Source organism: Lynx canadensis, chromosome B3 (genome assembly GCF_007474595.2).
Source record: "Lynx canadensis isolate LIC74 chromosome B3, mLynCan4.pri.v2, whole genome shotgun sequence".
Lineage (NCBI taxonomy): Eukaryota > Metazoa > Chordata > Mammalia > Carnivora > Felidae > Lynx > Lynx canadensis.
Genome location: NC_044308.2, coordinates 80,235,494 through 80,523,851, shown reverse-complemented (window position 1 = coordinate 80,523,851; position 288,358 = coordinate 80,235,494). Strand labels below are relative to the sequence as shown.

General features: G+C 36.8%; 2 protein-coding genes, 1 long non-coding RNA gene, 2 other non-coding genes and 1 pseudogene across 8 annotated transcripts; 3 read left to right on the top strand and 3 right to left on the bottom strand.

Annotated features, from left to right (window-relative positions):
- Positions 1-56,923: 56,923 nt before the first annotated feature.
- Positions 56,924-180,592, bottom strand: SCFD1 (sec1 family domain containing 1). Its single transcript, XM_030318874.1, has 25 exons — positions 180,506-180,592; positions 173,974-174,044; positions 171,608-171,696; positions 170,260-170,350; positions 167,950-168,072; positions 166,416-166,503; positions 162,265-162,354; positions 158,879-158,934; positions 157,849-157,934; positions 155,654-155,753; positions 136,690-136,829; positions 133,287-133,377; positions 132,643-132,716; positions 131,885-131,966; positions 112,056-112,152; positions 108,251-108,321; positions 105,671-105,750; positions 100,672-100,734; positions 94,661-94,736; positions 79,733-79,786; positions 75,088-75,140; positions 72,586-72,619; positions 70,715-70,780; positions 60,780-60,848; positions 56,924-57,128 (listed from the first exon to the last, which is right to left on the bottom strand). The coding sequence occupies exons 1-25, from the start codon at positions 180,561-180,563 to the stop codon at positions 57,105-57,107; spliced, it is 1,926 nt and encodes a 641-aa protein (XP_030174734.1). The 5' UTR covers positions 180,564-180,592; the 3' UTR covers positions 56,924-57,104.
- On the top strand, positions 146,568-147,365 carry LOC115516333 (annotated as a pseudogene).
- LOC115517384 lies at positions 164,596-164,699 on the bottom strand. Its single transcript, XR_003969836.1, has one exon. It is a non-coding gene; the product is annotated as a U6 spliceosomal RNA (small nuclear RNA).
- Positions 180,593-182,408: 1,816 nt separating the features above from the next.
- LOC115516334 lies at positions 182,409-199,775 on the top strand. The gene is made up of 3 exons (XR_003969515.1): positions 182,409-182,436; positions 194,726-194,728; positions 199,713-199,775. It is a non-coding gene; the product is annotated as an uncharacterized LOC115516334 (long non-coding RNA).
- G2E3 (G2/M-phase specific E3 ubiquitin protein ligase) lies at positions 183,625-251,499 on the bottom strand. Of its 4 annotated transcripts, none has more exons than XM_030318868.1 (15): positions 251,380-251,499; positions 228,423-228,463; positions 223,141-223,238; positions 220,015-220,116; positions 216,131-216,255; positions 214,087-214,252; positions 206,349-206,455; positions 205,299-205,415; positions 202,045-202,169; positions 201,807-201,939; positions 198,628-198,935; positions 196,038-196,219; positions 192,213-192,385; positions 187,325-187,515; positions 183,625-186,196 (listed from the first exon to the last, which is right to left on the bottom strand). In XM_030318868.1, the coding sequence occupies exons 2-15, from the start codon at positions 228,457-228,459 to the stop codon at positions 185,940-185,942; spliced, it is 2,121 nt and encodes a 706-aa protein (XP_030174728.1). In that variant the 5' UTR covers positions 228,460-228,463; positions 251,380-251,499; the 3' UTR covers positions 183,625-185,939. The 4 variants fall into 4 exon arrangements, with proteins under 4 accessions (XP_030174728.1, XP_030174729.1, XP_030174730.1 ...); XM_030318869.1 differs by lacking the exon at positions 251,380-251,499 and adding an exon at positions 251,111-251,366; XM_030318870.1 differs by lacking the exon at positions 223,141-223,238.
- A 17,248-nt stretch (positions 251,500-268,747) lies between these two features.
- LOC115517529 lies at positions 268,748-268,886 on the top strand. Its single transcript, XR_003969970.1, has one exon.
- Positions 268,887-288,358: the final 19,472 nt, after the last annotated feature.

Sequence of the window (288,358 nt, the reverse complement as noted above, 5' to 3'; positions counted from 1 at the left end):
AGACCACTGACAGCTCTGAGAATTGGGGTGATGTGGTTGATTTGATTTCAGTGAATATTCATCTGATTGTGGAGTGCAGGGTAGAGTGGAATGAGGCAAGCAGACTAGAAATAGGGAACTCAGCTAGGTGGTTATTTCAGCAGTCTGTTGGCAGACGGAGGCCTTGGGTATGTTGATGGAAATGGGGATGGAGAAAAGAAAGAGCTAATATTTCCGAGAAAGGCAGGGTATTACTGGTCATATTTTACAAAGACACAGAGTGGCTAAATGTCTTAGTTGGCCTGGGCTATGAAAACAAAATACTATAGACTGGGTGGCTTAAGCAACATAAAATTATTTCTCATAGGTCTGGGGACTGGAAAGTCCAAGATCAGGCACCAACAACGTAGGTTTAACTCTGAGGTTTCTTCCCTTGGCTTGTAGGTGGCTGATAGGCAACTGCCATCTCATTGTGTACTCACATGACCTCCTTTTTAAGTGCACTCAGAGAGAGACAGCAAGCGAGCCCTCCAGTGTCTCCTCTTATAAGGGCACCAGTCATATGACAGCTTTGCCCTGATGAGCTTGTCTAACCATAATTACCTCCCAGAGGCCCCGTCCCCAAATGCCATCACATTAGGGGTCAGGGCTTCAACATCAGGATTGTGGGGGACACAAACTTTCAGTCATAACAGTAAGGATTTATCAAACATTCCCATAGCTATTAAGTACCAAAGCCTGCAACCATACGTAGGTCTTTTTATGCCAAGGTTTGTGTCGATAGTTTGAAAAATGGGTTGCAATGACTTGAGGGGTGATTGAATTTAGAAGATGAAAGAGAAAGAAGGGATAAAAGAATAAGGAGGTTTTGGTTGCCAGTAAAGGGCTTGATGGAATCTGGAAATTTGTGAGGGTAAGCTAGTTTGATGGAGACAAAATGAGTTCGTTGTGAAGATGGAAAGTTGGAGTTCATGGTGGGCCATCCCAGTGCAGATGGCCTGAAGACTGATGGAATTCTGGTGGTTTAAGCTCTCAGATCTAAAGTGTTGAAAGTCATCAGCACAGAAGTGGTAATTAAAGCCTGAAGACAACAGTTCCCAGAAGGAATGAGTAGAAATAAAAAGAGAAGCAGACATTATGCTCCTAAAAACGTGTTAAGGGAGTGGATCTCATGTTAAGTGTTCTTACTACCATTCAGTGAATGAGAGAGAGAGAGAGAGAGAGAGAGAGAGAGACAAAGATGGAGGTGGAGAGAGACAGGAATGTTTGTAGGAATGCCCACACTTACAACTATTCCCTTGGTGAAATAGATATGCAAACAGGAAAAGCAATAGAAGAGCAACCAGAGAAAAACTGCTCCTTGGTTGATTTGTGTGTTTGTGTCACTGAAGTCTGTTCATTGTAGGGGTTTTAGGAAGAAGTGGATGGTTGAATATGTCAGATACAACAGTGTTGGTTAAAGTGGATGACATGACAGCTGGCACTGGATGGTCGGAATCTTCTGTGATTCAGTGAAAAGGCCATATGATGAGGAAGAGATCTTCTAGTTAGTGTGCTTCCCACACTTTTCGATTTCACAGACCACTAATATTTCAAAAAGTATTTAAAGGAACTAAATAAGACCATTTAAAACACCATAATCTCTTATCTACCTCATTTTCGTAAAAGAGGAGAAACTCTTTTGACATAAATCAAGAAGGCCGTAATTATAGGGTGAAAGACGGTTTGTGCTAAGGGTAGCATTTGTGATGTGGGCTGGTGCAAAATTAATCCCTGACTGGAGGAGAACTTGCATTTGGGAACCACTGGAACAATATGATACAATATAAACAATGTGTTATCTCTCACTCACATCCCCAGTAAGTCTGGCATGTTATTGTTTCTAAAACCAACTTTTTAAGAAACCAATTTTTGTTTATATCTTTCTCCAGAACACCAAAGAGGAGGGTTGGGGAGGCTTAGTAGATCCCTATACACATAATAGAGGCAGATAAAATTAACCAAGTAGTGGGGATATTCAGGGGATATTCTTCCTGATGAGAGCAGCATTCCAAGTTGAGGAGATTGTACAAGTAGTAATAGTTTGTCCCATAAAATTTTAGTTGAATTTTCATACATGGCCAGGAGAAAACTGTGGCTTATTTATCCCTTGACATTTCAAGGTATATTTAATTTCTAAGAGAAATCCAGGAGTCTGATAATTCTCCAGATCCAATTATTCTTGTTGCAATGTAAAGATCACCCTAATTCTGTGAAGTAGCTCCTGAAATACTGTAATTTTCTACCTTCTGTCAGCCTGCTGCAACTAAAACAGTATATCGGAAGCTTGACTTCGTCGCCAAAATCATACGAACTGGACAAATTCAGAATGGGCAGCCCTTAAGGACTGGGGCTAGGTTGGAGCCAGACCAGATTCAGAAATAAAATTAAAAGGCACTAACAGTGCTATGATCTACCACAACACAGGCTCACATGGGATGTTTAGGTGTGGAACCTCAAGTTTTAATATACAAAACAGTTCTCTGCTGGTTTGAGAAAGAAAGAATGAGAGACTAATTATGCAGGCACAAATAACAACAACAAAAATGTATTATGCATTAAAATCTGTTTTGATTTTCAAAAATAAATAGCTCTTAGGCAGACACTGAAATGAACAGATTTCAATGACAACAGAGATAAAAATTGCCTACCCGCTCACCACAAAACATTATCCTTTATCTGTAGTATATGTTTCTATTGGTTCTGCTACTATATTTGATAGTCGTTTTTTTCACCAACTGTTCTCTTAAGTTTGAAAATACTGTCTTTGGTCAAATTTCTTCTTCATTAATGCGACCTCCAAGAAGTGGATATTTCTAAGTTCTGGGAAAAAAGCTTCTACAGGTCAAAATAACACTGTGATGATGCTAATGAAACCACCAACATGAAAAATATTTCCTCAGAAGGTACTCTTTTTCATCAAACAATCTCTAAGGAAAAAACCAACAACAGTACTTATAAAACATATTTACAACGCACTACTTAGTTATTCTTCTTTTACTGTGCAATATAAAATATATACAGGGGCACCTGGGTGGCATAGTCGTTTAAGCATCTGACTCTTGATTTCGGCTCAGGTCATGATCTCACTGTTTGTGGGATTGAGCCCCGAGTCGGGCTCTATGCTGACAGAGTGACGCCTGCTTGAGATTCTGTCTCTCCCTCTCTCTCTGCCGCTCCTTTGTTTGTACATGTTTTCTCTCTCAAAATAAATAAACTCTTTTTAAATAAATAAACTTTAAGAAAGTAAAATAAAATAAAATACATGCAGAAAAGTACACACAACAGGTATATACAGCTTCATGAAAAACCATAAGGCAGCCCCTCGGGTACCACCCTTCAGATAAAGAAATTGAACATTGCTGGCACTTCTCCCATCATCTATCTAGAGATAACAGATATCTTAATTTTACAAACAATAGTTCCTTGCTTTTTAAAAAGTTATCCTCTCTATGTATGCATCCTTTACCAATATACATGTAGTTTAGTTTTGTCTCTTTTTGAGTTTATGTCTCTGGCCACTTTTACAAGGATTTGCTATTTGTCTTTGGTTCACACAAGTTTTATTAAGACGTGTTCTGGAGGCTAGGTCATCATTTCTGATCTAATACACACAGCGGTCACATGTCACTACATATTACATTGCTCACACACTGACCCAAATTATGAAAATGAAAAGGCGAAAAAGGGAGTTTGGTACCTCAGTAAAAGACTGCATAGAAATTCATGACTTGATTTGAAAAAAATAGGTGCAGTCTTGTATTGTTGCAGAAATCTTGAATCACAGATCACAAGCTTCTCTTCATGGTCACCAGTAAATAAAGAAAATCTTTCTTCTCTTTGTGTAGACAGGGGTCAGGAAACCGTTTCTGTAAATAGCTGGATAGCAAATAGTTTTAGCTTTGTGAATTATAGAGTTTCTGTTTCAGAAACTGCAACTGTAGTGTGAAAGCAGCCATAGACCATACATAAACAAATGGGTGTGGTTGCATTCTAATAGAACTTTATTTACAAAGACAGGCGTTGGGCAGAATTTGGCCCATAGGCTCTATTTTGCAGATCTCTGCTGTAGAAGAAAGCAGAGATTCTTGGGAAGATCTGTTTCTATAGTAACTTTGAAAATGAACAAGAGAGGATGCTTTTTTATTTTTCCTACACAGATGTTTTACAACTGGACTTGGCTTCTTGCTACCCTGGGTGGGTCAACTGATGGATTTTGCAGAGGTTATTTGTCTCTTTCCTTTTTAAATTTTATTTTATTTTTTTTTATTCCTAGGACAGTATCTTTGAGGCATTTAAAACTAGATGAGAGAGAACTTCAGAGTCACCTTTAGAACAACTTACTCTCATTTTTGACTGCTTCTGTTTTTTTTCTTTTTTTAAAGTCTTAGACCACAGAAATATTTGTTTAATTATTCCATTAATTTCATCAGTTATTTTTGATCAGTTTAAACTTTTTCAAGTGTATCTCCTTTCTATTACACTGAAAAAGCCTGTACAATGATACTAGTTATTGATAGACATGGTAGGACAGCCAACCAGGGAAAAACTGTTCTATCTCATTTCTATGTCTAGATTACTACAGCTGTTGTCTTTAAAAATACTCTTTAAGCAGCTTAACTGAATCAAAATTTAGAGTAAAATAGAAGCATAAAGTGAATAACCTTCTGGGTTGAGAGGCTAGGCTGGGGCATGTGTTTGAGGAAATGCTGAACTGCATCTGTAATTGTTCCTAGGACTCTTCCTAGCTACATACAGTAGATTCCACTAAGGCTCAAGCCAGTAGAGATACATTTCTATCACTTGTGGCTTAAAGAGTCCTACCTAATACAGAGGACTTCATATTGGCATTGAGATTCCAAAGATGATGTCTGTATACTAGGTAGAAAAGGGAGAGAGCAGGCAGAGGAAAGAGCAGGTTTTAAGTACAGAGCGTGGAGGCAGATGGGAAAATTGTGTGTTCTGGGAATAGCAGGGACTTTGTTATTGCTGGAGACTAATGTAGGAAGGGATAGAGGTAGGGGATGAGGCTGGATAGGCAGACCAAATCATGGAGGGTTTTATATGCCCTTCTAAGTGTTTAAGTTTAGGGGTGCATGGGTGGCTCAGTCGGTTGAGCGCCCAACTTCTGCTCAGGTCGTGATCTTGTAGCTTGTGGGTTCAAGCCCCGTGTTGGGCTCTGTGCTGACAGCTCAAGCCTGGAGCCTGCTTTGGATTCTGTGTCTTCCTCTCTCTGTGCCCCTCCCCTGCTCATGCTCTCTCTCTCTCTCAAAAATAAATAAGCCATTAAAAAATTAAAAATAATTAAATTAAAAAATAATAAATAAGTGTTTAAGTTTAATCCTGTAGGTGATGAGGAGCCCTTAAAGAATTTCCAGCAAGGAAGCAATAGGAGCAGATTCATGGGCCAGAACACTTGTTCTAATGGTGACATAAAGGGACCAAAATGGAGGCAAGAACGCTGGGTAACTGAGTTGCAGTTGTTTGGGTAAGAGATGATAAAGGCCTGATCCAGGACATGGACAGTGGGAATGGAGAGAAGAGGAAATATATGAAAGATGTCAAGGAGGAAGAATTAGGAGTGATAAAGATGTGGAGAATAAGAGAACAGGGAAAAATCTGGATGACCCCGTGGTTTCTGGCTTGGGCAGCTGTATGGATGAAGGTGCTAATCATAAAGATAGAAAGTAAGGTATATGTGTGTGAAGGGATAGATGTGGGAGGGAGACCAGTGGGCAGAAAGGTGATGCATTTAATCTTAGATATGGTGAGACAGAGTGCATGGCATTTTCACTTCAGTTGGATTATGTGGGAGGCAGTAGGATGATCAGATATAAATCATGGTTGTTGAAGGGAGTTCTCAAAGTTTGTATGGTTAGAAAAGAAGAGGTAGTGACCCCTAGGGACATACCCATATCAATTGTCAGAAGGAACAGCCAGAGAAAGAAGAGAAATAACCAAGGGGAGGTAATACCCAAAATCAAGGGATGAAATAATTGAAAGAAGGATGCAGAAGTTAAGGACGTCTGATATTCTAAAGAGGGTAGGCTTTATAAGAGCTGAAAAGAGTACATTGAATTTGGCCACTAATAGATAGCTGGTGATCAGTGCAAAAAAATATTTTCAGGAGGCTACATGAAGCAAAGGCCCAGATTGCATAGCTCGGAAGAGGACTGGAAGATGAGGACTTGAAGGTGGTCATTTTAGACCACTCTTTTCTGTGTTTCACTGTGGAGGACAAGGGAAAAAAGAGCCTGGAAGGTAGGAGCACCCATGCTCATGTGCTATGGAGAAGGAGTCATTGAAGATGGAAACGATGAAGGTAAAGGAAAGAGAAGGAATATTTATGAAGCAAGGACTGAAATGGGGGAGTGGAGGATGGGATCCAGAGGACAGGTAAATGGATGAGTAGTGGATGAGGTAATTGCCTCGGTATCTATTTCTTTTTTTTTTCAAAAAAAAAATGTATTGTGGTAAAATACGCATACCATAAAATGTACCATCATAATCATTTTTTTTAAGATTTTATTTTTTAATTAAAAAATTTTTTTTACTATTTATTTTTTATTTTTGAGACAGAGATAGAGCATGAACAGGGGAGGGGCAGAGAGAGAGAGGGAGACACAGAATCTGAAACAGGCTCCAGGCTCCGAGCTGTCAGCACAGAGCCCGACGTGGGGATCGAACCCACGACCTGGGAGATCATGACCTGAGCCGAAGCCAGATGCTTAACCAACTGAGCCACCCAGGCACCCCTAAAGATTTTATTTTTTTAGGTGATCTCTACACCCAGTGTAGGGCTTGAACTCACAACCCTGAGATTAGACTCAACGTGCCACACTGAATCAGCCAGGTATCCCCCATCATAATCATGTTTAAGAGTACAGTTTAGTGGCATTAAATACATTCATAATGTCGTACAACATCACCACCACCCATCTTCCTCTTTTTGTCTTGTGAAACAAAACTCTATTAAATAATAACTCCACTTTCTTCGCTCTTCCCAGTTCCTGGCAACCACCATTCTACTTTCTATGATTCTGACTACTCTAAGTATCTGATATAAGTGGAATCCTTATAGAACTTGTCTTTTTGCAGTTGGCTTAGTTCATTTAGTGGAACATCCTCAAGGTCCATCCATGTTCTAGCATATGTCAGAATTTTGTTCCTTTTTAAGGCTGAATAATATTTCACTGTGTGAAATGGATACTTGAGTGGATACTTCCACATTTTAGCTACTGCAGATAATGCTGCTATGGACATAGGTGTCCAAAAACTTTTTGAGACCTGGTTCTCAATTCTTTTGGGTATAACCAGAAATAGAATTGCTGGTTCATATGGTAATTTTGTTTTTAATATTTTGAGGAACTGTCATACTATTTTCCACAGTGGCTGTATCATTTTACATTCCCACCAACAATGCAAAAGAGTTCGGATTTCTCCACGTCCTTGCCAACGTTTGTTATTTTGTTGTGCTAGTGGCCATTCTAATGGGTGTTAGGAGGTATCTCAATGTAGTTTTGATTTACATTTCCTTAATGATTAGTGATACTAAGAATTTTTTCATGTGTTTATTGGCCATTTGAATATATTCTTTGGAGAAATGTTTATTCAAGTCTTTTGCCCATTTTTGAATTAGGTTTTGTTGTGGTTGAATTTTAGTTTTACTATTCTCAATATTAATCCTTCATCATTGCAAATCCATTATGATTTGGAAATATTTTTTTTCATTCTGTGGGTTGCCTTTTTATTCTGTTGTTTGTGTCTTTTGGTGCACAACACTTGAAAATTTTCATGAAATTCAATATGTCAATTTTTTCTTTTGTTGTTTGTGCTTTTCGTGTTGCATCTAAGAAATCATCCCCAAATCCAATGTCATTAAGTTTTGTCCTATGCTTTCATCTAAGCATTTTTAAATTTTAGATCTTGCGTATAGGTCTTTGATCCATTTTGAGTTAATTTTTGTATATGGTGTTAGGTAAAAAATGTAACTTCATTCTTTTGCATATGGATACCCAGTTTTCCCAGCACCATTTATTGAAAAGAATGCCCTTTCCCCATGGAATGGATCTGTTACTCTTGTCAAAAACAAACTTAACACCTGAAAAACAAAGAATCCAGTGAAGAAATGGGCAGAAGACATGAATAGACACTTTTCTAAAGAAGACATCCAGATGGCCAACAGACACATGAAAAGATGCTCAACGTCGCTCCTCATCAGGGAAATACAAATCAAAACCACACTGAGATACCACCTCACACCGGTCAGAGTGGCTAAAATGAACATATCAGGAGACTATAGATGCTGGTGAGGATGTGGAGAAATGGGAACCCTCTTGCTCTGTTGGTGGGAATGCAAACTGATGCAGCTGCTCTGGAAAATGGTATGGAGGTTCCTCAAAAAATTGAAAATAGATCTACCCTATGACCCAGAAATAGCACTGCTAGGAATTTACCCAAGGGATACAGGAATGCTGATGCATAGGGACACTTGTACCCCAATGTTTATAGCAGCACTTACAACAATAGCCAAATTATGGAAAGAGCCTAAATGTCCATCAACTGACGGATGGATAAAGAAGATATGGTTTATATATACAATGGAATACTACTTGACAATGAGAAAGAATGAAATCTGGCCATTTGCAGCAACATGGATGGAACTGAAAGGTATTACGCTAAATGAAATAAGTCAGGTAAAGAAAGACAGATATCACGTTTTCACTCATATGTGAAACTTGAGAAACTTAACAGAAGACCATAGGGGAGGGGAAGGGGAAAAAAAAGTTACGGAGAGGGAGGGAGGCAAACCATAAGAGACTCTTAAATACCGAGAACAAACTGAGGGTTGATGGGGGTGGGGGGGAGGGGAAAGTGGGTGATGGGCATTGAGGAGGGCACCTGTTGGGATGAGCAGTGGGTGTTGTATGGAAACCCATTTGACAATAAATTATATTTAATATAAAAAAATCATTGACCATATACATGAGGGTTTATTTCTGGACTCCCTATTCTATTTTATTGGTCTATATGTCTGTCTTTATGCTAGTACCACACTGTTTTGATTACTATAGCTTTTCTAAGTTTTGAAATCAGGAGGTGTGAATCCTCCAGCTTTGTTTTTCTTTTTCAAGATTATTATGGTTATTCAGGGTCCCTGGTGATTCCATATGAGTTTTAGGATGGGTTTCTATTATTATATGATATTATCTATATATTATATTATTAATTTTGACAGGGACTTCATTGACTATGTAGATTGTGTTGGATAGTATTGATGTCTTAACAATATTAAGTCTTCCAATCTGTGAACATGGAAAATCTACTATGTCTTCTCAAATTTCTTTTAGCAATAATTTATAGTTTTCAGTGTATAAGCATTTAACCTCTTTGGTTATTCTATTCTTTTCAATATTATTATAAATGGAATTATTTTTTTAACTTTCTTTTCAGATAGTTGATGTTAGTGTATAGAAATCTAACTGGGTTTTGTGTGTTGACTTTGTATCCTAGTTGGCTGAATTTATTTATTAGCTGTGTGTGTGTGTGTGTGTGTGTGTGTGTGTGTGTGTGTGTGTGTGTAATCTTCAGGGTTTTCTGTATATAAGATCATATTATCCTGTAAATAGAGATAATATTACTTCATTCTTTCTAATCTAGATGCCTTCTACCTATTTTTCTTGCCTAGTTGGCCTGGCTAGAACTTCCAGTACTATGTTAAATAGAAGTGGTGAAAGTAAGCATCTTTATCTTGTTCCTGATCTTAGAGGAAAATCTTTTAGTCTTTTACCAATGAGAATAATGTTTGTTGTGGATTTTTCACATATGGCTTTTATTATATTGAGGTAGTTTCCTTCTATTCCTTGTTTGTTGAGTGTTTTTATCATGAAAGGATGTTGAATTTTGTCAAACCTTTTAAAAAATTTTTAAGCATTTATTTTTAAAATTTGAGTGTAGTTGACGCACAATATTATGTTGGTTTTAGGTGTACAACTTAGTGACTTGGTAAGTTTATACATTATGCTATGTTCACCACAGTATAGCTACCATCTGTTCCATTACATTGCTACTACAATATCATTGACTGTGTTCTTTATGCTGTGACTTTTATTCCCATGACTTATTCATTCTATAACTGGAAGCCTGTATCTCCCTCTCCCCTTTATCCATTTTGTCTAACCCCCTACATTCCTCCCCTCTGGGAACCATTAGTTTGTTCTCTGTATTTATAGGTCTGATTCTGCTTTTTGTTTATTCATTTTTTTAATTCCAGTTATGAGTGGAATCATATGGTATTTATCTTTCTTAGTCTGACTTATATCGCTTAACATAATACCCTTTAGGTCCAACGATGTTATCTCAAATGGCAAAATTTCACCCTTTTTTATGACTGTATAATATTCCATTATCTATAATATATATACTATCTATAATAATACATAATATCTTACATTTTTCTTATCCATTTGCCTATTGATGGGCACTTGGGTTGCTTTCAAATCCTGGCTATTGTAAATAAGATGCAATAAACATAGGAGTACATATGTCTTTTCAAAGTAGTGTTTTCATTTTCTTTGGGTAAATATGGTATTTCTATTTTTAATTTTTGAGGAACCTCCATACTGTTTTCTACAGTGGCTGTACCAATTTACATTCCCATCAATAGTGCTTGAGAGTTCCTCAAAAACTTTTTCTGCATCGATTGAGATGATTATGTGAGTTTTCTTCATTCTATTAATGTGGTGTTTTACATTGATCAATTTTTAAATGTTTATTTATTATTAATTTTTTTTATTTTAGAGAGAGAAAGAGTGAGCAGGGGAGAGGGGGAGACAAAGAGAATCTCAAGCAGAATCTCAAGCTGAGCATGGAGCCTGACATGGGGCTCAATCCCATGACCCTGGGATCATGCCTGAAGTTGAAATCTAGAGTCAGATGCTCAACTGACTGGGCTACCCAGGCACCCCTATTTATTCATTTTTGAGAGAGAGAAAGAGAGTGGGTGTGCACTGGTGCACGCAAGTAGGGGAGGGGCAGAGAGAGAATCTCAAGTAGGCTCTGCACTGTCAGCACAGAGCCCGACACAGGGCTCAAACTCAAGAACTGTGAGATCATGACCTGGACTGAAATCAAGAGTCAAGATGCTCAACCAATGAGCCCAGGCATCCCATACATTGATCAATTTTTATGTGTTGAACCATTCTTATATCCCTTGAATAAATCCTACTTGGTCTATCATTAGGTGCATAAATGTTTATAATTGTTATATCTTCTTGCTATATTGAACCTTTTATTAATATATAATGTTCTCCTTTGTCTCATTAACTTTTTAGATTTAAAGTCTGTTTTGTCTGGTATTGATATAGCTCCCTCTCCTCTCTCTTGGTCACTTATTTGCATGAAATACCTTTTTTTCATTTTTTCACTTTTAATCTATTTGTGTCTATGGACTTCAGGTGAGTCTCTTGTAGACAGCATATAGTTAGATCATGTGTTCTTTATCTAGTCTGACAATATCTGTCTTTGGAGAGTTTAACCCACTTAGATTTAAAGTAATTCTTCGGGCATCTGGGTGGCTCAGTTGGTTGAGCATCTGACTTTGGCTCAGGCCATGATCTTGCGATTCGTGAGTTGGAGCCCCACACTGGGCTCGCTGCTGTCAGACTGTCAATGCAGAGCCCACTTCAGATCCTCTGTCCCCCTCTCTCTGCCCCTCCCTGCTTGCACTCTCCCCAAAATAAATAAATATTAAAAAAAAAACTTTAAGTACTTTTTGGGGTGCCTGGGCCTCTCAGTTGGTTATGTGTCTGACTCTTGATTTTGGTCCAGATCATGATCTCAGGGTCATGAGATAGAGCCCTGCATCATCTCCACTCTGGGCATGAAGCCTGCTTGAGATTCTCGCTCTCTCTCCCTCTACCCCTCCCTGGCTCGCTCTCTCTCTCTCTCTCAAAAATAAAATAAAATAACATAAAATAAAATAAAGTAAAATAAAGTAAAGTAATTCCTGATAAGAAGGGACTAACTTTTGTCATTTTGATATTTGTTTTGTATATGCTTAGAGTTTTTTTATCCCTCATTTCCTGCATTACTGTCTCCTTTTGTGTTAGTTGCTTTTTTTTTTTTAAGGAAGTGTCTAAATTTCTCATTTAGTTGTGTGTATTTTCCATGGCTATTTTCTTTGTGTTATTATGGGGCTTACATTGAGCATCCTAAAGTTATAACACTCTAACTTGAATTTATACCAGCTTCACTTGAATACTATACAAAAACTCTGCTCCTGTAAGTTCTATTCCTATCCCTTTCAGTTGTCAATGTCACAAAGTTACATTTTTCCACATTGTGTTCCCCAAAACAAAACCTAAAAATTCTTGTAAGACCATTAAAATATGTAGAACACACGGGTGCCAGGGTGGCCCAGTTGGTTAAGCATCCATCTTCTGTTCAGGTCATGATCTTGTGGTTTGTGAGTTCGAGCCCGAGTGGGGCTCTGTGCTGACAGCTTGGAGCCCGGAGCCTGTTTTGGATTCTGTCTCCCTCTTTCTCTGCCCCTCCCCCACTCATGCTCTCTGTCAAAAAGTAAACATTAAAAAATACTTATAAAAAATATGTAGAACACAAAATGTGGAGCTACAAACCAAAGTTACAATAATACTGTCTTTTAGACAACATTTTAAAAATGTATTATTCTCTTAAATCATGTAGAAAAGAGAAAGTGGAGTCACAAAAGTTGCTACAATAATACTAGATTTCATCATTGCCCATGTATCTATCTTTATTGAGATCTTCATTTCTTCATCCAACTTGGAGTTTCTGGCTAGCGTCCTTTCGTTTCACCCTCCCGGACTCCCTCAAGCAGGTCTTTCAGGGCAAGTCCAGTGGTAATAAATGCCTTCGGTTTTTGTTTTTCTGCTAATGTCTTAATTTCTCCTTCACTATAGAAGGACAGTTTTGTCAGATAGAAGATTCTTTGGTTGAGTTCTTTTTTCTTTTAGTACTTGGAATATATCGGCCCGCTGTCTTTTGGCCTCCAAAGTTTTTAATGAGAAATCTACTTACAATCTTACTGAGAATCCCTTGAATGTGAGGAGTGCTTCTCTCTTGTTGCTTCCAAGATTCTGTCTTTGTCTTTGTCTTCCCGCAGTTTGATTATAATGTGTCTTGGTATGAATCTTTTCAAGTTCATTTTATGTGGAGTTCACTGAACTTCTTGGAGGCTTATACTCATGTTTTTCATCAAGTTTGGGAGGTTTTCAGCCGTTATTTCTTCAAATATTCTCTCAGCCACTTTCTGTCTCAACGTCTTCTGAGGTTTCTCTGAAGCTTTCCCTGAACATGTGTAGTCACTTTCTAATCATCCCCATATATACAGTTGATTTTGAATATCCTAGTTTGTAATGTCTGGTTCTCAAAAGGGATAAAAAAGAAAAATGATGGAAGTTGGGGAAAGGACACTAGCCTTTTAAGTCCCCTGGGAATCACTCCAGCTGCAGGGAAGGAGGCCTTCCAGTAATGGGGGAGGTGCAAGAACAAGGGCTGCCCCCCTCTTTGTACCTCTGTGATCAGAATTGCAGCAATCAGAAGTGAGCGATTAATGCACAGATCCCTGATATTTGAAAAAAAAATTTAAGGTTTATTTTTGAGAGAGAGAGAGAAAGAGAGAGACAGAGCATGAGTAGGGAAGGGGCGGAGAAAGATGGAGACACAGAATCCGAAGCAGGCTCCATGCTCTGAGCTGTGCGCACAGAGCCCGATGTGGGGCTCAAACTCACTGACTGTGAGATCATGACCCAAGGTGAAGTCGGCCACTTATCTGACTGAGCCATCCAGGAACACACCGCCCCCCCTCCCCCGCCCCCCAATATTTGGAACACAGGGTCCTTTTGCCTGATCTAACTCCCACAAGCTGTGTGCAAGCTGGTTCAGGAACATGTGCACAGTTGCCTGCCACGTGGCTGAGGGTGGGGGATGGTTGCTACTGTGATAAGAGCTGAAATACTCTGAAATTAACTACTATTTACCATTTAAGTCTTGCCTGGAAGTAGCAGCCTTCTATAGACTCCAAAGTGCCAAAATGGTTACATCGGACATATTCTGTTAGTGCAATTGTTGTCCAGGTGAGGAGAAAGATTCCTGGTTCTTCCTACTCTGCCATTTTTCCAGAAACCTTCTCCTTAACTGTTTGTCTCATTATTATGTATATGGTTCTCTCTCTCCCTCTTTCTCTCTCTTTTTGAGAGAGGGAGAGAGAGAGAGAGAGAGAGAGAGGAGACAATGAATATCTTAAGCAGACTCTACCCTCAGCACAGAGTCTGAGGAAGGGCTCCATCCCAGGACTGTGAGATCATGACCTGAACCAAAGTCAAGAGTCACATGCACAACCAACTGAGCCACCCAGGTGCCTGTGTTTATACAGTTCTTAATATTATGCTATTTTGTGGGGATGATAAGTAAGTAAGTAGAAGATACAGTACTGATGACTATTGTGAAGCACATTTTAGCTGGAGAGATAAATAGAAACAAATAGTGATTAGTGGTAAGCAATCAATAAGGCATAACAAAGTAGAAGAGTTTTGACAGGAATGGCCAGAATATGACACTCACCCTTGTTTGTCTCTTCCTGACCCATGACAAACAACAATAACTAATCACAATGGTTTTTGTGTGTGTGTGTGTGCCCAGTCTTGGGCTCAGAATTCATCACAGGCTTTAGGCAGTCTCTAACAGTTTATAAAAATTGATGCTTGAGTTAATAGCTGTTTGTCATCCTTGGTTTACGGTAAAAATGTTAAATACCTTAAGAATTTGAAGAAAGGTACATTGTTGCTTGGGGTAAATTGTATTATTTCAAGGGAAAGGACAATATATTCTGTTTGGTAGTTCCCATGCCATTATAATCAGAGGTTCAGTTAGGGCTTGTTGAGTTAATTTCATAATTTTAAGAGATTTTATCATAAGGGAACACCAACTTAATATATGTTAACATATTGTTTATAGCACCTCTATAAGGGTTAAAGGAAAAGCATAGTTTTTCCTTTAAGAGTTTCTATTCCAGCGCCTGACAGCTTTTTCTACCCTTGCCGTTTAAACTCATTTTCTCCTGTTTTCTTTGTCCTTATGGTAGATGGAAAACAGCTGGTCAGCATCCTCAGCTAATACTTATTAAATATCTTCTTAAAAATAATTCTTTAGCTTGAGGACGTGATGCTAAGTGAAATAAGCCAGTCCCCAAAGGATAAATACTGTATGATTCCATTTATGCGAGGTACCCAGAGTAGTCAAACTCGTAGGATACAAAGTAGAATGTTGGTTGCCACCGCCAGGAGGGAGGGAGCATGGGGAGTTAGTGTTTCATGGATACAGAGTTTCAGTTTTGCCAGATGAAAAGAGTTCTGTGGATGGGCGGTAGAGGTGGTAGCTCCACAATGTGAGTGTGCTTGATGCTTCTGAAGTATCCCCTTAACGATAGTTAGGATGGTGAAAAAATTCCTTACGCGCATCAAGAGGTATATCTTTACCCTAGGTGGACCCCGGAGAAACCATTTCCCAGCAACCTCAGTGTATTTACTTCCATTTGTTTCTCATCTTTCTTTGTGGCCCCTCTTTCCATTCTTGCAGGAACTTTGTTCTCTTCCCTGGACCATCTTCAAGCCTTCCACAAACCAGATGTAGTTTTGGAAGGAAGGCAAAGCCAGTATAGTGGGGAGGCTATCTCAAAGATCCTCCAGTTCTGTGCCTTGTTAGGGTTGCTCTGTTTGCTTGACAAGAGCATGGCGTCACCCGTGGTTTGTTCTAATTCATTGATTTAACTTTTGTTTTTTTCATCTATAAAGTGGGGGTTGATGAGCTCCGATGGAATTTATCGCTCACAGTTACCTTTGATAACCATTAATTTTTTCTGTGAACTTACAGATTATCATTGCTATCATTTGGGGGGTTTATGTAACAAAATATCATGCTTTTGTTTTTCAAAATTAAGAATTCAATACAAGTTGAAAGCACCAAACTTGTGAACTTGTTTTTCCATTTTCCCCATCTCTTTTCTGTACTTAACATTTTTCTTTTGGAATGTTTTTTTAAAAAATACACCCCCCTCCCCTCACTTTTTGATTAAGGATTGCGATTCCTCAGTAAGGCACCTGAATACAATCAGGCTTTATGTCTTTAATTAGTGTGCTTTCTTTTCTCCCCAGAAACACTGGGCTAGCTGAAAGTCTTTAATTTCCTAGTTTGTAACTTACAATTAAATATTATAGGTTGCAGGCTTTACTGGGAATGCCTCATCAGTAAAGTAGTTCAGCCTGGCTTAGTTTTAAATCTCTTTCCTTTGCCCTTATCTAGCAGAAGAGCCTTTGGGTGAAGACATGGAAACTTGGAAAGGAATTCTTTGTTACAGTAAGTGCATGACTATTTTTCAGTTTCCTTAGGGGAAAAATATCATAAAGCAGAGATATGGGTTTAAGTCTTGTCCACGAGTTGATAATACTGTTGTTGGTTTGTCTCAGTGTTTGCTTTCACTCATCCACTGTTTCAGTGAGGTGTAGAGGAGGATGGGGAGGTATTTAGTAGAATAATGGTATTAGTAGAGTAAGACATTAAGATTTGTCCACCCTCCAAAAAATTTTACCAAGAAACCCAACCCAAACTTTCTAGTTCTCTAAGAAGCAATTCATGTGAAATTGGTGCTGTGCCAGTTAGAAATTGTACGTGTGTGTGTGTGTGTCTTCTGTAACCACCACTCCGAAGTCTGCCTCGTGTCCTCTCCTGGCCAATAACCCCCCAATGGCCACTGCTGGTACAATTTGGTGTCATGGCTATCGGGTCTGTGGACTTGCACTATGATAGATATAGCTTCAACCTTGGCAGACCAATCACACTGCAGGACCTCCGTGACTTTGGATCTGTCCTGGTATTTAATATTCAGGTGACACTACTTGAACTGTTGAACAAGTCAGTTGTTGGCATCTGTGGAAGGTCCAGGTTTTACCATGCACCAGAAGAGGTTAGATGCTACCCCTGATTTATAGAAGTTGATGTTGGTCTGGAGCTTGATGCCAGGCTGGCGCCATGCTGTCTGCTGGCCTTTCAAAGGGAATTCTGGCCTTTTTAATTTGGCTTCATATTTCTTGGATGACCCATGTGTTTTGGACAGTATACTGCCTGTGTGGCAAAGTTTTGTGGCGCCATTTAGCTCTGCGTTACCAGAAAGCATGGCTGGCCGAGTCCTTTCTTGAGCTGTGTGCTTTGTGGCTATAGCCGGCCTTAGGCTTCAGTCCTTGTTACCAAGCTGATACACCAAATGGGCCTGGATCCGTTGTTTGTGTTTTTTAGTATGCAGTCAACAAAACAGGACAGTTTTGGAGTATTCTGATGATCTTGGTAGGTTAAGGAGAAGGCTGTTTTCCCAGTGTGTGGAGTGTGCAAATTTGTACTCCCGAGGGAGATGGCATAGTGTTTATTAAATAAAATCTCTTACGCCACACTGTTGTTGTATTGATGAAGTTAGAGCACTCTAAATTTCACACATGCAATCAGACGGTGCTGGGGAATATTTTTACGCTGCCAAATGAATCATAGAAGCTGTTCCCCAGCCCCCAAAACAGTGTATGACAATGAATATGCACTCAAAATATGTGTGAATGGATGTGTGAACAAATGAACAAATTTAATTAGTAGATCTCAAAGTTGAGTTCTGCAAATGGTGTTAAAAATTTCCATAAAGCCTTGATATTGCTCCTTGCTATTTTCCTTTACCTGTTACATAGCAAAGATCCTATCACCCCAGCTAAGTTGTTGTCGGAAGCTACAGAATGTTTCTCAACCACAAACAGTGAGAAACTAATACAGGAGACCTTTTCCTGGGATTTTAGAGAGGAAAAGGGCATGACTTCTAGTGCCTTCTGAGAATTTAAGCGAGATTGCATGAGGTACTCCTCTCAACCCTGCAGAAAATAGCAAAGTAGGTCTGAGAACTCAAGAGAGTAGATTTCAGCAATACCTCACACGTGGGAATCATCAGCTCAAGATTCAGTACCACATGTGAATTGCTGCTAGACTGGATTCTGTTGACATAGCAAGGAAAATGCTGTTTTCAGACGGTTGTTGTAGATTTTGAAGCAGTTGGGGAGAAGGCTGCAAAAGCGGTTTTCTCTCCATGTGAAAGGGCACAGCCACTTAAAGAGTGTTTGAAAAATAATATGTTCGGAAGTGCAGACCCCAGGGAGAACCCAGTGCATCAGTGGCAATGGTAGAAGAAATAAGGACCAAAACAAATATGAGAGGACAGGAAAGAGAAACATGCCTTCATTCCCCAGCTGATTCACTGTATGTGGAAGAGAAAAAAGGTTCCTCTCTTTTTTTATATATATTTTAAAGTTTTTATTTACTTATTTTGAGAGAGAACAAGGGGCAGAGAATCTGAAGCGAGCTCTGTGCTAACAACAGACAGCCCATCTGTGCTAACAGCAGACAGCCCAATCCCGGGGCTTGAACTCACAAACCATGAGATCAGTCCCTGAGCCAAAGTTGGGTGCTCAACTGACTGAGCCACCCAGGAACCCCTCCTCTCTTTTGTAAAAAATTTACTTTCAACTGAAGTCTAGTTGGCATGCAGTGTTGTGTTAGTTTCAGGTGTACAGAATTGTGATTTGACATTTATATCCATTATGCAATGCTCACAATAAGTGCAATCACCATGTATCACCATGCAAAGTCACTACAATATTAGGGACTATATTCCCTAATATATGCTGTACTTTTCATCTCCCTGACTTAGAACTGGAAGTTCAGATCAGCATAAAATGGCCTTTTAAACACCATGTAAATATAAAATCCTCCTAAAAGGCACATCTGCTTTATACTGGAGAACTTTTGTTTTTCTTTTCTTGTTTTGATCACAAAGAGTTAACATAGATTTGATGGAGTGAGTAAAAGTAGTGCAGCCTATTACTACTTTCCAGTAGTTTCCAGTTGTTTCCTCTATGAGGGTAAACAAAACCCTTCCTTATGTGGGTTACTAAGGGTCTTTTAAAAATCCAAGGAAACAGGGGCGCCTGGGTGGCTCAGTCAGTTAAGCATCTGACTTTGGCTCAGGTCATGATCTCGCGGTCTGTGAGTTCGAGCCCTGCGTTGGGCTCTGTGCTGACAGCTCAGAGCCTGGAGCCTGTTTCAGATTCTGTGTCTCCTTCTCTCTCTGACCCTCCCCCCCGTTCATGCTCTGTCTCTCTTAGTCTCAAAAATAAACGTTAAAAAAAATCCAAGGGAACAGTGGGACGCCTAGGTGACATGGAAATAATGGGAGAGTTGCAGGGGGCGGGATTGTATCTGAAAAGGTTCTTGCCCCAGCAGGCATATCCTGGGTTCCATTACTTCGGGTCTTCCTCTCCCTCCCCATTTTCCTCTTTGAAGTGGCTTCGTGGACTGCCTACACCTGGAAGCTGATAAGACAGACTCTCTACATACTCTCATGGTGTTCCAAGAAAAATAGCAAAGAATGCACTTGTGTTGGGGTACGGGAGTTGCTGACTGGCACCGTCTCTCAGGAAATCAACATGCCCACATTTCTGCCTCCTCTCATGTTCCTAGGCTGATTCTCGGCTCAAAATGAATAAAATCGATGTGTTTTTGTAAATCAACAAATAGAAACCCTCAGCTCCTTCTTTAAATGTTGCTGTGCCAGTATGAAAGCATTCCCCTCTGTTCAGAGCATGACTCTGCTGATCGTGTCTGCTGAGAGGGCATTATCCAGAAAGTGGAAATAGTCTAGCTTGGTGTATGTTTGTTCCCATTATTGATAATTCATCTAATATTTATTGAGCACCTCCATGAGGTCCTGGGAGCAGGGTAGTGAACAAGTCTTGACTCTGCGAAGCTTCAGTATTGAAGGGAAGGTCTTGACTATTGTTGAAGTGGTATTGTGTAAAAAAAAAAAATTGAACATGAAACAAAAATGTTGTGTGGTATTGTAAGCAATGTATGACTCTTCAAAGATTGGCTTTTCACACTCCTATGAAAGAATAACATCAATATGAAAACTGCTCTTCTGGAGTGGCCACAATTAAAGAGGAGAATCTCAAACCCCAGGGGCTTGGGTTGTAGTAGGAGAGCTGTTTCTCAGAGAGTTGCGTCACAAAGCACATGTGTGGGGGGCATTCTTGCTTGAAGGAAATTCAGCTTGGGTCCTCTATCAGAACTAATTGTTCCATGTCTTTGGATGGAGGAGCATCCATTTATAGCTTCTTGACTTCTGTTTTAGGCAAATTTATATACACATGCATGAGCTTTCTGAATGGTTCAAGTTCCCCTCTCACCACGTTGTATCCTATTACTTTGCATACTAGTAACTGTACATCAGAGCAGCATGGATTCTGGAACCATTTCCTCCAGTGAGTCTGACCCCTCTGCTTGAGACTGAGTAGGGAATGTAGAAATAGACCTAACGAACTTCCTGTGGAGGAGTATACCTGTTTTGTTTGTTTGTTTTTAATGTTTGTTTATTTTTGAGAGAGAGACAGAGCACAAGCAAGGGAGGTGCAGAGAGAGACAGAGACACAAAATCCAAGGCACGCTCCAGGCTGTGAGCTGTCAGCGCAGAGCCCGATGCGGGGCTCAGACTCAAGAACTGTGAGACCATGAGTTGAGCTGAAGTTGGACGCTTATCCGACTAAGCCAACCAGGTGCTCAGAGGAGTATACTTGTTTTAAGCCGCTGTTCCCTTGGAGCTCTCTTTATCTTTTTGTTTGTTTGTTAACTCCTTTCACTGGAAATAACAGCTTCAAACAATTAGTTCTAGCCTGTTAAGTTTTACCTGGCCGTTGGCCTTTTCTCTTCTCCACTCCTTGCCCTTGCCTGCTTGCTTCTCGACACTGTCAAAGCGTATGTTCCTTTTCTGTGTGTCATCTCTCTCCTTGCTCGCTTGCCTGTAAAGACATTCTCGGCCCTCCACTCCCATCTGCCTTTGTATCCTCAGTGAGGGAGAGCTTGGATTTGAGGAAATCCCGAGTGAGGGGGTGAGTGAGCTGGCTGGTGCTCCTTGAGAGCAGGGCCCACAAGCCCTGCAGGTGCCACTGTGCCCAATCCTGAGGGAGCACTTGCAGCAGCTCCTCTGGCTGCCCCTGGCCAGCATGCATAATCTTAGGCAAACAAACAATCCTTCCAGAAGGGGCGTCCAACCGCTCCTCAAGACAGAGCAACAATTCTTGGCTCCCGGATCAGTAAAATTATCTATTTTCAAAACAATCCCTTTTAAAAAAAGAAACCAACAAAGGGGATAGTGTTGTTTATGTAACTTTTTTGTAAGGTTATAAAAAGTTTTTCTCCCTGGGTACAAAACGGGAACGGTACGTGTTCCCAAGCCTAGAGAGGTTGTTTGGGAAAGCAGTGATGTCTCTTGGGATTTTCCTTTGCTAATGACTTCAGCCTTTCTCTCTTGTGGAAAAAGAAAAAAAATTTTTTAACATTCTGCTCTGAAAGCTCTTAGGAACGTATGTTGGGAGCTGGGTGTGCTGGATCCTCTCTCTTGCCCCAAGAGCTGTTGTCAGGCCCTAGGAGGCCCACAGACAGGGGTGAACTGGTGAGGCAGCCCCCAGCACCCCAGTGTTGAAGATGGGATGGGGCACGGTGAGTGCTTAGAGCAGCCCTCCAGCTCCCGATCTGGTGCCCTGGGCGTCTCCGGATGCCCACCGTGACTCCTTTATCCTGGGCCACTTTGTCTTTGCAAGTTCAGTTTTCGTACTGCCTCTTGGCCATCAGCTTCCACGCTCAGTAGCCTGTGGGTTAGTTGAGATCTGCGTTACTGAAGCCCACCTGGAAAGAGGGCGCCACACAATATGTGTTGGGGGAGTGAGGGCCTTTGTTACAGATTTCAAGAAGCCTTAAAAATGGGATCAAAATTTAAAAAAATCCACAAGTGGATTCAAAAACCTTATGTTCTCAGAAGGCTACTGTAGAGGGAAAAAGCAAAGATGAAAGAGAGCAAAGGGCACACTGCCATCTTAAACAAGGAAGGCAGAATAACTTACTGTGAAGACGCTTTGCAGAAGGAAGAATGTTTAAACACAGATAAATACAAGGCTGACTGGAGGACCAGGTGAAATGGAATCGGTCCGGCGGTGAATCTGTACCTGGCGGAAGTATCAGTGACCCAGCCTGAGGGAAATGCGGGAGACTCTGGGGTCTGTCCTCCATAGAGGGATTTGGGGTTTCCAGGGCCACTATCTCCAGGTTCTCTGCCCAGCGATGCCCGTTTTTCATGGCTCATGTAGTTGCCTGGCTCCGTCAGAGGGGACAGAAATAAAATTAAGGCAGTTATTTCAGGTCAGTTGTATCTGTTAGCTACATTTCATTTGTTTGTTTGCAGGGAGAGTAATTTAGAATCTCCAATCTCGTTGTTGACTTTGCAAGTTATCAGTAAGAAGCATTTCACAACAAATTTCAACTACATGCCACATTATCATCTTAACTCCAGGCTTAGACTGGATGGACCTGATCTTGTGCCCCTTTGGGATCTGAGGGTCTCTCATTTCTGTGTTTCTTGGCTTAGTGAGGATTTTCAGATAGGTCTTGAGTCATTTGTTCAGAGAGAATCTTCAGGACACAGTATCTTAAGGATACTGGGCCAAAGGTCACTGAGGTAAGGGTCAGGCTGTGTATACAAGAGTTCAGATTTTATCCTATAAGCACTTAGAGTTCCTAATCAGAGTCATGATGTGGGAGGTGTAGTGGACATTTTTCACTCTTCTTGGCTACTCAGCAAATAATGATGTTGGAGAGATGGTAGGGAACCTGCTTCCCCTGTTAGAGGAGTTCCCTACCTTATGATGCAGAAAGTGTCCCCACTGTAGAAGCTGAAAGTGATACGTACTTTCTTTATCCCTTGCAATTAAAGAATAGGAATATGACCTGGGCTCTGCCAATCAGTTGTCATCACTCCAGACTTTAAAGAGTGACATGAAGAAGCTGGGACCTCAAGCAATCCATTTCTGGAGATGGAGCCATTGGTTTCTAGAGGCAGCAGGGGCAAGCACCCAAGGGTCAAGGCCAAGAGTATTGGTTCAGGGTGGTGGTGGAGACTGTGGTGTCCCTGCCCAGCAGAGGTAATGATTTTACTTTGCTGTCTCCCCAGCATGATTTTGGGCTTTGCTGCTGGCTGCATAGCCTCTAAACCTGGTTCTCCAACTCTCCAAGAGATGCTGTGAGCTGTCCAGTTCAGTATTGGCTGTCTCTCTGTCTCTCCCCCACCTCCGCTTCTCTGTCAGCACCTCTCTCTCTCCTCTCTCTCTCCCTCTCATTATGTTTAGCATTATGCTGGCTGTGTAGCCTCCAAACTTGGTTCTCCAAGAGATGCAATGAGCTGTCCAGTTTCCTTCCTCTGTCATCTACTGAGGTATGATTTACAATCAGGTGAACTCTTTTAAAGTTTATAGTTGAGTGATATTTTGACAAGTGTATTCAGGCGTTTAACCAATACCACCAGATTTAGACTGTTTCCCCCAAAGGTTCCCTTGTGCCCCTTTGTCAATTGCCTCTCCCTGTCTCCAGCCTTGATCTGATCTGACTTTTTGTCTTTGGAGTTGTGCCTTTCCCAAACACTGATATAAATGGATCATACAATATGAGGCTTTTGTGTCTTTTTTTTCCCACTTAGCATAATGCTTTTGAGGTTAATCCTTGTTGTAGAGGATACCAATTCATTACTTTTTATTGTTGAGTAATATTCTAATATTTGGTTACATTACAAATTGTTTAGCCATTTACCAGTTGATGGACATTTGGTTCCTTTCCAGTTTTTTTTGTTTTGTTTTGTTTTTTTTACTATTGTGCATAAAGCTCTAATGAACATGTATGTGCAAGTTCTTCTAAGGACATAAAGTTTTCTTAGGTAAATACCTGGGAATGAGTTGATTGGGTCGTATGGTAAATATATGTAAAACTTCATAAGAAACCAGTAAATTGTTTTCCAAAGTGCTTATGGAAACGTACAATGTTATAATCAAAGTATGAAAGTTCCAGTTGCTTTGCATCCTCAACAGCACTTTGCATTGTCAGTCATATTAATGATAGTCATTTTAGTAGTTCTGTAGTAGTATCTTTTTTTTTTCTTAAGTTTATTTATTTTGAGAGAGAGTGAGAGAGCAAGAGTGGGGGAGGGGCAGAGAAAGAGGAAGAGAGAGAATCCCAAGCAGGCTTGGTGTTGTCAGCATGGAGTTCATCACAGGGCTGTAGTTGTATCTTATGGTACTTGTAATTTCTCATGTTTTATAATGTGCTTTAAACTGTTTTAAAATTTCAGTTTCCAATAGCTCATGGTTAGTGTTGACTTAAAAGTAAAACAGTTATTTTACCAGTAAAATGGGTTTAGTCTGGAATAGCAGAGGAATTGGAATTTAGGACATGCAAGCCCCTGCAAACCACAGGTAAATCTGGAGAGCGAATGATATCTTATAAAGAAAAGGAGGAAGTGGGGAGGGGCTCTTTGAATGAAAGTCCATTGGAGGAAAGTGGGAGTTCAGAGTGGGGACAGTTTCTCATTGGCTAAGTTGTGGTATTTTTTAATTGGCTAAACTTGTTGCTGGGCAAGGAGAAAATCTGCCTTCTTGCAGTTAAGGCCATGGAATGGTAAGACATGAAAGCTCCCCTTTCTGGCCCCCTGACTCAATTTTTTTTTAATTTAAATAAAAAAAAAATTTTTTAATGTTTATTTACTTTTTGAGAGAGAGAGAGAGAGAGAGAGAGAGAGAGAGAGAGAGAGAGACAGAGCTCGAGAGGGAAGGCCCTGAGAGAGAGGGAGACACAGAATCCAAAGCAGGCTCCAGGCTCTGAGCTGTCAGCACAGATCCTGATGTGGGGTTCAAACCCATGAACCGTGAGATCATGACCTGAGCCGAAGTTGGATGCCCAACGAACTGAGCCACCCAGGCACCCCTAATTTAAATTTTAAGTTATTTTTTACTAAGTTTTAAATTTTAATCCCAGTATAGTTAACATACAGTGTTATATTAGTTTTAGGTGTACAATATAGTGATTAAACAATTCTATACATTATTCAGTGCTCATCAGAAATGTACTCTTGAATCCCCATCACCTATTTCACCCATCCCTCCCACCTCTCCTTTGGCTCTCCATAGTTAAGTCTGTATCTTGATTGGTCTCTTTTTTTTCTCCCTTGTTTACTTTTTGTTTCTTTCTTAAATTCCACATGACTGAAATCATAAGGCATTTGTCTTTCTCTGACATTTTTTTGCTTAGCATTATACTCTATAGCTCCATCTATGCTGTTGTAAATGGCAAGACTTCATAGTCTTGCTATTGTAAATAATGCGGCAGTAAACATAGGGGTGCTTGTATACTTCTGAATTAGTGTTGTTGTAGTTTTTGGTAAATACCCATTAGTATAATAGTGAATCATAGGGTAGCTGTATTTTTAACTTTTTGAGGAACCTCCATATAGTTTTCCAAAGTGGCTGCAACAGTTTGCATTGCCACCAACAGTGCATGAGGTTTCACATTTCTGTACATCCTCGCCAACACCTGTTACTTCTTGTGGCATTGATTGTAGCTATTCTGACAGGTGTGAAGTAATATCTCATTGTAGTTTTGATGGGCATTTTCCTGATAAATGATGATGAGCATATTTTCATGTATATGTTGACCATCTGTATGTCATCTTGGTAGAAATGTCTGTTCATGTCTTCTGCCCATTTTTTAACTGGATTATTTGGTTTTTGGGTGCTGAGTGGTATAAGTTCTTTTTTTTTTTAATGTTCATTTTTTTTTGAGAGATTGAGAGACAGAGAGAGAGACAGAGACAGGGCACAACTGGGGGAGAGGCAGAGAGAGAGAGAGGGAAAAACAGAATCTGAAGCAGGGTCTAGGCTCTGAGCTGTCAGCACAGAACTCGACACGGGGCTCAAACCCACAAACCACAAGATCATGACCTGAGAAGAAGTCGGATGCTTAACTGACTGAGCCACCCAGGCTCCCTGGTATAAGTTCTTTATATATTTTGGATACTAATCCTTTATTGGATATGTCATTTGCAAATATCCTCTCCCAGGTGTGGTTGTGTATTTGTATATTTTTCCTTTTAGTTCCATCAGTTGTCCTTTACATAACTTGAAGCCACTGCTATTAGGCACAAAGATATTTAGGATTATTAGGTCTTCTTGATGAATGGGCAGAGGATCTTTATAGACATTTTCCCAAAAACATACAGATGGCAAACAGATGCATGAAAAGTTGCATTTCCCTGATGATTAGGGAGAAGCAAATAAACACTACTATGAGCTATCACCTCACACCTGTCAGAATGGCTAGTATTGAAAAGGTAAATAACAAGTGTTACTAAGTATGTGGAGAAAAAGGAACACTGGTGAACTGTTTATCCATAGATAAGCCTTCTCTTGACCTTTGGAAATACTCTGAAGTTAACTTTGATATTTCTGTAATGTCTCTAGCTTCCTTTTGAGTAGTATTCACATAGTAAAGCCTATGTTTTCTCATTCTTCAATTTTAATATATCTATGTCTGTATATTTAAAGTGACATCCTTGTGGATGGCCTTTTCTTTCAATCTGACAATCTCTACCTTTTAATCATATTAGATTTTTTATGTTTTATGTAATCATTGCTGTGGTTGGATTAACATCTACCATCTTACTAGTTTTCCACTTATCCCATCTCTTCTTTGCTTTTATTCTCTTTTCCTTTGTTCTTTCAAGTTTATTGGGTATTTTAAATAATTCCATTTGTCTCTATTATTGGCTTATTAGTTACATGTATTTTTCTTTAAGTTTTTGCTCTTGGGTTCACAATATACATCTTAACTTTTCATCTTAACCTTCAAATAATATATAACCATATAGTTTAATTTCTTCTGTTCCATCCTTTGTGCTGTTGATTTACTTTTTGCATCTATATAGGTTATTAACCTTAAAATACATAGTTATTACTTATGCTTTAGACAATAATCTTTTTTAAAAATCTAAAGAAAAACTTTAAACAATCTATCTCCACTTTTTACCACCTTCAGGACTCTTCAATCCTTTGTATGAATCCAAATTTCAATCTAGTTTCAATCTTTCTGCGTGAAGAACATCCTTTAATATTCATAGTGCACCAGATCTGATAGTGCATTCTCTTTGTTTGTCTAAAACAGTTTTTATTTAATTATTATTTTTTAAAGATTTTTTTTTGCTGGGCATAAAATTCTGAACTAACCTTTTTTTGTTTTGTTTATGTACTGTAAGACAATGTCACATCTATTATCTCTTGGTTTTCATTTTTTTTTTTCTGAGAAAAAGTTTGCTTTCTTCCTTATTATGTTATGTTTCTTATTTCTCTGGTTGCTGTCTAGCTTTTCTCTTTAATGTTGATTTCCAGCAGTTTGACTCTGTCTCTGTGTGTGTGTGTGTGTGTGTGTGTGTGTGTGTGTGTGTGTGTTTAATTCTGTTTGGGGTTCTCTGAGCTTCTTGGTCCTGTGATTCATGAATTTTGGAAAAAATATAATTTTTCTCATTATCTTTTCTCCTTTTGCATCTTCAATTACTTCTATTTGATACTATTTCACAATATCTTCAACACATTCTTTTCCCCCTCAATCTTTTTCTCTTGGTGCTTCAGTCTGGATAATTTCTATTTATCTATTTTCAGGTTCACTAAATCTTTTCTATGCTGTGTTTAGTGTGTTGATAAACCCACTAAAGGAATAGGTCATCTCTCATATCATGTTTTTAGGTATAGAATTTCCATTTCACTTAAAATTTTCACCTATCTGCTGAAATTATTCTCCATCTGTTCTTTTTAATAGTTTTCATTTTCTTTGGGTAAATACGCAGTAGTGAAACAAGTAGATCATGTGGCATTTCTATTTTTAACTTTTTGAGGACTCTCTGTATTGTTGAAATCAAGATTTGAATGCTTAATCCTTTCTTAATAAAAACCCTCAAGAAAGTCAGGATAGAAGGAACATACTTAAACATCATAAAAGCCATTTATGAAAAACCAACAACTAATAACATCCTCAATGGGGAAAAACTGAGAGCTTTCCCCCTGAGATCAGGAACATGACAAGGATGTCCACTCTCACCACTGTGTTTTAATCATAGTGTTGGAAGTTCTAGCATCAGCAATCAGACAATAAAAGGAAATCAAAGTCATCAAAATTGGCAAAGATGAAGTCAAACTTCGACTTTTTGCAGACGACATGATGGAAAATCTGACAGACTCCACCAAAAGTCTTTTAGAACTGATACATGAATACAACAGAAATCAGTTGCATTTTTATACACCAATAATGAAGCAAAAGAAAGGGCAATAAAGAAACTGATCCCATTCACAATTGGACCAAGAATCATAAAATACCTAGGAATAAACCTAACCAAAGATGTAAAAGATCTGTATGCTGAAAACTATAGGAAATTTATGAAGGAAATTGAAGAAGACACAAAGAAATGGAAAAACATTACATGCTCATGGATAGGAAAAATAAATATTGTTAAAATGTCAATACTACCCAAAGCAATCTACACATGCAGTGCAATCCCAATCAAAATTGCACCGACATTGTTCTCAAAGCTAGAACAAACAATCCTAAATTTGTTTGGAACCACAAAAGACCCCAAATAGCCAAAGTAAAATTAAAGAAGAAAACCAAAGCAAGAGGCATCACAATCCCAGACTTGAGCCTTTACTACTACTACTTTAGCCTCTACTTCAGCTGTAATCATCAAGACAGTATGCTATTGGAACAAAAACAGACACACAGACCAATGGAATAGAATAGAGACTCCAGAATTGGACCCACAAATGTATGGCCAACTAATCTTTGACAAAGCAGGAAAGAGTATCCAATGGAAAAAAGATAGTCTCTTTAACAAATGGTGCTGGGAGAACTGGACAGCAACAGGCAGAAGAATGAAACTGTCTTATACCATACACAAAAATAAAGTCAAAATGGATAAAGGGCCATTTCCTGTGAGACAGGAACACATCAAAACCATAGAGGAGAAAGCAGGAAAAAACTTCTTTGACCTCACCCGCAGCAATTTCTTACTTAACACATCTCCAAAGGTAAGGGAACTAGAAGCAAAAATGAACTACTGGGACCTCATCAAGATAAAAATCTTCTGCACTGAAAAGGAAATTATCAACAAAACTAAAAGGCAACCAACGAAATGGGAAAAGATATTTGCAAATGACATATCGGATAAAGGGCTAGTATCTAAAACCTATATAGAACTCACCACACTCCACACCCAAAAAACAAATAATCCAGTGAAGAAATGGGCAGAAGATATGAACAGACACTTTTCTAAAGAAGACATCCAGATGGCCAACAGACACATGAAAAGATGCTCAATGTCACTCCTCATCAGGGAAATACAAGTCAAAACCACACGGAGATAGCACCTCATGCCAGTCAGAGTGGCTAAAATGAACAAATCAGGAGACTATAGATGCTGGTGAGGATGTGGAGAAATGGGAACCCTCTTGCTCTGTTGGTGGGAATGCAAACTGGTGCAACCACTCTGGAAAAAAATGTGGAGGTTCCTCAAAAAATTAAAAGTAGGTCTACCTTATGACCCAGCAATAGCACTGCTAGGAATTTACCCAAGGGATACCAGAGTGCTGATGCATAGGGGCACTTGTACCCCAATGTTTATAGCAGCACTTTCAACAATAGCCAAATTATGGAAAGAGCCTAAATGTGCATCAACTGATGAATGGATAAAGAAGATGTGGTTTATATATACAATGGAATACTACTTGGCAATGAGACAGAATGAAATCTGGCCATTTGCAGCAACATGGGTGGAATTGGAGGGTATTATGCTACGTGAAATAAGTCAGGTAGAGAAAGACAGATACCATATGTTTTCAGTCATATGTGAAACTTGAGAAACTTAACAGAAGACCATGGGGGAGGGGAAGGGGAAAAAAAAGTTACAGAGAGGGAGGGAGGCAAACCATAAGAGACTCTTGGATACTGAGAACAAACTGAGTGTTGATGGGAGGCGGGTGAGAGGGTAAAGTGGGTGATGGGCATTGAGGAGGGCACCTGTTGGGATGAGCACTGGGTGTTGTATGGAAACCAATCTGACAATAAATTATATTTAAAAAAATGTCTCCTAACTGGGGAATGTATTAATTTGTCATCCAGGCCAAAATATTTTTGAGACTGAAATAACGTGCTATTAATGATTATATAAGGAAACCAGGTATAAACTATAATCAACCCGGTATATGCTTCTCCTCCCTAACTCATCTTTTTTGAGTCCAGTTTTCACATTCTCCAATTCAAGTTTACATTGTCATAAATTACTCATTTTGGCAGCCCACCCTGATCATGCCATGTGCCTGTGCAAAAAGTTTCAATAGTTTCACTATACATGTGGATTTAAACACAAATAACCTACCTCAGGATTTGGGGATTTCCCATAATCTGCTCCCAAATTAAAGTTTCCTGCCTTCCCTTTCAATATTTCCCAAAATATAAACAAAATCTCAGCTACATACGACCCTTCAACCAAAACAGGTTACCTGTAATTCCTTAAGTGTGCCCATACTCTCCTACCTCTCTGTGTTTGCTACTGTGGTTTCTTCTGTTTATAATGTCTTTCTCTCAACATCGATATCATACTCATCATTTGAGGTTATGGCAAATGTGTCTTTTCTTTAACAAGTTATATGTAATTCTGTGTTCTTTAATTCGTACAATTGTTATGGTTATGGCTTATATGACCATGTTTCCAGAATAAATATCAGAACTTGTGATCTCTCGTGAACTGTAACATTGGGATGAATCCCAAACTAGGGCTTTTATTACAGGTGAATTTGATGGGGCACCTGGGTGGCTCTGTCGGTTAAGCGTCTGACTTTGGCTCAGGTCATGATCTCACCGTTTGTGAGTTCAAGCCCTGTGTTGGGCTTTATGCTGACAGCTCGGAGCCTGGAGCCTGCTTCAAATTCTGTGTCTCCCTCTCTCTCTCTCTATCTGCCCCTCCCCCGCTCACACTCTTCCTCAGTCTTTCTCTCAAAAACAAATAAACATTAAAAAAATTAATTAAAAAAAAAAAGATTTGGTTGCTTAACTGACTGAGCCAGCCAGGCGCCCTTGGACAGTATGGGCATTTTAACCATATTAATTCTTCCAATCCATGAACATGAAGTATCCTTTCATGTGTTTGTTTCATCTTCAGTTTCTCTTATCAGTGTTTTATAGCTTTCAGAGTACAGGTCTTTCACCTCCTTGGTTAAATTTATTCCTAGGTATTTTATTCTTTTTAATTAATTAATTTATTTATTTTTGAGAGAGGCAGAGTACAAGCAGGGGAGAGGCAGAAAGAGAGGGACAGAAGATTTGAAGCAGGCTCAATGTGGTCAGCAGAGAGCTCAGTGCGGGGCTCAAACTCACCAACCATAACATCATGAGCTGAGCTGAAGTCGGATGCTTAACCAACTGAGCCACCCCGGTGACCCTCTTTTTGGTGCAATTGTAAATGGAATTGTTTTCTTAATGTTTCTGCTACTTCATTATTAGTACATAGAAACACAACAGGGTTCTATATATTAATTTTGTATCCCCAAACTACTGAATTTATTTAAAAGCTTTCTAAAGCTTTTTGGTAGAGTCTTTAAGGTTTTCTTTGTATAGTATCATGTCATCTGCAAATAGTGACAATTTTACTTACTTACTAATTTCAATGCCTTTTATTTCTTGTCTGATTGCTGTGGCTAGGACTGTCAGTACTATGTTGAATAAAAGTGGCAAGACTGAGGAGTGCCTGGGTGGCTCAGTCAGTTAAGTGTCTACCTCTTGATTTCGGCTCAGTCATGAGACCATGGTTCATGCGTTGGAGCCCCATGTTGGGCTCCGCTCTGATAGTGCAAGCTTGCTTGGGATTCTCTGCTTCTCTCTCCCCCTCCCCCACTCACACTCATGTGCTCTCGCGCTCTCTCTCTTTCATAAATAAATAAACATTTTTTAAAAAGTGAGGGTAGACATCCTTGTCTTCCTGATTTTGGAGGAAAAGTGCTCAGTTTTTCACTACTTATGATGTTAGCTATGGAATTTTTATATACGGCCCTTATGTCTCTCACATTATAGAGAGTTTTTATCATAAACAGATGTTGGGTTTTGTCAAATGCTTTTCTGCATCTATTGAGATGATCATATGATTTTTATTTATCCTTCATTTTGTTAACGTGTATCACGTTGATTTGGGGATATTGAACAATTCTTACATTTCTGGAATAAATCCCACTTGATCATGGTGAATGATTTTTTTTTTTTAATGTACTGGATGCAGTTGGCTAGTATTTTATTGAGAATGTTTACATCCATAGCCTCAGGGATGTTGGCCTGTAGTTTCCTTTTTTTAGTGGAGTCTTTATCTGATTTTGGTATCAGAGTAAAGCTGACTTCATAGCATGAATTTGGAAGTTTTCCGTCTTTTTCTGTTTTTTGGAGTAGTTTGAGGAGAACACGTGTTGACTCTTTTTTGAATATTTGGTATGTGGTGCCTAGTTGGCTTAGTTGATAAAGCATTGGACTCTTGATTTCGGCTCAGGTCATGATCTCACAGGTTTGTGAGTTCAAACCCCACATCAGGCTCCTTACACTGACATTGCAGAGCCGGCTTGGGATTCTCTCTCCCTCTCTCTCTGTCCCTCCTGCACTTGCTCTCTCTCTCTCAAAATAAATTAATCAACTTAAAAAAAAAAAAAAGAATATTTGGTAGAATTCACCTGGGAATGTACCTGGTCCTGGACTTTTGTTTGGGAGTGGGTTGTTGTTGTTGTTGTTGTTGTTATGTTTTTAAAGTTTACTGAGAAAGAGCATGAGCAGGAGAGGAGCAGAGAGAGAAGGAGACAGAGAATCCCAGGCAGGCTCCATGCTGTCAGCACAGAGCTCGATGTAGGGCTTGATCCCATGAACTGTGAGATCATGACCTGAGCCAGCACCCAGGTGCTCCAGAGTATTTTTTTTTAAGTTTTTTTTAAATGTATGTATGTATGTATGTACATATGTATGTATGTAAGTAAGTAATCTCTAACCCAACATGGAGCTCGACCTCATGACCCCGGGATCAAGAGTCACATGCTCTTCCTACTGAGCCAGCCAGGCACCCCTGGGAGTTTTTTCAGTACTGATTGAATTTCATTACTACTAATTGGTCTGTTCAGATTTTCCATTTCTTCCTGATTCAATTCTGGAGGATTATGTTTCTAGGAATTTATCCATTTCTTCTAGGTTGTCCAATTAATTGGCATATATTTTTTGGTAGTATTTTATTATAATCCTTTATATTTCTGTGGTATTGCTTGTTACTTCTTCATTTCTGATTTTATTTACTTGAGTTCTCTCTATTAGTTTCTTGATGAGTCTGGCTAAGGGTTTATCAATTTTGTTTATTTTTTCAAAGTACCAGCTCTTGGTTTTATTGATCTTTTTAAATTTTATTTTAGTCTCTATTTCATTTATTTCCCGTCTCATCTTTAGTATTTCCTTTCTTTTACTAACCTTGGGCTTTGTTCTTCTTTCTCTAGATCCCTTAGGTGTAAGATTGGATTGTTTAGTTTTTTCTCATTTCTTCAGGTAGGTCTGTGTGCTATAATAATCTCTTAGCATGTTTTTTGTTACATCTTAAAGATTTTGACCATCGTGTTTTCATTTTCATATGTCTTCAAGTATTTTTTGATGTCCTTTGATTTTTTTCCATTGACCTATTGGTTGTTTAGTAGCATGTTGCTTAGCTCCATGTGTTTGTGTTTTTCCAGTTTTTTTTTTTTTTGTAATTGATTTCTTGTTTCATTCCATTGTGGTTGGAAAGGATGCTTGATATGATTTTCATCTTCTTAAATTTAGTGAGACTTGTTTTGTGGCCTAACATGTAATCTATCCTTGAGAATGTTCCATGTGCACTTGAAAAGAATGTGTGTCCTGTTGTTGTTGGATGGAATATTCTGTATATATCTGTTAAGTCCACCTGGTCTAATGTGTCATTCAAAGACATTGTTTCCTTATTGATTGTCTGCCTGGATGATCTATCCATTGATGTACATGGGGTGTTAAAGTCCCCTACTATTACTGTATTATTGTCAATTTCTCCTTTTATGTCAGTTAAGATTTGCTTTATGTATTTAGGTGCTCCAATGTAGGGTGCATAAATATTTACAGATGTTATATTTGGTTGTTGGATTGATCCCTTTATTATTATGTAGTATGCTTTGCTCTTGTTAGTCTTGTTTTGTTTCTTTCTTTTTTTTAATGTTTATTTATTTTTGTGAGACGAGAGAGAGAGAGAGAGAGAGAGAGAGAGAGAGAGACAGAGAGAGACAGAGTACGAACAGGGGAGGGGCAGAGAGAGAAGGCGACAGAAAATCCAAAGCAGGCTCCAGGCTCCGAGTTGTCAGCACAGAGCCTGACATGGGGCTCGAACCCACAAACCGTGAGATCATGACCTGTGCCAAAGTCGGACGCTAAACCAACTGAGCCATCCAAGACCATCTTGTTAGTCTTGTTTTCAAGTTTGTTTTGTCTGATACAAGTATTTTGATACCGTGTTTTTTTTTTTTTTTTAATTTTCACTTTCATTTGCATGGAATATCCTTTTTCATCCTTTCACTTGCAATCTGTGTATGTCTTTGGGTCTGAAATTGTTTTCTTTAAAAAATTTTTTTTTTCAACGTTTATTTATTTTTGGGACAGAGAGAGACAGAGCATGAACGGGGGAGGGGCAGAGAGAGAGGGAGACACAGAATCGGAAACAGGCTCCAGGCTCTGAGCCATCAGCCCCAGAGCCTGACGCGGGGCTCGAACTCACAGACCGCGAGATCGTGACCTGGCTGAAGTCGGACACTTAACCGACTGCGCCACCCAGGCGCCCCTGAAATTGTTTTCTTGTAGGCAGCATATTGATATGGGTCTTGTGGGGTTTTTTTGTTTGTTTTGTTTGAACTCATTCTGTCACCCTATGTCTTTTAATAGGAGCATTTAGACCATTTACATTTAGAGTAATTATTGGTGGGTATTGCCATTTTGTTAATTATTTTCTGGTGGCTTTTGTAGTTCTTCTCTGTTCCTTTCCTCTTTTCTTGCTCTCTTTCCTTGTAACTGATGACTTGTTTAGTATTACGCTCAGCTTTCTCATTATTTTTTTGGTTATCTATTTTAGGTTTTTCATTTGTTATTACTATGAGGTTCATATATAACATCCTAAGTATATAGCAGTCTATATTAAGTTGACACATTAAGTTTAACACATTCTAAAAGAATTTCATTTTTACTCCTCGCCTCCATGTTTAATGTGTAATGTTGTATATTTTACATCTCTTTATTTTGTGAGTCTTCTGTCCTTTCATAATATTTTTATTTCTAATTATTATTACCTTTTATTTTACACTTAAAGAAGTTTCTTTAACATTTCTTGTAAGGCCAGTTTTGTGGTGATAACCTCTTTTAACTTATGTTTGTCTGGGACACTGGTTTTCTCTCCTTCCATTATGAATTGTAACCTTGCTGGTTAGAGTATTCTTGGTTGTAGATTTTTACCTTTTAGCCCTTTGCAGGCCAGAAGGGAGTAGTATGATAATATTCAACGTTATTGCTGAAAAATCAGCTGATAGCCTTATGGGGTTTCCCTTGTATATAACTAATTGCTTCATTTTGCTGCTTTAAAACTTCTATTTTTATCTTTAATTTTTGACATTTTAATTATTATGTGTCATATGTGGGCCTCCTTGGGTTCATCTTGTTTGGAACTCTCTGTGATTGCTGAGCCTGGTTGTCCCCAGCTTACAGAAATTTTTAGCTGTTATTTATTCAAATAAACTTTAAAGAATAGGCTGATTCTCTTGTTAGGGGCTAATGCAGCTAGTGACTTTAAATTGAAGCCAGGGTTCACTTATCATTCCAAAAATCCTCAGTCTGTTAAGAATTATGCTAAGTCTATATTACCTGAGCTCTATAAATGGAACAACAAAGCCTGGATGGTAACACATTTGTTTACAACATAGTTTACTGCATATCCTAAGCCCACTGTTAAGACTAATGCTCAAAAAAAAAAATCCCTTTCCAAATATTGCTTCTTATTGACAACGCACCTTGTCACCCAACAACTCTGATGGAGATGTACAATAAGATTAATGTTTTCATACCTGCTAACACAGCATGTATTATGTAGCCCATGGAGCAAGGAGTAATTGTGACTTTTCAGGTCTTATTACTGAAGAAATACATTTTTTAAGGTAATAGCTGCCATAGACAGTGATTCATCTGATGGATCTGGGAAAACTAAATTGCAATCCTTTTTTTTTTTAATGTTTATTTATTTTTGAGAGAGAAAGACAGGGCATAAGCAGGGGAGGGGCAGCAAGGGAGACACAGAACCTGAAGCAGGCTCTAAGCTCAAAGCTGTCAGTACAGAGCCTGATGGGGGGCTTGAACCCATGAACCACGAGACATGACCTGAGCCAAAGTCAGGTGCTTAACTGACCATGCCACCCAGGCACCCCTAAGTAGTAATCCTTTTAGAAAGGATTCTAGATGCCAAAAAGAACATTCGTGATTTATGGGAAGAGGTCAGAGTAGCATCATTAACAGGAATTTAGAAGAAGTTGTTATCAGCCCTCCTGGATGACTTTGAGGGGTTTAAGACTTGAGTGGAGGAAGTAAGTGTATATATGGGGAAATAGCAAAGGGAACTAGAATTAGAAGTGGAGCCTGAAGATGTGAATGAATTGCTGCAATGTCATGATAAAACGTGAACACACAAGGAGCTGCTTCTTAAGGATGAAGAAAGAAAGTAGTTTCTTGAGATGGAATCTACTCATGGTGAAGACGTTGTGAAGATTGTTGAAATGACAACAAAAGTTTTGGAGTATTTCCTAAAGTTGGTTGATAAAGCAGTGGCAGAGTTTGAGGGGATTGACTCCAATTTTGAAAGAAGTTCTACTGTGGGTAAAATGCTATTAAACAGCATCACATATGTTAGAGATACAATTTGTGAAAGGAAGAGTCCATTGATGCAGCAAACTTCATTGTTGATTTATTTTAAGAAATTGCTTCAGCCTCCCCAACCTTCTGCATTCACCACTCTGATCTATCAGCAACTATCAACACTGAGGCAAGACCCTTCACCAGAAAAAGATTACAACTTGCTGAAAGCTCAGATGATAGTTTGCATTTAAAAACAAAAATTTTTTAATGCCTCTATTTTGAGAGAGAGAGAGAGAGAGAGAGAGAGAGCAAGAACGCCAGTGGGGGAGGGGCAGAGAGAGAGACACATACACACAGAGAATCTGAGGCAGGCTCCAGGCTTTGAGCTCTCAGCAGAGCCTGACATGGGGCTTGAACCCACAAACCACGAGATGATGACCTAACCTGAAGTCTGACACTTAACTGACTGAGCCACCCAGTTGCCCCGATGGTTAGCATTTTTTTTAGCAAGAATGTGTTTTTTAAATGAAGGTACCCTTTTTTTTAGACATAATGCTATTGCACACTTGATAAACTATAATAGAGTATAACCATAACTTTTATATGCACTGGGAAACAAAAAAATTTATTTGGCTAATTTTATTGCAATATTCACTTTATTGCAGTGGTCTGGAACTGAACCTGCCGTATCTGAGATAAAGCCTGTATTTGTAATTTTTCCCTGGATGCTGGACACTGTGCCTAGAACAGTCGAGAATGAGATAAATCAGAAATAGGCACATTTTTTATTCTCTCAGTCCATTACTGTGGAGTGAGAGAGCTAAGTTAATCTAGTCAGCACTTGAGATGGGCTTGAGTTTTGTTGTCTGTATGGTTACTTGCATGGCACCACAGACTTAAAATTCTGGTAGTGGGTTGCTATTCCCTTATGCTTAGTAGGTGGCCCCAGATGCTGGAGGCTTTTTTTCAATGTATCTTCTCTACCTGCAGGTTTCAGAAGACCCCGGTGATCTGATCATCTCAACAAAATTTTAAATAAATAAAATTTTATGTACTAAAGTATTAAGTTTTCATATTGTTAGGGTATCTTGTGGTTTTCTACATCTTGTGGAAGTAGAACTAGACTTAACATTTTAAAAATAAACCCCTTCTCTGTTTAAATCAGTTTTACATACTAAGAATTTTGGCTGCTGAATGAGGCAGTATATGACAGTAGTTAAGGACAAACAAAAGAGTTCAGACAAAACTGGTTTTGAATCCCAGCTCTACCACCTAGCTTATCAGTTTTACGAGTTAGGTGATCGTGAGCAAACTATTTAGCTCTGTCATTCAGTTTCCTTATTTGTAAGGTAAGGATTGAATGAAGTAATGTCAAGTCCTTAACAATTCCTGGCCCACAGAAAATGCTCCATGTGTGGTCATTATTATTGGGTTTAAATTTTGTGTGAGTCAGGATGGTGAGAGTGGAGGGCAGCTTATAGGGAGGTGAGCCTAAGAGTCGTGAAAAACAGTTCACAGATAAATTCAGAAAATCAGATGAGAGTCACGAGGGCTCAAAATAGGACTTCAACAAATGGAGAAGATGGACTAAAAAAGGTTTATGTATAATCAACAGTTCCCTTGTGTGGTGTCATGTGCCATGGAGGGATGGGCCAAGTGTGATTCATTAGTGTATCCCTAGCTTCCTACAGTGTCTGGCATATAGTAGGCATTAGCAAATTGATTGTAACTCAACAGGAAAATTGCCCTATTCTCTTTCTTATTAGTATAGCCCCTACTCAGATTGTCAATAGCTGAATGTACAATTATTGGAACATTTCCATTCTAGTAGCTTGTCAGGCTGAGCAGCTCTTCCATTTTGGTTCTAGCCAGATCCTAGATTTTCTGGTGATCTTGTCTTATCTCTTTGTGTTCTGTAGGGAAAAACAAGGGTGGTCCATATGCTTTGGACCATGGACCGAGGGACTGAAAGCTCAATCAACTGCTTTGATTTGTTTGAGAGCTTCATACTCTGTTACTTTCTATTTATGTTTAATTCCCCAAAGATCCTTTTCTTGCTTTAGGTCCCAATTTCATTGCGTACTAGTACACAGTTAACTAATGGGTTACCTGTGAGGCAGAACTTACCAGAAATTACACTGTGCTGTCAGTGTCTTTTCCCTCATCATAGGAAACCCACGTTGATGTGTGCTTTCTGGTTTCTAGGGTTAATCACCTTCCCCATGCGTAGGTCCTTATGCAAGAAGATGAAGAAAATTATATTTAGCAGAATTGCTTTCAGCAAGAAGGCTGTTTTCTTTAGAAGAATTTCCTTGACAAATTTTCTTGGGGTAAAAAAACATGAGACCTCAAGGGACCTCACTGGGAAGAGGACAAATATGAGTGAAGAGATGGGAGGTTTGTCTCTGGCGCCTGCAGGAGACCAAGGATCTGGAGACGGAGAGATGAGGGAAGGCAGCTCACTTTGTAATGTGACTCCTCTTGACTCTGCTTCACCATCTCCCACATCATTAGTAAACCTACCAGCTTCCTGTCATGCTTGCAATGAGTGACTTTAAAAAAGAAATAAAAATTAATATAAGAAAGAATTGAAAGCAGGTGTTAAAACAAAAAACTTGTACATGAAGGATCATTGCAGCAATATACACAGTATACAGTAGCCAAAAGGTGGAAATAACCTAAATGTCCATCAGTGTATGAATGGACAAATAAAATGTGGTACATCCATACAGTGGAGTATCACTCAGCCATTGAAAGGAATGAAGTACTGTTACATGCTACAACATGGATGAACAATGGAAACACGATGCTAAGTGAAAGGCCACATATTGTATCATTCCACTTATATGAAATATCCAGAATAGGCAAATCCATAGGGACAGAAAGCAGGTTAGTGGTTACTAGTGTGTAATGCAGAGGCACTGCTTAATGGTGATGAAGTTTCTGTTGGGGATGATGAAAACTGGAACCAGATAGTGATGATAGTTGTACAACATTGTGAAAATACTTAGCGCCACTCAATGGTACACTTCAAAATAATAAATTTTATGTCATGTATTTTGCTATGCGCACAGCATAGGGGCTGGGCTCTGAATGAACATGGTTTGGAGAGAGAGGGCAGCCAGGGGGATGTGGAATCAGAGGGTGTGTACTGAAACTGCACCAAGAGAAACGTGGAAGGTCTTTGACTCTTTGAGCCCATGGCACTGGTGTTTGCATTAAGGTTAACCAGATCTTTGGCAGCCCTAATGGATACTCAAAGAGAAATGAGAACTTTACAGATGGTTTTTAAACTTTGAAAGTACAAGCAACATCTGAATGATGTGTAATATATGAAATTTGAAGTGTATAAACATTTATAGACTTGCAGTTAATCTAAATTTACGATAGTGTTAAAAATCTTTTTTTTAATAGTGTTACAGGTTGAATGTGTGTATTCCTCCCACCCCAAATTCATATGTTGAAATCCTAACCCCCTATGTAATTGTATTAGGTAGTAGGGTCTTTGGGAGGTAATTAGGTCATGAGGGTGGGGCCCTCATGAATGGGATTTGTGCCATTAGAAGAGACTAGGGAGAGCTTGTTCCTCCCTTGCTCTCCAACACATATGGATCCTACAAGTAGATGGTCATTTGCAGACAAGGAAGTGGGCCCTCGTCAGACACTGGATCTTTGATATCAGACTTCTCAGTCTTAGAAGGGTGAGAAATAAGTGTTTGTTGTTTAATCCACCCAGCCTGTGATAATATGTTACAGCACCCTAAGTTGACGAAGGTATATAGTGTTGGGTGATCACTTGATCTACTTATCATTTGTGGGTGTGGTTTAAGTCTGTTCAGTGGTAGAATTCTCAGATCAAAGTTCAGCTTTGTGAATATGGAAATAGATCCTGACTCCAGTTTTTATCACCATTACCATATCTCAAATATATCAATTTCTGTATCCATAAGAATGACCCTAGTATAAAGCTTTCCTTACAACTGTCCATGGAGAATGATGCTAGGAACCCAAAATACTAGATAGGCAGGCTGGGGCAGTGAAAAGAGAAGGGACTTTGTCATTGGAACACATTCTTTCATCCCAGCTCACTAACACTGATGTGCATGGTTGGGAATGTTGCTAAATAGTTGATGTGTCTGATGAAGAGCAGACAAATGCTAGGATTGTTCGCCTTCTTGTCATTAGCCCCCATGTGTTTACTGGAACCAAGGCCACTGGATCCTGTGTGCGGAGGTCATGGTGGCAAGACTCTTTAATGAAGAAATCAGAACATTTCTTCAAAGCTTCATCTCATTCAAGTCCTTGCTCAACTCTGACCTTTTCAACAAAGCTAGCCCTGGACTACTTAACACTATTCTTCCCAAACCCATTCTCTATCCCTGACCTTGTAGTGCTTTTTCTTTTCCAGTAGAAATTATAATCTTTTAACATAATAGGTCATTTATCAAATTTATTATTTAGTTTATGTCTTCTTTCTTGAGTATAAACTCTATGAGGGTGATCTACTTGTCCTTCACTCGTGAGAAATTAGAATCCTTCTCATTATAAACTGAGACCTGTGTGTGTGTGTGTGTGTGTGTGCGCACGCGTGTGTGTTGACCTCTGCCAACTTAGAGATGACTTTACCTATATATCATGCCATCCTGCTATTAACCATCAGGGATAAAATTATCATTGCTCAACCAAGGTCATTCCTGCTGGAGACCCAGTTCATAGATCTCTGATTTCTGTGGAAATCTTCTCAGTAAAAATTAGTTTTTATTTTGCAGGTTGATTTTGAACTTCAGCGAAATCGTTGAAAGTGCAGTATGTACAATTTAAACCACATTGGAAAACACAGATAATGATGTTGCCAATTCTTAAAATAGACCTTGTTTGGCTAGTAAGAGCCACTTTTTTAAATAGAAGTTTTAGCTACATAATTTAACATTTAAATTTTAGCTTAAAAGTAATTCATGTGCTTATTATAGCCAGAGTAGCTCTGTTCTAGAATAATGCTCAGTTGGGGGGCATCTAAGAGGACATCCAGTAAGACTACACCACCCAGTGACATCTCCACACATTTCCTTAAAAACACGAAGAGAATAGCCACATTGTTAAAGACACAAACAGGTCACTTCTAGTCCTACGTGGAGGCTTTGTCTATTTTTTTTATGTGACAGAGTGTAGATGTTCAAAGGATAATTTGACCTGGGAAAACACTGCTGTGGTTAAGAAAAGAGAGGACAGTTTGTGCCTTCTCTCCTTTTCACTTGGTGATGGGTGTGTTCGGAGAGTTTATAATGTCAAATGTACAATTTTGATGAATGGTCCTAAAATTCATTTATGCTGCCCTCTCACCCCTCCTCATTCTCCATCCCTCCATGATTTCTGAGCCTTTTTCAAGCATCAGGTCTTATGGGGAGGTGGAGACTGGGATGAATAAAACTCTGACACAGTGCCTGGGAGCACCTTATAGCCTGGTGAGTAATATGTCTGTATATTGTAAACCTTGATCACTTGGGTTCTGAAACAGGCATTGCTAAGATCTGGTATGGTGGAGAGAGACTCTTACGTATATTATGTTAACACACCTGAGCTAACAAAAAACATTTTTCACACCCGAAGAAATGTTAGAAATGTTATTTTCTTCAAAATAAAGTTTTAAATACTTTCAGGCCTTCCTAATAAGAGTAACAAATCAGAGTCCAAGCTAAGGGGTCACTGAGATTTTCCTAGCTCCATAGCCATCCAAAGTCCCAACCATGAGAAAAACACAAAATGGTTTTTGATTAAGGCCAGCAGTGTTCTTTGGAGGTGGGAGAGCAGTCACATTTGTTAACATTCAGAAGAGAGTAAAAACTCCAGTGGCAAACCTTGGCTAGCATTGGATGTTCTGCAGTGCCTGGAAAGGACACCAGACCACTGTTGCTTTTCTTTGGTCATAGATTGGCTGACGGAAGTAGACAAAAGCCAACGAAGACGTGGTAATGTTTGCAAGAAAGAGATGGCAGTGGAAGGCTCCAGTCAATCCAGTCGATGTAATAGTTTTTTCTTGCTTGCTTTCTTGATTTTTGCCTCTCAACTCCAGGAATGTTAGAATCTCATTGTCAGAAAGGAAGTAAGATCATGAGTGTGGATAAGTTGGTGGAGTTACTGAGGCTAAAGAGAAGTGTTCATGAGATTTGGGATGAAGACCAGGAATAATAACAAGGCAATAACAGCATGGAAAAGCAAAGTCAGACCTGTGTCCCAGAAAGCACACTGTCTGCAGCATTGTCTCTTTCCCACTCTGCCATTGCTAAGTCTTGGGGTTGTATTGAAAGAAGTAATCATTCCCCAAATAATTTCTTCGAAATAGAAACTGACTTGGGGGCACCTGGGTGGCTCAGTTGGTTAAGCATCTGACTCTTGGTTTCAGCTCAGATCATGATCTCATGGTTTTGTGGGTTTGAGTCCCACGTTGGGCGCTGTGCTGGCAGTGTGGAGCCTGCCTGGGATTTTTTTCTCTCTCCTCTCTCCACCCCTCCCCTGCTCACGCTATCTCTGTCTCTCTAAAAATAAATAAATAAACTTAAAAAAAAATTAAAAAAGAAACTGATCTTGGTTGGTTGGTAGTTTAACAGTATAATTCTTTTGATGGCTACTAGCTACATGATCAGAGACTTATTCAGCCTAACTCAACGACTGGGTGGCTTCACTGTGAGGACTCACACAGACCCAGATGACAGTCCTGTTACCTGGCACATGGGAAGCCAGGAACACCTGTGGCCAGGCTTCATGAGTCTGGGAAAGAGTTTAGTCCCCAAAATGTCCATGAGGATGCATTGTGACTCAATGGCATAGTCTTTTCCCCTTAGTATCAGGACTTCATGAAACCAACCCTAGTTCTCTACCATGGCCCACCTTAGCCAAGCTGAGTTCCCTTTGTTCTGACTGTCTCTGAACATCATTCTGCCTTTGAACCTGATCCTACCTGCTCCTTCTTCCTAAAAATGCCCTAAGAGAGAAAATCTTTGGGTTTAGCCACCACTACATATGGGATTCCCCTCTTGGGCTAAGATTGCCTTATGCCAGTGTATAGGTTGAGGTGCTAATCCAGTCACCAATGACTCAGATGGTAGGTCGTGTGCTATAGAATGAATTTAGGGTAGCAGGGTCAGGACATAAGGCTGTCTCCCTCAGAAAGGGCCAAACGAGGTAGATACTCAAGGCTCTTGCAAGGCTTTTGCTGAAGCAGTCTTATTTTTTACTTGTTTAATGTTTATTTATTCTTCCGAGAGAGAGAGAGAGAGAGAGAGAGAGAGAGAGCGAGCGAGCGTGGGAGGGGCAGAGAGAGAGGGAGACATAGAATCTGAAGCAGGGTCCAGGTTCTGAGCTGTCAGCACAGAGCCTGATGTGGGGCTTGAACTCACGAACCATGAGATCGTGACCTGGGCAGAAGTTGGTAGCTTAGCCTACTGCACCACCCAGGCACCTCTGGAGCAGTTTTTTTTTTTGTAACTAGAAGGCAACTGATGGCCTGGGTGGGATGAAGTATATTGCATACCAGAGATCAAGGATGGCCATGATGTCGGACCCTATCCTGAGGTTTATAAATAAACTGTGACAAAATTCATGTAAACACATCACTTGTTTCCCTACATGTATCTGGGGCTTTGTCCAGATAATCCAAATTCTGCTAAGCAGGTGGTGTGGTAGAGTCAGGTGAGAGCACAGTCTTCAGAACTGCAGTCCTGGCTTCTTCTTTTTCTTTAAATAAATTTTTTTTTAATGTTTATTATTAGTTATTTTTGAGAGAGAGAGAGACAGAGTGTGAGCAGGGGAGGGGCAAAGAGAGGGAGACATAGAATCCAAAGAAGGCTCCAGACTCTGAGCTGTGCCCGCAGAGCCCGATGTGGGGCTCGAACCTATGAACCGTGAGATCATAAACTGACTGAGTCAGCTAGGTGCCCCCAGAAAACCTCTTTCTATGTCTCAGTTTGTCTTACCTATAAAATGGTCTATGAGTACCTATCTAGGCTTTATCAACACAGTATAAAATACACATTCTGCTGTTTAATGCCTCTGATGTCACCTGGATGGGCTTAGAGGACTTCCTGTTCTTGTGGCCATTTTGGGGTCCCTTAGAAGGGCCTGGTTATCCACCTTGTCTTGGCGAATTGTGTGAAAATGTTCTTTTGACACAAGTTATTTCTTCCAGCCACCTGGCCCTCTTCCTACTGAACTCTTTCTCTTTCTCTTCAACTCTTTCTCTTTCCCTCTGATGTCCACTTCTCATTTGGAGACCAACAGAATCAAAGTGGTAGCAGCTTTCATTGCCCACCTCACTTCTTGGGAATGGGGTATTTCCAGCAGCATTGGGTTGGCTTTAGTTGTGCAGTTTATTTTTACCCCAGATCCCTGTCTTCCCTATACCTCTAGATAATCCCCAGAGGGCTGGTTTCATTATATTTCTTCCTCATTTAATGGTGATGATCTTCCTCAAGTGGCTTCTCTTGGCTCTCAGCCTTGTCCATTACCCACGTGTAAATCCAAGTAATGGACAGGGATTCAGTTCTCTGTCATGAAGCTGAGACAAAACCAAGGTGTTTGTACAGAACACAGCTGTTCTGACGGTGCTGTGTACCCAGCAGAGTTCTTGAAGGATGGTGATGCTTTAATTCCACAGCCAGAGCCTTTGAATCCTCTCCCCTGCACAGCTGCAGCCCCAGCACACATCTGTAAACTTGGCCAGCTCCCAGCACAGGAAGAGACTCAGTCAATGTTATAGTAAATAGTAAAATAATGTTACAATCATTATTTTCATTGCTGCCCAGGCCTACTTTAAAATTATTGTTCTCTGGTTCTGTCTATCTAATCTAACCTTACCTAATCTAATCCTATCTATCCATCCATTCATCCAATTTATCTAGTCTATCTGTCCTAGAGTTCTCCGGAGAAACAGGAAACAGAATCAGTAGGAATATATATATCTCCTTATATGTATATCTATATGTGATATATTACAGCATGAATGTGCATATGCATGTGCAATGTGCATATATACACATATATACACACATGTATAATGGGAGATTTATTATGAGGAATGGGCTCACATGATTGTCTGAGCTGAGAAGTTCTACAGTTTGCTCTCTGCAAGCTAGTTGGTTGTGTAATTCTAGCCTGGGTCTGAAGGCTGATGGTGTAGGTCTCAGTCCAAAGCCAGGAGAAGACCAACGTCCCAGCACAAGAAGGCAGGCAGGGAGAAAAAGGGCCAACCTGCTTGGGATTCTCTCCCTCCCTCCCTCTGCCCCTCCCCTGCTTATGCATGTGCACACCTGTGCTCGCTCTCTCTCTCTCTCTCTCTTTCTCTCAAGAATAAGTAAATTAAAAAAAAATAGGCAGAACTTTTTCAGGGCATTTGGAATTTCCTATTTCTGTTCTCCTTGGTACACAAGTGAACATCTCCACTGAAACTTAATGTGAGTGAAATGCTGAGCCCCACTGTGGCTTTTGCGTACTGATGACAACAAGGCCTGCTTATTTAGGTACCTGGAGCACCAGAGAAAACAGGAGAGAAGCAAAAGGAGATAAGCAGATTGCAGGTTGGCTGCAATCTGATGCCTGGGTTTTCTCATGATGACAAAGCTTTCCTAGTGTTTTCTGCTCATGGTGCTATGTGCCGGCAGACCTATTTATTATAAGTACGGTTATGGATTCTTTTCTTCACAAATACCCATGCTACTCCACAAAGTAGACAATTTTCAGTAAGTAGAACTGATAAGTCCTGTGTTACGGTTCATAGTCGCTGTGTGAACATGATGACTTTTGGAGAACTTGTGAGGATCCTCTCTGCAAGAGGGCTTCTCTTCTAGACACATTTGAAGTTTTAGAATTAGCTGCTCTTTGATGGCTGATTGATAAGTTTTTTCTTCAAGCCAAATCATTATGTGTATGGTCAAGTGTCAGAAGTTTGACGTGCTTGTGCGTATATGAAGGTGGCATTCCTGAGCTTCCTTGCAGGTTGGTTCTGCTCTGTGAGGATGGCTCTGGTTGCCTTGGGAAGAAAGCACAGCCCCAACCCTGAAGGACTGCTGGCCTCGGTGGGGTCTAGGTTGGTGGAGGGGTGATAGGCCTTGAGCAGCTAGGCTGGGTCCCTGGGGTCCCCTTCAATTCTGAGTGGCTCTAATTCTATAGTTTCAGAACCTTTAAGAGAGTAATAAAGCAATTGCTCCCAAACCCTGATGTACTCTATTCACTTATTACCATCCTCTCTTTTTCTTTCCTTTGAAATGAAATAATTACATTCTAAAATTTGAAAACAGGACATGTAGTCTGGAGACATGGCCCAAAGTCAAATGATCGGGTGCCATTACTCCTTAATGATAGTGCATGAGGACACCCTGAGAGAAGACAAACTGGAATATTTAACAAATTTTTAAAATTGTTTTTTAATGTTTGTTTATTTTTGAGGGGGGGAGAGAGAGAGTATGAGGGGGTAGGGGAGGGAGCGGAGAGAGAGGGAGACACAGAATCAGAAGCAGGCTCCAGGGTCAGCGCTGTCAGCACAGAGCCCGATGTGAGACTCGAACCCATGAGCTGTGAGATCATGACCTGAGCCAAAATCGGATGCTTAACCGACTGAGCCACGCAGGTGCCCCTTTAACAAGTTTTTAAAATGTTCATTTATTTCTTTTTTTCGAGAGAGAGGGAGAGCATGCTAGCGAGAACAGAGCAGGGCAGAGAGAGAGAGAGAGGGAGAGAGAATACCAAGCAAGGCTCTGTGCTGAGCATGGAGCCCAACACAGGGCTTGATCTCACGAACTATGAGACCATGACCTGAGCCAAAATCAAGAGTCAGTGCTGAATCGACTGAGCCACCCAGGTGTCCCAGTAAATATTTACAATATTTAAAAGCAGTGGGGACAAAATTTAATTTTGCTTTTTCCTGGGCATCTATTTTCTGTATATATTTAGGATATCTATATATTGTGATATGAAAGCTGGGATGTGTGAGGAGGTAGAGGAGGGAAGGAAAACACCAGGTGATAAGTTGTTGCCTAAAGAGGACAGAGAATAAATGTCCCTTACATGCAGGAACTGATTTCTAATCTTTAAAAACTACTATCTTTATTTTGACTGGTTTCAGATTCAAAGTGGTCTCTTTCACTCACACCTTTGGATGGCTTTCCTCCCAAACACAAGCAAATTATTAGAAACCTGAGCGTCATGTGCTCTGGAGCCCAAGGATTGTCTCTGGGGCTGGATCCGCTCTGACATCAGCATTAGGGTGGTTGACCATCAAACATTTCTCTGAATTCAGGGAGCCTGTCAGGGCTACACTGGAGCTGGGTCTTGATGTCTTGTCAGGATTCAGAGTCCATGCCAAGGCAGATACACGGGCGCAGATGCTGGCACATTTGTCCGCATGGGCAGTCGAGGGAGAGGTGACTGCTGGCATGCGCTACCCACAGGCAGACCACACGGGGGTGGTCACAGCCGACTCTGCGCCAGGAGGGAGGCAGAGCAAATCACAGATGGCACCTGAGGAATGAGAAAATTGCTTAACTTATTTCCTTCCCTTCCTGTTACTACAGCCTGGGGACAACTTGGGACATTCTGTGGTATTCTAAGAGGAGATATTTGAACTGCTGCCTCCACAGAGGCTAGTGAGGGAGACTTGCCTTCCTCACAGAACTATAATTGTGTAAACATAGGAAGGCTGCACCTTGGACCCCACATTTCAGCAGTTGGGAGGGTTGCGGAGTGGGGTACAGAATTTTTTTTTTTTAGTATTTATTTTGGGGAGAGCAAAAGTGGGGGGGAGGGACAAAGAAAGGGGGACAGAGGATCCGAAGCAGGCCATGCGCTGACAGGCTGACAGCAGTGAGCCCGATATGGGGCTCGAACTCACGAACTGCAGGATTATGACCTGAGCCGAAGTCAGACGCTCAACTGACTGAGCCACCCAGGTGCCCCTGGAGTACAGAATCTTGCCTTGCTGTCTACAGAATCTTAGGTCCTAGAGCTTGTGTTATGGCCATAGCAGCCTTTTGAACAACAGTGGCACCCGTCTTGAGGAAGGTCTTGGCACATCTCTGATGTAGCCACAAAGAGCCCCAAGACTGCAGAGCTGAGCAAGGCGCCGCTCCTGGATTCTTGTCTGTGAGAACTACTCCAAAACCACCCACAGTGCCTGGAGGCTGTAAAGGTCTCTGGACGAAGTAGCAGCCCCTGACCTTTGAACTTACAGTGCAGTACCTACTTGTAGCTTCAGACCCGGCGACAGGCGCTTTTGTGGATTATGTCAATCTGCACAGCAACTCTATGAAGTTGGACACTTCTTTCCCCCTTTTTAGAGATGAGGAAATGGAGGTTTACAGACATGAGATAGCCTGCCTGGGGCCACACAGTTAATGAGAGGTGAGGCTGGGGTTGAATTCAGGCAGTCTGGTTCCCGATGCTCAGTTGGGGTTGAATATTTTTTAATGCGGACATTAGCAATGACCTTTGTAAAAGGAAGCCATTCTTCCTTTTTCACTCCTGTCAAGATGGAGTGACATGAGCTGTACCTGTACAAAGTATTCTATGACAAATCCAGTGACACTTCCTTACCTTGATTCTTATCCAGGATGTCTGAATCTTAGGAATGACAGGAACATACTGCAAATCAAATGACTCTAATTTGGTACTTTAAGTCAAGGAGGCCAAAGGAAAATCTCAGGAATGGAGTAGATAACAGTATTTAGTGCTACAGAGGGAGAAAGTAAAGTAGGAAATTAGAAGACTCCATCAGACTTGTGGATTAGATTTTGTGAGCTAAAACTCCCTATTGTCTCCTTCTACAGCAAAAGAGGTATTTTTTCTCTCACACTTTTAATCAAGTAGATAATATACAAATGGTACTCAACTCTAAGCATAGAAGAGGTTTACAGTGAAAAGCCTCTCCATCTCCTTCCCATTCATGTACTCCAGGCACCCAGGTCCCTTTTTAGGAAGCAAATGTTGCTGGTTTATTGTGTATCCTTCCTGGGATAGTCTATATACACACACGATAAATAAGTGTATAGAATTTTTTTTTCTTTTTACAGAGCATCATACTACATGCAGTGTTCTGTACCTTTTTGTTGTTAATTTAACAATACATCTGTAGTCTTGTAGACCATTCCATAATAGTGTATAGCAAGAGTTTCTTCATGACTTTTTGCAGCTGCATGGGGTTCTATGGTATGGATGTATTCAAATTTGTATAATGGAGGCATATTTTCAGCTGACCACCACCCCCCCCCTCAAAAAAAAAAAAAAAGCGCCAACATTTAGGAAAGATAATGGAAATGGCTTTTTCTTTCAAGGACAGAAAGGTGCTATCTAGAGCAAGTAGATAGAGCAGAGGACCATTTGTGTGCCGAGGGTTATCTGTACTAGGTCTCATTGAACCCAGCAAGAGCTAGCATACTTCTGAGGGGCTTTCTTAAAAACTCCCACCCTGAGTTAGGATTTAGAAACTTCATTTCTGGAAATGGCATATACACTGGCTAGAAACAGCTAAGCTACTGTCTCCAGTCTTTTGGGGTTGAGGAAATTATAAATCTCTTTGTTTGTGTAACTCTAGCATCCCCAGAGTGTCTAAGTATCTCTCAGTTTTCTATCCTTTAATTCCGAATATCCTAATACTTCTATCATCCTGTAATTCTTCATGTCAAATGGAAAAGGTTCTAGATTCCGATCTGGTCGGTTCACATTCCACTACTTACTAACTGAATAACCTTGGGTAGCTGCTAACCTCTTACCTTGTATTTCTGTATCTGTAAAGCAGGAATTGCATTACCTATTTTCTTAAGTTCTTTATCATTAGGATTACATAGGCTAACATCTAGAGCACCTAACAAAGTGCTGCTTCTTCACTGAAGTCTTAGGGAGGGCAGATATTCTTTTTTTGGTTTGTAAGACCAAGGTATTTTATATACTACAAAGACTATTCATTTTAAAACATATTTGATGATGCCAGAAATAGGTATGAAGATGAGGAGAGTTGAGAAGTATAGGATGGAGGCTAGTTGACCAATGGTGATGAAAGGGTGTTCTACTGGCTGTCCTCCAATTCATCTTAGGGTGAGTAGATCCGCTACTAAGAATCAGAATAGGCATTGGCCAAGTGGTTGGAATGTCATTCCTCGTTGTTTTGAAGTGTGGAGTAGGGGAATGATTGCTAGAATTAGGATGGAGAGGATTAAGGATTTAGGAGGATTAAGGATTTTAGGAGTACTAGGATTAAGACTCCTCCTAGTTTATTAGGAATGGATTGGAGAATTGCATATGCGAATAGGAAGTATCACTCAGGCTTAATGTGTGGCTGTTTTTTCTTTTTTAATATTTATTTATTTTGAGAGAGACAGCATGAGTGGGGAAGGGGCAGAGAGAGGGAGACAGAATCCAAAGCAGGCTCTAGGCTCTGAGCTGTCAGTGCAGAACCTGACGCAGGGTTTAAACCCACAAACCTTGAGATCATGACCTGAGCCAAAGTCAGTTGCTTAACCGACTGAACCACCCAGGCGCCCCTGATTCTTGGTATATATTAAGTTGTAAATTGGAATAGAGGTATAAAAATCAGGGGCGTCTGCGTGGCTCAGTCGGTTGAGCGTCCGACTCCGGCTCAGGTCATGATCTCACAGCTCGTGAGTTCGAGCCCCGCTTCAGGCTCTGTGCTGACAGCTCGGAGCCTGGAGGCTGGAGCCTGCTTCAGATTCTGTGCCTCCCTCTCTCTGCCCCAACCCACTCGCATTCTGTCTCTGTCTCTCTCAAAAATAAATAAACCTTAAAAAAATTATAATTAAAAAAAATCAGTCTTCTGTGACTTTGGTTGTAATCTTGGAATATTAATGATGGTAGCATACTTGGAGATTACATGATCACAGTTTTTTAAAAATCGAGGATACCCGAGCAGAAACTCACTTATGTGTGAACTGCATAACTTAATTACTCACAGAATTAACAGTTCAAAGCATATTTTAGCACAAAAAGTAGTCCCAAAACAATCAGTTGTATTTTCACAAAGATGTATAGTTGTAGACTTAGTGTAAGTAACTGTCAAATATAATAAAAATCAATGAAAATTCTGGTCTCTCACGGACAAGAGAGTTCTTGAATTGTGGTTTGTATTCTCTGGGCACATCTCAATTTTGAATCCATTTCTACTTCAACATCAGTTTCAGCAGTTCTGTGAAATAGAATGTGCTTCCTCAAAGCCAGTTAGACTGGTATATTGTTCAGAATTTGTCAACTATTTCATGTCTTTTTTTTTTTTCCCTGGAAAATGGCAGGAAGTTCTCTCAAACTGTCTTAAGTCAAAAAGTGAACTTACTGAAACAGGTGATTGGAAGGGAAAAAAAAAAGAGCTTCAGGTATGTCTTGATTCTATCAGTGTAAGTTTATGGTCACAAAGAAATACTGAAGGAGCTATTTTTGTTTAAAAAGTTGATGGTTCATTAAACTTAATCTGAAAAACTTAATTCTTCTTAAGTTTTAAATTCAATTTATAAATGTTATTATTCTACATATAGATCTAATAGATTTTTCCTCTCAGATCTTTAAGTTGTTCATTTCTAGAAGTCCATTTTGGGCCTTTAAAAATATTTTCTCTATTAAAAAATGTTTTATCTTCTTGAATATATAGAATATAGTTCTAATAATTGTTTTAATGTCTTTGTCTATTCTATCATCTGTGGCATTTCTGGGTCTGTTTCTATTGAAAGGTTCTCATGATGAGCTTTATTGCCTGTGTCTTTATCTGGTAAGGTTCAGTTGGGATTGCAGACACTAAACTTACTTTGTTGAGTGTTTAGATATTTTTTTATTTCTCTGTTCTTAGGCTTTTTTGTACATGGTTAATTGTAACAGTTTGATCTTTTGGGGTTTTGCTTTTAAGGTTAGGTGGGACCAAAACAGCATTTAGTCTAGGGCTTATATTCCCCAGCTCTGAGGCAAAAGCCTGTTAAGTACTTTTGCTAATCCTCTATGAATTATGAGGTAATTGGTTGATGGGGACAGACACTATTCCTGGTCCCACGTGGGCAAAGATTGTTCCTCCTCCCTGTGATCCTTGTAGGTGGTTCCTTCCCTGGCCTCAGGTGGTTTCCTCCTCACCTGCACTCACAGGCATTCATCAGACCCTTGGCAGATCTCTAGAGCTCTCCACTCCCTATTATCCTGCCTTGTGACTGCTAGCTGCCTTGACTTACCCACATGCCTAGCTCTGTCTGAGCAACTCAAGGAGCCTGTGCTGCAACCTGAACAAAAAAAAAAATCTCGCCAGGAAAATGGGGCAGTTGTAGGATGCATCTTGATTGCTTCCCTTCTCTTAGGAATCACTATGCTGTGCTTTCTGATGTTCAATGTCTGAGAATCATTGTTTCTTATATTTGGGTTGGCATTTCTCTGGCTCTTCTAGGATGTTTAAATCATCCATTAGATTTTGTATCTCTTTCAAGCCTTTGCTGCTGGCTGCAACAGTCAAGTTACACTAGTGTAAGACCCAGGGGTTCAAATGATGTTACCTCTAAGCTCTGCACTGTCTTCATTCTCAGGTGTCTTGTGGCCGTATCTATAGCCTCATTTGAAGGCCCTCCAGTTTAAGTCTGGCAGACAGTGGCTCTCTTGAGCCTTTCAAATAGTGACCTCAGCAGGAAACTAATAGCTTCTCATTGGCTGGGTTTAACTACTCACCTAACCCTTTATCAATTTTTGTTGTCAGGAATAGTTAGCTCCACCTGAGAAATATGAATGAAATAAGATTGGGGTGACAAAAATCAGGGAAAATGATGCCGATATGCAAATCAGCATTTTAGTCACTTAGCCATAATCCTTCAGGAGATCTTAGAATTCCTGTGGCTGTCTCTGGATTCTTAGGATACCACGTCATCTTGGTACACACAGCTTGCTTTTTCAGCACAGTTATTCCTACTGAAACTGAGCCATGTTGATGGGGCTGATGCTTGATAATTTAGAACCATCGAGATTTCTCTTGTAAAAGCAGCTATAAATACTTAAAGTCTGGTACATACTCATCAACATTCAGGGATCCCTTTGGATATTAATTTTTGAAATTCCAGGATTGTGTTGAACCCAGAGTAATAGAACAAAGTGAAGTTGAATAGTTCCTAGTTCTGCTTAGTCTGTTTTGATGTGGTCACTACAACAAATGATAAATCCAGGTTACTGCTTTCTTTAGTCCCATGTCACATCAGTACAGTCTCATCAGCCTGTAGAACCAGGTTGCTCTGTGCCTTGCAATTTTAACAAAATTAAAAATTTCTACAAATGTCCACCACCTGACCTGGATATATTTAACTAAATTTAAATCTTCACACCTAGCTTCAAATTCTTTTGACTATTACCTAAAAACTGTAAGTTTTACGGTCATGATTGTGAGCCTACTTGGATGTGAATTCGTCTTATAATTCATTATAGTACAAAGTTACCTGATGGAGATGAAACAGAAGCTTCCGTTTCAAGGCAGATTTTGTTTTGACTTGAATTTCCTTTCAATCCTTTTTTTTATTTTGCCTTTTCCTTTTAGTTTAGAGCCCCATCTATGCCAAGTCAATCGATCTTTCCCATGTTTATGTCCAACTACTCAAATTCTATTGGTCAGGTGGCTATTCCTGCCAGTTCATGTGTGTGAGCTCAGTAGTAAGATGGTTGTTTGGTTGAACACCCTGAGCTGGCTGGCCCAGGTGAGCTGCATTACTATGAAGGCTCTGCCGTAAAATGCCCCTACTCTGTATACCTCATTCCACACCGGAGAAAAGAGAGCGGTGAAGTGGCGGAGTCAGGTTGATCATTTTGGAGTGGCTTGGCAAGACTTCAAGCCTTCTGCTTCCTCAGCTAGGCGATTTCAAGCAGTGCACAGGGAATGCGTTTGGAGCACAGGGATGTGTATTCCATCTTTGGCTCCACCACATACCAGCTATGACTTTGAGCAGGGTATTTAACTTTCTGAGCGTTGTTTCCATCTATAAAATTTGTACCACCTACCTGTTAGTGCTATTGTGAGGATTAACTGCTGTAACTTTTGTAAATCATCAGGCACAGCATTTCCCTTTCCCATTGACCTCTACCCTTGATCTGTGCTTTACCATGGCAGTAATCAATTCTTCTAAGAATCATTTTTGGGGGCAGATAAAATTGGTTTCTGAATCAGCCACGCTAGGGGCTTGAGGGGATGGACCTGCTGAGCTGCCAGCCCAAGACAGCATCAACAGTGACCCTGGCCGTATTGTGGATGGCCTGCTGGGGAACTCACACCAGGACAGATGGGGCTAGGCTGTGGACAGTTTGAGAAAAGCCAAGGTTTCCCCAGAGATTTTTTTTTTAAGGGCCCCAAATCTTTACAGGCCCCATAGAAACGTTTCTCGGAACCTTTGCAATGGTCTTCTTTTAAGTGAATTGAGGCAAACTTGAAAAAAATTGTTCATTCATTGAGGACACTATTTCTAACTTATTTTTGGCTGCAAACACAACATGAAAAGAGACCACCTCCTGTGTCTTTCGTGAAGTTTTAACCTAAAAAAATATTTTCTGAACATATGTTAAAGTCTAACTTCTCTGTTACTAAGGAAACTGGGACATTGCTTTATCTTCTCTGGAGCTTATCACCTTGATGAACATTGTTGTCTCAAGCCCCGAACACGAACCACTTTGATCACTTTGGCAGATGATGTGGTGCTACGGACTGAATGTGTTACCTACAGACTCTTTGGTTGAAGTTCTAACTCCCAATATAATAGTATTTAGAGGTGGTGCCTTTGAGGGGTAATTAGGTTTTCATGAGGTCACAGGGGTGGAGCCCCCGTGATATGATTAGTGCTCTTAGAGGGGATAAAGGGACTAGGACTCTCTACTATATGAAGCTAAATCAAGATGTCTGTCTGCAAACCAGAAAGAGGGTCCTCACCAGACACTGAGCTTTTGGCACTTTCACCTTGGATTTCCTAACCTCCCAAGTTATGTGAAATCTGTTCAAGCCACTGGTCTGTGGTAGTTTGCTACAGCAGCCCAAACAGATTTTAAGTTATAGCCCAGGACCAAGTCAGGTTAGCAGGTCACTACCCAAAGAGACCTCTTTTTCTTGACCTGTGCTTTGTATGATGGCACTGACTCCTGAGGGGTAGGAATAGAGAAAGTCGGTCTTGTGAATCTGGCTGTTTTATCTATTATCTGGATGTTTATCTGTAACATTAGAGATTCCTCTTGATGAGGCTCATTAGGAGCAAAACTCCCTGGCCTTGAGAGGAGTAAGAGGTTTTCCTCTGGAGCAACTGGTTTGCTTTTTTCTTAGAGCTGAGTTTCATGATTGATCAACATTCCTTGTTGGTGCTGCATACCAGGAAGGTTTGAACCAAATTTAACACTTAATTTTCCATATTTTTTAGATCTTCATGGGACAAATGTTTTGTATTTGTCCATTCTAGATGTTAGTTGTTGTCATTATATAATGAAGGGATTTTATGTGATAAGATGTATTTGGGTGTGCTAGAGGAAGAAGAGACTTTAAGTAAAGTCTAGAGGCAACATGGCAGACCAGAAAACCACGGGGAGGTAATTTTACTATTAAAGTGCATACAAGAAAAAAAAATACCAGTAGGAGATTCATTAACCAGTCAAGTAACATTTGCTTTTTTTTTTTTTTTTTTTTTTTTTGAGGGAGGATGCAAGTGAATGAGGGGCAGGGAGAGGGAAGTGGGTCTTGTGATCACTTGAGGCAGGACACAAACTCATGAACCGTGAAATCACCACCTGAGCTAACGTCAGATGCTTAAGCACCTGAGCCACCCAGGCACTCTTTTTATTTTTTTAATAATATTTGCATAATTCTTAAATTTTCACTGGTTTCAGTCATAACAAATCCATTATAATAATATTTTAATATTATATTCAGGCAGAACTTTTCCTAAGTACTTTCTCTTTTGTCAAACGTAACAGGAAAGAAAATGTACAATGTTAAAAATTTATTTCTGAAATGCTTTATTCTTTTAATTAGTATACATTATATTAAGTATAGAATTTCGTTAAAAATTAACTCTAAGTTTCAATGTTAGGACACTGATATGAAGAAGAAAACATCTGGCTCTTTTGACTTTTGTCTTTACATTTATCCAAGTAGTTTCTCATATTAAGGTTCTTTTATGTTATTTCTGTCCAAGTTGTGACAGCTAAAACAAAACATAAAAATAGCTTTACTTTAATCACAAAAGAAATACACCTTAAAAATGTACTCTTTAATCATGGTAACATCTAAGCTCCATTATTTCATTCATTGCATTTGTATCTAGAATAAGTTTTCCTCAAGATTCACCACCAACTGAAATTCATTTAAAACTGAATAGTAATAATAAATGCTGTCACAATAAAAAAAAATGGATCAACATTATAGGTACAAATTCAACTAATGGAAAACAAAAACACTGAGAATAAAATCAATATTAACTCAGTATGAAAATGTAAAGAAAACTTTCACATACAACTTCACTGCTGACAGTTTACTTCTCCACATATTTTAATTTGATAGTTCTAAAACATCATTAAAAAGAAAAAAGGCATTCAAATTCTGGAAGGCTGGGTAAACTCCTACTGGACTAATTCTCCCAGGGATAGCAATTAAAACTTTAAACAACATGCAAAAACCAACTACCTGAAGGCAGTAGAGAACAACTGCAAGCTGGTAGGTTCGGGAACAGAGGTGACACTTGGAAGGAAAGACCCGCACTGGCTGAGTTCTGTGGCTCTTAACCTCAAGAACGACCCAGAGTATGGGGACAACTAAAGCCGCTGAAGGTGAGGAGGAAATCCAGGAAAGGAGAGGTCCAGAGTGTGGGAGCCCTAAATTTTGCACATGAACTTTTCTGATATCTATGGTGAAAAACCTTGAACCAGGCACAAATGAGAGTGACTAACAAGCAAGATGTGAGCTGCTGCCCAAGAGACAGAGTTTGACATGTGAATTTTACCAAGTTAATTGCCGGCTAAAGGCCCAAATCAACACTCTTTAGGGAAATTGAATTCAGTTTCCAAAACAGCAATGTTAAGGATACAATCTAAAACTAATACATGAACAGAAAAATTGGGCCCATTGTCTAGGGGGAAAGGGGAGAGACTGAGATAGATAATCCATGTGTTGTAATTAATAGACAAGGGTTTAAAAGAAGCTATAACAACTATCCTCAATGAAACAATAGAAAATATGCTCACAATGAAATGACATAAAATCCAACCAGAAAAACACAAACTATATTAAAAAAAAAAAACCAAATGAAAATTTGAGATGGTGTAAATACAACATTCAAATGGTAGAAAAGAGATAAGAAAGCAAAGAGTGAATCTGGAGATAGTACAACTTAAATTATATTTAAGCCCAACATTAGGTGTAGAGACTACTAAAAAAATTAAAAACAAAACAACCCCCCCACCCCAAATCCTCAGAGAGTTGTGGCAGAATATAAAATGTTGTACATACAGGTGAATGGAGTCCCAAAGAGAGGACAAAATTGAACACAGAAATATTTGACGAAAAGCACAGAAAATTCCCTAAATCTGGTGAAGATATAAACATACAGATTCAAGAAGCTCAGTAATCCCCAAGATAAATACACAAGAAGTTGTACATAAATACATCATAACTGCTGAAAACCAAAGATGACAAGGAAATCTTGAAAGCAGACAGAGAAAAATAACCTATTACATATAAAATTGTATCGATCTGAATACTATTGACTTCCTATCAGAAACAATGAAGACTGTGGAATAGTATCTTTAAAATTCTGAAAAACTGTCAATCCAGAATTCTATATTCAGCAGAAATATTTAAGAATAAAGGTGAAATACATTTTCATATAAAAGAAAATTAAGTGAATTCACTGCTAGCATACCTGAACTACAGTAAATGTTAAAAGAAGTTTTGCAGTCAACAGATGGAAATCAAAATCTACTAAAGGTAGGGATGAAGAACACTGAAAATCGTATCTGTGTAAAGGGAAAGGCTTCTTTATGATACAGATGAGTGAAGTGATACAAATGGTAACACTGTGTACTGTCTTGTGAGGTTAATGACATATATGCAGATGTAAAATATGTGACAATCACAGAATAAAGGCTGAGGGAATGGGTCTATATGCTATATTGAATGCAAGTGGTACAATATTAACTCTAGTTTATGAGAAGTTAAAGATGTATATATTATGATCTCTAGAGCAAATGCTAATAATGTAGACATACAGCTAAAATAAAAAAGCATTCAAGTAATACAAAGGAAGGTAGGAAAGGAAGAAGGCCTAACAGAAGACTAGTAGAATACAAACAGTACAATGGTAAACCTAAACCCAATCATATCAATAATTACATTCGATGTTAACCGACCAACAGACACCAATTAAAAGGCAGAGATGGTCAGAATGGTTTTGAAAAAAAAAAAAAAACAGGTTCCAACTATATCCCATCTGCAAGATAAACACCTTAAATATGAATTCATAGGCAAGCTGAAGCAACCAGACGGAAAAGTTATAACCTGCAAACCTTAAGACTAGAGTGGCTATATTAATGTCAGATAAAGTAGACTTCAAGATAAAGAGTATTACCAGATATGTAGAGGGACACTGCATAATGAAAGGGTGCATTCATCACGAAGACACAGCAATCCTCAATCTGTATGTACCTAATAACAGAGCTTAACAATAAGTTGACCTACAACTAAAAGGAGAGAGGGACAGAACTGAAGGGAGAAACAGTTCCACAAACATAACTGGAGATTTTAATACTGGTCTTTCAATACCTGACAGAACTAGACCAAAAAACCCCCACAAAACCACACATCAATAAAGACACAGAGGATTTAAGTAATGCTGTCAACTACGATGACCAAAATGAAATTTACAGAACCCTTCTTACCACTTCTGCCTAATGCAGGTTCTTTTTGAAGTGCACACGAAGTGCTCAGTAAGAGAAACCATAAGAGATATTTAAGTAAATTTTGAAACAATGAAATCATATGCAGAATGTTCTTTAACCACAGGGAATTAAATTAGAAATCAATAAGATATTTAGGAAACCCCTAAACACTTGAAAACAACATCTCTAAATCACATGAGATTAAAAAAAACCCACCAAGTATATTAAAAATATACAACCAACCCCCCCCCCAAATATATATATAAAACATGGTGATGAAAATATATTAACATTTGTGAAATGCAGCTAAAGCAGTGTTTGGCAAGAGTTTTTAATTTTATGGCTTTAAATGCTTATTTTAAAAAAGAAAAACTAAAGAATTTAATATCCCAAAGTAATCAAAACAAAAATCAGCATAAACATCTGCTTCATTAAAAAAATTAACTAAATTGAGAATCCTCTAGTTCATCTAAGGAAAAAACAATCCATTTAGTTTTGCCTATTCTAATACATTACATAATCTATGGTGGAAAAATATCAAGACCTGCTTGGGGATTGAATAAGGGCAAGGATTGACTGGGGAACTTTGTGATATGATGGTTCTGTATCTTGAACAGGAATCTGGGTTATTCAGGTGAACACATCTCACAACCCAGGAATGTACACCTAGGAGGTATATACTTCACTGTTGTAAATTCTAAATTTTCTGAATTTATCCTCTCAAAGATTTGGGACAATTGAAATAATTATTTATCAGAATTTTCTTTATAGTAGTCCATGTTAAAACCTTACATTTTTATAGCTCCTATGGTTTTTGGCTTCAGTTGGTTCAAATGAGTATGATGATTCTCTTGCTCTTTTGAAAAATATCATCACCAAGTTATGGTATGTTACAAGAAACAAACTACCAACGTACACTTTACCTGTTTTATGAACTGTGTAGCATTAAAAAGTTCACTGCAGCCATATAAAATGTGTTTGCCTTGTTTCCCCTGTAAAAATAAGAGAACTCAGATACAAGTAACAAGTTATACTTTCAATATTACCCAGAAGAATGATTAAGCCTAATTAAGACTTTTTGTTACCCCTCAAAGTCTTTTTGGGGGGCGAGGGAAGAGGTTGTTGAATTTTAATATACACATATCTATTCTAAAATTGCATGGAATAAAGTGACTGCCACGTTTCACACAAACGATTATCTATAAAATCTTAGGTCAACATTCTTCCAACATAAGATCTGTACTACCTGAAGAAAACATCGCTAGTTTTGTTATGCTGACAGTAGGATATGGTACAACTATGGCATGAATGGTCACTGCAGTCTCATTTGTGCAATATAGGATTTACAATAATTTCATTCCTAATTTTGGCAGAATACTATAACCCAATTACAGCAGTCAAAACTTCTACTGAAGAATTCTGTAAGTCCTTGATGCTGTAATTATTATATGTATTGTGTACTTGAAAGAAAATTCATTTCTGTAATTTGAAAAGTTTATTCCATAACAAAGCAAATATAATTCATCAAGAAACATAATTGTTTTTGTAATACAAGAGAAAGACAGTTCTCTGTGATGTATCAGCTGAATAAACACAGTTGGGTGGCTGAATAAATGTTCTAGGTGGCCATCTCTGAGAACAACAACAAAAACAGTCATACCTCACTGTTGCATATAACAATTACACAGCATTGGTCATATAACTGGGTCATATAATGTCAGGATCTACTCAAGACATTAATAAAAGTAGAGGTCATAGCATAGTAGGATAAAGAAAGCAAAGGGAAACATTAGAAGAGTCCAAATATTCTAGGCACAGGCCCTAGGATCCCATCTCAGTAGCAGAGAACACATTTTATTTTCATTTGTGAACCTCAAGTTACAGTGCAGATACTCTGGTTGCAGGGAAGCTCGGTCTTGTCCAAGGAGGGGTCTTCATACCCCTCTGATCATGTATCCATGACCAGGCTCAAAGAACGGAAGCAAAACATTGGTGATTTGCACCTCATTTCTTTCATATTTATGTTTTCTATTAAGCAGTGCTGACAAGCTAGTGTTAGTTGCCCCCAGTCTATCTTGGACCCTAGCATCGGACTACATTAATCACTAGTTATGACCTTTCATTCGTGGTTGGCGAAATGTTAGCACCATGGCTTCCAAGGTTCACAGAGAAATAAACTAGCAAAGGAGATTAATCATGTACTTAGTCCACACTCCCTGCACCATCCCATCCGCACCCTTCATCAAGCTTTAATAATCACTCATCATAATTTTTCTTTTTGTATCTTCTACAGCATTTACAGATTAACATTAACACCAAAACACTAATTTTCTGTATCATCCAATGAGGAATAGGGTTAAACACTGCAGCCAATATTTCAGTTCAAACTTACTCTTAATTATGCATAAACCTGATACTTCCTCCTTCCATTAAAAACTGAACTTTATGAAATGTACCAGTACCTGGATCCAATGTAACAATTATTAACTAAATCTATTTCATTCTCTTGCCAATCACCTTCCATCAAAAGAACTTATGGTGGCTTAAAGTTAAATTACCTATACATTTGGTTACTTATTACCAAATTTTTAGGGTCAACACAGTGTTATTAGCAAATTGCCTTTGAATATTAGTGCATATTATTTCTGTAACTATAAAGAGAAGCAAAAGGTTTCTCTACTGGAACACATATTCAGTCTTTTGTGTGCTTTATATATTTGTTCCAGAAAACCTATGCAAATGACTGAGTTCCCAGATACCTTCGAGTTTGAACTTTGATTTCTTTTCGAGATGTACCTTTTAACTTCAAAATATCTGATAACAGGTTATTGCACAATTGGATATTATAAATTTCTTTTTAAGCTTATTATTTTTTTTTGAGAAAGAGCATGAGCAGGGCAGGAGCAGAGACAGAATGAGAGAGGATCCTAAGCAGGCTCCACACAGACAGTGCAGAGCCTGATGGGGGCTTGAACTCAAGAACCTGTGAGATCGTGACCAGAGCCAAAATGCAGAATCAGATGCTTAAATGACTGAGCCACCCAGGCACTCCAGATATTATAAATTTCTAAACTATACTTATGCTTTAATAAATATGTTTCCACACATAAATGTCTGCTCTCAAAAGTGAAGAAATTAAGAAGATAGTTATTTCTATGACAAAGGACTGGCTACTGGTTTCATTTTGCAGCTGGCTCTACTAGTACGTTCAAAAGGCCAAGGTCTATGGACTTTTTTCCTAGTACATCTTCTCTTGAGAGATGTAAAAGCCTTTGTCAAACACGTTCATTCTTGGGAGACCACTAGAGTGTCATTTATCTATTGCATCTTTTAGATACACACTGTTGTGGTATAGCCAGTATGTTCTATATTTCAATCACAAACGATTTTCATTTTTTTTAAGTTTATTTATTTAATGTGAGACAGGTAGAGAGAGAATCCTCAGCAGGCTCTGTGCTGTCACTGACAATCTCATGAACCGTGAGATCATGACCTGAGCTGAAGAGTTGGGACACTTAACTGACTGAGCCACCGAGGTGCCTCAATTTTCTTGTATTTTTGAAAGTGTAGTCTTTGCTTAAGAGTACATTTCATTTTTTTTTTTTTTCTTAACCTTTTCATCCCCTTCATCCATTTCTCCCACTTACTTCTTGGCAACCACCAGTCTGTTCTTTATATCTGAGAGGGTGTTTTTTTTTTTTTTTTTTTAAATGAGTCCACATAAAAGAGAAACCATACAGGATTTGTCTTTCTCTTATTTCACTTAGAATAATGCCCTCACGGTCCATCCATGTTTGTCACAGATACCAAGACTTCATTCTTTTCTATGGCTGAATACTTCAGTGTGCATGCATGCCTGCGTGCATAATTTCTTTACCATTCATCTGTCAGTGGATACTTAGGTTGCTTCTATATCTTAGCTATTGTAAACAATGCTACAATGACTGAGGGTGCAGATATCTTTTCCAGTTAGTGTTTTTTTTCTTCACAAAAATACTTAGAAGTGGAATTGCTGGATTATATGGTAATTCTATTTTTACTTCTTTGAGGAATCTGCATACTCTTTTCCACAGTAGCTGCACCAATTTACATTACCACCAACAGTGCATGAGTATTCCCTTTTCTCCACATCATTGCCAACACTTGTTATTTCTTGTTCTTTTTGATAATGGCCATTCTAGCAGGTGTGAGGTGAGTCTTACTGTGGTTTTGATTTGCATTTCCCTGATGATTAATGACGATGAGCATCTTTTCATGTGTCTGTTGGCCATCTGTGTCTCTTTGGGGAAAATGTCTATTTAGGTCCTCTGCCTATTTTTAAATTGGATTATTATTAATTTTTTTGGTGTTGAATTGTGTAAGTTCTTTGTATATTTTGGATATTAACCCCCTGCCAGATACATTATTTACAAATATATTTCCCACTCAGTATATTGCCTTTTCATTTTGTTGATGGTACCTGTTGCTGTGCAGAAGCTTTTACTATGATGTAGTCTCATTTATTTTTGTTTTTGTTGCTTTGGCTTTTGGTGTGAGATTAAAAAAAAAAAAATCGCTGCCCATACCTATGTCAGTCAAGGAGTTTATGGCTTGTTTTCTTCTAGGAGTTTTAAGATTTGGGGTCTTAGGTTTAATTCTTTAATCCATTTTGTGTTAACTTTTGTGTCTAGTGTAAAATAGTGGTTGAATTTTATTCTTTTGCATATGGCTGTCTAGTTTGCCCAGCACCATTTAATGAAGAGACTGTCCTTTCCCCATTGTATATTCTTGACATCTTTAAGTTAATGAACCATATACCGCATGGGTTTATTTCTGGTCTGTCAATTCTCTTCCACTGTTTTAATTACCGTAGCTTTGTACTATAGTTTGAAATTAGGCAGGGTAATTCCTCCAGCTTTGTTCTTTCTCAAGATTGTTTTGGCTATTAAGGGTCTTTTGTGGCTCTATACAAGTTCAAGATTGTTTGTTCTATTTCTGTGAAAATGCCCTTGGAATTTTGACAGGGATTGTAATGAACCTGTAGATTGCTATGAGGAATATGGGTATTTCAACAATATTGACTCTTTCAATCCACGAAACACAGAATACCTATTTGTGTCTTCAATTTCTTTCACCAATGGCTTGTAGTTTTCACTACACAGGTCTTTCAGCTTCTTCATTAAACTTACTCCCAAGTATTTTATTTTTTTAATGTGATTGTAAATGATTTTTTTTTTTTTTTTTACTTCTCAGTTTATTAGTGTATAGAAATGCAACAGATTTTTGGGTATTATTTTTGTATCCTGAAACTTGACTGAATTTATTAGTTCTGACAGTTTTTGATAATCTTTAGAGTTTTCTCTATAGGTCATCTGCAAATAGTTTTCTAATTTGGATGCCTTTTCTTATTCTTGCCTAATTGTTATGGCTAGAACTTCTAATACTATTTTGAATAAAACTGGCATGATCAGGCATCCTCATTAATATTACTGAGTGTTTTAAAATTAATTTTATCAAATACATCACTGTTATACCAAATAGCAGTTACATTATGAGCTAGATTAACATCATTGCTAACTTGATCAGTTTGAATTACTGTAGTATTTTCTTTGCCTTCCCAACAAAACTGGCCCAATGTGAACCGGTATGACTCAAAGGCCAAGTCAGATAATTCTCCACTCTTGTAGCCATAGCCATAAGTTTTGTTTCATACTACATAGTTGTACTGATAGGGGTTTCTAATGTCAAAGACCTAGACCTAGCCCAGTTCTTCCTGAATTCACAACAAAGGAAACATTAACACTAAATAAGATTAAAAAAAAAGAACTTTGAGAATAATTACACTGGGTGGCTTAGTAGCTACTAAAATGTAATGGCTTTAAAGGGAAGCTATGAAAAACTCATAGTTAACATTATCCTTAATGGTGAAAGACTAGATGCTTTGACCCTAAGATCAGGAAGAAGATAAGGAGGTCTGCTACTTATCTATTCAATTCAACACTGTATTGGAGATTCTAGACAGAGTGGTTAGGCAAGAAAAAGGAAAAACCATTCCAGATAGGCTAAGGAAGAAGTTCAACTAATTCTATTCACAGATAACATGATCTCCTACACAGAAAGTTCTAAAAATACTAAAAAAACCCCCCCTAACAGTTAAGAAATGAGTTTACCGGGGTTGTAGGACACAAGATCAATTCACAAAAACTCATTTTTATTGGATTGCAATGAGCAATCCAAAAATGAAATTAAGAAAAAAACTTCAGGAGCGCCTGGATGGCTCAGTTGATTAAGCATCTGACTCTTGATTTAGGCGCAGGTCATGATCTCAAGGTTCATTGGGTTTGGGGCCCATGTTGGGCTCTGTGCTGACAGTAAGAAGCCTGCTTGGGATTCTCTCTCTCCCCATCCCCTACTCGTGTGTGCTCACTCGCTCGCTCCCAAAATAAATAAACTTAAAAAAAAAAATTCTATTCATAATAGCATAAAAATAACATAGAAATAAATTTAATGAAAACTGCAAAGCTTATGTTCTGAAACCAATAAAAACAAACAAAAAATCATAAAAATAAAGAAGATCCACACAAAGAGAACAAAATCCCATGTCATGGATCAGAAGACTTAATTAACACTGTTAAGATGAAAAGACTTTGCAAACTGATGTACAGATTCAATGCAATTCCTGTCAGAATCCTGACTAACACTGACAAGTTGATTCTAAAATTCCTACAAAGTGTAAGGCATCCAGGAAATCAAAAACAATCTTGAAAAAGAAGGATAAAGTAGAAAGACTCACATGTCTGGAGTATGAAACTTACTACAGTGCAATGGTAATCTACAGAGCATAGTACCGGCTCAAGGATAGATCTATGGATCAATGAAACAGAACTGAAAGTCCAGAAATAAACCCATACATGTATGATCAGCTTATTTTCAACAAGGCTGCCAAGTCTATTCAATAGGGAAAAACAAAAAAGTCTTTTCAATAAATGGTGCTGGGACAACCTGGACTGCCACATACAAAAGAAGAAAGCTGGGCCTTACTTCATAATACATGCAAAATTAACTCAGAATTGATCACAGACCATTATATAAAGTACTCTTAACACTCAGTAATAAGGGGCACTGGGGTGGCTCAGATGGTTAAGTGTCTGACTCTTGATTTCAGCTCAGGTCATGATCCCAGGGTCATGGGATCAAGCCCCATTTAGGGCTCCGCAATGAGCATGAAGCCTGCCTGAGATTCTCTTCCATCTCTCTCCCTCTTCGCTGCTTGTACTCTCTCTCTCCCTAAAAAGAAAAACAAAACCCAAACCCCTCAATAATACAAAGGCAAAATAACTCAAATTTTAAAAATGAGAGCAAAGGATTTGAATGTATCTTTCTCCAAAGATACACAAATGGCCAATGAGCACATGAAAATAAACTTGATGTTTATTTGATGTCTTAAGTCATCAGAGAAATGCAAATCAAAACCACAATGAGTTACTATCCCACTCCACTAGCATAGTCAGAATCAAAAAGTCAGATAACAAGTGCTGGTGATAATGTGGAGATATCAGAACCCTCATATATCAATGGTGTGAATGCAGAATGGTCCAATCAGTTTGGTAAACAGTCTAGCAATTCCTTAAATAGTTAATCATTAAAGTTATGATGACCCATGATATTCCCCTCCTAGGTATATACCTAAGATATGAAATGAAAACATACTATTTACACAGAATAACACTGGACTATGACCTATGGTTCCAGGTGGACAGTAGCAGGTTTCATCCAGAATAGACACTGATTTTGGATCTTTACATCTGGTTACTGAAGCAAACACCTTTAACACTCTATTAGAGTCCTCAGCAGAAACTGTTTCAATTTAGAGTCCCTTTTTATATATCATTTGATAAAGAAACCCATGTTGCTGCAGGTGCAGTTCAACAAGTGTGCTAAGAAGCCTCATATACAATAGACTGACTTATGTACTTTACCAAACACAAAGTAGATGGACTGAAAATTGGAACATTTGGAAAACCTTATTTTCTAAATTGGGCACATCTCTTTATGTGGCTTGTATGATGGAATGTGTGTTAAAATATGACAGGCATGTAATTAAAGGGGGAAATCAACAGTGGATAGATTGTTGAGATACTGCAGGGGAAGTAAGGGAGAGATGAAGAGAGGTAATAACACAGGAACTGACAAAAATTTATTCTGCATTTCTAAAAAATTTTTTTCTCTACCTGATCCTGTAGTTCAGGGACATGGATCAATTGCAAACATGACACCAAAACAATACCTCTAATTTGAGGAGTGATGGAAAGGGCTGTTTCTATTTCCACCTGTCTAAACTGGGATTAATGGGAGGACGAGAGAGTCCTGTAAGCGTGCACTTATCCACCTCTACTTCACTGGGAATGGACATCACTGGGAATGGACAAAGGGGAGAGCACTGGCCAGTCTCATACTGCTGCCAGCTCTAGTGATCAGTCATCTTTGCTGAATCTGACAGTCTTCTAAATCAGGGGCCAAATTCTGGGTAAAAATGACTCTGAAAAAGGAGCCAATAAATGAATAATACAAAAGAAGAAAGCTAACATTATCTCTGTACCTTGTAAGAGGCCAAGAGCAAGAGAATAACACTCTGAGCTATATTTACACATGCCCACAAGGCCTGCAGAAATTGCCTCCTTCATTTGAAGCTGAAGGTCCAAGATGGTTTCCAGGAGTTTAAAGAATGATTTAATCTGCAGGTACTCATGCCGTGATGATGCCAATAACATCTAGGGGATAAATCCTCTGAATAATTCTAATCCTCCTTTTTCTTTTACAGGTTCTGTATATTCTAGAAGATCCCTCGGGGGAGGCAAAAGTAGGATACTATTTCCACTAAAATGCATACAAAATAATTCATTCAACAGCAGAGCTAAAGACCAGTGTGTAACTATTAACCTAAGTGATGATCTGTTAAGAAAAGTGCTTGGATACAGGAACTTAAAATGTCTTCTGCATGCCTGACTAGTCATAGTAGCCTGTGTCCTACTGCCTCCACACCATGTTTTTGTGGGTGCGGAATAATAATCAAGGAAAAATACTTAGGAAACTGAGACCAAGTAAAAGATAAAGGGCTTACATACCTATCACTGACAGTCTGATGTTCTTCTGATGAAAGGAACTGATCAAAAAACTACACTTAGTTGATAACTGTTACACAGCATCAACTTATTACTACATTTCACAAAATTAAAATTTCTATAGTAGAAAGAGGTAAGTTGTGAAGCTTATACATGAATAAAAACAAGTCTGCAGTATTTGGCAGACTGTAATGTTTCTTTAAAGTTATACCTGCATTTCTGCCACTCTACTCCACTAATGATTAATATTTTGATGTTTATCCTTCTTGTTTTTCTGTTCTATAAATGTTAAAAAAAAGATGCAGAAAGAAGAATGCTGACAAGTCTAATTAAGAAAGCTTAACCAGGACTGGGGTGTGTGGAATGTATAAGTACAGATTAATTTCAGCTGGTCTGTTGCAGCCCTTTGTTTATCCCTGGGAACACCTGGAACACTCATATAGCTAACCCTTTGCCAAACCTAAATGAAATAGATCAACTAGTGATTAATATAGTCCCCTGCAAGGGTCACAGATAGATTGGGGACAACTTGAACTAGCTTGTCAGCACTGTTTATAGAAATAGTACAGATTAATGGTTTGCACCTGGTTCCTGTTATGTTTCCTTGGTTTACTGCTTTTGAGCCTGCTCATGCAGCCTGGTTTTGACTATATGACCAGAGGAGGGTATCAAAGACCTCTCCTTGTACAAGATGGATGTTCCCCTGAGACCACAGCATCTTACATAGATCTTGGTGGTTCACACTCTGAAGTATGTACTCTGCAACTGAAATAGGATCCCAGGAATTGTGCCTGATAGTTTTAAAGATCTGTGACTTTTTTTTCCTCTTGTACCAAAATCTCCACCTTTTTAAAGTCTTACATAACATAGAACATAAGGAATGATCATTACTTAATGTTAAGCAAATAAATGAAGATTACAAAATGTCATTCCAACAACTGATAATTCTATTGCCCCTACATTTTATTTATTTATTTGTTTGTTTGTTTGTTTGTTTATTTATTTATTTATTTATTTATTTTAACGTTTATTTATTTTTGAGACAGAGAGAGACAGAGCATGAACGGGGAAGGGGCAGAGAGAGAGGGAGACACAGAATCGGAAGCAGGCTCCAGGCTCTGAGCCATCAGCCCAGAGCCCGACGCGGGGCTCGAACTCACGGACTGCAAGATCGTGACCTGAGCTGAAGTCGGACGCTTAACCGACTGAGCCACCCAGGCGCCCCTGCCCCTACATTTTAAATGGCATTTTTGCTCTTCATATCCTTTTGCTTAGTTGTCTGTTAGTCCCTGCTGCTCCTGTCGGCTTTGACTAGCACTCTACTGCTAATTTGCTACCTCCTGTTTGCTGAAAAAGCAGACATTCCAAGTGTGTTGCTGATTTAAGTCAACAGGATGGGGGCAAAGTGCTTACTATTCGGGGAAGTGGGTTTGCTAAATCATTTCACTAAGGTAGACTTTTTGGAAGAGGAGCTTACTTAAAGTCTCTAAACATGTCAAGTCAAATTAGGATAGAGAGCTGCCAAGTACATCAGTAAGATACATTATTTTCCAGATCAAGTACAATTTTAGGCCAGAAACAGGATAGGAATAGGAAAACAATGAGCATATGGGCATTTTTCCATATATATAAGGACTTTTAAACTACCTCTAGAAAAAGGGTTGAGAATCAAAAGAGGCACCAGACAATGCTAGTATTTTAAAGACACGGAACTGTGAAATACCAAATGCTTAAGGAATTAAAAGGCCAACACGTACCTTTATATAGTCAACGAGATTTTGATATTCAATGTAGTTGCCTCCTCCCACCACAAAAACAATTGCCTAAAATGCAAACAGAAAAAAGAAACAGGTAAGTTGAAAAAATCAGTATTTTAACTTTCAAGCAACATGGCTTTTAGTTTGGAGCATATTCCACAACTTAGGTAAAAAAATACAAGCTAGCAAAAGGTCACATCCTAAGCACCTGATGCTACTTCAATTAAAAAAAAAATGTGTTTCCAAAAAGTATAGAAAAAAACTGACCTCATTCTTCATACAATTAAGTAATAGCAAATAAATCTAAAGGGCTTTCTCTAGAAGGCTTTTTAGAATTTGAGGTTATTTACTGTAGGTAGGAAAAACAAATAGCATTTACATAATCTCCAATATATGTTCTTCACTGTATTTTTATTGAGAAGCTTATTGTATTTCAAATGAAAGCACAGTCACAGTATCTTCACAAATTTGGAATCCAATTTTAGAAGGAAGTTCTATGCATATAAAACTTTTACCACAGTCTTAGACTCCTTTTTCTGTGAATTGTTAATTTTGTATCAGCTTTTTTACTTTTTATTTAAATTCCAGTTAACATACAGTGCAATATTAAGTTCAGGTGTACAATACAGAGATTCAACACTTCCAAACATCACCCAGTGGTCATCACAGCAAGTGCTCTCCTTAATCCCCATCACCTATTTCACTGATCCCCCCACCTTCCTCCCCTCTGGTAATCATCTGTTTGTTCTTTATAGTTAGAGTCTGTTGCTTGGTTTGCCTCTCTCTGCCTCTTTTCCCTGTGTTCATCTGTTTTGTTTGTTAAATTCCACATGAGTGAAATCAGATCATATTTGTCTTTTTCAGACTGACTTATTTCACCTCGCATAATAATCTCTAGCTCCATCCATGTCATTGCAAATGGCAAGATCTCATTCTTTTTAATGGCTAATATTTCAGTGTGTGTGTGTGTGTGTGTGTGTGTACACATGTATCTTTATCTCATCTTTTTTATCCATTCATCAGTCAATGGACACTTACATGAAAGATGTTCCACATCACTCATCATCAGGGAAATACAAATCAAAACTACAATGAGCTATCACTTTACACCTGTCAGAGTGGCTAAAATCAACGACACAAACAACAAGTATTGGTGAGGATGTGGAGAAAAGGGAACCCTCATACATGGTGGGAATGCAAACTGGTACAGCCAGTCTGGAAAAGGTTCTTCAAAAAGTTAAAAAAAGAACTACCTTATGATCCCTGAGCAATTACACCACTAAGAGTTTACCCACAGAATACAAAAACACTAATTCAGAGGGATACATGAACCCCAATGTTTACAGCAGCATTATCTACAATAGCCAAACTATGGGAAACAGCCCAAGTGTCCACTGACTGTGTCAGTTATTAGTAAGCTTAAACTCTTTTAAGTAGTTTTATGCATCAGAAAAATATAGTTACTAATAATTTTTTAAAAAGAATCTTGGGCTGGGGCGCCTGGGTGGCGCAGTCGGTTAAGCGTCCGACTTCAGCCAGGTCACGATCTCGCGGTCCGTGAGTTCGAGCCCCGCGTCAGGCTCTGGGCTGATGGCTCGGAGCCTGGAGCCTGTTTCCGATTCTGTGTCTCCCTCTCTCTCTGCCCCTTCCCCGTTCATGCTCTGTCTCTCTCTGTCCCCCCAAAAAAATAAATAAACGTTGAAAAAAAAAATTAAAAAAAAAAATAAAAAGAATCTTGGGTACACAGAATTGGATGTATCAAGATTACCGGAAAGTAACTGTAATAAAGCCATGTTTAAGATGAAGATAATTGTTCAAACTGGTCATCTTCCTTCCTTTTTAGAGGCAGAGAATTTTTATATAGAACTTACCTCTTGGAATGGATTTTTGTTCCTTGGAACTGAGCTGTAACAAAGAAAAATGATACTGAAAATTTCACCTGAGGCTTTCATTACAGATGAAAGACATAGGGAAATACATGCATGTACACACACACTAAATATAAAAATGTATTTACAATCCTTCCTCCTTCACTTTCTTTGAGGCTTGTCCTTAGTTTTGTGTATCCAAATAGTGAATGAGGAAGAATATGCTGGAAGTCTATGTGTCAGTATCTAAAAGGGAGTAGGGCAATCTGTTAACTTTAAAATGAATGCAGAAGAATATGCTAGAAGAAGTGTATGTGTCAGTATCTAAAAGGGAGTAGGGCAATCTGTTAGCTTTAAAATAAAATTCTAGGGGCACCTGGGAGCCTCAGTCGGTAAAGTGACCGACTCTTGGTTTTGGTTCAGGTCATGATTTCATGGTTCGTCAGTTTGAGCCTCACATCGGGATTCCCACTGTCAGTGCACAGCCCACTTGGGATTCTCTCTGTCCATCTCAAAATAAATAAACTTTAAAAAAAAATTCTAGGAGAAAACTGAGAGGGAGAAGGCAACACTGAGCAGCAGCTCTCATAAGGAATAAAATCTGGGTATAAGGTAAGTTGATAAAGTACCTATTTTAGTGGTAAATTACATAAAATTTTACCATACTCAACATAATTTCATAATTTGTCAGTATCTACATTTGTGAAAAAACTATGTCAACACATGTGGGGGAAGGATAACAATTTAGAGGGGAGATGGGAGGAGGTATTTCCATTTTGCTGTAGCTCATTTCTTTGTATTTATGTACACTACTATATATCATTATATATATTAACCACCATTTCTGTATTTATGTTTTAAAAAAACTTATTTGGTGCCAAGATATCTTACAATAAAAGTATTTTTCAAAGCTTTTGTGAGTCAGATATATATTTGTTTTCAGTGCTAAAACAGGCTATACAAAGAGAGCTTAGATTTTTGAAAATGTCAACCAAGAGGAGAGAGGTATTATCCCGTCCTTAATTATTTAAAGGCTGATTCCACAGCTCTATCATCTTTTCCTCATTTCTATGGCCTGTCTGAATATTCCATAAAAAGGGCCAGAAGTCCACCTGATTGAAACACCTCATCAGTGTTTAACTTCCTTCTGGAGTGTTTTAAGTTCCTCTCAGAGTAGACATGGATGGAATAAGGAGGTGAGACCTAAATAGCACAGTATTACTAGTTATTAATAACCAAGATTAATTGTGACAGAATAGCTCAGAAGGCTGAATCTATTAAAAATGAAACTGAATTCCTCTGTCTTATCAATGCTAATACTCATTATTATGCATAAACTACAGGGAGAATTAAGGTATTTCTCAGTAATTTTTTAAGAAGCAAAACAAATCTACCTGTTAGCCATATGCAAATACAAGGAAGACTAAAATGTAAGCTGTGAACTGGAGAGTATCAAGATAGGAAGAGTTGTAAATCTACTGTTTCAAAGTGTACAAATCAGTGGTTTTTAGTCTATTTACAGAATTGTACAATCTTCGCCATTGTCTAATTTCAGAACATTTTTATCACCTCCAAAAGAAGCCCCATACCTATTAGCTGTCACTTCTCATTCTCTCTCTCTCTGATAATTTATTTTGTTAAATTCTTTTGCCAGTGTTATTAGCTGCTGCTTTTGCAACTCTGGTAATATCTCTGGAAAGAACCTTTTAAGTTACCAAAACAATCTAATCATCATCGATCTAGTGATTAGATTATCAATTCTATCTTACAAAGATGCAAAAGCTTGGGATAAAGCAGAAACATAGTTCTAAAGATCCCAAACATAAGATGTAAGCAAGAAACCAGTTGCACCCAAATTTTGGTGCTAAAGATCATTCTAAGAAGGTTTTTCCTTCTCCTAATTCTATTCTTTCTCTATGTCTTGTAGGCTGTTTTTCAAACTACCATGAATTAAACCTTGAAACATAATATCCATAATGAAGTAAACAAGTACTTTCCATACCATGTTTGTTACAAAATAAGAGAAATTACTTGTGGAGTATTTCATCGCCATAAAATATTTATAACAATCCATAGGGCCTGGATTTTATGGACCATATAAAAAACAAAACAAAAAAATCCAACAACTGGGTAGTCAACATAAAGTTCCCACCTTTACTTCGGTTCAGTAAGAATATTCATTTAAAAACATATTCATATTCCCCTTCCCACACACTTTGTAATACTGCCATCTCGTCATTAAGAAAAACCAAAACAACTAAAATATAATGTATTTTTTTGGTGTGTGAGTGTATATACTTGAAAGGAAAAGAACCAAAATGTTAAGTACAATTAGCAATGATTATCTCTAGGTAATGAGATTATACATACTGTTCACTTACCAGTTTTCTATATAGTTTGAATATTTAATAAGCAATTATTGATTTGTAACAAAAAATCAATTTTTCCATTCTCGGTGGGGTGGGGAAACCTATAAACAAATTACACAAGTCAAGAGCTGCTTACCTGTCATTGCCCCGTAGCATTTTGGGATCAAAATATCTATAGTCATCAGTTTCCTATTAAAAAAAGCAAACAGAACTTGATTTTTCTTTAGAGTTACGGTTTGGCTTTGAGTATTTTATTAAAAGCTTTAATAAATACTTTAATAAAAGTATTTTATTAAAAGCTTAAAGTATTAAGCTTTTAATATGGTAGATTAATTAAATGTGTGTCACCACCACCAACTGAACACTTACTACATGTTAAACATTATCCTAAATGCTTTATTATTTTTTTAAATGTTTATTTTTATTTTTGAGGGGGGTTGGAGGGGCAGAGAGAGAGAGAGGGAGACACAGAATCCAAAGTAGGCTCCAGGCACCAAGCTGTCAGCACAAAGCCCAATGTGAGGCTCGAATCTGTGAGCCATGAGATCATGACCTGAGCCAAAGTCAGACGGACGCTTAACCAACTGAGCCACCCAGGTGCCCCAACATTATTCTAAGTGCTTTAGATGAAATTACTCACTTAAACCCCACAACATCTGTGAGGTAGTTACTCTTACCTCTTTTTTTTCAGATGGGCAACATGGGGTACAAAGAAATTATAGAACTTTCCTAAGATCATACGACTAATAAGTAAGGGAACTCCAGACTCTGAACCCAGGAAGTCTAGCTTCAATTCCCAAGCTTCTAACTACTATACTATACTACTATACTATTTCTTGAAAATTTACCATTTTATAAACCAAGTAATTATTTTGTCTTGTTTTCTATTTTAGAGTTTTATTATTTAGCCCTGATTTTACTGAATATACAGACGAGCCAAAACAGGTTCATAATCTTATTTGAAACATTTAAAGTTAGATGTATTCTGAAATTTTGAATTTAAAAAGTTTTAGATAGCTAATATAATGCATAAACTGTGTATGTAACATTCCCGGCAGGTACCACCCCATCATCTACCACATTAATATTCTATAGCTAAGTATATGAATATTAACATAAAGTAGGATAAATTCAAGCCTCAACTTGAATTAAAATTAGGTTTTGCCACCAAGTGAGTTATACAACATCTTTCCAATTTTCAGAACTTTGTAGATTTCAGAAGTTGTGGATAAAGGACTGTGGAGAAACTAGCTTCTTGATATTAAAGGAGCTGAGAAGTATTATTTTACTGCTTGTAACACAATCATTTCCTTTTTTCAAATTTTATTTTAGTGAGAGAGCCTGGGAAAGGAGCAGAGGGAGGGAGGGAGGGGGGGAGAGGGAGGCGGAGGGGGGGAGAGAGAGAGAGAGAGAGAGAAGAAAATCGTAAGAAAGCTGCATACTCAGTGCTGAGCCCAGTGTGGTGCTTGATCCCACGACCCCAGGATGATGATCTGAGCTGAAAGCAGGAGTGGAATGCTCAAATGACTGAGCTACCCAGGTGCCACTGTAATCACTTCCTAATCTCTGCCTCTCTCTCCTTCCATAGCACAGTCAGCCAGAGGAATTTGTTCTTTTCTGGAGTGTGGATGGCCCTACCCCAACCTGATCAGTGATAAGCTCTGCATGTATTGCCACCACCTATTCCTGTACTCAGTGGTGGACAGGGTTTAACCAATTACAGAACTTCCAGTGAACTCAAAAGTTGCATCAGAATTCTTTAACACTTAGCTCCAGAAAGCCACTGCCAGCCAGATTTACAAGATAAAAACTATGTGATACTGTCTTAATCCCTTCTTTCAATTTATCCAGTAAAAACAATCAAAGGAGAACACTTAGTAAGTGATTAGAATGCATCTACTATATGACTCTACTTATATGTGGAATGTAAGAAACAAAACAGATGAACACAGGGGAAGGGAAGGAAAAATTAAATAATATAAAACCAGAGAGGGAGGCAAACCATAAGAGACTCTTAACTATGGACAACAAACTGAGGGTTGATGGTGGGGGGGGGGGAGGTGGGCGGGGGATAGGCTGAATGGGTGATGGGCATTAAGAAGGGCACTTGTGGGGGTTCCTGAGTGGCTCAGGTAAGTGTCTGACTTTGGCTCAGGTCATGATCTCATGGTTCGAGAGTTCAGGCCCTGCCTCAGGCTCTGTGCTAACAGCTCAGAGCCTGGAGCCTGCTTCAGATTCTGTGCCTCCCTCTCTCTGCCCCTCCCCTGCTCACACTGTCTCTGTCTCTCAAAAAGAAATAAACATTAAAAAAAAATTTTTTTTTAAGTAAAGAAAAAGAAGGGCACTTGTGATGAGCACTGGATGTTATATGTAAGTGATGAATCACTAAATTCTACTCCTGAAACCAATACTACACTGTATTAACTAACTTGAATTTAAATAAAAACTTGAAGAAAAAAAAAAGAATTCATCTAGAATTAGGTTATAGCATTTTCAAGCCTTTGAGATAAGATACATTCAAGATTACTACTAGCTAAGTCTAACACAGTACACTTTGCTAATCTCTTTGGTATTTTGCTAAACTATCTTCAATGCTCCAAATCAAGTTGTCTATCTGGGAACAGGAAAAGGAGAAGAGAAAGTACAGGCAGCTGTCTCATCTAGCAGATGGATGAACAAATGTGTTCAAAGCAGGAAAAAAATCTACTTTTTCTAATTAAAAAATGTGTCTGTAGTAATGTGCCTTCAGTTATTCAGTGAAAGTCAAAAGAACTAATAAAGGAACTTACACAACCTAGAGGAACATTAGAATAAGACCCCAAATTTAGCCATCCATGTATCTATGACAGAATATTGTGGAAAGCATGTGTATATGAGAATGAGTAGCAGGTAGAAATACAGGAATAGTGGGCTTTTGGTTCCAAGTCTGCTATTAAAAATGGTGTGACTTGGGATAAGTCACTTAACATCTCTAAAGGTTTCCTCTCCTTTAATTGTTCAAATTACTAATTACTTCTAATTGTTCAAATTACTTCTAATGTTTCCTTAAACTCTAAAGCTCTGTGATTCCATAAAAGGCATGTTTCTTTGCCCTAATCAATATATCACAGTGGTGAAAAATGTGGACTGCTTAGCTCTGCCATTTATTAACTTTGTGTCCTTAATTAATTTTATTGTGCCAGTTTCATCTATAAAATGAAAATAATAGTATTTTCTTAGAAGGTTCTATTAAGAATTCAATGAAATGTGAAAAATGTTTTGAATGGTTCCTGGCACATAAAAAGGGTGCAATATTAGCTGTTATCTTTATTATCATCATTATCATCTCAACTTCAAGATTAGGGTCATGCAACAAAGTATCTTAAACTTAACTTCCTTAACCCCTTATAGATTTGGCATTTGCCTAAAATTCTGCATTTATTCGTATTTTTAATCTTTAGTGTTTGGGATAATATCTCTCACATATTTATAGCTTATTATGAATTACTGTTCTCTAAGATAACTAGTTTTAAGTATATACTTCTTTCAGGCTTTCAGGCTTTTCAAGAATTGCTATTTCTGGGGCGCCTGGGTGGCGCAGTCGGTTAAGCGTCCGACTTCAGCCAGGTCACGATCTCGCGGTCCGTGAGTTCGAGCCCCGCGTCAGGCTCTGGGCTGATGGCTCGGAGCCTGGAGCCTGTTTCCGATTCTGTGTCTCCCTCTCTCTCTGCCCCTCCCCCATTCATGCTCTGTCTCTCTCTGTCCCAAAATAAATAAAAAACGTTGAAAAAAAAATTAAAAAAAAAAAAAAAAAAAAGAATTGCTATTTCTTCATATATTCTAGGATGTTTTAACAAAGTCTATTGTTACTACATTGTATACCATTTTCTCTGTATCAACTCCTAGATGGAAGAATCCAATCCCTTATATCTTAACATTATAGACGATTATTCTCTCATTACTTTCATAATTGTAGTTACCCCTTTTGGGGATGTTTTTATTACACTCTTTGTTTCCACATGGGCAGATTTTTAAATAAGTTTTTGTTAATTCCCTTTGATATTATAACCATGTTTTAACAATTACAAAAAGTGACACATTGATCTGAAGACTGCTCATTCTTAGCACGGGATCCTAAGCCTTGCTGCCAAGTCTATACAGAGATCCAGATCAACCCAAACTAGGGTTTTGATGCTGCCTTTCTTGATTCTAGACTCTTGTGACAACCGCATTCTAGCTGCCATAGAAACAGGATGGGCTGTTTTATGAAACAGATTGTGATGATTTTCACATTCTTTTAGCTTGGAAACCCAGTAAATGCTAAGAATATTTATCGGTTTATCTATCCAACAATTTATCTCTCTCAATTTACTTTTCAGCCCAAAAGAATTTAGTGCTATCTGAACACATGCACTTAAAAATTTCACTTCTCTCCTAATTTAATTTTATAAAGTTAAATTGCTCGGGTACTCTTTATACTACATCAATTGATGCTCACTAGTTGTCATTTACAGAAACTTGCTCCTTAGGATATATTTTATCTACATTTAATTATACATGAAGAATATAATCTACATTTAATTTGGATGAGAGCTGGCCAGAATAGTTATAGCAGCTGAGAAAACCAATTCTCATTACCTGTGATAATGACTAAAAACAGGCTCTTGGAGAACATGGACTCTTTCTTTCCCTCATGTAGTCTGCTGTGATTAAGTGCACAATGAACTCAGATTTTATTATCTTTCATAAACTGAGTTTGATACATTCACGAATTCACAAGTACAATATTATACGCTACTCACAGGATTTGACTTCATCTCCATGAGATTGTCTAAAATACGAGTAACAGGTAGATTCTGTAGAAAACATAAATATTTTGTTACATATTAGAAAAATAATCAAAATTGTTCTCTATTAACAAAACAACCAAACCATTTCACATTTAACTATGCTCACTTTTTGATTAAACACATTCTAAAATTAAGAATTCAGTGAATGGTGTCATAGATGTAAATATCCTTGGCACTACTGAAGTTTCCAGAAAAAAAAATATATAATTCTAAATCAAAAGGTCCTTTTAATGTGAAAGTGTAACCAGGTTTCAGTACAAACACGTTTGGGCTTTTCACTTTGTTGGATGTTTGTTTTTTAATACTAGTAATTGCAATCTTCTGATAAAATAAGAATCCCATTTTCCCCCCATTTCTTTTCTGCAGATAGTAAGAGTTTCTTTCAACAGAGTAACTTAGGAGCATCTGGGTGGCTCAACTGGTTGAGCGGTTTACTTTGGCTCAGGTCATGATCTCATGGTACCTGAGTTTGAGCCCCACATCTAGCTCTCTGTTGTCAGCACAGGGCCCACTTTGGATCCTCTGTCTCCCTCTCTCTCTGCCCCTTCCCCCACTTACACTCTCTTTTTCTCAAAATAAACATTAAAAAAAAAAAAATAAGAAGAGTAACTTAAAGTTTGAAGAAACTCAGAGTCTCTCATTTCTAATGTATATTCTTTTAAGCCAGTGGGGCGCCTGGGTGGCCCAGTTGGATGAGCATCCAACTTCGGCTCAGGTCATGATCTCGCTGTCCGTGAGTTCGAGCCCCGTGTCGGGCTCTGTGCTGACAGCTCAGAGCCTGGAGCCTGCTTCCGATTCTGTGTCTCCCTCTCTCTGCCCCTCCCTGATTCATACTCACTCTCTCTCAAAAATAAACATTAGAAAAAAATTTATATTCTTCTAAGCCAAAAAAATACTTGTGCTCTTCCAAAAATGGGGAAATGGACACACACAAATTTTATTGACCATTTTTGTTTTGCCTGGGATAAACTCCAAATTTCCAATGACATACTTCATTGTCTTCTTACAGAGTAAATTTCACGTTGAACATGAATGTTTAATACTGACATTGGCAGAAGATTGCCTCTTGACATGCTTACATGCCTTGGGATAAGAAATAGTACTGTTCCATTTCAATCTGATGATTTTTATCATTATTTTGAACATAACAACACATGGAATACAGAAAATTTACTAAGTGACTATTATGTCTGTTCAAACTGCATTCCCACTGGGATGATATTCTGTCCACTTTGAACCGATTTCCTTTGTGAACTGTACAGGATGTTCTGTAAAGAATATTTTGTATCTTAGAGACTTCATACAACAAAGGCAACATTAAATCTGATTATTTAAATAAATGTCGATAACAAACACATTACTATTTTACAAAAGTTTTGCTTTCTTTAGGACATAAAATATTTTGTTACTAAAATGGATTATCACTATGGAAAATGCTGCTTTGCCCAGACAGAAAATTTGCATTTCTTTTTTCTTTCTCTATATTAGCAAGTAAAAACCTTTTAAGATGATTTTACCAAGTAAAATTGAAGCTATTTCATTATTCCCTATTTGTGTTGGCCAGGAACTTTTTAATATAAACAAAACACCAAAGGTTTAATCTAACTAAATATACTTCCTGAATTCTATAATTTAGAATTAAAAAAAAAATAAGGCAGCTCAAAATTTTACCTTTTAAGTTTTGTTTCAAATACAGTTGAGCTTATTCATGCAGGAATAAGTCTAAGCCATGACATTCTCTGAAGAATGACTGGGAGCAGATTTAAATCTATAAAAATGCTTTATCCAACAGAAAAAACCACCCTTATATATTTAACTACAGTTAACAATAACAAAAGATGATGAAGTGCTTTGCAAGATAACAGGAGGGAATAATTTTTTAAAAACACCTGGAGCAAGAATACATTAAAATTATAAGATTTTACTAAATTAATTTTATACCAACTTCTTAACTTGCATACAACTCTCCACTGAGCTCCCTGAATTGCATTACTAGATCTGTACAATGGAGACAAATTCAGGAAAGATGTTATGTAATGACTAAAGTCATAAGAGTCATACTACTATATTTTTGAAAATACTTGGAAATTTTTTAGTATTTCTACCAGTATCTCATGATAAATCCTCCTGCAGTATAAAAATGAGATTTTTCTAAAAGGTACAACTAAATTTTGGTTTGTATTTTATAGCTCTGCAATACCTACAAACCTGCCAGTCAACAGATCATTAAATAACGTAAGAAAAATTTCTTTCTAGCAGAATACTTTAGAAGTTCATGAGCCCAGGGACAGTTCTTTGTTTTTGTCTGGTCTTTACAACCACATAACACCCAAAGAATTATTTACCACTGCTGCACCATAGGATATTCACATACTGTCAGTGATTAAGGAAAACTTCAAGTGTAGAGAATGATAAAGGAAAGGCATAAGAAACAGTACAACTTCTGAGTTCTTTGTCACCAACTATGCGATATCCAGGTTTTGTTCTTTGCCTAGGTGAAGGCTTGAATTGAGTTAATTATTTATTTATTTATTTTTAAAAATTTTTTTTTCTTTTTTTTTTTTTTTCAACGTTTTTTTTATTTATTTTTGGGACAGAGAGAGACAGAGCATGAACGGGGGAGGGGCAGAGAGAGAGGGAGACACAGAATTGGAAACAGGCTCCAGGCTCTGAGCCATCAGCCCAGAGCCCGACGCGGGGCTCGAACTCACGGACCGCGAGATCGTGACCTGGCTGAAGTTGGACGCTTAACCGACTGCGCCACCCAGGCGCCCCGAGTTAATTATTTAAAAAATCAATTTTATATTACTAATAATTTATATACAAGACTAACCAACTTTTACTGAATGAAAACAAACTGACCTGTGGCAGCTTACAGCAAAGAATAAACATCAGAAGGAAACCATACAATTTTCTTTGTTCAACAAATGTTACCTTACTCATCTTTAGAAACACAAAAAATTTCTGTAGCTCAATAAAAGATATAAATGAAATATAATCAAATAAAAAACTCATTAACTGTTTAAAAAATTCCCAAGCATAGGGGAGCCTGTGTGGCTTAGTCAGTTAAGCGTCCAACTTTAGCTCAGGTCATGATCTCACAGCTCCTGAGTTCGAGCCCCACATCAGGCTCTGTGCTGACAGCTCAGAGCCTGGAGCCTGCTTCCGATTCTGTGTCTCCCTCGCTCTCTGCCCCTCCCCTGCTCATGCTCTCTTTGTCTCAAAATAAACAGTAAAAACAAACAAAAGCAAACAAAAAATTCCCAAACATTTTTCAGTGTTTTTGGGAACTGTTTTAGAAATAAAATGTAAAACATTATCGTGTGGGTTAGCATTAAATCTTTATTAGCAGCAAGCTTTACTGTAGACATAGATTTGAGAGATAGAAGTCTCATAAACATGAATATCCTACATTAAGGATCACTATTTCTAAAATCCTCAAATTTAGATACATGAACTAGAAATTTTATTTGGAGAAAAAAATAAAAAATAAATTAAAAAAAAAGGATTCTAAAAACCCTTACTGGTTTTATGACCATAGTTATGTTCTATGATTTTAGTCACTGGAAAAGGCTGAACAAAAACAATGTTAATCTTATCTCTGATGATGTAATTGCTTAAAAACAAACTGAAATAGAATGTGCACAGAAGTTAAAAAACAATCTAAGCAAAGTAATACAGCTTTACACCTAAAACAGTTAAAATTTTTTTCCCTTTAGTTCTCCTAGAATAAGCCACTGTACTCTATACTGCCAGCTGGTCTATAGTGACTATTTCTAATTTTCCCTTTACAGCCTTGGGCTTGGGATGATATTCTGATGCTGAAGTCAGCATTGAGATTGTGACAAGAATTGCTCCTGTCTTGATTATCAAAACCCTGGTGAATGAAGACCAGTTTGTGGACTTCCTTGAATGCTTTTTTTTTTTCCCCCAAGTAAGCTTCACGCCCAACACGAGCCCAACACAGGGCTTGAAATCATGACCCTGGGATCAAGACCTAAGGTGAGATCAAGAGTCATACACTTAACTGACTAAGCCACCCAGGTGCCCCAAGAATGCTTATCTTGAAGACTATGTTAGCCAAGTAACTAATAAGATGAAATGTGTGGATACCAGAAACACATTGGAAATGAGGAACTATCAACGATATAGGGATGGAAAGTTGTCAGTGAAGTAAAGATAGGAAAAGGGAGGGGGTATAAGATGGATCATCTATTTCCAAAATTTTAAAATTTTATACCAGAAAGGGATCTATGGATGAATCCAATATCCACATCAACATCTTACAGATGAGGAAATAATAAAATATAAAGGGGTGTTTTTTCCATAATCACAGTATGCTAATGGCAATGAAATCAAGAAAATAAGATCACATGGACCCAATAAAACACATCCAGTCCTCTATCACTCAGTTTCAACAATGATCAACTCATGGCAAATCCTGTCTACTCTCACCTATTCCCCACTTTCCTAGGTTGTTTTAAAATAAGTCCTCAATAAAAAATCATTTCAGTCATCAATATTTCAGTATATATTTTCAAAATATAAGAACTCATAAAAAACTATAACACTACTAGCACAACTAAAATAATAATTTCTTAATACAGTAATATCCAGTTAATGTTAAAATTTCCCTATTTCAAACATTTATTGTTGAGTTTTCTCATTCAAATCACAAACTTAAGGGCCACACACTGGAGTTAGATGATACACCTTTTAACTTTTTTTAACCTACTGGTTTCCACTGCTTGCAATTTATTTGTTAATTCATTTTAAAAGAGTGATTATTTTAGCAAACAATCGAAAGTGAAATAGAAAACTTCTAAATTATGCAACTTTGTGCTATATTATTCATCACATTCTTGTACAATTATCCTCGCACAAATTCCAAATCTGTGAATATCATTCAAATGGTTTTATGTGATAGCTGATACTTGTGATGCAGAAAACTTATGTTGCCCAAGAAACGAAGTATAAAAAGCTCTTAAAGGCAATATAGAAAACTGCACATGAGACATCGTATTCTTTTTATTTACAACTTAAAACATTTACTCAGATTAAAAAGTGTAAAATAATAGAGATTTTAAGAGTCATAAAGTACTCAAAATTTTACAAGTATGAAAGTGGCAGAATTCATCTCTAGCAGTCTCTTCTCTGGTCATCTCTTTCCTCTTAGTTCCCAAACTGCTCCAGATCTCCCATTGCAGTACTGCTAAATTTTAGAACATTAGGGCAATGTAACTTTTAAAATGGATTTCTATTAGTTTAAACATTTCTAGAACAATAGACTCTTTTTTAATTATTCAGCCGACAAAGACTGCACACACATACACACATACATGTATGCACCAAGGTCTGGGAAGGATGTAGAGAAACTAGCACTGTAAGTCAATGCTAGTCAGTATATCTTTTCTGGAGGGCAACTTGGTATTATTTATTAAGAACAATTAGAAATGTTCACCCTTTTGATTCTATAATTCAACTATAGGAATTTATCAGATAGAAGTAATCAGAGACAAATACCCAGAAAAAAATTAACATTTAAATATTAGGTATATATCCATCAGAATACTCTTTTTTTTTTTTTGAAACAATAACAAACGATTGTATTAGACTGTTTTTTTTCTTATTTTTAAAAATGTTTATTTATTTTGAGAGACAAAGTGAGTGAGAAAGCACAGGGGAAGTGCAGAGAGAGGGAGAGAGAAAATCCCAAGCAAGCTCTGCACTGTCAGCACAGAGCCCAGCGTGGGACTCGAACTCATGAACTGTGAGATCATGACCTGAGCTGAAATCAAGAGTAATGTGCACTTAACCAACTGAGCCATGCAAGTGCCATTTTTTTTTTTTAAAGTAGGTTCCACGCCTAGTGTGGAGCCCGTCGTGGGGCTTAGGCTCACAACTTTTGAGATCAAGATCTGAGCTTAGACCAAGAGTTGGACACTTAACCAAATGAGCCACCCAGACACCCCTAAATGTTTTTTAGTATGACTTTTCTTTTTACTTCAAAATATAAAATGAACCATCCTCCCACAACAAAAAAATCACATTTATTTCCTCTATGTTGAGCCTAAATGTCTCATTAACTTACACTTTTAAAAAAATGCATGGTTCTTCTAGTAGTAGCGGCAGAAATATCCTACAGATAGAGATAACTACCAATCATTCCAAAATTTACTTCTGTAAGTGAGAAACTGCCTATTTCAAAGCAGTTTGTTACTTGCAATGTTAAGAAAAGCAAAGGGATTTGAGGTTACAGATGATAGTTTTTATACTTTATGAACTTTAAACAAACTTGTGTTAGTTTATTGTGTTAGTACAATAAAATATTTAACTAGATCAGTTTAGACACCTATTACAAACATCACTAGTGGACATTTATGTGAATAATAAGCTCAGAAAGTAAATAAGAACATTCCAAAAATTAAAGTCTGTAACTTCTCCATACTATGAGCTATTCCACTATTGTGATTTCCTTGTAAGAGTAACCCATTAAGAAAAATATGTAATTCTCCTTAAACATAAATTTAACTACATGTGGCTACACAACACCCACTCTATCTACCGAAAGGCAGACATTATCTTAGGAACTGGTGGTTCCCTTTTTGTCTCACATAACAAAATCATCTTGTCCATAGTTAATGCTAAATAACTATCATTATTGGTGGTGTGACAGAGATTCTCTCTTGACAAAACTTTACTCAGGCTCCTCTGAGCTCTCTTTCAATGAGGACTTGACTTCTGAACTTCTGTGTCCATATTTGCACAGCCCACTTTAAAAAGCATCCTGCTAAGTTAGTTTAGCAAGAATCTCTCATTTTCTATACTTGATTACCCTTCTTATCTGGTCAGGTTCCTCATCCTCTCATCTCCCAGGTGATGTCTGATCTCATTGGCCTGTCTTCAGCAAGGATCCTGTAAGGGTGGTTTAACCAGAATCCTCTTCCATCCCTGATGTTTCCTTTCAGTAATTTTACATCCACTTATTCCTACCCTGGTCCTTGGCTATAAATTCCCACTTTCCCTTGATGTATTTGGAATTGAGCCCAATCTTTCCCCCCAGGTACAAAACCTTACTGTGGTGGTCCCAATTCCTTTCACAGTGACCCCCCCTGAATGTCTGTCTTCCTGTTCTTTCCCAAGTGTCGTGAGTAATTTTCTCTTTAACAAGTGCTAGGTTAAACTGTAAAGTACAATACGTTAATGTCTAATGTGCCCAACTTCCTATTTTGTATTTTTTTTTTTAACTTTTATTTATTATGGAGAGACAGAGACAGAGTATGAGCATAGCAGGGGCGGAGATAGAGGGAGACACAGAATCTGAAGCAGGCTCCAGGCTCTGAGCTGTCAGCACAGAGCCTGACGTGGAGCCCGAACCCACGAACTGTGAGATCATGACCTGAGCTGAAGCTGGACGCTTAACTGACTGAGCCACCCAGGCGCCCCTTTCCACCTTTTCACCTTCTGCAGAAGAAAGATGAACAGACTCAGGGAAGCAATGTAAACCAGTAAAAGAGTGGATTAAATACTTACTAGTGGCTCTTTACCAGGAGAGAGGTAGACTGTGAGGGAATGAAAAGAATTCCTAAGAGGGATAATGAAGCTAAAAAGTGTTCCCAAATAATTAGGAAATAATGCAATCTGGAATGTATCTTAAGTTTGGAAAGTCAAGAGTCCTTTAATTAAATAAAGCATATTAGTTTTTTTCACTGTTCTTTACTTATACTACATGGTTTTTATAATAAAACATCACTCAAATAAAGAACTGAATACTTACTATATATATAGTGCTATGGAAAATTCAAAGATTGGTAAAAAAAAAATTCCTTGCTCTCAAGGATCTTATCAAGATCCTTATCAAGAGGAGTTCGAGGAGAGACAGGAAGATGGCGGCGTAGGAGGACGCTGGGCTCACCGCGCGTCCTGCTGATCACTTAGATTCCACCTACACCTGCCTAAATAACCCAGAAAACCGCCAGAGGATTAGCAGAACGGAGTCACCGGACCCAAGTGCAGACGAGAGGCCCACGGAAGAGGGTAGGAAGGGCGGCGAGGCGGTGCGCGCTCCACGGACCGGCGGGAGGGAGCCGGGGCGGAGGGGCGGCTCGCCGGCCAAGCAGAGCCCCCGAGTCCGGCTTGCAAAAGCGGAGGGGCCTGACGGACTGTGTTCCGACAGCAAGCGCGACTTAGCGTCTGGGAGGTCATAAGTTAACAGCTCTGCTCGCAAAGCGGGAAGGCTGGAGGACAAAGGGAGGGTGAGCTGCGGAGCCCCCAGACGACAGAGCTCAGTTTGGCGGGGAACAAAGGCGCTCGCCAGCGCCATCTCCCCCGCCCATCCCCCAGCCAAAATCCCAAAGGGAACCGGTTCCGGCCAGGGAAATTGCTCGCTCCGCGCAAACACCCAACTCTGTGCTTCTGCGGAGCCAAACCTCCGGCAGCGGATCTGACTCCCTCCGGCTGCCACAGGGCCCCTCCTGAAGTGGATCACCTAAGGAGAAGCGAGCTAAGCCTGCCCCCCCTGCCGCCGTGCACCTTGCCTACCCACCCCAGCTAATACGCCAGATCCCCAGCACCACAAGCCTGGCAGTGTGCAAGTAGCCCAGACGGGCCACACCACCCCACAGGGAATCCCGCCCCTAGGAGAGGGGAAGAGAAGGCACACACCAGTCTGACTGTGGCCCCAGCGGTGGGCTGGGGGCAGACATCAGGACTGACTGCGGCCCCGCCCACCAACTCCAGTTATACACCACAGCACAGGGGAAGTGCCCTGCAGGTCCTCACCACACTAGGGACTATCCAAAATGACCAAGCGGAAGAATTCCCCTCAGAAGAATCTCCAGGAAATAACAACAGCTAATGAGCTGATCAAAAAGGATTTAAATAATATAACAGAAAGTGAATTTAGAATAATAGTCATAAAATTAATCGCTGGGCTGGAAAACAGTATACAGGACAGCAGAGAATCTCTTGCTACAGAGATCAAGGGACTAAGGAACAGTCACGAGGAGCTGAAAAACGCTTTAAATGAAATGCAAAACAAAATGCAAACCACCACGGCTCGGATGGAAGAGGCAGAGGAGAGAATAGGTGAACTAGAAGATAAAGTTATGGAAAAAGAGGAAGCTGAGAAAAAGAGAGATAAAAAAATCCAGGAGTATGAGGGGAAAATTAGAGAACTAAGTGATACACTAAAAAGAAATAATATACGCATAATTGGTATCCCAGAGGAGGAAGAGAGAGGGAAAGGTGCTGAAGGGGTACTTGAAGAAATTATAGCTGAGAACGTCCCTGAACTGGGGAAGGAAAAAGGCATTGAAATCCAAGAGGCACAGAGAACTCCCTTCAGACGTAACTTGAATCGATCTTCTGCACGACATATCATAGTGAAACTGGCAAAATACAAGGATAAAGAGAAAATTCTGAAAGCAGCAAGGGGTAAACGTGCCCTCACATATAAAGGGAGACCTATAAGACTCGTGACTGATCTCTCTTTTGAAACTTGGCAGGCCAGAAAGAACTGGCACGAGATTTTCAGTGTGCTAGACAGAAAAAATATGCAGCCGAGAATCCTTTATCCAGCAAGTCTGTCATTTAGAATAGAAGGAGAGATAAAGGTCTTCCCAAACAAACAAAAACTGAAGGAATTTGTCACCACTAAACCAGCCCTACAAGAGATCCTAAGGGGGACCCTGTGAGACAAAGTACCAGAGACATCACTACAAGCATAAAACATACAGACATCACAATGACTCTAAACCCGTATCTTTCTATAATAACACTGAATGTAAATGGATTAAATGCGCCAACCAAAAGACATAGGGTATCAGAATGGATAAAAAAACAAGACCCATCTATTTGCTGTCTACAAGAGACTCATTTTAGACCTGAGGACACCTTTAGATTCAGAGTGAGGGGATGGAGAACTATTTATCATGCTACTGGAAGCCAAAAGAAAGCTGGAGTAGCCATACTTATATCAGACAAACTAGACTTTCAATTAAAGGCTGTAACAAGAGATGAAGAAGGACATTATATAATAGTTACAGGGTCTATCCATCAGGAAGAGCTAACAATTATAAATGTCTATGCGCCGAATACCGGAGCCCCCAAATATATAAAACAATTACTCATAAACAGAAGCAACCTTATTGATAAGAATGTGGTAATTGCTGGGGACTTTAACACCCCACTTACAGAAATGGATAGATCATCTAGACACACGGTCAATAAAGAAACAAGGGCCCTGAATGAGACATTGGATCAGATGGACTTGACAGATATATTTAGAACTCTGCATCCCAAAGCAACAGAATATACTTTCTTCTCGAGTGCACATGGAACATTCTCCAAGATAGATCATATACTGGGTCACAAAACAGCCCTTCATAAGTTTACAAGAATTGAGATCGTACCATGCATACTTTCAGACCACAATGCTATGAAGCTTGAAATCAACCACAGGAAAAAGTCTGGAAAACCTCCAAAAGCATGGAGGTTAAAGAACACCCTACTAATGAATGAGTGGGTCAACCAGGCAATTAGAGAAGAAATCAAAAAATATATGGAAACAAACGAAAATGAAAATACAACAATCCAAACGCTTTGGGACGCAGCGAAGGCAGTCCTGAGAGGAAAATACATTGCAATCCAGGCCTATCTCAAGAAACAAGAAAAATCCCAAATACAAAATCTAACAGCACACCTAAAGGAAATAGAAGCAGAACAGCAAAGGCAGCCTAAACCCAGCAGAAGAAGAGAAATAATAAAGATCAGAGCAGAAATAAACAATATAGAATCGAAAAAAACTGTAGAGCAGATCAACGAAACCAAGAGTTGGTTTTTTGAAAAAATTAACAAAATTGACAAACCTCTAGCCAGGCTTCTCAAAAAGAAAAGGGAGATGACCCAAATAGATAAAATCATGAATGAAAATGGAATTATTACAACCAATCCCTCAGAGATACAAACAATTATCAGGGAATACTATGAAAAATTATATGCCAACAAATTGGACAACCTGGAAGAAATGGACAAATTCCTGAACACCCACACTCTTCCAAAACTCAATCAGGAGGAAACAGAAAGCTTGAACAGACCCATAACCAGCGAAGAAATTGAATCGGTTATCAAAAATCTCCCAACAAATAAGAGTCCAGGACCAGATGGCTTCCCAGGGGAGTTCTACCAGACATTTAAAGCAGAGATAATACCTATCCTTCTCAAGCTATTCCAAGAAATAGAAAGGGAAGGAAAACTTCCAGACTCATTCTATGAAGCCAGTATTACTTTGATTCCTAAACCAGGCAGAGACCCAGTAAAAAAAGAGAACTACAGGCCAATATCCCTGATGAATATGGATGCAAAAATTCTCAATAAGATACTAGCAAATCGAATTCAACAGCATATAAAAGAATTATTCACCATGATCAAGTGGGATTCATTCCTGGGATGCAGGGCTGGTTCAACATTCGCAAATCAATCAACGTGATACATCACATTAACAAAAAAAAAGAGAAGAACCATATGATCCTGTCAATCGATGCAGAAAAGGCCTTTGACAAAATCCAGCACCCTTTCTTAATAAAAACCCTTGAGAAAGTCGGGATAGAAGGAACATACTTAAAGATCATAAAAGCCATTTATGAAAAGCCCACAGCTAACATCATCCTCAACGGGGAAAAACTGAGAGCTTTTTCCCTGAGATCAGGAACACGACAGGGATGCCCACTCTCACCGCTGTTGTTTAACATAGTGCTGGAAGTTCTAGCATCAGCAATCAGACAACAAAAGGAAATCAAAGGCATCAAAATTGGCAAAGATGAAGTCAAGCTTTCGCTTTTTGCAGATGACATGATATTATACATGGAAAATCCGATAGACTCCACCAAAAGTCTGCTAGAACTGACACATGAATTCAGCAAAGTTGCAGGATACAAAATCAATGTACAGAAATCAGTTGCATTCTTATACACTAACAATGAAGCAACAGAAAGACAAATAAAGAAAATGATCCCATTCACAATTGCACCAAGAAGCATAAAATACCTAGGAATAAATCTAACCAAAGATGTAAAGGATCTGTATGCTGAAAACTATAGAAAGCTTATGAAGGTAATTGAAGAAGATTTAAAGAAATGGAAAGACATTCCCTGCTCTTGGATTGGAAAAATAAATATTGTCAAAATGTCAATACTACCCAAAGCTATCTACACATTCAATGCAATCCCAATCAAAATTGCACCAGCATTCTTCTCGAAACTAGAACAAGCAATCCTAAAATTCATATGGAACCACAAAAGGCCCCGAATAGCCAAAGGAATTTTGAAGAAGAAGACCAAAGCAGGAGGCATCACAATCCCAGACTTTAGCCTCTACTACAAAGCTGTCATCATCAAGACAGCATGGTATTGGCACAAAAACAGACACACAGACCAATGGAATAGAATAGAAACCCCAGAACTAGACCCACAAACGTATGGCCAACTCATCTTTGACAAAGCAGGAAAAAACATCCAATGGAAAAAAGACAGCCTCTTTAACAAATGGTGCTGGGAGACCTGGACAGCAACATGCAGAAGGTTGAAACTAGACCACTTTCTCACACCATTTACAAAAATAAACTCAAAATGGATAAAGGACCTAAATGTGAGACAGGAAACCTTCAGAACCTTAGAGGAGAAAGCAGGAAAAGACCTCTCTGACCTCAGCCGTAGCAATCTCTTACTCGACACATCCCCAAAGGCAAGGGAATTCAAAGCAAAAGTGAATTACTGGGACCTTATGAAGATAAAAAGCTTCTGCACAGCAAAGGAAACAACCAACAAAACTAAAAGGCAACCAACGGAATGGGAAAAGATATTTGCAAATGACATATCGGACAAAGGGCTAGTATCTAAAATCTATAAAGAGCTCACCAAACTCCACACCCGAAAAACAAATAACCCAGGGAAGAAATGGGCAGAAAACATGAATAGACACTTCTCTAAAGAAGACATCCAGATGGCCAACAGGCACATGAAAAGATATTCAGCGTCGCTCCTTATCAGGGAAATACAAATCAAAACCACACTCAGGTATCACCTCACGCCAGTCAGAGTGGCCAAAATGAACAAATCAGGAGACTATAGATGCTGGAGAGGATGTGGAGAAACGGGAACCCTCTTGCACCGTTGGTGGGAATGCAAATTGGTGCAGCCGCTCTGGAAAGCAGTGTGGAGGTTCCTCAGAAAATTAAAAATAGACCTACGCTATGACCCAGCAATAGCACTGCTAGGAATTTATCCAAGGGATACAGGAGTACTGATGCATAGGGGCACTTGTACCCCAATGTTCATAGCAGCACTCTCAACAATAGCCAAATTATGGAAAGAGCCTAAATGTCCATCAACTGATGAATGGATAAAGAAATTGTGGTATATATACACAATGGAGTACTATGTGGCAATGAGAAAAAATGAAATATGGCCTTTTGTAGCAACGTGGATGGAACTGGAGAGTGTAATGCTAAGTGAAATAAGCCATACAGAGAAAGACAGATACCACATGGTTTCACTCTTATGTGGATCCTGAGAAACTTAACAGGAACCCATGGGGGAGGGGAAGGAAAAAAAAAAAAAAAAGAGGTTAGAGTGGGAGAGAGCCAAAGCATAAGAGACTGTTAAAAACTGAGAACAAACTGAGGGTTGATGGGGGGTGGGAGGGAGGGGAGGGTGGGTGATGGGTATTGAGGAGGGCACCTTTTGGGATGAGCACTGGGTGTTGTATGGAAACCAATTTGTCAATAAATTTCATATATATATAAAAAAAAAAAAGATCCTTATCAAGAAGTAAAACATTCTATGTCAATTATATCTCAATAAAACTGGGGGGGGGCAGAGTAAAAAATAACATCAATACAAAATACTCCATGTAAATACTGTAAGGAAGATGAAAGTATGAAGAAAGCCCAGAGAAAGAAAAGATCAACCTTTTTCTGAAAACAAGTAAACACTGACTATTCACATCTGAATAACTGATAATCAACTCTCTTAAAAATTTGGGCTTTAAAATCTTTCTCATTATAAATTGAAATATTTATGTGTGAAATATTATGTTTTAGCCTTTCCTTCAACTAGCTCAGTAAAAATAAGTAAAAGAAAAAATATAATAGGAATAATGAAACAAGAATGACAGGATGTTGTGTACTGAAGCTTGGTGAAGAGTTCAGGGAAGATTCCTATACTAATGTTTATTTGACAATTTCCGTACTGTAGAGTAAAAAACAAATCCTATTTGAAAACAAACAAAATTAATGATGACTTTCTGAAGCAGAATACTTATATATTAGATTAGCAGAAAAAAAGAAAAACAAAAGTCACTAAAAAATGTTTTCTGTACAAAACTATTATTCCAAAATGAAGTGTAAAATCAGGCTATACTACTTTTGGGGTAGTTTCATTACCCCAAAACATACATTCTACTTAAAATATTTTATTCTAACTTACACAGACCTTTACACCTTTAAGTTCATTTGCTTATTCTCTTAATATATGTTAAAACTTATATGCATTAGGTAACAGTTTATTATTCTAAGTAGGGTAAGTTCATTTTTCCAATCAATGTACTTTTACAAACCTGACAGTAGTTAAAGGAAAATCAAAGTGTCAATAAAGTCCAAATGAATTAAAAAAAAAAAAAAAAACCTAAAATAACAGAGCCCTGAACTACACGTGTGAAAATATCGTATTTTTAAATATGCCAGAAAGAGGCCCCTTGATTTTACTTTATTCCAAATATTTATAACTTGAATATATCTAGAAGGTATTCTAGCTAAGCAATCAACCTGTCAACATTTATGTTCAAAAATTACCAGAATGTTTTCTAACAAGTATGTATACTCACTTGCTGTTTCAATACCAGGTTCTTCACTCCTTCCATCACAAACTGTGACCCAGTATTCATGACTCGTGATAAGAGACTAGGGACAAAAGAAGAGGATTACCCTAAGTATAACTTATCTTTCCAATTTGTTACAGATAAATCATTTGCCTATTACACATGACCTGCTGAGGCTCACTGTACCTACCACTTTTATTCTCACTAAACAGTGACCCGAGAATTTTTGCTTCCAGATATCTTGGCTGCAATTTTATCTAACAATAAAACAGTGATAAAATTGTCTATCAATAATTATTAATAAAATGTAAAAATAAAAGCTGCCCTCAAATTAAGCATCTTATTTTATTTTTTAAAGTTTATTTATTTATTTTGAGAGAGAGAGAGAGAGAGAGAGAGAGAACGAACATGAGTGGGGGGCAGGTGTAGAAGGATGGAGAGATGGAGAGCGAGAATCCCAAGCAGGCTCTGTACTGTTAGTACAGAGCACAACACAGGGCTCCGTCTTATGAACTGTGAGATCATGACCTGAGCCAAAATCAAAAGTTGGACCAACTGACCCACCCAGGTGCCCCTCAAATTAAACATTTTTCCATTAGCATTTGCTTACTTCATGTCCCTGTGTCACGGTATTCCAAACCTTTTCATTATTAGCGTATTGGCTTTGGTGACCCTGTGATCAGTGATCCTTGCTGTTCCTATTGTAATTATTTCGGGGTGCCACAATCCTTGCTCATGTAAGCTAGCAAACTTAACTGATAAATATAGTGGTGTGTTTTGAATGCTCCATCAACTGCCTGTTTCCCACTCTCTCACCCTCTCCTGGTGCCTCCCTATTCCCTAAGATACAACAATATTGAAATTAGGCCAATTAATAGCCCTATAATGGCCTGTATGTGTTCAGGCGAAAGGCAGAGTTACATGTCTCTCACTTTTATTTATTTATTTTTTGATGTCTGATTTTCTTTGTTATTCTTAGAAAATCTCCTTTTGATTGGACTCAGACTAAGAGATGGAGGTTCTCAGAGAGGACAGCTTCTGTCTCTTGGCAATCTGTTCCTGGCAGTTTTTTTGGCCTCCTTTATTCTCTTGGCCAAAAGTTGAGCATTTTCTGCAGCCTCTTCCTTCTTTTTTCTTAGTATGCTGTTTCTTCAGAGCAATATGCCGACATCTGTGTTGGAGGACATGTGGAATAACAAGATTGCTGAATACTGAGCGCTTTGGTTCCTGGTTTCTTACCTTCTCTGTTTAGGGACTTTCTCACAGCATACTTGTGGATATCATCATCTTTAGAGAGACTGAGAAGTCTGTGGATTCTGCTAGCTCTTTTGGGTCCCAGGTGATGAGGCACAGTATTATCAATGAGTCCAGGAATATCCTTCCCCTCCTTTTCTTTTTCACAATGAGAACAAGTTGAGAACACTAAGACTGACACCCATAATGCAACCTTGAACAGATTTGCATTTTCTTTCCCCAGCCCTCCTTGGTCTGTAGTGGAAATGACCCTTACTCAGAAGGCAGACACAGCCATGGGTCAAAACACTCTGCTTCACTGGGAATCCTTGTTTGTCATTGCCACCACTGATTCGGACTACATAATCCTTCTCCACCCAGAGCATCAGCAGCAATTTCTGTGGCCATATGCCTCCTAAAAGGTAAAAATTCTGTCTGCTGTCCACGTCAATGAGTTTCTGGAAGCCAGTAGCTGAGAAAGAGATGTTAAACTTCATTCTAAAGCAGTCTACCTACCACCTCTGAGGCGCATGAAAAAGAGCACATGTCTCTCACTTTAAATCAAAAGTTAGAAATAATTAAGTTTAGTGAGGAAGAAGGCATGTCAAAAGCTGAGGCAGGCTGAAAGCTAAGCCTCTTGTGCCAGTTAGCTAAGTTGTGAATGCAAAGAAAAAGTTCTTGAAGGAAATTAAAAGTGCTACTCTAGTGAGCTCACAAATAAGAAAGTGAAACAGACTTAATGCTGATAAGGAAAAAGTTAGAGTACTATGGATAGATCAAGCCAGCCACAAAATTCCCTTCAGCTAAAGCCTAATCCAGAGCAAGGCCCTAACTCTCTCCAATTCTACGAAGGCTGAGAGAGGTGAGGAAGCTACAAAAGAAAAATTTGAAGCTGGCAGAGGTTGGCTTATAAGGTTTAAGGAAGGAAGCCACTGAGAAACTTAACAGAAGGCCATGGGGGAGGGGAAGGAAAAAAAAAAAGGTTAGAGAGGGAGGGAGCCAAAACATAAGAGACTGTTAAAAACTGAGAACAAACTGAGGGTTGATGGGGGTGGGGGGTGGGAGGGGAGGGTGGGTGATGGGCATTGAGGAGGGCACCTGTTGGGAGGAGCACTGGGTGTTGTATGGAAACCAATCTGACAATAAATTTCATATTTAAAAAAAATAAAAAAAAAAAGGAAGGAAGCCATCTCTGTAAGGTAAGTGCAGGGTGACACAAGAGCTGATGGAGGAGTTGCAGCAAGTTATCCAGATATAGCTAAGGTAATGAATGAAGGTGGCTACACTACACAGTTTTTCAATACAGACAAACTTCTTTCTTTAAATTTTTTTTTTTCAACGTTTATTTATTTTTGGGACAGAGAGAGACAGAGCATGAACGGGGGAGGGGCAGAGAGAGAGGGAGACACAGAATCGGAAACAGGCTCCAGGCTCTGAGCCATAAGCCCAAAGCCTGACGCGGGGCTCAAACTCACGGACCGCGAGATCGTGACCTGGCTGAAGTCGGACGCTCAACCGACTGCGCCACCCAGGCGCCCCAGACAAAAAAACTTCTACTGGAAGAAGATGCCATCCAGCACTTACATAGCTAGAAGAAGTCAAGACTTGGCTTCAATTGGCTTCAAAACTTCAAGGACTCTTATTAAGGGCTATTGCAGCTGAGGACTTTAAATCGAAGCCAATGCTAATTTACCATTCTGAAAATCCCTAAGAATTATCCCTTAAGAATTATGTTACATCTCCTTTGCTGTGTTCTAGAAATAGAACAAAGCCTGGATGACAGCACATCTGTTTGCATGATTTACTGAATATTTTAAGCCCAGTGTTAAAACCTACTGCTCAGACAAAAAGACACCTTTTCAAATATTTCTGCCCACTGCCAACACACCTGGTTACTCAAGAGCTCTGATGGAGATGTACGCTGAAGTTAATGTTGTTTTCATGCCTGCTAAAAACTTATCCATTCTGCAGCCCATGGATCAAGGAATAATCCTGACTTTCAAGCCTTCTGATTAAAGAAATACATTTTGTAAGGCTATGTAACTGTTACAGATGGTGACTGCTCTGATGGATCTGGGCAAACTAAACTGAAAATCTTCTACAAAGGATTTACCATTCTAGATGCCAGTAAGAACATTCACAATTCATGGTAAGAGGTCAAACTATCATCATGAAAAAAAGTTTGGAATAAGTTGACTAAAACCCTCATAGGTGACTTTAAGGGGTTCAGGACTTCAAGGGAGGAAGTAACTGCAGATGTGGTGGATACAGAGAACTAGAATTAGAAGAGCCTGAGGATAGGACTGAATTGCTGTAATCTCATGATACAACTTTAGTGAATGAGGAGTTGTTGCTTGTAGAAGGGCAAAGAAAGTAGTTCCTTGGGAATGAATCTACTCCCGGTGAAGACTGCTGAAATGACAACAAAGGATTTAGAATATTCCATAAATTTTGTTGACAAAACAGTTCCAGGGTTTGAGGGACTGACTCCAATTTTGAAAGAAGTTCTACTACAAGTAAATGCGATCAAGCTGCATGCGTGGTTACAGAGAAATCGTTTGTAGAGGAACAGTCCATTGATGCAATAAACCTCACCATTGTCTTATTTTAACAGGACGCAGCCACCCCAACCTTCACGAACCACCATCCTGAGCAGTCAGCAACCATCAATATCATGGCAAGACTCTCCACCAACAAAAAGATTGCTGAAAGTTCAGATGATGGTTATCATTTTTTAGCAACAAACTATTAAAAAGCCTCATTTAAAAAAATGTTTATTTATTTATTTAGGGAGAGGGCGCATGCACACGGGGAGGAGAGAGGGTGGGTGAGGGCAGAAAGACAGGAGAGAGAATCCCAAGCAGGCTCCATACTATCAGCATTGAGCCTGAAGCAGGGTTTGATCCCATGAACGGTGATACCATTACCTGAGCCCAAATCAAGAGCTGGATGCTCAATGGACTGAGTGACCCAGGCACCCCAGCAATAACTATTTTTAAATTAAGATATGTACATTTTTTAAAGACAAAATGCTATTATACCCTTAATAGACTATAGCACAGTACAAATGTAATTAACATGCACAGGAAACCAAAAAATTAATTTTGAGTTGTTTTATTGTATTATTTGCTTTATTGCAGTGGTCTGGAACTGAACCCCCAATACCTTTGAGCTATGTCTATAGGTTTTAGGCAAATTATAATTTGGAGAGAACTCCCTGCTTTCCTGATTGCCTTACTATTAAAACAATAAAATTAATGATACTAAATCAGGATAACTTGTTTTAGGAATTCAAAACACATCAACATATTGAAAATATATATGGGTGTAAGTATTACAAGTAAGTCAAAAAGTTACTATATTCTCTACATCACAGCAGCTAGATCCAGTCCTGTGTTTATACAATCTCCCCACAATACATAACCTCTATCACATAAAAATGTGAAGCATAACATACCTGGTGAATTTTACCTCAATTCTGAAGAAATGTTTGAGTATTTAACAACAAAAGTAACATCAACAAATGACCTGCCATATTGGGCATATATTTGTGGCTCAGTCAATCTCTCATTTGGGATCAAGGGATGTTGTGTGAGACCAGAAGGCTAGGGATAGCCTTCAAATCATCAAGATTTTCTTACAACACATTTTATTAAAATCCTCAACTACGAAATCCACAAGAAATCTTTAGGCTTTTAATATTCAGTTAAGATTTTAAGATATGGAACTGGAAAGTCTACTAAATACATGAGAGTAATTTCCAAATAAATTTCCTTTTCCCTATCTTGCCTTTACTCCTCTGTGAAATCAAAGGATGGACAAGGTGGAAATGCTTTAACAGAAACAAGAGAAAGTAATCTTTGTTGGAATGAAGAGTTCAGAGGCAATTCCCTGGTACCAGGCAACTCGAGGCACTGCTAACTTACACAGCACTGTATGAAGGTGAGGCTAGCTGGATTCATTCTGTCAAGCATTTAAAACACTTGCCTAGCTGAGTGTTTTTGCTTTTTGCAAACTGTTCCATTAAAACTGGAAGCTTGAGGTAAAGCTAGAATAAAACTGTTTTCCTCTGGATTGTACACTTTTATTCTAAAACTTAAAGAATTTGAAACAAGTATGGTATGAAAAAGAGTAGTTAGAATTACCTTGTTCAGTTACTTTGAAAATCATGCACACTATAGGATTCTGTGGAGTCAGGAGTCAGACCTAGACCTAGACCTCCTCCTACTATTAAATGATTTCCTCCCTGTCATTTAATAGTATGCCTACATCTCTCTTGAAGCTAAGTCTTGAGTGCCTAGCTCCAAATCTGTATTACTTATCAGCAGTGATATAAAAGTAGCTTTAACCTTCATATAACTTCTGAAAATAAAAAAATGTAATGTTTTAAGAACAAGGAAGCAAAAGAAGCCAATAGCTCATACCATGTAAAATATATTAACTTACATTTTATTTTAAAAAATGTTTTTTTTGAAAAACATTATGTTTTTAATTATTATTTTTTTTATGTTTATTTTTTGAGAGAGAGACAGCAAGCTGAGGAAGGGCAGAAAAAGAGGGAGAGAGAAATCCCAAGCATGCTCCATGCTATCAGTGCAGAGCCCGATGTAGGGTTCAAACTCCCAAACTGTGAGATCATGACCTGAGCCGAAACCAGGACTTGGGTGCTTACCGAATGAGCCACTCAGGTGCCCCCAAAGTGTCAGTGTGCTTTTAGGGCTTGAGAGTCTAATTATGGTCTGGAGTACCAGACTTATTCCATCAGAATTATTAAAAATACTTACCCCATTGGCTTAGTAGTAGTGTTACCATAGCTGGCAGGAGCTGAGGCCATCTTGGCAAAAGCCCTATGAAATAAAAAAAAGCTATATTGAAAAACTGATTATCAGAGCAAACATTCAGCATCACAGTATTAAAAACTCCACTGACTTTTACTATGCAGACATTTCTGAAAAGAGAATCATCTTTCAACGAATATAATACAATGTTTCAGTATAATGAGCACTGAAACAATTATATAAATGTTGACTATATGATTTGTAATCATGTAAAATGTTGTCCAAGTACAGTACAATTAGTACTGAAACACTGAGATTTTGTTTTGTTTTGCAGTTTATGTATTTTGAGAGAGAGAAAGCATAAGCAGGGTGGAGGGGGGGGAGAGGGGGAGAGAGAGGGAGAGAGAGGGAGAGAGAGGAAGAGAGGGAGAGAGAGGGAGGGAATCCCAAGCAGGCTCTGGTCTACCAACACAGAGCCCAATGCAGGGCTCAAACCCACGAACTGCAAGATCATGACCCAAGCTGAAGTTGGATGTTCAACTGAATGAGCCACCCAGGTGCCCTTGAAATTCTTTAAAAAATACAAATGCATTCATTTCCCAAACATCAAGACTTTTTCCTTTTATTATATCTGGTCATTAACATGAAACAGACTTGCTGCCTTGAAAGAACAATCATGAACTAAGTTTAGTCTCTTTATCAGTCCCCACATTCCATACTCCCTCATTCCCAGACATATGCCTTTGTTCATGCTGTCCTTTGAGGGGGATAAATGGACTGCCTTCTTCTCCAACAGAAATTATGCATTTCCTTTTAAGACTCTGCTCAAAACTACTTTTTTCTTTTATTAAAAAAAATTTTTTTTAATGATTATTTATTTTTGAAAGAGAAACAGCACGAGCCAGGAAGGGGCAGAGAGACAGAGGGAGACACAGAATCCGAAGTAGGCTCCAAGCTCTGAGCTGTCAGCACAGAGTATGATGCAGGGCTTGAACCCACAAACTGTGAGATCATGACCTAAGCCAAAGTCGGACGGTTAACCAACTGAGCCACCCAGGTGCCCCAAAACCAATTTTTTCATTAAACTATTCTACCACCCAATGATTTTTCCTTTTAAGAGTTATTTTCTACAACACACACTTTTATACCTAATTGCATGTAGTCATTTATTTTCAAATCTTTCTAAGTGTCCAGAATTCTCTTTAACTAAACTATACAATTTCTGAAGTCTGGCAAAAAGATGGCACTTAGATGTGCTTTTAAAAATATTTTCCTTCTGGGAGTATGTTTACCATAGAGAATTGAGGACACAAAATGCTCCCACAAGAACCCTAACACTTTGAGGCTCACAATCATGATTTTTGTGTATATTCCTCTAATCCCTGGACACACATATATATAATATATATACTTTAAAAACAAAATTAATATACTGTAAAACTGTTCTGTAACATTTTAATAGCATACCATAAACACTTTTATGTGACTCAATACTCTTCTATAATGATTCCTAACTATTTCAATTGTTTTTGTAAAAGAAAAAAAAGTTTACATAAATACGAGAAAATCATATGAGAGTAAAAAACGGAATGGAAATCACTAAGATGTGATAATTGAAATGTTAAAAACACTCTACTTCAACTGGGACAGAACTCACTGAAAATACCATTAAAGAAATCCCAAACACAAAAATCACAACCTTGTTCAGGAAGGAGGATGTGAATCAAATGTTTTCAGAAGCAGACTAGAATTTCTGCCTTCAACAAATACTTATTTTTCACTAGAATGAACTATATCTAAACAATATGGAAGGATTCAATAAATCATGGCACATTTTTATGGCTAAACAATATTCACACACTAAATAGTACCACTGAAGAAAATTTAAGAAACACTATTAAAAAAAACTTTTTAAAAATGTTTCTTTTTGAGGGGCGGAGAGAGAGGGTGGGAAAGTGGGGTTGGAGCAGAGACAAAGGAAGACAGAGAATCCCAAGCAGGCTCCACCAGTGCAAAGCCCGGCCTGTGGCTCGAGCTCACCAGCCCTGAGATCATGACCTGAGCCAAAGCTGGACATTCAACCGAATGAGCCACCCAGGTGCTCCAAGAAACACTATAATTATTTAAGAAAATGGACTGCTAAAATGAGTTAATGGAAAACTAGAATACAAAACTGTATCTATACTAATAATTCCCAAATTTTAAAAAATACATGTAATGTACATATAAAAAGATATACAGTGTTTAGCTGTAGACTTTGGATGATGATATTACAAGTAAATTTTTACTTCCTTTCTAACAGAGTTTTATACAATTTTCTTCAAAAAACTTGTATTACTCTTTATAATTATAAAGAAAAATGCTAGGAATTACATATTTTATAACCATATAAAATGATGTCCAAGACTGGCTTTCCTCTTCCAACAATAAATGTTTGATTAAGGAGTTCTCCACAAATCATAATGTAAAGAACAATGACATATGCCACAAAGCCAATGTGTAAAGTATATATTATAAAAATTGGAAAAAGCAGTTTTCAGTTTCTCTTTTTAAACAGAGGTCTATTGTATATTTTCTTCTTATTACAAGAACATAGTGAAATAAAAAGAAATTTGAAAAAGCAGGGGCACCTGGCTGGCTCAGTCAGTAGACCATATAACTCTTGACTTTGGAGTCATGAGTTCGAGACCCATGTTGAGGGTAGAGATGACTTAAAAACAAAAACAAAAAAAAAAAAAAAAAAAAAAAATGAGGCTCCTGACTAGCTCTGTCGGTGTGCATGGCTCTTGATTTCTGGGTTGTAAGTTTGAACTTCATGTTGGGTGTAGATTACTTAAAAATAAAATATTAGGGGTGCCTCAGTGGCTCAGTTGGTTAAGTGCCTGACTCCTGATTTCAGCTCAGGTCATGATCTCACTGTTCGTGGGATTAAGCCCTGCATCAGGCTCTGTGTGCTGACAGCATGGAGCCTGCTTGGGCTTCTCTCTCCCCCTCTCTCTGCTCCTCCCCCACTCGTTTACTCATAATAAATAATTAAAAAAATAAATGAAATCATAAAAAAAAAATTTGAAAAAGCACTCAAACTCAAAAACTCAGATATAACCACTGTTAACAACTTGGCATACTGTTGAGCTTGGAAAGCATATTCAATCTTATAGTCTTAAAACAATCATTTTAAGAAATATTAAAAAAAAAAGAAATATTTTTAAGTGTATTTATTAACTGTGGGAGAGATAGAGAGACAGAGAGAGAGAGAGAGAGAGAGAGAGAGAGAGAGAGAGAACCTCAAGGAGGCTTTATGCTATTAGCACAGAGCCTAACATGGGGCTTTAACTCAAAACCGTGAGATCATGACCAGAGTCGAAATCAATATTTGGATGCTTAATCAACTGAGCCACCCAGGCACCCTATTTTAAGAAATATTTTGAGGGGCACCTGGGTGGCTTGGTCAGTTAAGTGTCCGACTTTGGCTCAGGTCATGATCTCACGGTCCGTGAGTTCGAGCCACGCGTCGGGCTCTGTGCTGACAGCTCAGAGCCTGAAGCCTGTTTCAGATTCTGTGTCTCCCTCTCTCTCTGACCCTCCCCTGTTCATGCTCTGTCTCTCTCTGTCTCAAAAATAAATAAACGTTAAAAAAAAAAAAAAAAGAAAAATATTTTGACAGTAAGGTTTGTTGTAAAAAATTTGGAAGATAAAGATAAGCACATGAAAGGGAAGAAATTCTACCACCTGGAGTTATCCACTGTTAACATTTTAATATATGTCAAGGTATGCAATTGTATGTATATAGATTTATGTTCATATATACAAATACACACAAAAATAGATGGATGGATAATAGAGATCATAATGTAAAAACTGCCATCTAAGTTTTGGCTCAAATATCACCTACTCAGACACGTTCCCTGATCTTCTAAACAAATTTAACTTTTACCCCCAAGTTAAGATCTTATCACTCGGTGTTATTTTCTTTATACCACTTAGTATCATTTAACAGTATTCTGTTCATTTGTTTGCTTATTTGTTGATTCATTTTCCCTCCACTCAAATGTAAATTCAATGACTGAAGGAGCCTTCCACATGGTCACTATTATATTTCCAAAGTCTAGAAGAGTCTCTAGACACAAAGAGAGAAATCACTTGTTGTAAACTATTTTTTCACTATCATATACACATTTTCCAGTGTCATTAGTCTTATACGACATGAATTTTAATTTTCAATTGTATTCTACCTTATGGAAATGCTTACTGTTGAACATTGAGATTGGTTGCTTCTAAGATTTTACAATTCCAATAACTTCTTTGGAATGAAACTTTAGAAGTATGCAAAGATTTAAAAAGAATTTGTTTTAATGTTTTTATTTTATTTTTGAGAGAGAGAGAGACACAGCATGAGTGGGGGAGGGGCAGTGAGAGAGGGAGATACAGGATCCGAAGCAGGCTCCAGGCTCTGAGCTATAAGCACAGAGCCTGACATGGCACTCGAACTCATGAACTGTGAGACGATGGATGACCTGAGCCAAAGTCGGCACTCAACCGACTGAGTCACCTAGGCACCCCACAAAGATTTTTAAAAAAAAATTTTTATACCATCTGGCAAAATGGTGACAATTTATATTTTTTAATAGCAGAATATAAATGCACCAATTAATTTTCTGTATCCTTAGCACAGCACTTTACTGTATCTGTGTGCTATGTTAATCTGCATTTCTCTACTAGTGAAATTAAAATTTTCTTCTGATGTTTTTGAGATGGCTGACCCAAAACATTTCAGTCTTTGTCACTCGTATCTAATCAGCGAAGAAAACATCAACTTCTCTAGGAAAGAAAGGCATCACCATTTTTTGTAATTTTAAGCTGTGGATAGAGAGGGCCAGGTAGGGAAATATTTATGTCACCAAATTAAAAAAAAAATACTAAGGCACTGTTCAATTTTCTTAGTAACATTCTTATCTTCTTGGGACTTTCACTGTACTCTTTTATATAAGAAGAAAATAAAACTTACTTCCACTGTTTGATATATTGTAAGGGATTAAGGTTGCATCCTGCATCAGTTAATGCTTTTTTGTATTGCTCCAAATCAGCCTGAAATAAGCAAAGAACGATATAAAAATTTTTACTTTCATGAAAGAGAAGACCATTTTGTTATTATTTTATTCATTAAAAAGTCAGACCAAAGGCACGAGTTTAAATTCCAGGCACCCAAGTAGAACGGAGTCATATTTTGAGTATATGAGTGACACCCGAGACAAAAATCACATCTAATGAAAATTACCTTTGACAGACTCCCAAATCACCTATCCAGTACTTTGTCATCCCTCAGTGAGTCAGTCAATTTTTCCTCCACTTTTGAACTTGCCTTTCCTCAGGATAATCACTATATGAACCAACTGGCTTGACCAAGAATATTTCAGAACCAGAAACACAAAGGGCATGACACTGACTGAGGGGAAATGCAGATTCAGGTTTTCCCCTGTCATATACACTCTAGTGGTCCAAATGCATTAATGGAGTATCAGGTGTCTTACACTTTTTAAACTGTTGTTTTCTCTTTCTTGTTCTTTTTGTTTCCTGATGAGTAAGTCCAGTTGAATTCCTGTAATTTATAGGAGCCTATCATCATAGTGATTCCATCATAAAAATTTTAGAAGACAGAAATTTAATTTTTTTTAATGTTTACTTTTTTTTGAAGGAGAGAGACAGAGCATGAGCAGGGGAGGGGCAGAGACACAGCGAGACACAAAATCTGCAAATAGGCTCCAGGCTCTGAGCTGTCACCACCAAGCCTGACACGGGGCTTGAACTCAGGAGCCATGAGATCATGACCGGAGCCGAAGTCGGATGCTTAACTGACTGAGCCACCCAGGTGCCCCTTACAAGTCAGAAATTTAAAGCTCACCTTCAACCAGAGATGTTCACTATTTTGCATTTTTGGGGCTATCAGCTGACATCAGTAATCATAATTTGCTTTAAGCCTCTTAATGATCACTTAAAACTTATGAAAATATAGTCTTTACCAAAAATAAATGAAAACAATGTGGTCAAATTAAGGGAATTCTGAATTAAGTTTCAGAATCATAAATTCTGAAGCAAATATTATAAATAAGCTATAAGCCTTTTTATATATAAGCCAAATATATATGTATATATACCTATAAAAATCCTCTAAGATATAGGTATGAGATGCTTCTAAAAAGAAAACTAGGGGCGCCTGGGTGGCTCGGTCGGTTAAGCATCCGACTTCGGCTCAGGTCACGATCTCAGGGTCTGCGAGTTCGAGCCCCGCGTCGGGCTCTGCGCTGACAGCTCAGAGCCTGCAGCCTGCTTCAGATTCTGTGTCTCATTCTCTCTCTGCCCCTACCCCACTTGTGCTCTGTCTCTCAAAAACAAATGTTAAAAAAAAAAAAATTTAGAATGAGCAAATATCTGGACTTGTAAATTGCCATTAAGATGTATGTTTAAAAAAAAAAACAAAACAAAGAAACTACACTTTCTTACTAAATTAAAATAAAAGACGTATTCCCAGAACAAAGCAGAATTGGCCTAAAGCAAATATTGGGTTTAGCTTACTGATTTAACACCAAGATTTTTGACCAAAAAAATGCGTTATGATCTATCAGACTTATAAAAATACATGGTATTGGCAAAGGAAAGACGTTTATAACTACTGTATCATCCTAGGTGTCATCTCCAAAGTTCTAACACTTGCTGCTCACCAGTAAAATTTTACTGAGTTAACAGGATAGTTAGCAGGTCTCTAACCTGGCAACAACACTGACACCAAAATTACCATTTGCCTTCAAAGTCAATTAATTACCTATAAACTTTTTTTCTTCTAAAGCAAGTGATGGCCCGTCACAGAAAAAGAAAACAACAAAATTATCCATAATCCTCTTTTCCAGGGGAAAAAAAAATCTAGAAAGGGAAATATGTCATTTCCCAATAATTGTGAAGCATTTACTGATATAAAAGTTATTTGATTGCAATATTAAAAAAATCTCAATTTCATTTTCTTATATGAATCATATCACATACATAAATCTGAAGTGTAATCTAATTAAATTGTGATATTTACATAGCAATTTGGAAGTTTGGGTATTTTCTTCCAATTGACTCCTTATGTTCTATAATTGACATTAGTTTTTAAATAACCTTAAAATATTACATTTTTACTTTAGGTTAAAGATAAATTCAGTGGAAAGCATTAGTGGCTACAGCTTAATGAAATGGAGCTTTTAAGATCATTACATAATGAGAAATAAGGCCAAACTTACAAAAAGCATAGCAAACTTGGTTAACTTCATTTATAATAGCTATTTTCCCAGAAATAAGAATTTGGGCACTTGAATTCAATTCATATTCCAACAACTTAAAAGTGATCAGACATTTCATGAGTGGATAGTTCTTCTGGTGACAATAAATACTGCTATAAAACTCAGCAGTAAATAGAACCAGCCTTAACAAATTGTTTTTTTTTTTTAAAGAAAGGAATGAGGTAGTTATTTGGTCACAGTGATCTGTCTTCTATTTTTGAAACAAACAAATATCTCCCCTTCTATCCAATAACTAAACAAAGAGGACATACCTCAGAGGGTGCTTGCTGTGCACTTATATAATAAATAAGAAACAGCCTCATTTTATCTTCTGGAGTTCCTGCTACATAGGGGGGAAAAAAACTTTCAGAATTCTGGTTAACTGTTATAGTCAACACAAGTATATAAAAATTTAAGGCATATATAAATATGACAAGATAAAATATGGTTCTTTCAAGTGATTTAAGGTTATAGGCACTCTAATTATGACTATGTAACACACAGATATGGAAAATGATTAAATGTTGTGGGAGTAAAGGAATGGGATATGGGAGTATCCTCATTCTCTCTTCCTAAGTGTCTATAAGAGATGTACCTTTCTTAAAAAATTTTTTTAATGTTTATTTTTTTTTCAGAGAGAGAGAGAGAGAGAGCGAGAGAGCGAGAGCGAGCATGAATGAGGAGCGTCAGTGAGAGAGGGAGACACAGAATCTGAGGCAGGATCCAGGCTCTGAGCTGTCAGCACAGAGCCTGACGTGAGGCTAGAACTTGTGAACCGAGAGATCATGACCTGAGCTGAAGTTGGATGCTTAACTGACTGAGCCACCCAGGTGCCCCAAGAGATGAACCTTTTAGATTGAAACTCAGAAAGAACGGAATAGGTAGGATAATCACACACATCTAAAACAGTATACTTCTGAGATGGAAAAAGGATGTCAGTACTAATTATGTAAAGACAATAAATATAAAAATCAGACTGTCCTGGGAAAACAGCTGTATGGTCCTTCTAGGTGTTAGGTTATGAAACCTAAGTATGAAATACTTCTCAAAAGTGGGGTCACAAAATATACAGGTCTCCTCTTTCTTGAGGGTATTCTATCACTATATAAGATTTGAGAAAAGAATACATTTATATATTAAAATAAACACTGTTGTATTATGCAAAATATATTTGCTAGAAATTCTAAGACAAACGTAAGATATCAAAGAAATTTCTTGCTCACATTGAGTTTGATCTGCTACTCTTACTACCCAGAGCCCCAAACTACAGAGAAATTCATTTATTCTCCACCCTGTTACTGGGTGTACTTTGGTACAAAGTGATGAGGCACTGGTCACGGGTAACTCAGTTTTACCACCAACCGATAACAATATGTACTCTCACTTCAAAGTCCTAATGCTCAAGAACTTGGCAGTGTTATACTTTCTTATAGAATAAAAACTAGGAAAATTTTTTCAAAACGTGACTAATGAACCATCGGTTTTTTATACGGTTTAGAATCCAGATAACCATTCTCAAATTATCCTTACTCCCTAAATATGGCAAAGAATGTTAATAAAGATCAATGATGGGTTCTCCAAAGTTCTGATGTTTACAAATAAATATTGTATCTTGGACACTGAATATTATGTTATGAAATTCAGGGTCTTGTTTAAATCCCAGGAGAAAGCTGCTATTTTTGTTTTAGCAGGGAATTAGCCTGGCTGGGTTCAGGCCAAAGTTTCACCAGCTATCTGTGGGTTGTGGTTCCATCATCGATTTCTATTTTCAAAACCTTCTGCAGTGCTACTGGGATCTGTCCAACCATCTAGTGGCCACTGTGGGAACTGGGAAATCATATAGCCCTTTAACTCTTAGTCTTAGGAATGCTATTTAGGATCAGATTCACGTATGTGCAGCTCAGGAGTGAGCCCAGGAATTCATAAACAACTTTATGAGCTTGCTTTCCTGAGCTCCTTCCTCTCTGCAATTTCCCTGGTACTTTCCAATTCCCTTGGCTTTCCCTTTCTGGTGCTTCGGTCAGAAAGCTTTGGCTTTAGTTACCCTGTTCTATTGTGCATTTCCTGCAACTATGACTAAGCAGCTAAAGGACAAAGAAAAAAAGCAACCAGGCTTGCTGTCTGCTCTTGGGACCACCATTCCTAAAGCAGGAGAGAAAGGCTCCCCTCTCTCTGAGTTTTAGGGGCCTGTAGATGCCTGTTACTGTTTTTAATATCCTCAGCATCAACTACTTCTTCAACGAGTCCTAGTAGAAAATGTATTTATAAGCTACAGTCTTTACACTAGGGCACTGTTGCTCCCAGCCCTGCTCAGTTGACTGAACACATATATATACATATATATATATATATATATATATATATATGTGCACGCACATGTTATCTATATTTATTTCTGTCTGACAAATATATAGTGAAAACACCAAGACTATAATACTTCCAATTCCAATCCAACATTATAGAGCTCATTATAGTTTTCTCCCCTTCTCTACTTGTATAGTTTTCTCCCTTTCTCTACTTGTTTTCTCTTCCTTCTCTGACAAGAGGAAACCTGGCACCATTTGTAGCACCTGACATATACACTTCTTTAACCAGTCCACTGTATATAACAAATATCCTCTCTCTGCAGCCATCCCCTTGCCTGTATGGATGTCTTCTCACTCCATGTGGGCTCTGATTCTCTACAATAGACTTGCTCACATGCCTGGCCACACTTCTCACCACACTTGGACTGACACTGGGTTGCTACTGTGTACAGTCACCCTCCTCAATCTGTTACAGCTCTTACAGCCCATGCTTTCACATGTGGCTTCTCTGCTCAATCCACTGGGATTTTGATGCTTCCCTCTGTCCCACATGTGGATGCCTTTCTCATCCTGCTCAGGTTGCAACATCTTGTTTTGGGCTAAAATGGCACCAGACTTCCACTTTGCATGAATGCCTACCTTGTTCTCTTGTAGTTAATGTCTTTAAAACTAAACTGAGAAAGTAAGGGGAAAGAATAGAGAAAGGTTCTGATAGTTTTTTATTAACACATTCATTTGCTTCAACTTTAGTCAAAACTTATTATAAATAATAAGGAATAGCTCTGAAATGATGGGCTTATATATTTTGCATTTTTTCATTGTAAAGTGCAAATAACTCCAAAATAGTATGTTCTCACTACAAATCCAGCTTCTTAAAAGTGTGAGCAATAACCTAAAGCTTCTTAGAGAAGTTTCTGTGAAAAGAATCTTTAATTACAAACAATTTGGAATTTATTACTTTTCAGTTTGGAATAAAGTCTAAAAGTCATACCAAAGTCTAACTCAGAAACCATCATCATTCAGCTAAGTGACTTGTATGCAAAATATAAGCTGAATAGCTTATATACTTTTTATTCATTTTGGAACAGCAGTTTACTGAGATTTGAATTGAAAACTATTCTGAAATGATCAACAAGTCTCTAAAGTTTGGATAGTTTTGGAGGCTAAAACCTATGTGGACCCCCATGATCATTATAACTGAAAGTAAAAATTATAACATTTTCTAAGTACAAAGAGTCATATCTTGTTTTAAGAAAATCTAACATACAAATATTTAGTTAAACGTAAATATGAAAGGAACTGGTTAAGGAGTTTCTTTAAAAGTAAAGTCCCTAAATATTTAAAACAGAATTCAGTTTTAGATATATCCTTTTGGGAAATGCTTTAGGGTTAAACTAAAGTAATGAGAAGTGTATCATTTAGAGACACCTGCTTTGAATGTTATACTTCCAAATCTTCCTAAAACCAGCAGAATTTGAACTTCAGCTATATCACTTTATTTTTTTTCCGCAGATATATCACTTTAAATAAATGAATGCAACAAGTTCTTCAATACCATCAAAGAGAAGTTCAGTGAAATAAAATGCAAATCATTTTTCCACTTCAGGAATTGCTATGCTACGAACTTCTCAACAGAAACTAGCTCATTTAATTATCTCATTATTGGCATGGATTGGAAAAATAATAATTCTATTCAGATTTTACTTATACTGAACATGCTGGATTCAACAGCTCTGAAACTTAACATTAACCTCAAATTTATGGTACATACCATCAGGGTCTGATATTATATCTAGAAGAGATTTATCCAGAGTAGTTTTGCTCATTATTTTTTCTTCATATTCAAAATATACATCTAGTTTTCTTGCCTGTTTCAAAATAAATATTAGATTAGACTATATGAAGTAATAAAGACATACTAAGGGCCTCTCAGCTTACAAGTTTCTATTTTCTATGATCAATTTTTAAAAATAAGTGTTCATTTACTAATAGAATTTACTTTCAAGTTTCTTACTTTTGATCATACACTTAGTTTAAAAAATTACAGATTGACTATTTTACCATATCTGACTTATAAACTCAGAATTAATTCTGCATGTCATATATTAGCAAAGATAAAACTCACACCAATCTCAATTACTGTACTTATTAGTAATTAGCATATAAATAAATAACTGTATTCCATGCAAATTAATGTCAGGTGGTCATGTTATGTTTACTTTTTTAGTGCACAAATCCACACATTTTCAACTTAAACTGGACAGAAAATTACCCTAATTATTTTTAGTGGTTTTTAAACAAAGCTAACTTCCTCATTAATTTTCCTACTTAATACTTTGAAGTTTTAGGTAATGGAAAAGTAGTCAAACTTAGCTCTCCTATATGATCCCTTTTCCAATTTAAAATTTGTTTATTAAAACTATCCAAATGAAGTTAAAATATTAGGATTCTCCAAAGTAAATACAAATTATCATTATCAAGTATCTACTAAATTATGCTTCAATAATACAAAAGAGAAAAGAACATGATTTCTATTGAAAGTGTTAACAATTTAAATGAGAGTAGAAACCATTCATGAAATAAATTAGAATACTCAGAGATACCAATGAAGAACCAAAATATAAACAAAGAACATAAATATACTGAGCTAAGATGATAGAACGAAATAAACAGTTAACCCATTGTAGAGAAGAAAGTGATGAATTTTGACTTGAGATTTCAAAGTGACTGGGGACAGGAATAGAGTTCATTTCAGTGAAAGGAATTGCACCATGCATAGTCAGAGTGGAGAAGTCTGAATGATAGTTTCATTCTAAGGAGTTTCATATATAAAGCAACAGAAAATCAGAGTCCCTCAATCCCACTCTCCCACAGTGGCACACAAGGCCAGTTTTAAATAGCTGAAATACTCAGTTTAAAAATCAATACAACATAAAAAGGTATTTTGAGACCAGTCCTCACCCTTGTTCTCTTCTACCCCTACTCCTATGGATACTTACTTCAACTATTTCTTCTACAGTTGTCCAGTTCCTTTATGCAAAATGTAAGCAAACAGGGTCTATATCCTAATACCTGTCGGCTTTCTGACACAAAAGGAATATACTATACTCTTCTGTTCCTTGCTTTAACTCAACAATATATTCTACATCAGTACACAGAGAATTCTCTTGCCAGTCAACTCTTGGAAGAGTATAATAAACCCTATAAGGGTCTTCCTTTTTATAAACCCTTGGGTCCTTCATATTCTTCAGATTCCCTGATATAGGAACTATTTTCACTACTGTATAATGCTACTTTGAATACTACAGATTAAGAGGTGAAGTCTTAGGAATGGAAAATTTTAATTTTGAAAAAGGACAAAAGAAATGGAAAAGAGATCCTAGGAAAGAGACCATGGTAGTGGCTGTGGGAACGGAAAGGAAGAGACACATTTAATAATTAACATGTGAATGGATATGGGAATCAAAGTAGTGAAAAAAGTCAAAGATAACTCCAGGGGGAACTAAAATGATGGTAGTAGAAACTATGTTAATGTGAACTGAATATGAGACTGGTAAAGGCTAATTATCTCTAGAGTGAAGACTGGAAAGGGGGTGGGGGGGAAGGATATAAAATAAGGTGTTAAGCTGACTTTCAGGCCCTCATGATCTGCTCTAGCCAACCTTTTCTGTTTCACCCACCACTTTTCACTTAGTCACATCAAACACCTCAATGACTTCTGATTAAACATTGTGTACACCTGTAGTCCTCTAGGCATAGGCTTGGGTTATTCTCTTAGTTTTTAAGAATACATTCCTCTTCTATTACCTGTGCAGTGAATTCTACTCATTCTTCAGGGACCAGCTTCTTTGCAACTCTCTTCAATCTCTATTTGTTCCCCCTTGTTGCCCATCAATCTCCTTTTTGCTTGGAGGAATTTATTACCCCCTTAAATGTGTACCATCAGCATTTTACATACCTCTCCATAATAACAATCTTCATACTATATTACTCTCCTTTGTTTACATGCTACCCTTCTAAAACGGTAAATTCCCTAGACTGTGTTTAATTAATCGTTTAGCACTGGGAATTTAACATAGCACCTGGCTCATAACAAGTACTTGACAAGGTCTTTGTTGAATTCCTCAACTAAAAGCAGGACATACACAGATCAAATAGTCATCTTTAGAAGACACAAAAGTAGACGGATGAACTTCTAGGAGTGAAAAATGTAAAGAACCAAGTCTTTAGTGATTTAATATATAAAATTAAATAGGTTCAATGCCATAATGGAGTATAATGTCTGTACCTGCAAACGAATGAAGAAAAGAAACATGGTTCACTGATTTTTGTAGCTACAGACATTAGATTTATTTTGCTAAGTCTTCATGTATTAACTTACACTTAAATTTCTAACAAGCAATGCAAATAGAATCTAAAAGTAAGTTAGTTTAATTGCTAGTGGGTAGGGAGTTTCTTTTGGAGGTGATGAAAATGTTATAAAAGTACATTTTGGTTGTGAATGCACAACTCTGTGACAACACTATAAAAACCATTGAACTGTACACTTTAGATAGGTTAACTAACTGTATGCTATGTGAACTATACCTCGATAAAGCATTAAAGACAATTAACTTAGCATTTCAATATACTGATTCCCATGAAGGAGAGAAAAGAGTGGAGTGGAGATTTTCTAGCCTGAATATGAGAACTAGTATATGTTCAGGATCTATTTGTGCAAGGCACTTTACTTACAGCTATGGCTTTCAAATGTTTTTAAACAGAGAACCTCAGGACCCTCTTTCTCAAATCAAATCTTCTGCAGAACCCTAAACATAAAATAGATACAAGCGACCCATTAAATGTCTCTATAGTGATCTAGGGTACCAGAGAACAGTGTTTGAAAACTACTAACTTAATCTCATTTAATTCTCCAAGTAACACTATGAACTAAGAATTATTAGTCCCATTTTAAAGATGAAGAAACAGACACACAGAAACATATATTTATTCAAGGTTACCAGAGTAGAAGTAGTAGAGAGTTGAGATTCAAATCCAGGTCAGACTCCAATGTACACCACAGATAAAGAGTAGGGAAAATTATATTTTCCTCAAGTACAATTTATTGCTTCTTTTGTTTATGCTTTATGAAAGAAAGTATATTTGTCAATTAGTACATATTTGGGGTTTTTTTTGGTAATACACGTAATTTATATGTGGCAAAAGGTTATTTTGGCCGGATAGATAATATATAGAAGTTCTTTCTCAATTTCTTGAAGTAAAGGAAAATACTAAGAGAAACAACTTCTGTAATCCCAAAGATTAATTATTCTTATACAATAGGAGTTCAAAGGAGAATACAATTTGGATAACAATAATCACATAAAAAATAAACAAATTAAAAATATAAAACAAAATAACAAGGTCAAGATAATGAACAGATTTTTGGTAACTTCAATAAATATCAAGAATAAACAGTAAAAGGATTATTATAGAGACCCAGAGGACTATGCATGGAATACAACTTATATCCAGTGAATATACACTCTGAAAGCCATGAATTTCTTAAAAATCTCTTTAAAAGGGCTAAGGGAGGAATGTGATTTTTAAAAAATTCTAGTGTTTTTCTCCCAATTTCAGAGTTACCATTGGAAAATCAGGCTGATGTTTTTCATGTTTCAGTACACTACCTCAACATTTATATTAAATTAACATAACCCCCACACACAACTTTTTTGACTGCAAAAGCCCACCAGGTTTGAAAAGGACAAAAGGGAACCCTTTAAAAAACTGCTTGTTGGGGCGCCTGGGTGGCGCAGTCGGTTAAGCGTCCGACTTCAGCCAGGTCCCGATCTCGCGGTCCGTGAGTTCGAGCCCCGCGTCGGGCTCTGGGCTGATGGCTCAGAACCTGGAGCCTGTTTCCGATTCTGTGTCTCCCTCTCTCTCTGCCCCTCCCCCATTCATGCTCTGTCTCTCTCTGTCCCAAAAATAAATAAACGTTGAAAAAAAAAAAAAATTAAAAAAAAAAACAAAAAAAAAACCTGCTTGTCCCTTCACTCACAATAATGGAGAACTCTTAAGAGTCATCTGAGATGAACAAGTGGTATTCTTACTTTCTCTTTTGAAAATCTATTACCGAAGCACATTTGTCAGATGACCTATACAGGGCATGAAATGAATTTCTTTTTCTTTCCTACAACTGCAGGGGATTTTTCCTTCTCTTAACCATTCTTTACATTCCAGCTACAAACACCACCATTCTGGTACTCCCTACTCACTGCTAGTTACAATTCTCATTTCTCACCTCAGTCTACGACTGGTTGATGACATAGAGTGGTATTTCTTGACCTTCCCTCTTTTCCAAGCCCTAATTCTATAACCTAGCACAAGTCAGCAGTGAAAGTAAAGGCAAAAAGGGATTAGAGTTATACTTCCTTTACTATTAAGAATCTCAATATTCCTCTCCTACTTCTCACAGGAGAGAGATGGGATGATAAACTCTTCTCTGTTGAAAGACAGTATTAGCAACATTTTACATAATGAATTAAATATGGTTTGTAGGACAGGGGTCTGTGCATCACATTTTACTTATAGTAAAGCATAGCCTAAGCTAAAATAAACTTAGAACCATATTTTTAGGATATAACCTATACCTAAGTTGAAGACCATCTACACCCTAGCCTTTCCTTTCCTGTTCTTTTTTCCCCATGTTTAATCCGTATCATTTTCTTAGTGCTGTATTTACATATCCCATCCTCCAGGTGGCAGCACTTGAACACTGTATTATAATAGTCTGCAGTTGGTGTAGGTTACTAGAATATGAACTCCTTGTTACTATTTACTTATTATTGTGTGCCTTGTGCCCTCCCTGCAAGATAACTGGAATTCTCCAAATCTTAAGTGCTTTTTATAATACAACAAAATAGCAAGTTAACGTATTTTCCATTATCTAGGTGTGTATTCTGTTGCATTTTATACTGGTGGGTTTGAATGGGTCTGCCATCGTTAAGAAATTATGTGGTGCAAAAACCAGATGATACATTAAATTGTATTTGAAGGTGTTCTACAACAAAGGTAGATGAATATATTTACTCTAGAGTACTTGTTCATATGACAGAGTGAATTAGAAATCTTGAATAAAATTCATCCTTATACCTCTACCTCATTTCTATGCAGTGATGGACACTGCACTGTCAGGGTGAGGAATCTGGTTAGGATCTTCTATTTTTTACAACAGCCTATCAATTTTAATACTTGATTATCTTATTTCTAAATAGATGCATTTTTCTCTCAACCAAGCACAATGAATTTCTAGCATTTTAGGCCCAAATCAGAATACGTAACTTCAACCTCTCTGCTAATTCCTACCAAAAGACCAACTAAATAAAGTAGTAACATAATATTTAAAGAATATGCAATCTTTCCACTCTAGACACTATAAACTTAGACATTACTACATTGGAAACTCACAAAACACCCTCACTGAATTATATATTAGTATTAGACCTTTGACTTTCATTAAAGTTGCTATAGAAAATGTGAGTGTAAAAATATCATCGTATCACTCAATTTATTCCAGAAAATGCCCAATATGAACAATGTATTTTGTAATATGATGCTAAGCAACACTTCGCTTAGAATAAAAAAGGGTGCCTGGCTGGCTCAGTCAGTAGAGCATGTGTCTCTTGATTTCTGGGTGAGTTTAAGCTCCACAATGGGAGTCAAGTGTACTTAAAATAAATAAATAAATAAAAATTAAAAGGAAAAAAGAATAAAAAACAAATTCTCCTTTCTGGTAAGAAGGTTTTTGTTGTTGTTGTTTTTTTTAACTTAATTACATCTCTCTCTCTTTTTTTTTTTATCTTGGTTGCCTGAAAATTCAAAGCCAAATTTGAGAATTATCATTATAACTACCGAGTTTTTATTTTATTATTTTTGTTCTATGTGTTATTTGTGAAAGCTACTTTAAATCTGTTTTAGAATACACATGCAACTTTAATCTACAAATTATATTGTATACTGACTCCTAAAAATAAATTCTGACTAAAGTGATCTATGTAATAAAAAATTTTAAATGTACATGAAGTGATGTTTACATGTTTATATGAAAAGTATTAAAAACAAAAATATTAACATAATGAAATCTAAAAATTGATTAATATTTCTAGAAAAAATATTTACACGGCACTTGTAAACTTTATTAAGTCTTATTTTACTATGACTCTCAGAAGCATTTAGTTTTAATTTATACCAACAGTGTGTTGAACTCTTAAAATGTATACCCAGAAAAAGAAAAAACAAATTTAAGCAAACAGAAGAAAAGAAATAATAAAAATTAGAGCAGAAATCAATGAAATTATAAACAAGAAATCAACAGAGACAATCACTGGAACCAAAAGCTGGCTCTTCAAAAAGATCAATAGAATTGATTACAGAATTTTATCAATAATGAATAATCTTCCCAAACAGAAAGCATAAGATCTAGGTAGGTTCACTAATGAATTCCATCAACTATTTAAGTCAGAAATTAAAACAATTTTCTACAATCTCTTTCAGAAAACAGAATGCAACTGGGGTGCCTGGGTGGCTCAGTTTGTTGAGTGTCCAACTTTGGCTCAGGTCATGATTTTGCGGTTTGTGGGTTCGAGCCCTGGGTCAGGCTCTGTGCTGACAGCTCAGAGCCCGGAGCCTGGTCCGGATTCTTTCTCCCTCTCTCTCTGCCCCTCCCCAGCTCACACTCTGTCTCTCTCTCTCAAAAAACAAACAAACAAACAAAAAAAAAAACAATGCAAATAATGAGAAACTAGATGCTTTCCAGCTAAAATCAGGAACGAGGCAAGGATACTCCCTCTCAACTTTCTATTTAACACTGTACTGGAAACCCTAGCTAATGTAATAAGTAAGAGAAGGAAATCAAAGGTACACAGATTGGAATAAAGAAAAAAAAAAACTCTTCATTTGCAGATGACACAATTGTCAATGTAGAAAATTTCAAAAAACAACAAAAAATTTCTGGAACTAATAAGCAACTATAGCACAGTTGCAGGATACAAGGTTAATACACAAAAGTCAATGGCTATAGTAGGAAAAAGGTAAGGATGTCCCCTCTTGCACTCTTTCAACATCATAATGGAGGTCTAGCTAATACAATTAAAAAAGAAAAGGAAAGAGAAGGAATTTAAAGACTGGGAAGGAAAAAAATAAGTCCATCTTTGTTTACAGATAACATGCTTATCTATGTAGAAAATCCCAAAGAAAAAACAACAAAAACTCTAGAAACTAGTAAGTGATTATACAAAGGTTGCAGGATACAAGGTTAATACACACAAGCCAAATGCTTTCTGATAAACTAGCAATGAACAATTGAAATCTGAAATTAAAGCAAAAATACTATTTTCATTAGTACTAAAAATAAGGAAATGAAATACCTATAAATCTAACAAACTACATATAAGATCTATATGAGGAATCTTTAATCTGATTAAAGAAATCAAGGAACAACTAAATAAATGGAGAGATATTCCATGCTCTTCTCAATGTGACCTATAGATTCAACACAATCTCCATTAAACTACCAGCAAGTTATTTTGTAGATATCAACAAAGTGATTTTAAGGTTTATATGGAGACAAGAAAGATCCAGAATAGCCAACACAATACTGAAGGAGAAGAAAAAAGATGGAGGACTGACAATACCTGATTTTATGACTTAAAATAAAGCTACAATACTTAGCCATGTGCTACCAGCTGAAAAGCAGGACAAATATATCAATGGAACAGAGAGTACAGAAGTAGACCTACACAAATATAGTCAACCCATCTTTGACAGAAAAACAAAAGTAACTGAATGGACAAAGGATAGTCTTTTCAACAAATGGTGATGGAACAATCAGACATCTAATGTAAAAGAAAACAATCTAGACACAGACCTTACCTTTCACAAAAATTAAATAAAAATGAATCACAGACTTAAATGTAAAATGCAAAACTATAAAACTCCTAGAAGATAGGAGAAACATAGAAGAAAATTTAGATGATCTTGGATATAGTGAAGACTCTTTAGGTACAACACAAAAGCATGATCCATTAAAGAAAAAAATCAGTAAGCTGTACTTAATTAAAATTAAAAGCTTCTATTCTGTGAAAGACACTGCCAAGAGAATGAAAAGACAAGCCACACAACCAGAGAAAATATTTGCAAAAGATACATCTTTTAAAGGACTTTTTCCTCAAATAATACCAAGAATGCTTAAGACTAAACAATAAGAAAATAAACAGCCCAGACACCACACCAAAGAAGACCCAGATGGCAAGTAAGCATATGAAAAGATGATCCACATTGTACATTATTAGGGAATTGCAAATTAAAGCAATGCGACACCACTACACATATATTTGAATGGCTGAAATCCAACATGGACAACACCAAATGCTGGTAAGGATGTGAAGCAACATGAACTCTCATTCACTGCTGGTGGAGAGCACAGCCACTTTGGAAGGCAGTTTGGCAGTGGGTAGTTTTGTTACCAATCTAAACATACTCTTACCATATGATCCAGCAGCAACCAACCTCATGGGTTAAACACATCCACCCAAAAATCTTCACAGGGACATTTACAGCAACTTTATTTTTTTTTTTTTTTTTTTTTTTTTTTTTTTTTTTTTTTTCCAACATTTATTTATTTTTGGGACAGAGAGAGACAGAGCATGAATGGGGGAGGGGCAGAGAGAGAGGGAGACACAGAATCGGAAACAGGCTCCAGGCTCTGAGCCATCAGCCCAGAGCCCGACGCGGGGCTCGAACTCACAGACCGCGAGATCGTGACCTGGCTGAAGTCGGACGCTTAACCGACTGCGCCACCCAGGCGCCCCTACAGCAACTTTATTTACAAATGCCACAAGTTGAAAGCAATCAAGATGTCCTTCAATGACTGACTGGATAAACAAACTGGTACATCCAGACAATCAAGTGTTAGTGATGAAAAGACTTGGAGAAGTCTTAGACTCACATCACTAAGACACTGAAATACTTCATGATTCTAACTACGAGGCATTCTGAAAAAGACAATACTGTGAAGACAGTAGAAAGACATGGGTGACAGGAACTCAGGGGAAGGGAAATAGGGATGAGTAGGCAGAGCACAGATGATTTTTAGGGCAGTGAAACTATTTCTGCATGATCCTGTAATATGGATACATGTCATTATACATCTGTCAAAACCCAGAGAATATACAATAGTAAGAGTGAACCCTAATGAAAACTATGGGCTTTAGTTAATAACAATGTATTAATATTCACTTATGAATTGTTACAAATGTACCACACACTAATGCAAAATGTTAATAATAGGGAAAACTGGGGGGGTAGGTGATAAAGAGGAATATGGAAATTCTCTGTACTTTTCACTCATTTTTTTCTACAGATATAAAACTACTCCAAAAAACAGTCTATTAGTTAAAAAATAAAATCCAAAACACATGCATACAGTGGTAAACAAATGAACATAAGGGTCACATTTAACAGTGTTACAAAATTTGGGAAAATCTGTGTAGCTTTGAATAATAACACCTTTCACTTTTACTTTTTCATAGGTGTTAAATAAAATGACTCAAAAGAATATAAAGGATTTTACATGCACTTAAAACAAAGATATACTTCCAAAATCTATAAAGAACTTATCAAACTCAACACCCAAAAAACAAATAATCCAGTGAAGAAATGGGCAAAAGACATGAATGGACACTTCTGCAAGAAGACATCCGGATTGGCCAACCGACACATGAAAAGATGCTCAACATCACTCATCATCAGGGAAATACAAATCAAAACCACAAATGAGATACCACCTCACACCTGTCAGGATGGCTAACATTATCAACTCAGGCAACAACAGATGTTGGTGAGGATGTGGAGAAAGAGGATCTCTTTTGCACTGCTTGTGGGAATGCAAACTGGTGCAGCCACTCTGGAAAACAGTATGGAAGTTCCTCAGAAAACTAAAAATAAAACTACCCTACGACCCAGCAATTGCACTACTAGGTATTTATCCAAGGGATATAGGTGTGCTGTTTTGAAGGGACACATGCACCCCATTGTTTATAGCAGCACTATCAACAATAGCCAAAGTATGGAAAGAGCCCAAATGACCATCGATGGATGAATGGATAAAGAAGACGTGGCATATATATACAATGGAGTATTACTCGGCAATCAAAAACAATGAAATCTTGCCATTTGCAACTACATGAATGGAACTGGAGGGTATTATGCTAAGTGAAATTAGTCAGAGAAAGAAGTATCGTATCACTTCACTCATATGAAGACTTTAAGAGACAACACAGATGAACATAAGGGAAGGGAAACAAAAATAATATAAAAACAGGGAGGGGGACAAAACATAAGAGACTCTTAAATATGGAGAACAAACAGAGGGTTACTGGAGGGGTTGTGGGAGGGGGGATGGGCTAAATGGGTAAGGGGCATTAAGGAATCTACTGAAATCATTGTTGCACTATATGCTAACTAATTTGGATATAAATTTAAAATAAAATAAAATAAAAAGATATACTTACTTTTGTAGTGAATACAAAGAGTACCTAATAAAATTGTGCGTGTGTATTAACATTTAGTATCACAGTCAGTACGTAACTCGAGCATGGAATTTGATTCTTGAGGTACTTATCAGTACTTCAACATAACTGACCTTTAAAAAAATCCATTGCTTTAAAAAGTGTATCTGTTTTAAGAAACAACTAACTTAAAAGTTGACCATTAAATTTCCATTTCCTATTTAAGCATTCATGGACATAAAAGACCAGAGGATAGGGTAAATTTTATTTCTAACAATGTGACCAAGGAAGAAACCTCACCATTAATTTGTGGAATCTATGTATAACTCTGTCCCAATGTTCCTTCTAGTTTATTTCATGTTCCATAGAAGCCTCATGAAGGACTATGGAAAACAGGGGCCAGAAAAAAATTTTAAGGGCTATGTTTGATTTTGACTTTAATTATTCTCTCTTTGACTATTCTATGTGCTTTTATTGTAAGCTACCTCAAATTCTGTAGAACAAGTTGAGGTATAAATAAATATGAGAAATTTATGAGAAAAAATAAGGAATGCATGTCCTTTTAAACATTTTACTCCTCATGTCAATTCACTTTTCTCTGTATTTATTCTGCTGCATACTTCCATAAGGGGAAAAAAATCTGTAAAGATCTACTGGGCTTTCTAGCCACATATTATGTAGCATATCCTATTTCTTGCTTTTCTAGGTCACTTTAAGTCTAAAGCCAAAAAATTCGCATTATCAAAATTAATCATTGGCTTTCTCTATGATTTACACAAGTTTTTGTTTTGCTATTTTTTATTTTATCAAAGTATAATTAACATACAGTGTTATATTATTTTCAGGTATACAATATGATGATTCAACAATTCTACACATTACTCAGTGCTCATCATGGTTAAGTGTACACTTACTACCCTTTATTTATTTCACCCATCCCCCCACAAACTTCTCCTCTGGCAACGACCAGTTTATTCTCTGTATTGAACAGTCTGTTTTGTCTCTTTTTTGTGTTTCTTAAAATCTACATGAGTGGAAATTATGGTATTTGTCTTTCTTTGATGGACTTGTTTCAACTAGCATTATACCCTCTAGGTTCACCCGTATTGTTGCAAATGGCAAGATTTCATTCTTTTTTTTTTTTTTTTTTTTTGGTAGAGTAATATTCCATTGCGTGTGTGTGTGTGTGTGTGTGTGTGTGTGTGTACCTAGTATCTTACCTATTCATCTACTGATGGACAGTTGGGTTGTTTCTATATCTTCACAATTGTAAATAATGCTGCAATAAATGGTGGGATGAAATTATCTTTCCAAATTAGTGTTTTTGTTTTCTTTGGGTAAATACCCAGCAGTGGAATTACTGGATCATAGTGTAATTCTATTTTTAATTTTTTGAGGAACCTCCATACTGTTTTCCTCAGTGGCTACACAAATTTGTATTCCCACCAACAGTGCACAAAAGGGTTCCCTGTTCTCTACATTTTCACCAACACTAGCTGTTTCTTGTGGTTTTGATTTTAGTCATTCTGACAGGTGCTCTCTCAATGCATTTCCCTGATAATGAATGATGCTGAGTATCTTTTCATGAGTCTATTGGCTATTTGTGTATCTTCTTAGGAAAAATGTCTGTTCAGGTCTCCTGCCCATTTTTAAATCAGATTATTTGGGTTTTTTGGTGTTGAGTTGTGTAAGGTCTTTATACATTTTGGATACTAACCCTTTACTAGATATGTCATTTGCAAATATCTTCTCCCATTCAATAGGTTGCCTTGTTGTTTTGTTGATGGTTTCCTTTGTGGCGCAAAAGATTTTTATTTTTATATGTCTCTTCAGGTAAGGGAAACAAAAGCAAAATTAAACTAACAGGACTACACACACCAAAAAAGTTGTTTTTTTTTTTTTAAAAAAAGATTTGAAGGGGCGCCTGGGTGGCGCAGTCGGTTAAGCATCCGACTTCAGCCAGGTCACGATCTCGCAGTCCGTGAGTTCGAGCCCCGCGTCGGGCTCTGGGCTGATGGCTCAGAGCCTGGAGCCTGTTTCCGATTCTGTGTCTCCCTCTCTCTCTGCCCCTCCCCCGTTCATGCTCTGTCTCTCTCTGTCCCAAAAATAAATAAACGTTGAAAAAAAAAATTAAAAAAAAAATAAAATAAAAAAAAAAGATTTGAAATAAATGAACACTTTGTTCGAATTTTTCACTTCTATTGCAATATAACTGACACATAATACAAAATTTGTTAAGTTTTAACATATGCATATGCCCATGAAATCATGAACACTATCCACATAATCAACCTACCATTCATTGCCCAGAAGTTTCCCTATTGTAATGCCTCCCTTCTGGCCCTCCCACTCCTTTCCAGGTGCCTAGGCAAGCAGTGATATGCATTTTATCACTACATATTAGCTTGCATTTTTACAAATTTCATGTAAATGCAATCACAGATTATATACTCTTCTTTAAAAAAATTTTTTTTTATATTTATTTTTGAGAGAGAGAGAGAGAGGGGGGCAAGGCGTGAATGGAGGAGGGGCAGAGAGAGAGAAAGACACAGAATCCGAAGCAGGCTCCAGGCTCTGAGCTGTCAGCACACAGCCCAACACCGGGCCTGAACCCACAAGCCGTGAGATCATGACCTGAGCCAAAGTCGGAACCGAGCCACCTGGGTGCCCCTATGTACTCTTCTTTAATGTGGCTTCACTCAGTGTATTTGAGATTCATCCATATTGCTATATGTGACAATAGTACTTTCCTTTCTATTTCTGAACAGTATTCCATTGTATGGATATACTATAATTTATTTATCCAATTCAGCTGTTGGTGGACATTGGGGTGTTTCTGGTTTTTGGTTATTACAATGAAGCTGCTGTGTACATTGAACACAGGCTTTCATTTGTTTTGGGTAAATACCTATGAGTGGAATGGCTGGACCATGTGACAGGTTTCTGTTTAACATTTTAAGAAACTAATAAACTATCTCCCAAAGTGGATACACCATTTTGCATTTCTACCAGAAGTGTATGAAAGTTCTAGTTTCTCTGTATCTTTGCTAAAGGTTGGCATGATCTTTTTTAATTTTAGATGTTTTAAACAGATGTGTAGTGAGGTCGCATGGTGGTTTTTGTTTCCATTTTTCTAGTGATTATTTATGTTGAACTTACTTGTCATCTGTGTATCTTTTATGGTCAAATCTCTGTTTAAATCTTTTGACCATTTTTAAATTAGGCTGTTTATGTTCTTATGTTCTTATTATTGAAGTCATATTAAAGACTTCTGAGAAGTCTTTATTTCTTCTCACTTAACCTTTATAATTGGGTCTCAATGACAAGGCTATTTTCACCGTTTTTTTTGGAGATGTGGAAGTAGTCTCCCAAAATTTACAGTGAGTGAGAAGTGAAAACTCTCATTTGAGAGCTACCTTTGGTTGTAATTGAAAAAAATGTCAAGTTCTGAAAGTAACCAATCTCATCTGGGTAAGAAGAGGTAGAAGACAATGAAGTGTCATTTGGGGACTTCCTCCTACAGAATATATTGCCCCCTGTGCCTTGAAAAGACACCAAGGTCACATGAACATTCATTTGGTATGTATACTGAGCAAGACATCACTCTAAAGCGATCAGTTAAAATAGAGCTAAAGAAATGTTGTGATTTCTAGTATAGTAAAATTTCTTTCCTACTGTGATCAGGGGAGTAGTGATGAGTTAATCAAAGTCCATTAATGTAAAGAATAACAACAACAAAAAAATATGTGTTGTGTATAAATATACATTTTAAACACCGCCTTTTAACTTAAGACCTAAAACGCACAACTGTCTGTCAGTCTTGTTGTGACTGTACTTAGTACAGTGGTTTTCTTTTAGTACAGTGGTTTCTTTAAGTACAGTGGTTTCACTGAATTTTTTTCTTTCTTGCATAAAGCACAACTATAACGATCACATATAATGTCCAGTTTCAGTTTCTTTGAAGTGGAACCAAAAACCTTACAGATACTTGCAAAGCGAGTTTAGGATTTTTCAAAATTTTCTAATCTTTTAATGTTTTTTTTTTTACTACTAATTTTATTTTAATGTTTATTTTATTTTTGAGAGACAGAGTGAGCAAGAGAGTGGGAGAGGGGCCAAGAGGAGGGGGACAGACGAAATGAAGTGGTCTCTGTGTTGACAGCAGACAGTCTGATGCCGGGCTCGAACTCATGAGTCATGATGTCATAACCTGAACTGAAGTCAGAAGCTTAAGTGACTGAGCCACCCAGGCACCCCTTTTTACTACTAATTTAAACAACAGTTAAATCACTACCTTCAGTAAGTCTTTCTAAGGTGTACAACTTAGTTTTAAAGAAACAATCCTCTTCTTAAACAACTGACATACGTAGATTGGAATCAAATACAAGTAACTCTTAGGTAAGCAAAAAATGCAACTTGTGAAGCATACTAGTGGCCAGTTGTCAACACTCTGGTTTCTCTTCAAATCGTATAAATCTTTCGCCTTTTACTAGTGGCCAGTTGTCAGCATGGCATAATGTGGCCGGCAGGCACTATGTTTTATAGGAATAAAGGCCATCAGTTAATTTGGTGTGTTGACTAGTAGAGATCAATTAAGGGAGCTCCTACTTTATTTTTAAAGCTTATCTTCCCCTAGAAAAGATAAAGAAGTTGAGCCCAAGAAAGGGAGGAGCCTCCTTCCCCCTGTAGTTAAAAGCTAGCATTGCTAGCAAGGGCTAAGTCTTTTCAGAGTATAAACCTAAGGTAGTACATGTTTGCTTGACCAGATTAAGTCTGCAGATCTAATTCAGTACGTCTTAACTTTCTCTACAAGAAGCAGCAAAACAAAAATGACAATTCAGCACCAATGACGCCTCAATGCATAATAGCTTAACAGCTGTTTTTTGTCAACTGTATCGGGATGGAGTGTTCAGATGTTAGAGCTCTTCCTTCAGGTGGGGGCATTAGGGGAAAGAGCACATAATGCCATTTCTATTTCTCATCTACTATGACTTACACATAGGTGTCTTTTCCTTTTATTAGGTACTTGCTAAAGAATACTTAATTAAGTTCGACTATGCACGTGGGACAAAAATAATTGAAATAAACTAAAATTTGTCTATAAATTACTTAAATAATTTAAGTAATCCCAGGAGCCATTCCCCAACAACCAGCAAGTGGTTTTGTATTAGAAATCAAATTGTATTAGAAATGAAAGAAATGCTAAAAAAAGAGATTTAAAAGGTATGGATTACTCAAAACAAATGAGAATTCAACAATTTACTCTTTCATCTATTAGACCAAAGCTAACCACCCAACCCACTAAAATCCTTAGAGTATCAATAAGCATAGGTAATAATAATTGCCAACATTGTTGCAAACTGGTATGCTGTTTCTGCTTTCCACCAAAACACTGATTGCCAGATAACTGCCACAACTTCTAAACAAATTATTTTCTTCTAGTATTCTGCTTCAGAAAATGATCTAAGGAAATGTAAGAAGCAGCTATTATCTAAACATCCCCAAAGATATGCAAAACTGCAATGAAGACAAATCGCAAAAGAAATGTTCTGAGATCTCTGCATAAAAAGTCATAATATTCTTGCCAATAGTAATAAAAAATATCTACTGCTTAGGTGAGTAAAAGTTTACAAGTAAGTGAAGCTCAAATCGTCAATAAATTCTAGTTATGAGAGCAAGAGATCATGGAGAACAATACTTATTAAGTTTGTATTAACATTATAGCTAGAGGTAGATGGTGTAGCTCGGTAAAAGCACAAATAAACATGCCATTTAAAAGTAAATATTATAAAGTTGGAAATTTAATAATTATGGAAAACCTTAAGAAGAAATTTTATAACTAGGAGTAATGAGAAATAATGGGACTAGAATTTATGTGCTAATTTTGACAAGGAAGAATACCTTCCTAATTTTGACAAGGAAGAATAAAAGAGACTGTCAATATTACAAAGACTCTTCACAGAAAACATACTAATTTTTTTATACTAAAAGAATTTTTTACATCAAAATATTTCTTAGAGTATGCAGCTTATTAAATACAACTATAATTTACATATAAATATTTAAGATAAATATACTCCTTTATCAATGATATTTAAAAACGTTCTGAGTGACTGGGTTTCTTAGAATGACCCAAGAAGGAACAGCGTGTCCTATAGGGGACATTATTTTCCTTCTGCAAATGAAATGTCCTGTATAGCACTGTTTCTTTAAATCAGATCCTGTCAAAAGGGTGTCTTCCTTGAGTTACAGCAAAACAATAATCCCAAAATGTGTAGCTTTTATATAAAATCACTTAACAACACAGTGAATGACAAATTAGTTAGCATAAAATGTTCTGCCAATCAGCAGCCCCGGAAAAAACAACTTCTTTTATAAAGAAAGCCAAATTACCAGGTCTTAAAGAAGAATTATGTAGGTTATGCACAGTGGCATGTTAAAACACCTGAGACAGATGGCCTCTATTAGCACACATTGATTTTGAAAAACTCATATAAAATCATTAGTATAAAATTATAAATAATCATAAAGAATTTATAGTAAACTGTGCCTTAAAAAAAACAGTTCTTCACCTAGACAGCTGTAATAGCTGTCTTCCAATTCCATACTTATTTCCAGAACTCACCCATCACTCAAACTCATTTTTCTATTTAAAACACAAATCACATCATGTCATTAATCTCCAATGACTTCCCATCACACTTAAATTCCAATTTCTCTTGATCCCACAGTCTATCACTTTTTCACTCCTTACTATAAGCACATTAATCTTCCTTTATGACCTGGGACGCCTGGGTGGCTCAGTCGGTTAAGCGTCCAACTTCGGCTCAGGTCATAAACTCGTTTTCCTGAGTTCAAGCCCCCATGTCGGGCTCTGTGCTGATAGCTCAGAACCTGGAGCCTGCTTTGGAACCTGTCTCTCTCTGTCTGTCTGTCTGTCTGTCTCTCTCTCTCTGCCCCTCCCCTGCTCGTGCTCTGTTTCTCTCTCTCTCAAAAATAAAGATTAAAAAAAATAATAGAAATCTTCCTTTGTGTCCTTAAACACACTAACTTTGTTCCTTGTCTTAAGGCCTTTGCACTTTTTTAGTCCTTCTGCCTGGAATGCCTGGCCCTGGAATTTTCACTAACCAGCTCCTTGTGGTTCAGGTCTCAACTCAAACATCACCTCATCAAAGGTCATTTCCCTAACCACTTACTCCTAACCACTTACAGTAGCCCTCTCTGATGTTCTCTATCACCTCATATCACCCTGTTTTTGTTTTCTTATCACCTAAATGACTGAAGTTATCTTGTTTTCTAATTTGGGTACTTTGTTTATTGTTACTATAATAGAAGCTCCATGAGAATATATAACTTGTCTTATTTACCACAGAATTTCCAAGGCCTAGCATAACACACAGTTACTCCATAAACATGACTGAATAAATCAATTACGTCAGCTAGAATTTTCTTAAACCATAAGCTCTAGTCTCTGACCTGGAGTAATTCATATAAATTTGTAGCAGGATAATGTTTGTCAAGTTTTATGAATAGGATAAAACTACGCTTTCCATAATATAATAATTAGTTACTTTGGGTTACACAACTCCGTTTGGTAATTTTATTGGTTTTACAGCTATGAGAACTGAGGTCACAAAGTAAAATGTAAGAATCAATAAACTTTACTAATGAAAAAATAAACAAACAAAAACTAAAGTCAAAGTAAATCCATAGAAGAGTGTAAATGTTAAAGACCACACAGGACTATTAACAACTGTTGTAACTTCTTAGAATTTATTTTTACTTGTCCACTTACTTGCACTTAGCACCTAGCAACACTGCTTGGCACAAAGCAAGTACTCAAAAAATATTAGTTTAATGGATCATAAGATCCTGAGTACAAAATTACAGGTTAACAGATATAAACCAGAACTTATATTTTGTTTTGATGCAATAAACTTTTTACATTAGATTCAGTCTTCACCTTGTAAGCAAAGCCTTTTCTCTCCTACTGAAGGATATTCTCAATATAGCTCTCTGTTGTATTTCACCTGATGATATATATTATCTCCACAGGAGACAATGACCTCAGGCAAACAGATCTGTGCAGTCTTTACCCATTTTACAGAGATGCTAAATATGGAAGGGAAAATATCAGTAGAGTCATCTATAAACTGAACGATTATGTTTCTATCCCTGTAGGTACATGAAAATCGCCAGTACCAATATTGAGATGTGGAACAAAAGAAATTACGCAGGTTTAAATTCCATGATGCACAATGTCCATTATCTATCTATATTAGTTCCTTCCTATCTCTATGACTTTTTAAATCATTAATAAAGAAAAATGTTTAAGTCCCTTTCCCATAAATTCAAGGTGTTATCAATATCTTTGAAAAGCAATAAACATATTTAGCTATTTTACACTGCTTTTTCAAATATATCATATCAGACGGAAAGCAAGGGTCAGTAATAACCACGTCCTAGTGTATGGCCAATTTCTCACTGAAATTCAGCTACATGTCCAGAGAATAAGGGACAGCAGAATACTGAAGGACTGATATGGGGTATTCATGAACAAAGTAATGAGATAAAAGAACTATGATAACAACATATAGAAGATACAAACCATTCATCTCAAAATCACAGTACAACAGGAGACAGTAAGAACCCTTAATAATAAAATACTCATCTAAGACTAAAAGTTAATGGATATTTTAGATAGTACTATAGTAAGAAGGGTGTCTAAATCTCTATTACTGACAGACACAGGTCTACTGTTAACAGAGTAAGTGTAGAGGTAGTACTGAAGCAATACTGAGACAACATAATACAAATATCACAGATGTAACTTTTATATACTAAACGTGTGACCTTGGCAAATCACTAATCTTTCTGGATTCTTAAGCTTCCTCATTTGCAAAAAATGAAGGCACTAATGTTGCCTTTGATAATTTTATCTCATATTATTACAGTGAGGCCTCAATGAGATAATGAATATGAAACCATCTTAAAAAGTATAAAACTCTACATAAATAGAACGCATAAATATTGGGGAGTAGGTTAAATTTACCTTTATATGTTCTAAAACAGCAGTGGCAACATTTGTATGGAGATCAATAAGTCTTTTTTTTTCAAGGAGTTCTGGCAAAGAACTACAAGTACCAAAAAATTAAAAATTAACCATTCAATTTTCTAAGAAAATGACATAGATCTTAATAAAATACACACCTGGGTGTTTCCTCTGAGGAAACAAGTAGTGATAAAATGACAAATTAAACTGATATCAACCAAAGTTAATCTCTAGGCTTTAACACATAACAATATTCACTACTTTAATACAAGTAAAATACTTCTTAGTTTAAAGTAATCTCCCTCCCAAACATCATTATTCCACCATTTCACTTTCTGATTCCAAAATCTGGAGGTTTAGAGTAAAATCAGATTAATGGAAATATGATTTTACATATACATTTAAAACACATTTCTTCTCTCCTTGATGGTTTCAAGTACCAGAAAGAACATGCTTAACCTTTAGTTAACATAATAACAGCAGCAATGATAAAATAGTAAGTTGTTATTATTTTATCACCAATACTATCTTCCTAGTAAAATTATCCCCATTATACAATTCTAACTAGTGAAAGAAGCAAATGATCTGCTATATAAAAGGAACTTAAATCAGCTTAAAGAGACAATTTAGTTTTTTAAATTTAAAGGTCTATGCCATTACCTACTGTTTCCTATTATTAAAAATATTAGCCAAACTTTTAGCCTTCAAGATAAACCTTATCAACAGACAGACTTAAAGGTCGTATATTGCCTACTTACCTAACAGCTGATGTTAGCTTAGCAGTATTGTCAGAAAGCATACTTATGGCTCCTTCATCTTCCCCCTCTAGTCCCTGAGAAGGAAAAAAAAAAAGATCCCAGAAACATAAAAATCAATATATTCCTCAGATTACGGATAAACACTAAGATCTGAGTCACCCAGAGTGACGATTCTTCTCCTCTAAGGAACAAACACCCATCTCTAATAGTTACATTAGAGTTCTAGGTACCACCAGTCTAATATAAATGGTGGGATGACCACCGAGCAGCACCGAGTATTTTCAGATAAGGAAATAAGCGCAGAAGCTTGGCACTGGTCACACAGTAATAAACAGTATGGCCACATGCTGAGTGTATCACAGTACAGTTAGAGTGTGCAGCGCTGGAACACAGACCTCTAACATGAAGCCACATTATATATTTTTTCAGATTATAGATACAGATTATTCTTTGAAAAAATTTTGCTCTTCTCAGTATTTACATTTCTTTTTTAAGAGATAATTTATGTAAATTGACAATACTTTTTTTGTTATTAAAACAATGAATGGCTCAAATTTTCATAAGGAACAAAAAAGTTAACCTCTTCCTCCCTCCAGATGTCCTTCTACTTTTGTATAATTCTAAGACAGCAAACAGAATCTTACCATAATGCTTTTAAGTCGTTTAACCTCATCTTCCTGTGCTCGGTAAGATTCTAGTTCTTGCTGAACTGATTCTGCAACTTCTGGGAATGGACTGAAACAGTAATGAACAAGATGAACTATGATTATGACATTAAAATATTCCTTTTTGTATGAATTCTGAAATATATACCATGAGGATTTATTTTTATTTTAAATGTACCTATTTGGATTTGAATATTTTTTATATATAACATAGGCAGAAAACACTTAGCATAAATCCAACTATATCCTTCTAGTATCTATATTATAAATACTACTTCTTTAAAATGCATATCATAATACTTCTACATTTAAGGACATTTAAATTTTTTTCTATTATTTTCATTAGCCATATCATATTTTTCTTCACCTATATGCTGTTAGGAAAAAAAGTAAAATATTTAAGTGACTGAAAAACAAAGAAGAGGAGTCATGGTATACCAAACATCAATTAAATATTACTAACCAAATTAACACAGATTATCAAAGGGTTCATATAACTACAAACATGGCATTTAAAAAATATTACATGCAGGTAATTGTGAAAAAAGGTCTTTTAATTCTGTAAGCTTAATATCTTAGAACACTGTTAGTAAAAACAGGATACAGGCCACAGTTTTGCTGTTCTAATGTGTGATGTCTTCTTCCAGGCAAATGAGGTTTAGCAGTAATATCCGTAGACTTAGGACACAAGTGATCTGCAATCATTGAGCAGCTTTGGTTGGAACAGTTTCACGTGGCACTAATCTTGAATAATTCTAAACGAATGTGTGGTTGACCATGAAATAGTCCCTAATGTAAATAATTTTCATCTACAGCTTTAGCAGAGGCCAGAAGCTTTGCTTCCTTCAAAAAAGAAAAGACAATGAATAGCAATAAAACAAAAGCACTTTGCCCTGACACCTGGTAACACTCCATTCACAATCAGCACATTTCACCCAATGGAGACTGAGAGAAATGGCAGAAGTCCCTGAAAGGATTTTGAGGAAAACAGTCCAGTTTTACATGACAACTGTAGGCATAAACCTCAGCTTCAGCAGACTATGCTGGCAGAATATAGCACTGAGCATGTTTAAATGTGCTGGCTGAATTAGATAATCCTGAAATCTCCAGTATCTTCTAGTCTTAGGACTAACAAACAATAACTGCTTACATTTACAGGGTGCTCACTCTATGCCAAACACAATGCTAAAAATGTGTCTCAATTTCTCATCTAATCTAACCACGGTCTTGGTGAGGTACATACTATTAATAATTAAGACCAGGACCTTTGGGATCTGCCAGGACTGGCCTTTATTCTTGTTTTTACCAATGATAACTAGATGACTCTGGGCAAGTTACTTCTTTATATTTTTCACTTTGTCTTCATAACAACCCTCTGAAATAGGGCAATAGATTCGTAGAATTATCATCCCTACATTTTACTGATGAGGAAAATGAAGCTCAGAAAGATTTAAGTTACTTCTTTTATTCTACACAATCTCCCAGTATCTTTGCACATACATTACTATTACTGTATTTCTCTAATATTGTAGTACAATCTTTAGAGTGAGAGTTATTCAGGGCTACAATTACTTACAAAGAATTAAATATCTTACTATTCAACTGACTTCTTAGATTGTTCCTAAATATATAGTCTAAAGAAAATAGTCAAATCTTCCATATTTGAATGAAGACATTTTTTTCTTAAGCTTTTTTCTATTAGAAAATGTGAATCTTTTTTTAAAGTTTATTTATTTATTTTGAGAGAGAGAGTGAGATACAGTGTGGAAATGGCAGAGAGAGGGAGAGAAAGAATCCCAAGCAGGCTCCAAGCTGTCAGCAAAGAGCTGACACGGGGCTCTATCTCACGAACTGTGAGATCATGACCTGAGCAGAAATCAGGAGTCAGATGCTCAACTGACTGAGTCACCCAGTCGCCCCCCCAAAAGTGTTTATCTTCAAGTTAACTTTAAAATACTCTGCATACTCTATAAATAACATAAATGTAATTTCTTGTTCTTTGCCACTATGGAAAAAAATACAGACTATGGAATTCTAAAGAGAAGAAAATCATTTAAAATCAATTATAATAGTATTAGGCTAAGTGAAATAAGTCAGTCAGAGAAAGACAGATACCATATGTTTTCACTCATATGTGGATCTTAAGAAACTTAACAGGAGACCATGGGGGAGGTGAAGAGGGAAAAAAAAGTTACAAACAGAGAGGAAGGGAGGCAAACCATAAGAGACTCATAAATACACAGAACAAACTGAGGGTTGAGAGGGTTGGGGGAGCGGGGAAAGTGGGTGATGGGCAATGAGGAAGGCACCTGTTGGGATGAGCACTGGGTGTTGTATGGAAGGAAGGCCATTTGACAATAAATTATATTAAAAAATAAAAAATAAAAATAAATAAAATCAATCATATTAGTACCTAAACTGCCACAGCAGAAAGAGGAAAACCGTGACTTTTCTTTGCAGAGAAAATAAAATTCCTTGTTATAAGCAATGTGACTTTCCAGTGTTAAAAAAAAAAAAAAAAAGTTATAAATAGATAAAGCACACAAAAAATCCAGCTGATTGAATCAATCCTATTATTTTACTTCTCTTTAAACATAAATGAGGCCAAAAGGAATAGCCATATCACGAACATGGACACATATATAGGTACAGTAATGCTTGAAATACTCAAAATAATAGTAATAATAAATAACATTATACTTCTGTAATTGTTGATGAGCAGCATTCTTTTTCTCAGAGAAAAAGGATATTTTTGGTTAGTTTGTTTAGAATGACTTCCCTAGCCATAAGGACCACTAGATAACTTTTATAACAATTAATGAGGCCATTAAATACCCTAAACTTTAAAGGGACATAGCAACACATGGGATCTATATATCTGCCTACAATAAATCACAAAGCAAATTATTATTTCTAATGTGCTTTAAACAAATCTGATTTTCAGGCTTAGCTATTCTCTCTCCACAGTTATCTAAAACTGTGTTTGTATGAAGGCAGATACGGAACAAAGAGGGAAAATTACACTTCAATGTTTTCCTGTCACAAAAACCTACTTTAATGAAAGACAGAAATGGTCTTGTAGAGGGTCAATGGATAGCAACACAATTAAAAAAAACTACCTATAAAATCTACCAAATCATATAGTATGGTTTTAATCAACAGGCAAGTGGCCCCTAAAAAACAACCAACAAAAAACAACATAGGAATCAGGAAGAAATCAAGCAATAAAGACATCTCTACAGACTATTTAGTTATGGCTACCTCTTGTGTAGATGAACCACTATTATCTTTTTGATTTTTTTAATCAAATTCATTGTCATATGACATATTCATTTCTTTTTAAGGGGTGAATCTTTCACTTACTGATACTTTTCTTACTTACCTTCCTTTATGTTTCTGCCAAAATTTATCAACTGGAGTTAAATCATAAGACTTCTTGTTTTTTCTCTTTGGTCGAGCACCAGCTGGAGAATTTTCTACTCCTGAAGATTCTTCCAAATTAACTCTGTTTAAATGGAAATCCTAGGAAAAAGTGATCTTTTTTTAAGTAACAATTTAAGAACCATAACATTTCCTACAATGAGGAACATAATCAACAGATTCTTGCTGTCTTTTCTAATATTTCTAATAAGGACAAAATACACATCTGAAATTTAAAGACCTCTTTCTAATGTCTTGTTACACAAAATGTACTTTCAAATGTTTATGTATTTTAATTAAAATAGTAGATGCAAATGATTAAAACTTAAAAAAATATATAAAAATCATGTTAAGGTTGTGTATCCTCCTAGAAAAATATTTTTGCATATGGCAGCATAGACATATCCTTTTAATTTTAAAGAGTTAGATTACATTATGCATATTTTGTACCTTGCTTTTCTCACTTAACAAAGTATTTTATCTTTTTTTAAATAACATATTCTTTTTTTTAAGTTTATTTACTGTGAAAGAGACAGCGTGTGTGAGCACACATGGGGGAAGGGCAGAGAGAGGGGGAGAAAGAGAATCCCAAGCAGGCTTTGTGCTGCCAACATACAGCCCAAAATGGGACTCAGTCTCATGAGCTGTGAGTTAATAATCTGAGCCGAAATCAAGTGTCAGATGCTTAACCAACTGAGCCACCCACGCGCCCCAATAATGTATTTTAGAGTTTTTTCTCTACCTCTGTATTTACATCTACCTCATCTTTATCATGGTTGTATAGGAGTCCAACATTTGGACATAATCCATTTATTTAAACAGGCCTCCTAATGCCTGTTTCTAGTAACAAACATAGTCTTAAATATAATTTTTAAACTTTTAGAAAGTGAGTATTTTTTCTATCCTTTCCCTTCCTTCTTGCATTAGACCCAGGGAATTCCTTCGTGTAATAACAGTATTTTATGGTTCAACTCTACTCTGAAGAATAGTGAGCCAAAGACAAAATATGGCCATCAGTAAATGAGTAAATGAATGACGAGCAAAAAAAGAAATTATGTGGAGAAATTATCTAATATGACTACATTATCATCTTAGTTCTAAGATAGAAGGGTTTTTTTTTTTAATATTTATTTTTGAGAGAGAGAGAGAGAGCGAGAGAGAGAGCGCACCAGCAGGGGAGGGGCAGAGGTAGAGAGAGCGAGAGAGATACAGAATCCAAAGCAGGCTCCAGGCTCTGGGCTGTTAGCACAGAGCCCGACATGGGGCTTGAACCTGGGAACTGTGAGATCGTAACCTGAGCCCAAGTCAGATGCTTAACCGCTGAACCACCCAGGCACCCCTAGAAGTTTTTAATTAATAATTAAACTTCTAGGTCCTAGCAGATTAAATACTGATTGTAACTTAATCTCCTCTTTTATTATTTTTCTAAATTTAAATCCAAGTTAGGTAACAGTGTAATAATGATTTTAAGAGTAGAATTTAGTGATTCATCACTTACATACAGCACCCAGTGTTCATCCCAAGTGCGCTCCTTAACGCCCATCACCCATTTGGCCCATCCCCCCACCGAACACCCCTCTAGAAACCTTCAGATTGTTCTCTGTATTTAAGAGTCTCTTATGGTTTGTGTCCCTCTGTTTTTGTATTATTTTTGCTTCTCTTCCCTTATGTTCGTCTGTTTTGCATCTTAAATTCCACGTATGAGTGAAATCATGTTTGTCTCTCTGTGACTGACTTCTTTCACTGAGCATAATACACTCTAGTTCCATCCATGTTGCTGCAAATGGCAAGATTTCATTCTTTTTGACTGCTGAGTAATATTCCATTGTGTGTGTGTGTATGTGTGTATAATTTGGCTATTGTCAATAGTGCTGCTATAAACATCGTGATGCATGTGCCCCTTTGAATTAGCATTTTTGCATCCTTTGGATAAATACCTAGTAGTCCAACTGCCAGGTCATAGGGTGGTTCTATTTTTAATTTTTAGGGGAATCTCCATACTGTTTTCTAGAGTGGCTGCAACAGTTAGCATTCCCACTAGCAGTACGAAAGGGTCCCCCTTTCTCCTCATCTTCACCAACATCTGTTGCTTCCTGAGTTGTTAATTTTAGTCATTCTAACTTAATTTCCTCTTGATAAAAGTAGGTCAAGTCTAGTCTAGTACATTAAACCATACCCTGCAACTGTGTTTTGAGAAATAACATAATAATGGCAAGAACACTTCCATTGTTTGCATTAACAGCCAGGCAAATAAGAAAAATTTTGGTCTTCAAAACTGGGAAATTAGAACATTCTGTGCTGTACTTAGTCATATTAAAGAAACTGAATATTTATACACAAATACAAGACAACAGAATTAGTTTTAACAGGCAGAGTCGAAACTGTTCCCTCTGATATTCATACTTTCTTGACTTAGAAGACTGGACAATGGTGTCCCCAATCACGGGTTATAAATAAATAACATTGAGAAGTGCTAATAACATGGGTAAGTCTTCAGCAGTATTGGTTTCCTTTTACAAGTTAAAGTAGACCAGTAGACCCAAACAGAGCTAATGTTAACAAAATTACATTTTGATGAAATAGGTGACACCCATTTATACAGAGCTAAGATTTATATTCATATGAGAAAACAGCAAAGTAAAATAAAAGTAACTTATTTTGTCAAAGAATTGAGACAAATCTAATCAAGTGTCTAGATCATTTTACAGAAAATACTGGGGATAGAGAACCATGTCAAATTGCGTCCCACAAGAATACAATCAACCAAACACAGAAACGTAGGAAATTCTTTAGAAAACGATTCCTATTCCTTCAACCAAAAAACGGCAATAAAAAAGGAATGGAAACAGAGGAATTACTATAAATTGAGAAACTTAAAGATATATCAACCAATGCAATGTACAGATACTGTTTGGATCCCTGTTTGAACAAACCAATTGTAAAGATGCGTCTTTGAAACAGTTAGGAAATGCTGAATACAGAGATAATATGAGACACTACCAAAGAATAATTGTTAATTTTGTTAGGTATGATAATAAAATTATGGTCCTTCTTTAAAGATAAATGCTGCAGTATGTATGCATAGATGATATAATGCCTGAGATAAGATGCATATTGCCTGGGAAACTGAGTGATGCAAATGGAGGTTCATTATAGCACCCTGTAACTTTGTCTTTTTATATGAAATATTGCCTAAAAAAATCTTAAAATTTTATCCATAACAATGAATACAACCTGCAAATTTTTGCCCCTTGACACAGTGATTGTGAAAGTACGTGTTGAGATGGGGCCTCATCACCCTTAATTTGGGAGTGATTATGAAAAATAAGAGTTTCTCCTTGCCCATCCACATTGGACAAGAAACAAAGAATACTGTGAATATAGATATGTTATTTTAATACACGGAGGTTCAAGGGTTCTTTTATATTGAACAGCACTACCCAACATATCCTAATTCAGATGCCAAGGTATTCTGTACAGATTCAGCAATGTCAGTAACACTCTGATAAGCTAGTTCATTCTTATTTTTTTTTTTTAATTTTTTTTTTCAACGTTTATTTATTTTTGGGACAGAGAGATACAGAGCATGAACGGGGGAGGGGCAGAGAGAGAGGGAGACACAGCATCGGAAACAGGCTCCAGGCTCTGAGCCATCAGCCCAGAGCCCGACGCGGGGCTCGAACTCACGGACCGCGAGATCGTGACCTGACTGAAGTCGGACGCTTAACCGACTGCGCCACCCAGGCGCCCCTAGTTCATTCTTATTAAAGCAAAATTCCTTATTACTCTAGGAATCATGGGCTAAAAAAGCCCCTACAGATACACTGCTGACTACATGCAGACATTTCCAATTTATTCATTCTCTAAACTAGCAAAGAACTTGAGACGTAATGATTTAGAAACAGGATGTCCAATACAGTTGATACTGGTCACATGTGGCCACTGATTATCTGGAAAGTAACTAGTCAGAATTGAGATGTGATATAAGTACAACATACACCAAATTTTTAAGACTTAATATATAAAGAGAATATAAAATAATTAGTTTTAAATTGATGTGTTAAAATGCCAATAATTTGATTTATAGAGTTATATAAAATATATTAAAATAAATTTCATCTGTTCCTTTTTATGTTTTTAATGTGGCTATGGGAAAATCTAAAATTACATCTGTAGTTCACACTTTATTTCTTTGAGAAAGCACTGTTTTAGAAACCCTGAACTTTGGTCAATGATAAAAGGAAGAGAAAAGAAAAATATGTGAAGACATTAAGAAAAAAGGAAGGAAAAATCTAACTTGGAATACTTCTAAGAATCATTTAATTTAAAAAGAAAATCTCTATACAATGCTGCATCATAAACATAGATAAAAATCTCAAAATCCTACATATTAAGCAAGTGGGATATAAGGGGGAAAAATGGTAGCAACCTAATGCTAGATTAGTATATGGCAAGTAACATATACTCTTCTTTCCCTTAAATAAACATTTTTTAAGTTTATTTATTTATTTTGAGAGAGAAGAGAGAGCATGGGAGGGGCAGAGAGGGAGGGCTAGAGAAAGAATCCTAAGCAGGCTCCATGCTGATGGCACAGAGCTCAATGTGGGACCTGAATTCACCAGCTGTGAGATCATAACCTGAGCTGAAATCAAGACTTAGATGTTTGGGGTGCATCTGGGTGACTCAGTCAGTTAAGCATGTAACTCTTGGTTTTGGCTCAGGTCATGATCTCATTGTTTGTGAGATCAAGCCCCATGTTGAGTTCTGCACTGACAGCATGGAGGCTGCTTAGGATTCTCTCTCTCCCTCTGTCTCTGCCCCTCCCCTGCTAGCACATGCGCTTTCTCTCTTTCAAAATAAATAAATAAAGTCAGAGCACTAAAAAAAGAATGAGACGCTTAACCAACTAAGCCACCCAGGAGCCCCTCCCTTAAATAACATTTTAATTCAAGCTCAGAAATAGCAATGAATATGGAAATACAATGAAACAATACCATTTTAAAAAATGAATGAAGTCAAGGTTGTTTTCTTGGCTTTTATGTAGTCTACACACTTTTATCAGGAGCTTCCTATGAACAACTTAGATTAAGGGAGTAGAAGTTTACATCATACTTGACTTTTAGGCAAATGCCTCAAACTAGTCCAATACAGTGTTGTCCAAGGGGTTTTGTGTTAATAAAGACTACAGGATCAACAGAGCATCAATCTTCAAAGCATAAAACTTTGAACTACACTTAGGATCCAATATACTGTAATCACACATCTTTAAAAAACAGGAGTGCTTTATGGGGCGCCTGGGTGGCGCAGTCGGTTAAGCGTCCGACTTCAGCCAGGTCACGATCTCGCAGTCCTTGAGTTCGAGCCCTGCGTCGGGCTCTGGGCTGATGGCTCGGAGCCTGGAGCCTGTTTCCGATTCTGTGTCTCCCTCTCTCTCTGCCCCTCCCCCGTTCATGCTCTGTCTCTCTCTGTCCCAAAAATAAATAAACGTTGAAAAAAAAAAAAAATTAAAAAAAAAAAAAAACAGGAGTGCTTTGAATTGAGGGGGCCAACATGGTGAAGTAGGGGGATCCATACGTCCTGTGTCTCTTAAACAAACAAGTGTAGAAGCCAAAGGACCTTGAACACCAGAGCCTGGGAGGAAAAGAGACTGAATCTACTAGGAAGAAAATGGGAAAGCTGGAAAAAAGATAGGTGGGTAATTGCGAACTGGGGGAGATAAAAAAGGCCGTGTGGACATGGAGGGGAGGAACCGTCTTCTGTGGAAAGACAAAGGGAAGAGAAAGAGTGGCTCGGGAAGTGCAGGACCAGAGCTGGACAGGAGAAAGACCCTGCACTGAGACTGAGAGGGATCTGATCTCTAAATGCAGGCCTTTCTTCGGACTGGGGCCGGCTCCCTGTTTGTGCACCTGGGGAGGAGGGGAGCCAGGCCTAGGTGTGGTTGTAGGTCAGAAGCTCAGTCCACAGCTGGCGAAAGTGGTTCCCTCCCTGGAAGGCTGCATGATAGCACAGAACCTGCTTGCGTCTACTACCCCCAGGCATGGTGGCTGGGCCGAGGGTGCAGACTGCAGGAGAATAAGGTGGCCGTTTCCCTGAAGTGCTGTGGGAAAAGACAAAGCCTGCCTGCGTCCGCCACCCCGGGGCTCACAGTGAGGGCAGCGGCTCTCAATCCTCAATAGGAGAAGTCGGTCCTCCCTGTAGTGTGGCAGCACAGACAAAGCCAGCTGTCTGGCGTTACGTGGTAACGCCACATTGAGAGGCGCTTCCCCAGCGCCAGAGCTCATGGAGCAGGACTCTGAATCCTAGCCAAGTGCAGGGTCATGGGAGTTGGTGGAGCAAGAAGGACCGCCCCCATCTGCACCCGCAGCACAGTGTGGATGACTCCAACGGAGTCCACCAGGTCTGGCTCCGTGGAGAAGACACTGGGAGATCATTCCCACCCACCACTACTCCAAGGCAGGGCCTCAGGGATCACTCCCTTGGCCCATAATGGAGGTGGGTCCAGAAAACGCCAAACCATGCCCCCTCGTACTGGGTAACTGCACATCCACCAGAGTGGCACAGACCCTGTGGACAGCAACTACCTACAAGCACTGCAGCATTGACCCAGATTAACTCTAGGTCAATTCTGGATATATAAATCTATTCTCCACCCTCCACCCCCCCCCCATTCCTCCTCCTTATCTCTTCCCTCCCCTAGGCTGGCTACTCTGGTTATTGGTCTGTCTCAACAGGCATATTTAATCCACTGTCTTGATACATGTTCTACACCTCCTTCTTTACACTCCTCTCTCTCTCTCTCTCTCTCTCTCTCTCTCTCTCTCTCTGGAATAATCAAGTCATATAGTTTCTCTGGGTAATTTGATTTTCATTTCGTTTTCCCCACCTCCTTCTTTATTTTCCTTTCTCTCTCTGGATTAAGCCTTTTAGTCTCTCTGCCTAATCAATGTTTATTTTTTCTCCCCACCCCCCACCACCCCCCCTTCCCCCCACTTCTGTCATTTCTTTCTTTGTATATGCTCTTCCATCAGCACCGCCTCCACCCTCTTCTTTACTTGTAGTTGGTGTTTTTGGGTTTTTTGGTTTTAGTCTTTAGGTTTTTGTTTATTTGTTTGTGTAATTTGTGTGTTTGTGTGTTTTTGTCTCCTGTTTGTCTACCTGTTTTCCTTTACAGGGCTACTCCAAGGAACAAATCAAAGCACACCTCGTGGAGGGTACAAAATATTACTACGAGTAGGGTAATAAAATAACCAAAGTCACAAACACAGAGAGCAAGTAACAATCCCCCAAAAAACACGTCCTGAAGGGCCAGGCCCTGGACAGCATATGACCCTCCTTTAATACAGCTGTGCTCACAGGTGCACAGCACACAAGCTTTTAAAACACGTAAGAGACAGAAAACTAGCCAAAATGACGAAACGGAAGAATTTTCCTCAAAAGAAACTCCAGAAAGTAGTGACAGCTAATGAATTGATCAAAACCGATTTAAGCAATATAACAGAACAAGGATTTAGAATAATAGTCATAAAATTAATTGCTGGGCTTGAAAAAAGCATAGAGGACAGCAGAGAATCTATTGCTGCAGAGATCAAGGGACTAAAAAATAGTCATGATGAATTAAAAAATGCTATGAGGTGCAAAATAAAATGGAGGCAGCCATAGCAGGTAGACCCGTAAGAGTAGCCGTAGACCTATCTACTGAAACTTGGCAGGCCAGAAAGGAATGGCAGGAAATCTTCAATGTGATGAACAGAAAAAATATGCAGCTGAGAATCCTTTATCCAGCAAGTCTGTCATTTAGAATAGAAGGAGAGATAAAGGTCTTCCCAAACAAACAAAAACTGAAGTAATTCATCACCACTAAATCAGCCCTATAAGAGATGCTAAGGGGGACTTTGTGAGTGAAATGCTGCAAGGACCACAAAGTACCAGAGACACTACTACAAGTATAAAAGCTTACAGATATCCCAATGACTCTAAAACCTATCTTTGTAAATGGACTAAATGCTCCAACCAAAAGATACAGGGTATCAGAATGGATAAAAAAAACAAGACCCATCTATTTGTTGTCTACAAGAGACTCATTTTAGACCTGAGGACACGTTCAGATTGAAAGTGAGGGGATGGAGAACTATCTACCATGCTACTGGAAGTCAAAAGAAAGCTGAAGTAGCCATACTTATATCAGACAAACTAGACTTTAAATTAAAGGCTGTAACAAGAGATGAAGAAGGGTATTATATAATAGTTACAGGGTCTATCCATCAGGAAGAGCTAACAATTATAAATGTCTATGCACCAAATATGGAAGCCACCAAATGTATAAAACAATCACAAACATAAGCAACCTTACTGATAAGAATGTGGTAATTGCAGGGGACTTTAATACTCCACTTACAACAATGCATAGATCATCTAGACACAGGATCAATAAAGAAACAAGAACCCTGAATGATATATTGGATCAGATGGACTTGACAGATATATTAGAACACTGCATCCCAAAGCAACAGAATATACTTTCTTCTCGAGCGCACATGGAACATTCTCCAAGATAGATCACATACTGGGTCACAAAACAGCCCTTCATAAGTATAAAAGAATTGAGATCATACCATGCACACTTTCGGACCACAATGCTATGAAACTTGAAATAACCACAGGAAAAAGTCTGGAAAATCTCCAAAAAAGCATGGAGGTTAAAGAACACCCTACTAAAGAATGAATGGGTCAACCAGACAATTAGAGAGGAAATCAAAAAATACATGGAAACAAATGAAAATGAAAATACAACAATTCAAATGCTTTGGGATGCAGCGAAGGCAGTCCTGAGAGGAAAATACATTGTAGTCCAAACCTATCTCAAGAAACAATAAAAATACCAAATACAAAATCTAATAGCACACCTAAAGGAAACAGAAGCAGAACAGCAAAGACACTCCAAACCCAGCAGAAGAAGAGAAATAATAAAGATCAGAGCAGAAATAAATAATATAGAATCTAAAAAAATAGTACAGCAGATCAATGAAACCAAGAGTTAATTTTGAAAAAATAAATAAAATGGATAAACCTCTAGCCAGGCTTCTCAAAAAAGAAAAGGGAGAGGACCCAAATAGATAAAATCATGAATAAAAATGGAATTATTGCAACCAATACCTCAGAAATACAAGCAATTATCAGGGAATACTATAAATACTTATACGCCAACAAACTGGACAACCTGGAAGAAGCACCCACACACTTCCAAAACTCAAACAGGGAGAAATAGAAAACTTGAACAGACCCATAACCAGCGAAGAAATTCAATCAGTTATCAAAAATCTCCCAACAAATAAGAGTCTAGGACCAGATGGCTTCCCTGGGGAATTCTACCAGACATTTAAAGCAGAGATAAAACCTTTCCTTCTTAAGCTGTTCCAAAAAATAGAAAGGGAAGGAAAACTTCCAGACTCATTCTATGAAGCCAGCATTACTTTGATTCCCAACCCAGACAGAGACCCAGCAAAAAAAGGGAACTACAGGCCAATATCCATGATGAATATGGATGCAAAAATTCTCAACAAGATACTAACAAATCTAATTCAACAGCATATAAAAAGAATTAATCACCATGATCAAGTGGGATTCATTCCTGGGCTGCAGGGCTGGTTCAATATTCGCAAATCAATCAATGTGATACATCACATTAATAAAAGAAAAGATAAGAACAATATAATCCTGTCAACTGATGCAGAAAAGCATTTGACAAAATTCAGCATCCTTTCTTAATAAAAACCCTCGAGAGAGAGTTGAACTGTTTGGTCCCTCTCTGCCCACCATATGAAAACTTACATGGAGAAGGTCACAGGTATGGCGGCTGTTACGATGGGAAAACTGACAACCATACCTGCAGGTCTGATATGTGCATCTGTAAGTGTACATGCAGCCAAAGAAGAAGAACTGAAAAAGCAGCTAGTAAAACCAGAGCAGCTCCCCATATATACCACACCACCTCTGCAGTCTAAATATGTCAAAGAGCAGCCTGGTCATTTACAAATAGGCTTTGCATCCATCTGCAAAACAACTGGTCATTATATTGGCTGGTGCAAGGGTGTTTATGTCTTTGTGAAAAATGGGATAATGGATACAGTACAATTTGGAAAAGATGTTTATGTCTATCTGAAGAATCCACCTAGAGATTTTCTTCCAAAAACTGGAGTGATTACAGTTTCAGGATTAGCAGGCTTGTTTTCAGGAAGAAAAGGTTCTAGGTTTAAGAAAATTGCTTATCCTCTGGGACTGGCCACTGTAGCAACTGTTTGCTACCCAGTTCAGTCAGTAATAACTGCCAAGGTAACTGGGAAAAAGGCATATACTACAAACCAGCAAATTTATGAAGCAGTTAAATCATTGTGGACAAAACAAAAAAGAATCACTCCCTAAACCTAAAGAAAAAACTAAGAAAACTCTGGTGAAATAGAAATATCCGCAAAAACTCACAACCTGAATCTTTGAGTGCTTTTACCAACAGAACTCATCTTTGAAACAAAGACAAAATCAGCATCTACCTCAGGTGCTACACAGTTTATGCCTGACCCCAAGCTCATGGATCATGGGCAGTCCCATGCAGAAGACATAGATATGTACAGTACTAGAAGCTGAAATAGTTTGCATAGAGAACTACAAGATGTGTGAAGTTGAAAATAATGATGAAAAAATCATGTAAAGGGTAACTGATACATAGAATAACCTAAACCAAGTTTTTCCCTTACATCTTCTAATGTAATGTACAGTTTGACTAATCACATAAGTGATTAAAACACAAACTGAATTCAATTCAAACAATATTAAATGACTGACGAAGAGGCAGAATTGGAAGTACTGGGATGCATTTAATGATTTTTAGCGGTGTTTATAAAAAAAACCAAAAATAGACTAAATATATAAACACTGATGAGACTAAAATCTGAGCAAATATGTGGGCATAAAAATATTTATACAGATACACGTACATATTTGCTTTACCTTTTTGAAACTAATGTCAGCTAAATTAGAATGTTGGGTAGAAGGATGTGTTCCCCACTTTTTCATTTCCCAGAGCTGAAATAAAATATCCATATTTTATGACAAAAAAAAAAATAAAAACCTTCAAGAAAGTTGGGATAGAAAGAACATACTTAAACACCATAAATCCATTTATGAAAAGCCCACAGCTAATATCATCCTCAATGGGGAAAACCTGAGAGCTTTCCCCCTGAGATCAGGAACACGACAGGGATGTCCACTCTCACCGCTGTTGTTTAACACAGTATTGGAAGTTCTAGCATCAGCAATCAGACAACAAAAGGAAATCAAAGGCATCAAAATTGGCAAAGATGAAGTCAAGCTTTCGCTATTTGCAGATGACATGATACTATACATGGAAAACCCGACAGACCACCAAAAATCTGCTAGAACTGATACATGAATTCAGCAAAATCGCAGGATACAAAATTAATATACAGAAATCAGTTGCATTCTTATACGCTAACAATGAAGCAAAAGAAAGACAAATAAAGAAACTGATCCCATTCACAATTGCACCAAGAAGCATAAAACACCTAGGAATAAACCTAACCAAAAGATGTAAAAGATCTGTATGCTGAAAACTATAGAAAGCTTATGAAGGAAAATGAAGAAGATACAAAGAAATGAAAAAACATTCCGTGCTCATGGATTGGAAGAATAAATATTGTCAAAATATCAGTACTACCCAAAGCAATCTACACATTCAATGCAATCCCAATCAAAATTGCACCAGCATTCTTCTCGAAGCTACAACAAGCAATCCTAAAATTTGTATGGAACCACAGAAGACTCAGAATAGCCAAAGTAATAATTGAAGAAGACCGAAGTGGGAGGCATCACAATCCCAGACTTTAGCCTCTACTACAAAGCTGTAATCATCAAGACAGCATGGTATTGGCACAGAAACAGACACACAGACCAATGGAATAGAGACTCCAGAATTGGACTCACAAATGTAGGGCCAACTAACCTTTGACAAAGCAGGAAGGAGTATCCAATGGAAAAAAGTCACTTTAATAAATGGTGCTGGCAGAATGGACAGCAACATGCAGAAGAATGAAACTAGACCACTTTCTTACACCATTCACAAAAATAAACTCAAAATGAATGAAGTACCTGAATGTGACACAGGAAAGCATCAAAACCTAGAGAAGAAAGCAGGAAAAAACCTCTCTGACCTCAGCCGCAGCAATTTCTTACTTGACACATCTCCAAAGGCAAGGGACTTAAAAGCAAAAATGAACTACTGGGACCCCAGGAAGGTAAAAAGCTTCTGTACTGTAAAGGAAACAATCAACAGAACTAAAGGCAACCAACGGAATGGGAAAAGATATTTGCAAATGACATATCGGATAAAGGGCTAGTATCCAAAATCTATAAAGAACTCACCAAACTCCACACCTGAAAAACAAATAATCCAGTGAAGAAATGGGCAGAAGACATGAATAGACACTTTTCTAAAGAAGGCACTCAGATGGCCAACAGGCACATGAAAAGATGCTCAACGTCACTCCTCATCAGGGAAATACAAATCAAAACCACACTGAGATATCACCTCATGCCAGTCAGAGTGTCTAAAATGAACAAATCAGGAGACTATAGATGCTGGCGAGGACGTCAAGAAATGGGAACCCTCTTGCACTGTTGGTGGGAATGCACACTGGTGCAGCCGCTCTGGAAAAAAGTGTGGAGGTTCCTCAGAAAATTAAAAATAGATCTACCCGATGACCCAGCAATAGCACTGCTAGGAATTTACCCAAGGGATACAGGAGTGCTGATGCATAGGGGCCCTTGTACCCCAATGTTTATAGCAGCACTTTCAACAAGAGCCAAATTATGGAAAGAGCCTAAATGTCCATCAACTGACAAATATAAAGAAGATATGGTTTATATATACAATGGAATACTACTTGGCAATGAGAAAGAATGAAATATGGCCTTTTGTAGCAACATGGATAGAACTGGAGAGTGTTATGCAAAGTGAAATAAGTCATACAGAGAAAGACAGATATCGTATGTTTTCACTCTTATATGGATCCTGAGAAACTTAACAGAAGACCATGGCGGAGGGGAAAGGAAAAAAAAAAGTTACAGAAAGGGAAGGAGGCAAACCATAAGAGACTCTTAAAAACTGAGAATCAACTGAGGGTTGATGGGGGGTGGGAGGGAGGGTAAAGTGGGTGATGGGCATTAAGGAGGGCACCTGTTGGGATGAGCCCTGGGTGTTGTGTGGAAACCAATTTGACAATAAATTTCATATTAAAAAAATAAAAAATAAAAAAAAGTAAAAAATAATAAAAAAATAAAAATAAAAAAGGAGTGCTTCTAAAATGCTTTTCTAATAATCTTTTAAAAGTACTTATTTAGAAACCACTTCCTTTCTTCAATTGGAAAAAAAACCCTTGACATATTAGTATAAATTGTGGTTTAATGTTTCAAATAATAAAAGTCAGTAGCAGAGGGCCAAAGACACAAAAAGGGCACCTGAGATATGAAAAAACAAAGCCCAAGTAAAGAACAAGATACTAAGATGAAATAATGCCCATCCCCCTTTGCCCAATGGTAACTATTCATTGCAGATGAATAATCAAATCTACCCTTCCCACAACCAGGGTATAATAAAAAGGAATCATGACTAATTATTAATCGTGCTTCTTATATCCCAGTAAAAGGAAAGGGGCACTGTAAGGTTTTCACTAGAAGAGTGTATTTCCCATGGTAAATGACCACACTCTTTCTGGCACACAGGGAAGCTGTGTGAATTTTTCAGTTGTTTCCAAGGTCTAGATATATAAATACTATCAGTGTTCCAGATTTTCAGGCAAAGATTTTTAATATAAAAAGCAAGCTCCAATTTTAGATTACCGTTCCTATCTAGAACTTTTACTCCATCTTGTGGAGGTAAAGGGAATAATTATTAAGAATGTTAAAAATTTCAAGGAAACCTCAAAAGCAGCAGTTTTAACTAAAAAAAAATGACATAATTTATGATATCACAGTTATAGTTTTTTCATATTTAGAAACTGCATTAAAATTAATGAACAGGAACTACCATATGATCCAGTAATTGGACAAATGGGTACTTAACCGAAGAATATGAAAACACTAATTCGAAAGGATATATGCAATGCTATGTTTACTGCAGCATTATTTACAATAGTCAAATTATGGAAAGAACCTGCTGTCTGCCAAAAGATGAACAGATAAAGAAGATATGGTATATACACACAATGGAGCATTATACAAACATAAAAAAACAATGAAATCTTGCATCTCCAACAATATGGATGGATCTAGGGAGCATAGTGCTAAGTGAAATATGTCAGAGAAAGAATGCATTCAAACACATATGATTTCATATGTTTTCACTCATCTGTGGAATTTAAGAAACAAAACAAATGAACTAAGGAAATAAAAGAGACAAACCAAAGAAGAGACTCTGGACTATAGCGAACAAAGAGACGATAACCAGAACAGACGTAGGTGAGGGGGGATGGGTTAAATAAGTGAAGGGGATTAAGGGTACACTTCTCTTAACAAGCAGTGAGTTATATACAGAATTGCTGAATCACTAGATTATACACCTGAAACCCTAACACTGTATGTTAACTGTACTGGAATTAAATTTTTTTTTTAATTAAAAAAATCTTAAATTAAAAAATAAAATTAATGAACAGGATTAAGTCAGTGTAACTTGTATAGTTTATCTTAACCAATCTCTTTAAGGAAACTATTTTCGTAAGACCTAAATGTTCTGATAATAATGCTGAGAAAAGACTGTTTAAAGGTAATATGGAATCTGAGAACCTAGCCTAAGAAAGTTAACTAGAGATGTGTTCTATTATTTGTAACAAAAACTAAAACCAACAATAACCCAAATGTCCACAGGAATCCATTACTCCAACCTCCATGCAATCAGGGGGTAACATCTGCTTTGTTTACCACATATCCCAGTGACTAGCATGGAACAGGCACTTACAAATATTTTTTTGAGGGACACCTGGGTCGCGTGGTCGATTGAGCATCTGACTTTGGCTCAGCTCATGATCTCACCGTTCATAAGTTCAAGTCCCACATCAGGCTTTTTGCTGCGAGCAGAGAGCCCACTTCAGATCCTCTGTCCCCTCTCTCTGCCCCTCCTCTGCTCAGGCTCATGTGCTCTCTCAAAAATAAACATTTTAAAAAATATTTTTTTGAACTGAATTTTTACGGACACAAGATTGCCAACTTTTAATTGTGTGAATTGAAGATGAGAGCAAAACCAACCAACCAACCAAACAAACCCTCTACCATCTATTTTTAGCACCTTGTATTTTTAAAAGGATTATTTTAACTCCAAAGAACACGAAATAAATATTACTGCATTATATATCTCACAAAAATACAAGGGTAATAAAAGGTAATGCACACACAAAAAAATTAATATTCACAGCCCTTTCTATTCTCATTTCACTCTACACTGAAAACCTCAAAGACCAGTATAAGCCTTATCTGGCTTCAGGAAAGCTCTGCTCTAAGTTATGTTTCCCAACTTTCTCTTCCAACAAAGGGGAATAAAAGCATATTTCTTCACAGTGCAATTACTTGTACATATACCTTAACTCCTGTGCTCAAAGCATCAAGTACTTTCATTAGAAAAAATAGCAGTATCTTAATGCTCTATACAGCCTCCACATACAACCAGCAGGAATGAAGAGATGACTCCTAACCTATACCACCCTTAGCTCCCACCCAAAAGCCAGGAACCCACCAACCAAATCTAAGATAATCAAAACTATCTCATCATGCCCATCTCTGTATGGCTCCCTATACTACCTCCCTCAGATCCCATCTCTCACTTTTAACCAATTCCTGAAACCATTCTCTCATACCCTCTGGAACTCCTACTCATTCAACAGCCAAATCTCCTTTTCTGAACATCTACTCGAAACTTCCACTGTACTTTCTTGCTCTAACTGAACTCCAACTGGTTGGACCCAGGACTGAGACAGGGGTCTTCCTTGCTACTCCCAGATTCTTCACTTGTCCTCTTCCCTAAAACAACTCCACCTCTGAAATTCCTGCTATTAGTCTATAACAGCAGTTCTCACTCAGAGGCAGTTTTGCACCTCTTCCTAGTCTGGGTATGGCACTGTGTGTAGACATTTGGTTGTCACAACTGAGAAAGTGCTACTGACATCTAGACGGTAAAGGCCAAGGATGCTGCTCAACATCCCACAATGCACAGGGCAGCCCTCCACAACAAAAAATTATTGGGTCCAAAATGTCAATGCCAAGGTTGAAAAATCCTGGTCTATACTCATCCTGACCATTAATGCCACCTACAGAGGCATTTTTCTCATTAAAAATTTTTAATTTATAAATTTTAATGTATAATATTTAATATAATTTAAAAAAATTATAATTTTTCTCATTTAAAAATTGTTTTTTACCTCACCCTTGCAGCAATTACCACTTTTCTCAATTCTCCTAAACAGCAAAAACTCTTTCAGTTTGTCTCTATTCATTCTGTCTCTTCTTTCAATCTCTCTTAAACCTACTTCAGTGTTCTGCCCCTACGCTATGGAAGCTGCTTTTACCACAGTTAGTAATAACCTTGATGTTGCCACACACATTGGTGACTTCTTAGTCCTGAGCATTTGTCTAAGTTGATTCCTGCCTCCTCTCTGAAAACAGTGAATTCACTGCCTTCCAAAACACCACAAATCTAGTTCTCATCTCTCACTTCTGGTTGGTTCTTGCTACATTATACTGTTAGTTCCTATTCTTCACCTTGACCTCTAAATGTTGAAAAATGCCTCAGAGTTCAGTTCTTGGATTCTTCTATCTATATTCATCCCCTTAGTTACCTCCTTTTATCTCTTGGCTTTAAATCTATATATGGACTACTCCAAAATTTATTTCTCTAGACCAGATGTTCTTCTTGAACTCCACACTCATACATTTATTTGATATCTACGCTTGAATATTTTAACAGGCATCTCACATTTAACATGTCTAAAACTGAACATCTGATCTTCGCCCCCAAAATTTCTCCTGCCATGTCTCTCCTATCTCAATAAATAACATCTATCCATTTGCAAAAGCAATACTCTGAACTTATCTTTGACTTCTCTCTTTCTCTTAGATCCCACATCCAATTCATCAGCAAATCCTATGCTCTACATTCCAAAGATTGTCATAACCCTTACCATTTCCATCCTGTTGTAGGCCATCATTATCTCTTGCTAAGATAACTGCAATAGCTTCCTACTGGTCTCTTGACTCTTCTTATGCCCCCCAAAGAAAGTGTTTTCAACACAGCAGCTAGAGTGATACTCTTAAAATGTGTATCAGATGTCACCCTTTACTCAAAACTGCATGTGGCTCCCCATTTCCCTCAAATTGAAAGTCAATTATCTCTACAATAGTCTATAATGTCCTATGCTACATGGTTTCCCATATCCTATTTAACTTCATCTCTTGCTATTTTCCCCCTGCCTTACTTTGCTCTGGTCATCTTGGCTACCTTGTTATCTTTTAAACATGCTAGGCATCATTCTGCCTAGAATGCTATTCTCCCATATAGATATTAATTCACTACCTTACCTCCTTTAGATCTTTCCCCAAATATTCTGTCAGAGAGTAGGCCCTCCAGTAGTTGTTGAATTCTTCTTCAGCCTCTTACATGACCTCCTAAAACTAGCTTCCATGTTCCTTTACTCAGGGTTTAATTCATTAGTCCCTTTGATTCTTCTTGCCCTCTATACTGAATCAGAGTTGCCTACTATTACATCAACACTCATCCTAGAGTCTAAAACAACACAAGACCCCAGGAGGGGCACCTGGGTTGCTCAGTTGGTTAAGTGTCTGACTCTTGATCTCAGCTCAGGTCATGATCTCATGGTCCTAGAGATCAAGCTCTGTGTAGGGCTCCACACTGATAGTGCGGAGCCTGCTTGGGATTCCCTCTCCTTCTCTCCCTCAAAATAAATAAAAACTTTATTTAAATAAACCTTATAGCTAGAATATGGGTTTTAAGGAAACAAACCAAACAAAAAACCATCTATTGTCATGTTTTTCATTTCTTTTCTATATGACACTTCAGGAACTCTTTGCAATAACGATATTATTATATACTATAATCCCTAGAGGCCTGGGCCAGAAATTAGTAAATTAGAGTGCTAGTCTTTGCAGAGCAAATGATTTAGGTTCAAATTCTTTAACTTTGGGTCTAAATTTTTCTATCAAATGGGGACTATTCTGGCTTTATTACATTATGCCTTGTACAGAAATTATTTGTGTACATATTTTCTGCCCAGTGCCTTTGAAGGCTGGGGCTCTTTTATTTATCCGTGTATATCACATGCCATACACACTATTTAATACATGAATATATGTATGCATATAAATACAGATTTTTGTTTCAAACATGATTTTAAATATATGGAATTACTTCAGAAAACATGTGGTGTAATATAAAAATTACTATTTCTTTTTACCATAAAGTGAGGCTACCTGATTCCCAGGAAAAAGGGAGAAATTATGGCTTTCCTCCCCAGAGAGAAACATATTATTTATTTACTTTCTCAGTATGGGAAAAACAAATGAAAAAACTTGTATGAAAACTTTTTTAAAAGTCACTCATTTTCTCCATTCCTTTTCTTTCCATCACTGGCAACAATACAAATGATTAATCTTACACTTTAAAGATCATAAATTCAACGCTTCACTATTCTCCATCATCCACATCCAGTGATACCAAATCCCGTCACTTTTTCTTTCATATTTCTCACCTCCATCCTTCTCATCTGTGTTTTGGTAGCCATGACGTTAATTTTAAATTAAAAGGACCAATGAATGTTACTACATTTTAGTAAAAAGTAGTATATTTAGCCTCTTACCAGTACATCATGCACCAAGGCTTGATATGTCCAAGTATGGTGTAAAGGAGTTGCCAAATCTATGTTTCTGTCAACAAGGACTAATAAAGGCCTTTGGAAGCTGTAAATATATTTAAAAAATTATATAACTCCTGGTAACAGTATATACATCTCCATTTTTCTAATACCTTTCAGTATATACCATTCTGATATGAACAATAAGTATGCTAATACTAACATTCCATAATAGTTTGCTCTATGCTTTGGACTACTTAGAGCCTGTGTATAATGCTAGATTATTAAGTCTCAGGGAATTGTCTTAAAGGATAAAATCTATACAAGTACTTTTACAGAATAATTGTATAGTTATCAAAGTAAGAATAAGTTGCTTCTATTCAGATTTGTATTTCACATTTCTGGAAAAAAGGAAAGCTATTGTCAGTTTCTGGGAAAATTAGAAGACAGAGTAGGATCTTATAAATGTACACTAATGTTTGACAGTTTCAAATAACAAATTACAACTTTTTTTCTGTAAACACAAATTCAAAACAGCAGACCCTAGAGAAGAACCTTATGAAACCTTATCCCATTATAAGATATAAAACTAAAAGCATTAAGCCAAAACGGTACCTAATTATATTATTATTCACCTAGCAGATACTTCATATATTATTGATGTGAAGCAGACTTAAAGCAAAGTGAGGCACAAAGTCATCTGGTTGCCAATTTGGCACTACTGTATCAAGAGTATACATCAATTTTACAAGATACTGTTATCTGATTATATTAATTATGCACGTTTTTTCCTGCTAGAGACCTTTGACCATTTTAGTAACTCATTACACTGTACTGATTATAAATGCACTGCACTGATTATAAAACTCTGCAATAAGTAAGTAGGAGTGGCAAAGTTACCACCTACTATCATTTATTACTCCAGAGCTAGGTGAAAGGCAAGGAAGGATTGCCTATGGCAGTTTCTTAATTCAGCACTAGTGAGATTTGGGGCTTATTCTGTGCACTGTAGGATGTTCAGCAGCATCCTATAATGTAGCCCACTAGATTCCAGTAGCATTTACCCAGGTGTCAAAGCCAAACAGGTCTCCAGACATTGCCAAATTCTTATGGAGAATCATTAACCTACAAATGGATTCAAATGTATTTAACAACAGTAAGGCTACTGACTCCTAATTAAAATAATTTAGAAATGCATCCAACAAATTAAAAATGACCACTATGTTATAAATTATTTATTATTAATATTATTATAAATAAGTTTTTAGAAATTATCAAAATAAAACAGTGCCTTTATATTGGTTTCTAAGGCTTTTATAAGAGCACTGTAAGAAGGGAACTGTTAAGTAAAATATGCTATAGTAGTTCCTTCTGTTGAAAAAAAAAATTAGCTGAGAATTTCACATTTCTGCTCTCTTTAATGAGAAACATTTTGAAGAATATTTAAAGCCAACAATGAAATCACAGAAGATTTTAAAATAACGTAGGAGCCGAGAAAGCTGAACAAACAATTGAAACACAATGCTAGTATAAACTGCAAATTATAGAAATAGTACATAAGACCGTAGGATCCATCTAAATTAACTTGAAGTCTATGGAAATTTACCATAGAATTATCATTCCAAGAAGGTATTATACTCTCTAAGTATCAGTTTATTTTCACAGGCTTTATTTATTAATTCACCTAAAAGTGGGGGTAGGAATTAATTTTCCAAAATATTGTCTATTCCCCTTGAAATAATTCTCAGCCATCTGTGTGGGTTTCTCTACTTCTTTACACCAATATTGCCCATTGATTTTAATAAACAAATATTTCAAGGTAAAAACAGAAACCAGTTGATAGCTCAAGACATACAAAAGCATCACAAGTTTTTCACTTATTTTTAATGTTATTACCAACAGGCTTAATGATAATCGGTATAAAATGGCTTCTGACCTTCAAAGCCATATAAAGAGAAAAATTTCCCCTACAGATGACAAAAATGCAAAAGACAAAATGCTAACAACAGAACGTAAATTAAATAAAATATTCCACTTGTATTACAAGAACAATCTGAGTCAAAACCGTGACAGTGATTACCTCATTAAAAAGAAACAAATTTCAATTACAAGTATAAGGGTATTTTATAACATAAGAAAACAACCCAAAAAATGCTATAAATCTATAAATTTTTCAAGTCCTATATTAACTAACATAATACCTGAATTGGCCAGCTCCAAGTGTGTCACCTGTAAAAAGACTGTTTCTTGCATCTCTGAGATTTTCTCGAAGTTTCTTATCTAGTTTCTGAAAAATCAAATTTGATAATAACTTTTAAAAAACAATTTCACAGAATTTTGTTCAGGAAAATCATAATATGTTCTTAGTTTCATAATCAAGAAACTTGGGATTTCTTTACAAAACAGCAATTCTAAAATCTAAATATTTTAGCTTCTTTATTCAATATTATCATAACTTGAACTTAAAAAGAACAATGCCTTTTCTACTGTGACTCAGGCCTGATTTGACTTCCAATCACTTTTCATTCACTATTTTTACTTTAGGTACAGCAACAATTTGCAATGAGCCACTGTCTTTCCCCAGTCATGACTCTTTGTATAAGGAATGTGTCCACAGAGTGACGCCACAAGAGGTTCCAGAATAGAGACAGGATATGTGAAAGAAACCAGCCCTCCATCAATCAATGATTCACTTTGGCTAAGAAAACTAAACAAGGTGAGTGTATCTTCCATCTTTCAATACCACTTACCTTGTTTCCTTTTCATTCGTTTTGTAACTTCTCTAAATCTTATTTTTTAATTTTTAAAGCAAATTTTTGAATGCTCAATTTACTCCAATATAGTAAAATAGCAAAATGAACTTCATTTTAAAAATGGTTATGACAATATACATTTGCTAAATGAAGTTAAATATAAAATGATTTGGGGGATCAAATTTGTGTAAAATACTACTTGTAGACACAAAGCGGAAAGACGAATATACGTTTTAGTAAACAAGGAAAAGCTGGAACAGCACATCAGAGAAAATCATTTTTCTCCATCATGTAAAGTACACAATGATTACTTTTTATCTTTTGTGGAATTCCAGTGTTAAAAAATAAAAATACTTGCTTTTGGTATTTAGTATACAACCCATAGTAATCATATAATATTAACAAAAACACTTGAGGTACTTATGGAAAACAACTGATACATTATTATTTATTGCCAATGGTATCTGCATGAACTCACCACTGCTACCATTTCCGCTGCTGTTCCTCTTGAACATCTGATTATAGGAACAGCACCTATTGTAACAATAGTTAGCAATGATTTCAGCTCTTAATAATTAAAATGGATACTTATAAAACACCTAAGCATCAAAAATACAATAGAAGTACATACAATTTCAGGCTACAAACATAAGAAGATTTATTATCTCAAGAGTAAAAGCAAGGTTTAAAAAAAAAAGAAACACCAGGGAGTCAAAAAAAAAAAAAAAAAGATTTTTTTTTTATATAGCATTGGCCAATCGGTGCAATCAGAGATTTTTTTCAATGAATTAACTAAATCAATATATGACTTCCTACAGACAGGTTCAAAGAGTTTGTTCACAGGATTCACTTTAATTTGACTTAAAGGAAAAGAGTGAAAAGAGCTTAGTTAATTTAGTGGTTTGTTATTATTATTCTTTATTTTACAAATTAACAATGAAGTATTACAGTCTAAAAAAAAAAAAATTAAAGATAACATATTCTTCACGTAACGTGAAAAGCTCCTCAAAGGCCTCAGTTCATTATTGAATCAACTCTATTAGACCTCTTAACTTCTCTCTTTATTACTCCAAGTTTTATCAAAGGTTGAAATCCTCAAGTTATACAAAAAAAAAAAAAAAAAAAAAAAAAAAAAAAAAAAAAATCCAATTGCACTGAAAATCTCAGAAAACTGAGAACACTGTAATCTTTATATGCTGAAATTGCTGCATTTTAAATTCTATACAAAGCACGTTCAGTCAACTGGAAAAGTAAAAATGTAGAATATTAGCAAAATTTTTAAAGCTCTTTTCTTCTAAGGGCAAATTATATATGCCTGTTATAAAAAATTCAAATAATATTAGAAATATATAAAGTTAACCCTCTTCACTCCAGCACCATAAAGAATCCCCACTGAGGTTTATGTGCACAATGGAATACTACATGGCAATGAGAAAAAATGAAATATGGCCTTTTGTAGCAACGTGGATGGAACTGGAGAGTGTGATGCTAAGTGAAATAAGCCATACAGAGAAAGACAGATACCATATGGTTTCACTCTTATGTGGATCCTGAGAAACTTAATAGAAACCCATGGGGGAGGGGAAGGAAAAAAAAAAAAAAAAAAGAGGTTAGAGTGGGAGAGAGCCAAAGCATAAGAGAATGTTAAAAACTGAGAACAAACTGAGGGTTGATGGGGGATGGGAGGGAGGGGAGGGTGGGTGATGGGTATTGAGGAGGGCACCTTTTGGGATGGGCACTGGGTGTTGGATGGAAACCAATTTGCCAATAAATTTCATATATTAAAAAAATAAATAAATAAATAAATAAAAATAAATAAATAAATAATCCCCACTAAGAATTAGACATGGATGTCTTCAGGTTATTTTCTACATATAGTCTTTTTTTTTTTGATTTTTTTTTTTTAACATTTATTTATTTTTGAGACAGAGAGAGAGAGAGCATGAACAGGGAAGGGGCAGAGAGAGAGGGAGACACAGAATCGGAAGCAGGCTCCAGGCTCTGAGCCATCAGCCCAGAGCCCAACGCGGGGCTCGAACTCACGGACCGCGAGATCGTGACCTGAGCTGAAGTCAGACGCTTAACTGACTGAGCCACCCAGGAGCCCCATATAGTCTTATTAAGTGCGTTTATGAAGAGTACAAAAAACAAAAAGAGGTATTATACATCCTGTTCTTAAATTTGCTTTTTTTCATTTAACAGCTTCTTATTGACATTCTCCTATATCAGACTGGCAGGAATTTCAATTTCTCTTTTGCAAAAATCACTTTCTAACACTGTACATAATAAAGGTAGCTCTAATACTTCAGTGGTCTTTATACTGCTCTTTTTCAATCTACCTTTATCATGAGAACACAACGATCACCAAGGTAAAACAATCTTACATCCACGAAAATCTTAGCATTCAGCACATTTATGGAGAATGTGTAGGATGGCAAATAGGAAGGTTAATTTTGTCTGTTTAATGACTGAAAGTTATATATACATGTGCTTTGTTTACAACAGTAACAACTCCACTTGAAGGTACTGAAGGTACTCAAAAGCAGGCAGAAAGTGGAGGAATGTAAAACTCTTGAAAGAACAGCTAGATTTGAAAAATGAGATACGCTGTTAACCAGCTTTCCTTCTGAAGTTACTTTCCAGTTTGCAAGGCACAGAAGAGAAAGAGCTCGGCAGACAACAGAAGACTTAATGAGCTAAGGAATCAAAGACTGGAGTTCAGGGCTGGAAATTATAGGAGAAAATCCCTAAAAGGAGGGACCCCAAAATTTGCATGCGAATTCTCCTCAAACTTGTCTATATCTTTAACTATTCACAGTATCTGTTTTTTGCTTAATTTTCTCATTTGTGAAATGGAGAAACTTTCCAGTGTGATCATTTTAACTGTTAAGGTTTTCAGCGTCTACAAAATTAAAATTGCAATTAGAAGGTTTCTTTTTTTAGATACTTATTTATTTTTTAAAAAAATTTTATTTTTAGAGGGAGAGAATTCGAGCAGGGGAGAGGAGCAGGGGGGTAGGGGGAGGAGGAAGGAAGGAGGGAGAGGGGGAGAGGTGGGAGGGAGAGGGGCGAATGTGGAGAGGGGGAGGAGCTTTTCTTTCTCTTCTTCTCTTTTCTCTTTTCTCTTTCTTTCTCTTTCTGTTTCTCTCTTTCTTTCTCTCTTTCTTTCTCTCTTCTTTTTCTCTCGTTCTCTCTCTTCCTATCTTCATCCGTTTCCACCCTCCATCATGGAGCCCAACATGGGGCTGGATCCCACAACCCTGGGATCATGACCCGAGCTGAACCCTTTGGTTGGTCATTCAACCGACTGAGACCCACGGGTGCCACCCACAATTGGAAGGTTTCAAACCACATCCTATTAGTAATACTAAAGCATAAAAGGACCAACGTTTAGGTAATGATGCATAGTAGCTGTAAGTAAATTTAGACATACCAAAGAAATGTTTAAAATTGTGAGAGTATAGATTAATATTATACGTAAATTTAGTGTTTTCTGGAACCTTCTGAGTGTACCTTAATAGTTACACTTATCTTTCTACTTAAAAGTATATCTGAAATTTTTCCTAATGGAATATTAAAAGAAAATTAGCAGGCACATAGTTTAAGTCACCATCAAACCATTCAAATGTAGAAAATTATAATTACCAAAGACATCTAAGGAAACAACCCAACAGAGCTATGAAATGCTAACTCAAGAGGAATTAAGTACATCAAATTATTAGAAAAATTATGGTTCTGTATAGTACAGTATATATGTTTTATCCCAATTCTGGAGAGAGAGCCTACAGAGATCTTGTAACAGATGAAAATGAGCTGTCAAGTAATTTATTTTGAAGAAATAACCAGAAAGATTTGAAAACTTACCCAGTGTAACAAAAAAGCAGAAGAGGCTGTCAACAATAGTGTCCATAACAGTTTCCATTTCTGTGTCTGTGATATCTGGCCTATTAATGGCTAAAGTAACAAATGGGGAAAAAAGTACCAAAATTTATGCTTGATAACATTGGTAATAGTTAAACAAGTAAAACTTTTTAGGTGTTAAACTTTTAAGTGAATGAGTATCCATTAAAAATTATACTATCTCAAAGAAACACAATACCTCAAAATCAGAGTAGTATTAAGAAAAAAATCTACCACATAAAGTATACAAAATTTTTGCCAGAAAATAAAAAAAATCATATTCCATAATTTTATTCACAAACATTAGATGGCTTCCAGAAACTATTGATCTCATTAACCAACTACTGCCAGAAAAGGACAATGCAAATCAATTACTGCAAGACCAGTGTCACATATAATTTTCTTTGTATTACATTAAGTTACATGAATTTCTTTTCTGACGCATTACACTGTACCTAAGTGGTTTCTTAACTTCAGTGGGTATAAGAATCACTCTAGAAATATGAAAGAAGAGGAAGTTTCTCTGGAAGCTATTAAAAATTCAAGTTTCTTAGCCCTTTTCCTCAGGGATTCAATTCAATAGATTCTGATAATTCTAAGAAATCTACCATTTTTTTTTTAATGTTTACTTATTTTTGAGAGAGAGAGAGATGGGGGTGGGGAAAGTGGGAAGGACGGGGAGGCACAGAGAGAGAGGGGGACAGAGGATCTGAAGCAGGCTCTGTGCTGAGAGCAGAGAGCCTGACATGGAATCAAACTCATGAACCCTGTGAGATTATGACCTGAGCTGAAGTCAGATGCTTAACCAACTGAGCCACCCAAGCACCCGAAATCTGCAATTTTGACAAGCACCTCAGAGGATTCTTAGGGCTACATTAAAAAAACAAAATAAAAAAACCCACACTGCTGTGAAGACTATGCTAGACAAAGACCTTACCTTACTCATCTTCCATCTCACACAATACCTTAGCCCAATATCTGACAAGTAGATGCTCAGTAAATATTTTTAAGAGACTGACTGGACTAAAATATTATCTATATAATATTTTTAATTTCCCAACACCCCAAATGTGAAAACAAATATAGAACTCAATACAACTTGTGATTATCATGAGAGGAAAGCAGAATCCAACTGGATATACTGAAATATTTAAAGAAAGTATGAACCATGCAGAGAACATAAAAATAATAAAGAATTCAACCAGGCAATACAGAATCTGGATGAGGGAATGTGCTAATGTTGCACACTGTCATTCATTCATTCAATCATATGAAATGGACAAAAGATACAATGTAAATTATGTAAATTCAAGCTACACCAATCCGGAGAAATACTCAACTCATTCTGTCAATCACTGGTACAGGTAAAATCCAAATGGAAGCCTTCAGCCCTGAGGTCCTATGACCTGGTCTCACACCTCTAAATGAGAACTGACTCGAAGAGTCAAAAAAAATGCCCATCAATGACCTCAACTCATTTATGTTAACAACTTGGTTTGAGATAGTAGCTGACTTTTAAAAGATAAATCTGCTTCCTTTATTGGATAAATTCCCAATTCATGAAAAGTAGATGATATTAATAAAAGCCATGATATCAACATATTTATGTTTGGGATAATCTGTTTAACATGATCACTTAAAGCACTTGCAATGTCTGAGAGGATTTGGCACATCATTACCAAATGGTTAAGAACACTGTCTCTGGATTGAGTGCCTTGGTTTAGTAACCTGGTTCTGCCATTTTCTTATCAAGTTACTGAATATCAGTGCCTTGGTTACTTCATTCAGAAAATGGGAATAATACCTACTTCACAAAGTTACTCTGAGAAGTAAATGAACCTGTATTGTAAAGTGCTTACAGAACTATTAATATTATAAATATACTATTGAGAATCTAGACAATTAATCACATAATTATGCTTTAATATTAAACTTGTACTTTAAATTTAATTCTTAAGTTAATTCTTAATTTCAGACTTATGATTCTTTAAGAAAAAAAATTAATTACATTTATAAGTATGTGAAGGTGTAATGAATTTAGGCTCACTATAAATTTAATTATTTTTACAAATTCTTTAAATATTAGATTTATAAATTTGCCTGGTCTCATTTTTAAAGTATTTAAAGAAAATACTAAATTTATAAATGCAATTTAAACTGTTTAAGGGAATTCAGCAAACCAAGTATGCGGACTAAGCTTGTTCATTGGTACTGATTAGAATCTAGTCTGTTTAATCTGAGTTAACTGATCAAAAAAGTTAAGGTGCTTGGTTAGTTTTTTGTTTGTTTTGCTTTGTTTTAATGGAACACTTCATGAATGTGCATATTATCCTTGCACAGGGGCTACATTAATCTCTGTATGGTTCTAATGTTAGTCTATGTGTTGCTGAAGTAAGCACAAGGTGCTTTGTTTTTATATAACCAGATTTACAAATAATCTAACAACTGGTAAGTTTAGCTTAAGGTTAGCTGAAGGAAAACTGGGCTTTCAACGTGAAAGACAGAGAGACACAAAGTGTGAGCAGGGGAGGGGTAGAGACAGGGGAGACACGGAATCTGAAGCAGGCTCCAGGCTCTGAGCTGTCAGCACAGAGCCCGACGGGGGCTCGAACTCACCAACCGTGAGATCATGACCTGAGATGAAGTCCGTCACTTAACCAACTGAGCCACCCTGGCGCCTCTTAAACAGCTAATTAATTTACAACTCAGTTAATTGTAAACAGATTTATATAAGTAACAACTGTCAAAAATCTATGACGTGGGTAATTCACCAAACACTTAAGGATGTTGTTTAATTTCACCAACAAAGCATGCTACAGAGCTCAGTAAAAACCAAAAATTGTTGTTCTCTTCTCTCAGGGAGCTTAACATCTGGTCCAGTATTTCATAATAGGTACCACTGGCATTTTGAGCAGATAGTTTTCAGTTATGAGCATCATTTACACACTGCAGAACATCTAGCATCCTTAGTCCTGCTCAATGAATGCTAGTAGAGTCCAGCTAAATGTGACAATTAGAAACACCCTTATACGTTTCCAAATGTCCTGTTAGATGGACATACTCTCCACTTAAGAACCACTGAAATTTTAGCCACAAACATCTCAATCCTAAGGGAGCAAAATTATTATTTCAATAAACTGGCTAATCATTATCTCCTATAGTCTGCGTTTCCTTTAAAATATTCCATATAAATAATCAATGGAAATATAAGTTTGAGGTAGGCAAGATGAGTAAGTTTTAGAGATCTGCTATACAACACTATCTATAGTAAATACTGTATTGTATACTTAAAAAGGTTAAAGAAGTAGAACTCATGTTAAGTGTTTCACACACAGAAAAAGCAACACAGACAATAAAATGTGGTATAGGTGTTGTGTGGTTGTGTGTTTGTATGCATGTGTGGCCTGTTAGTTTTAATCTACATCCAGGAATGGTCTGTTTACCAAAAGTGGGAATGCAAACTCCAGAGATGGTTAGATAGCATTTGATCAAATACAAATATTCAATCTACTGGTGAATAAACAAGGTATAAAAATCAAGGGAGTCTAACAATCTGTATTTGAAAATGGCACCTATACTTCATTCCTTAATAGTGCTATAGTAGCTGTTGACGCCTTAGCCAACCTTTTGTGAATACTTATGTGCCAGAAACTTTTCTAGGCATTTTACACACACTAATCCATTTAATTCCCACAAAAACTCTGTGAGGTAGATAGTATTATTATTCCCACTTTACAGATGACGAAAACTAAAGCACAGAGAAGCAGAGTAACTTGTTCTTGTCCAAGAGTCAAAGTAGTAGAAGACTCATTGAATCCTACTACTAAAATACTGTCTTACTTGTCATGAATAAACCATTCATGTAAGCTGCTGTGGGGTAGGTACCTAAAAAGTCAGAGGTTTGGTACTTCATTGAGCTTGCAAAACACGTCTAGTACATGTTGTTATATGTGACAAAATTCAGTCTAAGACTTGTTTTGTGTGCTTTAACAAATCTTTTACAGTTGTACTACTGTAAACAAAGCTGGTTTTTGAGAGTACTAAATGTGCTATTTTTTTTTTTTTACAGTACATCACTCATTTTAACGAATTACAATATTCCTGTTTTTACATACCACGATATGAAACAAGCTCCTTATTTTGATTACATAATACAAACATATCATCTTCCAAAGTAATAAAATTGAGATACTGATCAAAAACCTGGAAATAAAAGAAAAGGTTTATACATCAATTTTACAATATTTTTGAAAATTTTATTTATTTTGAAAGAGAAAGAGAATGAGTGGGGTGGGGACAGAGGATTCAAAGCAGGCTCCAGCTGACAGGAGAGAGCCAAATGTGGGCCTCAAACTCACTAACTGTGAGACCAAGAGTTGCATGCTACACTGACTGAGCCAGCCAGTCACCCCAATTTTGCAATACTGAAAGCACATTTAGCTTGACTTAATCAACCAATGGAAAATAATGGAAAAAATTACCATTATATTTAATAACTAAAAATTATACCATGTGGCAGATTGCCTCATTGGGTAAGAATGAGGAGTTGATATTAAAAAGGAATATAAACAAGACTTTGGTCAATAAATTATCAAGAAGGAGAGTACTATCTTCAGACAACAACATTTATGAAGATAAAAAGAGTTTTTCAAAAACTGTGCCTGTGCTTGGGATGGGAATGCATATCAGTTTTGAAGAAAAAAATTGCAATTTAATTTTTATGTTCACTTTAATCACACTTTCCTAAGTAAGTCATAGTAACAATTTTTCCACCATGAACACTTATAAGTGGGAAAAAAGTTATACTAGTTCTTTAGAAGGGCAAATCAGGAAAAAAATTAAGAAAATTCTTAGAAGTACACTGAATTTAGTTAAACAAACTGAAAACCATTCCTATTATTTTATGTAAAATAATAAACTTTGAAAAGAAAGAACATTAAAACATAAGCCTCAAAAACTAATCAGAAGTAATAGTAGACTATCTAAATCTTAGAATGAAAACTCAGTGGGAAAAAATGGGAAGCAAATGCATGGTTGTTTTGTCTTTTATTTGCCCTATATGATTCCCTGGAATTTCATGTCTTGTCCAATGTCAAGAAGCACAAGGCACAGTACTGCTATAACCAAAAAAAGATTTTACAGATTTATTTATAACTAAGCTGAACCTATCTAAATGGTAAATATGATGTAGAACTGCTGGCCTGTTGTAAATTCCTTCCCTCTTATAAAATGTAATGTAACTTCGTTGGATCTTCTCTCCTAAGTAAGACCTGAAGATAATACGGTGACTATAGTGACTATAAATAAAATAATGTCAACATATTTTTAGTATAGTTTGTAACAACCCAACTGTCAAACTATTTCTAAGTTGAGCTAAAAAGATGATACAAATCCTAGACTAAAACAAAGACTGATTAAGCATTTTATTTTTATCTTTCAAATTCATCAAATAACAGGTACCATTAGTTTGGTGTATTCTGCCTAGTTCAAATTATAGGTAATTTACATTATCAAAAAAAGTATTGAGTCTAAATATTTCTTAGGTTGACCTCGTCTTTTGTAAATGAGAAACTTAAGTGAACTAACAGGTTTTAAAATACACTAAATTTTACATTAACAAAATGTCATCAGCTAATCAAAATCTCTTACCTTGGCTACTTGTGTTACTGCACTAGCAGCTAATGCTGCATTTGCAATATCTTCCAGTTTACTTCTTGAAATAGCAGAAATAAAATTTAAGTAATATGATTCATAGAGTTGATTTCGCAGATCCTATAAATACAATGAATACTTCATTCCTATGCACACATATAAAAGATGACCACAGACAGAAATCATTTAGATACTCTAAGAGTAAGATTTTGGAGGATAATACACATATTTAAATGACAATTAAAAAAAACCCAAGAGAAGAAAGTTATGTAGAAGTACTAGTTACTTGGTTGCCAGATATAATGGACCTATATATTAATAATTAAAGTTATAATTCTATTATCAATAAAATTCTACTAATTATAGTATCACACAAAACTGCTTTGAAATAGTTTATTTGCCTTTTTCTCAAAAATCTCCAGAAATGGCTCTCTTGTATAGTAAAATGCTTATATTTTGCAGCTAATACCTTCTATTGCTCTTAATAAAACAACACACTTCCTTCACTGTTCAGACATAATTCCAATGACCAATTCCAGAAGTATTACTTCTCAATCATCCAAAAGTACCATAATTTAAGTTATGCAAATTCTTAAATCAAATTTACTTATCTTCTTAAACTCTAGGAAAAATAGATATCTAAATAACCATACAGGCATACCTTGGATATATTGCAGGTTCAGTTCCAGACCACCACAATAAAGTGAACATTGTAATAAAATGAGTCAAAATAATTTTCTGGTTTCCCAGTGTCTATGAAAATTATGTTCACACTATACTGTGGTCTATTAAGTGTGCAAGAGTCTTATGTCTAAAAAAAGAGTATATACCTTAATTAAAAAATACTTGAGGGGCGCCTGGGTGGCTCAGTCGGTTAGGTGTCCGACTTCGGCTCAGGTCATGATCTCACGGTCTGTGATTTCGAGCCCCGCGTCGGACTCTGTGCTGACTGCTCAGAGCCTGGAGCCTGTTTCAGATTCTGTGTCTCCCTCTCTGTGACCCTCCCCCCGTTCATGCTCTGTCTCTCTCTGTCTCAAAAATAAATAAACGTTAAAAAAAAAAAATACTTCATTGCTAAAAAATTTAAGGTTTCAGTGAATTATCACTGATCAGAGATCACTATAATATAATAAAAGAGTTTGAAATAGTCTGATTATTACCGAAACGTGACAGAGAGGCAGAAAGTGAGTTAATGTTATTGGAAAAATGGCATCAACAGACCTGCTTGATGCAGGGTTGTGACAAACCTTCTCTTTCTAAAAAAGTGACTTATCTGTGAAACCTAATAAAACAAGGTATGCCTGCATTTCTTTGAATCTAAGAAAATGTCAATTGAAAGAGGCACCATTATGTTATGTAACACCAAGAAAGAATTAATGCTGCCAATAAAATTCTATAACACACCATCAATTTTAAGATGCATCTGGTATTGGAGATGTTTAAATGTGAAAAACTGAGGATTTGGAGGCTGTGTGAAGAAGGTAGCAAGCAGGGCAGTGGTTTAACAAAGGTTGGGACATTGGTTAAAGGATAAAGGACTAATAATTATGAGGACTGAGAAAATAAGTATGTTGAGGATATTGGGAGTCATGTTTGTCACTGTCAGAAAAAGGAGTTACAAATTTGTAAAGGGAAAAAGAAACAACTAGGATAAATCTTGTATTTCTGAAATGAAACTGTTTTGGATATTATATATGTCTACAGAGATAAGGAAGAAAATTGCTAGAGTTAAATACAGATATAACAATGCTGATTCCAAGAGACACATGTACCCCAACGTTTGGCTACTGACAATAGCCAAAGTTTGGAAAGGGCCCAAATGTCCACCAACTGCTGAATGGATAAAGAAGATGTGGTATACATATTCAATGAAATGTTACTTGGCAACCAAAAAGAATGAAATCTTGCCGTTTACAACTCTGTGGATCGAACTAGAATGTATTATGCTAAGTGAAATTAGTTCAGTCAGAGACAAATATATGACTTCACTCATATGTGGGATTTAAGATACAAAACAGGAGAACATAATGGAAGGGAAGCAAAAATAATATAAAAATAGGAAGGGAGACAACTCATAAGACACTCTTAAAACTAGAGAACAAATGGAGGGTTGCTGGAGGGGTGTTGAATGGGGGCAAGGGCTAAAGGGGAGAGGGGCATTAAGGAGGATACTGGTTGGGATGAGCACTGGCTATTAAATGTTAAATGATGAATCACTAAATTCTATTCCTGAAAAAAAATTTTTTGATTAATAATATAAATAAAAAATTAAAAAAACCTGTCTCTACATATAAGAACTCATATTACCTGGCACATTCTGTCAATATTTTCTTCAGTTGGCATTACAAAGTACACTGCGGGAACATCTGGAATAGGATCTCGATCAGAGTGTAAAAGCCTAAAGAACATAAAATTCAACTTTTTCTTAGTCATTTATCTAAAAAGATCGTTTAAAACAGTACTTCTCAAATCAAGGATGAATCATTTTATAGACAATGACCAGTACACTAAAAGCTCTTGCTTCAATTAATCGTTTAACCCAGGCTTCTCCTTTTATCACTGCTAACATTATTTGTTAGTAAGATCCTAATGTCAGTCTTCATCTCTTCTATTACAATCACCTTTATTTCTAATACCAATATTCTTCCTGAATAAGAACTTAAGCACATTCAATAGCAATTTTATTCCCATTTTTCACAGAAATATGTTTGGGGGAGGGTGAGCAGAGGAAAAATTCAGTTCTCCAAGAGAGGGAAAACAGGAAGCTGGAGGAGTCTTTAAAAACAATGAAAAAATTTAACCATAAGTAAAATCAAGTGTGTGTGTGTGTGTGTGTGTGTGTACACACACACACACACACACACACACACACACTTTAATGTTTATTTTCGAGAGAGAAAGAGAGCAGGGGAGGGGCAGAGACAGAGGGAGACAGATTTGTTATATTTATCAAACATACCAGAAATAATATAATCAAATACATTCAGTAGTTAAGAAGACAACATAGATAGCTCCTATAGTGGTTAACAATCATTATCGCATAGATACTTAAATTTTTCATATTAACGATAAACTAATTTAGACATTCTTTAAAAAGTATATTCAGGGGTGCCTGGGTGGCTCAGTCAGTTGAGCGTCCGATTTCAGCTCAGGTCATGATCTCACGGTTTGTGAGTTTGGGCCTCACGTTGGGCTCTGTGCTGACAGCTCAGAGCCTGGAGCCTGCTTCAGATTCTGTGTCTCCCTCTTTCTCTGCCCCTCCCTGACTTGTGCTGTCTCTATCAAAAATAAATGCAAAAAAAAAAAAAATTAAAAAAAAAATAAAAAGCATATTCAAATTGAAGGAATAAAAAATTTTCAGAGATGGAAGAGAACTTAAGACAACCAGTTCTGTTCTTTCATATAAGAGGGTAAACTAGTCTTTATGAAAAGACATGAGAGAGAAAATTTAAATTCTGAAATTATAAAACCTCAGACTGAGAATTATTTCTAACTTCAAAGTAAATAGTTAAATGTTGTTTTATACAAGTACTGTAACCTAACATTTTCCGTATAAATGATGTCCTTTAATAACTGGATTTCAAGGTGGCCAAAGATATCCTTTAGCAATGTATCTGAAAACAAATGTCATTATTAGAAACATGTTAAAACTCACAGATGCAGAGTGATTCCCATGTCTCTCAGCTCTTTTACTGATAGCAGTGGAGAGATGATATCTTGGCCAAATCTGTCATAAATGAGCACCTGGTTTAAAAAAAAACGTGTTTTCGAAACATTATCAGTAAACAGCTGACAGAGAGCTCATATTAAGACAATGTTGAAGTATATTCTATTTTAATAAATCATGTATGCTGAATTCTTATACTTACCTCAATTTAATATTTTCTGTCATTGCCCAAAACGTTCACGTATGTCATAATCTAGTTTTGAAAGCATGATCACTTAGGCTAAATTAATATTACATAAATTTATTCTCATAGAATATTTTTGCTAGGATAAACGTACTAGCAACTACAAAATACTTATCTTAAGCTATAATAAAGGATCTTTAATATTCAGCAAACTCACATACACTTCCCCACCAAGTTTACATCAATCCTTTCTAAAAAGAGAGAAGTAAAAATAGTCCCTCTCAAAAGTAATGGGTAACAAGTTCTAAGACTGTAAAGAAAATTTGGTAATTTAAGCATCTCAGGTTAGTAAGATGCTCATTTAAAAAATGAGTGAGTGACTGGGTTGGCTGGGTGGTTCAGCCGGTTAAGCATCTGACTTCGGTTCATGTCATGATCTTGTGGTTCTTGGGTTCAAGCCCTGAAATGGGCTCTGTGCTGACAGCTCAGAGCTCTGAAGCAGGCTTCAGATTCTGTGTCTTCCTCTCTCTCTGCTCCTCCCCTGTGTGACTCTCTCTCAGGAAATGAATAAACATAAATAAACAATTTTAAAGAATTAAGTCCCTAAAGAGTACATGCTAGCCTTATTCTGTCACATACATTTCTTCACATTCTAAAATATTATAACTGACATCTTTGAGGGGTAGAAAGAACTCTGAATCTTCTAACTTAAAATTAGTTTTAGAGTTAAGGCTAATAAAAGAGAAATTTCAACTAGTGTTTCTTTACAACTACATCAATAATTCTTTACAGAGTAAGAAACTGCTAATGAGGGATGAAACATGCTGTCATAAAAAAATGTGTTTCCTATATGACAGCATTTCCTTTAGAATAGCTAAAACTCTTGGGTGCCTGGGTAGCTCAGTCAGTTAAGTGTCTGGCTTCGGCTCAGGTCATGATCTTACCATCCATGAGTCCCGCATCGGGCTCTGTGCCGACGGCTCAGAGCTTCGAGCCTGTTTCTGATTCTGTGTCTCCCTCTCTTTCTGCCCTTCCCCACTCATGCTCTCTCTCAAAAATAAAATAAAAACATAAAAAAAATTAAAAAATAAAAGCTAAAACTCTTCTGCTCTAGTTCTAAGAGGTTGGGTGTTTCATTTCTCATAAATATCTTCCATCTCTAAATCTCAATATATCTATATTATTAATCTTGTGATACATAAGTAATGGATAGGGAAAGAATTTGACACAAATCAGATTGTACCCAAGAAATTCTCGAGCTATTTAATTCAAAAGCTTAATAAAGGCTTTAGAAACAATAATCGAGCATTGTTTATTCAAGGAGCAATAACAGGATGCCCACAAATAAACATGAAAGAAGGCAAAAATTAGGGGATATTTTGAAGCTTAACCTAGGAATTCATATAGATGACCTTAACCATCTTTAGAGTTAACCAAAGGACTTATAAGGATCATCAGAGTTTTCAAAACACCCCAAATAGTTACCAGGTTGAGTTGTTCTCAATTACTAGCAAAAAAGAAATATAAAGTGACTATAAACTAACAAGTGTAAACCTAAGCAGCTGAATTCTAGTCTGTCTGAAGAAAGAAAGTATAAAGTTTAAAATGAACAAGCTTAAAAAACAGGAATTTTTAAAGGTACTTCATCATTTCTCAAGGGAGAAATATTATAGATTGCTTTCTGGTCCAATTAACAATTTTACTGACAGTTTTATATATCATAAATTAACCAGCATTATGGTTTACAAATCACTGTCTCATGAGTCAGTTAAAACTGGCATTCTGGTTTACAGATCACTCTCTACCCAAGTCTGACTAACCTTGAACAAGCTTGCGAGATCCAAATTCTGGACCTGCAAAGCTAAGGAACAAAACATCAACCAGATGAAAGACCTACTAGTGAGGGGCCATTCAAGAGATCAGCTGGATTCCCTGGATGCATATTATTATCCTTGCCTGTCTCCCTCCATAAAATGTTTATTAAAAAGATTCACATTAAGAAACCATGTTAAATAAAAATAAACTCTCCATGCATAACTAAAATGCGCTATTGTTCAGCATTAACAAGAAATTCCCTCCAATCACCACCAATAAAGACCAAGCAAAAATAATTAAAATAAATTAAAGTTAAAATATTAAATAAAGTTAAATTAAAAATAAAGTCTCTTACCTTCCATACTGGTTCTCCAGTGCTGTTTTTAACATGAGGCACATTGAAATTCAGCATACGCTTCAAAGCCACTGGAAATGAAAACAGTCTTATTAAATATTATCATTGTCGGGGGCGCCTGGGTGGCTCAGTTGGTTAAGCATCCGACTTCAGCTCAGGTCATGATCTCACAGTCCGTGAGTTCGAGCCCCGTGTCGGGCTCTGTGCGACAGCTCGGAGCCTGGGACCTGCTTCAGGTTCTGTGCCTCCCTCTCTCTCTGCCCCTCCCCTGCTCATGCTCTGTCTCTCTCTGTCTCAAAAATAAATAAAAAACATTATAAAAAAATTTTTTAAATATTATCATTGTGGAACGCCTGGGTGGCTCAGTCAGTTAAGCAACCGACTTCAGCTCAGGTCACATTCTCATGGTTTGTGAGTCAAGCCCCATGTCAGGCTCTGTGCTGACAACTCAGAGCCTGAAGCCTGCTTCAGATTCTGTGTCTCCCTCTCTCTCTCTGCCTGCTCCCTGCTCACACTCCGTGTCTCTCTCAAAAATAAATAAAAAACATTAAAAGAATTAAAAAAAAATTATCATTGTTTTTCATGATTTCATTCCCCACCCCCCTCATCTATTACTTACCACCTCAAAACAAAATGCACAAATCACTCTAGTAAAACTGATAAATCAAATGAATGGATATGTAAAAGCAGGTCAGACTGTGTAAGACCATTCCATCAACAGCTAATTGGGCAAGTGTTTGGGGAGATTTTCTGTCCCCAGATGACAATGTGGAAAATGTTCTGAAAGAAGCCTTTTCCATTCCTCCTGACAAGCCCCACACTACATTTTTTTTTTTAGTTTAAAAATATTTTAATTCCAGTATAGTTAACATACAGTGTTATACTAGTTGTAGATATATGATCGAGTAATTCAATAATTCTGTACATTACTCAGTGCTCATCATGATGTGTACTCTTTAATCCCCATCACCTATTTTACTCATCTCCCCACCCACCTCCCCTCTGATAACCATCAATTTGTTCTCTATAGTTAGGAGTCTGTTCTTGGTTTATTCTTTTTCTTTCTCCTTTGCTTGTCTTATTTCTTAAATTCCACATGAGTAAAATCATATGGTATTTGTCTTTCTCTGATTTATTTCACTTAGTATTATACTGTCTAGCTCCATCCACGTTGTTGCAAATGATAAAGGGATAGCATCTAAAATATATAAAGAACTTAAACAACTTAACAACCAAAAAACAAATAATCCAATTAAAAATGGGCAGAAGACATCAATAGACATTTCCTCATACATTTTATACAGATGCAAAAAGAAATTTTATCAACTACAAATTTGCAGTGGTCTCAATAGATAACTGGTGTTGTTGTCTATTTACTACTGTCTGGCTGAAAGCACAGATCAGCATCACTCTTTTGAAAAACAAAAACTACATAGGATATATTTAAGTGGTTCATATACAAAACCTTCATACAGTAGGTCTATGTTTTAGTTATCTTGTAATACATTTTATGACCAATTTGCCTCATCAGATTCAATGAAAAGTTATACTGTTCAATATTATATGCTCCATGGAAAAAGTGAGACTTTACCAAAGATATGGTAGATAACTCCTGATAAGAAAATATACAATTTCTAAAATCAAAGCAGTTATGCTCTATGTGTTATTGAATTTTGAGATTTTTAGTGCTCATCTGTTCATGTGTATTACAGATTCAGAAATATTTTCTAAGGAAAATTAAAATCTCTCTATACTTCTGTGTGAAGTTGAAAAGTCCTTGGGGTGCCTGGATGGCTCAGTTGATTAAGCGTCGACTTCTGCACAGGTCATGATCTCATGGTTCATGAGCTCCAGCCCCGCATCGGGCTCTGTGCCAACAGCTCAGAGCCTAGAGCCTGGAGCCTGGAGCCTGTTTTGGATTCTGTGTCTCCCTCTCTCTCTGACCCTCCCCCATTCATGCTCTGTCTCTGTCTCAAAAATAAACATAAAAAAAAAATTAATAATTTAAAAAAAAAAAAGGAAAGGCCAAATATTCAAGGAAGGGTATTAGTTGGGTAATTAAATTTTTAAGATTGGCAACCCTGAAATCTATTTGGTTGATCTTTAAAAGCATTTGGGGGTTCCTGGGTGGCTCAGGTGGTTAAGCTTCCAACTTTGGCTCAGGTCATGATCTCATGGTTCCTGTGTTCAAGGTCCACATCGGGCTCTGTGCTGATGGCTCAGGGCCTGGAACCTGCTTCGAATTCTGTATCTCCCTCTTTCTCTGCTCCTCCCCTGCTCCTGCTCTGTCTCTCTCACAAAAATAAACAAACATTTAAAAAAATTAAAAAATAAAAAATAAAATCATTTGGATTAGACTTTATTGATACAAAATAATCTACAGGTCATACTCTTCCCTACATAATACATTATACTATATATTATATATATAGCATATATAATTGACCATATAATATTCAAATCACCAGTGTATTAATTTTTGGTATATTGATTCACACACTAGAAAAACCTCTATTAAATGCCAAGCTTACAAATACTATGATATTATACAAAAAAAAATACATAAACAAGCAGAAAAACACTTTGGTACTTAAAACTGAAGTAACATAGGAGGCATACAAGGTGCTGCAGAATGAACTCTCCCACTGAGCTTTTGGCAAGTTCTTCTACCTCCAGGCAATATAGCCATCATCACCCTGGCACCCATGGCCCAACAAAAAGAAAATCTTGTTTCTAGGAACTGTTCACATTCTTGGGACAACTAGGAAAAACCACAGCCCAGGCTGCATCAGAGTCCCAGGTGTATAGTTTCTCTAGAGTTAGGCCTTACTTTACTGAAAAAGGCCAGTATCAGCAGATATTCCCACATCTGCCTTCCTAGTCCCATCTAGGTGAGTTTCTTCAACTGTGACCCTTGGCTAACTTGTTAACAGATTTTGACACAGTGGATTCCTTAATAAAGTACAGGGCCTGTGTTCAAAGAATATGTAAGAATGTATTTTTAGTTTCATCAGAGTAACTCTCCTATAGGCTTAAATCATTGCTTTTAAATGAAATGGCAAACTAGTTTTCTTTATTGGCTCTAAACATATCATTTCTAGACTTGGTTAATATAGTTTCACCCTAACCTGAAATATTTTCTTTACTCATCTGCTATATATTCAACCACATTTACTATTCATTCAACAAATGTTTAGTTATTGTTTACCATATGCTGGGCACTGCTCCAGCCGATGGCACTAAACACAACAGACTGAATAAAAATTACCTATCCTCAAGGAACTTTCATTTTAGTTGGGGTAAAAAGACAACAGATTAAGTTAAACATATGGCATATAAGATTATATTAAGTGCTATGGAGTAAAACAAAGGGAAGGAGAGAGAGCTGCAGTGTAATTTTAGTTTTACTTATTTTTATTAAAAAAAATTTTTTTAGTGTTTATTAATTTTGAGGGGGGGGGCAGAGCGATAATCCCAAGCAGGCTCCATGCTGTCAGCTCAGAGCCTGATGTGGGGCTCAAACTTATAACCGTGAGATCATGACCTGAGCCAAGATCAAGAGTCAAATGCTTAACCAACTGACCCATCCAGGAGCCCCCGCAGTGTAAGTAAAAAAAAATTTTTTTAACGTTTATTTATTATTGAGAGACAGAGCATGAGCATGGGAGGGGCAGAGAAAGGAGGAGACACAGAATCCAAAGCAGGCTCCAGGCCCTGAGCTATCAGCACAGAGCCTGACGCGGGGCTTGAACTTACAAACTGTGAGATCATGACCTGAGCCGAAGTCAGATGCTTAACTGACTGAGCCATCCAGGTGCCCCCTTGCAGTGTAATTTTAAATAGAGTAGACAAGAAAGGCCTCCTGAGAGGGTAACATTTGAGTAAAGATGAGAGAGTGAGCCATGCAGATGTCTCTGAAAGAATATCCAGAAAGGGGTAACAAATAAAAAGGCTCTCAAGTGGGAGCATTCCAACGTGTTCAAGCAAAGGGGAGAGTAATAGGCAGTCAGATCAGAAAGTTAAGCAGGAAATATACCACATAAGGCCTTGTAGACCACTATAATATTATTTTGGTTTTTACCAGGATTGAAATGGAAAGCTGTTGGAGAGTTCTGCGCAAATATGTGACAAGATCACTTTGTTACTTTGTGGGGAAAAAAATGAAGGGGAACAGGAATATAACAGCAAAACAACTAAATAAGAGGTTACTGCAGAAATTCTTGGCGTTCTGGACCTGCGTGAAAGCAATGCCAACAGTCAGATTGTGAATGTATTTTCAGAGTAGAGCTGATAACATTTACTCACAGATCTGATGTGGGATATGAAAAACAGAAGTCAAGAAACCTTAAAGGTTTCTGACCTGTGCAACTAACTACAAGGGTGGAGTTGCTATTAATTGAAATGGGGTAAATGGAATTCAGAGGAAAAGGTCCAGGCCTGAGATATAAACTTGGGGATTATTAGCATATAGATGATATCTAAAGCCAAGAGGCTACATTAGGTCACTGCAAGAAAGAAAGCAGTGGATCTGCGGCTTGCCAAGGTTGAGAAGCGGGAGTGTTGAGCAAGAACCTTCAACAGAGAGGCATGCATGAAGGGCAACGATAGATAATACAGGATGTTGTCTGTTGCACTAAAGGTAAGAATAAAGAGAGTGAGTGATCCAAGAAACTTTCACAAATCAGATGACTTTTAAGGTGACCTTTAAAAGATAAATATTCTTCAAGCAGGAAAACAAAAAATAGCCATGCTAGTTAGTTATCCTCTCTATACCTTAGTTTTCTCATCTATAAAATGGAGACAATACACATAAAATCACTTAAAACAATGCTTAGGAATACTATTCAGTATCAGCTATTATCTACCCAAATAGATCGCAAATTCCTGTGTCCCATGGTGTCTTCATCTAGAATATTTGAGAACTGATTTTGAGTTACTTCCAAAAACATTCTCAATAGTCATGAGGGAAAGGTTTACTTCTGGTACTCTAGCACACATATAGGGGTTTACCTTTGTCCGAAAATAAGACAGAACTCAACTAGAGTACTAATCTGATAAATGATTATTATGGCATAACCTATCTAGTTGTAATGTGAAATCTTACTACAATGAAGTGTATTTCCACAGAAATTGAAATTATATTAGGATTCAACATTCTACAAAGTTTCTGCATATAAAAATTACTACCATAAAAATTTTATTTTTCAAAACGCTGCTTTCTATTGGTTTCTAAGCAAAACGGTGCTTTCTAAGTCTTCCTTGATATGTTATTTTATTTTAATATGTAACATGACCTAATTCATTGAGCTTCATTAAGCTGTCAGAACCATACTGCAAAGACAAGTGGGGCTTCTATTTGCTTACTGGTAAAATGTATGGCAGGTATTCCCCAAACCTTACTTATTTAAATTATGCGTAACTTCACCTGATAGCTTATACTAAATTTATCTAATGGAAAAAGCAGAACACAATTCCATATGCACTGTGTTATTACTAGATAGTCCTAAGGAAGGAATCAAGCACAGCTGAAATCCCTTCTGGTAAGCCATATTAATTGTAACCATTTATTTTCCAGTTCGAATTAACATTCAAAAGAACTTAATTACAAGGGAAAGAATTTCCAATTGTGCATACTCTTGATGGTTTGTTTCTATCAGCTCCTCAGAATTCACAGCCTGCCAACTTTCAGGACAATTCGCTAACAGGAACAAACCATTAGTCTGTAGCTAACAAGTATAAACTCTGTTGTCATCAGAAGTTTACAAAAAATAAGTAAAAACAAAATATCTAACATGTAAAAATATGAAAGCTAAAGGGAAGAAATATGTACTTTAAAAAAAAACACATTTAACGGTACAAACAGAAGCTGTATGACTGCTCTATCGAGGATGAAACTAATAGTTTTACAATACTAATCTGTCAAACAGTTAAAATGACAAAGCTACTAATTCTTTTGGTTTTTGCCATTCTTGAATTCCATTCCAGTAGAAGGAAATCTTTATCACTGGGCATTTCTCTTCAGGTACCCCCAAAAGACTGGTCCAAAGAAGAGAAATGGCAGAAGGTAAGCTGCTCTGAAAGAATACTTAAATTTTGTTAATTGTGAAGGAAATGCCCCCAAACGAAACTCTTTCAACATTAAAATCTAGAGAAGACCTGGACCAGGCACAGAAACAAACCCGGAGACTTCATAGGTGGCAACACAGGGGAATATCTATGTTGTTATCTGCCAGCTGCCAGATATTCTTGTGATGGCCTTTTGAAGCCCAGCAGAAAAGGGACAAGAGCAGGGCCATAGCAACCCTTAAGCCCCTTTTCCTGAACCACAAATGAGGCCGCGTTCTCGAGCTATTACATCTCTTGCCTAAAAACTCAAAAGGGGAGGGGCTCTCGATGCTTTGGGAACTGGATTGAGCTTCAGGAGGTCCATCTCAGAGCTGCACACACCACGACCGAGGGAGGGCGACAAGCAGGAGAAGAAGAAATCCCCACCACAGGCACAAGACCGCAGGGAGAAGGGAGTAAGACGTACCTGTTTGTCTTTCTCGAATACTGGCTGCTGCAGCCGTCGCCATCTTGACTCCCACCATCCACTGCCCGGTTAGCGAAGAACCCGAGGATTACGTGGCTGCCCGGACTGCCCCGGAAGCAAAGCCCAGAGGGGCGGGGTCAAGGGAGGTTCCTGGTGGCCGGATCCCGCCTCCTTCAGCTCTCTTCAGAACTTGGAGACGCAGTGAACTTAGTACCTGAACACCTGGTAGTGCTTACTTTCCAGCTGCGTAATAGTAGGAATTTTTATCCTATCTAATCAAGCCACAGCTTCTCAGATGGTAGCTGCGTTGAATAGAGTTGTTAGGGTAGGAGCGTGGTGTAATGCTAAGAACCTAATTAAATACTAAATTGGTCGTTTACAGATCTCTTAAGTGGTGAGAAGGCTCTAGGGGATCTAAAGATCACTGGACTAAAGTAAATGAAGCTCCAGGAACAAAGTAGGCGTTTAAAAGCTGACTCCATTCTCCTTCCCAGTGCAGCAGGAGAGGTCTCCTTTCCCAGGGAAACAGGCAGCTTTGGAGCATTGCTCTAATTTGGCAGATTTCTCAATCTTATCTTTTAGGCAAAATGGTCTAGTTTATGGTGTTTTGCGTACATGAACACAGGAGCTAGTAAGATTCAAAATAGCAAACTGAATATCCTCCTCCTTTGCTTTTAGTAACTGCAAAAATCACATGTGGGGGAGGGTTGCTTGGTTAATGGACAGCTGGTTTTTAATATACACTTGAAACTGCGTGATGACAAAACATATCCGATATTGATAACTAATTTTGGTTGTGTAATTTTTTGTCTTTATCAGGGTGTAATTGACAAATTCAAAAGGTAAAGTTTACACTGTGATGATCTGATATAGTTATATATTGTGAAGGGTTCCCCCCATCTAGTTATCACATCCATTGCTTCACATATTTATCTTTGTTTTGGTGAGATTTAAAATCTACTCAGTAAATTTCAATTATACAATAATCAACTGTAGTCACCATGTTATATATTAGGTCTCAGACCTTATTCATCTTCTAGCTGAAAAGTTGTTACTGCATCAAATGACCTACATGTATAATCTTAAAAAAAAAAAAAATCAAATTCATGGAAACAAAGAGTGGTTACCAGGGACAAGTGACTGGGGAAAATAGGAAGAGGTTGATCAAAGGTTATGAACCTACATTCTTTAAGAACTGCATCCTCTAGTTTTCACAGCTAACTGGCATATTCACTGAAAATTTAACTGGAACATTTACTATTTTATTCAGTGTTATTTTGAAGGCATTGCCAATGATCTAGATGTACTGTAATTAAACAGAAATAACAATTCCTACCCTAGGGGAATGTTGTACTTCGTTGTTTGTCTTCATGGAATGTAGAATATATAGACTTTCCCATCTTTCAGTATCTGAAAGCCCAATCTTGATTTGTGTATTTTTACTTTCAAACGCAAACCTGTTAACCATTTCAGTTCTATCACAGACTTCTTCCCAGGACTCTGAGTCATAGTAATATAAAACATTAAAACAATGTTTAACAGTTCTATACAATATATACATATGAAATAATATAGTGTCCTGACTAAGGAATGCACTTAGGGTGGCAAAAACGTATAAAATATTATACTCCACAGAAGAATGATTACAGTAGACAAATAGAAAATAGACCCTGTGAGGCTGAGATTGAGAAAGGAATTTGTTACCCATTTTTTTTTTAATTTTTTTCAATGTTTTTATTTATTTTGGGGACAGAGAGAGACAGAGCATGAATGGGGGAGGGGCAGAGAGAGAGGGAGACACAGAATCGGAAACAGGCTCCAGGCTCTGAGCCATCAGCCCAGAGCCTGACGCGGGGCTCGAACTCACGGACCGCGAGATCGTGACCTGGCTGAAGTCGGACGCTTAACCGACTGCGCCACTCAGGCGCCCCGTTACCCATTTTTAAAATCAGAAAGAATCAAACGATGGCTTCAGAGTGTTAACCCCTTATTTACTGTAGCCTGGCTCTACCTATCCAGATTTTTGCCTTAAATAATTTATCCTGACAAAAAAACTATTATTTTACATTAGGGAATAGTTTTAAGTTTAACACAGAATGTCACAGAATGGCTTACTGAAGAGGTTCTCAGGTGTCAGTCAGAGGAGTCAGGATCTCTCAAATGTGAAAAGGATCTTGGATCTAGTATTGTCAGAATCTTAACCTCAATAAATCCTAACAAGTTATTTAATTTAGCTCATATAAGCACTTCACATTTAGTAGCATGAACATATTTATTTAACAAACTTCATTGTAATTATGTTTTCTGGTTACATCTGAAGTCTTAAAAAAAAAAAAAAACAAACAACGGAAAAATAGGCTGACACATCAACTATCACCTAGTATAATACCCGGCATATGTTGGGCAACTGGAAAAGAAAGAGTCAAAATGAGAACTTGAAAATTGGGTCTTTTCAAAACAATCCAAAATTTTCTAAACTACATACACATTCAAGTAATCCATTATTCAATGTGTTCTTATACTCTGTATTGCATTACTTGAAGCATAAAACTTTGTATTGCATTACTTACAGCATGAACAGTAGTTTAATAGCTTATTCTAAAACTAACAAAGAAGCATGTGATAATCCCTATATAAAAAAGAATTACATTATCATAAATAGAATCTTGTTCTAATCATTTTCTTATAATGACTAAATACTAAAGGCAAAGTCATGGAGAAAACTTACCTATTATAATCTCCTTTACTTAGCATTCAGTATTGAGTATAAAAGTAACAATAGATTACATAAATTTAGGGAAAAAATTACTGAAAGTTTTAGCATAAAGTAGAAGCCAAAGTGAATTCTCTGGTTAGTAATCAAATGAAAGCTTTTTACTTGACCCAAACAATGGCTTATTCATAATATGGAAATTAAATATTACAAAGTATAAAATCATAACCCAGTTTGATGAAATATTTTAAAGAAACTTTAACCTTAAATACTAAAACACTAAAGTGACTAAGTACAAGAATATAAAGAATTGTATAAAAGGTCTTCAGACGAAGTTCCCATAACAAAAGGCTTAAAAGATGTCTAAAAACAACGAATTTAAAACTAACCAAAGACCATTAGCAGATGTGTAATAGGTGACTTTATGGTTTTCTTCAATATTGAGACCAATGTAAAACAAACTTGAAATATATGGCATTTTGACAACTCAAACAGTTAGGAAATACAAATACACATTGATAAGGTTTCATAGCCTAATGACTTTAGAAATTCAATGTCAGTAAGAGTTGTGCACTGGCTATAACAATGAATAGAAAAAAGAAAAAGAACAATCACAATATTAACCATTTGACATAGTAACACTGCAGAAAATAAATATAGGATTCTCTACTATGCCTTGACTATACAGATTAACCTAAATATCAAATTAATGGAACATCCTTAAACCCAGAAGATGCTTTGCAATAAGTATGCTTCACTTTAAAATGTGAATATCCTAAATTATTATTTACATCATACCTTATCCCTAAGTCCCTGTCTACACATAACATAGTGAAATGAGGAACTGAAATACTGTTTCTAGTTATCGCCAACCAAGCATATTGCTTCCATACAAACCCTACCGTACCCTACCCAAAAACTGTGTGAAATTTCATCAGTTTTAATTACCACTTCAGGAGAAATTAAAACTACAAATGACCAGAAAATAGCTTTAATTAGGTTATTTGGTTTATACTGGTTTTTAATTTCATAAAATCTAGGTAGGGTTGAGAAATATCCAATTTATCATCACATTTAGAATAAAAGCTATATGGAAAATTTGAAGTTTATATTAGGCATTCAAACTTTTATTAATCCTTTAATTACTTTTGATAATTTAACAAATCAAGACAAAGACATGCCTTGTGTCAAGTTCTTAAAAACTTCAAGTTAAAATGAAACTGTAATTTGCTGGGTCTGTCAGTAAGTGTAACAAAGGAAATTGTATTAGGATTATGTTTTAGTTTTCCTTTGGTATTAAGAGATATGTTGTTTTCCTTTAAAAAGTATCAATAATTAAAGGATGTCTTGGGGAGAATATGATGATAGTTGATTATCTGCTATGTATATTTAAAAAATGTGATTAAAACCAACCTCTCATAAAGATTTACCTCTTATCCAATTTACCTTGGTGGAAAACCCATTTAATATTTGATAACAGATTAGGGACGTAAGACTTTTCCACTTTCTTCTTTTGTAAGAACATACACATGGGGACGTGACCATGGGACTTTGTATCTTCAAATTGTTATTATGTGATTTTTTTGTTACTTTTAGGTGTTCTTTAATTTTTAGTAACATTAATAAAGTTTAAAAGGCAAGGAAAGGTAAAGAGTTTATAGTAAGATACAATGAAACACTGTAGTTAATTCTGCATGGTGACATCAGAGTGGGTTTTTCATTCTATTTGCATTTCTTTCTTACGTGTTTCTAGGTTGCTTTTATAATAACAATATCTTTCAAGAGCAAAGAAGATAACTGTATAACACAGTGTTACCAGTTTACCTATCATACAACCATCTTGGTAATAAATAACTGTCAAATAGTCAAACCTACCACATGGCGATCCACTGAGATAACTGAGACACCAAAAATGATTCTGGATCAGACATAATGTGATTTAATACGACACAGGGGATACAGAGAGGGGAAAAAAATCCTATGATTAAAGACAAGGCTTTAAAGAAGACACTTTCTTAGGTATTTTCAACTATATTTTATCCACCTCAGAAGTGTTCTTAAGACTATATGGAATGTCCATAGATTTTAGAATATTTGTGCAATTCTGCTTTTCATATAATACTTCCCATTAGGCATAATCTAATTGCAGTGAAGGTCTGTTTTAATATAAATCAGTAATCTAAAAGCATTTTTAATCAATTTAGTGCCATCCTAGAAAAAAAAAAAAACACTTATAACACGTTCCCTGGAATATATGCCTTTGATTTATATAACAGGATTTATCAATTAGCTTTTCTATTTAATGCTTTAAAATAAGAAATAATTTGAAAATTTTGTAAAACTAGAAAAAACATTGTGGCATCCTGTAACTAATACTAATTTGCAGAAATAGTGAATACAAGTTTTTTTCCCCCATATATATATATATATATACACCATGCTATTATACTTGAAAAAAGTCTGTACAGCTATTTTAAAACTATTTATATTAAAGTTTATGAAGCATGTATTTTAAGAAAATAGAAAAATATCAACTTTGACTGGTATACTTTAACACAAAAAGTTTTTAGCTTAAATGGCCAAAACATTCCTTTATGTTCATATCATAAATTTTATTGGGCCAAGAAGCTGACAAGTTTGTTGAAAAATGATGATGGACAGATTTCTGAAACAAAAGTATCAATAGCAGCTTTTAAAGAAGCATGTCTTTGTTCAAAACATTTAATGTCCAATGTAGTGAGTACTTTCTTCCTTTTCTAGTCTTAGAGTGTTTTTTATGGCAAAATCCATATTTTCTTGAAATTCTTGATATGTATTGGTGATTGGAAGAGCTAAACAGTTATTACACTTGTTTCCGACAGGAAAATCCATATGAAGACACTCAATTGAAGGAGTGGGTTTAAATCCAGCTGGTGGAATGGAATTGCAACCAGTTGCAAAAATAAGAATGTCTTCCATTGTTACTGCAGATTTACCATCTGAAAAGTTTACCAAAAAAGAAAAATAAATCCATGTTATATATATTGCTATCATCATAGACTCTTTCCCAACTAGACAGTGAATGAATATTTAAAGGCAGAGAATCTAACATCTATCTTAGACAAACTAAATCACCAGATCAAATGTAATAAGAGGAAAACTGTACATCCAATAAATGTTTATTTGAACCTCAAAGTAGAACTCAGAAAATCATTTAGTAGAACTACTCATTATACATTCGAATGCCTTCTCTAATATAAAATTATCATATAATTAAAGAGGTTCAGTGGGCATGATAATAAAAATAATTTTAAACCATTTCCGGATCATCCCTATTTAAGAAACTAGTTCATCAAATGCAGAGAGGAAAAATAAATGGTGTAAAACAACTAAACAGCCCACCTAAGAAGAATTTTAACTAAAATTTAAATCCTTCCTGCTCAATTTAAATGGAATGATTTTACATAGCTAATGCTCAATGATATTTACCATTTCCATAGCCCTAAGCAATGGATGAAGAATAATTCAATTTAACTTAACATTGCAAAAGATGAAATCGATGACTAGTTTTAGGATTACTCTATGCTGTGGCAATCCCTTATTTATTTATTTTTCAAGTTTTTATTTAAATAACAGTTAATTAACATACGGTGTAATATCAGTTTCAGGAGTAGAATTTAGTGATTCACCACTTACATACAGCACCCAATGCTCATCACAGCAAGTGCCCTCCTTAATGCCCATCACTCATTTAAACCATCCCGCTGCCCACCTCCCTTCCAGCAACTCTCAGTTTGTTCTCTATAATTGAGTCTTATGGTTTGCCTCCCTCTCTCTTATTTTTTCTCCTTTCCCTATGTTCATCTGTTTTGTTTCTTAAAATTACACATAAGAATGCCTTTCACCTCAAATTATCAAGAGGACAATGTATTGCAAAATTTAACTTTACTTTGTAATCTTTCCTGATCACTTTTAACTCAGTCATATAAACTTGTCTTGAAATACATTCTGTAAATATGGAGTTAGATGAAAAGTCTTATTACCAAAAAGCAAAACTCAAAGAAATAAACTAATATACTATAACAAATTTTCTAAGACAATTAAAAAAAAATAAAACATCCACATACCCTCAACAGCCTGTAAATAACTGTTCCAAAACCCCAAAGACTGTACATTGGATAATGTGCGGACTGTAAAAAGATCACTAAGGATTTCTGCAGAAAGATTCTCAGGTTTATGACAGAAGATGCTATAAAATGCTTCTGGGTAAGTCTGAATTTTCTCCAAAACACCAAGAGTTTTCAGACCCTGCTTAAAACTTAAGAGAAATAAACAATAAGCCAACATTTATACATGTGTTTGGTATTACAATTACAAATTAACATTTCTAGCTAATTTACTACCACATATACTTACATATGAGGAAAAATATGTAATAATATAGATATACATGATATGATACTTTTAAATCAATAACAAACAGGTATACTAATATAAAATTAATATTTTATCTGCTCACATTATTTGAGTTTATAAACTAGTTATAAATTAAGCTAACAACTTTTTAAAAGGAAAAAAGTAGACGTGAAGTATTTTACACTGCAAAGTTAGTTGGTAGAAGAATGAAGATGCCTGGAGAATGCAAAGAAAAATAGTAGTAATAAATCTTAGCCACATAAAAAAATTAAAATATGTACTGCTAAAAAGAAATTAAGAAGACAAAAAAAAGTGGGAATATGTTTGTTATATACATGACAGAAAACTAATTTCTCAGGGGCGCCTGGGTGGTGTAGTCGGTTAAGCGTCCGACTTCAGCCAGGTCACGATCTCGTGGTCCTTGAGTTCGAGCCCCGCGTCGGGCTCTGGGCTGATGGCTCAGAGCCTGGAGCCTGTTTCCGTTTCTGTGTCTCCCTCTCTCTCTGCCCCTCGCCCGTTCATGCTCTCTCTCTGTCCCAAAAATAAAAAAACGTTGAAAAAAAATTTTTTTTAAAGAAAACTAATTTCTCTAATATACAAAAAATTGAAGTCATTTTTCTGAAAGAACAATCTAATAGAAAATGAGCTAAATATGAATGGGTAATTAACAAAATACAAGTAAACTTTTAAAAATGCACATTCTTACTAGTAAGGAAGAATGGAGGTTTATTTTTGCCTATCAGACTGACTGAGCCCTACCTGTGGCTCTAGATCCCCTACCCACCTTCTTAGGTACCTGCTACAGATTCATCTCCTTTTCTATTGGCTTTTCCTCCAGAGCACAGAAATGTGCTTATCTTTCCCATCTTTAAATAGAAAAAAAAAAATTCTTTCAATCCCATCTGTTTTCCTTTCTAAGTACATGGTGAAGTAGGAGACCACCCACTTGAAAGATTAATGTACATTCACTATCTTCATTTGCTTATTTCCTATTCACTTTTATTCCATTCCTGTCTGTATCTGAGGAAAAACTGCCCTAAGTTCACGAATGATCTCCTTCTACAGCATCAGTCTTCTGGTTTCTCTTATTTCTCTGGCCAGATCGTTTCAGGCTCTTACAAAGCTTCGTCTTTCTTTATTTTGCCTTAAATGTTGCTGTTTCTCCCTCATTGATCTGTAACAAGGCCAATTTCTCTTCTCCCTTACCCTCTCCCATGGCTGTATTTAGCAGGTATACACTCACTCATCACTATAAAATCTATTACCTCCAGCCCAGAAATATACCCAACAGGCTAATTGTTACCATATATTCCAAGCAACCAAACAATTATCAAGTCCAAAAGAAAGTTAATTAGCTTACTACCAGAATCTGAACCATAATTGACAGTATATGCCTCCATTATCCCTCAAATTAGGATAGCTAAATCTAAAAGTCATCCTTAACTATTTCCTCTTCCATCCCTTATTACCTAGTCCTATGAATTTCCTTTTCTGAAATCCCTTTTAGCTGCTCATTTCTCTGTATACCCCTCTACCACCCTATTACAAACCACTGGCAGAGGAATTGTATCAGGCATGCAAATTCCCAAGTTTGTTTCCATGCTCTAGCTCTAGAGATGTGCCAGAAACAAACCCTAATACTGTCAGTCATCCTGACGTAGACTGAAAAGACGTAGACTTTTTCCTTTGGAAAAAAAGGTCTAAATAAATATAATTAAAGATCTTGAGATCATCCTATCTAGATTACTTGGGCTGTCTAAATACAATGACAAGTGGATTATAAAGTGTCTCTTTATAAGAGACACAGAGAGGAAAAGGCCATGTGATAGAGATTCGAAACTACAAGTATTTTCTACTGTGGAGTGATCTCCAGAATATATTGCCAATTAAAAAAAAAAAAGACCAGAAAAAAGAGTGGATGGTATGTTACTATTTATCTAATAAAAGAAATTAGTACACATTCACACAAATATTTATCTGCTACCATTAAAAAAAACCCCAAGTAGAGGTGCCTGGGTGGCTCAGTCGGTTAAGTGCCTGACTTCCCTCAGGTCGTATCTCATGACTCATGAGTTTGAGCCTCGCATCGGGCTCTGTGCTGACACCTCAGAGCCTGAAGTCTGCTTCGGATACTCTCTCCCTCTCTCTCTCTCTGCCCCTCCCCCACTCAGTCCCTCTCTGTTTCTCAAAAATAAATAAACATTAAAAAAATTTTTTAAACCCATAAATAATAGAAAGATAAGCAATGAAAATCACTAAAATGATTACTTCATCAGGGAATGAAAGGTGAATGTGATAAAGATGAAAGCTATACCCCTCTGAATACAACTGGTATCATAGAGCTGAGTTTTTTTTTTTTTTTTTTTGAGAAAGAGAGGGTGAGAATGGACATAAGTTGGGGAGGGGCAGACAGAGAAAAGTGGGGAAAGAGAGAATTCCAAGCAGGGTTTGTGCTGTCAATGCAGAGCCCGATGCAGGGCTTGAATTCACAAACTGTGAGATGGTGACCTGAGCCAAAATCAAAAATCAGACACTTAACCGACTAAGCCACCCAGGTGCCTCTGAGTTCTTTCAATATACTTTCATTATAGATTAGACTTTGGAACCATGCAAATATTTGACATTATTTTAAAATAAAAATTTTTAAAAATCACAAAAAATAGAGGTGCCTGGGTGGCTCAATCCATTAAGCATCTGACTATTGATGTGAGGTCACGATCTCACAGTGGTGAGATCAGCATCACGTTGGGCTCTGCACTGAGCATGGAAAGGAGCCTGCTTGGGATTCTCTCTTTCCCCACTTTTCTCTCTCTGCCCCCCCAACTTACGTCCATTCTCACCCTCTCTTTCTCAAAGGAAATAAACATTAATAAAAATAATAAGTAGGGGCTCCTGGGTGGCTCAGTAGGTTGAGCGTCTGACTTTGGCTCAGGTCATGATTTCATGGTTTGTGACTTCGAGCCCCACATAGGGCTCTGTGCTGACAGCTCAGAGCTTGGAGCCTACTTTGGATTCTGTGTCTCTTCCTCTCTCTGCCCCTCCCATGCTCATGCTCTGTCTCTCTCTCTCAATAATAAATAAATGCTAAAAAAAAAAAAGAAAGAAAAAAGAAGAAAAATAAGTAAAAATTATTAAAAATAAAAAATGAAAATAAAATGTATATTCAGTTAGTAGTATAAAAACAGAATATTCCAAATGTTTTTAAAATACAATAATTTACACAGCCCTAGAAAAATGTTAATCTGTTTTCAATACTAATATGGTATTGGTGATAATGTTGGTAATGTTATTTGAGACTGTTATTAATGAAATGTGGAATAAATCAAGTGAGTAATTATTTCATACTTTAATTCTCCTGTGTTGTTGACAATTAAGATTCTCAACATGGAGCAAAGAAAAAGTTAAAAATCTTGTAGTAGTGAATTTGAAGTTATCACTAAAAGCCAATATATTTTTTACCTTAAAAACCTGAAACCAAACCAAAACAGTCCTATATTTCCTAGTTTGGCTTCACTGAAAAGGCCTAAAAACAGTGACTAATCTGGCAAAAATAAGCATTCCTAGCATCCAGATTGTGTTTTTCAAATACTATTCCCCTTTCAAAGAAACAAAGGTTCCTTAGTTCAAAATGCAAAACAGAGCCTGAAAGACCTCATCATACCATACAGCAAGAAAGCTATCATAGATCATTAAGGTTAACATCAGAAAAACTCAAAAAAGAGGCGCCTGGATGGTTTAGTCAGTTGAGTGTCCGACTTCAACTCAGGTCATGATCTCATGGTTTCATGAGTTCAAGCCCCACATCGTGTCACTGCTGTCAGCTCCAAGCCCACTTTAGATCCTCTGTCCCTCTTTCTGCCCCTTTCCCGCTCATGCTTGCACTCTCTCTCTCAAAAATAAAGAGACATTAAAAAAAAAAAACAAAACTCAAAAGAAACAAAAGAAGATTTACAATGGCAAAATATGGAGACAATTAGAACTTAAGTGAATGGTTTTGAATGCATCAAATGTATTTAAATCTATGGATTAACAAAGGTAAATGAACAAGACTGGCCACAGGCTGACTAGTAATTATTAGATTTGTGTGGTGATTACACGGTGTCCCAGTATGCTTACTTTCATATGTATTTTATATTATGAGAATAGAAAAAATGCGAGAACCATAAATTTCCAAACTTCTTTTAAGGGTGACTAGAACAAAAAGTTTGAAGACCAGTGTTCTAAGCTAACAAAGAGCAAAGCTCACACCTACCTTGTTAATCAAAGAATGCTTAGTACTTATTACCCAGCAGACAACAGATGCTCAATAAATAGTTATTAAGTGAATGAGTAGAAATCGAATAGTTGGCTTATATGCTAAGAAATTTAAAATATTTTTTATTTAGAAAAATAATTATAAGTTGAGACAATTATTACTTTTCCTACCCAAGTATGAGACATTTACACAACTCCATATAAAAGGGTTAGAACAGTAACTATCCTTAAGACATTAGTTTTAAAGCACTATTTAAAATAGCTTAAATTTTTATCAAATATATCTAACATTATAAGACAATCACTTTAAACATGTAATTTGAGAGAATCATATAAACAACTTACCTTTCAAAGGGTGCTTGGACTCTCTTAATTACATGGTAAACTAGTATATCTTTTGCCAACATGTATTTGTCACTTATTGATGTTATAAGTCTTAGACATCCAATAAGCTCGAGATAGTTATAGCATTCATTTACTATTGAGTTTAAGTCAGCCACAGTTGTTGCAGTATTTACCTATAATGAAGAAAATATACCCAGTTTACCCATTTACGTGTGAATGATATTTACATTCAAATGACACTTACTACTTTAAATTTAATTCTAGAGAACACCAGAGTGGAGTGAAAGTATATCAAGAATTATTTTCTATAATAAATGTATGGCAATCCAGTTTAATAAAGTGTAAATTTCTGCCTTCAAGAAACATAAAGTATAATGCCACTTTAATATAGAAATTTATTTACATCTGAGGCAACAATTGACACAGAACAGTTACATAGCATGAGAGAGGCAAATGAGATAACAACCTGAGATTTCATGAAAGACAGTATCAGCTAAGACTTAAAAGAGGGATAGAATCAAAAGAATAGTTGAGGGAACAACATAAAACAAAGAAATTCTTGACCATTTATATGCCAGACACTTCCATATAGGTTAGCTCTTTAACAAAATTACACAGGGAAAGAAAGATTAAATATAGGAAGCAGTCAGAGTGCCTGAGTGGCTCAGTCAGTTAATCGTCTGGCTCTGGATTTTGGCTCAGGTCATGGTCTCATGGTTTGGGATGGAGCCCCACATCAGGCTCCGCGCTGATGGTACAGGGGCTTGGTATTCTCTCTGCCCCTCGCTATAAACAAACTTAAAAAAAAAAAAGAAAAATAGAAAGCAGTCAATAGTCTATTTGAATAGAAAACTTCCTTTTTATTTCTTCTTTCCAAAAGACTTTTTTCAGAGATTTACATGATTTTCCTCATTCATTTCAGATCTCTGCTGAAATCCCAGAAGTTTTTCCTGACTACCCTCATCAAAATACTACCTTCACACTCAGAAGGGTAATATTACCTTATGCCCCCAAACCCAACCTGAGTTTTAGTTAGGCACACAGCCAAACTTTCCTTACAGCTCAATGTGGCTATATGTGATTAAGAGCTGTCTAACGGAATGTGTCAAACTTCTCTGAACTCTACTTCTATTTCCTCCTTTAAGAACAACCTTCATGTAGATGAAGACAATATCATGATTACACAAGAGATGAGGGAATCCAATTCCCTAGATGACTTGGTGTATCATAACTATACTGCTAAAATAGAAGCCCTCTGAAAGGCCAGAGACCATTTTATACTTTGTGAACCATAGGGTGTCTGTTGCAACTACTCAATTCTGCCACTATAGTGTGAAAGCTGTCACAGACACAAAACAAATGGGAAATGGGTAGGGTTGTGTTCCAATAAAACTTTTATTTATAACACAAGAGGCAGCAGGCCAGACTTGGCCTACAGCCATAATTTGTCAGACTCTACACTAAAATCTAGATAACAAGTTTTGGAGATATGAGTATCTGTTGGGGTCTCTGTTAGGGAAGCTAAGACTAAGCTCCAACTTATTATACCCCAAACATTATCTCCTCTCTTACTCTGTTTTACTTATTTTTTTAAATGTTTGTTTATTTTTGAGACAGAGAGAGAGAGAGAGAGAGAGAAACAGAATATGAGTGGGAGAGGGGCAGAGAGAGGAAGAGACACAGAATCTGAAGCAGGTTCCTGGCTCTGAGCTGTCAGCACAGAGCCCAATGTGGGGCTTGAACTCACAAACTGTGAGATCGTGACCTGAGCCGAAGTCAGACACTTAACTGACCGACACACCCAGGTGCCCCGTTTTACTTATTTTTATAATACATTTTACTACATGACAGTATATTATATATTTATTTATCTTCTGTCCTCCCTCTAAAATGTAAATTTCAAGGAAGCAGGGACTTTGGTTCACTACCCTATCTTCAGTGATGAACCAGTATAGGGTACCTAGTTACTTGTTAACTAAATGAATGAACAAACATGGATAGGAGCACAGAGATAGGAGTAGATAAAGCCATGAGGAGGGCTGGAAGTCTTAAATGCCCTAATGAAGAGCCTAACTTTGTTCAATAGGTATTGAGAAGTTACTGAAGATTCCTGAGGAAGAAAGCAATGTGGTCATAACTACTTTTCAAAGAATCATCCTGAATAAGAATATTAGAATAATATCCTAATTATTTACACCTAGACATAATTTGAGTTTGGTACAGTAAGTGCATTTGAAATAAGAAGGAAGGGCTGAAGATAAGCCACTTTTAGAGACAGATGACTTGACACACACTGATAAATAGAATACGGAGGAATGAAAATGACCCATTCTCCAGAAAGGCATGGAAATAAGAAATCTCTTGAAAACAAAAATCAGGCAAAAAACCCCACAAATTCTGGGGAAAAAATAGTTCTGTCTTAAATATATTTGGCTTAGTGTGTCAGCAAGATTCAGATCCTATTTGATATAAAAGTCTAGGGGCTCAACAACACAAGTCTGGGAATCATTTAGAAGGTTATGGGCGAGGAGAAGGTTTCCAAATAGTACAGAGTGAGGACTGTTAAGACAAACCTAAAAACTACCCCAAGTATCAGGAATAGGAAGAAGTAAATATTAAAAAAAAAAAAAAAAAAAAAAACACACACACACACAAAAAAAAAACTGTAGAGATGAATTCCAAGACAGTCGTGATTACAAAAGGAGATGAGGAAAGAAAGGCCTTTGCATATGGTGATTTAGATCCCTGGAGATCAGCTACAAACTAGGGAACTTGGGATAATGGTGGTGGGAACAGAAGCCTGACTATAAGAAGAAATGAGTATGAAAGAGGAAGCTGAAACAACGAAGTTATAATAAAGTACATGTTTTAGTAAAGAGGAAAAAAGGAAAAATAAGTTGAAGAGTTAAAGGGTTAATTTAAACTACCATTTTAGGATGAAGTGTTTTGGGCCAAATAAAAAAGACAGACTTCCATCTTTCTTACTTTGTAGTTTTAAAACTGAGGCTTAACAAGATTAACTGATATGCCCAAGGTTACACAGTTTATAGCACTTATTTTAAATTAAAATCTGACTTCTGAGCATGTGCTTTTAAACATTAAACTATACTACCTATCAATTGAGACAACAGAGTAGGCTTAAGCAGGAAGGAGGTTAAAGGAAAAAAAGTTGAATGGATTTCAGTGTCTCCATTAGTTTCCAAATCAGTAACACGTATGTAGACAGGGATACTTATAGGGCATTATGATAGTTAAATTTTGTTTTTAAGGTCATATGTAGTACAGGGCTCAAAAAATCGTAACTATTTTTAGGTGGAAACACTGAGTCTCCCCACTGTTTCTATAAAGAAGAAATTCAGCCTTGTCCTTCTCTCCACCTAGCACTCTTATCTCCCTGTAGGAGTTAGAGTAAGTTTTTTGACTGATAAGCCAAGTCCTTGCTCTCTTCATATCCATGTGCCTGTAGGAAAGTACACTTTCATCTGCTCTCTAGCAGGCAATAAGGAGCCTGCCTTATGTTGTTTCTAGCAGGGTAGATAAATCCATCTAATTCTGAGAAGTGTTAACAAGCCATTTTGACCAAAGACCAAAGTCACATTATCCAATTGGTTGTATCAACATTAAGCCTGGCCCTTTGATCTCTAGTTGTCTGACCTTACTTAACATCTATCTCTTAATTGGTTGTGAACTCTGCTGGTAAACAGAACTGATGATACACCTTAACTACCACAAAAAGAGAAGTATTATTCTATCATAGGTCCATCATTTATATTCAAATATAACTAGAATACAGTCTTTATTTTAATAAACAAGTACATTTCTTACCCTGATTATCATTTGCGCCACGTCAAAGTCTGAAACATCGTCTAAAATTGGTTGGGTATTTTCTGGTCCATAAACAAGGCAGTTAAACAAGGTTTTAGAAAAGAAACCAGGTGAAGGACCACCATGAACCAAGGAAATGGCAAGGATTTTGCCAGCTTCATAGTAAAGATTCTCTTTCAGAGCTGTAAATACAGATAAAAATACATCAAATATAATTATATTATTATTATAAGATAACCATCATATGTGATGAATACATATACAGTAAAATTAAATACCCAAAAACTTAAATAAATGTAAAATAACTTAATTCACAGAAATTAGAATCATGTATAAAATATAGATCTCACCTAAATATATTTTTCTGAATAAAAAATGACCCATAATAGGAAAATGTAAATACAGATAATCTTTTAATACAAAAATCACCTATAATCCTATCACCAGAATAACCAGTGTGCACATTTTGATGTAAATTTCTCATATGTATATTACTATATACACAAATAGTTTGACTTCTGCATTTTTTCACTTATTATATTGTAAACTTTTTCTGTTATTCAAAATTATTCAAATTTACAGTTAATAAATGTATTAAGACTAATTTACAAATGTGCTACAATGTAAACCATCTTATAATGGCTATGTTAGCTAAGTTACATTTTCAATTATATGAGACACAATATTAACACCTATTTCCATATTCTTGTTTATATATCTTTGGTTACTTGATTACTATAAATTCCTACATATGCTAGTAGTTCAAAAGACGTAAACATTTTTAAGGTTGTTGATACACAGCGCTAAATTATCTTCCAAATGGCACAAATTTACTCCCAACAGTATATGCTATCTTACCATGTAATCACAGATTTCAATATTTTTAAAATTATCATTTAAAATGTTTTAGCTAAGTGAAGTAAGTCAGAAAAAGACCAATATCCCATGATTTCACTCATATGTGGAATTTAAGAAACAAAACAAACTAGCGAAGGGAAAAATATGAGAGAGAGAGATACACACACAAATCAAGAAACAGACTCTTAAGAACAGAGAACAAACAGATGATTACCAGAGGGGACAGAGGTGGGGGGATGTGTTAAATAGGTAATGGGGACTAAGGAGTGCACTTGTCATGATGAGCAGAGGGTGATATATGAAGTGTCAAGTTACTATATTGTACACCTGAAAGTAATATAACACTGTATGTTAACTACCTTAAATTAAAATAAAAACTTAAAAATAAATAAAATGTTTTAGGTACTTTGATAAATCAAAAAGATATCATGTAAATTTTCCTTAAAATTGTTCTGAGCAAATTATTAATAAGTAACATTATCAATACATGAACTAAATGAAATCTCCTCAACAATAACTTTATATGCAATGTATTAGCACTCACATTTTACAGTTGAACACCCTGAGTTCCAGAGAGGGCTACATAATTAACCTAAGGATGTAAAACTAATGAAGCAGATGTGTACGAAACTGAATTCAGATTTTGTGAATTCATGCACTCATTCACTGCACCAAAACTATCTTGAATTAACATTGCTGATTATTTGGAGTGTGTTTTGTTGTTGTTGTTTTTTGTTTTTTAAAAGGAGTTTAGAATTAAACTCAGTGTAGTGCATATAATACAAATAAATCTTGATAGTTCTCAATTATTTTAATGATTCAGGCAAAAGTGAGGAAGTTCTATGACATACATAGAAGGAAATTCAAATGGAATAAAATGAGACTTCTTTCAAATTTCCTATTACAGCAAAAGTGGTATAAAAGCTCCTAAAGAGTGCTAGAATTAACCATGCTTTTTTTTTAATTAAAAAAGGTTTTTTAACCATCTTCTGAGATGCATGTTTTAATTCCTTACCAGAGAAGTATCATATACATAATTTCACACAAAAAATTCTTGAAGGCAAAAGTACATTAAAAAATCCATTACAGAGGCGCCTGGGTGGCTCAGTCGGTTACGTGTCCGACTTCGGCTCAGGTCATGATCTCACGGTTCGTGAGTTTAAGCCCCGCATCGAGCTCTGTGCTGACAGCTCAGAGCCTGGAGCCTGCTTCAGATTCTGTGTCTCCCTCTCTCTCTGTTCCTCCCCTGCTCTGTCTCTGTCTCTCTCAAAAATAAAGATTAAAAAAATTTAAAAAAAAAATCCATTACATATGGACCAGAATAGTATCTGATAAAAATCCTAGGTTGTAAAGAAACATCCTATCAGCAAACTCCAAATATGTGAACAAGAAGGGCTCAAATAATCATCCATTCCATTTGGCTACATTATTCAAATGAAATTACAATGAATATAAAGTACATTTTTAAGAAGCTACAGTTAATTATGAATTCACTCCAAGGAGGATATTTGTTATAAAGAAATTAAGCATATTCTTAAATAAAAAACGTTTCACTATAAAATTTACTTGTAAAAGTATCACTCCCCCTTCTCTTTTCTGTGATTCAATCGGTATTTTATTAACAAAGTGAACTATACATTTCGACCACAGGACAGAATAGTAATTCTAACCAACTATCTCCTTCTTTATACATGGTATCTTCAGTAGGTACAATAATAAATAAAACAATTACCTTGAGAATTTAGAGACAAGTTCTTAGACAAGGACCCTTCAAATATTGGTGAATTCTCAAGATGCTGCATTAAGAGACTTAGGAATTCTTGCTTTGATCCAGGATGTTCTCTTCCAAAATTATCATTTTCATTAACATATGCTACTTCAATTGTGTATGAAGGATTAAAGTTTTGATTTCTGAATCCATCTAAGGCACTATTCCAGATATTGGCTTTATTAATCCATAATCTTTTAGCTTTTTTTTTAATTTGAAATCCTAATTCCATTATTATTGTTGATATATCTCTTCTAAATTTGCTGCCTTGCCTATAAAACATGAATTTAAACATAAAAGTTAAGTACTCTAAAGTACTTCATGTGACACAGCAGTTATATAGCCAATAAAAAAATAGAAAACTACATTAAAAGGAAGTTCTTCACCAACTCCCACCCAAAAGCACACAACAGGTCCCCTATTATTTGACTTGATTCTAAATTCTTGACTTCTTCCCAATTTCCTACCAAATTAAAACGTAATGTCATAAATGATTTATGAGAATGTTGATAGATCTTTATATCAAATTTGATCATTTTAGTAGATTCAGATATAAGAGTCAGAAGCTCAGAATCTCACCATCTTGGCCAATGGCTATAATAAACAGTTGCTTAAGTGTATTTCAAGTTCACGAGATCCTTTAAAAATAGAACAAATATAATCTTTGCTTACTCTATGAGAAAACCACAGTTGTAAGAGATTACACAATGTATTTTTAATCATAGAGTTAGTTAACAGCAGAGCTAATATTATAAACACAATTCACAACCCTTTAAATCGTACTTTTTAGTATAGACCAGTAATTCTCAGAGTGTGGTTCCAAACCAACGGCAGCAACATCATCTGGAAACTTATTAGAAATGCAAATTCTTTTTTTTTTCTTTCAAGATTTTAAGTTATCTTGACACCCAATGTGGGGCTCAAACCCACAATCCTGAAATCAAACGTTGCATACTCCACTGACTGAGCCAGCCAGGTGCCCCAGAGATGCAAATTCTTGAGCCACACAACAGGTAAACAGAACCAGAACCTCTGAGCGTGAGGCCTAGCAATCTGTGTCTTGATAAGACCTCCAGGCAATCGTATGGACTGACTCAATTGTCCCCGCCTCAATTTCTCCATCTGTACGTGGAATTAATGTACTCAAAATAATTCTGTTTGGAGCAATGTCCATGGATCATCTTTCTACATCAAGTATAATTTTTTCTCATCCTAAAACATTATAATGCGCCAATGTGGGTCAGCCTTTGCTTTTTTTCTTCACACAACCCTCTCACTATTCATTAACCCAAGTTGCAGGAAAACCAGTCTTTTGGAAATTAAGACTATCCTTCAGAAGTATGCCTTCATGTAGCAGGTTGATTTCTTGCTCCTGCCTGGAATGGAAATGCCAATGCTACTCTTTTAGAATATGATGCTAAAGCATGGAACAAGGAATCAAACTTCCCTGGTATAACATCTTTGGAAACCTACATATTAAAATTTTTAAAACTAAGGTGAACATCTTTTTTGATACTAAAAGTAATATAAAAACATTTTTAACAGATTTTCAGTTAACACAAGTGGTATCTTACAACAGCAATTCTTTACTTTTTGAAATAGCTTCATATTCAAACACTTTTGGAATACTTCATATTCCATTTCTATCCATAAATCTAGTTATCAAATATTTTCACAGAAATTCTTTACTTTCTCAGTTTAAACTTGATACTACTGTTAACAAAAAATATTTCAACATGTTTAGCTACTATAATGTTACTTGTCTGTTTTTTTTCATAAGCTCCTTTGTAAAGTTATATATACTAAAAAAAATCTTAACTTCGGCTGAATAAATACCTGACACAGAATAAGGTTGTAATTCTAGTCTTATTTAAATGTTTATGAATGATTTTAAAGTTACTTATTTTGCTTTTATGAAAATATTTAAGCATCGCTGAGCGCGGTGGTGCGCGCCTGTAGTCCCAGCCATTAGGAAGGCTGAGCCAGGAGGATAGCTTGAGCACAGGAGTTCTGGGCTGCAGTGCGTTATGCCAATCGGGTGTCTGCGCTAAGTTCGGCATCAATATGGTGACCTCCTGGGAGCCGGGGACCACCAGGTTGCCTAAAGGAAGGGGTGAACCGGACCAGGTAGGAAAATATTTAGGCATTAATACAATACAATAATACTTGTAAGTATGTCTTAAACTTTCTAAAGAGGTGACATTTAGACCTCTGACACTGACAGCAAATATATTAAGCAAATGATTATAAAGTAAAAAAATAGTATCTATATTAAATGATTCCTTTTAATAAAGTAACACAGTATACTTGATATTTTAAACTACCTTTAAAATGATCTATAATATGTATTTTACATCATGATTTAGTACACAATAAATTTCATACACATTCTTTCTATGTGCAGTGCAATCTGATATTTTACATTCTATTTTAGCCTGTTTTTCTTTTTTTCATGTCGGTTACACTGACTTCATGATGATATGTTGGTCCTATAGTTTAAAAAACACTCTTCCAGGGGCACCTGGGTAGCTTAGTTGGTTAAGCTCTTGATTTTGGCTGAGGTCATGATCTCACGTTTTGTGAGTTCAAGCCCCACATCAGGCTGTGCACTGACAGCCTGGAGCCTGCTTGGGATTCTCTCTCTCCTTTGCTCTCTGCCACTCCCCTGCTCTCTCTCTCAAAATAAATAAACATTACAACAAAAATAAAAACGAAACAAAAAACGCCTTTCAGGGATGCTTGGTGGCTAAGCTGGTCAAGTGTCCAACTGTGGCTCAGGTCATGATCTCTCTCTGCTGTCAGCACGGAGCCCGCTTTGGATACTTTGTCCCCCTTCCTCTCTGCCCCTCACCTGCTCACAGTCTCTCACTCAAAAATAAACATTAAAAAAAAAGGAAAGGAAAAGAAAAAGAAAAAACACACTCTTCCAGAATACTAACATCAGCTAATATGCTAAGTGTATAAAGCTACTTCCTATTGTAATTTTTTTCAAAATAGAGTTTTATAGGGATTGCCTGGCTGGCTCAGTTGTTACTGCAAGTGACTCTTGATCTTGGGGTCATGAGTTCAAGCTGCACATTGGGTATAGAGCTTACTTAAAAAAAAAAAAAAGTTTATATTTTTCTCCAATTCAAAATACATACCTCAGAAGATCTTTATGCTGGGCTCCAGGTGACTGTCTGGGTAATTTAGGTGATGATTCTTCCAACAAACAATCAGTTATTCCCACATTATTAGTGTTGGGTAATGTATGCTTTTTGGCTTTTTGGAAATCCTCTGCAGATTTAAAACCCTATGTTAGCATTATAGAAATATAGGAAGAAACTTTTCAATAATATACATTTGAAAAAAAATTCTTTATTCAAAATTGCAAAATATTACCTGAATTGTAGAGAATACCTCTACATTCCAAACACTCCCAATTTTGTTCCCATGATCGTAATGAGGAACAAGCTAAATGTGTTCCGCTAGAACCACAACACTGACAGCGCTTTATTTCCCATTTGCTGAGGATATAAAGAGAAACAGATGTTTACATTTTGGTATTAACTTGGTCTAATTCCAACCACTAGCACTACCATAGGCCAGCACATATAACCACATATAACCAGCTCTTCTACAAAAGGAGGAAAAATAGATTATCTGCTTTGATACTATATTACTTTTTCTTCAAGTATTTTTTTCCTATTTCATTTATTATGTTTATAACCTCCTCCTCTAAATATTCGCTAATTTAAAAGACCTAAACTAAATATCAACATGTACATGCACATACACAAAAATATAAACACTAGAAAGAATATGATTAAGAAAGAAAAAAATTTCTTTTATATTTGGAAATTACTACAGCCAAAGGGAGATTGCTATGTGAATGCGTCCAACATGGAAGAAGCATTCATTAAATATATTATTTACCTAAAATATCTTTCCAATTCAATGTGAGGAACTACTTCCTACAAAAGATTGTTCAGACACCGATACTGGGCAGCTCAACAGGATCCAGATGTTACTATCTTGCCCATATTCATATTCTCTTATTTGTTCCCCTCCACCCCCACCCCCACCCCCATGTTTCCCACTAGGCTGTGTGGTATATGTGTTTTCTGTATAGGTGTGGGTATGGGTTGTGGTGTGGTGCCTACTTTTCGTTTGATTATGAGTAGACCCTCAATGAATCAAAATGGATATACATTCCCTGAGTGCATGGATGTGTAGGTGATGAGAGAGGCAACTGGAAACCCTCCCGTCCAGTAGATATAGGTGAAACTCTCTCTGTGTGGATATGGGATATGGGTCTACAGCTGTGTGTCTCCCCAGCTTCCCCCGATAGTTCTGCCAAATGATGATGAAGAGAAAGAAGAGCACAGCACTTAATATACACTAGGACCAGTTCTCACTCTTATACGAAAAGTTTAATCCTTGTAATTTTAAAATGTAGGGAAAACCACTGTTACCCTTCATTTTAAAGAAGAGGAAACCATAGCATAGACGGGTAAATAACTTGCCCAATTAAATTTACACTGCTAGTAAGTCTCAGTGAGGCTTCCAACCTAGTTTACCCGACTTCATTCAGGCCCATGCTCCTAACCACTACACCATGGTGCCTTTCAGCAAAACTGCTTTTCTATCACTAGGACGAGGGAGTGAGATTACCAGAAAAAGCATTCAAATGGCAGGTATTGTGCCCCAGGAGAAATGAGAAGGGATAGCAATCTCGAATAACTGCTAGAAAGAAAAGGGAGCTTGGTAACTACTGACTGGGTGAATAAATTTAGAAAATATCAGCATTAATGAACGTATTTGCTTCTTAGAAATCTAAAGTGCTGGGGCATCTGGGTGGCTTGACTGGTTAAGCGTCTGACTCTTGATTTCAGCTCAGGTCATGATCTCACGGTTCATGGGTTTGAGCCTTACATCAGGCTCTGCACTAACAGTGTGGGGCCTACTTGGGATTCCACTCATGCTTGCCCCCGAACCTGCCCTCAAAAAATAAATAAATAAGCTTAAAAAAAAAAAGAAATCTAAAATACCTTATTGTTTACAAAGCACATCTATATACATCATCTTATCTGTGTGTCAGCACAACTCTTTAGAGGGGGTATTGTTGGTGTTTACAAATGAATAATCAGGATCACCAGTCACATAAGAATATACAACACTTGCCATCTTTGATAAGATCTCTGCCCTTAAAGAATTTTTAGTCTAATGAAAAAAACAAACTTGAATAATGTCAATCATATTGTAACATGCACACAAAAGAAAAAAAACCAGCCCAGAATGGGAAATCAGGAGTGGTAAGAGCTGCTTAGGGAAATTTTTCAAAGCTGGCAAGACATCAGCTGAGTCTTTGCAAATAAGAGGTATCTTACCCAGCCAAATCACTTTCCATGAGAAACAAGGCTCCCAATATTCTGCTTTGCACTTTAAGTTTCAGCTTGCCATGTTAAGTAAGATTGCATAACAGGGATTAAAAATTTATTGAAATATCCTCCATAAATTTCAACAAAACTAGATTGGTTACTGTTTATTCTACATCTTAAAAAATGGAAGATACTCTTGATTTCTAGTATCCAACACAGTATAGTGTACACAGAGGGCACATAATGATTACTGATTCAGATTAGAGCCAATATCCACTGACAGTACTTAAGAATAATCAATAAATTTCAAATGCCAAACCCTTTTTATAGTGATCCAAAAGAATACTGCTAGATTATTTTAGTTAAATTAAGCTATGGAATAGTGCCATCCAAAAGAAACACAATGCGAGTCATTTAATTTAAACTTTCCTAGTACATGATTGAAAAAGGTAAAAGAAACAGATGAAACGAATTTCAACATTTCCAAAATATGATTTTGCTTGACATGTAATCAATATAAAAACAAATATAAAAAATTATATTAACAAGATACTTTAAAACTTATTAACAAGATAAAACTTATTAACAAGATACTTTAAGTTATTTTTGTCTTACTGTTATGGGCTGAATTGTGTCCCCTCCAAATTCATAAGTTGGAGTCCCCAAACCCAGTACACCTCACTATGTATCTGTATTTGAAGATAGGGCCTTTAAAGACATAATTAAGATAAAATGAGGTCATATAGATGGGCCCTAATTTAATATGACTGGTGTTCTTACAGGAAAAGAACATTAGGAAACAGGCAGAGGGACAATCATGCGAAGACAAAGTTAGAAGGGAACCATGTGCATGACAAGGAGAGAGGCTTCAGCAGAAATAAAACCTGCGGGTACCTCTATCTGGAACTTCTAATCTCTAGGATGGTGAGAAAATAAATTTCTGTTGTTAAGGCAGGCTTAGCAAATGAAGACACTTAAACCACTTCTCAATTTGGAGTAGGCACATTTCAAGTGTTCAACAGTCAATGTGGCTAGTGGCTACCATATAGGACAGTGTAGCTCTAGAAAATGAAGGCTCAGTAAATACACCACAGAAATAAGTTACAACTATGCGGACAACAATAATTTCTCTGTAAAAACGCATTTAATAAATATACCTGCAAGTTAAAACTTCAAACATTCTAAGAGCCAAACTACATTTCACGAACTAGAAAACTACTTCCTCAACCGACGGTTTAAATAAGGACACTAAACACATGGGACTTCCCAACATACCTATCAGGTGCATTATAGTCTCGCCCTTCTTTGCAACGACATCTCCGGACATCACAATGCTCATAGTGCTGCAGAAGTTCTTGATAAGCATTTTCCTCTAATTCCCAAGATGCATCTCTGTAAATGAAGAAAGATATAAAATACACTTTGAACTAAAATTTTACATAAAAGGATTGGTAATGAATATAAAAAAAACTTTTCACATACTTGGGGATAAGGATAAAACTTTTGTTTTTTAGGATTAATCATTCTCTTCAAGATATATATCTATTAGTGTCATTTTATCCTACAGTTAATTATTCTTACAGTGAATATTCAAATGTTAAATGAAAAATTAGAAATTTTCTAAAATTTACATTTTTCCTAATATTTCACTTCTAATTTTTAAACGTCAAGTTTAGTGCCATTATTTCTGGATTCCTCCTCTTTAAGTATTAAGAAAATCCTTCTTATACACTTTAAACCACATCCTGATTCTCTTAGATAATTTATACATACCATTGTGAAGTCTGTTACTTGGGTATAAGTCAACCAATTAATATTGTACACACTGAGGTATTTATTAAGAGACTGTAAGTCAATTAATGAGACATTTAAGTCACAGCCCCTGCCCTCAAGAACTAGCAATCTGGGGGGCGCCTGGGTGGCGCAGTCGGTTAAGCGTCCGACTTCAGCCAGGTCACGATCTCGCGGTCTGTGAGTTCGAGCCCCGCGTCAGGCTCTGGGCTGATGGCTCAGAGCCTGGAGCCTGTTTCCGATTCTGTGTCTCCCTCTCTCTCTGCCCCTCCCCTGTTCATGCTCTGTCTCTCTCTGTCCCAAAAATAAATAAACGTTGAAAAAAAAAAATTAAAAAAAAAAAAAAAGAACTAGCAATCTGGGAAGAAGGAGGCAGTTTTGGGGGGGGGGGGGCAGCAGCTTTACATTTCCCCATTTAAGATGGCTGCTTATTTATAATTTTAATCATTCATAAATGATTATTTTGATTATTTCCACTGTTATTAAATACTACATTTAAATTATCTTTTTTGTCAAAGGCTAAATGGTACTCACTTTTCAGGAATATGAATTCCCATTCTCAACATTTCTTTCTGAAATATATCACTATTATTGCATATTGTGCACCTAAAGAAAAACACTCCTGCATTTATTGCTTGAACCTGTAATAGAAAACAGAAATCCATTGTTAACAATTTAATTATAAATTATAACAGCTAACAGAACATGTGATATTTTTGACTTAATATATTATGAAAACAAATTTTCTATGCTAGTTCTCAAGCTTTGATAAATGAAGTTATTCTATTGCTAAAATTTTGAGATTTTTTTCCCCCAATGATCAAAAATAATTGTTAATGAATCGGCTATTCTTAGCTTTACATCTATCACTCACATATTTTTCTCAACCTTTGTTATTTTTTCTTTCTTAGGTCATTTTCTTTTTTTACTGTTTACTTATGTGAGAGAGCAAGTAGGAGAGGGGGAGAGAGGGAGGGAGGGAGAGAGAAAGAGAGAGAGAGGGAGAGGAGAGGGAGAGGGAGAGAATGAATCCCAAGCAGGCTCCATGCTGTCAGCACAAAACTCGACGTGGGACCCAAACCCACTATCATGAGGCCAAGACCTGAACCGAAATCAAGAGTCAGACACTCAACTGACTGAGCCACCCAGGTGCCCCTAATGTCATTATTGTCCTCAAATATTGTGTTATCCATCACTCTCTGTGAATAAAACAGTAAAAATATTGACTTACTTCATCTGGAAGGGTGTTTAAATAAGTATTACTATAAATCATTCTTGGTTCTGTTTTTAACTCAATCTCAAAGTTACTTTTTTCCTAAGAGGGGAGAATTATAAAACCTATTCTCACTTTCAGCACATAGAAATACAGAGCCCTCAGGCAGAGAGTACAAGGAAACAGAAAACTATAAACCTATTAGAAAGAGTAGCCAATCTCTATTTAAAAAAACTAGCAGCACATATTCATTTAATAACTATTTACCCCCCATTGTGTAGGTGCTGAACACTATGCTATGTACCAAAAATAGAAACATAAAATAACTTAGATCCTATATCAAGGAATTTTTGTGAGGTACAATTATAATTTGTAAAAGAGTGTGTCTTTAAGTATATACATGGAAGAGAGAGGAAGAAGTACCTAAGTCTATGTAAGAGCCTGACAAAAATGTCACAGGAATTGCGAGGTCAAAGCAAAATTTGGAAGAGGAAACAAAGGTTTACCAGGAAAATAGGACAAAAGACATTATAAGGAAATGGAATTGCACATATCAAGTTTCCATGGCAAGAGAGAGCACAATGTGATCAGGGAACTAATTAATAATATACTTCGGGATTACATGCTGGCAATACTGAACTCAGTAATGAGGTTAGACAGGTAAATCAAAGCCAGTAATGTATGTGAAAAACTGGTAAGGAATAAAGCATGCAGGAGAAAAGGACAGTTAGTAGGCTCCTTCGAAAGTCTAGCTTAAAAAAAAAAGTGTCTAAAGTTATATCACAGAGGGTTAAGGCAGAGGCTAGCAACAAATAAAGATACACAAAAATAGCTACCAGGTTGAGCGGATAGATGGGGAATTTATGAATGATAATGAAAACAAATTAGACTTGAGGTTCAAAAAACATTAGTAGTGAGGCACCTAACTGCTATGTCAGAAGAGTGAGCAACTTTTGGTCTCAGGCTCATGGGTTCAAGTCCCACATTTGGTGTAGAAATTACTTAAATAAGTAAAATATAAACAAAAGCAACCACCAAGTAGCAAGTGGGACACACACACACACACACACACACACACAAAGAATGTGGGAGGGAAGGGGTGTGTGGGTGGCTCAGTCGGTTGCCCCGACTCTTGATTCTGGCTCAGGTCATGATCTCAAGGTTCTAGAGATAGACACGTGGAGCCCCAATGGTCAGGTTCCGTGATGACAGCTGGAGCCTGCTTGGGATTTTCCCCCTCTCTCTCTACCCCTCCCTTTCTCTCAAAATAAATAAATAAACTTTAAAAATGTGCGAGGGAAGCAACAAGTTACTAAAATCTATGAACTAAAGGGTTTTTAAGCAACTGTACACAGATACCAAGATCTTAGTAAATAGAGTATATAATACATGAAAGTGTCTAGTATGGAGGAAAAAAACAACAACATGGGGCATATGGAAGATACCAACAAGACCATTGCAATGATGGAGGAATCCAAACTGAACAAGAATAGTGGCAATTCTCTACATACACAGAGTGAAAAGTTTCCATCAATTTTTAAATGCTTATTTGTTTTGAGAGAGACAGCGTGTGTGCACACAAGCAGGGGAGGGGCAGAGAGAGAATCCCAAACAGGGCCTGTGCTGTCAGCACACAGCCCAATGTGGGGTCCAAACTCACGAATGGTGAGATCATGACCTGAGCCGAAATCAAATTGGACACATAACTGAGTCACCCAGGCACCACCAATTTTTAAAATATTAATCTGCATGCTCTCCTCACAAAATCCCAATGTAGTGGTCACAAATGATGAAATATGCTTAACCAAATACAATTCTCATTCTATTTCTTCAGTCTGTTTTTCCTTCGACTTTTTTATGTTAATGAAGTTCAGGAATCAAAAATTTTTTTTTCTTTGAGGGGCGCCTGGGTGGTTCAGTCGGTTAAGTGTCCGACTTCAGCTCAGGTCATAATCTCACAGTCCATGAGTTTGAGCCCAGCATCAGCCTCTGTGCTGACAGCTCAGAGCCTGGAGCCTGCTTCGGATTCTGTGTCTCCCTCTCTCTCTGCCCTTCCCCTGCTCATGCTCTGTCTCTCTCTGTCTCAAAAATAAATAAAAACATTAAAAAAAAATTTTTTTTTAATTAAAAGAAATTTTTTTTCTTTGGGTATTGATATATAATGGGAAAAACTCCATTTACTATTTCAGTTAAGACTTGTGACAGAATGGCAAAGCACTGTCAGCTCCTTTACTGAACATGACTCAAGAATTAGCTTTTACTGGGCTCTAATCAAGTAATAAAGGCATGTTAGTATTTGTCATAGGTGTTCGTGTGGCTGTGATTTTATATTATATTTGCATAAAGTAGGCCTACACTGTTGTAAGAATATTATTTTAACTTTTTAATGATGGGATTAGAAATTTGGTATTTTCAGTGTTCACACAAAGCCATATGAATACTAGGGTCAAGTCTGAGACCTGTTTCATTATCAACAAATAATTGAGACAAATCTTAATTGTTTTGAAAAATAATATACTCTTACAAATTAACAAGAGGATACATTTGGTAATAATTACATTCTTTCAAATACAAATTCTTAATGAAGAAAAAACTGTTTTTGTAAAATTGTCATAAAATGTGAACTGTTCCTCATTAGGCAAAGATAACTCTTCCTGATATTTATGAATTGCACTCTCTGGATCCTTTTTTACAAATACTTCTTTGTAAGAATTGACAGAATTTATGAAATTTACCCAACAAAATTAGGCTCCGCCCTGCCATTTTTAACTGAATAATCCTAAATATAAAAAAGTTCAAGGCTCATGCAAAAAAACAAAAAAACAAAAAAAAAAAAAACGAAAACAAACAAGCAAACAAAAAACCCAAAAAACTACTCAGGTATTTTTCTTTATCTAAATTACATTTTATTAATAATACAAATAAAAACTGATTTATCAGATGAAGCTAAAAAACAAGGCCTCATTTTAAAACATAATGTACCATATTAAGGGCTTTTGGGTCTATGGTATAACTAGGACTGTCATATTCCTTCCCAGATACAACCTAGAAGTCAAGGTTTTGACATTCATCTAAGATTACCTGTAATAATCCTAACTCACATAAAAAATCTCTTTTGCAGACATTTACAGTGGGTGACAGGTAACATTATCTCCTACCTTTTGTTACATTTTTGTCACGTCCCTTTACCCCACTGTTAAGCATGAATATATAATTTCATAATTCTGTTTTTTAAAATGCATACTGTTGTTTATTTCATTTAGTTATATACATTCCTGATTATCTGATTTACTTTCTTTATCAAAATATATCATCAAAATAAAGATATGTTTGAGGTTGCTTCAGTGTTCAAGTTTGCGTGTGCTTTTCTTTTTCTCAGCTTTTCTTTAATTGTCCTAAACATGACTAGCTTCATTTTACAAATATACATGATATTGCTACCAAGTCAGGTTTGATACTGATTGTCCCAACAGTAAAGCATTTAAGCTTCTCCCCAAAAAGGGCTGTACGTACTGCTGCTCTTGCAGGTTTTGAAAACTGTACTTTCCCAACAGTAATCTCTTATGAAAGTTCTGCTTAAGGTTGTTGTTCTATCAGTGGGTTAAAAACCTTTTGTTTTAAGCTTCCCTGTGGAAGACTAAATGCTGTGTTGTGCCACCCACTGCTAAACTCAGTACACAGTGTGACTTAGAGACATAAGTCCTGTAGTATTTCCTGCAATACACTGGCCAGCATCTGTCTGTATGTCTTCACAGAACACTGGCACTCATGAGGACAAAGTACAGAAAAGTTGTGCACGGTTTCATTTTATTAATGCTTTTTAATTTTAAGGCACTGCTTTTCTCAGGTAAAGCTAAAAGGGACATCAATATGCTTAATCATTAAGACGAAACAAGAAAATCAGTTAACAAAATATTACCACACTATACACATAGAAATAAAGAAAATAATAAAGAAATCCCTTAAAGCAGACTCAAGATTGGTACAGTTGGAAAAGCTTTGGGATATTTCACTGCATGTTTGTACAAACAACACATGCTGCTTTCCTTTTCATCCTTAGATCCCAGAAGCTGGCTTTACCTAGTGAAGTTTTTGGGACAACAAAGACAAGGCCAAGAGTTCCACGAATTCATGAAGTTCTTCCCCTATCCACTGGCACTATGAGGCAGCAACAGTTTTTAAATAATTAAACCTTGTTCTTTTTCTTCATGTTTGTAGTGTTTCACTGAAAACTTTTTAAATTTAATTTTATTTTATTTTGAGAGAGAGAGAGCACATGTGAGCTGGGGAGGAGCAGAGAGGGAGAGAAGGAGGGAGGGAGGGAGAAAGAGAGAAGAGAGAAGAGAGAAAATCCCAAGCAGGTTCTGTGTCAGCACAGAGCCCAACGTGGGACTCAGTCTCACAAACCAGGAGATCATGACCTGAGCCAAAATTAAGAGTCCGACACTTAACCAACTGAGCCACCCAGGCACCCCCTCACTGAAAGCTTAAGAAAGAAAGAGAGAAAGAGAGAAAGAGAGAAAGAAAGAAAGAAAGAAAGAGGAAGAAAGAAAAGAAAAGAAAAGAAAAGAAAAGAAAAGAAAAGAAAAGAAAAGAAAAGAAAGCCATCATTCTACTCTTTCCTCCCATCAAAACTCAGTAGTGACATGAGGGTGAAAAGGTAACTGGGAACACCTAGGCATTAATATAACAAGAATTATCCATAATGGGCTACTGGTAACACTGTACATGGTTAGACAGTGGGCAACCAAGATGAATTTCAACTGCCCATGACATTAGATTGAGGTATTATTAGCTCTGTGGGCTGACATTTAACATTAGAGTAACAGCATCTTGTCACACCGTCACTCTGACAAAATCCTATGTAGCATAGGATGACTATGCTATTTAAGTTTATGTACTGTGAAATAGCACTGTGAAAAACTTGGATGACAGACCAGTTTCTTGAACTTCACATGTGACTTTAGAGACATAGGGCTTTTTGGCTCAGATGCCTTGGCATCTCACATTGTTTGCAGCAGATTAAGGCAAGGTATTATTATTAAGGTATTATTAGCTCTGTGGACTGACATTTAACATTAGAGTAACAGCATCTTGTCACACCATCACTCTGACACAATCCTATGTAGCATAGGATGACTATGCTATTTAAGTTTATGTACTGTGAATAGCACTGTGAAAAACTTGGATGACAGACCAGTTTCTTGAACTTCACATGTGACTTTATAGACATAAGGCTTTTTGGCTCAGATGCCTTGGCATCTCACATTGTTTGCAGCAGATTAAGGCTGGATAGTTCAAAAAAATACAGGCAGTACAATTCCACTGAGACCCCTCACCATCTTCTGTGTCTTGAGTCCTTGGTGTTTTGATAGTGGACCTTTGATCTTTGGGTATTGGTGGCACAGGATCTACAAATCCCACATTGTCATAGAAGTTATGAATAGTGCTGAGATTAAAATGTGGTCCTCAGGTTTAAAAAAGATCAATTTCTTTGGTTAATGTCAAGGTCAATCTGGAATGGTCTACTACAATTCTAAACTGCTACATTTCTTTGAGAGAAGATATTTGGGGATGTGGAATTTAATCTTTTCAGGTGCCCCTGAGTTAGAATATTTTCCATTTCAATGACCTCAGATTTTAGTTTAACCAGCTTTTTCTTTTGAATTTCGAGTTCTTTTTAAGTTGTTCTATTCTGGCCTTCTGGTGTACCAAAAGAGCTTGAGTGTAGACACCATCATCAGATCCCACACTCAACTTCTGTGCTTCACTCATTCTATCCACATGTGCTACAAAGTAGGGTCCATTAGGTGCATTTGAATATTCTCTATTTCTACATAATGATCAGGATGGCTTAAAAGATTTGTAAGTTCAAAGGTAGGGGACAACCCCTGGTGAAACTGCAGAGGGTTTATTATGAGAAACTGTAATTTTGAAAGTTTATTTTTTACTGGGCTGAGTGACCACTACTTGAGAAGAAACTGAAGTTGTTGCCTATTGTTTGATTCATTCAAGTACTTTACTATTATTAATACTTTTAAGACTGCCTTGAAATATGAGGATTTATAACATCTTTTAACTTTAAAAAGTACTTTTGTGGATAACCTATAATCAATAATAACATTATATTTTATTAAACAATAATAAAAGCCAAACTTTAATAAAAGCATTAAACTTAAATCCTTTATTATTTGGCATTCTATTAACTGTAACTATCAGTTGGCCGGTTCACACATGTACATTATTGTATATGATGTTATCAATAAGTGAGATCTTTTTAAAATCTTCAAGAATCATCTGAATCAAATAACTGTTCAATTACTTAATGTTATGTGTTGTATGGTATCTACTTAATAACTTGTCATCAAGTTTAACATACAAGGTGGCTTTCAAAAAGAACTAATGCTTTTAATTCATTAAACAGTAATCAGTCCCTGTCAAGAAGCTGTCATATAGTGTTGACCACAGTTGTTTCTGTTTTTGTTTTTGTTTTAAAGGCCTCTTAACATTTAAGTATCTTAGCTTACAGTTAAATTATCATTTCACATATCTTGGTCTTCTAAGCTTAAATATGTAAATGAACTTGGGAATTAAATCTGTGTTTTATTCACTGTGAAATACAAACAAAAGCCTTAGGTAAAAACAACAAAAATGTTCAAGCATAATAAAAACTAAAAGGTAGTATTCTAAACTATTTATTAAAATATTAGTTTGATATTCACTTCAAAAGAGTAAATTTCAATACAGTAATTCTTCAGTACAGTATATTTCATATGTAAAATATGCTTTAATTAAGCTGTTTTTAAAAGTTACAAGTACAGGTAAAATACACATGTCAACTCTTTCCAATTTAAAATTCAAATCAGGGCACCTTGCCATCCTCAGTTGGAGGAGCATATGACTCTTGATCCCAGGGTTGTGAGTTCAAGCCTCATGTTGGGTGTAGAGATTACTTAAATAACTAAGTACATAAACTTAAAAAAAATAAAATAAATGAAATGAAATTCAAATCAGCAAGCAACAAATTTTATATCAGAAAAAGTTTACAAGATATCTTACCTGTAAACAGTCTCTATGAAACCAAGCATTCTTACAACAAGGACTTCGTAATATGCTGTAAGTTGGAATAGGCTCAATATATTCCAAGCAAATGGTACATGGTAAGGAGTCTCTATAATTATTAGATGTAATTATTTGAACAGGTCGATGGTTCCAACAAAATGACCTAAAAATATAAATTATTTAAAAATAACATCTAATAAATTGCAAAGCACAATCAGGCTAGCATTGTAATTTGCATTTAATAAAAGAAAACTCATTTGTATCATAATTAACCTACAATAGACAGGAACCTTGGCACTATAAATCCATCTCACAGGGAGGGGGGATGGGCTAAATGGGTAAGGGGCACTAAGGAATCTACTCCTGAAATGACTGTTGCACTATGTGCTAACTAATTTGGATGTAAATTAAAAAAAAAAAGAAAAAAGAAAAAGTAAAGGAAAAATAAATTCGTGGTTGTAAGACATTCATATGAATGGGTATCATTTAAATTTAACTTCATATTTCTCTCTAAAGGAGTGATAATGAATAAAAAGTTGAGAAATAGTATTGTAAGATAATGAGAATTTGAAGTTGTTCTGTCTCTACCTCTTTACCTAATAAAGCTTGACTATTACTAACTTAAAAAAAAAACTGGAGAGTGTTATGCTAAGTGAAATAAGTCATACAGAAAAAGACAGATACCATATGTTTTCACTCTTATGTGGATCCTGAGAAACTTAACAGAAGTCCATGGGGGAGGGGAAGAGAAAAAAAAAAAAGAGGTAAGAGAGGGAGAGAGCCAAAGCATAAGAGACTCTTAAAAACTGAGAACAAAGTGAGGGTAGATGGGGGGTGGGAGGGAGGGGAGGGTGGATGATGGGTATTGAGGAGGGCACCTTTTGGGATGAGCACTGGGTGTTGTATGGAAACCAATTTGACAATAAATTTGATATTTAAAAAAATCCATTTCACAATCTATGAGCAAGGAGAGCTGGACATTCAGAATGTGTACCTTTTGTTGCTTAAGACTTAACTCACAGAATTTCAGTAACTAGTATTATGTTGAGAATCCTATGTAATAATATTGTTAGCAACACCATTATACTCAACAATGCACAAAAGAAGGAATTTAAACTTAAAAAATATTTTAATCAAGTAACACATAAAATGTAAGTAAAAACTTATTTTAAGTCACTAAATTTATTTCCTCTTGTATTTTCTAAACTGCAGTTTTATACATGGTAACAATCCATTAAATAGTTCAAGAACACAAAGACCACAAGAAATAGGACACTAATAATATCAAATACTAAAATTAATAAATTTTGATGTTTAAAGCTTGATTCAGGAAGTAAACATTGTCTGGGGCACTCCAGGGCATAATATTTATTTTTGGACTCCACCAAATTTAAATGCCTTTAATTTACTCAATGAGAAATATATCTGGCCCTGTGGAAGAAAAGTGGATCCTAAATCTAAAAACATGACATAAAAATCTAGACTTATGAAAGGTGGAAATTTTTATTAAATATGAGTAATTTAAGGGTTCCGTAACATATTCTAGAGTTGAAAGCTGAAAGTGAATATTAATTGTTAAGCCCATTCTACACTGGCAATTTCTAAGACTTTGAAGACAGTGATGACTCCATAAAAGAGGGGAGTATTTATTTATTTATTTATTTTTTTAATTTTTTTTTTTCAACGTTTATTTATTTTTGGGACAGAGAGAGACAGAGCATGAACGGGGGAGGGGCAGAGAGAGAGGGAGACACAGAATCGGAAACAGGCTCCAGGCTCTGAGCCATCAGCCCAGAGCCTGATGCGGGGCTCGAACTCACGGACCGCGAGATCGTGACCTGGCTGAAGTCGGACGCTTAACCGACTGCGCCACCCAGCCGCCCCAAGAGGGAAGTATTTAAAACATAAATGTACATATATGTGTAAACTCAGTGTAGCTCTGAAAAGAAATTTTACAAAGGAATTATCATTGGGATATCCATATCCATTTTCTACTTTTCCCTAACATTCATCATTCATATTCAATAGTTAATTAACTTACGCAAAATTGCCAGTAAATTGGAAAATACATTCTCTCTGAAGTCCACATGGAAAATGATAACTTCGTTTACATCGGGGTGCAACACATCCAATTGAAGCACCAGTTTTCTTGCAAATACAGCATTTCTAGAAGAAAATACGAAAACAGAGATCATAACATACGAAAGCTGAGTACTATAATATGACCCAGGTATAAATGAATATTCTTTGTGGGGAGTCTGAAATTATTTTCATCTTACAACAGCTATGATGATGGTATATTAAAGCAATTTCCTGAAAAAAACTGTCCAACCCAGAAACAATCTAAAGACACTAAAGATTCACTACTGTAACAATTTTTCATAAAGGATTCATCTCCCATCTAACATGTGGATGAGACAGAGATGCTTCTTTTCCTTTCTACCTGGCTCAAATACTTTCAACTAAAGGATTTGTAAACATAACGGCTATACATTAAAATCTCAAATCTCAGGGCGCCTGGGTAGCTTAGTTGGTTAAGGATCCAACTCTTGATTTTGGCTCAGGTCATGACCTCACAGTACATGGAGTCATGCCCCATGTCGGGCTCTGTGCTGACAGCATAGAGTCTGCTTGGGAATCTCTCTCTCTGCCCTCACCTCTGCCCCTCCCCCACTCTCTCAAAATAAATATAAATAATAAATAAATTAATACAATAAATTAATAAATAAATAAAAAATAATTTAAAAAAAAGTCTCAAATCTAATAAAAAACACATAACTAGGAAATACTCATCAAGGAGAACAGCCGAACAATACTAGAAACCAATCTGTAAAAAAAAGAAAAAAAAAAAATCTGCTAGGATCAATCACTCTATCCTAACTAAATGAAAAAAGTGTTAGATACTCATAATAGGTTACATAGTGACCTCCCCCCAACAAGATATGTTCAAGTCCTAATTCCTGGTACTATGAATGTGATCTTATTTGGATAGAGGGTCTTTGTAGATGTAAGTTAGTTAAAGATCTTAAAATGAAACCATCCTAGATTTAGGGTGGTCCCTAAATCAAATGACTAGCGTTCTTATAAGTGAAAGGAGAGGGACATTTAAGACACAGACACACAGAGGGGAAAGCCATGTGAACATGTGAAGCTGGAAGCAGAGACAGGAGTTATGGTGCCACAAACCAAGGAATGCCAAAGGTTGCCAGTAGCCACCAATAGCTGGGAGAGAAGCATGGAAGGGATTCTCCCTCAGAGCTCCCAGAAAGAATCAATCCTTCTGACAGTTTCATTAGGAATTTCCGGTCTCCAGAAGTATGAGAACAAATTTCTGTTTTAAGTGACCTAGTCTGTGGTAATTTATTATGGTAGCCCTAAGGAACAAACACAATACCAATGGCACTAACTAAAATATAACACTGGTATATGAACACAAAGACTAATATTAGATAATTCAATCATTACTAAAATACACAGCAGTATCTAAAACATTTTGGAACCCTTGAGACAGCCATTATAAAATGGTCACTGATGAAGGGAGTATGTAGTCTTATTGCTGACCCTGAAGTACCATTAGGTCACTGGAGAATACCTTGCCAACCTGAGGCTCCTCCCATAAACTGACATATGGAACTCTAGCTTCAGGTCACAAATGGAGACAACTCAAGGATGAGGATATTTTTAAAGGTTCACAATACGCTCACAGAGGATTAAGATGTTTTTAGAAAACAGGTATTTCCAAACTGTAAGGAGATCCTTTCAGGTCATATTTCACCACAAGTTCACTAATCAATCAGAAGGTTGAGGAATTCTGATACTAATATTCTCACATAGTCCTTAGATAAATGCCACTGCTAACCTTTCGCCCAAGGTTTTCTTTTATGCCCTACAGTTATATCCCACCATCTAGTCCCATGCCTCCTCAACATATTTAAAAATAACTGTTCCCCCCCCCTTTTTTTTTTGCCTCAACTAAAATAAAGGTCTTGCTTCCCTTTCAGAATTTCTTGGATGAAATTTCTTATTTTCCCATCATCTTTCATTTTCATTCAGACTTGGCAAGGGTTGGGAGGAGGATATGGAAAAAAGCAAGGGGGATATCAAAATATTATTTTAGTTCTCTATTACAGACTATAGTCCACAACTCTACCTTCATACTTTAAAAACTCTGGTCCTTTGAGCCTAATGACATCTATCCTCTGTTACCTACTAACTTCTCCTGCCTTGAGACTTTGGCGCCTTTCTCTGTATCTAATTCTTGCTATCATTGTAAACAACTCCTACATTGATGAGACAACCTTTCTTCGACTTCTTCAACTATGATGTGTCAATGCTCTTCATCTCTACTCCATAAAAATCATCAGTTCCAGTTATCATTTCCTCTGGACGGAATTCCCTATACTTCCAACCTTCTCATTTTTTTTTTCTCATTTTTTTTAACCTTCTCATTTTCTAATTCTCCTTATTTCTACTCACACCACATGGAAACCTATAATTCTTTCCTTGTGTTTAATACAGTAGGTATCACACAGAAGGCTCACAAACTATAATTAGATGAACAAAGGGTTAAAGTTTAGAATACAGTAAAACCTTGATTTGCGAGCATAATTCATTCCAGAAACATGCTTGTAATCCAAAGCACTTGTATATCAAAGCGAATTTCCCCATAATAATGGAAACTCAGATTATTCATTCCATGACCCAAAAAAATTCATATAAAAATGATTACAGGATTGTAATATAATACAAAATAATAAAGAAAACACAAAATATAAAGAAAAATAAACAAATTAGCCTTTGAAGACCTTCATGGCTGAAGTGAGGGAGACAAGACAGAGGAGGTTTATGTGTAGGACAACTTCCACTATCACTAACAGAATCACTGCTCTTGGCTCAATGGAAACTTTTTCTGCATGGGGGCCACTGTATACACTCGCACAGATGTTGACTACAGTACAGTATTAATAAACGCTTGTCATATACTGTATTTAATATAACTGGCAATAAGGCAGAGGAGGAAAGGGTCTGTTATCTGCAGGCACCCTGACCTAGAATGAAACAAAGCATTCCTAACCTAACTCTCGTATGGAAAGGCAAAGGACTGTAAATAGTGTTTTGAAGTGACAAAAAAAACCCATGAGTGTCAGTTGTGGGCACCTTTCAACGTTCTGAAAAATCACTGATTTCTGCCAAACACCACGAGCTGAGACAGAGCATATGAGCATGGGAGACGATCACCTACAATCCCACAGTGAGAGCAAGAGAAGAACCACTGGTTCAGTTGTGATCATGTGACATTCAGTGTCACATACTACTTGTATGGCAAGACATCACTCATTTATCAAATTAAAATTTATTAGAAATGTTTGCTCGTCTTGGAGAACACTCGCAGAACAAGTTACTTACAATCCAAGGTTTTACTGTACTTACCTTGCAGAACATGAGAAGGAAGTGAACAAAAGTACACAATGTCACAGAATGGCCACAAGAGGTGTAGAGATCATAAATTACTGGTCTGCCCAGCTGCATAATTTCCACCTCAACCCATCATGCCAACTCACTAACTGAGGTATAGGAATGAAAAGTGAATGACTGGGTTGACTCAGGATTAAAGATTTGAAGAATAGCAGAGTAAAAGTATGTTCACAATTCTGATGGTAAGAGTAGGTGAAATGATGGATAGGCTGGAATAAAATAAGGATATGAAACCAGCATTGTCACATGTATTATTGAGGGTTGGTTAACCTCACTCTCATTGCAAATATACAAAGTGTTCTTTTAAATTTACTGTATTTGACAAAAATAAGCATTTGAACATAAAATCAAAGTCTTGTAAATTTCCAGTTGGGAAACTGATGGGAAAAAACCTCCCTAGTATGACCATACTTAGAGTATTTAGTGTAAAGAGTAAAACAATTTACTTACCAGTTTAGAAGCTCTGTTCACTTCTTTCCTGATGTCTTCTATTAGAAAACCGTAAACTCCTTCTTCTTCTTTACCTCTCTGCCAAATTCCACTTGACATCAACTATAAATATATGCTCAATTAGAAAACAGACTCTAACTAGTTTAGAAATATATGTATGTGTGTGTGTATATATATATGAAATATGTGTGTACACATATACATATATGTATATATACATGTATATAAAATGTATAAATATATATATACGTATATATAAATCATGTGTATGTGTATATATATAGAGAGAAGATCGATAATGTTCCACTGAAAAATGGACATAACTTAAATTTCAAGCGCCTCTTATCTATAACAGTTATTTTTCATGGTCAAAGTAAGAGGCTACTCAAATTCTTTGATTTGGAAGACACGGTATATTAACAGTTCCTATAACCAAACTGGTTTCTAAAAGCATTCCAGAAAATAATAGAAAAAGAGAGAAAGAAAGGAAGGCAGAAAACACCTGTTTTAGAAAAAATAGTGGGAAATACGGTAAGGTGTAAATGTAGTATCAGTAAATGTTATGGAGGTAATTCAGTTTATCAGTGATATTTCAGGCCAACTTGAAATCTAGCTGGATTCTGAATCATAAAAGGAGTATTTACAGGGAAACCTACTGAATCATGGTTAACATAAATGTTTGAATTTTTAAAAATCTTTTAACTTCAGTTTAAATATGTTAAGGAAACATGAATCAAGAAAACACATGGGACTATGAATAAATCCTGGCTTGCAAACCAGGCTCTGTGTCCTGGAACTTTCTGGAACTCTAGGCAAGTAATTTAGCATCTCTGACCTTAAACACAAAAATAAAAACACTGGACTAGATTGTCTCTAAGTCTCTCTCTTTTTTTTTTTTTTAATTTTTTTAAATATTTATTTTTGAGACAGAGAGACAGAACACATGCAGGGAAGGAACAGAGAGAGAGAGAGAGAGAGAGAGAGGGAGACAACAGAATCCGAAGCAGGCTCCAGGCTCTGAGCTGTCAGCACAGAGCCCAATGCGGGGCTCAAACCACGAACCGCAAGATCACGACCTGAGCCGAAGTCAGAGGCCCAACCAACTGAGCCACACAGGCGCCCCTATAAGTCTCTTTCAACTCTAACATTCCATTACCATTTATAACATTACTGTATTTTCCTGTTCACAATGAAATGGAATCTTTGACGTGTTGAGCCTTGGGTATGTCTTGAATTATCATACTCATTAAAGACAAACAATATAAAGGATATTTTCATAAAATTAAATATATTTAATAATTTAAAATACTTTAAATTTGTGATTAGAGGATTATTTTAATCAATATAATACATCCTAAACCTAAAAATACACATTACTTAAGAATTAGTTATGGGGGCGCCTGGGTGGCTCAGTAGGTTAACCTTTGGACTCTTGGTTTCATCTCAGGTCATGATCTCATGGTTGTGAGATTGAGCCCCACGCTGGGCTCTGTGCTTGGGCAAGCATGGAGCTTGCCTGGGATTCTCTCTCTCCCTCTCTCTCTGCCCCTATCCCACTCACGTGCTCTCTCTCTCTCTCTCCAAATAAACTTGAAGGAAAAAAAAAAAGAATTGGCTATGAAAACATAACACAATTACTAATAAAATAGCTCCCCTGATTCTTCTGCATAAAAAGTAAAATAAACTCTTAGAAAAATGAAAAGGTTTTCTTTGGTGATACAAAATTTAAGACTTCCAACTTACAAATAAACTTGGAATGCCAAATTCAAGTTCCCTTAAATCTTGGTACAAAGTAATTAGGTTCCTAAGCCAGTCCAGAAGTCTATTTAATCCATAGGGTACCTGAGACACAACACTATAGTCTTAGAGAATCACCAAGAAGTACATTAAATGGTTTCTCAAGAAGTATCTAGAGTTTTAACAGGGATCCTGGGGTGGGTATGAAAATAGATGTACATATTTATTGATACTTCATCCTTTAAGAGATGGGGCCTATTTCCCTTTGCCTTGAATGTGGGCTCAACTTAATGACTCACTTCTAACAAAGAGAATAAATTAAAAGTGACAGTGGTATGGGACAGTGAAGACTAGGTCATATGGTTCTATCTTGGTGTCAATCTATCTCTCCATTTTTTTCTTTCTCTCTCTTTTACCACTTCTTCTAAAAGAAGCCAGATGCCATGCTGTGAGTACCCTACAGAGGTACCCAGGAAGTAAGGAACTGAGGCTTCCTGCCAACACGTAGAAAGTACTAAGGCCAAAAGCCATGTAAAGTGAGCCATCAGAGATGGATCCTCTGCCCTCTCTCGCCTTTATATGACTGACTGAACCCATATTGCAATTTATATGCAATATGAATTGCAACCTCATTAGAGCCCCTGAGACAGAACTACCAAACTCAGCCAATACCAGATTCCTGACCCTCAAAAAAGTGTTTGAGATAACTGTTTAAACTGCTAAATTTCAGGATAATTTGCTAAGAAGCAATATATAACTTACATACTATCAGGAAATATTGTGTCTACTGATGCAACCTTGGCATGCTAAGGTAGTGATGGTGCTATTAATATAAGGCACAGACTGAGTGAGGTAAGAAGTTGGTAAAGGAAAGGGGAAACAAATGAGAGACCAATTCTCAGTATGAAATCAGTTTTTCTTTCTTCCAAGTGACCCATAAACTCACCTATTTCCTCTTCCACAAGAATTTATTACCTTCATTCAAAACTTTTTTTTGCAGGTTCTCTGTGAAGTAAAATACTTTCCTTCTATTCCCTGAACCTTCAACAACTCTTTTCTGAGATTTACCACTTGCAACAATGGAAACAAAAAAGTGAAAAAAAAAAGGTACCACCTTAAAGCCCTAACCATTTTCTCCTTTATTCACTTAGGCCCTAAAGGGTTAGGCAAAAATACAGATAATGATGACAGGTCTTCCTTCATACATACCAACTAATTTCAGGATCTTAGAATTTAATAAATGAAAAACCTTATTTTAGATATAGGCAAAATGAGATCCAAAAAGAAGTTAAATGACTTATCCAATTCTCAGAAACCAGCCATCAAGATCTAATTGTCTTCTTTAGAAGAATATCAAATTTCCAGGATTTAATTATAAATTATACTCACCAAACAATAGTAATGTACAGTGAGATTCCATTTCTCATTAGTTTTCTTTTCTCCATATTTATTAGGACAGTCATCATTTTTTCGACAAAAAACACAAGCTAACAGTGAAAAAAGTAAATAGATATAAAAAATATTTTTAAATTTTTAAAATAAAACCTATGGAACTGGAGCTTCTCTCAAGTGAGGTGTTCAATTCTTTCTGAGAGAGCAAATCACATTATACTATTATCAGTAACTTAAAATTTCTAACACCTATTTCTAAACAATAAACAGTGTTTTAGACTTTGCATTTTTTTTAATTTATCTTTAATGATGAATTCCAGTGTGTCGTCAAAATGGCAACTAGTAGGGTAATCAGTGAAAATAGATTAGGAAACCCCAAAACACTATCTCCCCACTAAGGCAACATTTAAGCTGCCAAAAACTGTCAGAATCAATTTTTTAGAAACTCTGAAATCTAGTTTTAAAACTTACAACACTTAGGAGAATGCTCAATAAAGAAACAAGCTGGTAAATTCTGATGAGCACTTTGTGGCATTTTAACTTACCTGCCTACCATCCCCCACTCTCCAGCTGAGCATTGGCCTTAGATACGATGGCCCCTGTTCCAGGTTTGGCTTGTCCAAGAGGAGGTGAAACGAACCTTGTTCTTAAAGAAATGTGATTATGTGTTTTGATCTGTGTGGTGGATCCCTGAGGGATGAGCTCAGATGCATGCCCTTGTTTTGCTTGCCTCAGAACTTTCTCAGGGCTGGAGTCTCACCATTTGTCAAAAGCGCTTAGACAAATATACTAGCTGAAGCAGCTTGCACCAAAGGGTAACAGACAGGACAAGCAGGTAACAGACCAAAACACCCAGGAAAGAAGAGGCTGGGAAAAGGGGACACAAGGATAAATAAAGGCTTTGAAAAGCTCCCACAGATACCTGGGAATCTAGAAAGACACACACATGCTCAGGACTAGATACATGCTCAGAAAAAGACCCCAGAAACCCTAAGCTTTCACCTCTGGTTGATCTCTATGTAAGCCAATATGAAAAAACAAAGACCCTAAATCAATAACAATTTTAACCTTAAAGAACTAGAAAAATAAAAACATATTAAACCAAAAGCTGGCAGAAGGAAGAAAAAAATAAAGATTACAGCACAGATAAATAAAATAGAAAACAGAAAAACTATAGAGAATAAAAACTAAAGTTGATTCTTTGAAAAGGTCAACAAAACTGACAAAACTTTAGTTAGACTGATATGGAAAAAAAAAAAGAAAGGAAATTCAAAACTTAGGAAAAGCCACAGAAATCAAAACAGTGTTGTAGTGGCCTAAGGACAATGATATAGATCAATCGGGGAAAAAGAGTCTAGAAATAAACCTATACATGTTATCTATGGTCAATTAATTTTGAACAAGGATGCCAAGATCATTCACTGAGGGAAAGAACAGTCTCTTCAACAGATGTTACTAGCACAACATGATAGCCACATGCAAGGTAATACAACTGAACCCCTACCTGACACCACATACAAAAATTAAATCAAAATAGATCAAAGACCTAAATGTAAGCACCAAAACTAAACTCTGAGAAGAAAATATAGGGTAAATCTTTATAACCTTGGATTGGCAGTGGTTTCTTAGGAATCACATGATACCAAAAGCAAAAGTAAAAAAGAAAAAATAAATTGGACTTCACCTAAGTTTTAAACTTTTGTGCATCAAAGAACACTCAAGAGAGTGGAAAGACCATCTACAGAATAGGAGAATATATTTGGAAACATATACCTGCTAAGGGTCTAGTGTCCAGAATGCATCATAAGAAATTCTTATAACTCAACAACAAAAATACAACCAATTTAAAAATGGAGCAAATGATTTGAATAAACAATTTCCAAAGGAGATATATAGCCAGTAAGCACATTAAAAGATGTTTAATATCATGTCATCAGGGAAATGCAAAGTCACAATGAGATACAACTTCACGTCTACTAGGATGGCTACAACCAAAATGTCCAAAAATAACAAATGTTGGCAAGGATCTGGAAAAATAGGAACCCTCACACGCTGCTGGTGGAAATGTAAAATGGTACAGCGACTTAGGAAAAATAATATTTTTTGTTGCTTAAAATTTTAAACATAGTTACTATATGACACAACAATTCTACTCCTGGGTATATATGCCAAAGAACTGAAAATGGATGTTCAAACTAAATACTTGAATAATAAGATTTATAGCAGCACTATTCTCAAGAGCTAAAAAAGGAAAACAAACCAAATGTGCATCAATGAATGGATGAATGAATAAATTAATACATTATATCTGTACCACGGAATATTATTCAGCTATAAAAAGGAATGATGCTCTAATACATACTACAACCTGGATGAGCCTAGAAACATCATGCTAAATAAAAGAAGCCAAGCACAAGAGGTCACATAGTATATGACCCCATTAATATAATAGATTACATTATCCAGAATAGGTAAATCCACAGACAGCCCAAAAAGCAGATTGGTGGTTTCCAGGGGCTAAGGAGAGGGAAATGAAAAGTAACTGCCTAACAGGTACAGTCTCCTTTGGGGATGATGAAAATGTTCTGGAACTAGATAGTGGTGATGGTTGTACAACACTGTGAATGTACTAAATGCCACCAAACTGTATACTTTAAAATAGTTACGTGTACTTTGTGTTATATGTATTTTACCATAACAATAATAATTTCATAAAGGCAAACTGTAGAGTCAAGGAGATCTGAGTTAAATTTTAGCACCACACTCCTGCTGTGTAATCTTGGACAAGTCACATAAACACTTTATGGCTCTGTTTCTTCATCTTAAAAATGAGGACAAGAGTACTTACCTCAAACTATGCCTTAGTAAGGATTAAATGAGATGGTATACCGTAATATAATTAAAAGGGTGTGGCAGCTAGATAGAGCTGAATAAACATTAGTATTATAATTATCAAACTTTTCTACCTTATATTTACTTGTAAAGAAAATTTCTAATAACATACTAGTAAAACTATGAGAAAATCTTACCAGATGAAGAGAAAAGACTCTGAGAATCTCAAGGTAGCTAACCAATATAAGATGAAAGGAGCTTAAATCTCTTAAGTGATTGCATGGAGCAGAAACCCCCTATCTGCTCCAATTCCCCTAACCAATTCACACTGGACTGCAACTTAACCAAATAATAAACTTTTGTTGTGTTAAACCACTAAGACTTCAGCATTTACCTATTACAGCAGCCAGTCTCATTTACCTTTAGTTAATACATGTAATCAAGAATGGATGTTATGCATTGAAACGGTACAACATCTGGGGCGCCTGGGTGGCTCAGTCGGTTAAGTATCTTCAGATAAAGTCATGATCTCACAGTTTGTGAGTTTAAGCCCCGTGTCGGGCTCTATACTAATAGCACAGAGCCTAGAGCCTAGAGCCTGCTTCGGATTCTGTGACTCCCTCTCTCTCTGCCCCTCCCCTACTAACACTGTCTCTCTCTCTCTCTCTCCCTCAAAAATAAACATTAAAAAAAAAGAAAAGAAAAAGAAATGGTACTACATTTAACAGTGTACTCACAAAATAGATTCCAGGACTGGAAAAAAAACATCATGAGCTAATATTTAATATTATGAAATATCCCCCCCATATCTGCCCTCCGTCACTAAAGGTTAGCCATAACTGAAAGCCCTTTCCGCAATCTTTCAAAATATGTCAACTCCCCTTCTGTCCCCATACAGAGTAACTGACCACATCAACTCCAGCAAATTGCCATTTGTTTACAGGACATCTTACACCAGCAGCTCTCATCTGCTCTCATCTTAAATTCTTTCATCCCCGTGCCTGTAATTTTAGCTGTAACTATGCATGCAGCTATCAAGAGGAAGAGAAATACAAGGAATTAGCTAAGACTACAGAATGGGAGTCCTCATGATGAGCACTGGATAGAGCTGCATATGCTATGATGCCATGAACCGGCAGCTTTCCATTTGTCCTCCTTCCTACCTTCACCCAGGAGATGGAAACACTGGATGTAGAACACACTAGTTTTCAGGCATCCATTTTTATATGTAGATTGTTTTCGTTTGTATTTGTACTTTGTTGTCTTTTACTTTTAAAATTTAAAATGCAGTAACAGTGTTCTTTCTGACTTCACTATATTAAGATCACCTTATAACTAGAGCAAATGATAATAGCTGTATTAAAATAATGAAATAAACACATTCAGATAAGTAAAAAACTGAGTCAATCTTAGGAAAAATATTAAGTAATAACAGTAAAGGCAGTATTTGCAGTTAACAAATACATGAAGGTAGTCCATGAATTACGAAGTTTCTGAACAATTAACATAGTTGGTAGAAGTCTGTAGGTAAAAGCAGAAAAGCAAAGTACAGGGAGGAGTAAGAGCACAAATTTCTTTATCAACCATGAAGGTGGAGTTAACAGACACTCTTTATTAGTGATGGTCAAGACAGAGTTTTAAGTACAATACTTTTAATTTGAGAGAACATCAAAAATTAAATCTTACAAAGGGTAAATGAGTGGAGTAATGGCAGAAGAGCATAACTTAAATTTCTCATTTTCCATGGTAGCAAATCAATATATTACTGTTTAAACTAACAAATGAAGAACAAGTAAAAGCAAAGGTATGCATCTATTTGAGACTGTTACGAGCACCTACAGATAAGTCTTCCTTTTCATGTTAGGTTTTGTGTATTGTTTAAAATGGTCTTACCCGCATTTTTCCTTTTCTAAGAAAAAGTCATACAAAAAAGATGAAAAAAATTGTTTATTAAATAATGCTGTTTTATTCAGATAAAACACATACCTGATAAATACATATAGAGAATATGAATAAAATTTGACAAACTGTTATCTTACAGTGGATTTATCTTGAAATGAATACACACGATATTATTATTTTAGTATATGGATGTATGAACAAAGCATGGACCAAGGAACTCATTCCTATTCTGAGTCAGCACTCTACAAAGTTTTAATATAATAAAAAGGCAAGAGTAGAATATCTTAATATTATATTTGTTTATATTATATATAAACAATATTATATATAAACAAATTATTATTGTATTATTGTATTATTGTATTATATATAATTAATAATACAATATATACATATTGTATTGTATACAATATATATACAAATAATACAATATATATTATTGTAATATTGTATTATTGTATTATTATATTATATATAAACAATATAAACAATATTATATATAAACAAATAATTATATCTGAAAATGTTTTAAATATTTTACTTACCAAGATTCTGTGAAGCACCGGGTTTATTTTCATTCATTTTACTAGGAAAAATAAGTACATACTATAAGCCATCTTAATTTTTAAAGTTTCAAATTACCCACTTTAATAAAATTTAGTCACTCCATGATTACAAATAAGTTGCATAATCATTTCTTTCTCTAGAATTTAATTTCCTTACCTTTCATACATCTAAACCCAATAGTTTTAACAAGTATGGCAAAGTTTGGGAACATTATTAAAGTTGGAGGAAATGTTTTTTTAGTTGTCAAAAACATTAAGATGACTACTGGCTTTTGGTGGAAAGAGGTGAGGATTGCAGGATATCCTGTAATGTACCAAAAAGACCTATATAACAGTACAGACTTTCAAATTTCCAGCTGGAGCTCTGAACAGGTAAAAAACAAAAAAGAAAAAACAAAAAGCAAAAAAACTAAAAAAACCCCAAAACTATTATAATTACATTAACCTAGAACTGAAGCCTATTTGACACATAAATATAGTCTTTTTTCCTTGCTATTTTAGAATAAAATGAATTATTTCCAAACTAGAACTCCTATTAAATCAAGAAAATTTGTATTTTATTTTTGTTTATAACTTTACCAAGAATTTGTTCATTGTGTAGGGAAAAAAAAGTCACACCATCAATAGCAATGCCATTCACATTTAAGTAGCCTACAAACATTTATCAGACTACATTTGTGACTTGCATTTGCAGGGATTCTATACAGAGCTTTAAGCATCTGACTGCCATATCACTTCTTCGGGTACAACATTCAACCACGTACATACTGAAAGACACTGTTCTGCCTCTGTCTCCTCACTCCTTACTAGTTAACAAAGTTACTTATATTCATTACTGAAATATACCTTCTCTAACTTTTCTCTAGTTCCAAAAGATCAAACAGAGGAAGGACATTATCTTTTTTTTTTTTTTTTAACGTTTATTCATTTTTTTTTTAGAAATGGAGACAGACAGAGCATGAGTGGGGAGGGGCAGACAGAGAGAGAGGGAGACACAGAATCTGAAGCAGGCTCCAGGCTCCGAGCTGTCAGCACAGAGCCTGACACAGGGCATGAACCCATAAACTGAGATCATGACCTGAGTTGAAGTTGGATGCTTAACCGAATGAGCCACCCAGGCGCCCCTGAGGAAGGACATTATCTTAACATCAAAATTTCACTTTACCAAAAATATATAAATAGCCTACTTAAAATGTTATGAGATTCAAGTAGATAATGTATGTGTAAGCTCTTGGAATTTAAGTAGAAAAGAATTAACTTAAAATGCTAGTCAGTAAATGTAATCTCATTTTACCATTTTCAAACCAATGCTCACAGAGGTTAAATAGTTGTCCAAGGTCACAGAGCTCGTAAGTGGGAATAGACTAACCCATAACTGAGTGACTATGCCACTTCACATGAAAATAATAAAAGGACACAATAAATAACAGAATATTAAATATCAAAGGAAGGACAAAAATACCCACAAAGATGGCTATCAAATTCCATCAATGCTTTTTTACAATTTAGAACTTAGATTTCATACTGATTGTAAGAACTGATTTCTTATATAAAAAGTCACTTTTGTGTTTTTATAAAAAGTCATAGGCCAAATCTTTTGCATTATTTTGTCTTCAAGCCTTCATTATTTCCTGGTTCTTCCTTACAAAACCATCTGTGCTATCAATATTGGTATTTCTTAAAAGAATCTATAAAACAAAAGAGCCCCACATTGAGTAAGCTTTGCCAATTAAGTAGGTCCAGCCTACCTTTCCCATCTCCTCTCCACACCATTAATGCAATGTTAAAGGAGTATTTTAGTGTTTTTTAGGCTTTTTCTTTTTTAGAGGCACAGATCATACTCTATACGCATATGACAATACTTTTTTTTAAATTATTCTTTTAATGTTTATTTATTTTTGACAAAGAGAAAGACAGAGCACGAGCAAGGGAGGGGCAGAAAGAGAGGGAGACACAGGATCCAAAGCAGGCTCCAGATTCTGAGCTGTCAGCACCTAGCCAGATACGGGGCTTGAACTCATGAGCCGTGAGATCATGACCCAAGCCAAAGTCGGACGCTTAACTGACTGAACCACCCAGGCACCCCAACACTTCTTTTTATTGTTTAGAACATGGGGTAGGGGTAGAAAGAGAGGGGGAGAGAGAATCCCAAGAAGGCTCCGAGCTGGCAGCATAGAGCCCGATGCAGGTCTCAATCCCATGAACTGTGAGATCATGACCTGAGCAGAAACCAAGAGTCAGACGCTTAACTGACTGAGCCACCCAGGTGTCCCAATGCTTTTGATGTTTATACATGTTCATGCAATGACTGCAGACTGCCCCAGTGGCCAAAAGTGAAAGAGGACCATAACCTAATTTTAAAACATGTTAAAAGGTGCATGGGGGTAGGGGTAGGGGTTCATCTTAAAACTAATGAAATACAATAGGAAGATAAAATGCCTCTTTTATTAGGACTTCTTTATAATTCAACCTCTGATGATGAATTCTGCTTATCATAAATCCATTCATACATAAGAATCTATTGCAGAAAAGTCCATAAACACATAACAGTTCAGTTAGAATAAACATAAAAATTTTAATTTATAAATGATGTTTAGTCAGTATCCAGCACCACAGGTTTACATTTGAGAGTCACTCTCTACAGTTTATAATTCCTTACCCTCTACCCTCTGTGGGTAAACTGAATCTATTTTTTACTTTTAGATTTATTGTAATTCAGAATAATGACTGAGGTCCACAATACAGACACGTATAATAAAGATATTTTAAATTCTCAATGACCTTAATGCAAATATTAATCACATATTACTCTGTATTATGTTTATTTCAATTTTTTTTTTAATTCTTCAGCTATACTGGCAAATGCCCTGAGGGTAAAATTCCCACATCATTCAGCACAGTGCTAATAAATATTTGAACACAACTGATACATATTTGATACTGATATGATGGGCAAGGTTCTAGACTAAGCTTTCTAAGTGGCTACATCTTCTCCTCCTTTTCCATTTCCCACTACAAAGACCCAGAGCATCTCTTGATGGACAGTGTGATGGAAGTTCTACCTAGATCTTTATAACACACTTAAAGATAACTATGTTACCTTTAAAAAAAAAAAAAGGTATCTGAACTTTTTGGTTAATTACTAGTCTCAGAACTCTGCACTAAACAAGAACTTTCTCACACTTACAAATAAATATAAGAATTAAAAGTGAACATCAGTATCACAAGACATAAAAAAGTATCACAGAAGTATGTACAGAACCATGCTGAAAAGCCTCCAACAGTCATTGGCTATAAACTGATCTTAAGAAAGATCTCCTGGAATTCCTGGGTAGCTCAGTCTGTTAAGCACCCAACTCTGATTTTGGCTCAGGTTATGATCTGTGTTGGGCTCTGTGCTGGGCGTGGACCTTGGTTAAGATTCTATCTTTCCCTCTTCTTTTGCCCCTCCCCTGCTCACACATGTGGTACGCACTCTCCTCAATCTCCCAAAATAAATAAACATTTTTTAAAATGCTATCAGGGTGGCTAGGTAGCCACCCAGACCACTAGGGTGGCTTAGTCAGTTAAGCATCTGACTTCAGCTCAGATCATGATCTCACAGTTCATGGGTTTGAGCTCCATTGCTGGGCTCTGTGCTGACAGCTCAGAGCCTGGGGCCTGTTTCAGATTCTGTCTCTCCCTTTCTCTCTGCCCCTCCCCTGCTCACACTCTCTTTCTCAAAAATAAACATTAAAAAATTTTTTTAATGCTACCAAAACATGTATAGTAAAGACTTTTCCCTACACATGCCAATATCTAATAAGCACTTTATGTAGTTTTTCAAAGTGTAGTAATATATACTATTCCATGGGTGCCAGGGTGGCTCAGTCGGCTGGGCATCCAACTTCAGCTCAGGTCATGATTTCATAACTCATGGGTTTGAGCCTGGCATCAGGCTTTCTGCTGTCAGCGTGGAGCCTGCTTCGGTTCCTGTCTCCCTCTTTCTCTTACCTTCCCCAGCTTGTGCTTTCTGTCTCAAAAATGAGTAAGAAGATAAAAAAAATTTAATACACACACACTATTCCATATAGACCTATGGAACAAAACTAAAAAGCCCAGAAATAGATATTTTTCCAGTCATTCAATTTTCAACAAAGGTAACAAAGCAATCAATGGTGAAAAGTCTTTTCAAAAAATGGTGCTGGAGGGGCGCCTGGGTGGCGCAGTCGGTTAAGCGTCCGACTTCAGCCAGGTCACGATCTCGCGGTCCGTGAGTTCGAGCCCCGCGTCAGGCTCTGGGCTGATGGCTCAGAGCCTGGAGCCTGTTTCCGATTCTGTGTCTCCCTCTCTCTCTGCCCCTCCCCCATTCATGCTCTGTCTCTCTCTGTCCCAAAAATAAATAAACGTTGAAAAAAAAAAAATGGTGCTGGAAAAACTAAATATCCATATGGAAAATAAATGAACAAATGAAAGTTGATCCATACTTCGCACCACAGAAATATTAATTTCAAGTAGATCATAGAACTAACTTTACAAGCTACAACCAAAAAAATTTAACAAAAAGAGTAGTAATTATGGAGTGCTTGGTGGCTCAGTTGGTTAAGCATCTGACTCTTGATCTTGGCTCAGGTCATGATCTCATGGTTCATAAGTTCGAGCCCCACATCAGGCTCTGTGCTGACACTGCGAAGCCTGCTTGGGATTCTCTCCACCCCCTCTCTCTCTGCCCTCCCCTGCTCTATTTCCCTGTCTCTTAAAATAAATAACGTTTAAAAAAAGAAACAAATTATGCTTCATCAAAATTAAAAGCTTTCACTCATGAAAAGATACAATTAAGAAAGTAAATATGCATGCCACAGACGAGGAGGACGTATTTGTAAAAGTTGTGTCTGACAAAGACTTACACCTAGAATACATAAAGAACTACAACTCAACAAATATAAAGAAAATAATCCAATTTGAAAAAATGGGCAAAAGACATAAATGGACACTTCCTGAAGGAAGATATATGAATGGTCAATAAACATGAAAAGATGTTCAACATCATTTGTAATTAGGTTAATAAAGATTAAAAACAGGGTGCCTGGCTGGCTCAGTCTGTAAAGCATGCAACTCTTGATCTCAGGGTTGTAAGTTAGAGCCCCACATTGGGTATAGATATTACCTAAAAACAAAATCTTAAAAAAAATTTAAAACCACTATGACAGACCACTTCATACCCATAATAATGGCTAAGATTAGAAAGACTATCAACACCAAACACTGGAAAGGATATAAATCAACTCAGAAATTCACATAAATTGTTGGTGGAAATGTACAAAGGAACTTTTCATTCTGAAAAGTTTTTGCACTTTCTTAAACATATACCCAGACACTAGCCTTTGATGCAGGAATTTCACATCTATTTATCTATCCAAGAGAAATAAAAACATATATAGACAGAAACCTTAAGCACGAATGTTCATAGCAGCCTTCTTCCTGCTCCAAAGCTGGAAACCCACCTGTCCATTACTAAGAAAATGGATAAACAAATTGCAGTTTGTTGATGAAATGCAATACTACATAGCAATAAAAAGGTAAGAAGTGTTGCAAGATGCAACAAAACAGATGAACATTACAGATATTATGCTGAGTGAAAGAAACTACATACCATTCATACCTACATTATTCCATTCATATGAAGCTCTGAGACTGACAAAATTAATCCACTATGAAAAATATCAGAACAGTGCTTGTCTCTCAGACAGGGAAATGACTAGAAAAGGACATAAGGAAACTTTCGCAAAGAGGATCAAAGTAAATAACTGATACAGAGAAAAAAATCTCAATTGCCAACAAAGGTACCAAACACAACTTTCCTCCTTTCTCTTAATTTTGTAGTTTTCAAGGAAACAACACCATAAGTCCACTGTGCAGTCCAGATCTGATGCTGACTCCTTTACATACAGCTTGGCTGTGGCTTTGCTTTAACACTATCAGAACACTACTTCATTTAAATGTCACCTAGATGCCACTCTTCTTCAAAATCCTTTAATAAATCTGTTTTACCCTACAGTGAGAAGTCAATGGTTCCTCTGATCTTCAATCTCTCTCACTACAATGAGTTAATAAACCTAACTGTATCCCACTACAGTTTTATGCCTGGAGGTTTTAGGCTGATTTTTAGGTTTTAGGAGAAAAATTAACAAGGCAAATGTCACAAAACAAACAACTGCTGAATCTGAAAAAAGGCTGTTTTTCAGGAATTCTGTATATATTCCTGTAACTTTTCTATAAGTTTAAAATTATATCAAAATTAAAAGCTATCCCCGAATTGGATGTTCTAAAGACAGCACTTATTTCATACTTTTGACCAGTTGACATTAGCCTTCTTTCTAATGCCCAGTATCTGAAACTAAAATTTTTGCTGATTCCTGACTGATGACTGCTTTATTTCAAACAGTCTCCAAAACAAAACCTCGGGGGGGGGGGGGAGGACTATTCACATATTTTTGATTGATTTTATCATTTGTTTTCCTTCCAGTGCATGAACTTTGAGACTTCCTAAATGGGAGGAGGAAAACAATGATATGTAAATATGTCTCAATAACAGCCCAAGTCTTAACAAACTTAGTCTTCAAAATAATATCAAACAATTCTCTCCTTCCTTGAGACATCAACAATTTAATGAAGAGTTCCAAGAAACCACTCTCAAGAAGTATTCTGAGTCTCTTCCACTGCTTACCTCCACTTGGTCAGTCAGGGATATTCACATTTTGATACTCCTCCCTTCAAAAGTTACAGCCTGATTTCCCTCCCTTTCCTTTACTGTGGCCATACTCAGTAACTTGCTTCTACCAAGACGCCTGGAAGAAATGGCAATGTATGACTATTAGGTCATATTATGACTACTAGGTCATAAAAGGCATTGTGACTCACCCCTTACTCTCTAACATGGATCACCTGTGCTGGAGGAAGCTAGCTGCCAAGTCATAAGGACTTGAAGATGCTCCTTACAAAAGGCCCACTTGGCAAGGAAATAAGGCATTTATCCACAGCCATGCTGAGTGAGCCATTTTAAAAGCAAATTCTCCAGGGGCGCCTGGGTGGCTCAGTTGGTTAAGCATCCGACTTCGGCTCAAATCATGATCTCGCCTGTGGTTCATGAGTTCGAGCCCCGTGTCAGGCTCTGTGCTGAAGGCTCAGAGCCTGGAGCCTGCTTCGGATTCTGTGACTACCTCTCTTTCTGCCCCTCTCCTGTTCATGGTCTGTCTCTGTCTCTCAATAATAAATAAAGGTTTAAAAAAAAAAAATTAAAAAAAAAAAAAAGAAGCAAATTCTCCAGCCTCAATTAAGTCTTCATATGACTGAAGACTAGCTAACAATCTGAGAGCAATGTCACAGGAAATCCTAAGTTAGAACCACAGAAACTGTCAGATAAGGTTTGCTGTCCTAAGTCACCATGTTTTGGGGTGATTTATTGTATAGTAATAGGTAATTAATAGAATAAAGTAAGCCAAATTCCCTCTTAATTCCAGGTGGATAGCTATTCTAAAAGTTTTTTGGTAAGATTTTTAGGATTTTCAAAATAGAAGATCGTGTCATCTTGCAAATAGGCAATTTTACTTTTTCCTTTCCAATTTGGATGTCTTTTATTTCTTTCCCTTGCCTAACTGCTTGGGCTAGGAATTCCAGCTATGTTACATAGGAATGGTGATAATGGGCACCTTTGTTTTATTCCTGATCCCAGAGGAAAAGCTCTCAACTTTTCACCACAGAGTATGGTGTTAGCTGTGGGCTTGTTATGTTTGAGCTTTTATGTTGAGGTATGTTCCTTCTGTACCCAATTTGTTGGGAATTTTTATCGTAAAAGGATGCTGAATTTTCTTAAATGCTTTTTCTACATCTATTGGTATGACCATTTGATGTTTACTTCTCATTCTATTAATTTGATGTGTCACACTGATTGATTTTCATAGATAGAACCATCTTTGTATCTGGGAATGTATTCCACTTGATCGTGATATATAATCATTTTTTTAAATTAATGTACAGTTGACATACAGTATTGCATTAGTTTCACATGTACAGCATAGTGATTCAACATTCACATTACAAAATGCTCATCACAATAAGTCTAGTTAGCATCTCTCACCATACAAAGTTGTTACAATATTAAGTATATTCCCTATGCTGTACTTCTCATCCCTTGACTTATTTATTTGACAGTTCTAAGTTTGTATCTCAATCCTCTTCACCTATTTTGCCCATTCCCTCCCACACCCCTTCTGCACTAGCTACCATCAGCTTGTTCTTTGTATTTATGAGTCTGTTTCTGGTTTCTTAGTTTTATTTATTTGTTTTGTTTTTTGGAATTCTACACACAAGTGAAATCATATGGTATTTGTCTTTCTCAGTCTAACTTAGTTCACTTAGCATGATACCCTCTATATCCATCCATGTTGTCACAAATAGCAAGATTTCATTATTTTTTATGGTTAAGCATTCCAATGTGTATATAAACACACAATATCTTCTCTACCTATTGATCTGTAGAGAGAAAGTTAGGTTGTTTTCACATCTTTTAAATAATGCAATAAACAGAGATGCAGATATCTTTTTGAATCACGTATTTTCATTTTTTTCGGATAAGTATCCGGATGTGGAATTACTAAATCATGTGGTATTATGATCCTTTTAATGTGCTACTGACTTTGGTTTGATAGTATCTCTCGGAGAATTTTTTCATCTACACTCATCAGGAATATTGACCTGTAGTTCTTTTCTTGTAGTGTCCTGATCTGGCTTTGGTGTCAGGGTAATGTTGGCCTTATAAAACAAGCTTGGGAGTTGAACACATACTTTAGAAGAAATACAAGGCCAACAAACACATCAAAGAAGAAAAGCTGGAAAAAAACACAAAAATGTGGAGATTAAGCAACACATCTTAAACAAGCAAAAGACAGGAAATCACAAGGGAATTAGAAAAGCTATAAACGAAAACAAAATACGCTAAAACCTAAAGCATATAGCAAAAAGTAATCAGTGAAAAATTTACAACTATAAATACAGACATTAAAAATTTAAAGACCTTAAAATAGTATCATAACTTTATACCTGAAAGGCCTAAAAAAGAACAGCAAACTGAAATGGAAGATAAAAGGAAGTAATTCAAAAAGATTAAATATAAAAAATAGAAAAACAGAATAAAATTACAAGTTGCTTCTTCATAACAAACCTTTAGTCAGACTTACCAAGGTGTGGGGGGAAAGACTCAAATTACTAAAATCAGAAACAAAAAGGAGACATGCCACAGATCTTACAGAAATAAAAAGGATTATGTGAACTGTATGCCAACCATTTAGATAATTAACTAGGTTAAACAAATTATATAATCTTACAAATCAGACTCAAGCACAAATAGAAAATTTCACAGACCTATATCAAGAGATTGAAATCAGTAACTAAGACTCTTCCAACAAAGTCCAAGCCTATAACTTCACTGGTGAATTCTATCAAATATTTAAAGAAAATCTGGCAAAGTTTCTCAAAACCATCCAAAAAAAAAAAAAAAAAAAAGAGGGAACACTCTCTAATTCAATCTATGAAGCCAGGATTACCTTGATACCAATGCTAAACACATTACTACTCAACAAAAAGCTAGCACACTGAATCCTTGTTAAGAGAAGTATATACCACGACAAAGTGGGATTTATCCCCGTAATGCAAGGGTAGTTCAACATAGGGAAAATTAATGTAATACACCACATTAACAAAATAAGAGAAAAAGGTCACATGATCATCTTGACTGATGTAGGAAAAGCATTTAACAAAACTCATTCATTTTGCATGATAAAAACTCTCATCAATCTAGGAATAGAAAACTTCCTCAGCATGAAAAGGCATCTGTGGAAAACCTACAGCCAATATCATATTCAATGGTGAAAGACTGAAAGCTTTTCACAAAGGATCTGGAGCAGAACGATGCCACTCTCACCACTTCTATTCAAAACTGTACTGGACATTCCAACCAGAATAATTTGATAAGAAAAGAAATAAAAGGCATCCACATTAAAGCAAGAGGTAGCTCTATTTGCAGAAGACATAATCTTACATGCAGATATCACAATGAATTCACAAAAAAAAAAACGTTATCTAATAAATTCTGCAATGTTGCAGGATGCAAATGAACATGTAAAAATCAGTTGTATTTCTATACAATAGCAAAGAACAATTCATAAAGGAAATAAGAAATGAATTCCCTTTATAATAGCATCAAAAAGAACCAACTACTCAGAAATAAATGTAACCAATGAGTGCAAGCTCTATGCACTAGAAGTCACTAAGCATTGCTAAAAGAAATTAAAGAGTCCAAATAGAGGACAAGACACTGTGTTCATGTTTGTAAGATTTAATATTGTTAACATGGCAATGCTCTCCAAAGCAATCTATCTACAGTTTTGATGCGACCCCTATTAAAATCCGATATTCTTGTTTGTAGAAATGGAAAACCTGATCCTAATCATATGAATTGCAAGGGACCCTGAATAGTCAAAACCAAAAAAGAAAAGGTGAACGATTCATACTTTCCAATTTGGAAACTTACCACAAAGCTGTAGTAATTGAAACAGGGTAATACTGGCATAAGGATAAACATATAGATTAAATCAAAGAGTCCAGAAATAAAGTCACCCATCTATGATCAATTAATTTTTAACAAGTGTGCCATGACTATTCAATAGGGAAAGAACAATCTGTTCAACAAATAATTCTGGGACAACTTGGTAGCCACATGCAAAGCAATGAAGTTGGCTCCCTAACTTGCACTATATACAAAAATTAATTCAGGGGTGCCTGGGTGGCTCAGTCAATTAAGCATCCAACCTCAGCTCGGGTCATGGTCTCACGGCTCCTGAGTTTGAGCCCTGCGTAGGGCTCTGTGCTGATGGCTCAGAGCCTGGAGCCTGCTTCGGATTCTGTGTCTCCCTTTGTCTCTGCCCCTTCTCTGCTCATTCTGTGTGTGTCTCTCTCTCAAAAAGAAATAAACATTAAAAAAAAAAAAAACAAAAAAACAAAACTCAAAGTGGATAAAAGACTTAATACGAAAGAGCAAAAACTATAAAAATCTTAAAGGATAATTCATGACCTTGGATTTGGCAATGGTTTCTTACACAGGGCACCAAAACCACAAGCCAATAAAAAAAAAGAAAAAGAAACAAAACAACAAAAATTAATTTGGACTACACAATTAAGAGAAAAAGACAATCTTCAAAATGGGGGAAAATATTTGGAAATCATATACCTGATAAAGAGCAAGTATCCAGAATATATAAGAAACTCTTAGAACTCAACAACAAAAGCAACAAAATTTAAAAACAGGCCAAGCAGTCTGAACGGACATTTCTCCAAAGAAAATATTTAAATGGTCAACAAGCACATGAACAGAAGCTCATCATTAGTTATTAGAATATTCAAATTAAAACAACAATGAGATACCACTTAATGTCCACTCAAATGATTACAATTAAAAAAACAAGAATACAGAGAAATTGGAAACTTCATATGGGGCTAATGGGAATGCAAACTGGAACAGCTACTGTGGAAAGAAGTTTGGCAGTTGCTCGACAAATCACATGTAGAACTACCATATCACCCAGCAATTACACTAAGGACTTATCCAAAAGAATTGATAACATTTTCAAACAAAAACTTGTACTGGTTCGTGTACTTGAATATGTTCATAACAGTACTATTCACAATAGCTAAAAAATAGAAATGACTCATTTGTTCATTAAAATGATGTTATACAAAATGTGGTCCATCCATAGTATAGAATATTATTTAGCTCTAAAAAAGAAAGAAGCATTGATATATGCTACAACCTGGATGAACCTTAGAACCAAGCTAAGTGAAAGAGGCTAGACACAAAAGGTCACATAATATATAATCCCATTTATATGAAATATCCAGAATAGGTAAATCCATAGAGACAGAAAGCAAATTTGTTGTTTCCATGAACTGGGGGAATAGAATATACAGAATTACTGCCTAATGGCTATCAGTTTCCCCTTAGGGGTGATAAAAATGTTTTGAAACTAGATGGAGGTAATGGTGATGGTTGTACAACACTGTGAATGTACTAAATGTCAATGAATGGTTAAAACGGCTAATTTTATAAAACTGAATTTTACTTCAATTAAAAGCTAAATGTGCAACCTATCATTTGCTGCATTATACACAAATATCCACAGTGGCTAAAAAATTTTCTTAGTTTTATAGTCAAAACCTGTAACCTAATTGTCCACCAACAGACAATGGATGAGATAAATTGTGGTACATTCATATAACGAAGTACATTTATTAAAACGAAACTGCATACCACCTCACACCAGTCAGAATGACTAAAATCAACAACTCAGGCAACAACAGATGTTGGCGAGAATGCGAAGAAAGAAGAAACTTTTTGCACTGCTGGTGGGAATGCAAACTGGTGCAACCACTCTGGAAAACAGCATGGAGGTTCCTCAAAAGTTAAAAATAGAACTACCCTATGATCCAGCAACTGCACTGCTAGGTATTTATCCAAGGGATACAGATGTGCTGTTTTCAAGGGGCACACACACCCCAATGTTTATAGCAGTGCTACTGACAATAGCCAAAGTATGGAAAGAGCCCAAATGTCCATTGACAGATGAATGGATAAAGAAGATGTAGTATATATATACACAATGGAGTATTACTTGGCAATCAGAAAGAATGAAATCTTGCCATTCGCAACAATGTGGGTGGGACTAGAGGGTATTATGCTAAGTGAAATTAGAGAAAGACAAGTATCATATGACCTCACTCACATGTGGAATTTAAGATACAAAACAGATGAACATAGGGAAGGGGAGCAAAAATAATATAAAAACAGAGAGGGGGGCAAAACATAAGAGACTCTTAAATACAGAGAATGAACAGATTGTTGGAAGGGTTGGGGGGAGATGGGCTAAATGGGCAAGGGGCATTAAGGAAGACACTTGTTGAGATGAGCACTGGGTGTTATGTGTTGGAGATGAATCACTGGAATCTACTCTTGAAATCATTATTGCACTATATACTAACTTGGATGTAAATTAAATAATAATGATAAACAAAGAAATAAAATGGGTGAATTTTATTCTATACAAATTCTATTACCAGAAAGATATATAGTTAATACCTTCATTAAAAAATATATTTGCTTGAATTAAAAAGAAAAGCAGCATGTAAGCAGCTTGTAAGCCCCCACCCCATCCTAACAAGAGCTGAAAAAACTGAAAAATCAACATTTTTTGGATCAGTAAGAGGGAGGGACACCAGACAAAACCACTGCCCTCAAGAATGGAGACATGTGTGGACAGGGAGTCACAGCTTAGTTCAGCAGAGATTTACCAGCTAAACCACTGCGGGATCAGTGCTGGGGTAAGAAAATCTGAACTGTAGCTAACTAATGGCTAGCGGCTCAATGTGCACAATTTTCAGAGTTAAAAACTTCAGGGGGGGGGGGACAATTATGGGGACTTTTCACAATATTGTTGAGATTTACCACCAGGAACTCAACCAAGATATCGACCAGGATCCCACAGTAAATATAAGAGAAAAATCTTGTCATTCTGGCAGGAAGAGGGGAAGAGGTACCATTTTGAAATATGCCAAAGCATTCAGTTCTTCTTAATTAAGGCCTGCCCTCAGGCGAAACTAGTTAACCAGAGCCTAACCTGCTAGGATATTATCAGAGCATAACTGACTCGAGGGAAGGGAAATACCTGACTCCAGCCTACTCTAGCCATCCTGTCCAATATAAGGCAGAAGCTGAGAAATATGTGGGAGAAGCTGAGAAATACTTCTAAGCTTACAGACCAGGGACGTAAGCTCGTGAAACAACTAAGACCTAATCATAGGACTACCGAACACTTCCCCTTCACCCACACCTCACCACCACATTACTAATGGCCTATTTATAGCAACTACTTTTACCCAGTACATCTTGTATGAGTATCGAGAAAAAATTACAAATCATTGTGGCAAAGGCACAATCTGAAAAGACAGAGCAAGCATCTGAACCAGACATGGCAGGAATGTTGTAATTATCAGATTTGGAATTTGAAACAACTATGATTAATATGTGAAGGGTTCTAATAGATAAAGTACACAGTATACAAGAACAGATGGCAATGTAAGAAGGGAGGTGGAAATCCTAACAACCAAAAGAAATGCTAGGGATCAAAAACATTTTAACAGAAATAAAGTATTCCTTTGATTGATTTTCCTCCTGGCTGAGGAAAGAATCTCTGAGTTTGAAGATACCTCAACAGAAACTTTGAAAACTGAACAGAGAATAAACACTGGGAAAAAAAAAAAAAATCCAAGGACTGTGGTACAAATACAGAAGGTATAACATACACATTCTGGGAATATCAAATGAGAGGAAGGAATAGAAGAACTATTTAAAATGATTTAATGACAGGGGTGTCTGGCTGGTTCAGAGCATGACACTCTTGATCTTGGGGTCATGGGTGCAAATCCCACAATGAACATAAAGCTTATTTAATTTAAAAAAATGTTTTAAAAATTTAATGACAAATCACACTGTCAAACATAAAACCACAGATCCACTAAGTTCAGGGAACACCAAGCAGAATAAATGCCAAAATACCTATACCTAGGTATATCAAACTACAGAAAATCAAAGCTAAAGAAAAAACCCTGAAAAGGGGAGTGGGGGGAGAGGGTCAGGGAACAACTCACCTATAGAAGAACAAAGGAAGGAATCGCATTTCATGTCTCCTCAGAAACCATGTAGGCAAGAAGAGACAGCAGTGAAATACTTAAAGTGATAAGGAAAAAGAAATTCCAATCTAGAATTCTGTATACTGCAAAATTATCCTTCAAACCTGTTCAAAAGTGAACAAGTAAAGATCTTCTCAAACACAACCTGAGAGAATTTCTTGTCAGTAGATCTGCCTTACAAGAAATGTTAAAACAAGTTCTTAGAAGAAAATATCCAGAAATTCGGATCTACATAAAGAAGACCATTAAATAATAAAAACTTTTATTTTTCTTATTCTTAATGATCTAACAGACAACAGTATGTTCAAAATGACAATAGCAACAACATATACAATTACTGTATGAGTTATAAATATATACTGCAACCTCTAGGGCAACCACTAAAAAAAGTTAAAAAGGAGGGGCACCTGGATGGCTCATTCAGTTAAGCATCTGACTCTCGATTTGGGCTCAGGTCATGATCTCACGGCTGGTCATCAGATTCTGCTGACAGGACAGAGCCTGCTTGGGATTCTCTCTCTCCCTCTCTCTCTCCCTCCCTGACTGGTGAGAGTGCATGCATGCTCTCACTCTATCTCAAAATAAATGAACATTAAAAAAAAAAAAAACCACAATAACCTTTAAAAAAAAAAGTTAAAAAGGAAATATAGCTGATATCCTAAGTGAGGAGAAAAAAATAAAAATCATATAAAATGCTCAATTAAAACCACAAAAGGCAGAAAAAGAATGGAGACAAAACAGGAAAAAAGAACAAGGGCCACAAATAGAAAACAATAACAAATATGGTAGACGTTAATCATGTTGACATGATGACATTATATCAATAATCATGTTGAATGTCAGTGGTCTAACTGTACCAATTTAAAAGACTGAATGTTACTATACTAAAATTTAAATTAAAAAAAAAAAAGATTTGTCATGGTGGATTGAAAAATAAGACCCAACAATGTTTTCTACAAAAAAAATCCACTTTAAATATAAATTAAACATAAATGGATGAAGAAAAACATACCATGCTAATACTAATTAGAAGAAAGCAGGAGTAGCTATATTAATTTTACACAGAGTGGACTTTAAGGAAATTATAAGGGATAAGTACAGCATTAAATAATGATAAAGGGGTCAACTTTCTAAGAAGACGTAACAATACTTACCACGTACACACCTAACAGTGTCAAACTATGTGAGGCAAACTATGAGAGGCAAAAACTAATACACTTGCAAAGACAAACAGGTGAAACTTGAAAACCTCTCTATTAGAAATGGACAGATCCAGTAGGCAGAAAATCAGTAAGGAACTTGACTTGATAATTGAACTCAACATCATCATCAAACAACTAGATATAATGAAATACTTTATCCAAGAACCGCAGAAAGCAGATTGTTCTCAAGCTTACATAGAATAGTCACCAAGACCATATACATATACTAGGGCATAAAACAGTCCTTAACAAACTTAAAATCAAAATGATACAAGGTCTGTTCTCAGGCCACAATGGAATTAAACTAGAAATCACTAACAAAAAGATAGTGGGAAATCCCAAAATATGTGGAGATTACACAACACATTTTAAAATTTTTTTAATGTTTATTTATTAATTTTTTTAAATTTTTTTTAACGTTTATTTATTTTTGAGACAGAGAGAGACAGAGCATGAATGGGGGAGGGTCAGAGAGAGAGAGAGACACAGAATCCGAAACAGGCTCCAGGCTCTGAGTGGTCAGCACAGAGCCCGACGCGGGGCTCGAACTCACGGACCGCGAGATCATGACCTGAGCCGAAGTCGGCCGCTTAACCGACTGAGCCACCCAGGCGCCCCTAATTTTATTTATTTTTGACAGAGAGAGAGAGACAGAGCACGAGCAGGGGAGGAGCAGAGAGAGAAGGAGACACAGAATCCAAAGCAGGCTCCAGGCTCTGAGCTGTCAGCAAAGAGCCTGACGCGGCTGCAACCCACAGACTGTGAGATCATGACCTGAGCTGAAGTCGGAGGCTCAGCGGACTGTACCACCCAGGCACCCCTACACAACATTTTTAAATTACCTAAGGGTCAAAGAAGAAATCTCATGAGAAAATACAAAATATTATGAACTAAATGAAAATGAAAACATAATTCATCAAAATTTGACAGGTACTGTGAAAGCAGGCTTAGAGGGAAATTTGTAGCACTAAATGAATATATTAGAAAAGATCTGGGGCGCCTGGGTGGCTCAGTCGTTTGGGCATCCGACTTCAGCTCAGGTCATGATCTCACGGTCTCTGAGTTCAGGCCCCAAGTCAGGCTTTGTGCTGACAGCTCAGAGCCTGGAGCCTGCTTCGGAATTCTGTCTCCCTCTCTCTCTGCCCCTCCCCTGCTCATGCTCTGTCTCTCTCTCTCTGTCAAAAATAAATAAACTTAAAAAAAAAATTTTTTTTTTTTTAAGAAAAGATCTAAAATCAATCATAAGTTTCTGCCCTAGGAAACTATAAAAACAGTAAATTAAATCCAAATTAAACAAGAAAAAAAGTAGTAAGAATTGGAGCAGAAATCAAAATTGAAAATAAGAAATCAATAGAGAAAAATCAATAAAACGAAAGCTGGTTCTTTGGAAAGATCAATAAAGTCAGTAAGCTTCCAGCCAGGATAAAAAAAAAAAAAAAAAAAAAAAAGAGAGAAAGGACACAAATTACTAATATCAGAAATTAAAGAAGAGATACCATTACAAATTCTATGGACATTAAAAATATAACAAAGGAATACCATGAACTCATGTCCACAAATTTGATAATCTACATGAAAAGGGCCAATTCCTTCAAAGACACATTTTGCCAAAATTCACACAAGGAGAAATAAACTCGACTGCATCAGAAAAGCTGACTCAGTAATTAATAACCATCCAAAACAGAAAGCACCAAGCCCAGATGGGTTTCCTGGTGAATCCTACCATACATTTAAGGAAGAAACTATACCAATTCTCTACAACTTCCTTCAGAAGATTAAAGCAGAAGGAATGCTTCTTAGCTTACTGTGATCATTACCTTCATCATACCAACACCAAGGACGTGACCAGAGAACTACAGACCAGTATCTCTCACAGATACCAAAATCTTCAACCAAATATTAGCAAATCAAATCTGTTTGTTTGTTTATGTATTTATTTTAGAGAAAGATGGAGAGAGTGCAACCCGGGGAGAGGGGCAGAGGGAAGGAGAGAATCTTAAGCAGGTTCCATGCTCAGCAACGGAGCCTGATGCTAGGCTCCCATAACTCTGGGATCATGACCTGAGCCAAATGAAGAATTGGTTGCTCAATTGACTGAGCCACTCAGGGGCCCCAAATCTAACAATGTATTTAACAAATTATATACCACAACTAAGTAGGATCTACCTCAGTTATGAAAGGATGCTCCCTGATATTTACCCAAAAGAGGTCAAAACTTGTGTCCACACCAAAATGTTCATATGTATGTTTACAGCATCTTTATTTACCATTGCCAAACCTTGGAAGCAACTAAGATGTCCTTCAGTAAGTGAATGGATAGGTATATTGTGGATCATCCAGACAATGGAATATTATTCAGTGATAAAAAGAAATGAACTATCTGTCAAGCCATGAAAAGACATGGAGAAAACTTAAATGCATATTACAAAGTGAAAGAAACCAATCTGAAAAGGCTACATACTGTATGATTCTAATTATATGATATTCTGGAAAAGGCAGAACTCTGAAGACAGTAAAAAGATCAGTGGTTGGGAAAACGCAGAGGAGCATATCTTTAGAACAGTGAAAATACTCTATATGATACCATAATGATGGATACTTGTCATTATACATTTGCCCAAATCCAAACAATGCACAAAATCAAGAATGAACTGTAACTTCAACTATGAATTTTGAGTGCTTATCATGTGTCAGTGTAGTTCAACAATTTTCACAAATGTACCATTGTAGTGGGATATGTAGATAATGGGAAAGGCTATGCATGGGGTGGGAGAGAAGGGATACACAGGAAATCAATATTATCTTTCCCTCAGTTTTACTATGAACCTACAGCTGCTCTAAAAAAATACAGTCTTAACAAAAAAAGGAAAAGGAATAAAGTTATACGTTTATACTGACTTTTACAACTAGTCTCTGGAAGACAGGTTCCTCTCCCCCACTGTTCATTGGTTCCATATGCAACATTTTTCATAGTCACGATTCCACTGTGATCTCAGCAATATAAAGACCTTTTTGGCTTGGCTCTAATAGTTTTTGCCATCCCAACTCCAAAATTCAAGAAGAAATATGAATGGTCTAGCCTGCATCGGATATTCAGCTCTGATTCAAATACCTGGTACTACTTTGGCTGGAGAAGGTGTTGTGGAATGGGAGTCTAATAAGCTTCTTACACCAAACCCTACCCAATGGTCTTTAGAATAACGTCCTTATATTATGGGGCAGCTTTTAAAAGAAAAGGTAATGGGCAAAGAGGTCAAATAACAGCTATTCACACTCAAAAGGAAAGGCAAATTTTGCTGTTTTTTAACTCCCCAATATTTTCTTAATTTAGAATTGAATTAATGTAGAAATGAATATTCATGTATGTACAAGTGGTACTACATCTCTATTATAATTATCTAATTACACTTAACATATATTATTCTTATACTAATAAAAAAATTCCACCCGGAGGAAGTTAAATGCAAAAAGTTTTTTTTTAAGTAACTAAATCTTTTGGTGCCTGGGGGAAAATAATAAAATGACTAGAAGGATTAAGTGAGAAAATATATACAAAGCATGTGGAGTTCCATGAATGTTAGCAAATACTGCTTTTAATTTTTTCCCACTTGAAATGTCTTCTGAGCCTACAATTACTATACTTACTTTTCCATACTTGTGAAATATACAAACCATATGGTATCACTAAAATCTCTACTAAACTACCCAGAATTACATACTATCACCTCAGAAAACATTTAAAAACTTCTTCAGCAATGACGTGACACAATGTATTAAATTGTTAAAATAATAAGCACTCATTGAACATAACACAGTTTCAGAGTACAAGGACACTCACTGTTCCGAACCAAGAAACTGCAGATATAAAGACAAAGAGGATAAGATCTCTCAGTCTAGTGCTATGTTTACAACTAAATTGCACTGAGGAAGAAGCACTCTGCCTGGGGAAGTCCACCAAATTATTTGAAACCCATTGGGTAAAATCTTAGAGGAACATAAAGTTCATGTTAAGTACACATAAAAACAATAAAGAACAGATCTGGGCAATGGTAGTAGTATGACTAGAACATCACAGGTTGGAAAAGAGTGGTAGAATATTACGAAGTTGATGCTTGTAAACAGAGATTGGAACCAGACTGACAAGGGCTTTGGAAAGAAAGAAAAAGAAAGAAAGAAAGAAAGAAAGAAAGAAAGAAAGAAAGAAAGAAAGAAAGAGCTGAGAATTATATTTGGTAGACAAAGCATAATCAGAGATTTTTAAGAAGCAATATTTGGAAGGATAGACTGCAGAGAAAGGCAGGAAGAATTATTTAAAATAATAATAATAATAATAATAATAATAATAATAATAATGGAGCACCTGGATGGCTCAGTCGGTTAAGTGTCCGACTTCGGCTCAGGTCAGGATCTCATGATCTCATGGTCCTTGGGTTTGAACACTACACCGGGATCTGTGCTGACAGCTCAGAAACTGGAGTCTGCTTCAGATTCTATGTCAGCCTCTCTTCCTCTGCCCCTCCCCTGCTCACACTCTGTCTCTCTCTCTCTCTCTCTCTCAAAAATAAATAAAACATTAAAAAATTTAAAGTAATAATAATGATAATATTTTTAAAGAGGCATAATCTAATCAAATCTAGATTCTGAACCTGGTCAAATATTTTGGTAGTTGTGTGAGAACTGAACTCCTCTCAGCCTCTAGTTTTATCTGAAAACAGTACATACTGTGGGGTTCCATCGTGTAATGGTTAGCACTCTGGACTCTGAAAATAGTACATACTGCAGTGTTATCTGTGAAGATTGAGATAATGTGTGTAATGTGGTCTGTACATGCTTAGTTATTAAAGAGGAGATACATGTATCATTTACTATGTGCCACACACTATTCTAAGATTTTTGTATGTGTTGAGTCATTTGACTCTCACAATAATCCTACAAGGAAGGTATTGTTATTATCCCCATTATACAGTTCAGGGATTTGAAGCACAGAGAGGTAATACAGCTTGTTTGGGTCATACAACTACAAAATGGTACAGATGGAATTCAAACTGAGGCAATCTGACTCCAGTTCCATGCCCTTAACCAGTATAATGCCTCGCTAGAAGAGATCAAGTCAGTGCTCTTAAAACCCTTGTCAAATGTTCTAACCTTCCAATTAAATTTACAGATTCCTCAACACCATCCTCCAGACTTACTGGATCACCAATCTATGAGATTTGAAGTGTCGGAATCAGAATGTAAGCCCTTCAAGGTAATGTGTACACAATAAAATTTGAAATTCACAATGGTTTAGGCAGAGAGAGCAAAAACTCAGTAAAAAAAAAAAAGTCCAGGTAAGGACAAGTAACAGATTAAAATGTAGAGATGGGGCGCCTGGGTGGCTCAGTCAGTTAAGCCTCTGACTCCAGCTCAAGTCAAGATCTCACAATTCAGGGTTTGAGCCTTGCAAGTTGCGCTCTGTGCTGACAGCTCCGAGCCTGGAGCTACTTCCAATTCTGTGTTTCCCCCTCTCTGTCTCTCCCCTCTTTGTTTTCTCTCTCTCTCTCTCTCTCTCTCTCTCTCTCTCTCTCTCTCTCTCTCAAAAATAAATAAATAAATAAACATTAAAAAAAAACTTTAAAAAATAAATAAAATGTAGAGACTAATTTTTTTTCAAATTACTATTTGCCCCTAGCTTCTATAAAATGAGAACAGCTGTCTGCAATTCTTAAAAGTAAAGCTCAAGTCTTTGCTGAAGTCTCACCCAAATGTTTAAATTTCAACAATCGTAACTACTCAACATTTGAATCTATTTTACCTGGTTAACAGTGAAACAAAAGTTCACTAGTAGGATGGGAAAGTAGGATTAGCCAGTAATAGATGAAAGAATACTTTAAAAAAGATATTTATACATTTTTATGGTATGATACCATAAAAGAAACACAAAATATCACTTTTATGTTTAAAAGAAACACAAAATATCAGTTCCTATAAAGCAACACAAAATTAGTGTGACAGTCTTCAATAACATAACATTTCTCTATATTTAAACTCATTTATATTTTAGACGTAGGGTACACATTCAAACTATTCCAGAAGGCATGGCTTTGCTATGGGGTTAAATAGTTTGATATCTGAGGTAGTTCATCACTAATAATAAAACAGCAAAAACAAAACAAAACCAAACAAAGAAAGCCCAATGCTGGAAACATTAGTAGAGCGTTTCCATTATGACTCCACAATAACCCAGTTGGCCAATGAATGAAGGAGGTGAAAAGGTAGTTCTGGGGAGCTAACTAAACCTTAACCCTATTGTTAGCAAACTAAGACCTTTGTAAATTATCACTGTTACCGTCGTCAGTTTAAATCAGCAAGAGTCTCGAATTTTTGCGGTTCACGAAAAATGTCACTCGTGAAAGAAAAATATCCGGGTTTTAAATACAAAGGATACTCAGATTTCAGTTTAAATCCCCACCGGGCATTTCAAAGGCTGTCACTTCCCTGCAGTCCAAAGTCATAAAGACTACTCCGAATATCCCTCTTAGGAGAAACGCAGAGCCACGTAGAGCATCTCATTCTAAACCTGCCCCTAACCTTCCATCTTTAATAAAGGAAGATTCTTTTACCTGTGGTAACGCTTTCGCAATTAGATTTAACTACTGTTACAGCTTCAGCATTCGAGTCCAATTGGCGTAAATACTAAACTGTATTTACCAGAAAGTCAGAGATTGAACAAGGCTTAATCTCAGGGACGGCGGGGGCCTCCGAATCCTCAATACTTAGAGTTGGCTTGTGAGCGCTGGCCCGCGAGACGCTTCCCAGCACCTCGACTTCCCAGTCTCCACGCCCGGCCCTACCACCCGACACTCCCCAAGGCCCTCCGATTTCCGCTACACTGTCCCGCCTCTCGACCCCTGTCCCATCCGACGGTCCGAATTCTCTCCCTGGAATACTCAGTTTCTTCCCTTTCCCCATTCACTCACCAAGGCACGCTGAGCAGAAGTTCCAGAGCGGTCGTATCAGTTTTCCCTTCTTTCGCAGAGCCCCAAAGCTGACCTCGAGCAGCCCCATCCAACGGCCCACAGGATTCAAATTCGTCCACTTCCGCCTGCAATCCGGAAATAGAGTTAAGCTCCACCCCCACAAGGGGCGGGGCCCACGGCAACGTGGGACGTTGCGGGGAGGGACGAGGAGACCCCGGCTCTTTTCTGGTGGCATGTTGGGTCTGGTGTGCTACCTTCGCTTCAGAGTCTTTTGTCTGACTCCTTACATATGTTCACAGAAAAGTCCGGACGCAGCGTTGGTGTTCCTGCCCGGTGATTCTTGAGGGGATGCTCTTGTTTCTAAAATGGACAGAGACGCGTCCTTCAAGGACTGGAGAGAATAAAAGCACTAATGGAGCCCTGACGTTTTTACCCCTCCCATCGCCCTCCCGTAAGCAACAGCTGCTGCCCAGAGGAAAAAACAAACCCTACACAAACCTGCTTTCCCTGGCCCTCCTCAATCCCGGCACAGTAGGACATTTAACCTCTTTCCCTCCCCTGTTTAAGGAAGACAAAAAGCCAAGTGCACCAATCACACTTATTCGAGCCACAAATTAAAAATTAGTGATCGGACTAGTTGCTGGTTCCAAATAAAATACTTGAGGATACATGTTAGAAGGCGACAAATCTTTTTTCTTCGCCTATAACGAGACTATTTTACATGATTATTACGCAGTTGTCCTGTGAAATTCTTGGGACAATAGTGTTTACCAAGGACCGCTTCTGAAGGGATATATGTAGGAGCTATAAGGAAAAGAAAGACCGAACATATCTTAGCCCCAATCCTCCTCAAAAAAAAAGGGAACTAAACTCTGATTTTGGCGTTGCCACCAGATCATCCTCACACCTAATATTATTGATTTACGTAAACAGATCATTTCAAACCAATCCATCCATGACAGAACACCCTCAGCCTCTGTCAAAACTACAATTTGAAAGATTAGAGTTCTACAAATTTATTTTACAGATAATCTGACAGAAGGGAGCGTAAACCTATTAACTGGTGTACTGTTTTTAATAGTGGGAAATAGGAAATAACCTAAATGTCTATCAGTAAGGGAATGATTAAATAAGCTATGATACTTTAGGATCTGATATTGTGCAGGCACTAAAAATAATGAAGTAGATCGGTAGATACTCAAATGAAATAATGAAAAAAAAAATCAGCTGTAAAAGGACTATGTACATAGTATCCTTCTTTTAAAGTATGTAAACGTGCCTGGCACACAAAGTTTCTGGATGGATAGTAAACAAAAAAGTTATCTCTGTGAGTCAGATGATGAATGAGGATGTGAAGAGACTTTTTACCTTTTGCTTTATAACCAGTTGAATTTTTAAATTGAATTCTTGTAATTTGAATTCTTTTTTTAAGTGAAGATTGTTAGAAATTGAATATATTAGAAATTTAATATATTCTAGATATAGAATCAAGTTAATAAATGTATAAAAGTAAAATGTTTGAATAGTCTGTGTCCATTCATTCATAGATTTATTCAACAAATTATATGGTAATGGTTTGACCACACATTTTGTCATTTATAATTTGTTGTATTATTTAATGCCACCACATTTCTAAAGTGGCCCCACTGAATAAATATATTGCTCCTTCAAGTTCTTTGAAAGCAGAAACTGTGTCATATATTTTCCTATTTCTTTCATATGTCTTGGCACCTTCCCACCATTAAGTTTTATTCCTCACATGAATTACATCCTCAAGTTATTCACAAGCAAAAGTTAAAAACTCAAATGGGGGAGGGGAAGCTCCCAAGACAATTATAAAATACAATAAAAAATATTATTTCTTAATACAACTATATAGGCCAGTTTTGTTTTGTTTTAATATTTTATTTAAATGTTTGTCATCTGAGTTTTCCTTACTCAGTTCTTCTTGGACTCTCAATAAATTCTTTAATTTCTTGTCAAGATGTTGACAAAATATCACCAGCAGCCCTGTCATCAGTCAGACCAATGATACTAATTTCTCATCTGCAGTGGAGGGTCCCTTAAAGTCACTGACATTTTTTTAGGCTTAATTGTATAAATTTTCTAGGGCTGGTGACTATTAAGTGGAATATCAGGCTTGTTTGCACTTTTTAAACTGTTACTCCTTCCCCTCCCCACTTCAGAATAACTATAGGTGAATTTGAATAAAATCAGTATTCAAGTACTGCTACAGCATTTCATTATCGCAGAAGATCTACAATAAATACTCACTGACTAAATCGAGGAGTCTGAGTAACCTCAGACTTAAAAACATTTTAAAGAATATATTCACTGCAGGATATATTTAAACTAATAAATCTGGCCATCAAACTGGGCATTCAGATAGCTAATAAAATTCTTAAATTAAGTAAAATACATTGATATGAGTATTCCACTTACTAAAAGCTGCAAAAACTGGAGAGAAAAAAAACACACAACAGAGTCTTATTTAGTTTCTGGTAACCGCTCAGTAATCTGAAATAGCTAAGAACGGAATCCTTAGAAATTTTGAACCACAGCTAATATAACCTTCTCTCTTCCCTGCTTTCCTCCTCGTATTCACTCCATATGCCACAGAAAACAGGACAAAAACACATCTGGGACCAATAGTCATCAGCTCACACATAAGAGCCAATACAAAGTGTGGCAGAAGAGCTCCTAGAACTTCCTTTGAAAGATTTTTATCACAAGCAACGTGACTGACAAGAACAATAAAATGCCTAGAAATAATTTTTTTAAGTATAGTATATGTAAAAAGTTGGAGACCATAAGTGATTTCAATATTTGCAAATCGAAGATGAATATTTAAGAATAATTTAGAAAAAGAAGAGTAGCAGAGGCCGAGAGTAGTCAATGTGTCTTACCAGGTAGTAAAACCTAACACAAAGTTACTTTGATCAAGGAGTAGTAGGGAAAAAAATTATTAGTATAAAAAAGATAAATACATAGAGAATCCAGAAAAATTCAACTATACATAGAATATGAATATAAAGGTGGCATTTCAGTTTAGTGGGCAAGGAATATCTTCACTCACAAATTAACAAGAAATGGCAGTAACTGGCTATCTGGAAGATAAAAAGTTAGATCTCAACCTCAGTAGAAAAATTCTACAAGAATTATAGATTGAAATATAAAAAATATAACAAAAATGTGTTGGGAGAAAAGTTAGAAGAAACTGTTACTTTAGGTTAAAGAGATTTCCTAAAGAAAGAAGGAAACTTAGAAGCCATAAAATAAAAGATGAATGTGCCATGCCAAAATGTGCCACTTTGGCATAAAGATTATTTTGAACTGAAGGTAACTGAGAAGCAGACATGGGAAGAATTCTCTGCCTTCTGTCATCTAACAAAAGCAGGGCATAAATTTCCCTTTGTAAATTTTCCCTCTTCCCTGTACCAAAAGAAGAACATCCCTTAGCAGTGGAGGTGGAGATGGCATTGATGAGTCCGCATTAAAAAGCCTCATTAGGGGTGCCTGGGTGGCTCAGTCAGTTAAGTGGCCGACTTTGGCTCAGATCATGATCTCATGATTTGTGGGTTCAAGCCTACATCAGGCTCTGAGCCTGCATCTTGCTTTTGATTCTGTGTTTCCTTCTCTTTCTGCCCCTCCTCTGCTTGCATTCTGTCTCTCTCTCAAAAGTAAACATTTTTATGGGGTGCCTGGGTGGCTCAGTCGGTTGGGCATCTGACTTCAGCTCAAGTCATGATTTCACGGTGGGTGGATTCAAGCCCCGCATCAGGATCTGTGCTGGCTCTGTGCTGACAGTTCAGAGCCTGGAGTCTGCTTTGGATTCTGTGTCTCCTTCTCTCTCTGCCCCTCCCCAACTCATGTTCTGTCTCTCTCTGTCTCTCAAAAATAAATAAATTTTTAAAAAATAAAAAAATAAGCATTTTAAAAAAATTAAAAATAAATAAATTACATTAAAAGACTTACTAAATAACTTTTATCTACCATTAGTTCCCCTTATATATTTACCTACCTACAATTTACCACTCCTAGAAGCCCACACTCCTCTTCCTTTGTCTAGTCATTTCACAACCTACTGCCCTTTGTTAAAACAGTATATAAGCTCTCAAGCCTAACCACTTCTTTGGGTTTTTACTTTTTTTTTTTTCTTATGGACCCCCTGTGCATGTAAAATTAAAAAGAAAAAGTATATACCTTTCCTCCTGTTAGTCTGTCTTTGCCAGTTTAATCTGCAGGACTCCAAGTTCTGAATATAAGAGGGTTGAGAAAAAAATCTTTCCTCTCCTGCAAATACAAATGACTATGTTACAGTTTAACGTATTTAGTTGGCAAGACTCACCATAAAACCTCAAGAGATAAATGAAAGACTGTGATAATATTTATAATATATACGATACAGGTTAACAACTCTAATTTAAACAATTTTTATAATTTGATTTTTTTCAAAAAAGTAATCACAATGGGCAAAAGAAGTGAACAAGTAATTCACTGAAGAGGAAATGAGAAAGGACAATAAACAAAACAATACTCAACCTTACTACCACCCAACCAAAATTTTCTTGGACTGGCAAAAGTTAAAACAAATCATAACATCCAACACCTGGAAGATGTGGTGGTAAAATATGCATTCCCATCTACTGGTTGCATGCACTACTACAACTCTTTTGAAAAGTAACTCTTTGACCAAATTTTCTCAACTTTGGGATTCTCCTATAGAAATAAACATGCACTCCTAATTGGAAAGAACTGTTCATCAAGAGGGAGGTGATTATATAAGTTAGGATACATCTATGTTATCAAGAATCTTCACAAAGCTGTATATTGCTTTGCCCCCAAACCAGTGCCTCCAAAGTTAGGGCTATTGAAGTCTCAAAGACACACACAGGAAAATGAAGACTGGTATTATTTAATTAGAAAACTAATAATTTTCTTTCTTTTTTTCTTTCTTTTTTTGTGCTAAGTCTTCAAAATTGGTAGACACTTGACCTTTGAACAACATGGGTTTGAACTGTGCAGGTCCATTTGTATGTGGATTTTTTTTCAATAAATACAGTATAATACTATAAATGTCTTTTCGCTTCCTGAAGATTTTCTTACCATTTTCTTTTTTCTAGTTTACTTTATTGTAAGAATATAGTGTATAGTACATATAATATAAAAAATGTGTTAATTGACTGTTTATGTTCTCAGCAGGGCTTCTGGTCAATAGGAGGTTATTTGTAGTTAAGTTTTGGTGAATCAAAAGTTACATGTGGATTTTTGGGGTGCTTGGGTGGCTTGGTCAGTGAAGCATCTGACTCTTGATTGAAGCTCAGGTCTTGATCTCAGGGTCACGAGTTCAAGCCCTATGTTGGGTTCTGTGCTGGGCATGAAGCCTACTTAAAAGAAAAAAAAGTTATACATAGACTTTTGACTGTGGTGGGGGGAGGGGAGAGGTCACTGCCCTTAACCCCCGCGATATTCAAGGGTCAACTCTACATTTTATACTTATATCACATCTCAACTGTACTAACCATATTTCAAGTGTTCATTAGTCACATGTGACTAGTGGCTATCAGCCAGCACAGTTTAAAATATGTCACAATTAGTCCTTCTGAAGAATACAGGCTATCATGAGACTATTCCCAAAATTCTATTTCTCTAACATCTGACAAGCATTTGAAAGTATGAAATAGAAATAATTATCTCCCCAACTAACTCTGTATCTTAACTATTCCTGCTCTTCTGTATTTACCTCAGATTTGTTGTTTCTACTTTCTTTTTTAATGGACGTTTTTGTTCTTACCCTCTGTGTAAGAGGCTTTCCATAGGCTTGTCTGTTCCATAGGCTTTCTTCTATGATTCTCAGTAATTTTCAAATACTTTAGAATATACTTATTTGCAAGACAAATTAGTTCATTTAATTGATCACCTCTTGTGTGCAAGTCATAATGAGAACACTGTACCAAATAAGTATATGACGATAAGTATATGACATATATACATATGTCAGCAGTGCTAATAAATTTCTGTGTGGAGTTTTCACTATGTAATTAAAATACTCCTTATATTAGGTTGCCTGGCCAGTCTTTTTACATCAATTTTTGAACTTGAATCAGAATGCATTTTAGGACAAGTAGGCTGTTTGCTACCAAACAGAATTCTTTCCCTCAATGTCTCACTCACATAAATGTTTTGATCTAAATTTTTAATCTAACTGTGGTTTGCTGTCTTTTAAGTCAAACACACCACCTCCTGGCAGCAGGAAGTACCACCCAAAACAGCAATTTCAGGTTTCTTGTTTCAGGGTTGTTTGGATAATAAGTAGGTTTATTAACAACAGTGATTTGGAATGATACCATTCCCGCTGGGTAACTGCATGATTTCAGCAAGAAGGGCTCAAAGTTTGCTTGCAGCCATTATGAGACATGGTTTTTTATATGGGTCAAAGTTATGATGTGTTTATGTTAGCATTCCTCCTCTCCATGTTGGTGATTCAAATGGTTGTCTGGATTGCTTTTTTTTTAATTGCTATCCTTTGGCCTGAAGTGTTTACATAGAAATCAGAGCCTTTTTCCAGTTAAGAGTAACTCCACGCACTGGTAATGCCACCCAGAATAAATCAAGTAATGAACAACATGTTTGAACTGAATCTTAAAAATTCTTGGATACAATTGCTGGCAATCAAAACTGTTTTCAGTTTATATTGTGTACTTTGATTTTTTAATCCGTCCCAGAATAGTTGAGGGAAATGACTTCTCAAGTGAGTTGATAAAGTGAGTCAGTTATAATCAGCCTGGTCCTCACCTGCATGTTTTGATGGGGATGGAAGAAAATTTCAAAAGTCCAGAGCACAGAATTGCCATTTAGGAGGCAGACACTTGCTTAAAGCCTAGCTTAGACTTTATGACTGTTCTTTAGGGAAAATTCTTCAAGGAGACCAATGGTATAGTGGTAAGAACTAACACTAACTCACACAATAACTAAGTGGCCTTTACATCTAGACAGGCTGGGATTTAAATACCAGCACCATTACTTACAAGCTGCATATGACGGACCCAATCCTCTGAGCATTACTGTTGGTTTATAAAATGTAAATCATAGTAACTGCTGCACAGGTATGTTGTAAACTTTAAATGAGAGGCTATTTTAAAGGTAATTACAATTAGGCAAAATGGGCACAACATATAGCCAACATAATCTTCCTTCTCTCAGTAGCATGAAGCATTCCACGTCCAGTTTCTTGAGTCTGGCGGTCCACTTAGAATCACCCAGACTTGCCTCCCAAGTGGATCTTCACCATACTCCTTACCTCTTCCCTTAGAGCCTGTGATAAATTCCTCAGTGACTTGCTCTCTACTTTCCACCTTGGCAGCTAACGGGAAAAGTTTATCCTTGTTAATATAAAGAGTGAATGCATTAGTTTTAATAAACTCTATCTGTTGTTCAAAAGGATAGTGAGAATTTGTGGGTAGTCAAATATGATGTTTTTGATATGTAACTCTCCCTCCTCCTTTTTTCAATAATTTGGGTTTACAAGTCTGGTATCTCAAGAAGCAGTTCACCTCTTTTCTGGTGTTTGTACGGTAATAGATTTAAACCGCAGTACGTGGGCAGTGATTATAATGCTCAATCAGATTTCTCAGAAACGAGATTAATGAAGGGGATATATGATAGGAAAGGAAAAAGGACACTAACATTTATTCAATACTTTCCACATTCCAAACACTGGGCTAAAACTATTCAAAAGTTGATTTACCTAATCCTGACTAATAAAACAGGTAATGAAACTTAATGCAATTAAGTAATTTGCCGAAGGTCACAGTAGACAGAACTGTTTACAGACACAGTAAACACTGGTATTTAAACACAGCTCATTTGCATACAAAGGCTGTTCTTTATCCATCACAGCATTTTAATTCACACACCCCATGAGACATATGAGCAGCTATAAAAAAGCTTGACATTAACCTAAAACAATCAGTGAATATTATAGTTTGGCTTTTATGGGAAAGTTGTTTTCTTATCTGCAAAATTGTGGATGTTGATTTGGTAAAAGACCTTAGATATCATCTATTCTCTAACCCATAGCATGTAAAATCCTCCCAACTTTCTAGGCCTTTTGTAAAACATGTATTCAAGAGAACTGAGGAGAAAAGAAAGCAGTCCAGAATTCCCCTTGAGTAGAAAAAGTTTGGATCTCAAATCAAGCTCAAGTTTTCTGCCCATTTAATGAAGTTATCTAAAGATTTCTTTTTCTAAGAGGGGCATTCATGTCTAAATTGAGCCCTGATTGATGTCTGGCCTTATTTTACCAAGGTGCAATCCCTGCCGCATTTCAGGTAGTGGCCAGTATGCTTTTGTAGTGCAAATCCCATACCACATGTTCGCTGAAGACCACTTGATGATATATTCTCTACTAACATACTCCCAGGAGTTGTCAAATAGCATGGTAACATTTTGCCATCACTGGCACAAAGAAAGGCTATCTGTAGTATTGAGATGCTTAGATAGATTTAAGGCAAAGGAGAGAGGTAGTATAACTCATTTGTAAAATCTGTGACAGTGAGACAATCTCCAAATGTACATTATCTGCTCCTTAGAGCTCTTTAAAATTGTATTCCTGTAAATAATTGGTTACAAAAGCTAGTTCCTATGAAAGCACCTTAATTATTATTTCAGCAAAGATGGAAAAATCCATTTCTATCATAGAGATGATTTGATAGGGGAGTTTAGATTTATGGCTGTCTGGCCTGTTATGTTGTTTACCATCTAAATATTCACCTAATGATTGAGTTCAGTTACCCAGGAAACCTTGGGTTTCCTTGATTCACTACAAGAAACTGGTGCCAAGGAATGCTGAGTGTCTCTCAAAGGAAAATGTATACAAACCCATGAGTCAGTAAGATTGTATGATTTAGTCAATCACAAGTAAATTACAGCCAGGTGTTAGATTCATACCAGCAAGTGACTAAAAACACAAAAACTAATATTAAGAACAAGGGCTTTAAAAATCAATCAATCAATCAATCAATAAATAAATTGCATTCTTTATTTGCAGACAACAAGATTGTCTATGTCAAATTCTGAAAGAATTTACAAATAAGCAACTACAGTTTTACATGAGTTTAACAGGTTTTTGGATATACAATCAATACACAAAAATGAGCTGTATTTTTTATATACTAGCAATGAATAATTGGAAATTGAAAATTTATAAAATTATCTGGATTAGGTAATAATTTCCGAGACTCAATACCAAAGCACAAGTGATAAAAGAAAAATTTGATAAACTGAACTTCATCATTAAAAAAATCTTTTTAACGTTTATTTATTTTTGAGAGAAAGAGAAAGAGGGTGAGCAGGGGAGAGGCAGAGAGAGAGGGAGGGAGATAAAATCTGAAGTAGGCTTCAGGTTCTGAGCTATCAGCCCAGAGCCCCACTCGGGGCTCAAATTTACTGAATTTACGAAGTTATGAACTGTGAGAACATGACCTGAGCCTAAGTCAGAGCTTAACTGACTGAGCCACCCAGGGGCCCCTGAACATCACCATTTTTAAAAACATTTGCACTTCAAAGAATACCACTAACAAAGGTAAAAGACAAACCCATAGGCTTGAAGAAAACATTTGCAAATCATATAATTTGACAAGGAACTTATATTCATAATATAGTAAGAACTTACAGCTCAATAATAAGAAGATAACCCAATTAAAAGATGGACAAAAGATTTAAAAGAACAGTTCTCAAAGAAAAATTCACAAATCACTAAGCACACGAGAGAATGCTGTCATTAAACAGTAGGGAAGTGCCAATCAAAAACAACAAAAGATATTACAAGAAATATAGCCACTAGAATAGTTATAAAACAAACAAACAAACAAACAAACAAACAAAACAGAAAATAACTAGTCCTGGCAAAGATGTGGAAAAAACAGAGTGTAACTGTGTCCCATGCAACCTGAAGACTACATATTTCTAACTCACTGACCTGTGGCCTTCAGCTCATAGCTTGATTATAAATTCTTTGAGATTTCAACAAAACACTGACTCTGGAGAGACAAGGAACACTAACCACTGTTGCCAATGTGACCAATTGTTGGATCCATCATCCAAAGCCTCCATCAGTACGGTCATTCTAATCCTAGAGTTACTCTTGTGTATAATTTCACTCATGTACCCCCTCGCACAACAGATTTACAGAAACCTGTTTCCCCTGTCACTTATCAGGTCCGTCTAGTAATCCCCTATTCAGAAGTCCCATGTTTCTTTCTTACTCAATCTCTCATCAAACATTATATTCAAAATAGTAGTAAAGACCCACGAGCTTACAAATGTACTTTCTATTGGCCAAATGGAATCCCTAAATTAACTACTTACTGTAAAAGTTCTATTATGGCCTTTGCAGAATCACCACCTCTAAGCTATTTTATTGAGAAATGCTTCAACTCCTCAGATGGAGATTATCAGACCCCCATTTGTAACACAGTATGTCAATATAAAGAATGTTTCTTGGGGTTTGGAAAAATTAACTGTCTGCCAAGTCAGAAGGAAGAAGTCAGCTCCCTCAGACAAACTCCCGGTTCAGAAATTTAACACCTATTATACCTAAAAATACCTCTATAAATCTTTGGGCAGGTACTGTCTGCACACTCCCTGGATGTGTTTTTGGCTGTGAGGATAATAAGAGGACCTCATGGGTTTATGATTGTTTGAACAGTGGGACAATGGGAGGCATGTGCTTGTTAGCATTTCTTATCACTCCCTTCTTAGTACACAATAAGTCTAAAGTGGCCCATTGGACTAGCTCTTTCAAATTATTTACCTGGGCTACTGGGGATCTCCCTGGAGAAATACCAGGTGGAGATGAATATTTCTTTGGATATACTCTGCTCTCTGGTAGGGAGTTGCAATTCATAAACATGTGTTAGAAAATGTGTCTAAAATGTTAATTCTTATTGCTAACAAAACAGTAACTCTCTTGCCATTCTGCAAAAATCTTTGGACTCCTTGGCTAAAGTGGTATTAGACAACAGAATAGCTCTAGACTATTTTTAGCAGAAGAAGGAGGTATATGTGTAGTAGTCAACTCTTCTTGCTGTACTTAAAATAACAGCTACAAGCAGGTTGAAACTAGTATAGACAAAATTAGACAGCAGGCCATTTGGCTGAAGGAGACCTTACAACATTACACCCCTCTGCTGCTTCAAAAGGGTTGATTGGTTTACCACCCTTTTTTTTTTTTTTTTTGATCCCTCTAGTATCAGATCTATTTTAGAAGAAATAACTGATACTTACTGGAATGTAGTTAGGGGAAAAACAATAATGTTATGTGTCACTAGATTATGCAAAATGGTGTCCAAAGTTGTAGATAAAGAACTGCTTCTGATATCCAGCCCCCCTCACTTAAAACAAGGGACCAAGACTTCCATCCTACACCATGTCAAGACCTTCCATTCCAAAATCCCTTCTACACTCTGATTCAGCTTGAAGTAGCTATGGAAGACAGACCCATATTCCCCATATTCCATAGAAATGGAATGAAGGAATGACAATCGGGATTTGTAACTGTGTCCCAGGCAGCCTAAAGATTACATATCTCTAACTCACTGACCTGTGGCCTCTAGCTTATAGCTTGACTACTGATAAATTCTTTGAGATTTCAACAGAACACTGACTCTGGGAAACAAGAAAGCAGAGGTTCCTTGAAGCTTAAGGTTGACCATGCTAAAAAATAGCCTTCCTTTGTGCCAGCAAGTCTGCTTGAGACCATACTGAGAATGATTAACTGCTATACCACCACTTCCCCTGCTTGTGGAACGTCATACTTCTCTGTGCCCCCCCCCCAAAAAAAAAACCTCCCTGCTTGATCTGGAACTTTGGAGATGGTCTTTGGACATTAGTGTGTCACTTCCCCAGGTTGCTGGCCTCCTGAAAAAAGGAGGAACCTTTCCTTTCCAACCAACACTTGTCTCTGGAGTATTGGCTGTTCAGGGACAAGCTGCTGAACTTCGGTTTCGGTAATAAGAACCCTTATGCGTTGCTTGTGAGAATGCAAAATGGTGCAGCCTCTTCAGAAAACAGTTTGGCAGTTTCCTATAGGGTTAAACAGAGTTATCATATGACCCAACAATATTACTCCTGGGAATCTCCATAATAAAAATGAAGTATGGGGGCACCTAGGTGGCTCTGGGTTAAGGGTCCAACTCTTGGTTTTGGCCCAGGTAATGATGTCACAGTTTGTGAGTTTGAGTCCCACATCGGGCTCTGTGCTGACACTGCAGAGTCTGCTTGGGATTGTCTCTCTCCCTCTCTCTCTATGCCCTTCCCCTGCTCTCTCTCCCTCTCTCTCTCTCTCCTTCTCTCAAAATAAATAAAGAAACGTTAAAAAAATGAAGTATGGGGGCGCCTGGGTGGCTCAGTCGGTTGAGTGACCGACTTCGGCTCAGGTCATGATCTCACAGTTTGTGAGTTTGAGCCCCGCGTCAGGCTCTGTGCTGACAGCTCGGAGCCTGGAGCCTGCTTCCGATTCTGGGTCTCCCTCTCTCTCTGCCCCTCCCCCTCTCATGCTCTGTCTCTCTCTGTCTCAGAAAAAAATAAACATAAAAAAAATGAAGTATGAATGCTCACAAAGAGACTTGTACACAAATGTTCATAGCAGTATTATAATCACCAAAAAGTAGACACATCAACTGTTGAATGGATAAACAAAATTTAGTGTATCTACACAAATAATACTACTTAGGAATTAAAAGGAATGAAGTGTTGATACATGCTATAACATGGATGAGTCCCAAAAGGATTATATTCAGTGAAAAAAATAAGATACAGAAGATCATATATTTTATGATTCCATTTATGTGAAATGTTCAGAATAGGCCAATCTATAGAGACAGAAAGGGATTAGTGATTGCCTAGAGCTATCAAGAGTTGTTGGGGATTGACCTCTAATGGGCACAAGTTTTCTTTGTTTCAGTGATCAACTGAATCCAAATATACTAAAATTAGATTGTACTGATTTTTGTACAAGTCTATAAGTATAATAACCGCCATTGCATTGTAGACCTATCATGAGCAACTTTTATGGTATGTAAATTACATCTCAGTAAAGCTACTCAAAAATAATTATAACTTTTGTGTTTTTGGATAAGTGTTTCCTGAAAAAACAAGTCATGTCAATAAAGACAAAGGAATAATAAAGTTTTTTAATGAAGACAGAATAGTAAAGTCATATTTATATACACAGTAACTTATGGCATTTATGGTTTCAGATTTAAAACCAATACATACCTTTTTAAATCATAAACACATCAGATACTTAAAAATGTAAGGCAAGAATTAAAATATAGTGTGTGATAGAATGAATGCGTTCTAGATGAAGCATTCAGAGAGGACTTTTATGAAAACACCTTCTATTTTATTTTATTTTATTTTATTTTATTTTATTTTATTTTATTTTCTAAATGAGAGATATGAATGATAAGGAGGAGCCAGTTTTGTGAATATGGTGGTGGGTGTGGGTAGAAGTATGGGAAGAGCATTTCAGAAAAGGAAATAGCTAGTGCAACTGGGGCTATTTCTTAGTTAATATTTCTCTAAGGCCCTAGATTAACTCTTTAATATCCATCTCTCCAGACACCCAAACAATGCATTTCTCTAGTTCCTGTCAGTGCTCAGCAAACTCTTGAATGTATTGATCTTCCTTTAACTAACACCATAAAACTCACCCATGTTAGGTATACAATGTAATGATAGTGTATTTACAGATTTGCTCAAAAATCACCACAATCCAATTTTGATGAGCTCAAAAAGAAATCTTGTAAATAATGTGACTCCTCCTCATACTCCTCTCCTTTTTTTCCTTTCCATCTCTCTCTCATCAACCAAAGGTTGTTGAAAACTTTTTCACTCTTTTGCATTGGCCCACTGACCAGTTGTTAGGAACCACTATTTTACAGCATTTTCCAACACTAAAACTTTGTGATTCTCTAACTTACCCATTCTTTCATTGTGCTTTTCTTTCTTTCCTGAACTTCCTACCTTATTTTCTAGTTGACAGAGTAGGCGCCAAGGGCAGGCTTGCCCCAAGATGGGCACTTTGGCAAGAAGATCGTTCTGAGCTGAAAGCAATTGAAACCTAATATCCTTAAGAGAAACTTTTGCTCCGTCCTTAACTATATAGAAGGATCTAAATTAGGGGTCTTTTCCAGAAAAAGGATTATTAGCAAAGATAAATTCTACCTAAGTGACCCCTCTGTATGGCAGGGCAAATATCTAATCACCAAACATTTACTCTTCTTATTGCCCTGTGAAGTGCATTTCTTTTCTCTGAAGTCCCACCCCCTCCCCTCTTCTCTTTAGTTCAGGATGACATATATACCTCATTTTGCCTGACTGTCTTTGGAATTTCCATGTCTGTGTGGATTCCCCATATATATGCTATTAAATCTAAGCCATGCCGATTTGATTCTTACTTCAGCTAGAAGAATCCTTGATAGGGACAGGAATTCTTGCTCCCCACCAATGGCATTATCTTCATTACCTCTGGGAAAATTAAAATTTTATAGCAGAAATCCATGCAAGTTTTACTGTTATTAAGACTTCAGCTAAGTCTCTTAAGAATAAAATATTAGGGTTCTGAAAGGATGGAAATATAAAATCAGTGCCAAAACAAAGATGAAAGACTAAAATAGATGCATGTATACCTAATCTCCTCCAAGGCCCCTTGCCACTTCCTCCAGACACCTAGTTCTGCCATGAGACTTTGTTGAGGATACAATTGAATGCACTGTATGAACATTTTCTTTTTCTTAACAGAGTACTAGTAAGCTTCTTCCCCTATTGGAGAATGAGGTCCTTAATCTTCTACACGTCCCCATGGGTGGCGGTGGCATAGAAGGGAACGCCCTGGTGGGACCAGAGGGAGTCAGAATAGTGGGGAAACCTTCCTGATTCTAATTCATTTAGTAAATATTTATACTAGGCGTTTCAGACTCTGACTGTGCTCTGACTTTCTGACAGTGAAATTGTAGGTGAACAATGCACTGTAAAGAATTATAATTTGGTACATTTTGCAATAAATATTCATGAAATTTATTGTTTATAACATTCTGGAATAAAAGTTTCACTATGTTTCCATCTATTCAAGTAAATTAATGTCAATAGCCCTTGTCAATGTTTTTACAATGAAACTAAGCTTTTAAAAAACGATTAACTATCCACTAACTAAATTCCACACTTCCTCATTTGCCTTTTGAGAATAGTAAAGTCAGCAGGAGAGGAGTTTATTCAGGTTCCCTCCTGCTATCCCTCTCTTGCTTCCAATCAACGCTTGCTAACATTTTGTTTGTAGAGAGAAGATATAAATAAAAATTTTCATTGAAGAAGAAATAATAGGCTTATTACAATAAAAATTCTGATTAGAAGCCAAATACATGGTGCTTTACCCCAGCTCCTAATTTTAAATGAATTTTTAAGGCAGATTTTTCTAGATAGCTAATACATTAGATTGTCCATAAGAATTTATAGCCAAATATATGCCAGAAAAAGTCATTTATTTTTACCTTAGTGTACTTCATATATTATATTTTTCAACAGAGAAAGAGAGAGAGAGAGAGAGAGAGACCATGTGAGCAAGGGGAAAGGGGGCAGAGGGAGAGAGAGAATCTTTTCTTTTAACTTTTTTTTAATGTTTAATTATTTTTGACTAAGAGAGACAGTGTGTGTGAGTGGGGGAGGGGCAGAGAGAGAGGAGAACAGAGGATCTGAAGTGGGCTCTGTGCTGACAGCAGAGAGCCGCACGTACGATCATGACCTGAGCCAAAGTCAGACACCCAACACACTGAGCCACCCAGGAGCCCGGAGAGAGAGAATCTTAAATAGGCTCCATGTTCAGTGCAGAGCCCAATGCAGGCCTTGATCCCACGACCCTGGGAACATGACCTGAGCTGAAATCAAGAGTCGGTTGCTCAAATGACTGAGCTACCCAGGAGCCCTACAACAAAAATGTTTAAATGTGTAAAGCTGTGATTTTGATATGACTAAAAGGAAAATATCAAAGATGAAATTATTATAAAGATAATTATTAATGTTCACAACTGAGTTTTTTCTTGATGGGCTAGCAAGGTAATAAAAAGTACAAAAATCATAAATTCTACAATAAAGAATAAATAACAATAAACATTTATATCTATCTATTTTATAAAGTGCATTTTCTTACCTTACTTTCAGAAATTCCTTTCTCCAATCACTTCAAAATCCTTTAAAAGACTATTTCTTGGCGTACCTAGCTGGTTCAGCCAGTAGAGCATGGGACTCTTGATCCTGGGGTCATGAGTCTAAGTCCCACATTGGACATAGAGCTTATTTAAGACTTTTTTTTTTTTAAAGAATATTTCTTTAATATCCAAGCATTATATCTCAATTGTATTTTAATAAAGCTGGAAAAAAAAAAACCAAGCTATTAGTCTTGTTAAATCCATTTTTAACAGCCTCACTGAGGTATCATTGACATACAATAAACTGTATACATTTTATGTATACACCTGTGAGACCATCACCACAATCAAGATATTAACTTAGCATTATCATATCCATCATCCCCAAAAGTTTCCTCTTGGACCCTTTTGTAGTCCCTCCCTCCATTCCTTCCTTTCCCACTGCCCTATTCTTTTTTTTTTTAATTTTTAAAATGTTTATATTTATATTTGAGAGAGGGAGAGAGAGAGAGAGAGAGAGAGAGAGAGAGAGAGAGAGAGAGTACAAGCAGGGGAAGGGGCAGAGAGAGAGGGCTCTCATCTGGAGCAGGCTCCAAGCTCCAAGCTGTCAGCACAGAGCTCCACGCAGGGCTTGAACTCATGAGCCAAAGTCTGCTGTGTAACTGACTAAGCCACCCAGGCACCCCTGCCCTATCCTGTCTTAAGGCAACCACTGATTTGCTTTCTGTCACTATAGGTTCGTTTACCTTTTCCAGAATTTTATAAGAATGGAATCATAGAGTATGTACTCTTTTTTATAAAGTTTCTTTCACTCAGCATAATTATTTGGAGATGCATCTAGTGTGTGTGTGTGTTTATGTATATTTCCTGTATGGATATACAATCTGTTTACCCTACTGATAGACTTTTGGTTGTTTCCATTTTCGGGCTATTACATATAAAGCCGCTACAACGTTTATATGTAAGTCACAAGTATGGATATAAGATTGCATTTCTCTAGGATAAACCCCTAGGACATTGCAGGTGTATGTAAACTTTTTAGGTTTTTCAAAATGTTGTATCCTTATACATTCCATCAGCAGCAGTGCATGATGGTTAAAGTTCTTCTGTATCCTTGACAATATTTGGTTTGATTAGGCTTTTTTAATATTAGTTATTATAAGGGCCTCTCTCCCATGGGGCTGTGAGGGGTCCCTTTTCTCCTCAACCAGGGCTGGAGGCCAACATCGTTGGAGGGTCGTTGGAGGATTGTTGTGAGGGCTGCTGGGGGCTGGCAGCCTTGTTTTCCTGCCTTGGACATCTGTAGTTGCTGGGAGCCCCCACTTGGTCTATTCCAGGCATGCCAACTCCACAGCCAGACTAGGGGCTAAAGTGGCAGCGCTGGACCTCCAGCCTCTGGCTGTCCTTGGGTAGTGCCAGGCTCTCATGAGCTGCCCCTGGCCTGTAGCTCAGTCCCCTCCCTGCCCCACAGACAGCACCTAACAAGAAAACACACCTAAACAGGGACATTCTTCTTTCACAAAGTTGTTTTGGCTATTCTTGATTTTTTCATTTCCATCTGAATTTTAGAATAAGCTTGTTAATATCTACAAAACTCTGTTGGAATTTTGGTTGAGATTGCGTTGCCTCTATCAATCAAATTGGGGAGAATAGATATTAACAACATTGGGTCTTCTGACTTGAATACAGAACACAGTATATATCTTCATATTGGCTCAGTTGTGATCATGTGACACTTGGTGTCACATACTATTCGTATTGCAAGACATCACTCGTTTATCAAGTTAAAATTGATCAGGAATGTTTGCCCGTCTTGCAGGACAAGTTACTCACAATCCAAGCTTTTATTGTATTGAAAAACAAGAAGAACCACTGTCAAACCAGAGTTCCATGCCTCATGAAAATCTCTTTCAAAAATGAAAGAGAAATAAAAATATTTCCAAACTTTTTCACACTTTTATTGCCAGCAGACCTGCATTATAAGAAATGTTAAAGGAATTTCTTCAGTCAGAGAGAATATATACATGATACCAGATGAGAATTTGGATCTATGCAAAGAGACGAAGTGTTCTGGAAATGCATAAAACAGTGTCAAGAATGAGTAGAGCATTATAACTTGTTTCCAGGAATTGTCCATTACTCATGCCTCACCAGCCTGGATCATAGCATAAAAATTTAAATATATTTGAGCAAATTTGTGATAGATGAAATAAAGGGAAAAACATTTCTTACCCTCTGAAATATTACCAATTTGTTTTCCTACATCTCAGGATTTTCAAGATGTATCTTTTAGGTATGTAATATTTTTCATCTCATATATGCAATTCATGGCCAATGTTTCATATTAAAATCACTTTACAAGCCTTGTGTTTCTGTAAACAGAAATGTAAGTCATAGGGCTAATATAATTTACTAACACTTTGAGTGAAAATCAGAATGAGTATAAATGACATCTTGGCTGAATAAAACCCAGAAACACATGGTTTAAAACCATTTATGTCTTGGCTCTCCTCTTTTAAAATATTCATTTGTTTAAAAAATCTAGGGGCGCCTGGGTGGCTCAGTCGGTTGAGCGTCTGACTTCAGCTCAGGTCATGATCTCGCAGTCTGTGAGTTCGAGCCTCGCATTGGGCTCTGTGCTGACGGCTTGGAGCCTGGAGCCTGTTTTAGATTCTGCATCTCCCTCTCTTTCTGCCCCTCCCCCACTCATGCTCTGTCTGTCTCTCTCTCTCTGTCAAAAATAAATACACATGAAAAAAAAATAATCTATTTATTCATACTATCAACAGTGATTATTGAGGGCCATGTACTATTCTAAGCCCTGAAGACAGAACAGTAAACAAAACCCTTATTCTCATGCAGCTCCTATTCTAGTGGAAAGAAACATAAAACAAGTAAACAATACATATATAATATGGCAGATGATGGTAAGGGCTGTGAAGAAAAATACAACAGAGCCAAGTAATAGTGGGGAGGGAGGTTTTAAAGTGAGAGGTCATGGAAGTCCTTTCTGATAAAGCAACATTTGAATAACTATGAGTAAGGTCAGGGAATGAGACACTGACACAGAAATGTGCTTGAAATGTTCTAGGAATAGGAAGGGTGTCAACCGGCTGCAATAGAGTGAATGAGACAGAGTTGGAGGAGATGAGGTAGCCAGGGGCCAGGTTATGCACTCCTGTGGGCCATAGTAATGACTCACATTTTATTCTGTGTGAGATGGAAAGCTACCAAAGGGTTTGGGGGAGGAAAGGGACACTATCTAATGTTTTAAATGTCTAACTTTAGCCACGTTGTTGAGAATGGAGAGTATGAGTGTCAAGAGAAGAGGAAGGGAGACATGTTACGAAGATAAATAACATGACATAGCAAAACTTTAGGTCAACTCTAAGTTCTTTGTGCTCTGCTAACAATATCATCCAAGTGCAAATTTAAGGAGCAACTGAGCCTGTTGCTACTTTGGAGCTTTCTGGCTTTAGGGCTCTGCAAAATGACCTTTGTGTCTATTTGGCAGCTTCTCTGAGGAACTGTTCTTAGCATTTGGGTTGCAATTCATTTTGGTGTTGTTCCAGTTATCTACTGCTACCTAATAAATATCCTCAAAACTTAGTGGCTTAATATAATGACATTTGTTTTGCTCACAAATCTGTCATTTTGGCAGGGCTTGTCAATCCAGATCTCTGCTCCACTTGGCAACAGCTGAGAGAGCTGGAATCATCTGAAGGCTGGGTCACTCACATCTGGCATTTGATGCTATCAGCTGGGTCCTTGGCTGTGGTTGTGTTCAGAACACTTACATACAATTTTTCCATGTAGCTCCCATGACGTCCTCACAGCATGGTAGCTTAGTCCTAAGAGCCAGTATCCCAATGGTGGCTGGGGTCCAAACGTGAGCCACATGAAGTGATATCACCTTTTCTAACATAGTCTTGAAAGTCAGGCAACAACCCTTCCACTGACTTTGATTCATTAGAAGCAAGTTTGTAAGGCCAGCCCATATTCAGGAGGCAGGAAATTAGTTGCCACCTTTTGATACAAAGAACATCAAGTCCCACTCTGAGGCAAGTTGAGTTGATAGACTGGATGGCCTTAGTAATATCTCTAGGCCTTGATAAAACAAACTTTCTTTGCCTAGCTCTAAGAGGACACAGAATTTTGGGAGAAAAACATGTGAAATATAAGGTTAAAAAAAAAGAGGGAAAGCATCAGAACCACCCATGCTAGTTTATTTCCCCAACAAACAGCTGAATCCTTGTCACAGTTTAGGAGCCCTAAAATGAAAGTCCTTGAAGAGCTCATGATCTAATGAAGAAAAAACACACAGATTGTGAAGTCTTCAGTAGAAGGGCCCATTTCTCACTCATGTATCCTTAGTGCCTAGTATTGTTCGTGCAACATAATAGACACTTAAATGTTGCATAGTTGAACATTCTATTGTAATAAGTGTTACATACAAATATTTAAGGGAGTACAGAGGAGGGGGAAACTTCCCAGAAGAGGAACATGGAAGATTTTTCAGAGTATGTGGCATCTAAATTAGGTCCTGAATGATAACTGTGAAGTCAGGGACATCAGAAATATGTGCAAAGATGTAGAAGCATGAAAGAGCCTAAGAGAAGAGCAAGTTCAGATGACGGTGTTGCTAAAATATATTCTTGACATAGAGTAGTCAAAAAATATTTGCTGAATAAATACATGGATGAAGAGTATTGGATGATCAGCCTAGAAAAGTGAGGTTTTGGCTGGGTTGTGAATCTTTATGTCATGTAAAGAATGCTGGAATGTATCCTACATGCAATATGGAGTGATACAATGTTTTTACACAGGAAAAGTGCTGTAATTAGAGATGTGTTTAAGAGTGAGAACTCTTGTAACAACAAGAATGGGCTGAGATGGGGAGAGACTGAACACTGGTAGGCAAGACTAGTTTGGAAGCTACTGTAAGAGTAAAGTAAGATAGTAAAGTAAGAGGAGGAGAGAACAGATAAAAGAGGTAGTTTGGGTGGTGGAATTGATAGGATTTGATAACTTGATTGAATGAATCATGGGGAGCAAAGGGAAGGCGAGGATACTTCTTGGTTTTCTAGTTGGGTGACTACAGGATGATTATGCCATCACATGAGGTACAAAATACATGGGTCAGGATATGCTTTGCATATTTTGTTTTGTGTGGCTGTGTGATATAATCTGTTCAGTTCTATGTATTTTTTTACTAGATCCTCAAGTGGGACATACAAAGAAAATGACTGGTTTACATTTAGAGTGATATATGTAATCTTGGTTTTTCTAGGGTCCACAGGCTGGGACATAAAATAATATTCAAACAAGAGACTTAAAATTGGATCTCATCTAACTAGCCAGAAATCTAGCCTCGTATTTTTTCTTCCTGGTTCAACAATACTTTTGATCTGTTTAATGTGTCCTAGCAGGCAGTGGTAATAACCTACGTCTTACTGCTCTGAAGTGTTTTTTCGGTCTTCCCCTGCTGTTGCCATCAATATTGGGAACTGGTCCCCTGGTTAAGCATTGACTCTTTTTTTTTTTTTAAGTATTTTATTTTTAAGCAATCTCTACACCCAACGTGGAGCTCAAACTCACTCATGAACCTGAGATCAAGTGTCGCATGCTCCACCGACTGAGCCATCCAGGCATCCCATCACTGATTCTTGAAGACAGTTCTTGTTTCTGTTTCATTTCTTGGTTTTTCACATGCATCATGGGAACTCATGGAGCTCCCATAATAGTGCTAACATGACACCTCTAAAATTTCTGAAGGTGGTGTGTCTGTTTTCCCACACTTTAAAAAAATTTTTTTTAAATGTTTATTTATTTTTGAGATGGAGACAGAGACAGACAGAGAGCAAGCAGGGAGGGGGACACAGAGAGAGGGAGACACAGAATCTGAAACTGGCTCCAGGCTCTGAGCTGTCAGCACAGAGCCTGACATGGGGCTCGAACTCATGGACCATGAGATCATGACATGAGCTGAAGTTGGAGCCTCAACTTACTCACCCAACCAGGCGCCCCCCCCTTTTAAAAAAATTTTTAATGCTTATTTATTTTTGAGAGACAGAGAGACAGTGCAAGCAGTGAGTGGGGCAGAGAGAGAGGGAGGTGACACAGAACCTGAAGCTGTCTTCCATTCCAATTCTGGAGACACCATCATGATGAAATAAGAAAAAATGCTCTCCCCAGCACTTGTGTGGTGGCCATGGAGGCGTGTCTCTTACATCTCCTCTCAAGAGAATCTGCTGTTGTGTGCTTTCTGACTGACAGCCTCCAGCTGCCTCACCTTTGGATCTGCTGTGGCATTGATGCTGAGGTGATGCTTCATAAGGGCTGCTCCCACTCAGTGACTGAGCATGGCTGAGGTACTAGAGCTGACCTATCTCGGCCCAATATGGGACTCCTCTAATAGCATCCTTCATTCTGGGACACCCCACTGGTTTGGCCAAGGCTTTCTCACAAAGACACTACAGTTTGAAAATCTTCCTGCCTTGTGTTCTGAAGTCTCTTCCCATCTATTCCTGTTCTCTTCCCCTTTATCGTTCACAGGCATTTTTTCCCAGGAAGTTTCTTTAAAAAAAAAAATTTAATGTTTATTTATTTTTGAGAAACTGAGAGATAGAGCATGAGTAGGAGAGGGGCAGAGAAAGACGGAGACACAGAATCCGAGGCAGGCTCCGGGATCTGAGCTGTCAGCACAGAGCCCAGTGCAGGGCTCAAACTCACGAGCCACCGTGAGATCATGACCTGGGCTGATATCAGAGGCTTAACGACTGAGCCACCCAGGTGCCCCTCCCAGGAATTTCTTATACATCTAGTTCTGTTTGGGCATTTTATTTTTGGAAGATCTGAACTGACATGAGTGGTCCTGAGAGTGGGGTTGTGGGGCAGGAATTACTACTAACTATGTACCCTCAAATCAAAGGTGAGATTAAAAAAAATTTTTTTTTAATGTTTATTTTTGAGCTTGAGAGAGAGCCTGGGCAGGGCAGAGAGCAAGGGAGACAGAATATCTGAAGCAGGCTCTGTGCTGTCAGCAAAGGTCCGATGCAGGGCTCAAACTCACAAACTGTGAGATCATGACAGGAGCTGAAGTTGGCTGCCTAACTGACTGAGCCACCCAGGTATTGCAAAGGTGAGTTTTTTTAAAAAGGGGTCAAGTAAGTAGTTCCAATAGGCACTTTTAAGATGTAAACCCAAATCTTTCTGAAGAAACTCATTTAATTTTTTTTATTATTTTATTTTTTAAATTTATATACAAGTTAGTTAGCATATAGTGCAACCATGAGTTCAGGAGTAGATTCCTTAACGCCCTTTACCCATTTAGCCCATCCCCCCTCCAACAACTCCTCCAGTAACCCTCTGTTCTCCATATTTAAGAGTCCCCCTCCCTGTGTTTATATTATTTTTGCTTCCCTTCCCTTATGTTCATCTGTTCTGTGTCTTAAAATCCTCATATGAGTGAAGTCATATGATATTTGTCTTTCTCTAATTTCGCTTAGCATAATACCCTCCAGTTCCATCCACATAGTTGCAAATGGCAAGATTTCATTCTTTTTGATTGCCAAGTAATACTCCATTGTATGTGTGTATATATATATATATATATATATATATATATATACATATACATTGTATGTATGTATATATATACATATACATTGTATGTATATATATATATACACATATATGTGTGTATGTATATATATATATATATATATATATATATATATACATACACACATATTCTTCATCCATTCATCCATCAATGGACATCTGGGCTCTTTCCATACTTTGGTTATTGTTGATAGTGCTGCTATCAACGTTGGGATGCATGTGCCCCTTTGAAACAGCATACCTGTGTCCCTTGGATAAATACCTAGTAGTGCAACTACTGGGTTGTAGGGTAGTTCTATTTTTAATTTTTTGAGGAAACTCCTTACTATTTTCCAGAGTGGCTGCACCAGTTTACATTCCTACCAGCAGTGCAAAAGAGATCCTCTCTCTCCACATCCTTGCCAACATCTGTTGTTGCCTGAGTTGTTAATATTAGCCATTTTAACAGGTGTGAGGTGGTATCTCATTGTGGTTTTGATTTGTATTTCCTTGATGAGGAGTGATGTTGAACATTTTTTCATGTGTTAGTTGGCCATCTGGATTTCTTCTTTAAAGAAGTGTCTATGTCTTTTGCCCATTTCTTCACTGGATTATTTGTTTTCTGGGTGTTGAGTTTGGTAAGTTCTTTATAGATTTTGGATACTAATCCTTTATCTGATATGTCATTTGCAAATATCTTTTCCCATTCTGTCGATTGCCTTTTCGTTTTGCTGATTGTTTCCTTTGCTGTGCAGAAGTTCTTTTATTTTGATGAGATCCCAATAGTTCATCTTTGTTTTCATTCCCCTTGCCTCTGGAGACGTGTTGAGTAAGAAGTTGCTGCAGCCAAGCTCTAAGAGGTTTTTGCCTGCCTTCTCCTTGAGGCTTTTGATGGCTTCCTGTCTTACATTTAGGTCTTCCACTCATTTTGAGTTTATTTTTGTGTATGGTGCAAGAAAGTGGTCCAGTTTTCCCAGCACCACTTGCTGAAGAGACTGTCTTTATTCCATTGGATATTCTTTCCTGCTTTGTCAAAGATAAGTTGGCCATACATTTGTGGGTCCATTTCTGAGTTCTCTCCTCTGTTCCATTGATCTGAGTGTCTGCTCTTATGCCAGTACCATACTGTCTTGACGATTACAGCTTTGTAGTATAACTTGAAGCCTGGGATTGTGATGCCTCCTGCTTTGGTTTTCTTTTTCAAGAGTGCTTTGGCTATTCGGGATCTTTTCTGGTTCCATACAAATTTTAGGATTATTTGTTCTAGCTCTGTGAAGAATGCTGGTGTTACTTTGATAGGGATTGCATTGACTATGTAGATTGCTTTGGGTAGTAGTGACATTTTAACAATATTTGTTCTTCCTGTCCAGGAGCATGGAATCTTTTTCCATTTTTTGGTGTCTTCTTCAATTTCTTTCATAAGCTTTCTATAGTTTTCAGTGTATAGATTTTTCACCTCTTTGGTTAGATTTATTCCTAGGTATTTTATGGTTTCTGGTGCAATTGTAAATGGGATCCATTCCTTGATTTCTCTTTCTGTTGCTTCATTGTTGGTGTATAGAACACAACTGATTTCTGTGCATTGATTTTATATCCTGCAACTTTGCTGAATTCATGAATCAGTTCTAGCAGTTTTTTGGTGGAATCTTTTGGGTTTTGCATATAGAGTATCATGTCATCTGCAAAGAGTGAAAGTTTGACTTCCTCCTGGCTGATTTGGATGCTTTTATTTGTTTGTGTTGTCTGATTGCTGAGGCTAAGACTTCCAATACTATGTTGAATAATAGTGGCGAGAGTGGACATCCCTGTCTTGTTCCTGACATTAGGGGAAAAGCTCTCCGTTTTTCCCCCATGAAGAAACTCACTTTAAATTCAGTCCTCAAATAAATTTCATACTGAAGTCCCAATAACTGTGAGTTCACAATAAAAAAAATCACAAAACACATGAAATATATACCTTTCAAGAATAAAACTCATACCTGTAAATGGGAACAAATGGAGTAATATTGTCATATACAAAGATTTATCACAATTGATAGTTTAATAATACATATAAATGTAATAAAAGCAAGAATTAGACAATTTTATCATAAAGTAAACTAGATATTTTAGTTCATAACAACTGAACACAAAGATAGGATTCTTGAACTCTGATTTTGTCAAAAGAAAGAACATGGGATAACAAGAAGCAATAAATAATAAAATTAGTAAATTCTTCAATGCCTAGAAATGTTTGGAAAATATACCCCCTAGGAGTACTTTTGCTCTCCAAATGGTATTTTTACAATTGCTTAATAAAACTTCTCTTCTTTTAAAAAATGAGTTATCATCTTACATTTGCAGAAGTTTTGACACTGATGTCTTAAAAAAATCCAATACCCTTGAGACTGGTGTACCTAATTAATAAAATGCTCTTTGCAAACAAAATAAATTCAGAAAAATTCATACCACAATTATAACATTGAGATAAACATTTGCATCAAAGCAATTTGATTTCAGATGTTGCATCAAATAACAAGCTGAACACTTCACACTGTATTTATAGACATTCCAAGAGACTAAATTATGCATAATTTATTGTAACTTTGAGCTTGCCACTCACTATGTAGTGTTAGCAGCAAATACTGTGGAACACATATAAGTATCAAAACAAATTATGGAAGGTGGGAGAATATGTCTTTAAAGCTAAAAGCCTCGTCAGCCCTTTTTGTATTTTCTACAAAACAAGAATTAAAGCACTGTCCATTATGTTACTGAATAATGGTAGATAAAAATACTCTCATGATAAATTCCTTCTAGAGTTTCTCACCACAAAGATGCTTATTTTTCCAGGCTCATTTGACAAATACTTTGGTAAGCTTGAAAGTATGAGTATTTACTTATGTTTCTCTCTTCCGTCTGTTGGATCTATCTTCTTTCTCCAGATGACTTCTGTTATGGACTTCTGCTGAAAACAGTAATGCAGGCCTAGATTGTGTTACGAGCACATGGATATCATACATCATTAGACACTTAAGTTAAATCACCACTAGCAGGTCCAGTTCATAAAACTGTTCATTCCTTTCAGCTGTGGCATATGTGGGACCAGGGACTTCTTCTGCTATGAAGATGGAAGGAATGGCTTGAGGAATCTCAGAGAAGGCAGAAGCAGCAGCCTCTTATAGCCCTATGCCCTCAACATCTGGGGATCTAGTTGCGGATGGAGGAAACACAGAAGGAAGTGCAGGAGATTAGGAGTGTGTGAATCGCCTGATAGAAATGTGGTGTTCTTTGTTCATAAGGAGGCGTGGAAACTGTTTTCAGGAGAGACCACTGTCAATTCAGACTTGGGCGCCAGGAATGTAGGGACCAAAGAGAGATGGAAAGAGAAAATTTGAGGTTTTAAATATATGGGATAGATGGTAGGTGGAGAATGGGGCTTCAGAAAAACACTTTTTGAATAGAGGTGTCCCAAATGCAATTTCTAAAATGTGAAAGAAACCAGGAGTGTTTCAAGGATGTATTCTCTGAGAGAGGCAGTGTGCCAATATGCATAAATGATGGATTTCCCATTGGCTTCCTCCTTCCCTTCTGGATGAGGAGTTCTAGCGTCCTACCTCCTCATGGGCTCTTTCTCCTGGGTGAAATTTAAGTCCACAGATGGGGACTTGTGACAACTGGCATGGATTGACTAGCATCCTAGTGAAACTGAAAGTTTTTTTTTTTTCTCTCTTCTCTCTCTCTCTTTTTCTTTTTGCTATAGTTTATGGCTGGTAAGAATTATGTGGACCCTGATTTCAGTATTTCCTCTTTAGTTTGGGAAATTATATTTAACAGGTAATTGATACTTGTGCTATAAATTGCTGAAGCAGTGGTCACATTTGTTCTGGAAGTTAATTGTGTTTTGTGATTTTTTTTGTTAGTGAGAGGTTTGCAATCATGTTCTTTATTGCACCATGCTGTACCTCCGGCATTAAAAAAAAAATAGACATGAAATGTTTGTGGTCAGAGAAACTCAATTTTGTAGGTACTGAAGGAGCTACATTAATTAATTCCAATGGCAGATTGGAGAGAGTTTATTTTTAGCATTGTAGCTTGCTTAAGCCTACCATTGTGATAACCAGTTTTTCCCCAACACAGGACACTGTTCTGTGGTGCCTTTGGCAGGAGTGTTACAGTAAGAGAATTCTTGGTCAAACAAGTTTGAGAAAAATTCTGTTGAGTTGACTTACCCCATTTTTCTTTTCCTACAGAACTTCTCAGTTTTTAACATATTTTTATTTTTTGTTATTTTTGATGTTTATTTATTATTTAAAATGTTTATTTATTTTTGAGTGAGTGCAAGCTGGGGAGGGATAGAAAGAGGGGGACAGAAGATCCCAAGTGGGCTCTGCACTGACAGCAGAGAGCCCGATGTGGGGCTCAAACTCACCAACTGTGAGATCATGACCTGAGCCAAAGTTGGATGCTCCACTGACCGAGCCACCCAGGTGCCTCTGTTTATTTAATTTTGAGAGAGAGAGGTGGGGAGAGGCAGAGATAGGGAGACAGAGGATCCCAAGTAGACTATGCACTGACAGCAGAGTTGATGTAGGGCTCAAATTCACAAAATGTGAGATCGTGACCTGAGCCAAAATCAAGAGTCTCATGCTTAACTGATTGAACTTAACAGGCACCCCTGTTAACGTGCATTTTTAAATGCCAAGAGGGAAATATAAAATGCAGTATTTCCATGATTTTTTTTGTCATAGAATACTTTAATATGGCATACCAATTAATATCTCTTAAATAGTTCTTAGGAAAAGAGTTTGAGAACCATCAAGCTGTGGAAAGGGACTTGGCTACTGGTACCTGCTTAGTTCATACTCTGGGGCTTTGGACAAAAGCTCCGTAGTAATAAAGAGGGCACATTTACTTGATGGGCTCTGTGCCTGTGCAAGGGGGCTAGGGAGGTATGGGTAGTTTGGACAGAGGGAAGGGAGGGGAGAAAAGAGGTATGGTTATGGCTGGACAAACTACAGGCATTCAGAAATCTTGCATACTAGCCAAATATTGTTTCACTTCCACCTTTGATATGTCTTACTGAATCAGAGAGATCTGGGTTGAAATCAAAGCTATACTAGCTATCAACAAGGCAACTAAGGGAATGTTACTTAACCTTTTAAACTTCAGTTTCCTTGTCTATAAAGTTGGGGGAATATAACTCGCTCATTGAATTGGTGTAGGAATTACTAAGAACCTACCTGACATGTAGTAAGAATTCAATAAGTATTTATTCAACAAGTGTGCCTGGTTTAGTTTCTGGCATATAATCCTCAACAAATAGAAAATTTTATAATTACTACTATCATTATGAGGTCTGAATCTCAAATATACATGCAGTCAGAATAGACATCAGTGTTGAAAAAGGTATGTTTACTAAACCTAATTTTAGACATACTTATGGATATTTTTTGAAGGGCTCATATGTGGGTCTAAGTTATCATAGAGCTAAATCTAGACTTATAACATATCATGAGGAGGTATTAAGTTCCCAGATTGGGGGGGGGGACAATGTACCATGTAACCAGGGCAGCTGACATCTCATCATTGCTTATGCTAGGGAAATATATGCCCCCAAATGTGAATAATAGGTTCTCTTCTCATATCAAACTATCCTACACACCAATGCCAGAGGAATCCTCAAATCTCAGCATATCAGGTTGCCGCTCAAAACCTTTAATATTTGCCTATTAACAGAACAATGAACCCCACTAAGAATCTAGTGATAATTATGGAAAGTCTCCCTAGGGAAATGAATATATGTTCACACACAGAATAACTACCCTATTCTAAGAAATTCTTGGACACACCTGAAGCCCACTATGAACCATGGATGCCACAGTCATAATTTCTGGGATTGAATCTAATGAGATGTGGTCTAGCATTTTAATTTTGACATGAAGATCCTGTACAACAAATCTATAATTACTTTATTTTCTGTCCTTCCCCACCTCTGGTGACCACACATACAGAGACTCATTTTCGCAGGGAAAGGATTTAGCTGCTGTCTTTTAAAAATGCCAGAGCCAGAAAATTCTTGTCTCCCAATCGTGTTTGTAACCGTCCCTCTAGCCTGAAATACTGTTCTCAGTCTTCTCCGGTTACGTAATTCTCACTCTCTCTTTAAAGACCATTTTAATTCCATGTAATTCTTTGAATTCCATTTTAATTCCTTGAAGCCATTTTTAAGCAAAGGTGACTATTGAAAACCATACCTTTCTCAGAGTTCTTACAGTATCTGCCTTTAGCATTTGATAATTAATATTCTTTTTTATCTTCCTTTTTATACAAACGTCTCAAGTCTCTGTGACTTGACCCCAGGGACTGTTTCATTCATTTGGATTCAGGGTGAAATACTAGAGATAGCAATGCCATGTTTCTTCAGACTGTAATAAAATCTTTCACAAAACTAACAAAATTTAGCCTAATTCTTCACATAAATACAATTTATCTGATACAAGCAGGAATATGAAGACAAAATGGCATTTTTAAAAAGCTGAAATGTAGTTTAGAATTTGGGAGAATTACAATAATTTACCACTAGATGGAGGAAGTGATTTTCTTAGTCCAAATTTGAAGTTTTTCGTATGAAGAATTGAAAACACATGCTTAGGCCTCAGAAGGTAATGGATAGGAATTTGTCAGGTTATCAATATCTTTCAGAAAACTAGTTTTCTTCATAGTTTTATAAGGAGTATTTTCTATCTTTCCTTCTCAAATGCCCACTGGTAACAAAGGCCAAACAAAAAAAGGCAAACAGATATAATTTGTGTGAAATGAAACCGACTCAGTAAGTGATTTAAAATATACCTTTACACTCTGGGAAAAATTTCGTTATGATCTCATCATGTGTTAACATAATTAATGTCTCTTTGTAATAAGATAAAATAAACGTGCTGATGTGTATAGACATTTCTAGACTTCGGTGTCTTTCAGGGTAACATGCTGTTTGACTGTATTTATTGCTAGTGTTGCATTTTAGACATCAAACATGCCAACTTTTGCTTCAATTTACTTCTGTTTTGAAAAGCCCTTTGTGTTCCTTCAAAAAGGTAAACTTGCAACTTAGAAAAAAATGAAATCTATATAACTGTGAAAATCATTTTTCACTAAGAGCAAAATTGGTATCATTGCAATTGGCTAGAAAGTGAAACCCTTCACCTTTCTTTCTCTTTTCCTTTTTTTGTTTTTGGAAATGTTGTTACTTTTCTATAACTCTAGCAGAAATGTTAGAATTATCATAAATGAGCTTTTGCGCATGCTGTTATTTCATCTTCTGTAAAAAATTTCAATCATATTCTTAATGTTTCTGTTTCCAAGCCAACTGTTTAATGCTCAAGGCTTTATTTCAGATTGAAGCTCAGACTATTCATTTATGCTAACAGTAGAGCTTGAACAATACTCTAAATTAAAGAAAATGTAATTTTGGGATTTGTCTTATAATTTACCATTTTCAAAAAGCACTCTCTGGAGAAATTAATAGCTTAAATATTACTGGAATAATGAGGATCAAGTTTGAGGAAAATATAGCTTGAAAGTCTATTACTGAAAATGATGGAAATAGGCATTTTTGTATTGCTATCTGAGCAAATATAATACCATACCATTTATCTCTAATTATCCCTAAGAAAAAGAACAAGAAGCACTGAAAAAACAAAGAGTAAAGATTTAAATGGATCTGTTATTCTCTTGCTTTCCCTCACCTACTATTTCTGTTATTATAAATATTAACAAAAATCAGCAAATAGAACTAGAGAGTAAAAACAGAAGGCTGATATAGTCTTTGGGCCAACAAAGAGCTTCTACCTAGCACATTGAAAAATCTTGAGCCTATTATTCTGGGAAAATATCCTCACATATAATCCAAATGTTCATTTTCAAATCCATTCATGCTCGATGAAGTGTGTGATTTTTCTATTCAAGTTAAAGAAAGCCAGATTGCGAATTTATCTAAATTCAGCTAATTACATTTGGTCAAGCATTGTCCTTGGCACAATTAATCTTCAGATCTAAATTTTTGTACTTTTAATCATCTACGGTTGCAGGGGCCATTGGCTGCAAAAATAGAAATTTTCATTACCTCAGGATACAGAGCTTCCACTAGACCTTTATATTTTGGGTTGCTTCTTCCTGTCCAAATAAATGGTTAGGTTTATGCAACAAATGTGTCCTAAAGAGGTAAAATAGGGACAGACAACGTGGAACAGTTCAGTGAGATTAGTTTGTATCTTAGTTCAGCTTTGTCAAGTTTCGAACTTAATTTCTGAATGGTGGGTAGCTTCTACCTGACAGCCATTTGCATTGTATCCTTTATGGCATAGTCATCATTTGGGCTGGGTAGTTGCACCACCACCCAATTCATTTTTAAGTTATACCAAGGAATTGACACATTGTCTTGATATCTGTGATCTTGAAGCTTTGATGCCTCACTTTACCACAGCCCTCTCCAACTTGTGAGAAAGACTTCTTTCCTTTGTAAAGGCAGGGATATGAAACAGAAAAGAAGCAGGTAGAATTTTTAGACCTCCTCTTGTCAGTCTGGATGATTCACTAAGCTTGGTAGGCTGCATGCCCTGTATCAATACAATTACATAATCATTACCTGTAAGTTAAATCACTTCACACACCCACTGGCAAAAATATAACAATAAAGCTATTCTTATGATTTTTCCCCTTCAAAGTAATTATATATAGTTGAAAAACTAAACTGCCTTCAAACTAATGTAACTTCAAACATTACCTTTCCCCTTATAAAACTTCTTGCTCTTATCTTGCACTATACTGGATTAAAAAAAAAAAAAACTAGTTATGGTGAATAGATAAAATGAATTTTTCAGCTATTTAGCAGATAGAGTCAGAAAAAAAAATAATGGAAACTGGTAGCATTTTCACACTGCCTAACAGGTAGTAGGTGCTCAAAAAGCACTCAACAAAACAATGTTAAATACATAGATTTCTTTCAAAGTGACTTGAAACATGCCAAGATTTCCAAGAATAAAAATGTAGTTAGGGGATCATTTTTCTATAATAAATGCAAGCATTAATAAAATTTCCATGAATTAAAGGAAATAAGGATGGCTTTCTGATTTTATAATTAGTTAGCTTTGAAAATTAGGGTGCCCAAGTTCTGAGTAGTGAAAGGATTTCATGATAGGAGAGGAAGCCATGTAATTTCCAAGGGCATGCCTTTGAATCCAATGAAGGTTGTCACAGAAAGTTGATACCATTTGACAACTATTTTGTGAAATGAGCTGGTCTCAGTCCAGTGGACAGATGTCCATATCACAAAATGCTCTAATTGGCAGTCTTAGTGGAGGAGCCAAGAATTGAACACAGACAGGCCTGGAATCTGAACCCTTTTCTCACTCTCTAGAGGGGCAGAGTTTCATTCATAAAGGAAACTTAGAAATGCTGGTGGCAATCAGATATATGTTTTACGGCTGAACAGACAACTTCATGTTTCAAAGCTGTCAAATTTTTCAATAAGCTCAAATACTTTTAATAAGTGTCCCCCAAGTTGAAGCAAGTGTTCATTACTTTCTGCTGCAAAGTAATATTGCAAGCTTGCATGTTGTTAAAGAAAAGCCAGAGTTGGACAGTATTTAAAGCAGCAGAAACAGATTTTTATTCAGGAACTGTCGCAATATGGCAAGAGGACCTCACTATAGAACTGGACTCGATTCTATATACAGCATGGGCAAGTGAGGATCTATAGCCAAGGAGCAGGATAGGGGTCAGTGGATAGAAAATTGCTAAGAGGAAACATTAGCAGTTAGGAAGGATTCTGGCTAAACCAACTTGATAGGATTCTTGCGGAAAGCTGGTGTGGGTGATCAGATATCACATGGGGGATGAGGAATTTGATCAGATATCAAGGGTGATCAGACATTGTGGGGGGAGGGAGGGTGGGATTCTTGCTAAACTGACTTAAAAGTGTTTTTGCTAAAAATGAGTATATAAAGTTAGACAGGTAAGTCTGAAGGTTGAGGCCTAGTTGAAAAGACAGTTCAAAGAAGCCTGACTAAAGTTTGGTCAAGGAGAGAGTCTTTGTCAAAATACTAGTGTGCTTCTCATGTAAAATGTGCACTATTGTTGGGTTTAGTGACTATCAGTAGTCAGCTAAAAATATCACACATGCCATGAAAACTGGCAAGTAAAATCTAGTAAGTACTTGAACTTAGAATATTTTGCCTGTGGCTCAAAATATGCCCAATCTGCTATAGCTTTTCTGTGTGCTACATTGAAGCAGATATTCCCAAGGCCTGGAAAATCAGATGGACTGAATTACTGGCCATATCTTTTTAGAATTAATGACATAGCAGTAGGCTTGATCAGGGCCTTCATACTGAAAAATGACAAATGACTGCCTGTTGATATGATTTTAGCAGCTATGAGAATGCCTACTGTCTCCATATGCCTAAAATTCCAGACCTGAAGTGTCATTCTTTTAGCTTCGGTTTTGATGTCTTGGGGAGAGGTCATTTTCCACAGTCCACAGAACGAACACTACTAGTTCTATAGCTTTGCCACTAACTTCCTCCCTCCCTCCCCATCACAGATGTGCACACTCACTAGAAATGGGGTGTGCGTGTATGTGTGGGCATATGTGAATCTGTGGTCATTTAAATTCAGGAAAAACGTAGTTAAATAGGTTTATTTATGCAAAGTTTACAAAGACTTTAACATACAAATACATCTTTTGACGCTCAAAGAAGAGAGAGTATGCAGCATTTCATATAATATATCTCATTCAACTCAAGCCCAAGGCGGCCCCTGACGGGCCCCCATTAATAACACAGGGACCAAGCCCCGCCCACAACAGGCAGAGAGAACCATTGCAGACGACTGGACTGAAGGCAAGTTCAGCTTAGCCACAACGGCAGGGAGCATGCAACCCACATAGGAGACACCTCTGAAGCACAAGGTTCTGGTGAACAGGGGACATTGCACTGTAGGACACTAGAGGAACTCCTCTTCAAAAGGCCACTGCTTTCAAGAGCAAGAGATGTAGCTCACTTTCTTAACACATAGAAACAGACATAGAGAATTAGATAAAATGAGGAGATAGAGGAATGTATCTCAAATGAAAGAATAGGACAAAATCAAAGCAAGAGAGCTAAACATACAGAGATAAGTATATGCCTGGTAGAGAATTTAAAGTAATGGTCAAAAAGATACTCACTGGACTTGAAAAAGAGGAGGACCTAAATGAAACCCTCAACAAAGAGATAGAGAACATTAGAAAAAAAAAATCTTAAAAAAAATCTTAAAAATCTGGGTGGCTTAGTCAGCTAAGCGTCTGACTCTTGATTTCAGTCATGATCTTATGGTTCCTGAGATGGAGCTCCACATCTGGGCTTTGTGCTGACAGTGTGGAGCCTGCTTAGGATTGTCTTCTTCTCCAATGCTCACTCTCTCTCTCTCTCTCTCTCTCGAAAAAACAAAACAAAACAAAACAACAACAACAACAACAAAAAAAACCCCAGCAACATAAAAAAGGAGGGGCACCTGTGTGGCTCAGTCAGTTAAGCACCTGACTCTTGATTTCAGTTCAGGTCATGATCTCACAGTTATGAGTTCGCACCCCACGTTAGGCTCCACACTGATTGTGGAGCTTGGTTGGGATTCCTTTCCCCTTCTCTGCCCCTCCCCCACTCAACATGCTTTCTTGCTCTCTCACTCTCTCCCACAAAATAAATAAATAAACAAACATTAAAAAAACATAAAAATGAACCAATCGGAGATTAAGAACTCCATAACTAAAACATATAACACCTATTAACATTGCTGGAAACTTGTGTTCCAAGGACCACAGGTTGACAGGCGCCCTTCTCACTCATTTAGAGTTTGGTGTGCACTATTGCTAATTGATACCTGACAACAGAATTTTCAAAGGAAAGGGGAGAAACAGGCAAAATATATTACCTGGAATTACTGGGGGACTACCCGTTTTTCCACAATTCTACTGGCATCAAAACATTGTTAAAAAATAAATAAATAAAAACCTTCCTCGGAATGAAAATGGTTTTCTCTCTGAGAAGTTTAGTAGATTCTCAGCAGTGTGTTGCTACAGGTAAACTATTCTCAGTAAATCATCAGGACAGTTCAATTTCTTGTTATCAATTTTCTTTGAAATGTTAGATGAGGAAAGTATGGTTCAGAGTCCTTCAGTGCCCTTTCTTGTTAAGCCTACAGTCCTCCTCTGCTTGGGATTGGCATGGCAGGCTACCACCAGTAACATACGGGTAGTAGAGGAGAAATCGTAATGAGAAATTGTGTTGAGTAGGACTATCTGTGGAAAATTCTTTCAATCATCATATGTGGGAAATTACAGGATTTGATTCTCACTGACTCCAATCAATTTTTCTCCTGTCAGACATATGTTTGATAATGGAGCAGAGAGAATTACAATTACAAATGTGCCACTCATTTTTCTTTGTTAATAGGAATTGCATAAGATGGAACTTATTTCCTGTTCCTATTTGTGGGGAACAAACTTGTAGCAATAGTATTATTCTTTCTACAGAGAATATTGTAAAATCATTGCTTATGAAGAAGATTCAAAGAACATGAAGCCAAAAGATGTGGGTGAAAAGTGTCATAGATGTGTGTCAGGTAATTTTGATTCACAAAAATATTATATTATTTTTCTGGCATTTGAGATATGCATGGCATTTGTAAACTTTTAATATTTTTAAATTGTTTTGATTACTCTCCTTAAAAACAAATATTTGCTTTCATATTTAATTTTGTACTGTTTAGCTTTAGGCACAAGAAAATCTGGATCTTTCCCTCATATACTGATCATAAAATGAATTCAAGTAGTATTCTTTTATATGTTCTTATTAAATTTTATTTAACATTTATTTATTTTTGAGAGAGAGAGAGACAGAGCATGAGTAGGGGAGGGGCAGAGAGAGAGGGAGACACAGAATCCAAAGCAGGCTCCAAGGTCCAAGCTGCTAGCACAGAGCTGGATGTGGGGCTCAAACCCACGAACCGTGAGATCATTACCTGAGCCAAAGTCAGCGCTTAACCAGCTGAGCCACCCAGGTGCCCCTAAATGTTACTATTCTATTGAGCTAGCATGCTCTAGGTCAAAAAAATATGAAAACAATTTCTCTCTCCTCCTTTGTCTCTGTCTCTTTCCA

Bases quoted from the DNA above. Each gene is read 5' to 3' on its own strand.
- G2E3 (XM_030318868.1), bottom strand. From the start codon at position 228,459: ATGAATGAAAATAAACCCGGTGCTTCACAGAATCTTG. The intron at 216,256-220,014 runs GTAAGTAAATTG...ATTTTCTTCTAG, and splicing joins TGAACAGAGCTTCTAAACTG to AAATGCTGTATTTGCAAGAA. The intron at 202,170-205,298 runs GTATGTTGGGAA...TTATATCCTCAG, and splicing joins GACTATAATGCACCTGATAG to CAAATGGGAAATAAAGCGCT.
- SCFD1 (XM_030318874.1), bottom strand. From the start codon at position 180,563: ATGGTGGGAGTCAAGATGGCGACGGCTGCAGCAGCCAGTATTCGAGAA. The intron at 75,141-79,732 runs GTGAGTAGCGTA...TTTTTTTAATAG, and splicing joins TGGAGATGAAGTCAAATCCT to GAAACTGATGACTATAGATA. The intron at 72,620-75,087 runs GTAAGCAGCTCT...TCTTTGTTACAG, and splicing joins ATGCTACGGGGCAATGACAG to CTCAGTTCCAAGGAACAAAA.